The sequence below is a fragment of the Emys orbicularis genome, chromosome 2 (assembly GCF_028017835.1).
Source record: "Emys orbicularis isolate rEmyOrb1 chromosome 2, rEmyOrb1.hap1, whole genome shotgun sequence".
NCBI classification, from domain to species: Eukaryota; Metazoa; Chordata; order Testudines; family Emydidae; genus Emys; species Emys orbicularis.
In genome coordinates this window covers 214,743,471-215,020,379 of record NC_088684.1, presented here as the reverse complement: position 1 = coordinate 215,020,379, position 276,909 = coordinate 214,743,471, and the positions used below count along the sequence as shown (strand labels likewise).

The 276,909-nt window shown below is 43.0% G+C and overlaps 5 protein-coding genes, 1 non-coding gene and 1 pseudogene across 6 annotated transcripts; 3 read left to right on the top strand and 4 right to left on the bottom strand.

Moving 5' to 3' along the window:
* Window positions 1-26,579: 26,579 nt before the first annotated feature.
* LOC135873789 (C-C chemokine receptor type 9-like) lies at window positions 26,580-29,829 on the bottom strand (annotated as a pseudogene).
* A 29,912-nt stretch (window positions 29,830-59,741) lies between these two features.
* Window positions 59,742-77,423, top strand: LZTFL1 (leucine zipper transcription factor like 1). The gene is made up of 10 exons (XM_065398982.1): window positions 59,742-59,807; window positions 61,733-61,857; window positions 65,287-65,481; window positions 65,889-65,949; window positions 66,421-66,489; window positions 69,227-69,292; window positions 69,427-69,504; window positions 72,365-72,538; window positions 75,211-75,314; window positions 76,378-77,423. Exons 1-10 carry the CDS (start codon window positions 59,805-59,807, stop codon window positions 76,394-76,396), a joined length of 894 nt encoding a protein of 297 aa, XP_065255054.1. The 5' UTR covers window positions 59,742-59,804; the 3' UTR covers window positions 76,397-77,423.
* A 19,516-nt stretch (window positions 77,424-96,939) lies between these two features.
* On the top strand, window positions 96,940-131,382 carry SLC6A20 (solute carrier family 6 member 20). Its single transcript, XM_065398960.1, has 11 exons — window positions 96,940-97,060; window positions 105,303-105,443; window positions 110,060-110,151; window positions 111,912-112,139; window positions 117,061-117,171; window positions 117,856-118,097; window positions 121,417-121,579; window positions 123,699-123,903; window positions 125,853-126,012; window positions 128,548-128,713; window positions 131,233-131,382. Exons 1-11 carry the CDS (start codon window positions 96,940-96,942, stop codon window positions 131,380-131,382), a joined length of 1,779 nt encoding a protein of 592 aa, XP_065255032.1.
* Window positions 131,383-132,646: 1,264 nt separating this feature from the next.
* Window positions 132,647-143,839, bottom strand: SNRPD1 (small nuclear ribonucleoprotein D1 polypeptide). The gene is made up of 4 exons (XM_065398818.1): window positions 143,642-143,839; window positions 141,789-141,865; window positions 136,397-136,588; window positions 132,647-132,844 (listed from the first exon to the last, which is right to left on the bottom strand). Exons 1-4 carry the CDS (start codon window positions 143,653-143,655, stop codon window positions 132,768-132,770), a joined length of 360 nt encoding a protein of 119 aa, XP_065254890.1. The 5' UTR covers window positions 143,656-143,839; the 3' UTR covers window positions 132,647-132,767.
* A 4,980-nt stretch (window positions 143,840-148,819) lies between these two features.
* SACM1L (SAC1 like phosphatidylinositide phosphatase) lies at window positions 148,820-208,079 on the bottom strand. The gene is made up of 20 exons (XM_065398898.1): window positions 208,042-208,079; window positions 185,566-185,663; window positions 182,390-182,464; window positions 180,791-180,918; window positions 178,140-178,289; window positions 172,836-172,895; window positions 170,794-170,827; window positions 164,607-164,708; window positions 163,232-163,317; window positions 162,950-163,036; window positions 162,338-162,406; window positions 162,166-162,245; window positions 158,608-158,706; window positions 152,614-152,752; window positions 152,285-152,354; window positions 152,112-152,184; window positions 151,468-151,561; window positions 151,294-151,386; window positions 150,339-150,396; window positions 148,820-148,956 (listed from the first exon to the last, which is right to left on the bottom strand). Exons 1-20 carry the CDS (start codon window positions 208,077-208,079, stop codon window positions 148,820-148,822), a joined length of 1,770 nt encoding a protein of 589 aa, XP_065254970.1.
* Window positions 208,080-208,603: 524 nt separating this feature from the next.
* On the top strand, window positions 208,604-208,676 carry TRNAR-ACG (transfer RNA arginine (anticodon ACG)). Its single transcript has one exon. It is a non-coding gene; the product is annotated as a tRNA-Arg (tRNA).
* Window positions 208,677-221,761: 13,085 nt separating this feature from the next.
* On the bottom strand, window positions 221,762-274,668 carry LIMD1 (LIM domain containing 1). Its single transcript, XM_065399413.1, has 9 exons — window positions 274,611-274,668; window positions 272,364-274,300; window positions 258,560-258,661; window positions 234,766-234,833; window positions 232,728-232,790; window positions 229,014-229,144; window positions 223,846-223,897; window positions 223,005-223,073; window positions 221,762-222,478 (listed from the first exon to the last, which is right to left on the bottom strand). Exons 2-9 carry the CDS (start codon window positions 273,865-273,867, stop codon window positions 222,341-222,343), a joined length of 2,127 nt encoding a protein of 708 aa, XP_065255485.1. The 5' UTR covers window positions 273,868-274,300; window positions 274,611-274,668; the 3' UTR covers window positions 221,762-222,340.
* Window positions 274,669-276,909: the final 2,241 nt, after the last annotated feature.

Here is a 276,909-nt window from a genome sequence, read left to right as displayed (position 1 = left end):
CAGAAGGCTGGCCTTCAATAAGAGTTAAAGTTTTAAACTGCAGTGTGTCCTTTTCCTTCCCTCATCCCCCACCCATCCCGGGCTACCTTGGCAATTATCTCCCTAGTTGTGTGATGAATTAATAAAGAATGCATGAATGTGAAGTAACAATGACTTTATTGCCTCTGCAAGCGGTGCTCGAAGGGGGGGAGGGGAGGGTGGGGTGGTTTGTTTACAGGGAAGTAGAGTGAACCGGGTGGGGGGGGGGGGGGCGCGGAGGGTTCATCAAGGAGAAACAAACAGAAGTTTCACACCGTAGCCTGGCCAGTCACAAAACTCGTTTTCAAAGCTTCTCTGATGCGCACCGCGCCCTGCTGTGCTCTTCTAACCGCCCTGGTGTCTGGCTGCGCGTAATCAGCGGCCAGGCGATTTGCCTCAACCTCCCACGCCGCCATAAATGTCTCCCCTTTACTCTCACAGATATTGTGGAGCGCACAGCAAGCAGCAATAACAATGGGGATATTCTTTTCGCTGAGGTCTGAGCGAGTCAGTAAGCTGCGCCAGCGCACTTTTAAACGTCCAAATGCACATTCCACCACCATTCGGCACTGTAGTTGAACAGGTCCTGACTCCTGTCCAGGCTGCCTGTGTACGGCTTCATGAGCCATGGCATTAAGGGGTAGGCTGGGTCCCCAAGGATCACGATAGGCATTTCAACATCCCCAACGGTTATTTTCTGGTCCGCGAAGAAAGTCCCTTCCTCCAGCTTTCGAAACAGAACAGAGTGCCTGAAGACGCGAGCATCATGTACCCTTCCCGGCCAGCCCACGTTGATGTTGGTGAAACGTCCCTTGTGATCCACCAGGGCTTGCAGCAGCATTGAGAAGTACCCCTTGCGGTTTATGTACTCGGTGGCTTGGTGCTCCGGTGCCAAGATAGGGATATGGGTTCCGTCTATGGCCCCACCACAGTTTGGGAATCCCATTGCAGCAAAGCCATCCACTATGGCCTGCACGTTTCCCAGAGTCACTACCCTTGATATCACCAGGTCTCTCATTGCCCTGGCAACTTGGATCACAGCAGCCCCCACAGTAGATTTGCCCACTCCAAATTGATTCCCGACTGACCGGTAGCTGTCTGGCGTTGCAAGCTTCCACAGGGCTATCGCCACTCGCTTCTCAACTGTGAGGGCTGCTCTCATCCTGGTATTCTGGCGCTTCAGGGCAGGGGAAAGCAAGTCACAAAGTTCCATGAAAGTGCCCTTACGCATGCGAAAGTTTCGCTGCCACTGGGAAAGCACGATGTGGTCCCACCAGTCTGTGCTTGTTTCCCGGACCCAGAATCGGCGTTCCACGGCATGAACCTGCCCCAGTAACACCATGATTTGCACATTGCTGGGGCCTGTGCCTTGTGAGAGGTCTATGTCCATGTCAATTTCCTCATCACTCTCGTCGCCGCGCTGCAATCGCCTCCTCGGCTGGTCCTGGTTTTGCTTTGGCATGTCCTGGCTCTGCATATACTCCAGGACAATGCGCGTGGTGTTCATAGTGCTCATAATTGCCGCGGTGATCTGAGCGGGCTCCATGATCCCAGTGCTAGCTATGGCGTCTGGTCTGAAAAAAGGCGCGAAACTAGTATCTGACGGACCGGGGGAGGGAGGGAGGGAGGGAGGGAGGGGCGAGTGACGACATGGCGTACAGGTACAGGGAATTAAAATCAACAAAGGTGGCTGTGCATCAGGGAGAAACACAAACAACTGTCACACAGAATGGCCCCCTCAAAGATTGAACTCAAAACCCTCGGTTTAGCAGGCCGTTGATTTCATGGAGGGAGGGGGAAGCAAATGAATACAGAACAAATCTGGTCCATCTATTTTTTACATCTTAAGCTGGCAGCAGATGGTGCAGCATGACTGATAGCCATCGGCATCTTCTGGGTGCTTGGCAGAAAATGATGTACTACGACTGCTAGCCATCATCGTCAAGACGGTTCAATAGGCCAGGAGACAAAACATGTCTGCCCAGGTGCCTCTGATTGAACTCACTGAGGAGTACGACGACGACGGATACCAGTCATAATACACCATCCACTGCCAAAAGGCAAGGAGTTGCTGCTGTGTAGCAATGCAGCCCCACGTCTGCCAGCACCCAGATAGCCAATGACGGCTACCAGTCATACTGCACCGTCTACTGCCAAAAGGCAATTAGCTGCTGCTGTGTAGCAATGCAGTACCACGTCTGCCGGCACCCAGATGACATATGGTGACGGTGAGCTGAGCGGGCTCCATGCTTGCCGTAGTATGTTGTCTGCACAGGTAACCCAGGTAAAAAGGCGCGAATCGATTGTCTGCCGTTGCTCTGACGGAGGGGGAGGGGCCTGACGACATGTACCCAGAACCCCCCGCGACACTGTTTTTGCATCATCGGGCATTGGGATCTCAACCCAGAATTCCAATGGGCGGCGGAGACTGCGGGAACTGTGGGATAGCTACCCATAGTGCAATGCTCTGGAAGTCGACGCTAGCCTCGGTACTGTGGACGCGGTCCGCCGACTAGAGCACTTAGAGCATTTTATGTGGGGACACACACAATCGGCTGTATACAACTGATTTCTATAAAACCGGCTGTGACGTTGTGCAGTCTATATGGTTTTATAAAAACTTGATAATAAGTCAATATAATGTAACTGGGATAGTTTTAGAGAAAATACGGTAATAAGTGAATATAACATAACTGGGATATGCTTCATGCAAAAGGTCTCTTGTAAGGTATCATTACAAAGCTTATAATCTACTGAGTATGATCATCTGATTTGTATAAATGTACCACTCTTGTATCTAAAACTAGAAATATAAAATGTAACTCTGAGGGCCTATTGTAATTATGTAAAGTGTGGGCCATTAATGATGGTTTGGAATCTTGATGACTCCCATTAACCAGGACCATTGTCTGCAGATGGTTGTGTTTACCTGTGAGTCTTCCTGTATATGTGTGTGCTGACAAGTGAGTAATGAAGTCTTGCAGTGACATGTGATCATGTCACCTGAACTAGAATCCATCTTTAACCTGGTGCTTTTCCAGTGGGGGGGGGGGTGGAAACCCAGAGGGACAAAGGGTTCCCGCCTTATGCAAAAGATATATAAAGGGGTGGAAGAGAACACAGGGAGAGAGAAGCCATCATGAAGATACCCTAGCTATCACCTGAGCTGGAACAAGAGCTGTACCAGGGGAAAGAATTGTGCCCAGGCCTGGAAGGTGTCCAGTCTGAGAAAAACTTACTGAAGCATCTCTGAGGGTGAGATTATCTGTATTTAGTTTGATTAGACATAGATTTGCGCATTTTATTTTATTTTGCTTGGTGACTTACTTTGTTCTGTCTGTTACTACTTTGAACCACTTAAATCCTACTGTCTGTATTTAATAAAATCACTTTTTATTTAGTAATTTACTCAGAGTATGTATTAATACCTGAGGGAGCAAACAACTGTGCATATCTCTCTATCAGTGTTATAGAGGGCGAACAATTTATGAGTTTGCCCTGCATAAGCTTTATGCAGGGTAAAACGGATTTATCTGGGTTTAGACCCCATTGGGAGTTGGGCATATGAGTGCTAAAGACAAGCACACTACTGTGAGCTGTTTTCAGGTAAACTTGCAGCTTCGGGGCAAGTGATTCAGACCCTGGGTCTTTGTTGGAGCAGATGGGCATGTTTGGCTCAGCAAGACAGGGTGCTGGAGTCCTGAGCTGGCAGGGAAAACAGGAGCAGAAGTAGTCTTGGTACATTGGTGGCAGCTCCCAAGGGGGTTTCTGTGATCCAACCCGTCACACCGGCTTCTATAAATTCGACCCAATTTCGTAGTGTAGACAAACCCTAAGAGGTGACAAGCAGCAGAATGGCTGTTAAGTTAATCAGAGCCAACTACTTCATCATAATCAATTTGATCCCCTTTTGGATGCTTGTCTGCAATTCTGCAGTTTGAAAGAAAATACACAGTGAGAATCCTGTCAATCAAACAACTAGAAGTGTGATATGACCCTTTCCAATTACTATCTGTCATTACCCGAGCCAAAATTAAACAATGTGTCCTCTCTCTGCTGAATTTTGTTTGTTCAAAAGCTTCTAAGCAAGTGGGAATCTCCCAAGTGAGCTGTAATTGACAAAATTATTTTTGGAGGGCCAGGTTCGAATTTCAATCACACTGGTGGTGTGATTCATAGTAATCCCACTGAAACTGATGTGCACCGGGGATCACTGCGAGAAAAATGTGGCCATCCCAGGGGAGTCATTTAGCTAGTGATTGCCTTGTTTGCTCTTAGTATCCATTTCCAAAATGTCACTGTAAATCCTTTTGGGATGCACAGGGGTAGCTTGGCTGGGCTGACTGCAGCAGCCTTGGGCACCCCAGCAATTACTTTTAACAGTAAATATTTTAAAGGAAACAGTAAATAGTTGTTACAAAAGGATGAGTTAAAAATTGAACCTACTGCTCGCCAAGAGAGGTGATGTGTCAGAGACTCATCTCCACTGAAGCAGCATGTGGAAAATAAACAGAAAACTCTTAACCCTCATGCCAGGGAGAGGATGGGAGAGAACTGGGCACTTACCAGCGGCTGTAGCTCCTTATCGAGTCAGTCTGTCAGTCACTGCACTGGTGGCCCCAGGTGAACGTGTGCTCCTAGGACTTCAGCAACTCCTGGGAAGTGTTTGTCATTCAGTGCGGGTCTAGGAGGGCATATGGCTCCAGGACTCTGGGTTGGGTAAATCTGCGGCTGCCTTTATTTATCTGTGGCTTGAGCTGGTTGCAGCCTCATAAATGAGGCAAACCAACCCCTCTCCTCACCTGGAGTTCCAGTAAGCCACACCCAGATGATTTCTTCGTGCTGCACAAATGATGTTCTTAGTCTTTCTGCTCCCCCCTCTTTGGGGTAAGTAATTGGATCCCTGATGCCTTAATGTTTTTCTGCCTGTTAGCATCTGTCTGCTCATACAGCAGCTAATGCAGCTAATGCAGGTCAAACCAGAAATGCCCAGTGCCATGGCTGCCCCCTCCACAGGCACTGGTGAGAACAACTGAGCCCGAGGGAAGGGTGAGAACGAATGAGTTGCAGCCATAGTCCTGACCTCTCTACACTGGCCAGTTCACCTGCATGGGAGCGCATGGGAGCATACCCTGCACCCGCTGTGGGAGGCCCTGTTTTGTCCTTCCACAGGGGCTCTGCTGTACAGAGTAAAGGCCAGGCAGGGAGGCTAGTCCAAGCTGTTGTAATGTCTGCTTTCTTCCAGCCCACTTGACATGTGTACTAGGGGCTGCCAAATTCTGGTGGCCAGGCAGCTGTGTGATTTGCTGAGGGGAGGAGTGGAGCACAGACCCAACTCTCACCCCTTACTGGGGCTCAGCTCAGGCTGTAACATAACTGGAGATGACATTAGTTAAGGAACCTATGAAACTTGGCATAATAGCTGCTGAACTTGTCAGGTACGAGCAGCTTGGTCATTCAGAAAGTGGATATGAGAACTGCAGGGACAGAAGACAATGCCTGGTCTTGTACTGGGCCTGGAGGGCTACATTCTGCTCACTGACTTCTGCGACCTGAGCCCCCAGTTCCCCGACAATTTCCGAAATGGTGGACTGGGCTCCTGCTGGGGCTCTTCTGTAGGGAGCTCCACGCTATGGGGCGTAGCCCCCTCCTGCCTTTTGCTGGGCTGCTCAAATTGTTACACACCGAGGTGTAGGCATTGCAAGCTAGTGGTCGGAACAGGAGTCTGGCCTAGTGGTCAGAGCAGAATCAGAGCGCAGAACTGGAGGTGTGGTCAGAAGACAAGCCAATGGTCAGAGACAGGAGGCAGGATTCAGAACAGAACCAAAGGGAAGAGCAGGTGTCATAGTCAAGAGATTAGCCAGTGCTTTGAGCCAGGAATCAGGAGATCTGAGGAAGGCAGGGACTAGGGCAGGAGCAGGGAGAGGCGCTGGTTAGAGCAAGGGCTGGTACAAGAAGCAGGTCTGGCACAGCTGCAGGCATGGAACGCATTGAGCAGACACTGTGCTGCTGTTGCTACCAGGCTTAAATACGGATCTGTTGGCTCTTCTGTCCAATCAGGGAGCACAGTCAATTAGTGAGGGTTCATTGGGCCCAGCCAAGCTTATTGGGTTGTTAGGTGACCGTGCAAGGAGCCACCTGAGTTCCTGACAGTATTGCCCCTCTAATGTTTAATACATAGTGAAGATAAAAGCCTACTACCGCTTCCCGCTAATGGAGTTGCTTCTTTAAAGTGGTGGATGTCTGTGCATTGGTGAAGATGACACATTCAAACCCCACTGATGACCTTAGCTGCTTTCTCTGCATTGCTGTCAGCCTTCTAACGCCATCATCCCCCTTAAAGTTCTATAGAATTTATTAGAAAATGAACTTTTCTGTAGCTGTTTGTTCCTGTACCTGGTTCACTCACTATTTCCAATAGGTGCAGAAGATTTAATGTTTTATCATGAAGATACTTCTTGTAAAAGTATTCTGTCATGGACCAGCATTTTGAGTGATATTGTCAGAATAATGACACATTTATAGAACACTTTGCAGTCCAGATCTAATATAAATTTCACTTCCCTCTATTAGGGTAGGAGGGCAGCTTTGAAATCTGCCCGCAGCTCCACAGGAAACCCATGCACAAAGGCTGCTGAGGAGATGTACTGAATCTGTGTATTCCCCAACTGCCCTGGTCTCACAAACTCTCTGGCCAGTGGCAACCACTTTTGAGGCTGGGCTGGCTCCCTGAAGAGGGGAGTTTGTTGTCACCACAATCTTCTCCCTCCCTCCCCCCAGCCCCACCGGAGCAGACTTTCTATCTCAGAGTCTTTAGTCATGGACACAATCTGACTTCTGGCCTGCGCAGATTTTAACCTTGCACCTTCAAAGCACAGTATAAACATTAGCTAAGTAACTGGGCATTAGAATGTTTTCTTGACCATGTGCTTAGTAGGGAGATGAGAGCTGTGGTGCAGGAACATCAAGATGAACTAAGCTGGTATCAGTATAGACTTACCTGTCTGCTGGCAAATGCTGTGTCTTCCCCTAAATATCTTGGAGACCTTGTCCACTTTGTTGTTGTGCTTAGTCTTGTCTAGGGGTTCTCCTGTCACCCAACTGTAACTTGATTGAGTTCGATGGACTCATCTCTTGGTTCACATTACCATCATTTAAAGAAGAATCTGACCCATACAATACAGTTCATTATTTTACTCTCACTGTGAATTTCCTCACTCTTACTCAGGGGAAGCAGGTCTTGGAAGTAAGGCATTGGATGTGTAATAAAGTTTGAGCATGATTCCTGGAAGTGTCCAGACTTCCTGGCAAGTCACTTAAATTTCTCCGTGCCTCAGTTTCCCATTTGTAAAAATAGAGATAGCAATGATTCCTTTCTCCTACCCTTTGCCTATCTTCTCTATTTGCACTGCAAGCTCCTTGTGGTAGGAACTGTCCCTTACTGTATGTATGCACAGTGACTAGCACACTGGCACTGCAGTCTTGGTCTGGGCCTCTGGGTGGTCCTGTATTGCAAATAGTAAAGATGATCAAGTTTGTCCCTCAGTAACTGAAAATAAACTATCGTAGTAGACAAGTGTGCAAAGGGTACTATGGTGATTACTTGTCTGTTGTGCTGTTTCAGAGATTATTTAATAACAGTTTTCTTCTCTTTTGCCATAGAAACAGCACATATTTTCTTCCCTTTTGCTGTTGACCTTTCATGACTCAGAAGAATTGCAAGTGGCCCAAGCCGCTGAGATATGTTTGCTGAAGTCAGGAGAACTGATGTAAGCAGAATAGTTTCATTACTGCCTGGTTTAAAGAATAAACCTCAAATTTGCATCTTGGATATGTGAGCACAACTCTCATTGACCTCAGTGGGAGAATAATGGGAATATACCTGGGTTAGATGGTGGGTGTAAGAGATGATAAGGAGCAGGGCTTAAATTCAGCCAGAGCTGTCCAGAGCGGAGCTCCGGTAAACATTTCCAAACCTGCGGGGAGCCCCAGCTTCTCTCAGGGGACAGAAGCCCTGAGCCCCAGCATGCTCCACAGGGCAGAAGCCCTCGTGCCCCTTGTGGGGCTATAGCCCTGAGCCCCTGCATTGCCCCCACATGGGGCTTAAACCCCAAGCCCCGGCACCCACCTCCCACGGGGCTAAAACCTTGAGATCCCCCTCCCTGCAGCTGAAGCCCGGAGCCCTGCTGCCCCGCAGGGTAGAAGCTCCTAGTCCCACCACCCCACCGCAGGGCAGAAGCCCCAGGCTCCCCACCTCCCTCAGCCCAACGGCTGAAGCCTGGATCCCTGAGAGCACCCCCCACCCCTCATGGGCCCTGGAGTTTTTATAGCATGTTTGAGAGGAGACCATGGGGGGCTCAGGAAATAATCTGAGAATTTAAACCCTGATAAGGAGAGAATCAGCTTGCCCTCCTGCCTGCCTATGTGTTTGAGGCCAGGAAAACTTCCATCCCAATATTGCTAGAGTTTAGGGGGGACTGAGACCCTGTGAACAGAAATTCTGGAGAGAGGCCTTTAGCGCTCCAGTACCTGGAGGAAGACATTGCATTAGAGGCAGGGGGAAATGCTCAATTAATCACCGGTGTTTGGTGAGCCTTTGGGGGAGGGGATTATTTCCCATAAGCCACCTCTACCCAAAATGAATCTGTCATAGCTACTGCTGTCCGTGGCTTCTGTCCTGATGAATATGTATATGCCACAATAGGAATAAATCTTCAAAAGAGCCCCAACTCAGCCTGCACTTGTGTGCCCACAACCCCCTGCACACACACGACTCGAGTGCTAACATTTACACACAATGGCAATAGAGTGTGTCACTTGCACAGCAGCTAATAGAATTGATATGCACAAAACCCATCATTCTTATCCCCACCCGTAGATGCCCCTTTTTGAAAATTTGGCTCAGCTGTGAGAAAGGTTTATACGTTGACTACAAGAAGGTGATTTGGACTGTGCTGGGATTTTGTTGAGAGCCCAAGCAAAGGCAGACCCCCTGATGTCCCCCCCACCCCCCCAGGACCCTCTGTCAGACATGCCGGCTGCTTCCAGGAGCAGCAAGGAGCCAAGGCAGCCAGGGACCCTACCTTAGCCCCGCTGCGCTGCCAGAATGTTAGTGGCCGATCTCCCAGTTTGGCTGCAGAAGGGTTGGCAACCCTAGACTGTGATTGCGATCGACTGTCAGAGGCTCCACGATGTACCAATCGATCACGATCTACTGATTGGTAACCACTGGTTTAGCATAAGCTGTTAGCAGATATTCTAAGGGTCCATTCAAGGTGACGTGGCCCATTAACACCCCTGTAGTCATAGACCAAAAAGGGGGGTTAAGTAGGTTTATTGTTGCAATAAACCATGCAATCCAGATTCTTTATTAAGACCATGATTTTCAGTGTCAGGCAAAGTTACAAATTTAAGCTCCCAGCTCGGCTTTGGAAGATGTTGTGCAGTTTCCTTTGAGGACTGATAGATTAGATATGGAGTAATCACTTTGTGAAAAGGATATTTTTGTCTTTTATCACTTTCCTGTCTGAGTTTATAAAAGAGTTTAGTGATTGTCTGGTTTCACCCACATAGTTATTGTTGGGGATTTCAGTGCCCTGAGTGAGGTATACCGCATGTTGTGATAGGCATGAGTAGGACCCATGGATCCTGAAAGGTGTTTTGTTGTGGGGGTGTTGATCATTGTAGCAGTGGAATATGTCTTCAGGTTTTGCACCTGTTGTTCTGGCAGGGCTGGTGCTACTTTGAGTTGGTGTGGCCTGGTCTGTGGGGAGCTGCTTCTCATGATGAGCTTGGAGAGGTTAGGGGTTTGTTTGAAGGCCCGAAGAGGGGATTCAGGAAAGATTTCTTTCAGGATGGAGTTCCCATTGAGTATGGGTTTTAGATGTTTGATGATACCCCCTATGGGTTCCACGATGGGGTGGTGGGTGACAGCAAGAGCTGGGGGGTCTGTAGTTGAAGTGGATTTTATATCAGTATTGAAGCAGGTTCTCTCAGGGTATGTGGGTGGCCTGTTCCCTGATGTGATCTGCTTCTCAGGTGGTGTGTCCATATTTGGTGAAGGCGTGTTAAGCTGTATGTCCTAATCCTTCTGCTTGGAGCATATTCTATGGTATCTGAGGGACAGCCAGTAAACTTGCTTTTCTTACATTTTATTTGTGTCATTCTTTTTGTTTAATACACAGCTGGAGATAAGGATGTGTCAGTAATGAAACAATGTAGGCACCATTCAGCAAAGCACTGAAGCACATGGTTACTGTCAGAGAAGTTCAACGTGTGCTTAAGTGCATTGCTGACTTGGGCCATAAAGCTTGTTACCAGACGTTAATCCCACTAACTGTGAAGTAAGAAATCTACAGGTTTAAACAATCAATTTTGCTTGCACATGAAATGCTCTCACATCAAGTACCAGAATTTTTAAAAATCAGTTATAAGTTCAAGTCCATCTTCCATTACATGTGAGAGGGATAAATGGAATATCTCAGCAGTTTCCTGCTTGGAGAGTTAAAGTTCTCCAGTGATTGATAGAAGTCTGACAGTAACTAGTTTCCCATTGTATCACTTGTACAAATGTTCTCCCTTTTCAATAGGGTGGCAACCACCAGCAAAAGGCTCAGAAATGCCAACTGTATTTCAGGAAAAACTTTCATTTTAAATATATTTTGTTGTACACACACATGCCCTGTTTTGATTTTTCAATTCCAGGTACTTATTCCTATGACCCGATGCAACTCTCATAAGGAAACTATCAGAGGGCAGGTGAAAGTGAGAAACTGTGGTATCTATGTACTGATATTTGCTAACACCTTCTCTAGTTAGGTAGAGTTTGAGTGTAGAGATTGAAATAAGGAGTGTTTCATCGCTTGTAGATGTTGTTAGACTGGCTATTAAGAAAAAGGGGTTAAAAATTGGTTCAGTGGCCTGAGTTTCAGATTTTGTTAATGATAGTTTCCCGTGATTCTGTAACATTGTTCCATCCTTCGATCCTCTTGAACTCTGAGACGGTAAACAACAGAATTTACTGCATGATTATGTTCAGCCAATTGAGTCCAGATTGTCTTCTTGTAGTTAATGCCCCTACTGCATCCAATCCTGCAGTCCTAACTCACGCAAAACTTCTCCAAGTCCAATGAATGTTTGCTTAAGTAAGGATTGCAGGATTTGACCAGCTATTATGATCTGACTTTTACCTGAGATAAACTAACACAATCTGTTGTGGTGGGGTTTTGGGTTTTTTTGGTTTGGTTTTTTTGGTTTTTGTCAATAAAACAAAAATTAGTTGTCTGAAAACTGAAAAATATTATTTTGTAGTCATTGAAAAGCTTGTATTTTTGCTTGGAAATTTTTGATAAAAATAAAAATAAAAAATCATTGAAATTTTCAGTTGGGGAAAAAACATTTTCTGACCAGCTCATAATTATAAAAAATGCAACTTTGCAATACGCTAGACGTCACGGATATGTATCATTAAAGGATCATTCTTATCTTTTTTCAGACTTATAAGCAACAAATATACTTTTTAGATATTCAGTTTTGGTTTAAAATGTCTAACAGGGTTTTAAAAATGCTGCAACAGTTGTAAAATTAAGGATTATTTCTTCCACTCTTGATCGCTCTTCTCTGTAAGGGTATGTCTACACTACGAAATTAGATCGAATTAATAGAAGCCGGTTTTATAGAAATCGGTTGTATACAGCCGATTGTGTGTGTCCCCACATAAAATGCTCTAAGTGCTCTAGTCGGCGGACCGCGTCCACAGTACCGAGGCTAGCGTCGACTTCCGGAGCATTGCACTATGGGTAGCTATCCCGCAGTTCCCGCAGTCTCCGCCGCCCATTGGAATTCTGGGTTGAGATTCCAATGCCCAAATGATGCAAAACAGTGTCACGGGGGGTTCTGGGTACATGTCGTCAGGCCCCTCCCCCTCCGTCAGAGCAACGGCAGACAATAGATTTGCGCCTTTTTACCTGGGTTACCTGTGCAGACAACATACCACGGCAAGCATGGAGCCCGCTCAGCTCAGCTCACCGTCACCATATGTCATCTGGGTGCCAGCAGCCGTGGTACTGCATTGCTACACAGCAGCAGCAGCTAACTGCCTTTTGGCGGTAGACGGTGCAGCATGACTGGTAGCCTTCATTGGCGATCTGGGTGCCGGCAGCCGTGGGGCTGGCAGCCGTGGGGCTGCATTGCACCAGCCCCCTTGCCTTTTGGCAGTAGATGGTTTATTACGACTGGTAACCGTCCTCGTCGTACAGCAGTGGCTGTCAATCATGGGCACCTGGGCAGACATGCTCAGTCCTATGGAACTGTCTTGATGATGATGGTTATCAGTCGTAGTATGCCATTTTCTGCCACGCGCCTTGTTGGCTCATCGCACGTTAGTTGAGTCTTCCCTGAGCAGCAGATCGTGCAATAGGCCTGAAGGCTAACTGCCAAGCGCCCAGTATTTGCTGCCAAGCACCCAGAAAATGCCGAGGGCTATCAGTCATGCTGCACCATCGTCTTAAGATGTAAAAAATAGATTTGTTCTGTATTCATTTCCTTCCCCCCTCCCTCCGTCAAATCAACGGCCTGCTAAACCCAGGCTTTTGAGTTAAATCTCTGGGGGGGGCCATTCTGTGTGACAGTTGTTTGTGTTTCTCCCTGATGCAAAGCCACCTTTCTTGATTTTAATTCCCTGTACCTGTACGCCATGTCGTCACTCGCCCCTCCCTCCCTCCCTCCCTCCTTCCCCTGGTCCGTCAGATACTAGTTTCGCGCCTTTTTTCAGACCAGACGCCATAGCTAGCACTGGGATCATGGAGCCCGCTCAGATCACCGCGGCAATTATGAGCACTATGAACACCACGCGCATTGTCCTGGAGTATATGCAGAGCCAGGACATGCCAAAGCAAAACCAGGACCAGCCGAGGAGGAGGCGATTGTAGCGCGGTGACGAGAGTGATGAGGAAATGGACATGGACCTAGACCTCTCACAAGGCACAGGCCCCAGCAATGTGGAAATCATGGTGTTCCTGGGGCAGGTTGATGCCGTGGAACGCCGATTCTGGGCCCGGGAAACAAGCACAGACTGGTGGGACCACATCGTGCTGCAGGTGTGGGACGATTCCCAGTGGCAGCGAAACTTTCGCATGCGTAAGGGCACTTTCATGGAACTTTGTGACTTGCTTTCCCCTGCCCTGAAGCGCCAGAATACCAGGATGAGAGCAGCCCTCACAGTTGAGAAGCGAGTGGCGATAGCCCTGTGGAAGCTTGCAACGCCAGACAGCTACCGGTCAGTCGGGAATCAATTTGGAGTGGGCAAATCTACTGTGGGGGCTGCTGTGATCCAAGTTGCCAGGGCAATGAGAGACCTGGTGATATCAAGGGTAGTGACTCTGGGAAACGTGCAGGCCATAGTGGATGGCTTTGCTGCAATGGGATTCCCAAACTGTGGTGGGGCCATAGACGGAACCCATATCCCTATCTTGGCACCGGAGCACCAAGCCACCGAATACATAAACCGCAAGGGGTACTTCTCAATGCTGCTGCAAGCCCTGGTGGATCACAAGGGACGTTTCACCAACATCAACGTGGGCTGGCCGGGAAGGGTACATGATGCTCGCGTCTTCAGGCACTCTGTTCTGTTTCGAAAGCTGGAGGAAGGGACTTTCTTCGCGGACCAGAAAATAACCGTTGGGGATCTTGAAATGCCTATCGTGATCCTTGGGGACCCAGCCTACCCCTTAATGCCATGGCTCATGAAGCCGTACACAGGCAGCCTGGACAGGAGTCAGGACCTGTTCAACTACAGGCTGAGCAAGTGCCGAATGGTGGTGGAATGTGCATTTGGGCGTTTAAAAGCGCGCTGGCGCAGCTTACTGACTCGCTCAGACCTTAGCGAAAAGAATATCCCCATTGTTATTGCTGCTTGCTGTGCGCTCCACAATATCTGTGAGAGTAAAGGGGAGACATTTATGGCGGGGTGGGAGGTTGAGGCAAATCGCCTGGCCGCTGATTACGCGCAGCCAGACACCAGGGCGGTTAGAGGAGCACAGCAGGTCGCGGTGCGCATCAGAGAAGCTTTGAAAACGAGTTTTGTGACTGGCCAGGCTACGGTGTGAAACTTCTGTTTGTTTCTCCTTGATGAACCCTCCGCCCCTCCCCCCCCCACCCGGTTCACTCTACTTCCCTGTAAACAAACCACCCCACCCTCCCCTACCCTCCCCCCTTCGAGCACCACTTGCAGAGGCAATAAAGTCATTGTTACTTCACATTCATGCATTCTTTATTAATTCATCACACAACTAGGGGGATAATTGCAAAGGTAGACCGGGATGGGTGGGGGAGGAGGGAAGGAAAAGGACACACTGCAGTTTAAAACTTTAAAACTTTAACACTTATTGCTCGGGAAATCATCTGGGGTGGAGTGACTGGGTGGCCGGAGGCCCCCCCACCGTGTTCTTGGGCGTCTGGGTGAGGAGGCAATGGGACTTGGGGAGGAGGGCTGTTGGTTACACAGGGGCTGTAGCGGCGGTCTGTGCTCCTGCTGCCTTTCCTGCAGCTCAACCATACGCTGGAGCATATCAGTTTGATGCTCCAGCAGCCGGAGCATCGACTCTTGCCTTCTGTGTGCAAGCTGACGCCACCTCTCATCTTCAGCCCGCGATTCAGCACGCCACCTCTCCTCTCGCTCATATTGGGATTTTCTATAATCAGTCATTGACTGCCTCCACGCATTCTGCTGTGCTCTGTCAGCGTGGGAGGCAGTCTGTAGTTCTGTAAACATTTCATCACGCGTCCTTCGCTTCCGCTTTCGAATATTCACTAGCCTCTATGGAGAAAGATTTGCAGCTGGTGGAGGAGAAGGGAGAGGTGGTTAAAAAAGATACATTTTAGAGAACAATGGGTACACTCTTTCACGTTAAATTTTGCTGTTCACATCACACAGCACATGTGCTTTCATTACAAGGTCGCATTTTTCCTCTTATATTGAGGGCCTGCCGGTTTGGTGTGAGAGATCACTCACGCAGTGCCAGGCCACAGATTTCAGCTTGCAGGCAGCCATGGTAAGACACAGTCTTTTGGCTTTTTTAACCTTCTTAACATGTGGGGATGGTTTCAAACAGTACTGCTCTCATTAACCATACCAAGCACCTGTTGGGTTGGCCATTTAAAATGGGTTTGCAATGTAAAAGGAGGGGCTGCGGTTTCAGGGTTAACGTGCAGCACAAACCCAACTAATTCCCCTCCCCCACACACCCAATTCTCTGAGATGATCACTTCACCCCTCCCCCCCACCGCGTGGCTAACAGCAGGGAATATTTCTGTTCAGCAGAGCAGGAAGGGGCACCTCTGAATGTCCCCTTAATAAAATTGCCCTATTTCAACCAGGTGACCGTGAATGATATCACTCTCCTGAGGATAACAAAGAGTGATAAGGAATGGATGTTGTCTGCATGCCAGCAAACACCGGGACCATACGCTGCCATGCTTTGTTATGCAATGATTCCAGACTACGTGCTACTGGCCTGGCGTGGTAAAGTGTCCTACCTTGGCAGACGGGATAAGGCAGCCCTCCCCAGAAACCTTTTGCAAAGGCTTTGGGAGTACATGAAGGAGAGCTTTCTGGAGATGTCCCTGGAGGATTTCCGCTCCATCCCCATACACGTTAACAGACTTTTCCAGTAGCTGTACTGGCCGTGATTGCCAGGGCAAATTAATCATTAATCATTAAACACGCTTGCTTTTAAACCATGTGTAATATTTACAAAGGTACACTCACCAGAGGTCCCCTGTGTGCTCACAGGGTCTTGGGTGAGTTCGGGGGTTACTGGTTCCAGGTCCAGGGTGATAAACATATCCTGGCTGTTGGGGAAACCGGTTTCTCCGCTTCCTTGCTGCTGTGAGCTATTTACATTATCTTCATCCTCATCTTCCTCGTACCCCGAACCCGCTTCCCTGTGTGTTTCTCCAGTGAGGGACTCATAGCACACGGTTGGGGTAGTGGTGGCTGCACCCCCTAGAATGGCATGCAGCTCCGCGTAGAAGTGGCATGTTTGCGGCTCAGCCCCGGACCTTCCGTTTGCTTGTCTGGCTTTGTGGTAGGCTTGCCTTAGCTCCTTAATTTTCACGCGGCACTGCTGTGCGTCCCTGTTATGGCCTCTGTCCTTCATGGCCTTGGAGACCTTTTCTAATATTTTGCCATTTCGTTTACTGCTTCGGAGTTCGGCCAGCACTGATTCATCTCCCCATATGGCGAGCAGATCCCGTACCTCCCGTTCGGTCCATGCTGGAGCTCTTTTGCGATCCTGGGACTCCATCACGGTTACCTGTGCTGATGAGCTCTGCGTGGTCACCTGTGCTCTCCACGCTCAGCAAACAGGAAATGAAATTCAAACATTCGCGGGGCTTTTCCTGTCTACCTGGCCAGTGCATCTGAGTTGAGAGTGCTGTCCAGAGCGGTCACAATGAAGCACTGTGGGATAGCTCCCGGAGGCCAATAACGTCGAATTCCGTCCACACTAACCCAATTCCGACCCCCTAAGGCCGATTTTATCGCTAATCCCCTCATCGGAGGTGGAGTAAAGAAACCGGTTTAAAGGGCCCTTTAAGTCGAAAGAAAGGGCTTTGTCGTGTGAACGTGTCCAGGCTTAATTCGATTTAACGCGGCTAAAGTCGACCTAAACTCGTAGTGTAGACCAGACCAAAGTAGATCCACTAAAATCAAAGGGAGTTCTTGCAGAGTCCGGTATCTCTCTAAGTAACTTACAGTGGCAGAATCTGGTGTATAATTGGCAGAAAAAATCAGCAGTTCTAATGTGTGACACTAAAGAAAGGGAAACAGGCATGCTTCTTTTTTCTGCTTTGGCTCCTTTTAAGCCACAGTAATCGCACAAAAATATGCGGAGAATGATTCCTTTCTATAGACTGAGTGGAAGGTAGCAATTGTTGAGCCTCATCGGGTTTGAGCCAGTCTAGATAAGTCCATCCAAAACTGGATGCATATCCAAACCTAGTGAGGTCCTGTCCTCCTATCCTTCTCTCTCCTGGTACCAACCCAGTCAGGCCAATTGCCTTTGTCCTTCCCCTTATCCCTGCTTCTTCTACCCCAGCCTACCTGATCCTCTTCTCCTTCCCTCCAAGTACAGATGATTTCCTCCCCATTTCCTGGCCAAATATTGTCACCTCTATTACCATTCTCCATTGTCCACCCAGCCCTCATGCTTCACTTTTTCCATCTCCTTTCCCTCATGTTCAGCTCCGCAGTGCACAACAGTGGCTTTCAGTCTCTGCTGGGCCCAGAGTGGCTCCTGTATTAAATCATGGGTAGGATCGGTAAAAGTTTTAAATCAAAACTTTTTTTGATGGAAAATTGGTTTTCGATCAAAAAAAATCTCGATAGATAGTGTCTGCTTTCTGCACAAAATTTCAAGGTTTGGGGGTTGGGCGGGTGGGGTTGGCAAGTTTTCTGGTTTTCAGTTGAAAAGGTCTCAATTTATCGACAAAAAAATTATTTTTGAGAGGGGTGGGGGGTGGATGTGGGGAGATATTATCTGATCAGATCTCCTCATGGGTCAGAGGCATCTCAGAATGGACTGAATATCGCTCACCAAAGGAGGCCTAGGACCATGAGAGATTTCAAGGCAGCAATTGGTGGAAGCCCAGCAGAGCCTGCCAGGAATCTGACAGCTCCCTGATCGGAGTAGCAGCTGATGTAGGGGGCCTTGTGGGGAGTTAGAGGAGGGGAAAGAAACCTGGGGGTGGGAACAGAAAACAGTGGGAGTTTCCAAATCTAGGCTGAAGGATCTGGCTGGTTGACTGTAAAGGACTTGGAAGGGGGAGAAGGAGGAGACAAATTTGGGTACAAAAGAGCATTGGATATCAAAGGTTCAGTTCAGTTTGGGAGAAGGGTTGAGGTTGAAATGGGTGTGTATATTTTTCTGGTCCCATTCCCCAGCCCTAATGGATGGGGATAGCACTGTTGCTGTGATGGCACAAATTGTTCATGCTGATTGTAAGCACTGAGGTGCTGGTCACTTAACCAATAATGATAAAAACACAGGACATTTCCTGGGGATTAATTATTATCTGAAAGGAGAGGAATCCAGGGCCAAGGTACAGCTGAAGGCCGGTAATCCCTATTGCTGAGGTCATTATTGCTACCCAAGATCCATAAATCCGGAAATCCTGGACGCCCCATCATCTCGGGCATTGGCACCCTCACTGAAGGACTGTCTGGATATGTGGACTCCCTACTCAGACCCAATGCCACCAGCACTCCCAGCTATCTCCATGACACCACTGATTTCCTGAGAAAACTACAATGCATTGGTGACCTTCCAGAAAACACCATCCTAGCCACCATGGATGTAGAGGCTCTCTACACAAACATCCCACACACAGATGGAATACAAGCTGTCAGGAACAGTATACCTGATGATGCCACAGCACAACTGGTTGCTGAGCTCTGTGACTTTATCCTCACACACAACTATTTCAAATTTGATGACAATATATACCTCCAGACCAGTGGCACCGCTATGGGCACCCGCATGGCCCCACAATATGCCAACATTTTTATGGCTGACCTGGAACAACGCTGCCTCAGCTCTTGTCCACTCATGCCCCTTCTCTACCTATGCTACATTGATGACATCTTCATCATCTGGACCCATGGGAAGGAGACTCTGGAAAAATTTCACCACGATTTCAACAGCTTCCACCCCACCATCAACCTCAGCCTGGACCAATCTACATGGGAGGTCCACTTCCTAGACATCACGGTGCAAATAAGTGACGGTCACGTTAACACCACCCTATACCAAAAACCCACCGACCGCTATGCCTACCTTCATGCCTCCAGCTTCCGTCCCGGACACATCACACGATCCATTGTCTACAGCCAAGCACTGAGATACAACCGTATCTGCTCCAACCCCTCAGACAGAGACCAACACCTACAAAATCTTCACCAAGCATTCTCAAAACTACGATACCCGCATGAGGAAATAAGGAAACAGATCAACAGAGCCAGACGTGTACCCAGAAGTCTCCTGCTGCAAGACAAGCCCAAGAAAGAAACCAACAGAACTCCACTGGCCATCACATACAGTCCCCAGCTAAAACCTCTCCAACGTATCATCAGTGATCTACAACCCATCCTGGACAACGATCCCTCACTTTCACAGGCCTTGGGTGGCAGGCCAGTCCTCGCCCACAGACAACCCGCCAACCTGAAGCATATTCTCACCAGTAACTACACACCGCACCATAGTAACTCTAACTCAGGAACCAATCCATGCAACAAACTTCGATGCCAACTCTGCCCACATATCTACACCAGCGACACCATCACAGGACCTAACCAGATCAGCCACACCATCACCGGTTCATTCACCTGCACGTCCACCAATGTAATATACGCCATCATATGCCAGCAATGCCCCTCTGCTATGTACATGGGCCAAACTGGCCAGTCCCTACGTAAAAGGATAAATGGACACAAATCAGATATTAGGAATGGCAATATACAAAAACCTATAGGAGAACACTTCAACCTCCCTGGACACACAATAGCAGATTTAAAGGTAGCCATCCTGCAGCAAAAAAACTTCAGGACCAGACTTCAAAGAGAAACTGCTGAGCTTCAGTTCATCTGCAAATTTGACACCATCAGCTCAGGATTAAACAAAGACTGTGAATGGCTAGCCAACTACAAAAGCAGTTTCTCCTCCCTTGGTGTTCACACCTCAACTGCTAGAAGAGGGCCTCATCCTCCCTGATTGAACTAACCTCGTTATCTCTAGCCTTACTCACTCTTACTTGCATATTTATACCTGCCCCTGGAAATTTCCACTACATGCATCCAAAGAAGTGGGTATTCACCCATGAAAGCTCATGCTCCTATACGTCTGTTAGTCTATAAGGTGCCACAGGACTCTTTGCTGCTTTTAAAGTTAGCCTGTTAGGATAAGTCTACACAGCCCGTGGACATGAGCCTCAGAGCCTGGGTCGACAGACTTGGGCTTGCAGGGCTCATGCCACTGTGCTAAAAATAGCTATGTAGACATGGCAGTTTGAGATGGAGCTCAGATTCTGAAGGCCACAACTTCAAAGTGCTGCTACACAGCTATTTGTAGGGTGAGTCCAAGTCTGTCAACACAGGCTTAGAGGCTCGCTGCTGGTAGCTGTGTAGAAGTACCCTGAAATGCACATTTAAGAACTGATATTAAGTGGCTTGATTTTCAAAAGTGCTGAGCACCCAGGAGCTTCCATGGAAGCTTTTGAAAATCAGGCCACATACGTAGGTGCCCAAATAGGGAAGTAGGAGCCTAACTTTAGGCACCCAAATTTGAAAATTTTGGCTTTATCCTACAATGAAATAATGGAGGGGATGACTATGGTACGTGGGGGGGGGGCATCAATTTGAATGGCACAAGTGGGTGAGAAGGAACAACATCACCACAGATAGTAATACATCAGTGAAGGACCATACATGGGATGGAAAACAACTGGGGCGCTCCTCAGAGATTTTCCCACTTCCTCAAAGGAATCTTATCAGACTGATGTAACAGGTGAGTGAGCCAGCAAACCTGGCTGTGACAGGTGAGTCTGTGCCAAATGAGGTCACGTGTTTGTTTAATTTTGTCTGTGCTGTGTAAGTTCTTATGAATCGAGCACCTACTAAAACTACACAGGAAGTAGCCTGGCTGCAGGGTGAAGCCCATGAGAGACGCAAACAACAGTCATGATGCAAAGAGCCAAATTCTGCCCTCGTGTGCGCACAACTCACTGGGCCCCCATGTGAATAGTGCTGCATTTGGCCCATCTGGTGGAAACATGTTTCTTTCTGTAACACCAAATTTTAAGCAGCCCAGAGCCTACAGATATTTTTAATTATTCTTTCTTTCCTATTTTGTTTCATCAGACAAAATTCAGTGCACCAAATCCTACTCAGAGTTCTGTTCTGTTACCCTAGTGTAAATCCAGTGAAGCTACCCGAGATTTCTTTTACTGTAAGTGAGAGCAGAATCTAGCTCATAGTTCTTACCCGTCTTTATTCAGGCAAAAGCCCCAGTGAAATCAATTGAGCATTCTGGCTGACTGAGACTTGGAGATATGGCACTTTTACTATAAAATGTGATGGATAGGTGCTAAGCAGGGAAGTTTTTCTAGACCTTTGCATCCAAATTATGGCAAAGTCACTGTCACGCTGTCTGGAGTGGCTCATGACCATAAGTGTCAATGTCAGGGCAGATACCCCAAACTGGTCGTATATTCTCTAATTAGATTTCACCAACTGAGGGCAAGTCTACACTTAAAATGCTGCACTGATGCAGCTGCGCCACTGTAGTGCTTTAATGAAGAGGGTCTAATCCTCTTCCATGCGAGGCAGTACGTTGGCAGCGCTTAGGTTGGTATAAGTGTATTACTCCGGGGTGTGGATTTTCACACCCCTCAGAGATGTAGTTATACCAAAGTAATGCTATGTAGACCTGCCCTCAATAACAAATGTGAACTCCTGGATCGCTATGAGAGTCTCACCAGGGACTGGGAGTCACAGACAGTCCCCTTCGACTCTCCAGTCTATCTTGCCTCCCAGGCAAACTGGATTTAGTGAAAAATGGTCACTTACACCCAAAATCACACAATACTCAGGTATCAGGGGGGTAGCCATGTTAGTCTGGATCTGTAAAAAGCAACAGAGAGTCCTGTGGCACCTTTAAGACTAACAGATGTATTGGAGCATAAGCTTTCGTGGGTGAATACCCACTTCGTCGGATGCATGTCCAGCAATACTCAGGTTGCCTCCAGGCCCCAGAGACCAGTCACTTACCTCAGATCAGTTGGAACCCTAGATCTTACACCCATGGGCAGCGTGTATAAAAGGCCAGAGGAGGCTTAGTCTACCCCAAAAAGGCCAGCCATGCAGGGGAGAAATGCTGCGGATGCAGTGCAGGTCACCTCTCCAGAGGTGCACCAGCCAGACGTTGCCTTTGGAGCACCAGAAGCGAAGCTCCATAGAAATATGGGGGGGCTGTGTTCTGCCCCTCCCTCATTCCGCCTCTTCCTCCCTCCTCCGCCTGTCCCCTCAAGCCTCTTCTCCCCCACCCTCCGCTCGCTCCTCTCTGTCCTCTCCCCCCCCATCACTCGCGTAAGGCAGGAAAAAGTGATGGGGTCATGGCCCCATGGTGTCCCCCCAGCCCCGTTTCAGGAAGGAGGTAGAGAGGAGCAAGCGGCAGACAGGGGGGCCTCGGGGGAGGGGGCAGAGAGGAGCAAGCAGTGGGTGGAGGGGTCTCAGGTAAGAGCGTGGGAAGAGGCAGAGTGATGGCTGGGTCTCAGGGGGAAGAAGTGGAGTGGGGGCAGAACCACAGTCCACGTGCCAGTGGCCCCCCAACTTCTAGGTGGCTTCCAGTGCTCACATGTGAGCCTCCCCAAACAGAGGACTCATGCGCGGCCTATGCTTACACCAAAGACAACCCCTGTAGCCAGTCCTGTAATAAACTATCTAAAGGTTTATTAAGTAGGAAAAAGAAATGAGAGTTATTTACAGATTAAAGCAAGCAAACATATACACAGATGAGTTGCAATCTAAATCCTACAAGTGACAGAGAGGTAGTGATCTGTCAATTCAAAGTGTCTTTCAGGGCAGATCTAAGGGGTAGCCCCTGGGGAACTTTGGCTTCAGTTGGTGTCTCTGGCCCTGTGAGAGTTCAAACAGCAAAGAGATGGAAAATTTTCCTGTGTCTTTGTTTTATTTCCTCCAAGTCCATAGGACAAGCTTCCTTGCACATGGTATTTCCAAGGTGTGATACGGCCATTAACCAGTCCTTTATATTACGATGGTCCTTGATGGCCCATCTGATTTTGACAGTTCTTCTGGATGGGCTGGAGGGAAACACTCTTCCCATCTGGGTTCAGAAGTTTAGAGCAAACATTTTCAAGTTATAAAGCAAAACTTACATATTTCCTTACAGCATGGAATACAGCCATTACAAATAAGATGAATGTATGCAGCAACTTACAAATATACTATAAACACTAAATATATTCTTATAACAGTTTTACCTATTTTGAGTAACATTAACAGATAAGTGAATTGGTCTGGTCTCCAGTAGGAGTTTCTCAGTTCATAGCTAATACCAGTAGCCTGGGCAAGAGCTGACATCTGGCCGGCCTGCATTGCAATCATGTAGCCTAGAATCTAGTTGCCCTATTTCTGTATAGTGCATTAGGCTATCATAGCTTCAAAATCTTCTGATGAGAATATGAAAATATCCAAAAAGTGACTCATAGGCAAAGTAGCATGACCAGGTCACAATCTTTCTGTATGAGAAACCGTGAGAAAATTCAGATTAGATTTCAGAACACTCAAAAAGCTTCATGTATCAATTAACTCAGGAATATAGTTCACCAAATACCACACAGTAAAGAAGCTTTCTATAAAAGAGACTTGAGACTTCAATGGGCTGACAAAAAAGTAATACTGAAAGTGACAAGCAACAAAGTTGGGGTATTTTGAAGGTCAGTCTTTTACTTTTTTCCCACAGTGGGAGATCACTGTGAAGAACAGTGATAAAGAGCTAAACAATGCCTAAAGGGTAATTATCTACATAGTTTGCTCTGCTGGTGTAGATTTTTTCGATTGGCAGATGCTAATGTGGTTTTCTTACTGTTTGAGAAGAGTGTTCCCTTAAAGATTCCACTGCTTTAACCAAAGCCTGAACTCACTGTGGTTCTCACAGCTGAGCTAAAAAGGCAGGGCAAGCAGCACTCTGCTCACAAAAGGTGAGTCCTAGGAGCTGCTGGCTGGAGTTGGAATCCGGGTCAGAGAAGGCCATTTGTCCTGGACATCAAGTCAGTGCCTAAGGTTTGCTCATTTACTGTTCAGGACTAAGGATTAAGAAGACAGCTTGCAGGGTAAGTAAAACTCTAACAGATTTTTTTATAAAAAAGCAAGCAGAAGATCAATGCTATGAGATTGGTCATTTCCCTTTGCACATTTTTGTCCCTGCCCTGAGATAGGTGAGTTTGCAAGGGGGAGTTAAGAAAAACATGCTTTAAATGATTGTGGTTGTTAAAGAAAATCCCAACAACCAGATGGTTAGAATGTGTTTACCATGATAATTATATTGTATAGAACAACTTTTATAGAATCATAGCATACCAGGGTTGGAAGGGACCTCAGGAGGTCATCTAGTCCAACCCCCTGCTCAAAGCAGGACTAATCCCCAGACAGATTTTTGCCCCAAATCCCTAAATGGTCCCCTCAAGGATTGAGCTCACAACCCTGGGTGTAGCAGGCTAAGGCTCAAACCACTGAGCTATCTCTCCCCTCTGTATATACAAACCCTCAGAAAGGGCTGTATACAGTAGTTCAAAAACTTAATTACTGGTTTTATTGTATGCTCTAGTGCAAGATCTTCTCTTCAATTAGACATGATCTAAGGATTTATTTTCCATAACATGCATTGCTCTCTTATGTACTAAAAGTAATCAATCTATTAATGTTCTTTTCATGCTGTTTCTCCTTGTGTTAGGGCTCCATCCAGCAAAGCGCTGAGCACTCCTGCACGGTGCTGAGCACAATCAATGCCAGTGTTGCCAGCTCTCATGATTTTGTCATGAGTCTCATGATAATTATTATTTTCCTTAAAGCCCCAGCTCCTGGAGCCAAGTGATTATGTGATGATTTCAGCCTTCATTTTTAAAGAAAAAATAAGTTTCTAGCTCTTGTGGCTGTGGAGAAAGCATCAAAACGTGACCTAAAGGCTCAAAAAGCAGAAGGCAAGCAAAAAAGAACACCAGATCTGTTATTGTTACATAATCTTGTGATTTTTAAAACCAATCTCATTATTTTTGGTGAGCTGGACTCATGATTTTTGAACATTTGGGGTTGGCAATTCTGCAATGATCACTGAAATTTGTGATCGTTCAGGGCACACAGAATCTTACAGGAATGCTCAGCGCCTTGTAAGGCCAATCATTTCGATAAAGAGAAATTTTGTTGTTTCTACTTTCAATATGGGGCTTTATCATCAAAGTCTTCTATGCATAAGCCCTATCTTAGCTCTCCCTTTAGGACTTTTGCTTGCCATTTACTTTAAAGTGTTATCTTTCCTTTTCAAGACCATATTTCCAAAGCATTCTTGAAACTTGCAGTCTCAAAACTGCCTGTGTATGTCCGTTTGCCCGCATATGTGCTAATCAGGTCTTTGTATGTCTAGCTGCCTTCTTTCTGCACAACAATTTAGGCTTTGTATATGCCAATGGGTCAGTGTGAAAATTTTGATCAGAATGGAGACTAGCTGGGAATATGGTCCTTAATTCCAATGCCCTGTGTGCCTGTTGCATTCATCCTGGAGCCATGATAACACTGAAAGAGCTCCTTCCACGAGTGCTTACTGAAACTAAAATGGCCACCAAGGCACGTATAGTCTAGTGCATGTTAGGGAGCAGAAGAGAACAGACAGCAAAACTGTGCACCACTTATGCCCAGATCTTGTCGGTCAGAAGGATGGTCTTGTGTTTCTGGCACAGAAGAGCGAGACAGGAGACCCTGACCTGGATTCTGTTTCTGACTCTGCCATAGTCTTCCTGTGCAATTGGAGTATTGAGAGGCTAAATTCATTCATGCCTGTGAGATGCTTTTGACACCCTGGAGCAGCAGATGCTATAGATGCACAGGACATTATAATTGCAGAATGTGTGAGACTGGCCCATCTCCAGTGACCAGAGTGAGGATGTCTCTCTAAACTGTTCCTGCACCTTAGGTTCCACTCCTTCCCTCTCTCTGCCTTACAGACCTCAGGCTGGATACACTTTCTGAACCAGTTTATTATGCTCAGCATATATATCAGTTCATTCAGGCATCAGTTTGTTTGTTACGTCCAGCTTTACCAGAGGATAAAAGGCAAATGCCATATTGCTAGAAAATTACAAACACGACCCTCTAAAAATTGTGCTGTACAATGCAATGTTTATTTTTGTGTATATATAGTGCAAGTGTCTAACATCAAAGCATTACGGTACAAACCGTGCACATAGTTTCACCCTAAAATCAAAGACCTTAAAAAAAAGAATCTAAATCAACCCAGTTCCACAAGGGCCACCTTTGTGATAAAGAGACAAAAGATAAACAGGAAACCATGATATTTCCATTTTTCTAGCAATGTAACAGCTTTGCAAGTGGAACAAAATTAAATCTGCGTTCACTGAGGTTACACTTACAAATCAAAGACTGAATAGCAAAGCATTGTGGGAGCCAAATTCTGTTCTCTTTTATACTGGTGTAAATCTGCTGTAGCTCTGGTGAAGTGAACAGTTATTCTCAATTTAAAATATTTTTTATCCCCTCTCAATTATCAGTCTGCATACAATCAGCGTCACATTATGTCCTCTGCATCTTTTCAACAGTTTCACTTTCTTTCAGCCAAAAGTCTAGGGCTTGATCTTTCAAGGTACTGAGTGCTTCAGGGAAAGGTGCTGAGCACCCTCAATTCTCACTGACTTCTGTGGGCGTTAAAAATGCTCAGCACTTTGCAGGATCAAGCCCTTTGTGATGTGAACACGCAAATTCACTCTATTGAGAGGGATCTCTCTTTTTCTCTCAGAATGGAAGATGAATCACTTCTAGAGCACTGCACTGCTTCAGCCAGACTACCATTAATTTCAAAAGGAGCATGGTAGCAGTTGGATGTGAGTGAGGAATTTGGGTGAAAGCTCAAAGTGAGAGAGACCCTGATTTATCACCGTCCCAGCAATGCAGAGGACTTATTTGAGCTCCCTTCTTGGCTATCGTATATGGAAGAGCTCTGCTCTCGGCTCTTACCAGTGCAATGAGTCATGTTCTCCAGAATTTTAAAGAAAGCTTTACGGAATCTTTCCCCAACAAACACATAGAGGACGGGGTTCAGGCAGCTGTGAAGGAAGGCGATGCTCTGCGTTATCTGGAATCCGAGGTCAATGTTGTCAGAGGTTTTGCAGTCAGATATGACCAAGGTGTAGGCGTTGATGGTTTTGACCAGCAAAATGCTGTTGTAGGGCAACTGGGAGAGGAGGAAAGCTGTGATAATAATGATGATGATCTTTAATGATTTGTGCTTTTGGGATCTTTTAGCTTGAAGGAGGGTATGAATTATAAAAGCATAACAAGTAACCATGACGAAGAGAGGAAGGAGGAATCCTATTGTGATTTTCAAAGCTAGGACAGTAACTTTGATGGTTCGGGTCACTGTGGTAGGATATACCATCTTGCATGTAGTTGTATTACTAACTTGCTTAGATTCACTGTATACTATTTCTGGGATGCATAAGCCTATTGCAATCAGCCAAACACCAAAGCAAACTAGTTTACTGCGCAGAAGCCTTTTTCGCTTAGAGTTCTTAGCTTTCATGGCCTGGACAATTGTAATGTACCTGTCAAAACTAATGCATGTTAGAAATAACATACAACTGTAGAAGTTGATCTTGTACATGCTATTGACAATTTTACACATGACATTCTTAAAGATCCAGCCATGTGAAGCTGCTATTGCCCAGAAAGGGAGAGTGAAAACGAAGAGCAGATCAGCAATGGCCAGGTGCAGCAGGTATCTGTCAGTGATGCTCTTCCTGTATCTGTATTTGCAGTAGACGAGGATGACTAAGGCATTACCCACTGTGCCGATGGAGAATACAATGCCAAAAAATGCTGGCAGGAAAGTTTGAGCAAACTGCCGGGTGTGACTTTTTTCACAAATGATGTCTGTGTGGTTAAACGGGTTGTCGTATGGCAGCAACACAGAACTAGAACCCGTATAATGATCCAGGTTGGCCGAGTAGTTCTGGGTGGCCTGCAGGGGAACATCAGGTTAATTACATGCTGACAAAATCATTAAATAAGAAACAGCGAAGGTGGAATTTTTTCATAGTTCCATAACTCATTGCTTGGAAGCGAGATTCTGACATCTCTCTTTCACCAACAAGAAATGTTTTCTCCTTCAACTCAGAATTTTTCTGACAGCCTGAAAGCCCTAAATCAACTCTGATGTATTGGGGATTGTCCCATGGCAGGCAGCGCCCCGTGGATGTAAAGCCAGTATGCCACCTCTCCCCACAACTCTTCACCACCCAGCATAGCTGGTGTGTCAGGGTTGGGAGGTGCAAGGAAGGACTATAGCTGATGTGCCTTGCAGTCTGGCAATATAGATGGTCCCATTGCCAGCCAGTGCAGTTTACATCAGACAGGGATGGGGACAGACCCATAATCAGGGACCTAGAACAGGCAACGTTCTGGCTTCCCTCTCTCTGCTGTGCCCAAAGGAAAGTGAGAGCAACAAAGAACCTAGCCAACAGAGTCTATAGAAAACAGGCACAAGGCTAAAATTGCATAGCAGACACATCACTCTTGTGACCTTTTTGCTGTATTAGAACTTTTACTCCAAAAAGGACGTGCTGGGCCTGTCTCTTCTTGCTTAAAATAGTGTAAATACAGAGTAACTGCACTGGAATCACTCAGCAATTTTCTGACTTGACTTGGACTGGTGTTGCATCAGTGGAGCTACTGCAGATTTACACCAGCGTGACAGAGATCAGACTCTGGCCCAGTGCAGTCAGGCCTGTGTAAAACGGGTGTGTCATCAGAATCAGGCCATCTCTTTCTTACATATTATCTACATATTATATATCTGATTTTTTTTTATATATAATAAGTAAATGATAGTGCCCTTTTAATGCAGCATTTCTAATCAGGGCATCTAGAAGTCTTGCAAGAACAGGTTATTTCCAGAGTGAGCACCTGAATCTTCTGATGCTTCCCCATCTGTGGGGCATAAGCATGATCCTGCTGTTTAGCCAACTCCCATACCGATGATTTATCTATGCTCTTGCCATGTGAATTTAGGCAAATCAATGAAGTTCTCTGCTTCTAATTCCCCAGGCGAGTACCTCAGCAGGTGGAAGTTAACATAGCTGCCCATTTACATCAGCTGAGGATCTGGCTCCCCAGCTATAAACTACACACAATAATACTTAGCTCACAGAGGTATTTCATGATAAAGTGCTTTAAGATCCTCAGTTGGAAGATCCAATAGGAGAGCAAAGTACAGTTATACTCTCAGCTCAGCAGGCAAATTCATGTCCAGCATCTTTTGGCTGAACCATACTACAAACAGGGCCGGCTCTAGGCACCAGCAAAACAAGCTGGTGCTTGGGGCAGCACATTTTTAGGGGCGGCATGGCCGGCGCCAGAATGCCGCCCCTAAAAATGTGCCCCGGCCGCCCTAGCTCACCTCCGCGGCTGCCGCCGCTCGTGCGCCATGGCGCGCAAAACAGCTGATTCGCGCGCCGCTGCTCCCCCTCCCTCCCAGGCTCTCAAACCTGGGAGGGAGGGGGAGATCCCGAGCGGCCGCGGCGCGCGAAACAGCTGATTCACGCGCCGGTGCTCACCCTCCCTCCCAGGCTTGAGAGCCTGGGGGGAGGAGGCAGGGCTGGGGATTTGGGGAAGGGGCGGAGTTGAGGCGGGGCCGGGGGCTGGGGTAAGAAAAAAACGGGGGGGGGGGGGGGCGGCCAAAATTGATTTTGCTTGTGGCGGCAAAAATCCTAGAGCCGGCCCTGACTAGAAGTTTGCTTGAGCTGAGTTGTTTGATATGGCGGGAGCATCCATGCCTGAACAGATGTTTATTGCTAGCTTGGAGAGGACAACACAGTTCTAGAATATGTTCAGGGGAATGTGTTATAGCGCCTTAGGGAATGATGTCATAGCCTAGGTCACAAACTGAAAGGGGGGAAGAGAGAGAGATTATTCAGCAGTAGTAAATTTATACTCACCATGCTCGTAAATGCCATCTGCAGTCAGATCTTTATTCCGTCTTGAAAACAACACTGAGAGGGAATAAGGTGGGTAAGTGACATATAAAATACAGACCTTCGGACAGGACTGAGATGAGTGTAAAACCCAGGAATATTCACAGAAAGCCTTCTCGTATGAGCCTGGGGGCCAGATTCTACTCTCCTTCCTCACATGAGTTGTCCCTTTGAAATCCAGGGGACTGTGTGGGTGAGTAAGATGAGCAGGATTTTACCCTGCCGTTTTCAGTTATATTTGCAGCTTCATTTTTGTAACGCAAGTTTTCCAAAAACAAACCTCTCTAAATATGCTAAGGCATTTACATTTGCTTTTAACAGCATACTGGCTACAGCTTTTCAAGTGCTCTGTGCAGGTTAAACTCTTTTGCTGGCTAGGATTAATTCTATTTCTTTTTTAATAAGCTGTTCATACTGGGTTCATACTGAAACTGGCTTTCCAAAAGCTCCCGAGAGTGGAAAAAAATTCTCTCAAATTATGTGTCACAATTAACAAGGAAATCCACCTGTCTTCACTAACAGCCTCTAGTTTAAAAACACCTCCATTTTCTGCAATTACTGGTTATATAATCTTTTTCGTTCCCTCTGAGAAATGTCTTTTTCTATAGGTTGTGATCTCTACTTGGGATTAGTTTCAATTTTAGTCATTGATGGCCAGGAACCATGTAAAACGCAGGGGTGGACAGGAATTGGCCCAAGGAAACGTGATTTGCACCAATTGACAATCCTACATTCATGCAGGGATAAACTAAGCTAGTGCAAATCATGGCTTTCCTTGTCTACAGCTGAGGTTTGCACCAGTGCAGCTGTACACCAAAGAGGGAATCCCAAACACTGAGAAGACCTAGAGTTTTCCCCTTAAATACTATTAGCCAACTCAGCAGGTGACCATACACTCACTGGATCTGTCCAACTAAATGTCTGGAGTTCAGTGGAAATCACTCAGGACATTTAAGTGTCACTTGTTCCCGCATCTTTGAAAATAGGTCACACTACAAACAGGTTTCATAGTGTAGCCGGAGCTGACATGTAAAACCGATAACTACAACAGCGAAGTTACATTAAATACTGCTTGTTCCAAGGGGCCGTGACCAACGTTCAAGTGCTAGTTTCCCATGAAAATAAAGAAAAAAAAACGCGTTTCTCATGTGTGCTGACTAATAAAACCTCTCCTGATCTTATTAGTGGTGGGTGGTAATCCATCATCCAGTCCATGTACTGTATTAATTGAGACCACAATCTCATTCTGTTATATATATTACCATTATCCTTTGGTCTAAAATCTCTTATGCTTGTACTCAGCCCAAAAGGGAAAATTTGAAGAAAATCTACTTGCTGTTTTTGTCGTTAGCCAAGGTCAAAAAACAACACTTCTTTCATGCGTTATTTGGATACTTTTTGTTCACCCAACTCAAAATGATTTTGTTCTACAAGTACTAACTTTGGAACTGGTCCGACCACCTTTTGTCCTCACGGTGCTATTTACGTGAGTATCTGTTACTTTATGAATAAGGTTTGAAAAATGGGGTCTTTGCATTTATATCCTTCTCAATACGGGACATGAGCTTTGACAGGCTCAGGTTAAAAAAAAAAGATTTAAAAAACAACAAAATTTAAGGCAATGAAAAAATATGTGCTCTGTTCATTTTTAAACATACAGAAGAAAGGCATGTAGCTTTATGCAGTTACCTGGAATTCTATGCATTAAAATACATTCAGTAGCTTTCTTTTTATGACTATATATATGCTGTGGTGCATTTAGTTGAATTTGTGATCCCCACACGTAGGTGAGGCTCACATCGTACATTCAGTTTTCCTCTTTTTAAAACAAACAAACAAGGAAAATAAATACCTAAACTATACTAATGCCACAATGTGGGTAGGAATTTTACACTGTTAAAAGCAGGCAGATTGAAAATCCCATCCCCACAGAAGTCATAACGCAGTCAGACTACACCTAAATGCTAAGGCATAAATATTAACACCAGAGCATGTCAGATAAAAATAGTATATGTGAAGGGGGAGCTATTTTACAGTGCCCGTAAACCAATGGAACATACTCTGTTCTGAGAGGGATCATTGTAAATCTAGATAATTCCAATGAAGCTGGCGGAGTTATCTGGATTTATGCTGGCCTAATTAAGAAGCAAAAAACATGTGTAACATGTTAGCTGCAACATTGCTCTCATGTTGAGTTTTTTATTATTATTATTTAACGTAGCTTCATTTCAAATATTTAGAGATGCTTTAGATGTTGAAGAAGATATTAACTCATTCTCCTAAAGCAAACCCCGAACCTGAGAGGTGACAAGCAGCAGGCTAGGATGGCTGTTAAGTCAATCAGAGCAAAATAATTCATCGTAATCAATTTGATCCCCTTTTGGTTGCTTTTCTGCAATGATGCAGTTTGAAGGAAAAAAACAAGCCTGTGAATTGACCCTTTTCAACTACCATCTGTCATTTTCGGAGCCAAAATTAAACAATGTGGTCTCCATCAGCCGCATTATGTTCGTTCAAAATCTTCTAAGCAAGTGGGAATCTCCCAGGTGAGATGTAACTGACAAAGTTACTTTTGGAGGGCCAAGTTCTAACCTCAGTCACACTGGTGATGATTCATAATAACCCCACTGAAAGCAATTTACACCGGGGATAACAGTGGAGTCATTTAGCTCGTGATTGCCTTGTTTGCTCTTCGTATCGATTCCAAAATGTTACTGTAAATCGTTTTGGGGTGCACAGGCGTAGCTTGGCTGGGCTGACTGCAGCAGCCTTGGGCACCCCAGCAATTACTTTTAACAGTAAATATTTTAAAGGAAACAGTAAAAAGTCGTTACAAAAGGATGACTTAAAAACTTAATTTACTGCTTGCCAAGAGAGGTGGTGTGTCACAGAGTCTCATCTCCATTGCAGCAGCATGTGGAAAATAAACAGCAAAATCTTAACCCTCATGCCAGGGAGAGGATGGGAGAGAACTGGGCACTTACCAGCGGCTGTAGCTCCTTATTGAGTCAGTCACTGCATTGGTGGCCCCAGGTGAATGTGTGGCTCCTAAGACATTAGCAACTCCTGGAAAGTGCCTGGCATTCAATGCGGGTCTTGGAGGGTGTATGGCTCCAGGATACTGAGTTAGGTGACTCTGTGGTTGCTTTTTTATCTGTGGCTCGGATTGCCTGAGAGGTGAGGTAAACCAAAAACCCCCTTCATGTGCAGTTCCATTAAGCCACAGCTGGGTGTTTTCTTCATGCTTGCAGTGGATTATAAATATGGAGATATACCTATCTCATAGAACTGGAAGGGACCCTGAAAGGTCATTGAGTCCAGCCCCCTGCCTTCACTAGCAGGACCAAGTACTAATTTTTTTTGCCCTAGCTAGATCCCTAAGTGGCCCCCTCAAGGATTGAACTCATAACCCTGGGTTTAGGAGGCCAATGCGCAAACCACTGAGCTATCCCTTCCCCCCGGTTCAGCGGGAGACCACTCCATCACACTACATCACTGGGGCACCACCAGGTTCTAGATAATTAGCGATTCAAGAGGTGGGGCTGAGACTCCTCTAGCAGGATAGAACAGAGCAAACAAACAGTCTCGGGGCTCCGGCTCAGGCAGGGTGGATTAACCAAATAGTCTATGTGCCCAGTCTCTTGGGCAGGGCGTAGCCACAAACAGTCTTGGGGCTCAGGCCCTCAAGCAGGGCAGAACAAACAGTCTAGGGTGGAGGGGATGTCTCTGACCCTGAAGACAGCCATCCATCTGATGGCTTGGCTCAGGTAGACGGCAGACAAATGCAGGCCTTTTGGCCTAAGTTGGGGAGGCTGCCACCCCAGGGATGGTTGGCAGTAGGGGGTAGGGGGACCTGGGCCCACTCTATTCCAGTGGGTCCCAGCCCAGGGCCCCAACAGTGGGGGAGTGTTCCGCCAGTGTGTCAGTGGGGATCTGCCCAAAACACATTGACCAATGTTCAGGCAGCAACACAACTGAACTATATTGGCTGTCCCTGGATTACTTCCTACTCTCCCACTGTAAGGTATCTGTGGCTCAGGGTCATTGCCTGTGTCTTTGGGGTACTGGGTGAGTGGCAGTCGTGGCAGCTCTTCTTCTGGATCAGTCTCCTCCAGGAGCAGGGCGTGGGGCAGCACAGGTTCAACTGCGGGATCTGCAGGGGCCTGGAGACATCTGCTCCCTTTACTGGCTCAGACCTAACTGAACTAAAGGCTCCATCTTTTATACTTCCTGTCCCGCCTCTTAGCTTCCGACAGGAGGAACGAGCCCAGCCTGGCTCCGCCCACCAGGAATCAGATAGTGGTTCCTACCTCTCTGGCTCAGTGGGAGGCCACTCTGCCTCACTACAATGCTGCACAAATGATGTTCTTTATCTTTTTTTTTTATCCTTTGGGGTAAGTAGTTGGATCCTTGGATGCTGTGTAAATATCTATCTGACTTTTAGCATTTGTCTGCCCACACAGCAGCTAATGCAGGGCAAACCAGAAATGCCCAGTGCCGTGGCTGCAACTTGCTTCAAAAGCCACTTTAACTGACACTAAATTAGCTGTGACCAGCTCAGCCCAGGGACTTCTCCCTCCTAGTGCATCAGTGGGAACAACCAAACCCAAGGAAAGGGTGAGAATGAATGAGTTGCAGCCATAGTCCTGACCACTCCACACTGACCAGCTCAACTGGCTTGGGGTGCATGGGAGCACATATTGCGCCCTCTGAGGGAGGCCTTGTTTTGTCCTCCCATGGGGGACCTATTGTACAGACTAAAGGCCAGGTGGGGAGGCTAGCTGAGCTAAATTCTGAAGGAGTCTAAGTTGTTATAATGTCTTCCTTCTTCCAGCCTACTTGACGTGTGTTACTGCTGTCATCAGTGTAGAGGAAGGATGGTCATGGCACTGGACTGGGATTCAGGTGATGTGGGTTCAAATCCTAACTCTGCTACAGATTTCCTGAGTGACTTTGAGCAAGTCATGCAATCTCTCTGTGCCTCAGTTCTCCGGCTGTAAAATGGGGGATGATGCTATTTCCTTCCTCCCACCCTTTGTCTGTCTTGTCTATCCTGATTGCAAGCTCTTTGGGGTAGGGATGGTCTCTTACTGTGCAAATGTGCCCTGCCTAGTACAGCCGGCCCTGATCTTGATTGGAGCCTCAAGGTGCTATCGTAACACAAATATTAATAATAATATTTGAGACTGCCACTGACCTCCTTGAGGGGGGTCTGTCAGGAGAGTAGAGCAGCTGTAAAACCCAGTTGGGGCTCTACAAGAGCGCACAGGTGGAGACTAGTCAAAAGAGGCACTTAATCAGCACATCTCCCAGTGGCTTAGACCCAGTCCCTTCCACTCTGGTGGCTGTGTCAGCTGACTCTGGATCCTCAGGTGCTCCTGTTCCAGGCAGACTTACTGCCTCCAGTGTCTTGCTGCCCAGTTCCTGCTGGCATATCAAGCCCTGCCCCTGAAAGTAGCTCACTGAGCCTGTATCTGTTTGAGTGTCTAAGATGGTGTATCTCACATGAAAAGGACCCAGAAGGGATGTGTTGTAGCAAGAAAAGCAGCTAAGAAAAGGGTGTCAAGAAATGTAACAGTTATATAACTTGCACGTTCTTACAGCTTCTTCCGGCAAACTGGCATGCAAATTACACCGATTAAGACTCCCTTATACAATATTTCTTTGTATCTCCCTCATGCAATGTGTGGCCCCACATTTCATGCATACCAACCAAACCCTGCACTGAAGACAAAATTATGAATTTCCTCTTAGGTGTTTCTGTGGGGCTTCACAAATATGAATGAAGTTATATTCACAACTTTTGTGAGATGAGGCGCTATTGTGATTCCCATTTTACAGCTGGGGAACTAAGGCACCGAGAGATTAAGGCCAAAATTGTCAAGTTTCCATTAACTTTGCATGCCCAATTTGAGATAAAAAGGACCTAATTTTTCAGAGTACTTAACATTTTTATAGTACTTTATATGCTCAAAGCACAGCTCCCACTGACTTCAGTGGGGTTGTGAGTATTCAGCACTTCTGCAAATCTGGTGCTCTGTGTCACTTTCTGGGCACTTAGAAAATGTGGAACACACAACTAGTGGCCACCTTTGTACATTTTGGGGGGTGAATTAAGATTGGATGTGCAACCTTAATTCTGGCGTTTCCTAACTTCTGAGTGCTTGACTTTTCAGTCTTTTTGTTCTTTTAATGTAGGGTTGTTGCTGTCATTTTGCTTTGTAATGTAATTTCCTAATTCAAAAAAACAAAAACAAAACCCCGAAACAAAACAGAAATTCCATCATGTGGAACAATACTGATCCCACCTTGGGTTATCAGCACAGTTCAGACCTTAGATCCACAGCATGGACCTCTACCATTCGAGTTCACAGAGTAAAAGGTAGCAGTAGTAGGCTGGTATCCTATGTGGACCAGCCCTTAGAAGGAGATGAGACACACACTTTGTCAGCGGGTTTCACAGCTATTTGCTGACAGCAGAAGAACGGTGAGACTCAAGCCTCTTGGGTTCAGTTCTAGATTTTGGAGGGCAGTGGTTATAAATCCTTCTGCCCCTGTACCCTCAGTCTGTCTCCAGCCCCCCTCTACTTCTATCCATTCCTCACACTCCTGCCTCTCTTCCCTTCTGCTTCTATGCACCCCCTACCTGTTGGCTTCTGCACCTATTCAACCCCCAACTCCATGCCCTTGGCTCCTGTCCCACTCCTCCTCTGTTCCTAACCAATCTCCTTCTCCCAGATCCTGCCCCCCACTCTCTGTGCATTTCTCAAACCCACACCCCCACACTTCTCAAACCCCCACCCGTCTGCTCCCATCCAGCCCTAGCACCACTTCAGCTCCTGTTTCCCTCCCACTCTGTACTTATATAACACCCCCATTCCTGCCTTTTGTCCCCCTTCCCCATCCACATACCCCATCCCCTTGCCCTCCTCTGCTTCTATACCTCCCCTTTGCTGCCCCCTCCCCCCGTCTGAAATGAATGGGACTACTCACAGAATAAAGCACTTCACAACTACAAGTGGCAAAATCCCCTAATGAATTAAGCTTCACAAGACTCATGTGAAGTAAGTAAAGATTATCTCCATTTTACAGATGAGTAAACTGAGCCTCAGAGTCATTAAATGAGTTGCTCAAGGTTAGGCAATCAGTCTGTGGCAGAGTCAGAAACAGAATCCATATCTCCTGATGCCAATCCCGTATTTTATCCATCGGACCAGCTAGTTCATAACCTTTATTCTCCCCAGATACTCTTACACCCAACCCTAACAGTAACTCCGACAAAAGAAAACAAGATCTGTGTGGAGCTGCTGGGTGGGTAGAGGGAGGTGAGAAGCTTATTTGCATCAATTCCTTGCTCTGAGCTACAGTTGGGCGGGAAATGGTTTTCCTGTCCTGTGAAAATTTTCAAGATTTCAAAAAATGGTCCCATCCCAAATTGGAATGAAAAGCTAAAAAATCTCAAAAACTTTTATGAACCAAAAATCCAAAATAATTTTAGTTTGGGTCAGTTGAAATAGTTCATTTTCATCATTTTGAAACCTTTAGTTTTGACTTTGATCGTTTTTAATTTTTTTACTTTAATTAACTAAATTTCTAAACATCAAGTTGTTTTGATCCACAAACTGGAACTTTTCACTTACAAAATGTTGAAATATTTTGTTTAGACAAATTTGAAACTTTTTTCAATATTTTTAAGTCAAGAAATTAATCAAAACTGCCCCTTTTCTGCCAAGAGGGTTTGTTTTGAGGAATCTTCATTTTCCAATGAAAAAATGTTCAGTTAAAAAATTCCCAGCCAGCTCTGCCCTGAGCATCTTCTAGCTCCCAACCACATAACAAGAGTGGATACCTTCTGTCCCTCATATGCACCATACAGGACCAGTGACACCATCTGGAGCCAGGTTATATGGTCTTCCAGGGCAAATGATCCTGATCTAGCCATTATATATCTTTGAAAAGTAGGAGACTGCATAAATTGCTCACTCTGGAGATGAAAATTAGCTCTTTATTTATTACTTTTTAACATCAAAAAACGAGAAACTCTTTAACCACAGCTGTTGAGAGAAGTAGGCACAAAAAGCTGCTATGTCACCCACTTTGCTTATTGCCACCACTTTTCCTAACACTTGGTCAGAACAGCATTTTACTGCTTCTTTCTGCACTTTTCAGCAGTGCAGGAATATTTCCTATGAGGGCAACTCATCTACTTCAAACCTGTAAAGAGGCAAGATCTCTCAGAAGTGTTGTAGAGTCAATGAGAAATCAGCAAATGTCTAGTGACAGAGAGAAGGAGGCTGTGCAAACTATGCAAGCACCAAGTCAGCAGGGACATTCCGTGCGATCTTGAGAGAGAGACTTGTAGGGCTGAATTTTCAATAAGACATTCCTGAAACACACACCCCCAACCAAAACTAATATTTTGTGTGTGCATCTAATTGCCTGCACATGTGCCCATAGCACATTATTAAATTATTACCTCTTAAGATTTATGATTGTGGTGTGGCAGGGTGGCTAAAAGAGTCCTCTCAGGAATTTCATTTAACATTCTTGCTCTAATTAGGCATCTAGAGTGGAAAACAATATGAAGAAATACTGGTTTAAAACTGTTTCAGCCCCAAAGGAGAGGAGGAGGGGAAAAAACCCACCAGAAAGTCACATTGCGCCATCTACTGGTACAATAACAGGGAAAAAAGTGGATTTACTCAAGATGGGTGAAACTCATTGGTATTGGTTCCCAATGGTTTCTACAAGGCTTTCTGATGCATTCAGTTTTCAAGGGGTTGTCTAAAACCTGACATTTATTTCAAATCTTGTCAGATCATCAAGAGATTCAGGCTCCTCATCACCCTTTTGCTTTTAATGCTTTTCTTGGGTGAGGGCAGAGAGTGGTGTAGGGGCAATCTCTTTCCTTATTTTAGCATCTTTAGGGAAAGTTGATTCATTCATGCCTCAACCTTACCAAAAAAGAAAGGGCCAAATTTTTTAAAAGTATTTAGGCTCCTAGTGGGATTTTCAAAAGCATCTAGGAGCCAATTATCCATTGAAATCAATGAGTTTTAGGCTCCTAAATTCCTTTGAACATCCCTTTAGGTGCCTAAATCCCTTCAAAAATCTGTCCCTAAAGAACTTGGTAATTCCTAGAGGAAAGGATTGAACAGCGTATCTGATGGCATAAATGGATGCCCTTGGGCGACAGCTTATTCTGCAATTCATCTTGCTCTATGCTCTTCTGCAACCCAACCTCCACCCCCTATATTTAGCCTCAGTTTGGTTACATAAGATGAAGATTTGAGAAATACCTTTGTAATGGAAGAGTAGTAATAAAAAAATAAGCCATTTTGGGCATCACTTGACTGTGCTTCCTATGGGCACAGCACTTCTTAGTGCACCAAAATGGCTACATACAGGAAGGAGAGTATAGCATGCATGTTTCACCATGCATGTTGGTGTGACGCAGTAGGGAGCCATTGACTTCCTGCTGGATTGAAGAGCCCTTTGTAAAATATTTGTTCCCCATGTAGGTACTTATAGACTATAATCAAGTCACCCCTTAAACTTCTCTTTGCTGTGCAAAATAGATTGAGTTTCTTGAGTCTATCACAGGGGTGAGCAAACTTTTTGGCCTGAGGGCCACATCTGGGTATGGAAATTGTATGGGGGGCCATGAATACTCATGAAACTGAGGGTTGGGGTGCCAGAGGGGGTGAGGGCTCCAGCTGGGGGTGTTGGCTCTGCGGTGGGGCCAGAAATTAGGAGTTCAGGGTGCAGGAAGGGGCTCCGGGCTGGGGCAGGGGGTTGGGGTGCAGGGGTGTGTGTGTGAGGGCTCTGGCTGGAGGCGTGGGCTCTGGGGTGGGGATGAGGGGTTGGGGGTGCAGGAGGGTGCTCCAGGCTGGGACCAAGGGGTTCGGAGGGCAGGAGGGGGATCAGGGCTGGGGCAGGGGGTTGGGGTGCAGGAAAGGGTTAGGGGTGCAGGTTCTGGGCAGCACTTACCTCAAGCAGCTCCCGGAAGCAGCGGCAGGTCCCCCCTCCATCTCCTACATGGAGGCGCAGCCAGGCGGCTCTGGGCACTGCCCCGTCCGCAGACGCCACCCCTGCAGCTCCCATTGGCCATGGTTCCCAGCCAATGGGAGCTGCGGGGGCAGTGTTTGGGGCAGAGGCAGCGTGTGGAGCCCCCTGTCTGCCCCTACACGTAGGAGCCGGAGGGGGGACATGCCGCTGCTTCCGGGAGCTGGGCAGAGCCACGGCACATGCGGAGCGGGGCAAGCCCCCAGCCCCACTCTCGGCTGGAGCACTGGAGCAGGGCAAGCCCCAGACCCCACTCCCTGGCGGGAGCTCGGGGACCAGATTAAAACGTCTGAAGGGCCAGATGCAGCACCCAGGCCGTAGTTTGCCCACCCCTGGTCTATCACTATAAGGCATGTTTTCTAATCTTTCATCATTCTCATGGCTCTTCTCTGAACCCTTTCCAATTTACCAACATCCATCTTGAATTGTGAGCAACAGAACTGGACACAGTATTCCATTAGCGGTCACACCAGTGCCAAATACATAGATAAAATAATCTCTCTGCTCCTCTCTCTACCAACTCCATTGTTATTCCTCATTTTAAATATGGGGAATATATTTCTTACTAGTGTAATCTTTCCAAATGTAATTAACCTTTCAAGTGTGCTCACCGTATTTGCAATTGCATTTTTAATTAATTGCTGGGAATTTTAGCTGTACACCATATTTCTATTTGCAATATGGGTCTATCTCATTCCTTGGCTACTATATTTTCCAACAAAAGATATTTGCTAATTTTCCTAATTTTGAAAGCATATTTATGTATTTGTTTACATATTTCTATGCATTTGTAGGGCGCTCTTCATCATAGTGCCAGTATATAACATATCAAATATATTAATAAATAGGAACAATGAATAAGCCATTTTCTGCATCTTTACTTTATCTATATCAGGCCACATTTTTAAAAACAGCCTTAGTTTTTATGCCTGCAATTAATCACAGGCACAGTTTGGTTCACTTAGACATCTATATACCTAGCTGTGTCTGCAAATACTTTTGAGTGCCAGACTGTACCCACAAACTGCAGGAGTAAATATGAAGAGCCAGTTAAGACTGGGCTGAAGAGCTGGCCCCAGATGATGTATGCACATATTGGTATCCCCTTTTTTAGTTATGAAATTAAAATCAGATTAAATGTTATTATGTGATTGCTCCCTTTGCCTGGGCAGGAACCAAGTTCAACTCCTCATGCAGCCCCAGTGAAGTCAACGCAGCTGCATGGGGGTCAATCCTCAGAAGAATTTATGTCAGACAGAGGGTGCCCAACATTTGCATGTGCTAGATAGAAGTTGAACTATTTTGACGTCTGTAGTGTAATGAATAATATTTTCACACAGGCAAAAACTATTTTGAGCTTTAAAAAAAATTGTTAAAGGAAGCCTGCCACTTTTAAACCAATCTGTCTTTTCCCTCTTGAGGACTTATGTGACCACAAAGCTAAACAAAAATCCTTTAGACCTGAATAACAGAGCAGTGGTGTCAGCCTAAGTTAAACTAATTTTGATTTATTCCATGGAAAGCTAAGCAGATGGCTTCTGCTCAGTTTACACACATACAAGTTGTGCTGCTTGACAGGTTTGGCTCCTCTGCATGATGGATATCGAGTCGGATGTGGCCAAGTGGTAAGAAAAACACTTTGGAAAGTATTTATTTTTGGATGCTGTTATGTAACTGAATAACAGAGATCAAAAAGCAACAGAGGGTCCTGTGGCACCTTTAAGACTAACAGAAGTATTGGGAGCATAAGCTTTCGTGGGTAAGAACCTCACTTCTTGCATCTGAAGAAGTGAGGTTCTTACCCACGAAAGCTTATGCTCCCAATACTTCTGTTAGTCTTAAAGGTGCCACAGGACCCTCTGTTGCTTTTTACAGATTCAGACTAACACGGCTACCCGTCTGATACTAGAGATCAAAAAGAAGTTTGTTTCTCTTGAACTTGTGTCTGTTCTGTCAAAATCTTTAACTGTGATTTAAAAAAAAATGCTTTAGTGAATTGTGTGCTGATAAAAGGTGAAGAAAAGAATGAATGCAAAGTACAGTAGCAATGCAGGCTCCCCCCAGACTGCCAACAGGAGTGCCAGCTGCAGCAGTGGTTTTGTGACGTGGACATGATGGCCAAAATTTTCAAAACTGGGTGCCTGAAGTTAGGCTCCCAAGTCCATATTTAGGTCCTTAAATAAGTGGTGTGATTTTCTGAAGTGCTGAACACTAAGAATCTAAAGTTCAATAGAAGCTGTTGGATGCTAAGGACTGAAAAATAGGGGTACTTATTTAGGGACCTAAACATGGACATAAGAACCTAACTTTAGGCACCTATTTATTTTAAATCTTGGGGTGGGATCTTCGGAAGCACCTAAATGACTGATGTTCCTAAGGCACTTTTAGGTGGTTGAGAAAATCCCCTCCTTGACCTTTGCCATAAAGAACTGAAATGAGATGAACCCATGTTCAGCATATTGAACAAGCAAACTCAGATGGAAGCAATTGTTATTCACTACTAGCCTGAATCACATTCACACCAGTGACTTAATGTTGAAAGGTTCCATAATACATTACCAGTTCCCCAAGCCATTCAGTTCCCACCACTTGTTATTTGTAAACATGATGGTAGATTCTGAAGTACCCACCATTTTCTACAAAGTGGTTGGGAAGTGAATAGTACAGAACTAATGTGCATAGGGCCGTTCCCCCGAATTAGGGGTAGGTGCTCCCGGTGTGGCATGGAGGTAGATTCCAGGGGAGCTCCTTTTGGAGCAGCCAAAGGAGCTGGGGCAGGTGTGAAGCAAGAGGTTCTGTAGCTATGGAAAATCTACTCTCTACCTCACGTCAGGGGAAACACAGAAGAGGCTGTGGGCAAAGAACCTGCAAAGAACAGCCCTTAGTCATTCCACAACCTAGAGGTAAGAACTCTTCCCTCCTGACTTTCTTTGCATCTGCTCATGAAATGAAAAACAAGCAGAGAAAGCAGCTTCTTGGGATTATTCTTAATGATTTATATTTTCCTCCCTGACAGTAAAATTAATACCATTGTAACCCCTCACCACGCCAAACTACGTGGGTGTGATCCAAAGCCCATGCAAGTCAATGGCAAGATAATGATTTCAGTGGACTTTGGATTGGGCCCCATATCACTAGAATCATAAATATTGTTTTAAATTCTTATTTTGAGAGAGCTGTTTTGCCAGAAACATCTGCTGATGCTGCCTTTATTTTCCACTTTCTATCTTTAGGCTGACAGTGTGTGGTTTTGTTGTTTTCTGAGAACACTACCCAGAATGTTAGTTTCGTTTTTACTAATTATCCTGGGTGATCACATAATGCTTTTCTTGGTTAGTAATTGGCATTTTGTCAACGACAGGAGACAGAGTCATTGTAGGAAAGCATATGTGATAGTTTTATCAGGCAAAGATGGCATTGATTCCTAAGTGGGGAGGCAGAGAAAATGACCATCCTGACTTTTTGTGCATTCTGTTCTCCTTGACCTAATTTTTCTACTATTCTCTGCTTTTGAAATCCTTAGATGTAGGCATAGAAGCTTGTCACATGAACTGAGTCTAAATGGAGGTGACCTGTGGCATAATTAATATAGTAATTAGAAAACTAGTTAAAAGAACCTTTTCCCAGGTAACATATGTGTGTGTCGCTAACTAGCTATGCATTTCTAATTTTCCCTTTGTCATATTATCTAGGCTGTAATGTAGATAGCATTGTATCATCCACACGTATTTACATTGTGTAGGAATATATTATAGTTCAGAATATATGAAAGCACTTAAGTACTTTGTGGATCGGGACCAGAACACTTAGCACCTAGAAAGACTGACCATTGTGTGAGTAAACCAAAAAACATGAGTCATTTTTTATGTTGGGGAAAAAAATATTTTCCACAAAATTCACTCAATGGGTTGTTTTCCCTTTCCTGTTAAAGGATGGACTGAGACCAAGCATGTAAAGTTTCAACCTAAAAGGAAAATTTTATCAGAAAGTATGAGCAACTAAAAACGGGTCTTTAATGGAAGTGGGTTTGCAACTTAAAGTACAGTGTTTGCTAACAGATGGATTTGGGTGGTGTCTTGATGTGTGAAACCAACTCAAACCACAAGTTACATTTAACTAGATAAAAGCAACAGAGAGTCCTGTGGCATCGATGTTTCTCATCTCTTCCGTGTTTCCAAGCTTGTAATGCAAAGAAAAAAACCGTCATACATTATTTGGCAGAAACTGGACTGTTTGTAGTTTATAACAATATTTGCTTCTAAAAGTAATGTTAATAAATGATGGTAAGATGAACCATTGTTTTTTAGCAATACAAAAATAAAGACCTAACACAATATTTGATATTTTTCTTCTATCAATCATTCTGCTAACTTTGTTGGTGGATGCAGGGGTGGAAAGAGTTAATTCATAAAAACACAAAGTAATAAATTATGCTCTCAATTATACTACTGTAAATGTGGACTAAATCCTTTGGCTACATGGTACTACCTCAGATTTACACCAGTGTTTTAGAGCAGAACTTGCCCTCAAAAAAGTGATGAAGTACTCCTTTGTACTGTACATATGCTTAATACTGTTTTATTAAGGTGCCTTCTTAACTGCATCCCCAATATTTACAATACTCCTCACCTGAGCAGGAAAAAGTGTGATTCTATGCGCTTGTCATTTTCCTCTTAGATCAAGTAACATCATGGCTCTCCAATATTCCTTCTTCCATCCCCACTTTCACTGTTTTTTTTTCTTTTATTCATCTCCCTGTTATCTTGGCATGTCCAATGGCTGACATTTCCTTGATACATTCATTCTGAGTAGCTTGCCCTGTTGTTTCATTTATCAGCTATTTGTTTGAAAGGAATTAACTATTCATCCATATTTGTTACAAACTAATAAAATAAGTGCAGATTTTTAGCAAGTTTATTATTGTATCAGGTATTTCTCATAAAGTATAATTTAGTTAGGAATTTTTATCATCAAAGCAGGAAATGTCTTTGACTTTTCCATGCTTAGTTAAAACTTTAAAATGTTATTGACAATTCTTGGAAGCTTTTTATTGGAGGGGGAGCGAATTTATTTAGAACCAATTCTTCTTCTTATTTTTTTTTTCTTTTCAGGCATTATCTATTTTTTTTCTTTTTATTACAGGGGACATTTGCATTAATAAAGCTCATTTGGATCTGCTGGTTATTCTCCATCTGAAGTCACAGTCTTCTATTTGTGACTTCACAATTAGTTGTGGTGGAGTCGATGACTGTGACACAGAAAAAATACAAGCAGATGAATGTTAAGAAACTAAATTCCAAACTTGTGAGAGAGTGGGGATTTCCTTAAAGCCCAGTGAATTCTGGGGCATGAGTTCAAGAGCCCGCCAATGGTTTTAAGCCCTTTCCACTTATACTGTTGCAGAAAGGGGTAAAGGCAAGCAGAACACCAATTCTTCAGAAGATGCCTGATAATGAAGATTTGGACTCAGCAGGTCTACTTTGCTGGCTCACTGAATAAATGGAATAGGTGAGGCAGACCAATCAGATATCAAAGAGCCAAGAGTAAGCCTGCTGACCGCTGCCTGAAGACCCTAAAAAGGAAAGGATGATAGGAGCAATTGAATCTGCTCCACCAGAAGACAAGTGACCAGAGGGAGGGGAAGGAAAATCTGAATGAGTCATCAGTTTTGTAACAAATACAATCTTGCCAAGTGAATTTTAGCTTTGAGTATTCAGATTCCCATAAACCCTAAAGTTAAATTGGAGGTCATAAAACCAGGCAACTCACACAATATAAGATTGTCCAAAACTCACTATGAACCAATACAGCTGGTGTTCACACAGCCCAAGAATTAACACACCCTTAATTGCAAGAATAGCCATTCTAAGTTGTAACTGGATCCCCAGGGTACAACCTGAAACTGGGGTACCGCTATGCCCTCTTAACTCTGCAGCCTGGGTTGTCTCTCACAATGCTTTGCTAGTGACAAGCAGCAAACCCCTCCGGGCGCTATTATCATTCAGTACAACAGCATGTAGAGCCCCACACCCAGCTAGATTGAATGAGCCACTCACGAATCACACAGAGAAAGGCACCAGTCAGTTCCCCCCAACTCCACACCCTTGTACCCCCAGAACTATACCATCTTGCCCTGGTCAGAAGCCTGACCAGTGTAAGTTCATTACCCAATCCGCCCCTCCCTCGATGTGGAAAGGACAGACACTAGCCTTTGTGACCTGAGCTGAGATTTCCCAAGCACTTCAACCAAAACACACTGTTTTAAGTAAAATATAAAAAGATTTATTAACTACAAAAAGATAGATTTTAAGTTATTATAAGTGGGAGGCACAAAAGGTCAGAGATGGTTACCCAAGAAAATAAAAGGTAAGCACGCAGTCTAAATCTTAAATCTTATTAGACTAGGCAGTATTTGAATCAAGCAGTTTTCTCACCCCACTGGATGTTGCAGGTCAGTTATAGTTCTTAATACACAGGCTTCCCCTTTAAGCCTAAAACCAGTCTCCTCAGTTCAAGTCTTTCTCTTCCCAGTGTTCTTGTTGCTTCCAGCGTAGGTGGGGGAGGAGAAAGGTCAAAGCGTGATGCCACTGTCCCCTATTTTATATCCTCAGTCCATGTGCTTGGAAAACACTAGCCCAGACATGTCCTGGTGGGCTTTGTTGAGTCACAGAGTTGAGCAATCCCTCATTGTGTGATGCTTTTGCAGCCCTCTTGTTTACAACTTCCCTGCTGGGAGTGGATCACCACCTAGCAGTAGAGACTCTCAAACTTACAACATATTTCAGTAACAACCATACAGCAAAATCCCATAACTTCATACACCGTAATGATATACATATTTGGATAGAACAATGGGTTTCAGCAGATCATGTCCTTTCACATGATATCTTATATGGCATGTTTTGTATGAAATATATCATAATTATGACAGGAGTGAGTATGGGGATTCCAGGGTGCTGCTTTGAGGTACAGTGTCACAGAAGCACATTGCTATTCTTAGCTCTTATGAAACTACAATGTATTATTACTACATATTCCATAATGATAACAATACATTAGTATTTATTTACTTACTGTGTATTGTAAAATATTACAGTAGACCCACAGACTTTCATACCAATGGTAACACGGTACCCTTGTCACTTTCTACTTATTGTTCAATCATTTTCACAGTCCTGTGGGTAAGGAGAAAATGACTCACTCTTAGATTCACCAAGCAGGGTTAAAGTAAAGAAATGGTTGCAACCATGCTTAGCACAAGGAAAATATCTAACTAATAGCACATTAGAAAACATCTCCGACAATAATGGCCATTTTGTAATGTCTTGGCATGATCACATGGAATCACAGAGTGGTGGTGATGTGGTTTTCTTTATTTTCCATTTGTACTCATTGAGTTCTTATTCTGATTAACTTTTTTTTCCCTTTTCCTTTTACATTATTGGAAGCAGAAGGCGATGCCCCTGGCTCCTGTACCATTGGTAAGCTTGGTTCATTTGTCCTTTGCATTTTTTTTTTTTGATAGTTGAATGTTTCTTGCCTATATGAATACATCCAGAGTGACATCAAAAGTTTAAATGCATGCAACTAATGAATGAAAATTAGCAAAATTCTGCTCTCATTTACACCAGTTTAAATCTGAAATTGACTCAATTGTCTTAAAGTTCTACCCTTATACCCGTACATCCCTATTGACAGCAAACTAGTGGCAAAGTAGGGAATAAAACTCAGGTCTCCTAAGTCCCATTTTAGTGCTTTATCTACCAGGCTATACTGCCTGAAGGTTTGGAAATTGTTTTTTAATATAGCATGTTCTTAAGAGCTTTGCTGGATCATGGCTTTATTTAGGATCCTATGTAGGTACCTAACTCTAGGCACCCAAACTTGAAAAAAAAAATCATTCACTTTTGTTTATTTTGACTATTTAAAACTTTAATTGTAGAACCTCAGGGCTGGGGAGGGTACCAGGAGCCTTTTTCCCTCCATCTCTCTTGTGTCCTGACCCACCACAATCTCTGACATTGTGACAAAGGGGGAATCCCAGGAGTCAGTGGTGATGTTTTTAGGAAGTTATAGGTGTTTGTAAACAGTTTATTGTCAAAGCTGTTATGAAAATTTTACTATAGCATTTGTTATCAAGTAATCTCTATAATAATAAGTATTTTTGTCCAACCTTCCATCAGAGGATTTCAAGGCAATTAATAAATTGATTAGCTGTTACACGGCATTCATTGGCCAGATTTTGCTCTCCGTTATTCTGGCTTTACATCACTATTACTGGTATCAGAAACTGGCCCAATATCTTCAAAGTGATGAACACACATTAATTAATCCACTAGAAATCAGCACTCTAGCTATGAGTACCGTATATACTCGTTCATTAGCTTGTTTGTTTATAAGCCGACCCCCCAAGATGGATGGGTAAAAATAGCAAAAACTGTATGACCCTTTCATAAGCCGACCCTAAGTGGTGCCACTTCCCGCAGCTCCCATTGGTTGGGAACGGCAAACCGCGGCCACTGGGAGCTGAGGGGCTCTGTGCCTGCAGACGCTCCAAGTAAACAAAATGTCCCGACCTGCCAGCGGCTTACCCTGACGGGCCGGGAGGCAAAGTTTTCCAACCCCTGCTATATTTTAAACGCTGGCGTCACAAGAAACACTCAAAAGTTTTGCTAGAATTATTTTAATGTAATCTAATGAAAGACCTGTTGTTGTTATAATAATAACAACTGAACAAATATGTATTCACCTTCAAAATTACAGTCAATATTTAAAATCAGTAAATGGATATTTAAAACAAGTAACTTAGAACAATATGAGACTTTAAAAAGTCTTAAAATCCTTCAAAGTCTGAATCAGTCTCTGATTCACCAAACAGTTCATTAAACTCGGCTTCAGTCACAGCTGCACCTGCATTGTCATCATAGATGTTGGCAGTGTCGTCTTCAGACTCAGATTCCTTCTCATCATCAGCCTCTGTTGTGTCATCGTCAAATATGGCATCATCTTCTGACCCATCGAGTGCATTGCTGATACAGCATTTCCTAAATGATTTTTCTATCATTTCCGAGGGAATGGACACCCATGCGTCCTTGATCCACTGGGCGACCAGATTGATTTCGGGCTTCATAAGATTCCCACCTTTTGTCAACTTCGCCATGCCTGAGCACATCCATTCAGACCACATTTTGCATAGCCTGTCTTTAAAGGGTTTGTTCAGGCAGACATCAAGCAGTTGTAGAACTGAAGTTAAGCCTCAAGGTATTACAGCCAAAGTAGTTTTCATATTTTTGGCCACATTTTTCACTTCATCCGTCTTGTGTGCCCTGAACATGTCCCAAACGAGCATAGCAGGTTTCTTGAAAAGTGCTCCTGGTCTCTTATTCCACACTTTTTCCAGCCATTCAATAGTCCCACTTTCATCCATCCATCCCTTTTCGTGTGCACATATGATGACACCAGCAGGAAATTTCATGTTTTTAGGCAAAGTTTTTCTTTTAAAAATAACAACGGGAGGGAGCTTTGATCCATTTGCCAAACACAATAAAACCACCATAAAATGGATTTTTTCATGGCCAGTGGTTTTAATTAAAACTGTTTTTTGACCAACACTGGTTACTGTTACATTGCTCGGGAGATCGAATATCATCGGTGTTTCATCCATATTTCCTATTTGTGACAGTTCAAAAGCATATTCCTTTCGATATTTTATAATAAACCTTTGGAAAGATTCAATTTTTTTCTTCCAGATCTCTCGGCAGCTTTTGTGCTATCTTTGTTCGCTGACGAAGACAGAGACCATGATGGTTCATGAAGCGAGTACACCAACCCGCTGATGCGAGAAACATCGATGGCTTTACTGACTTGTATTTGTCGTCTTTCGACATTTGCAGAACACACAGACGAATTCCACTTCTAGTGACAATGTACCCATTTTGTCAACATTCAACAACCCAATTATTGAGATCTTTCTCCAGCTCAGGAAATGAATCGCACCTCGTTGGACATTTTTTCTTGCTTCTTGGCATGTCTTTTAGTGTTGTTTTATTTTTTCACCATTCTCTTACTTGCTTCTCATTGATACAGAATTCACGAGCAGCGGCACAATTATTGTTTGCTTCTGCATATTCAACAACTTTAAGTTTGAACGCTGCGTGATAAGCAGATCTTTTTCTTTTGATTTCACCATTGTTCATTTTAAATACTAGTATGAAAATAGATTATTATTATTGTAGTTATAGATTTTGTAGGACTTTATATAGGAATGTCACCTGCTTTATCACTGTCAAATTATTATTGTTCTTTGTTTATTTCAAAGCAGCCCTGTAGATTGGCATGTCTGTGGGGATAACAGGCTATTTCAATTTTATTGGATATTCCATCGATTCTGCACATTATATTTTCATATTGGCTCGAGACTTATGAGGTCCATTGGTAGAAATGCATAAAGAGATCAAATTACACAGTAGCGGACTGACACCAGTGCTATAGTACTATGGTTCATTGTGTTTTTCTGATTGGCTTGTAAGGCATAGCATTTTGTGAAATGCATGGGTCAAATGTCATGCAGATCTGCGGCACTGCTCTTTTAGTATTCCTTTCAAGCCAATGGCGCGCCACTTCCCGCAGCTCCCATTGGCTGGGAACGGCGAACCGCGGCCACAGGGAGCTGAGGGGCTCCATGCCTGCAGACGCTCCAGGTAAACAAAACGACAATGTATTAGATATTCAATTCAATGATTCCATAGAGTTTAAAATCATCAAATTTTGGTGTAGACCCGTTTATAAGCCAACCCCTGCTCTTTGATGCATCACTTTTTTACCAAAAATATTCGGCTTGTGAACAAGTATATACAGTATATGTTTTTTATTACTCCTTTTAAATTGCAAACCTACTTGACTCAGTACCTTCTTTCAGAGCACAGAATAGGAACAAGTCCTCTCAGACCTGCAATGTGTTTATTCCTGGAGCATTTGGAACCCATTATTGCAACCAAATATGGTAATAGTATTTACTTGTCAACATATTTAAGCTTGATTACTTTACTAAGAAGAGCGTGGATGCCCACCATCATTTCCTTCTTGTTCCTTTTATAGACTCTCAGCTGACATTAAAATTAGCAATAATTTTCATACCAGTGCCCTTCTCTCATCTATAAGCTGTGATTCATCAATTCTGGAACCACTGATAAGACAAAAAATTTTTGCTTTACTAAGCTGAAGGTATACCCTTCAGGCTTGAAAATTCACAGAATTTTTTTAAACATCAAAATCTCAATACATTTTTAAATGCTAGGAGTGAGGATTGTGAAGTTCGTGGTTTCTGCTCTTGCTTTGGCTTTATGTAACACAAAACCAACTTTTATATTTTTAACAGGGCTTTGGAGCTGTGCTCCGGAGCAAGCTCCAGGCAAAAACCTGCAGCTCCACTGCTCCGGAGCTGCTCCGCACTCCTCTGGGCTCTGCTCCAAAGCCCTGATTTTTAAACTGAACATTCCAGTTCATATAAGCTAGTCAGTGGTTTGGGGTATTTTGGAAACAATAACTGAAAGAGGGTGTTGTTTCATTCTGAAAGGCAGTGGTAAATTTTGTTCAACAAACTTTCTATTCTGATTTTAGTATATGGTTAGACTATGCACACAACTAAGGCATTCTGACTTGACAGATCAAATATAACTGAAAATGATGCTTCCACAGGAGTCATTTAGTCAATGATCCATGTGTTAAGTATTCTGTAGGGACTTGTTATCGTTGGCCTCATCTAAAGCCAACTGAAGTCAGTGGGGGACTTTTTATTGTGGGCTTTAGCTCAGACCACATGGGAGCACAAAATCAGTCAGAAATATGCATTTGAAAATGTCCTTTTCTACAGTTTTAATGATAAACCATAAAGACTGACACAGAGCATTTTTAAGGTCAGGCTTGACAAAGCCCTGGCTGGGATGATTTAGTTGGGGATTGCTCCTGCTTTGAGCAGGGGGTTGGACTAGATGACCTCCTGAGGTCCCTTCCAACCCTGATATTCTATGATTCTATGATAATGAAATAAAGGATATGTATTGCAAAAAAGACCATCTGTACATTTTCATGATAGCTAAGATGCTCATATTTTCAAGCTGAAAAATCAGGCACTAGTCTATCAATATTTTTAAGAGTGCAAAATATTCACTCAAAAGACAATTATACTTTTTTAAAAGTATATTGGTGTCACTACTACCAGCTTCTGACTCAACAGCAACATATGCATATTTTTGGAGGATTTTTCCCCCATAAAATATTAATGTTCTGAGTGAATCTATCATGAAACAATAAACAGGTGTCTTAACCTTTATGTTGAGCAAATGAACAGTTCTGATAGTATATAAACTCATCAGAATTTTTTCTTTTCACTCCAGACATTGTTCATCACACTGAACAGTCATTCCACTGGATTGTTTGCTCCTGGTAAACACAGAGCAAATTCAACTTAGTATGGCACTATGTCCTGAACAAACATTTTATTATAAAGAAAAAAATCTGAACATGTTGACTGATTAAATGAAAAACCAGTATATCCCAGGTATCTCAAAAAGAAGTTCCTGGGATACCAAGACATCATATGAAAAAACAGGCCATTTCTGGAAAAAGCAGGATATAGGATCTTCTTAACAGTAGCTCAAATTGGAAAAAATAATTTCAGTGGTTCTCAACTCTCAAGCACTTCCATGAGATTTTTCTTACAATAAATGTTTAAAAAACAAAACAGAAGACATTTGCACCCAAAGTACATTCTGTATACACTATTCATATATTTTCCCCCTGTAATACTACATGTACAGTTAATTAAAACTAACTATTTCCATTCAGCACACCTGTCTCTGACAGACTTAATTTTCAAAACAAAAATAATAATATTTTCCTCCACAAAATAAGAACATCAAAATAACCTTAATTTTTGAACAAGCAACTAAACTCGTATCAAGAATGATAAAGTTGCTGCTTTCCTTGAACTGTGATTAATAATAATTGGTTAAACCAAGATGTTTGTTCAACAGTGGAGTAGCTATATAGTGTGGTTTCAGACTTAAACCACTAGGGCAATACAACTGAAAGCAACAGAAAACAAAGGCCTAGATCCTCAGCTAGTGTAAGGGTAGTTCCTGACCTATTTCAATTTACACTGACAGAGGATGTGACTCAAAGTGTGTTCCTTTAGTGTTTACTGTTTGTTTACTGAGAGGATTCTTTTTGTGGCTGTGCAAATTCTGAGGCAATGGTACATCACCAGATGAGCCTGCTCATCAGAACTTCAGCCTCACAATTTTCCATTCAAAAACAAGTAGAAAACAAAAAAATTACTTCGTATTACTGGGAAAGGGTTTTTTCCCCATCCTTTCCCATACCCTAGCTCCCAACAGTGGATAACAATCTGCTTTAAAGGAAGGTATAAAACCTCAGTAACGGACAATTATGCTATTTTCTGCCTGTGGGAGATGTCTTCCCAGCCATAGACAGTTACTGGTTGGCTTATGACTTGAAATATGAGTGCTGATATCTCATGAATGTTTTTAGCTAATGCAAATGTGAATAATGTTCATATAAAAGCAACGAGGAGTACTTGTGGCACCTTAGAGACTAACAAATTTATTTGGGCATAAGCTTTCGTGGGCTGAAACCCACTTCATCAGATGCATGGAGTGGAAAATACAGTAGGAAGATATATATACATAGTCCATGAAAAGATTGGGGTTGCCTTACCAATTCTAATGGGACAATAGCCCACTTTAATTGAATTGTCTGAGTTCACTATCTTATATTAAAGCACTGTCCCTTAAACTTATATGCACCAATTTAATCATTATTTCTTTCCTTTTGTTTCCAAAAATCTATTTTGTTTAATTAAATTTATAGACTCAGAAGAATTCTTGAGTTTGTGTTTTAGCAAACAACCCAAATTTTGAACAAATTAATGGAGATTCTATAATTGGTCAATTACAATTATTTAATTAATGATATACCTTTATATCATATTGATCCATTTGTTCTCATAGAAAATTACGAGAGGGACCATAAAAACTAAAAAAACACATAAAAGTTGGAAAAAAAGAGTTTTAAGCCTCATTTGTTTGAAAAGTTTCACGAGTATTCTTTTCTTTAATTAAATCAGTGTGCCTGTCTCTGTCAAGTGTGGACACCAGACTCAGACCAATGCTTTTGCTGTCATCTGGTGGACTGCAGTATTGCTTTGTTCTAAACAGGGCATCTATTGTTGAAATGAGTTCCCCAGTTTAGCCCTGAAATTCCTCTCAGTGTCTCCTATGGGATAACACATATTTGTTCCTCATCTTACACAGGGCAGAAGTGATTGCAGATGTGCTGATTATGTCAAAACGCAGGTGTGTGAAATACAGAAGTGAAGGTTCTCTAGTGGTACTCTACTACTATTAATTAATAATAATGCTTTGCATTTATAAAGTACCTTCCATCCCAGGATCTAAAAGCATTTTATGAATTCATAAGTTTCCCAAACTACACCTCTGTTGGGTACTTGAGCATTATCATCCTCATTTTACAGCAAGAAAAACTGAGGCACACAGCTAGTTAGTAATTTGCTCAAGGTCATACAGCAAGCCATTGACAGAACTAGGAATAGAACCAACGATTCCTAACTCCCAGTTACTTACCCTAACCACTAAACATATTCTGTTCTTTCAAATGTGTAAAGAGTAGCAGATTCCTACCAAAAGCAAATAAAGCACACCAATTAAGCAACAAAAAAGAATATTATAAATGCCTTTCACAATAGTGTATCTGAAATTATAGTGAATCCATCAAGTTTAGATAAAATTAATGTTGCTTACTACCAACAACTTGAAGCACAACTTTACTTAGTAACATTTTTTCAGTTATTTCATATCTTTTAATGATGGTAACATCTCACTATCATGTTTCAGTTGCAATCTGTCCTGTAAAAATTACAAAAGTTAATTGGACATCATTTCTTACAGCAGTAGACTACTCCTCTGATTAATAAATGTAATATAAGCATCAAAAAGGGAGAGGGACATCAACTGAACAGAAAATTACTCCCTCTGTGGCCTTGGACAAGTTATCTACCAGCTCTAGGCCTCAGTTCCCTGATTATAAAATGAAGATAATAATTCCTCACAGGGGTGTAGTTAATTAGTTAATAATCTACCATGAAGTAGTTTGAACATGAAAACCACTGCAAAAATTGTGGAGACCACTAACATGGATTTAGTTTAATTGTGCAAGGGGCTCACATTCCATGGTGATGAACACAATATAAACATCTAGATATGGGGTTCTCAAACTTCATTACATCGAGACCCCCTTCTGACAACAAAAATTGCTACACGACCCCAGGTGGGGGGACCGAAGCCTGAGCCTGCCTGAGCCTTGCCGTCCCGGACGGGGGGCCAGAGCCAAAGCCAGAGCCCCACTGCTCTGGATGGGAGAGACAAAGCCAAATCCCAAGGCTTCAGCCCCAGGCAGGGGGCCTGTAACCTGAGCGCCCCCCCCCCCCCCCACACACACACACTCAGTCCTGAAGCCCTTGGGTTTTGGCCCCGGACAATGGGGCTCAGGCTTCAGCCCTGGGCCCCAGCAAGGCTAATATCAGCCCTTGGCGACCCCAGTTTGACAACTGATCTAGATAGATGGCTATGTTAGATTGGATAAAGTGCTAACTACTAATGTGCTTTCACAAGAGAATTGTACAACTCCATTTTTAAATGGCTGCTATGGAAAGAAAAAGATCTAATAATAAGGGCCAGATTCTCGCTTACGCTAAGGCCCCTTTACACTACCACAGTGGTGTAAAGAAACTTAACTGTAAATAAGAATCTGGCTCTAAAACTGGTATGGTTTTTTAATGTGCAAAAAACAGTATAAACTCTCTAAACTAGTGTCAAACTCATACATATTTTGCTGTGAGAAAAACAGTGCTTTTACTTTATCATGTCATTTCATGTATGCTTCTAAAAATAAATAACATTTATTGAATCAAATCCTGCTGCTTTGGTTTTGTGTTTTTGCTTAATATTTGGTGCACAATATTAGTTTAAACAAACCTTGGGAGGGTCTAAGTTTCAGTTTTATTCAGCACTAACCAAAACATGTGCTCATTTGTCCATATTAGGGCTGTTGATTAATCGCAGTGAACTCACTCGATTATCTCAAAAAAATTAATTGTGATTAATCATGCTGTTAAACAATAGACTACAAATTGAAATGTATTAAATATTTTTGATGTTTTTCTACATTTTCAAATATATCTATTTCAATTACAACACAGAATACAAAGTGTACAGTGCTTATTTTATATTTATTTTTATTACAAATATTTGCAGTGTAAAAAACAAAAGAAATAGTATTTTTCAATTCACCTAATACAAGTTCTGTAGTACAATCTCTTTATCATGAAAGTTGAACTTACAAATGTATTGTAAGCCCTAAGTTATATATTTGAATACGTAGAAAAACATCAAAAATATTTCAATAAATGGTATTCTATTATTTTAATAGCATGATTAATCATGATTAATTTTTTTAATTGCTTTACAGCCCTAGTCCAAACATGTTCCAAAATATTATAAACAAGGGATCTCAATGATTTCAAGTTCTTTCAAATTATTCTAGGGCTAGTAATCTTTAGCTCTCCATTTTCTGAGTTAACAATAATAATCATTTTACACTCTAGCTCTAAGCTAAACAATGGCATGTGTAATTAAGTATTCCTGACTTTATTGGACCTGATTCTCCCCTCTGTTATACCAGATTAAACTCAGCACCACAGAGTGCAGGATCAGAGCTTCCTAACTTCAGCTGGGCTATTTGCGCAAGCATGGTGACCCGGTTCCGGCCCAATGTTTGTAATGTGTGATATAAGGGCATTTACTGCAATCAGACACTCTCCAGAGTGAGAGCAGAAAATACCAGACATACCAACTCTTGCCAGTTTATCGGATTTCTAACTAAAAGTAAGCCTGACTCATGATAGAACTCTCAAATCTCAGGAATATTTTTCTACTGGCGTGATTCACATGAAGCTTCTCATAAACTGACAAGAAGAAATCTTGTGCAGCTTCCCTGTGTTCAGAAGACATAATCTGGCACGTGAACAATCACGGCTCCTAGGGGGTTAGCTGAGCAACAGGCATGTGTGTAGTCAGCTTTTGCATTGGACTCAGCGTCAGCGGCATCTCTGTTGAGCTCCCTGTTTGTGTCCCAGTAGCTGGGGTGGGGCTGGGCCAGGCCAGACTTAGGGTTGGGAGACGTGGGTGACTGCCCAGGGCACTGACGTCAGGGGGGCGCCATCAGAGTACTGCAAGCTTGTGGGCCTGGGCTGCCCGTGTGGGAGTGAGTGCAGGCAAGCCTGGGTCTGGAGGCCCTACCCAGCCAGGTGGGGAGCGGGCAATGCCACCCAGAGCTGCCAGCCTGGCCGGGAGAGGCAGGCAGCAGGGCTCACCTCTGTGTAGTCAGTGGGCCAACCCTGGGTCCTTCCCTTTCCATGGGCAGTAAGGTCAGGGGGTGTATGGCTGGGGGAGCCCCCAGGCTCAGAAACTCATCCCTGAGCAGCCCGGCCTGAGTGGCCAGAGAGCAGCAGCTGCTGGCCAGGCGCCCAGCTCTGAAGGCAGCACCGCCACCAGCAACAGCGCAGAAAGAAGGGTGGCATGGTCTGGTATTGCCACCCTTCCTTCTGCACTGCTGCTGCTGGTAGTGCTGCCTTCAGAGGTGGGCACCAGACCAACAGCCACCGCTCTCTGGCTGCCCAGCTCTGAAGGCAGTGCTGCTGCCGGCAACAGCCCAGAAGGCATACCATGCCACCCTTCCTTCTGCACTGCTACTGGTGGCGGCGTTGCCTTCAGAACTGGACACTCAGGCAGCAGCTGCCACGCTCCAGGCACTATGGGGCACCGTGGTCAAGAGGAGCGAGGCTGTGCGAGGTCAGGGCAATGGGACGTTGGGGCAGCGGACCCTGGGAGTGATGGGGAGCCCAGGGAGGCAGCTGCAGCCAGATGGGGAGCTTGGGGAGGTAGCAGGATCTATGGGGAGCCAAAAGAGGCGAGGGGGAGGGGTGATGGGGGATGAGTCACGCCATAGTATCAGATATATCACAATTGTGCTTTATCTGATCTATGAGCTAAAAAAAAAAGGGCTGATTTTCCATTGCCTTGTACCTAGAGCTGTCCTTTATACCTATGAAAAGTGGGTGTAAGATGTAACCGAACTGGTTTTTATATTCACTTCACTTTACATATGGCACAAAGCAGTGAAGAATCAGCCACATAATCTCCTGTTTTATTGTTCACAGAAGACCCCAACTGTTCAAGGGCCAACCCTGTCTTTGAGAGCTTCCTGTTTAATCAAGACTACCTCAAAGAGCTCAATGAAGAGTGAATATACTTCCCTTACTTCTATATATGGGCGGTAGATGTTTATCTGACATATCTCGGACAATATGATAGTTTTTTAAGATAATCTGGCAATAACAAGTAGGATTTCTAAAAGATTTTTGTAAAGCATTTTCAGGTGCAGTCATATAGTTTTTGCAAAGAGCTCTGACCTGTTAGAAAGTAAAGAAGCCACTAGTGAGGTTTATAACCATCAATAGATCTATATTGGTTTGCTTGAAAAAACAGCAACTCGTGATTTATATACCAAATCTCCTGATTATTAATAGTTTGTCTCTTGCTTTATGAGACGGTGGGATTGGCAACACTGATTAATACCGTAGTTTCCTCACGTGCCTCTGATTCAACTGAGCCTGTTAATTTTTGAAAACCAAGGACTATCTGGCAGAAAAAAGGGCTTGGGGGAGGTGGAAGATGGAGGGCTTTGCTAATGCCGGGGGCCCGATTCGTGATTGCCTGACTCAGTATTGACAACTTCAGGGGCTCAAAAATCCGGTTTCCGCCTCTTCTCCCCCCCCCCCCCCCAAAAAAAGTCCACGAGATTGGCTTCAACCTGGTATGGTTTCTCCTAGTTAATCAACATGGCTCCTCTGGCTTTGCATTGCCATCCTTTCCTCTCTGCCACCGGCCAGGCTCAGCAGCCCCTTGTTCTTTTAAACAAAAACCGCCCTATCACCTGTCTCCTGCAGTCAGAGCATTAAGCAAAGCCCTAGCTATTGCCACACCCAGCACCGCTCTGGCTGCTGTGCTGAAGGGGGACCAGCTGGCTTGGCGTTGAGGAAGTTACACAGGTGTGAGGCAGTCGGGGCTCTGCACCACACACCACCTTTCCCCCTTTGCAAAGCAGGGACAGGGGCACTAGAACAATGTGTATGGGGGTGCTGAGAGCTATTGAACCAAACTGTAAACCCTGCATATAATGGAAACCCCTTCAAGCCAGGGAGTGAAGCAGCACCCCTCGTTGCAGCACCAGGCTGCAGGGGATCAGCCACGCCCCCTCCTGTGAAGCAGGCAACCTAAGGGAGGAGCCCATGTGGCTCCCCAGGAGCCAGACCTGCGCCCCATAGGCAACGTGTTAAACGGGGGACCAGGGAGTCAACGGGCGAGGTGAGCTGCGGTTGCTGTGGAAGCGAGGCGCGCGCCCCCTTCTGGCCTGGGCGCTCAAAGCAACGCATTCAGTGCAGAGAGCGCGAGAGACGAGCTAATGGGCACGTGCAATGTGAAGGGGGCGGGGGGAGTTCCGGGAGCAGCTCGTGGCTCCGTCTCCCTTGGAAACCGCCACAGCCACTAACGTGCCCCCCTAAAATCCGCGCAAGGCAGAAAAGAATCCCTTAGGCTGCCGCGCCCTCTTACTTCCGGTCACGTGAACGAGAATCTTCCAATGAGATGGTAGTAAAGGGCTCGCGAGATTTTGTTCTCCATGGCAACCGTCGCTGTATAATCAACCGTCGCCTCCAGGTACCCGTTAGAATCGCCATGGTGAGTAACGAAGTTGCCTCCGGGCCTATCTGGGGACGGTACCGGCTCTGGGACCATGCTGAGCCCGCGACCCCAGCATCCCTGTTCCCTCGCCCCGCCCATCTGGGGCCGTCAGGAGCGAGCGGGCCGGGACATGGCCCCGCCCATCCCCGCGCCGCCCTGCAGGGGAGCCCCGCCGGATAACAGCCGAGATGCTCAGGCTGAAGCCAAGACGCGCCCCTATCTCATCCCTCCGCGCGGGGCGGCCCGGGACCAGGCGCTGAACCCCGCCCCCAAGTCCCCGGGCGGCTGCTGGCCCAGGCCGGGGGCGGCTTAGTTGAGCGGCGCCAGGGTGGCTTTGCCCGAGCCGTCAGTCGTGGTCAGGTCGAGCAGGAGCTGCCACTGTAGGCGCCATTGTTATGATTCCCAGCATCGCCAGCCTCAGGCGTAGACATCAGGAGACTGGCCTAGAAAGCAAGAGCGGCATTTGGAAAGCAGCCCACAGTGTTAGCTCAGTATTCGCCTGGCAGGGACGGGGTCACGTTTTCAAGCTTTTCTCCACAACCATGAGGGTTGGAAACTTATTTTGCTTCTCTAAACAAAACTTAAGCTTGTCAGGTAAATCACCTGGCTCTGGGAGCTGGCGCTTTGCGAACAACAGCAAATGCTGTCAGACTTGCAAGAAAACAGTGTGAGTTGGTTTTGTCAATGTTAGGAATCCAGTGTCGTTTTCTTGGCTGCTGTTAAATCCACTTTTAGCTTTGGATTCAAACCGAACCTTTCCCTGCAGTATGGTTCTTAGCCAGGCATTACAGTTAGTGCATGGAAACAATAAACAAAGCCTGGGTGGATTGGTTTAAATCAAGGCGATTTAACTCACCAAATGTCAAGCCTCAAGTTAAATCATCAATTGTAAACAACTTTTCCATTTGTACGTCAGTTGTTTTCTAAAAAAGTGGTGCAGCCTCATTGGTTGATACAACCATTACAACATGTTGATTTACAAGTAAATAGAGCTTTTACACTAGATTTGGTACATCTTTGTGCTACCTAGGAGGGTACACTGGAACTACATGCATTTATTTAAGGAATTACATAGCTTAATATTTTCAGATTCTAATTAAGTGTATGTTTTTCATGTGTTAGAAAATGGTGAATAATATATTTCTTATTTACTAACTTTTTGATCATGATGTGTCAAGCTGACACAAGTAACTGAAATTTATCACACAAAACAGCATATAAAATTTATTTTTATTAAACAAAACAAGTGCTTAATACTACATGACCAGTTGTATCATATTTATAAAGCTTGACCTCAAAAGTTAGGTTTATTTCCTTATTATGTATATAGAAAAAAAGCCTTTGCTAGAGGCTGATGGATTCAGCATATTTATTTTTCATTTAAATGTTTAAGAGATTATTATTAATTTAGGCCTTAACATATTTTTTATTAAATTCAGATTTAATTTTAAACAGGTTTATTTTTAAAAGAAAAACTTCTTATAATTTAAATAACAAAATTTTAAAAACTGATTTAAATTTAAAAAGTCAATTTTTTCCCCAAAAATCATCAATTTCTGTCCACCCCCAAAAAAGTTGAGCATTCCAAAGCTATTTTCATTGTCTTAGCCGACTCAGAAATGCACAAAGTAAATAAAAAGCATAAACAATAGTGTAAAGTCAATCCTATTTGTAAAAAATTGTTCAGATTTAATTATCTGAGATGTTAAGAGAGAAGCTTCAATTTTAAAAAAGGTATTTAAACTTTAAAAGCTAGTACAGAAACCATTTGGGAAGGAAGACCCAGGTCCACAAAGGTATTTAAATTCCTAACTTCCATTGAAATTAGAAGCCTAAATACCTTTGTGGAGCTGGACCTAAGTCTTCTATGTTAGATTTATCTCGTATATATGTTAACCTTTACTGTGTCCCCTGATCCACAGGCGGAGCTGGGTCTAAATGATCACCACCAGAATGAAGTGATCAATTACATGCGCTTCGCTCGTTCCAAGCGTGGCCTCCGTCTCAAGACAGTGGATTCTTGCTTTCAGGATCTTAAGGACAGCAGGTACCATGAGGAGGGAATAATAATAAAGCAAAAGCCTGAGGAGAGCAAGACTCTTCTGCCAAGGATTAATCCTGAGGCATCTGTTAAATTATGTATCAAATATGTTTGACTTCACATGTATGTAAGACAGCTAATTTGTATGCAATGGGTCTGTATATCCCTGCCAAGGAAAACATAAAACATAAGAATGGCCGTACTGGGCCAGACCAATGGTCCATCTAGCCTAGTATCCTGTTCTCCGAGGGTGGCCAGTGCATCAGAGGGAATAATCAAAACAGGGCAACTATCGAGTGATCCATTCCCTGTAGTCCAGTCCCACCTTCTGTCAATCAGAGTTTAGGGACATCCAGAGCATGGGGTTGCATCTCTGACCATCCTAGCTGATGGAGGAACCTATCCTTCATGAATTTAGCTAATTCTTTTTTGAACCCAGTTATACTTTTGACCTTCACAACATGTCCTGAAAACGAGTTCCACAGGTTACTTGTGTGTTGTGTGAAGTAGTACTGCCTTTTGTTTGTTTTAGAACTGTTGCCTATTAATTTCATGGGTCTCAAATTATGTGATAGGGTAAATAACACTCCCTTGTTCACTTTCTCCACACCGTTCATTATCTTATAGACCGCTATCATACGTCCCCTTAGTCATCTATTTTTTAAGATGAACAGTCCCAGTCTTTTTTAATCTCTGTAAACTCTTCCTTATCCCTAATAACTTGTGTTGCCCTTTTCTGTACCTTTTCCAATTCTATTATATCTTCTTTGAGATGGGGATGTCATGCTGTCTGGACGGGCTCATGACCATGAGTGCCTACCTCAGACCAGACTATCAAGAACAGGGCAGACATCCCAAACTGGTGGTATGTTTTACAACTAGATTTCACCAACCCAGTTACAAATGTGAACTCCTGGATCACTATATCAGTCTTACCATAGAATCACAGACAGTCCCCTGAGGCTCTCTCGTCTATCTTGCCATCCAGGCAAGCTGGACTTAGTGATTAATGGTCACTTACACCAAAAGTTACAAAATATTCAGGTTTCTTCCAGTCCCAAGAGACCAGTCGCTTACCTCAGAAAATTGGTACCCTAGATCTTGCACCAAAGACCATGCCTGTAGCTAATTCTGTAATAAACTAACTAAAGGTTTATTAACTAGGAAAAAGAAATAAAAGAGACATTTACAGGTTAAACCAAGCAAGCGTATAACACAAAGTAGTTGCAACCTAAATCCTAAGAGTGACAGAGTTACAGTGATCTGTCGTTTCAAGGTGTCTTTCAGGGTAAACCCAGAGATAAACCTGGGGGATCTCTCACTTCAGTTTAGAGACTCTGGCCCTGTGAGAGTTCAAACAGCAAAAAGATGACACGTTTTCCTGTGACCCTGTTTTATCTTTTACATTTGGCCTTCCAGTCGATGAGAACAGCTCATTTCCGAGCTGGGATAGGGCCATTCATCAATCCTTTGTATTGTGATGATTCTTAATGGCCCGTGCCTGGGTTCACAAATTCAGAGCAAATATTTTTAAAGCTATAAAGCAAAACTTACATATTTCCTTATAGCATGGAATATAGACATTACAAGTGAAATTAGTGAGATTAAAGCAATTTACAAGCATTTCATAGAGTCTAAACACTAAATACGTTCTTAGAAGACTAATTCCTATTTTGAACAAAACTAACATACAGGTGAGCTGGTTTGGTTTCCAGCTATGAGTTTCTCAGTTCTAAGCTAACGCCTACGGCCTTGGCCAGAGCTGGCCCTTGGTTTACTAGCATCACAAAATTGACCAGAACTGCATGGAGTATTCAAGCTGTGGATATGCCATGGATTTGTATAGTGGCATTATGATATTTTCTGTCTTCTTATCTATCCCTTTCCTAATGATTTCTAATATTCTGTTAATTTTTTTTAGCCTGCCACTGCACATTGAGCAGATATTTTCAGAGAACTGTCCATGATGACTCCAAGATCTATTTCTTGAGTGGTAACAGCTAATACAGATCCCATCATTTTTTATATATAGTTGGGATTATGTTTTCCATTGTGCATTACTTTTCACTTATCAACGCTGAATTTCATCTGTGGTTTTGTCGCCGAGTCACCCAGTTTAGTGAGATCCTTTTGGAACTCTTTGCAGTCAGCTTTGGATTTAACTATCTTGAGTAATTTAGCATCATCCTCAGACTTTGCTACCTCACTGTTTACCCCCTTTTCCAGATCATTTATGACTCTATTGAATAGCATAGGTCCCAATACAGATCGTTGGGGAACCCTACTCTGTCCACTGTGAAAACTGACCATTTTTTCCTATCGTTTGTCTCCTATCTCTTAACCTCTTATCTCATGACTTCTTACTTTGCTTAAGAGCCTTTGGTGTGGCACCTTGTCAAAAGCTTTCTGAAAGTCCAAGTACATTATGTCCAGTGGATCACACTTGCTTTTAAAAGTATGAAAAGGGAAAAGTTTCAATCTAAACAATTGCTACACATGTTTTTTTTTTCAGATTTTTAATTTTAATAGGAATGCATTAAATTGCTGTGAAAATGTAACCTTGAGTTACATATTACTGTTGGTAAATCAAAATTAGATCTAAGGCCCAAAACAAAATAATTTATAAATTATAAAATTTGTATTTAATCAACTTTCAGAGAGAATATTCAAGTAAAATATTAAACAAATTGTTAATGGCATTGTTATCTAGAATAATAGAAATGTAGGGTTGGAAGGGACCTCAAGAGGTCATCTAGTCCACCCCCCCGCCATGCTGAGGCAGGATTAAGGTTACCTTCGTAGACAATCCCTGACAAGTCTAACCTGTTTCTAAAAACATCCAATGATGTGGATTCCACAACTTCCCTAGATGACAGTTAAGCACTGGAACAGGTTCTTATAGTTAATGTTTTTCCTAATATCTAACCTGAATCTCCCTTGCTGCAAACTTCTTGTCCTACTCTCGGTAGACATGGAAAAAAATTGATCAGCATCCTCTTCCTAACAACCTTTTACATATTTGAAGACGTTATCATATCCCTCCTCAGCCTTCTTGTCTCTAGACAAATCCTGTCCACCTTTTTCAACCTTTCCTCAGAAGTCATGTTTTCTAAATTTCTTATCATTTTTGTTGCTCTCCTGGGGACTCTTTCCAACTTGTGCACTTGTTTCGTAAAATGTGGTGCCCAAAACTAGACACAGTATTCCAGCGGAGCAGAGCAGAACAATTACCTCCTGTGTCTTACATACATCACTACTGTTAATACATCCCAGAAAGACACTTACCTTTTTCTCAACAGCATCATACTGCAAACATCGACACGGCTTTTTTTAAAAGGTCCTTCTGTTAGCTGCAAAAGATTATCTGATCTCGTGAAGTTTTTTGGATTGCTGCAGAGTTGTTATTTTTATGATACATGTGACTTTTCTGTTTAGGCTGGTGGAGGAGACTTTCACAATAGATGAGGTGACAGAAATGCTGGATGGGTTGCAGACTGTGGTACACAGTGAAGTGGAATCCGAACTCATTAACACGGCATACACCAATGTGTTACTTCTACGCCAACTCTTTTCTCAGGCTGAGAAGTGGTACCTTAAGTTACAGACTGACATCTCTGAGCTGGAAAATCGGTAACCTCATTTGAATTATATAGAAATAGAGAATAGTTTCACTGATACCTTTAAAGTGACTAAATACTATTAGGTTCAGCTCCTAATCTTAGAAAATTATTTTAGTGGTGTATTATGACAATTTAATTTGAGATGTAATTTTTCAATTAAAAGATGATGATTTTAACTTCTTCATGAAGTGATTTGCCAATGTAAATAATAATCCTGCTTGCCTAGAACTTGCTTATTTATTTTTATTTGTATATAGGGCATACTTATGTTGCCTTTTTTGTACTGATCTAGGATTTGATCCTGTGCACCTAATTGAAGTCTTACTTGAATAAGAAGCACAGCAGCAGACTTGTAAATTGTTTAACAAGATTATTTGTCTAATAAACTTAATGTTTTGCTTTATTTTTCTCTCCAAGAGAATTGTTAGAGCAAGTTGCTGAATTTGAAAAGGCAGAATTTACATCTTCAAACAAGAAGGTAGAGATTTGTTACTCTAAAATACTATAATCAAATGCCTTATAAATCCACTACACATGTTAAATATGTTTACTGTAGACTATTTCCTTGTGCTTAAGAGGAAAGGTGTTTATGCTAGAAGTAACCTTTAAAGATTTTCAAAAATAGCAGCCTAAAGTTAAGCTCCAAAATCTATATATAGTCACTTCTTAGCGTACGCTCAACGTGCTCAAGTGGCAACTTGAACACAGATCCATGACCCCCTACTCTGCAAATATTTTAAAAATTGAAAACAAGTTATATAAGATTTGTTAGTTTTAATGAGAGAGCCCAAGTCTGAACAAATAATAAAATTAATTCAGAATAAGCAATCATTGGTTGCATTTCACCAGACAGCAGAAATGATAGAGTTGGAGAAATATTTTAATTACTAAAAAAAGCTAGAAAGAAAACACATCATTTAAATTTTTTGTGTCTTTGTCATTACTTTAGCCCAGTTCAGAGCTCATTAAGCCTAAACTTGCTTCATTAAATGAAGGTGGGTCAGAGCTGCTAAACAAGGTAAGAATTCTTTCCCTTGACATATTTGAGGTTCATGAGCATTTAATTTATTCAACTGAACTTAGGATGCTACCCAGTAATCAGGGTTTGCATAATACATTAGACACCATTTAGAATGCACTCTAATACGCTACAAAACTACAGTCACTTTAATAAATGAAACACTTTTGAAGATTCATTAAATTATTTGCTTTGGCATTTAATTTATTGCAAATATTAAAACTTATTTTGCATGCATTTTAGAAAAAACAATTACTGTTACAATTTCTCTATTTAATTAATAGGATTAGTGGGAGGTGATGTTTTGCTGATATTTCATAAGACTGGACTTCCTGCTGGGAAGTAGATTGAAACACAAGTAATGCAGCTCATCATTGGCGTGAATGGGATATTGGAGATTTTCAAAGTCAAATTCTATTTCTTTTTCATTTTTATTTTTGCAGTAGTTTAAATTAAATTCTAATTGAACCACAGTTTAAAAGGAAAACAATTAGAACTTGCCTTTCAACTTTACAAATTTCCAATTTCCTATTTGTTACAGACTTTCAAATTTGTTGTAAAGCAAATTAATTTTTTTTAATGGTGATTCATTCAGCAATAGTTTAGACTACTAAATAACCCAAAAACTTAATATAAAGAAATAGAACTAGCTTTTCAGGAACTTAGTAATGCATGGACTCTCATGAGATTTTTCAGTGATGAGCTGTATTTTTTCTCTGTCACCAAGTGATCAAGTGAAGCTGGAGACTCCTATATGTGTTTTAATTTTTATATTTAATGTGAATATTAACATTTAACAAATTTACTTTTGTTTATAACTGAATATAATTAGAACATCCAACACTACATATTAGAATATTACACTGCATTTTTTTATCCAAATACGATTTTTTTTTGCAAAGGTGGTTCAAAGCTGAAATGTAAATTTACTGTGACCAATAAAATGTTGTCACATTTTGTGACACAAAACATAGGAAGCAGCAGACAGACTCAGCAGGAACAACACCTATGTGAAAGGTAACTGTTGTTGCAAAGCAAACTTTTTCTGCGGCGTGATGCCAGTAGTTTTTCTGGAATCACTGTGCAGGGAAGAGGTTTTCAGGATTGTTTGAGAAGGATATTTCCTTGAGGTGGTAAGCTAGGAAAAAGTCCATTCTCTGGTTGTGTAGCATTCATTCTGGAGTAAGGTTTTTAAGGCCTTATGGCACAATTATAAATGTAAAGATATAACAGTAGTTAGACAAGGTGTAAATGAATTCAGAAGTCGTATATAGATACATTGATCATACCACTGTGTATGATATTTAATAAAATAGTTGGTTCTACAGATACTGTGTTTAAGTAAAAGTCAAACTAGGTAGGGAAAACTATTTGTGGTGCTGTGCCAGTTATTCCTAAATATTTGAAAGAAAGAATACCAAGGTTAACATGGTAAATATAACTATAAAAGTGAACTTGAAAGCTCTTTAGGCCTCAATCATGCAAACACTTAGGCACGTGAGTAACTTTAAGCAGGAGAGTAATTGTTAATTTAAATGGAATTACTCGTGTTTAAAGTGAAGCATGAAAGGGATTGTATGACAGGCCTGCAAACTTGATGACCCAGGAGGTCCCTTCCAGTCCTACGTCCATAGACATAAATAACAGTAGGATCACAGCCTTAATATTTAAACTATTTCATTCCCCAACTGTTGACATAATACAGTGGCTCTCAGCCTTTCCAGACTACTGTACCCCTTTCAGAAGTCTGATTTGTGTTATGTATCCCAAGTTTCAGCTCACTTAAAAACTACTTGATTACAACATCAGACATAAAAATAGAAAAGTGTCACAGCCACTATTACTGAACAATTGCTTACTTTCTCATTTTTATCATATAATTATAAAATCAATTGGAATATAAATATTGTACCTACATTTCAGTGTATAGTATATAGAGCAGTATAAACAAGTAATTGTATGAAATTCTAGTTTGTATTGACTTTGCTGGTGCTTTCTATGTAGCCTGTTGTAAAACTAGGCAAATATCTAGATGAATTGATGTACCCTCTGGAAGATCTCTGAGTACCCCCAGGATTACACATACCTCTGGTTGAGAACCACTGACATAATATATATGAAGACTAAACAAATACATTTTAAAATAAACATTTGAAGATCACTTGCACTCCTACTTGGCTAAAAGGACTTTTGAGAGGGGTTGCCTGACTTTCAGAAGAGCCTATTTGTCACATTTTAAACAGTGACCATTAATAAATTGTTTCCTGTCCTGTTGATTGGAAAGCATTTTGACAAATACCACGAATAAGATATATATCTCTAAAATGCAATTTTACTTTTGTTTCAGTTAATATTATACCTTATCCTGTAGTTTGATCCTGCAAGGTATTGAGTGCTCTGACCTTGATCCAGTAAATAACTTATGCATATGTTTAACTTAAGCATGTGAATAGTCCTATAGACTACAGTGCGATTGCTCATATACTTAGGTAAGAACATGCTTAAGTTCTCTGCTCTGTTGGGGCCTGGATGCTCAAGACCGTGCAGGATCAAACCCATCAAGAAAAACCAATGACCCACAGTGTGCTGGTCATCTTTTTAAGCATTGACATAGTAGCTAGCTTTTCTAAACTAGAAAATATATTTACTTACATGAAATAATTGAAAATAACTACAAGTCTATAAATTCAGTCATGCAAGAGTGTTCATGATAAAACTAATTTTTATTTACCAAAAGGAAATTACAAGACTTCAGGAAGAAAATGAAAAACTGAAGACCAGACTCAAGACAATAGAAACACAGGTAAACTCACTGTGAACCTGGATAGTAAATATATGTACATTTTTAAAATACCTAAATAGAAAGAACACCATTGTAATTCTCTCATTTCCAGTAAAAGTTGCTTTGTTAAGCTTTGTCTTTCCAATTTATTGCAGGCTACAAGTGCATTGGATGAAAAATCAAAACTAGAGAAATCACTGAAGGATTTACAGATGATTCAGGGAGATCAAAAGGTTGGCTGTTTTCTCCATTGAACTAGCATTACCACGTTGTGTAGAGCTAATTAGACCTGACAGGTGCAGTTAGCTTTGTGGGGCATACAAAGGTCCTATTCAGGGTTGCCATGGTCCCACTAACATTTAGGGCTCTGATCCTTTAAGAAAAATATTTCATGCTTATGTGTGACCTAATCCATGGTAGGAAATTATCAGTAAGTACCATTCCAAAGTTTGTTTCTTTGTATTCTAAAGATCAAAAGGAGTTTGATATTAATAGGTATATGTTTTGTTCTGTTTTTCTTATTTTTGTTTTTTCCTCTTTTGTTAGTAAAGAAGTGTCATCTAGTTTCCTTTCTGATTGAGTAATAAAATGTTCGGTCTGTCTTGGTCAATGTTATTGTATATTCTCCTCATGTGTATGCATAGCTCTTTTTGGAAAGTATACCAGCATATATTGTTCTGATTCAAACTTTTAAGGGGTTTAAAAACATGCACAAATAGGATCAGAGCCTATACCAATGGAGTCAGTGGGAGTTTTGCCATTGACTTACTTGAGTATAGGATCAAACCCACAGACCTCTAAATTGCAAATACACCTTAAACACTTTGTCAAAAATAGTTCTTCCTACATTTACCTGTCTACACCTGAATTGAGGGTCTCAGATTTCTCCTGTAAAAGTTGATGATCCAAATATGATTAACCACTGCAGGAAAAACAAAGAAATGGAAAAACCTGAACTGCTGACAGATTGAAAAAATCTGTTTTGATTCACCTTTTTTTAATTTTTTTTTTTTTTTTTTTTTTGGCCTATACATTTATTTTCTTAATAATGGGAATACCCAACAGTTTTTTTTTAAATATTTTTAAAGTATTTCAGTTCAACTTGTAACATGAGTTGAAATGTTTTAGTCCTATTTAGCTATTTCTGCCTTTTAAGAAAGTAAAGTTGAAAAATTGACATTTCTAATACCGCAATATTGCTAACTTTGAAGTGAGTTTATCAATTCCCTGTCTTAAAAAATTTTTATGTTTCCATAAGTTTTCCATATTTTTAATCCAAGTTTCTTTTTATTTTGCTTTCTAAATGGTTTATGGTATGTACTCTATTTTCTTAATATGTTATAATGCCCTTAATGATTTTTAGGATCTGTTATTTTCATACAATAATATTATTCAATGGTAGTTTGATTTAAAGTTCACGGCAAATACTTTTCTTATCTGACTTAAGTTTTATAACTGTAGTTATTACACTATTAGTTTTAAAGGCCTGGAGACCAGTCTCATCTGCTGCCTCTCTGTGTAGGCATCAGCTGGCCTAACTTTCAGAGGTGTTGAGTACCTGCAGTTCCCATCAAGCCAGTTGTTTTCCCCCACCTGGCCACCCACTTCTCCTTCAGCTCTTAAATTTCCTTTTCATGGGCATATATATGTGATTGAACCTATTTTGCAGTGAAATATTTACACAGGTTGAAATCTTTTTCAGCTGATCTCCTAGATCCTCCATGCTTACCCTTTTTTTAAAATATAGTCTTCAAAAATTTTTATTTCCTTCTTAAAGGAATTGTGACCCTACATGGGATTATTCTGGTTAATAGAACTTCTAAAATAGATGGTTTCCTAATGGGGACAGGTGAAGAATTAATGTACTCCACATTCATCTCTGAAAATATTAGGTGGCTGGAATCTGCTTTTTAAGTGTAACTGGTGTCACTGTGCCTTTTAATAAAATGAATGTCAGTAAAATGATATCCTAATCATGCTTTAATGGCCCAGGTTAACATGGGCTTAAAATACTTGCATCCTGTCTAACTACTTTCATCACAACTACAACAGATCATGTCTGTCACAGAGACCCAGGCATTAGTGAGTTCAAAATATGAAGAGAAGGCATGTGAACTACTGAGGAACAAACTATGCCCAGAGACCAATGCAATTTCCTAACTGTGTAGTATCTATCAACACAGCTTCAATCCCAAAACATTATTAAGATGAAGTAAACTTCGATTCTCGGTGAATACCATATTAACTGAATTCCTGCTCTTAGCTCCCTAGCATGAAACAGGCCTGAACTTCCTTCTTCGATTTTGGTTCCTTTGAGGCCCTGAATGTTCAGACCTTTTCTGAGTCCTGATACATGTATTGAGATTTGTCGTTCTTTTGTTTCAACATGATGTTATTTTCAAGAGTCTAGTCGTCAGATACCTCTCTTATAAATTAGAGGTTTTAATGTACATGGACATGGCAGTTAACTGAACACACATATGGCCCAGGGCTGGTGCTCGAGGGAGTGTGTGTTGCTTCTTTTCACCGGATATAACAGTTGCTATTAGGGTATGCTTTCCTGGTAACGATGGAGATATTCTTCTTGTATCTCACCTCCAAACAGTGTGGCTTCAGCTCCTGTTCTCTCTCTCTCTGTCTCTGACACACACACACACACACACACACACACACACACACACCATCTTCCTCTACACCTCTCATAACATGTCAGTGGCTTTAAAAGCTACAGTATAGCCATGTATGTTCTCATTATATTCTGTAAACTTCTTTATACACTTCATACAGTGTGTAATTTGTATCCTAAGTGATAACTGACAGGAGATAATGGAATATAATTCCCACAGAGAAATGAAGCAGTTTCTAAGAATTTGAAATCTTGGCAGAAAAGAAGCCTTTCCATTCACCCTAAAATGTATTTATTGACACTTTCTGAAGTCTAAACATGTATTATTTTAATGCTTTGGGATCTATGGGACGGGGTTTGCCATTTAAAGACATTCTGTTATCATTTTCAGCAAATAATTTAAAATGCACTCTTTCATTTAGGATTTTGCAAAAAAAAAAATCATTTTAATATTTCTTCTTTTGAAGACTAACATAACTCAGGATATAAGTGAACTGGAAGATACAGTGTCTGCTCTGAGGTGCCAGTTTGAGAAGACTCTGAATGACAGTACTGCAAACCAAAAGTTCTTGGAAGAGAACTTGGTGACAACAAAGCATGACCTACTCAAGGTTCAGGACCAGTTATCTACAGCTGAAAAGGTTCGCTTCTTATTGCAGTGTATAGATAAGCTCTTTGTTCGTTTTTTTTTTTTTTTTTTTTTTTTTGGCTATCTACTAATGTAACAAAGATTCTGTATATTGCATGCAGATTACTAGGGATACATCACACCATCTTTTGGTGGGTTTTTTTTTAATATTCTTCCCTTGTTAAAGAGTGAAGAGCATAGTCTATTTCGTAGATATGGAACACAGCCCACTGGTTGGTGCCAATCAGATGGACACTTAAATACAGCTTCTGCAGCCATTTCAGAATGATTGTGAACAGTGACAGCAGATCTTTAGAATGAAGACTTTTTTGTACCTCTGTGAAAAGTTGGTAGCACCAGATTCCCACCACAAGAAAGTGGTGATGGCCTTGTGGAAGTTGGTTACTTTGGATGGATAGTAATTAATTGAGACACCAGATTTGTATTGGAAAGTCTACAGTGAGTGCTGTAATGGTGGAAGATTGCAGAATTTGCGCTTGAACATATTTCTGATTCACAGACTGCAGCTGAAAATGACACACTGCACTGTTGTGGGGTGGGTTGGGGTGGGGAAGAGGGATTAACTTCTTCAATTTGATCCCCTACATCTTGAAAGTGATGTGAGCATCTGGTTTGATAATTACCATTGACAACTTCCCCTGCAACGCTCTAAAAATGTAGGCATAAATGCACATTTGAACTAATGATATCATCCAGAAAGACTCACTGCATGCTGTTTTTCTTCTCTGTAGAACCAGTAGAGGGAACACTAGTTAACAGATTGTTTCTAGACCTATGCTGGTATACAAGTATAGCTGTATGGAAATGGCATGTTAATTTTGCATGAAAAAGGGTAATCTTACATTCATTTTGAAACAGAGAACATAGTTTTTGTTGAAGTCCTCTGTCTGAAATGTGATTGGCAACTATCTACAACAAAAAGCCAAGTTGGGGAATGCCACTGAACACATTTTGTTTCTGACAGTCTCAAGGCTGCCAGCCTCGTTCGTTCTTTAGTTTCGTACAAATTTTTAAATGACCTTTTTTTTTCTTTTTCTTTTTCTGTCATTGGGGTTATATGACAACCTGTGGGGTTAATTTAGTGATCTAAGGATTAGATAGAAGGCATAAGAGCCTAGTTTACCATAAGATAGATAAGTGGATTGTCATGCTAATTATGTAGAGGTCGCCACATGAGAACAAAGGTCCTGTCTACACTGTATGGACACTGTTCTTCATGAGAGGTATAGTTTGTCTTATTGTGTCTGACCAAAACTTCCCCATTCCCAATGTAGTGTAGCCTGCTTTTGCATGGATAGGTTGCTATTTTGGACCCAGTAGCTAGCTGTATTTCATTGATATGTTGCGTGTCTAGTTTGTGAAATACTTGTGAACCCTGCAGAAGGAAAGATGCTATTCAAATGTAAATTATTTTATACCTTCATTTCAATTCACCCTGTTCCATGTCATTTTCTATTACTTTAAAGCTATCTTAAAAACTGAAAGAAGAAATCCAGTTTGTCATATGGAAATGAAGGGAAAGACTTATTTGGGCTTCAAGAGATATTCCATGTTTTCTAATGGTAACAGTAGATGCTAACATGTATACATATACATATTTTTTAAAAAGTCTCTCTTTGAAGTCTGTAACACTTCCCTCAATAGAATTAATGTTCCTTATCTCCTAAGATCAACTTTTAATGCAAGGAGGAGTGTAATTGGGAAAGCTTTGTACTAGGTAATTAAGAATTCTTGTTGTTTTGTTCAGATATGGTAGATGGCACCTTAGTATTACTGGAACAAGTGTGAGCTACTCAGCAGAACAGGTGTTTATTGGTGTGAGAAGAAAATAAAATCACACTTATTTTTGTTTTTGTTTTTTTTAATAACCTATCTTATGCTATTTATATTTGGACCTACAAAATAAAAGCTTGTTTAGAGACAAAAATACTACTTTACAGGTTGCAGCATACATCATAAAGATGCATGGATATCAGCTTAAATCTGTGTTTGTGGTAGCTATACATGTGGTTACTTGTAGACTTCTGATCCATCACACAAGTCTTTAAAAATGTAACTGCTTGTAAATCACATTTATAGGGTTTTCCAAAACAACTGGAATGCTTTGGATCACAGGGCGTCAAACTATGATATTTACTTGACTGAAGGCTTGCGAGTAGATTGTAGAGAAGTGACTGGATATTCTGTAGTAGTCTAGGTTAGCCAGTGTTTGATTTGGTCATGAGTATACTTGAACTGTGAGCTAGAAGTGTGCAATCTGCATTTGCTGTTTGTTCACTTGCCTGTAACTTTGTGATATTATTAAAGTGCCCAGATCAATATCTGATGAAGTATTTTTTTTTCTTTCTTTTTTTTAAATCTGTTTGAATAAGGTTGTTCACCACCATGGTACCTGTGCAGAGCCCCACTGTAGTAGGCATTATCTAAACAAAAGCCAAATGTTTCTAGTACAAGTTTTGTTACATAACAGTCAGTATCTCCAAAAGTTCCATAAGTGTTTCATTAATACCCATTGAGTATTGATCAAAAGTAGATAATAACAGCAGCAAGAATTTTGGACAGGGAAGAGCTAGACTGAACACTGGAATGAATTGTTCTTTAAAAAAAAACTGTTTTAGATTTTTTTTTTTTAAATTGTAATGCGTTGATGATCCTGTTGAGCAGGAGTTGGAGAAGAAGTTCCAGCAAACAGCTGCCTACCGCAACATGAAAGAGATTCTCACCAAGAAGAATGAGCAGATAAAGGATCTACGGAGAAGACTTTCAAGGTAAGTGGTGCTCTTTCATCTGTTCTCTCAAGAAGTCTGTTCCACCTCCACATTGTTTCCATAAATGTAAAACAGATTCTCCTAAAGCCAGTTTATTAACTTCTCTTTGGAACAAATTCAGTAGGGCTGTTGTCAAACTTTGGATATGCCAACCTTGACCTATTTTTCTTCAAAATATCAATGATTTTTTAAAAACATTAAAATTAAATTGGCATCTTTACAGTAACAATCATGCTGCACATACACATTGTTAGGAAACAATTTTCATGGTATTATGACAGAGTCAAAACATGCCCACAAGATCCATGCACAGAGGTGCAGAAGAAGGTGGCAGTTGCTTCTTTTGCACCACCATTCTCTCCTGTTCCTAATGCCAAGGTCGGGTAGGGGTGACTTCTTTTGTCTTCCTGGCTTGGGTAGGTACCTAGACTCCCAACCATCTCAAGTTACAGGTGGGGAACTGAGGCACAGAGAGGCGAAGTGACTTGCCCAAAATCACACAGTAAGTCTGTGGCAGAGCATGGACTTAAACCCAGGTTTTCCACATCCTAGGCTAGTGACCTAACCACTCAGGCCTTCCTTAGTGTGGAACTATCCCATTACACCATCCATGCAGGGGAAGAAGGACAGACACTGTAGGGGCAGTGGGTGGCCCCATACTGAGTGGGTGTAGGAAAAAATCTCTTTAAGGGGTTCCTGTTGAATTGGAGCTATGCTGCTAGGAAGTAGAGGTGGGGAAGGACCATTGGGACCCCAAAATTGCTATAGAGGCAGAAAGCCTGAGTCTGGCTTCCTGTGGCTTTTGGGATTGGTGGGTGGGCCACCAGGGCTGATTCCACTGGTTGCAGGGCTGGTAAACTGGCCAAATGAGTTTGTGTTTAAAAGGAGAATTTTAAAAAAATGAAAAATAGTTGGTTGCATCCTTCTAAATTGTGCAGTGTAAATTGCCATTAAATGTCACGGATATGAGTAATTGGAATTGGTTGAAGAGATTTTTCTCTTTTGAGGACTAAATATCTATCAGGTATATTATACTCTCTAGCTTTAACTTCTTTCTTCTTAGATACGAACCAGATGATTAAAATGTGAAGAGCATTTGGTCTGTCAAGAAGCTGCCACACAAAGAGAACAGATTGTTGTGTTGCTTTAAGGGATTTGTTGAAATACTTTCAGAGATTTTGTTTTGAATGGTTTATTTTCTGCTTCTGCCAACACTTAAAAATAACCTTTTGTTGATAGGAAACTGAAATTCCTACTTTATTTGCTTAAGAACTGAAAGATGAGAACAAAGTTTATAGAGCGTCTTAGTTTCTGAACTTGTCTTTTTAATAGTTAACCTTGTTCTTTCCCTGGGAAATAGCAAACACCAAATTAAGACACTTATTTACAAAGAAAGGAGTTTATTTTTGTTAAAATAAAATATTCGTTAGTTCTTCTCTACATAGCTGTGAGATGCAATTTACATACCTAAGATGTGACTTTGTTTTTTCTTGCTGCGGGCATAACTTTCACAGAAAAACACCCATAAGCTAACTTCATAAGATTAATCTTCCTACTTGCTGCCCAATTTCCTCTGTGCAAGTTATTTGCTGAATATAGGGTGTGCATTAGATAAAGGGGGACAAATATGCAATATTTGGGAATCAAGGAATGTGTACTCAAATTAACAGTGATATTACTAGTAAAAGATGTACATTGGACATCTATTGTTATCAAACAATTTAGTACAGATTTAAAGGAAAACAAATACTTGCTGGCTTCTGCAGTATATCACAGATCTAAATTGCTCAACAGGAATACAAACCGAAAAGTGTATTTTCCCCCCATGGGCACTCCTAAAGATTTTAACTTGAACACTGGAATCTTGATTCTTTCAAAGTATTAAAGTTAAGACAGTAGGATGGAGAGAGGCTGAGGAAGCTGGTGACAGAGCAACTTTCTGGTGGGGAAATAACTTTCAGGAGTTTTTTTTCCTCCGCTTTCTATTGCACCCTCAGCTATCCAATTCTTGCACTCAAACCGTTCTGTATTTATCTGCCAGCCTATTTTAATATGTTTTATCTGTTTGTGTCTCTGTTCATATATATGTTGCATACAACTCTAAATAAAACCATTTATGTTTTCCAACATCGAACTCTGGATTTTTGGAGTGTGGTTTCTTTACAAGTACCATGATGTTTGCTTTTTCATGGGGACAAGGCAGTGGAAATTGTTTTTTGTAGTGATGTCCCTCTCAAGGAAGAAAGTTATGCTTTAAATCGCTCTTGACTGTATGATTCCTTTGTCTTTTATTTTGAAGTAGAAGTCCTCATTGATTAAGTGACCTAGCCCACAGACTAGGCCCTATGTTCTGTAGCTACATACTACTACCCTAGTACAATAGTAGTAAATTGGTAATGGTATAGTGAGATTGTATGTGCAGTATTAAGTTAAACTAATAGAAGCTGTTGCTTTATAGTATTCTCAGATGTTAGCATGACTAGTTAAATCCATTTATTGTTAGTCCTCATCTTTTCATTATTTTGCACAATATCAGTTTGAGGACAGCATTGCTCTTTATTAAAAATAGCAACTCTAACCCTTTCTTTGTACGGGATAAAATCTTTATATAGAGATAATGAAGACATTTCCTTCTGGTGTGTCAAGTATCAGAGGGGTAGCCGTGTTAGTCTGAATCTGTAAAAAGCAACAGAGGGTCCTGTGGCACCTTTAAGACTAACAGAAGTATTGGGAGCACAAGCTTTCGTGGGTAAGAACCTCACTTCTTCAGATGCAAGAAGAAGTGAGGTTCTTACCCACGAAAGCTTATGCTCCCAATACTTATGTTAGTCTTAAAGGTGCCACAGGACCCTCTGTTCCTTCTGGTGTGTGTTCTTGTAGCTAGGAGTTTTGCTCAAATCCTGCCTAAAAATACCACTGTCAGTCTTGCATCATTTTCATACAGTTCATTTACCCTTTAGTCAAACCATAAAGTCCCTTGGACAAATTGTGTCCCAGGAACACTAACTTCAGGGGGGGGTTGTAGCTGTAATTTAGGACAGAATTTGACCAAGAGTCTATGTTCTAAGGTGGTACAACTAATTGACTTCATTGGTTGGAATACAATACAGTGATGTATTTGGGGTTGTAGAGGTCATGTTCAAGACATTTTTATATACTTCAGTTTGTATTAACCAACTAAAACGTAAATGTTATTTCAAACTGAATTATTCTAAACCCTTCTTATAGAAGAAGAATACTAACAGTGAGGTACAGCATGTTGTATAAGGGGAGAAATACATATATAGAACCAGATGCTGTTCTCAAAGCTTAATTTGGCCTTATTTATACATTCAAGGAAATATCAAAAGCTTCCATTTCCAACTTAGAGCCACTGGTTTAGTGTGTTGATATCCCCACCAATCTATGGGCTATTTGTTTAGGGCCCAGTTCTTTGAACCCTTACTCATGTTGAGTAGTCCCATTGAAATCAATGGAACTACTAGTGTGGGTAAATGCTCTGTTTCACAACTGGGTCCTAAAACCCAGTGATAGGTTAGGAGTGTTAGGCTGGGAGAGGGAAAGCAAGAGGTCTCAAATTATTATTCAGGCCAACATTTACTCTTTGATAAATCAGGGCTATTGACTCAGACAACTAGAGTTGGTGATTATTGATATCCCTACACTGTCTTAGACCCCAATTTGACAGAGCAGTTAAGCATGTGCTTAAGTACCACTGAAGTCAATTGGTCATGGACAGAGACTCTTCAGATAACCTGGGCAAAACTTAGAGAATTTTTGAATAGCAGGGCCAAAATAATGAATTTGACTCAGTATTTAACAGGGACCTAATACAGCCCATGAAACTTTAGGGTAATGTGCTCTTGTTGGCTTGTGTTGCTGGGTTGGAGATTGCTGCATTCCAAACCAAATGGAACCCTTAATACAACTGCACCTGGGCATTAGCCTGGTTATTCAAAAATCCATGGGTCAGTACACAATGTGTATGTTACATTGAGGTGGGAACACCGGGCTGAAAGTTAAACCTAACACATGAATTTGTATTTCTGAACTTCTCCCAAATGAGAATCCCAGTTGCACATCTACCACCTTTTCTCTTTGGAAATTCATTACTCTTCTGATAAACACCACACACTTCTTCCAGTTGAGGTGTTAATTCCCTAGCTCTACCTGAAAGAAAAATGTAAACACAATTTCTCCATAATCCTCTGATCGGAAAAAATCAAATCTCTCTTAAGCTGCTTTTGTGCTCGAGAAGTGAAGCATGTTTTCTGCAAGAGCAAAATTCAGGCAGCTCAGCTTTACCTTTATTAACTATGACAGAATCAGCAACCAGTAGGGCATAATTTGAGTCCAGCAGTTGGTCATTAATAAACTCAGAGGTCATGCTGGATACTAACATTTTAATGGGTATGTTCCCTACCCCTTCCCAGTGTGTTCATAAAATTCCCCACTGTCTGTTTTTTTTCTTGTGAATAATAGTTTCATAACAGGAGGCTGGCTGGTTACACTTCCTTACACTGGACATATTCCCATTGCATTCAATAGAGCTACTCACATGAGCAAGGATTGTTGAATTGGGCCATATCCCATATAACTTGTCTTTGAGGGTCCACAGTGATCTCTCATTTAACCACCTATTTTATCATTCTGAAATACTAGCTAACAGTAGTTTTATGAGGGTTCCTCTATTTGTCTCTTTCTGACATTGTAAAGGACCACTGCTGGCTTCTGAGTGACACCAACTACTGCAAAACTACAGCAGAGTGATTCTTACGGTTATGGTTAGTGAATGCAAATTATCTCATTGCTTCAGGTGGTTAAACTTCATAAATTCAGCAAGAAACAAGCCTTTCTAGAAAAATAGCCCTTCAAAAATATATTAAATAAGTGCAACAGACTAGTATAATTTGAAAGCAAATTTGTGTGTAGACAAACAGAAACTATTACTTTAAAAGCTCTTGTAAACAGGCAGAGTTCCCACCTTGTGCTAAGCACAGAACTAGCCCACTCACTTTCCTGGCTATATTGTTAACTTGATAACAAATAGAGCATAAGCATCAGCCTAAAATTTCTGCCCAAGTTTGGTAAGGCTCAGGGCTTTCCCTGCAGGTCCTCCTCCGACCCAGTCAGTGTGCCTGGAGCATCACAGAAAAGCTTCAATGCCTTATGTCCTGGTTGGGGATAATAAGATCCACCTGGAAGCATGACTCAGCAAAAGCATATCTGCATCTATATGCTGGTCCAAACACCTATCATTATCCTTGGATCTGCTAATGTGGTGGCTGTGGGTGGCTACATGTCATTCTGTCCACGTGACCTGTAAACATCAGTCTAGGTGTTTCCTAGGTAGTCCTGTAAATGCCTGTAATACATAGATCACATTGTTTAATTTAAATTCTTTGTCTACAAAAAATTCTAGGTGATCACTTATATGTATGTACATACAAATGAAAAGGTCGAGTTTTCAGTAGTCACAATCTCTTCAGAAAGTCATGGAGACAGAATGTAGAAGACCAATGGATAGTACAGCAGGAGGCTAATCAGCCTTCCTACTGAAAATATATATCAAGTGTCAGAGGGGTAGCCGTGTTAGTCTGAATCTGTAAAAAGCAACAGAGGGTCCTGTGGCACCTTTAAGACTAACAGAAGTATTGGGAGCATAAGCTTTCGTGGGTAAGAACCTCACTTCTTCAGATGCAAGTCTTCAGATGCATGTCTTGCATCTGAAGAAGTGAGGTTCTTACCCACGAAAGCTTATGCTCCCAATACTTCTGTTAGTCTTAAAGGTGCCACAGGACCCTCTGTTGCTTTTGAAAATATATAGTGTATTAAGGGGCAGCATTTGTATAGAAAAAATCAGGTATAAGAAGAGGAAGTGTCATTCTGAGTAAACAAGACAGACTTAGGCTAAAATGAAGCCAAGTACACAATGCAGAAGAATCCCTTCATCACCTCTCTCAGTTAATTATTGTAAAGTGGGCAGACAGTCCAATGCATTTTAATAGCTAACTAGAAGTTATCTGTAAGTTTTTCTAACAGTGAAGCTTGACTCTGAAAAGAGGTTATATGGCATCATGGGGGTCCTAGTTATTGCACCTCTCTGATTTCCAAATCCATTGTGCTCATTTTACAAGATTTTTGAAAAGTCCACCTAAGGCCCGAAAGCCAAGCTAGGTTCTTTCCTTCTCATGCATCATCAGCAATAGTAAAGCCTGCATAGTATAAGTGGTGAATGTCTCTCACTAAGAGTGTCTCTCGGCATTTGTAGAAGGGCGGGCGGGGCGGGGGGGAGGGAGTGAGAGTAGGAGTCTTTAAGCCTGCTAAAATTGAAATAGAAATGCAATCTGCAGTTAGGGCTTGTCTACACATGGAGTTATACAGGAATAGCTATTGTGTAATAATTATTCCTGAATAACTCCATGCGGACAATCTTATTCCAGAGTGAGAGCCTGGATTACACTGAAATGGAACGAGGCACTCTTATTCTGGACTAAGTGTGACCACAGTTATTCAGGAATAATTATTGTGCTTTTCATACCCTACCTTTAATCTGAATTAACTTTCAAGTGTAGACAAGCCTTTAGCAGTTCCCAGAAACATCTTCTTGGTCTACACTACGAGTTTAGGTCGACTTTAGCAGCGTTAAATCGAATTAAGCCTGGACACGTCCACACGACGAAGCCCTTTCTTTTGACTTAAAGGGCCCTTTAAACCAGTTTCTTTACTCCACCTCCGAGGGGATTAGCGCTAAAATCGGCCTTTGCGGGTCGGATTTGGGGTAGTGTGGACGGAATTCGACGTTATTGGCCTCCAGGAGCTATCCCACAGTGCTTCATTGTGACCGCTCTTGACAGCGCTCTCAACTCAGATGCACTGACCAGGTAGACAGGAAAAGCCCCGCGAACTTTTGAATTTCATTTCCTGTTTGCCCAGCGTGGAGAGCACAAGTGACCACGCAGAGCTCATCAGCACAGGTAACCGTGATGGAGTCCCAGGATCGCAAAAGAGCTCCAGCATGGACCGAACGGGAGGTACGGGATCTGCTCGCCATATGGGGAGACTAATCAGTGCTAGCTGAACTCCGTAGCAGTAAATGAAATGGCAAAATATTAGAAAAAGTCTCAAAGGCCATGAAGGACAGAGGCCATAACAGGGACGCACAGCAGTGCCGCGTGAAAATTAAGGAGCTACGGCAAGCCTACCACAAAGCCAGAGAGGCAAACGGGAGGTCTGGGGCAGAGCCGCAAACATCCCGCTTCTACGCGGAGCTGCATGCCATTGTAGGGGGTGCAGCCACCACTACCCCAACCGTGTGCTTTGACTCCATCAATGGAGAATCACGCAACAGGAAAGCGGGTTTGGGGTACGCGGAAGATGATGATGAAGACAATGAAGATAGCTCACAGCAAGGAAGCGGAGAAACCGGTTTCCCCAACAGCCAGGATATGTTTATCACCCTGGACCTGGAACCAGTAACCCCCGAACTCACCCAAGGCGTGTTCCCAGACCCTGAGGGCACACAAGGGACCTCTGGTGAGTGTACCTTTGTAAATATTACACATGGTTTAAAAGCAAGCGTGTTTAATGATTAATGATTAATTTGCCCTGACAATCGCGGCCAGTACAGCTACTGGAAAAGTCTGTTAACGTGTATGGGGATGGACCGGAAATCCTCCAGGGACATCTCCAGAAAGCTCTCCTTCATGTACTCCCAAAGCCTTTGCAAAAGGTTTCTGAGGAGGGCTGCCTTATCCCGTCCGCCATGGTAGGACACTTTACCACGCCAGGCCAGTAGCACGTAGTCTGGAATCATTGCATAACAAAGCATGGCAGCATATGGTCCCGGTGTTTGCTGGCATGCAGACAACATCCATTCCTTATCTCTCTTTGTTATCCTCAGGAGAGTGATATCATTCACGGTCACCTGGTTGAAATGGGGTGATTTTATTAAGGGGACATTCAGAGGTGCCCGTTCCTGCTCGGCTTAACAGAAATGTTCCCCGCTGTTAGCCACGCGGTGGGGGGGAGGGGTGAAGTGATCATCCCAGAGAATTGGGGGGGGGGTAGTTGGGTTTGTGCTGCATGTTAATCCGGAAACCACAGCCCCTCCTTTTACATTGCAAACCCATTTTAAATGGCCAACCCAACGGGTCCTTGGTATGGGAAATGAGGGCGCTGCTGTTTGAAACCATTCCCACATGTTATGAAGGTTAAAAAAGCCAAAAGACTGTGGCTTACCATGGCTGCCTGCAAGCCAAATTCTGTTGCCTGGCACTGCGTGAGTGATCTCTCACACCAAACCGGCAGGCCCTCAATATAAGAGGAAAAATGTGACCTTGTAACGAAAGCACATGTGCTGTGTAATGTGAACAGCAAAACCAGGACCAGCCGAGGAGGCGATTGCAGCGCGGCGACGAGAGTGATGAGGAAATTGACATGGACATAGACCTCTCACAAGGCACAGGCCCCAGCAATGTGGAAATCATGGTGTTACTGGGGCAGGTTCATGCCGTGGAACGCCGATTCTGGGCCCGGGAAACAAGCACAGACTGGTGGGACCGCATCGTTCTGCAGGTGTGGGACGATTCCCAGTGGCTGCGAAACTTTCGCATGCGTAAGGGCACTTCCATGGAACTTTGTGACTTGCTTTCCCCTGCCCTGAAGCGCCAGAATACCAGGATGAGAGCAGCCCTCACAGTTGAGAAGTGAGTGGCGATAGCCCTGTGGAAGCTTGCAACGCCAGACAGCTACCGGTCAGTCGGGAATCAATTTGGAGTGGGCAAATCTACTGTGGGGGCTGCTGTGATCCAAGTTGCCAGGGCAATCAAAGACCTGGTGATATCAAGGGTAGTGACTCTGGGAAACGTGCAGGCCATAGTGGATGGCTTTGCTGCAATCGGATTCCCAAACTGTGGTGGGGCGATAGACGGAACCCATATCCCTATCTTGGCACCGGAGCACCAAGCCACCGAGTACATAAACCGCAAGGGGTACTTTTCAATGCTGCTGCAAGCCCTGGTGGATCACAAGGGACGTTTCACCAACATCAACGTGGGATGGCCGGGAAAGGTACATGATGCTCGCGTCTTCAGGCACTCTGCTCTGTTTCGAAAGCTGGAGGAAGGGACTTTCTTCCCGGACCAGAAAAGAACCGTTGGGGATGTTGAAATGCCTATCGTTATCCTTGGGGACCCAGCCTACCCATTAATGCCATGGCTCATGAAGCCGTACACTGCTAGCCATCATCGTCAAGACGGTTCAATAGGCCAGGAGACAAAACATGTCTGCCCAGGTGCCTCTGATTGAACTCACTGAGGAGTACGACGACGGATACCAGTCGTAATACACCATCCACTGCCAAAAGGCAAGGAGCTGCTGCTGTGTAGCAATGCAGCCCCACGTCTGCCTGCACCCAGATAGCCGATGAGCCATACATTGAGTTCAACCAGAGCTGATAAAGCTCTCAAACAAATTCCCAGTTATACTACTTCTCCTGTTATTTCACAACCAGCTTGTTATTTCATGATCTTGATATAGAGATCAGTATGTGTCCTACAAAAAGCATAGAATAAAAGAGACATGGCCTAGATTTTAAAAGGTATTGAAGACAGATAGGCGCCTAGTGAGATTGTCAAAAGTGCTAAGCCCCTACCTCCCAATGACCTTTAAAAATCTCCATGTAGGCACCTTGGTGTTTTGAAAATCCCACTAACCATTTAGATGCCTTTAAAAAATCTGGCCCATGGTGACCCTCAATCTAGGTGATTTATGAGAGAACAAATGAAATTTAAAAAGATTCAGCAACTCAGTTTGTTGCATTCAAACTCCCTGACCTGGCCTGACCACACTTCCTTGCCTTGGCATTCCGCCTGAACCCATTAGTAAATTAACGCTAAGTGTAATGGGGTGATCTAGAGTCAAAGGAAATATTTAACTTGAGTTATTCTCCCACACTCAGCAACAGTAGTAATCTATTCCGACAGAAGCTTCGTCATTAGCACAAGTGCTGGTAATGCTTTCCCTATTTTTAAAGCTCTATTTTTGCGTTATTAACCGCTATTAATCATTTATAAGCATGGCCTTCAATAGCGCATACAGACAGAGGTGTGCTGATAAATAATTTGCTACATTTTTATGACAGAATGGTTAAACACATTGGTAGCTAGTTACTGAATATGCATGCACTTTAGGTGAAAGTAATGTTTTTTAGTGAAATATGCCACCATTATTTACATTCTGCTAAAAAAGAATCTGACTTACTTGCATAAAATATTTTCAATGGTACTCAGTGTTGTATAGCTCGTCTTTGCAGCAACTGTACTGCCCAGATGAAACTCAGGACTGGAATAGCCAGGCAGGACTGGAGAAGCTGGCACAGTCTCAGCAGCTGATGTCCTAGCAGGGTTACCTTGACCCTGCTTTTCCCTGGGCGGAAAAGGAGGTAGGTGAGATTGGAAAAGCTGCTCCTGTGGCACGTGGCTGCCCCTCCCACATCTCCATGAGTCGAGTGATACCTGAAAGGCAGCATGCTAGAGGGAGAGTCTCAAGAGCCCACAGCAGCAGCCAAGCTCCTTGGGCCATGGCTGGAGGACAGTGGCCACAGCACCAACACTGCTAACACCAGAGAGGGAGGTAAAGTCTTTGGTTCGCTGCTGCCACCTGCTATACCAGGGTTCTAGGGCATACCTACTGGTATCCTAGGTAGGGACTTCAAGGGGAAACACCTGACCCATGTGGACCACATGCAATATAGAGATGTAGTGCCCTGCTTGGGACCTCCCATTCCTGGGCAAGCTGGTCTTCTGAGGAGCCCATCCTCAAACTCTAGCCCTATCCTTGAGAGACTCAGAATCAGATCTCTGAGCGGGAGGAGGCATGATGGAGTCCAGGCTCTGAGAGCAGGGAGAGCCCTAAGGACTTGAAATATTTTTGGATTGATCCCTAAGCTTGATTTCAGCCTTCCTCCTGGAGCATGAGGGTAGCGCTAAATGGCAAAGAGCTTTGGGGGAGAGAAAGGAAGAAAAAAGGAATTCTTCTGAGGAGGGCTAACTATGGTGTGTGCAGTTAAACAGAATCTGATCGACTCTTTCAGAGTGCTCTGAACCCGTGTTCAGGAGTTCTGCCCTAGATAGCTCCTCATGCTCGTAAAAGAGAAATAGAATTTGCATCCACACCCAAAAGACAGGGAAAGCACCAGGGTCACATCCCTCAGATATTGCTGCTGAGGATGGTCATGACCCACTGCGGCTGACACTGCAAGTTGTCATGCCCTGCCGATCAGGCTAAACTCTCTAGCCGCTGCTGCAGTTTGCCATGCCTGACCACCTCCTCATCCTCTCCCCAGACGCCGGCTTTGGAGGGATGAAAGTGAGCAGTCTAGATTCAGAAGAACAAGCAGGATTTAAAGGGCCCATCAGCCCAGCATTTACTTCCTTTCCAGCCCTCTAATTTCCTCTTGTTTTATAAGGCTGTGAGGTTTTTCTCAACATTCACAAGTCCCAGTCCAGGTTGGTGTCACTGCCAAAGGTACTATAGACATAGCGATTGTCCCTGGGCGAGATTTTTTTACCACTAAGAATTATGAGGTGTCATCTGACATTCTAATAGCTTCTGCAGCCGCCTCGTGCTTTGTACAGGGAAGCTAAGGGGGATGCTACTGCAGATATGATCCCTCCCAGCCTAAGGGCTGTGCTCTGAGAAATGTCACTGACAGCATTTTTCTGTACACTTGCAACCAGGCATGCCCTCCCATTCTCATTTAGAGTAGCAGGCATATGGGGCTTCCCTTACTGAGAGTGGACACCCAAGCAAATCAGCTTCTGGCGCTCTTAGTATTCTGGTGGGAAATTTTTCAGAAAGCCAAATCACAGAAGCATCAAAATGTTGATATATAATCCCCGCCTTGAACAGACACTATAGAAAAGAGTCCAGATCACACAACCAGTTGAAGCAGTCCCAGGACTAGAACGAGAGAATACCACTTTGCTAATGGTAGCTGAGACAAATGAAGGAGAGGCAAAGTCAGTAAGTCCCTCAGCCATTTCAGAACAATTGGTCTGACACACACCCAACCCCATCTACAGTAGCCCCCCCCCCCCCCGCCCCAACTCCCTCAGTTTGGGAGAAAATGCCTACAAGAGCAAGTTAATTTAGAAACAAAGATCATGAGCCATTTTGAAATTTCAAAGCTGATTCCATTTTGCAGGGTTAACAGTAAACCCAATTTTCATTTTTTCAAAAAAATTTAATTGAATTTTTAAAATTTTTCTCAAAAATGTTATTGAAACTTATCAACCTTGTTATCGAAATTAAAATTCAATAATGGTTAAAAAGATTTGAAAGAAGCCATCCTTCAGTTACTTCAGATTGGAGTGAGATGACCCAATGCTCTTTTAGAAGGAATTGAAGGGCCAGTTCCCACCTTATTTCTAGCCTCAGAGTATCAGGAACAAACAGAACATGGCTCTAGGCCCCGAACTATCCTCACTCATTGTCAGCAATTGATCTCTTGACCTTGAAAAGAACAATAAAGCATCCTGTAGCCTCTCTCCAGCTATCAAGACCAGGGATCTAAGGTGATGAACAATCTCTATCAAAGCGGGCTAAGGTCTCAGCTATAGTCTTCCCATCCTTTGTGCTGTTCCCCACACCTATACAGAAGATAGAAAGGAGGGACTAACACTGAAACTGATCGTGCTGTTCTGGCTTAACAGGCCATGGTCCTGAGGCCTGATTAACCTCATGTCACACTACCTGATATCTTGACTTCAGAGATGATCTGCTAGTGTAAGGACCAATCTTCTGTCCACAACCAGACAGACTCAACCTAGCAGCCTGGCATTTGAAAGAAGCCACTTATACAAAAATGGATACTTGAGTTGATTAACACTCTACTGAACCCTAGAAAGAAGGCAACAAAAAGAATTTAACCTAGTTGCTAGGCAAATTCCACAAATTATCACATTTCAGCAAATGAAACGTAGCCCCAAGTTGCTCCAGGTGTGTCTTATCATGGGTATAAGAATGTCCAAGCTAAAAGGCCAAGTCTCCACACTAATATGTTCTCAGTATGTTCAGGAAATATCCTCACATTAAGCCTTTCTATAAGGCAACTACCCTGATTCCACTCCCACCGAATCAGAGGCAACAATCTTTGGATCTCATTATGTACCCCGTCCATCAAAATGGCCTTCCCAATAGCTACCACCTCTTGCAGGGGAGATTTTAAAGTTAGGAGCTCTCTCTGATGAGACCCAGTATAATACTTTTCTTTCAGGCAAGATTGTCCTCACAGCTGGCATTTAAAACTAGGGCTGTCAAGTGATTAAAAAAAATTAATTGCGATTAGTTGCACTGTTAAACAACACTAGAATACCATTTATTTTAAATATTTTTGGATGTTTACTACATTTTCAAATATATTAATTTCAATTACAACACATAATACAAAGTGTACAGTGCTCACTTTATTTTTGCTTACAAATATTTACACTATAAAAAATATTTTTCAATTCATGTCATACAAGTACTGTAGTGCAATCTCTTTATAATAAAAGTTGAACTTACAAATGTAGAATTATGTACACAAAAAAACCTGCATTCAAAAATAAAACTATGTAAAACTTTAGAGCCTACAAGTCCACTCAGTCCTACTTCTTGGTCAGCCAATCACTCAGGGTATGTCTACACTACGAGGGTATTTCGATTTCACTTAAATCGAATATGTGGAATCGATATTGCAAAGTCGAACTTGTGTGTCCACACTAAGGACAGTAATTCGACTTTGTGAGTCCACACTAACGGGGAAAGCGTCGACATTGGAAGCGGTGCACTGTGGGCAGCTATCCCACAGTTCCCGCAGTCCCCGCTGCCCATTGGAATTCTGGGTCGAGCCGCCAATGCCTTCTGGGTAAAAAAAAAGGGTCGAGGGTGCTTTTGGGTAATTGTCGTCATCCGTCTGTCACTACCGCCCTCCCTCCCTCCCTGAAAGCGCCGGCGGGAAATCAGTTCGCGCACTTTTCGGGTCAGTGACAGCGCGGACGCCACAGCACTGTGAGCATGGATCCCGCTGCGACCATCGCTGCAGTTGTGGCACTTGTGAACGCCTCGCAGGTTATCATCCACCTTTCCCAGAGGCAGATGCAGATAAACCAGGCGAGGAGGCTACGGCACCGCGGTGAGGGCCTGAACTCTGAGAGGGGCACAGACCTTTCACAAAGCACGGGACCCAGCTCCGAGGACATCATGGTGACAATGGGTCATGTGGATGTTGTGGAACGGCGATTCTGGGCACGGGAAACAAGCACGGACTGGTGGGACCGCATAGTGCTGCAGGTCTGGGACGAATCCCAGTGGCTGTGAAACTTTCGCATGCGGAAGGGGACTTTCATGGAACTTTGTGAGTTGCTGTCCCCTGCCCTGAAGCACAATGACACCCGGATGCGAGCAGCCCTGACTGTCCAGAAGCAAGTGGCCATAGCCCTCTGGAAGCTTGCAACGCCGGACAGCTACCGGTCTGTCGCGAACCAGTTTGGCGTGGGCAAATCTACCGTGGGGGTTGTTGTGATGCAAGTAGCCAACGCAATCGTCAAGGTACTGCTCTCAAAGGTAGTGACCCTGGGAAACGTGGAGGTCATCATAGATGGCTTCGCCGCGATGGGATTCCCAAACTGCGGTGGGGCTATAGATGGAACTCACATCCCTATCCTGGGACCGGACCACCAGGCCAGCCAGTACATCAACCGAAAGGGCTACTTTTCAATGGTGCTGCAAGCACTGGTGGACCACAGGGGACGTTTTACCAACATCAACGTTGGATGGCCGGGCAAGGTTCATGACGCTCGCGTCTTCAGGAACTCTGGTCTGTTTAGACGGCTGCAGGAAGGTATTTACTTCCCGGACCACAAAATAACTCTTGGGGATGTGGAGATGCCTACAGTGATCCTTGGGGACCCAGCCTACCCGCTAATGCCCTGGCTCATGAAGCCCTACACTGGCGCACTGGACACTGAAAAAGAACTCTTCAACTACCGGCTGAGCAAGTGCAGAATGGTGGTGGAGTGTGCTTTTGGACGTCTCAAGGGGAGATGGAGAAGCTTACTCACTCGCTGTGATCTCAGCGAAACCAATATCCCCATTGTTATAGCTGCTTGCTGTGTGCTCCACAATCTGTGTGAGAGCAAGGGGGAGACATTTATGGCGGGGTGGGAGGTTGAGGCAAATAGCCTGGCATCTGATTACGCCCAGCCAGACAGCCGGGCGATTAGAAGAGCCCAGCGGGACGCGCTGTGCATCCGGGAGGCTTTAAAAGCCAGGTTCCACAGTGAGCAGGGTAACCAGTGACTTTTAAGTTTCTGTACAGAGAAGCTGAACCTGCCCCCGTTTCTTTACCCAGTTAAGGATGACTATCCTCTCCAGTTACAGATCCCCTCCACCCCCTTCCAAAAAAATAAAATCAGTTTTACTTTTGTTATTGAACACCGTTGTCTTTAGTACTGTTTTCGCGGGAATCTTTGAAACCGGGGACGCAGACTGTGGTGGGGAGCGGGTGTAGTGTACTGATGCAAATGATCCTTCTAAACTCCAGGAATGACAGGATTCACAGTGGCGGACTGGTTGTTTCAACGGAGCCTGCCAGCCCTCCTGAGTGGGACTGCGTGTATGTGGGGGCTATGTGACTTTATGGCAGGGGGAGGAGGGTTACAGATCCCCTGCTGCGTGGCTCTGTGATCCAGGACAAGGACCGCTGCATAAGATCTCTAACTGCCCTCCCCCGCCACAAAGTCACAGAGCAACTAACCCCCCCCCGCCCCCCACAGAACATGAAAACCACCTCCCAGACTGACCAGGGTAAATAGTCACTGCACTGTGTATGTGCCCTGCTGCTGGACCTGCCCCCGCCTCTGTAGCCTGCTAAAGGTGACTGTCCTGTCCAATTACCAAGCCCCTTCCCCCCCTTCAGACAGACTCTCCCTCAAAAGAGCCTGACTGAAACAGTAATGAACAGAAACGTATTTTTTATTAACAACCAGACAGGAAACTGGGGGGTGAAAGTTGGACGGGGGCTTGGGTGAGGCGGCCAGGAAAGGACTTTTCAAATTTTGGGGAATGACAGCCTTCTGGTGCTTGAGCAGTCTGCAGGGGTGGAGTGAGAGTTTTCACGGACTCTTCCGCCCCTCCTTCTTTGGACTTTGGGCGAGGGGGGTATGGGACTTGGTGGCGGGGGAGGGCGGTTACTGATAGACTGCAGCGGGGCTCTGTCCTCCTGCCTCCGTTCCTGCAGAACATCAACAAGGCGCCGGAGCGTGTCCGTTTGCTCCCTCAGAAGTCCAAGCAGCGTTTGAGTCGCCTGCTGGTCTTCCTGCCGCCACCTCTCCTCACGTTCCATGTGTGTCCGGTGCATGTGGGACAAATTCTCCCTCCACTGGTTCTGCTGTGCTGCCTGGGCTCGGGAGCAGCCCATTAGTTCTGAGAACATGTCCTCTCGCGTCTTCTTCTTCCTCCGCCTAATGTGCGCTAGCCTCTGGGAGTGTGATGCCAGGCTGGGTTGGGAGACAGTTGCAGATGTGGCTGTGGGAATGAGGAAAAGGCAGTGAATTCCTCCGAAAGATAAATGTAGTTGTGAATCAAGAACATAGTCTTTCTCTGTGAACAAGACCTTGAACCACACCTATCACATGCGCACTCAGGACAAGGTCGAATTTTCGAACCTCGCCTTCAGTGCCTGGGCTTTTGCACTGCCAATCTGGGAAGCGGGGCAGGACACAGTACTCTCTGTAGCAGGCAAACATGGTAAGCCGTAGACTTGTGGCTGCTTAAAACTTTAGGAGTACCACTGGCCTCCTTTCACATTGAAAGCACTGCCAGTCTGTGCTGCCAGCAATCGGCCAAGCAGGAACTCTGGCCCTGTCCCACCCCCTCGCGGATGTGCCAGGGAAAGATCCCTGTATGCTGCCCCTCTCCCGCCCCCACCGCGTGGCTGTAAACCAGCGGTCACAGTTCTGTAAAGGAACTTGTTGCAAGCAGTCCCAATACTAACAGTCCCCTACCTAATTCAAAGCAGATCATCATGAGCGACATTACTCTCATGAGAATCCCGGACACCGAGATCCAACGGATGCTTCGAGAAAGCCTGCAGAGACCGGGGCCCTATGCCGCCATGCTATGCAAGGCACTGATCCCAGAGTATCTGCTTGTCTCCTGGCGCGGGAACGTCTCGTACTTCGGAGGACCAAGTAAAGCCGCTCTCCCCAGGAACCTGATGAACAGGCTATCCCATTACCTGCAGGAGAGCTTTGCGGAGATGTCCGTGGAGGACTACTGCTCTATCCCCGGACATATAGACCGGCTTTTCATATAGCTGCAGTAGCAGCGACAAAAGAGTGGAGCAGCTTGGGCAGCACAATCATGCACAACCGGACACTGTTTGATTTTTTTACAAATACATGTTACTGATTACTTAAGCGCCCAGGGGGAAGAAATCATGAATCAAAGATTGTTATTAGTATTAATATTCAAGTTTTGTACAAAATAAAGGTTTATATGTTTAAAGCACTTACCGCTTGATCCTTCCCCTGAATCTGTGTCCAGGTTACATGCTGGGGAGGGTTGGTAGGGGATCTCTGTAAGGGTGATGAAGAGCTCCTGGCTGTCGGGGAAATCAGCTTGGTAAGCGCTGTCGACTGCCTCATCCTCCTCATCTCCTTCCTCATCTTCCCCGTCCACTAACATGTCCGAGGAACCGGCCGTGGACAATATCCCATCCTCAGAGTCCACGGTCAGTGGTGGGGTAGTGGTGGCGGCCGCACCAAGGATGGAATGCAGTGCCTCGTAGAAACTGGATGTGTGGGGCCGGGATCCGGAGCGTCCGTTTGCCTGTTTGGTCTTCTGGTAGCCTTGTCTCAGCTCCTTGATTTTCACGCGGCACTGCGTTGCATCCCGGCTGTATCCTCTCTCTGCCATGGCTTTAGAGATCTTCTCATAGATCTTTGCATTCCGTCTTTTGGAGCGCAGCTCGGAAAGCACGGACTCCTCGCCCCACACAGCGATCAGATCCAAGACTTCCCGATCAGTCCATGCTGGGGCCCTCTTTCTATTCTGGGATTGCACGGCCATCTCTGCTGGAGAGCTCTGCATCGTTGCCAGTGCTGCTGAGCTCGCCACGCTGTCCAAACAGGAAATGAGATTCAAACTGCCCAGACAGGAAAAGGAATTCAAATTTTCCCGGGGCTTTTCCTGTGTGGCTGGTCAGAGCATCCGAGCTCGGACTGCTGTCCAGAGCGTCAACAGAGTGGTGCACTGTGGGATAGCTCCCGGAGCTATTACCGTCGATTTCCATCCACACCAAGCCTAATTCGATATGGCCATGTCGAATTTAGCGCTACTCCCCTTGTTGTGGAGGAGTACAGAAGTCGAATTTAAGAGCCCTCTATGTCGAACTAAATAGCCTCGTGGTGTGGACGGGTGCAGGGTTAATTTGATTTAACGGCGCTAAATTCGACATAAACGCCTAGTGTAGACCAGGCCTCAGACAAACAAGGTTGGTTACAATTTGCAGAAGATAATGCTGCCTGCTTCTTGTTTACAATGTCACTGGAAAGTGAGAACAGGCATTCGCATGGCACTGTTGTAGCTGGCGCTGCAAGATGTTTACGTGCCAAATGCGCTAAAGATTCATATGTCCCTTCATGCTTCAACCCAATTCCAGAGGCCATGCTTCCATGCTGATGATGGGTTCTGCTTGATAAGATCCAAAGCAGCGCGGACTGAAGCATGTTCATTTTCATCATCTGAGTCAGATGTCACCGCAGGTTGATTTTCTTTTTTGGTGGTTCGGGTTCTGTAGTTTCTCAGATTTTGGATGGCACTTCAGATTCTTAAACCTTGGGTCGAGCGCTGTAGCTATTTTTAGAAATCTCACATCAGTACCTTCTTTGCGTTTTGTCAAATCTGCTGTGAAAGTGTTCTTAAAACAAACGTACTGGGTCATCATCCGAGACTGCTATTTTTTTAACAAGCATCATCAGCATGGAAGCGTGTCCTCTGGAATGGTGGCCGAAGCATGAAGGGGCATATGAATGTTTAGCATAGCTGGCATGTAAATACCTTGCAACGCCAGCTACAAAAGTGCCATGTGAACGCCTGTTCTCACTTTCAGGTGACATTGTAAATAAGAAGCAGGCAGCTGTATCTCCCGTCAATGTAAACAAATTTGTTTGTCTTAGCGATTGGCAGAATAAGAAGTAGGACTGAGTGGACTTGTAGGCACTAAAGTTTTACATTGTTTTGTTTTTGAGTGCAGTTATGTAACCAAAAAAAAAAATCTGCATTTGTAAGTTACACTTTCACGATAAAGAGATTGCACTTCAGTACTTGTATGAGGTGAATTGAAAAATACTATTTCTTTTGTTTATCATTTTTACCGTACATATATTTGTAGTCAAAAATAATAATATAAAGTGAGCACTGTGCACTTTGTATTCTATGCTGTAATTGAAATCAATATTGAAAATGTAGAAAAACATCCAAAAATATGTAATAAATTTCAATTGGTATTCTATTGTTATAGGTGCGATTAATCGCAATTTTTTTTAGTTAATCGCATGAGTTAACTGTGATTAATTGACAGCCCTATTTAAAACATTTTCGGTAGACCTAAGGCCCAATTCACATTCTACAGCCCAGCCGTAAAAGTTGAGGATGCATCTAAAGCATCTAATTCTAAACAGATCAGAGAGAGCATTTCTGTGACCTTATGCCTCCATCAAACCTCAGAGCCCATGCCTTTACAGCATTGACAAATTCAAGTTTACTACAAGTTCAAGCTTTGTTTCCTGGGGAAACGTGATTGGTGGTGTTGGTCTGTGTAATGTGAGTGAGGGAGAACCCCCTATATATTTAAAACAATGCAGATGATAATATGCAATTTATGTTCTATAGTAATTGTAATTAACATTAGTATACAGTATATCTATATGGACCAAATTCTTGTCTCACCTCTGGCAGTGCAAAACAGCCCTAAAACTAGATTCACCTACTCCTTGAGGATTCACACACACCTGGGGGAATTCTCCAGCAGCGTAGAACTAACATACTGGCTCCGATACTGCCATCCCCGCTGACCCTCCACATAGGAAGCATGACAAAGAGAAAGGGGAAGAAACCAGGTGTATTCATCCTGCTGGCACCCCTGATGGCTGGAATAGCCTCTTGGGGCTCAGTGTAGCTAGTGCAAGATAGAGCTGCCCTCAGGATGGTGGAACTCATGCCATGGATCCAGTGCAGCTCAGCACCAGGATTTCGGGACCAGAGCTGTGGTCCCCAAAACCACTTTTGCCCCCACTCTGGTCTTGTGCTGTGTGCAGCTCCATCAGGCTGGAGGATCTGGTCCCTATCTAGCTAGCTAAAATCATCCAGATAGCTGCCTGTGGTCAGTTGAATCAAACAAATAAAAACATTATTTGGAGAACATTTATTTAACTTGCTCAAATCAATGGAAAATAAAATAAACACAGAACTATAAGAATAATCATAACTACACAGGGCCTGTTGCTGAGACAAAACTTTTAGAAGCGGGTGAAAGTTTAGCCTGTGAGAAAGAAGCCCAATCTTCACAGAGCTATGCTGATATACAGCGGCTGAGGATCTTGACCACAATTTTCAAGTACAGCTTACACTTGTGGGTTTTTTGCTTTTCTTATTTTAAATTCAAAGTATTTAAAATTGGGGGTAGATTTTTAGGGCTGATGACAGTCTTGGAGACCAAAGTCCTCTATTTAGCCACAGAGTAAGTACAGCAGAGATAGCAGCAAGGCAAGCTTTCTCATACTGCTTCACCCAAAACTCCACAGTCCTGACCTGAAGGGACCACGTTTAGACCGAAGACCATCTTTAGACACCTTTAGTCTCCACACCCATTCAGTCCTATTCATCTCAGCAAGAGGGCCAGCAGTTAGCAGCTTTTGTGATGTCGACTCTCTCCATTAGGAGACCACCTATCTGATTTCATATAGGCCACCAGACCTGAGTGACTGTAACCTGAGATATGTTAGGATAGGCATTTGCACATTTCAGTAAGGTCATCTCCACCTTGGAAGCTGACAAATGCGCGTATTTAAACAAACCCTGATTGTGTGGAGACCTCGCTCATTAATTAGTAAATACGAAATGGCCTACTCTCGCCTTGAGCCATGCACACTACTCCCAAAGGAACACATCACATGTTGGTGGCGAACCTTAAGGAATGAGGATTTTCCAGCTTTCCAAGTCATTTCAGCCATGTGCAGCTGAAAATGTTTTCTGATTTCAACATCAACCCAGCATTCAGCCAAATAAAAACCTAATTCAGATCCTTCCAATGCAAGTTGAAAGCTAAGCAACTGTTCACCCAAAGTGCCCATTTTATAGTTCTGTGTGTGTGTGCGTGTATCTATAATCTATTTACCAGCATTCCTACTTCACTATGTGCCTGTTAATAAGATTAGTAATTAAAAAGCTTGATAGCAATTGGCAAGCATACTCCCCTCTCAGTTGGGTTGGCTTTGAGTCTCAGGCAGGGCTTTGAAGAGCATCTGAAGGAGTGAAGTCAAGAACCCTCTGCTGAAATCTGTGCTTGAAAGTGCAAATGGAAAAACCCCGGCCATTATGGGACAATCCCTTACAGTTTATTTTTGCCTGCATTTCTTATGCAGTGGGGCTGGGAAATGTTTGGAGATTTCCATATTTGTGTCAGATGTACGGAGGAGGTAAGTGCAGTTTGTTTCTTGATTCCCTCTCAGAAGGGTACAGACGTGGAATGTTAAATATTTTTAAACCAAAAGTATGTCCATGTCAGTAACCCATCCATCTGATTGTTTTTTATATTCACTGGAGGGGGAGTTCTTTAGATTATATAGGCAAGAGACATAAAATGTATCAGCAGACCATCTCTAGCTACAGAGACGTTATACATCTTTATTTTATTTCACATTGCTTTCCATTGTGTCTCCCGTGTAATCCTTTTTCCTGAGTACCGCCCCAATTCAATACAATACTATTCCTTCCCAACTGAACTCTGAAAACACAAGGAGGAACACTGGTTTGTATAAGAGAGAAGGTTCCTATGGTGCTGATTTTTTAATTCCCCTGCTAAATTACTTTCAGGGCATCAGAAGCTGGTTCAGTTCCTTATAGATTTACATATTTGGATCCAAAAATGCTACTGAGAAGGGAAGAGATTTACATTGATTTAATTAAGGGATTAATAATAGCCATTCAAACTGCTGCTGTTAATGCAGTTCTGTTATATAAGGCTTAATTTTAAAGGGTTGATAACTTGGCTGCAAAGTTGCCTGGAAGTTGGCAGAAACTCCTTAGGCAACGGGATTGCTACAGCTAAAATCTCACAAGAGGCTTTGGAAATGTAGATTAAACTGGTTTTGGTTCAAAAAGAGTTCTCTGGCTGGGATGCTGTTTTTTTTCACCGGCTCCAAACTAAACAAAAAAATGTCAGAAATAGACATAAACCCAGAGTCAGTTGCTTTTCTGCACTTAGAAATCAAAGATCAGATTATTAGGTTAATTATCGAGAAAACTTACCACCAGTTCTAATAGGCAAATACCTATTATTGTGTAGGGCTGACTATGTGGTTGACACGCTGACTAGCCTTAAAGAAGCTCCAGTAAGGTTCCTAGGACAGTTCTATTCAGTTTCTTTATGCTGCATCCATCGCCGTAGTACCTGAATCCCTAGCACCTGTCACATGTGGTTCTTTCCGCCCTTCACCCATTTTCTTCCCAGGAGAAAAACTGTTTGCACATTTTTAAACTCTTTTTTTAACTTTGGTTCAAACACAAGTTTTAAACCCACTTGCACGAGGCACTCAATGTGTGCTGGGAGCTGGAGCAATTGTTTAAATTAATTTCTAGATAGATTAGATTAGATATGCCATAAGGGCCAGGTCCAAAGCTTTCTGAAATCAGTGGGATTCTTTCCATTTATTTCAATGGGCTTTGGATCAGGGCCTAACTTAGCATTTAGATACTGCAAGTGGTTGATGCTATATAGAAACGTAAACTAGGATATATTAGCTAGAGAGATGATCTATAATTCCTGCTAGATTCTCAATTACAAATGTTTCAGAAGGCTACCATCTTCCTCCTTGAAAGTGATGCCAGAACATTGCCTTTTAATATTTTTTTAAAATTTAATTGCACATTATGTACACATTTATAAATTGTGTCTAACCCATTGCAGACAATTTTCCTGTCCGCCCAGCAGAGATGTTCTAAAGGGCAGTTAGACTCAAGTATGAGGCTTTTTACTCTACTGTAACAAGATTAGCTTTCTAAGTTTCTCTTATCGAGCCCTGCAGCTGTAAATCTTTATAGCACACACAAGTGTACCTTTGATCAATGCCTCCAGCCCAAAGAGAAAAAAAAACCACCACCCAACAACATGGATTTTCTGCAAAGTATGGTTTTCAGGGACCTAAATGAACAGCCTTATAACTTCAGCTGACTGCTGCATTTTCCCCCATTAGTATTATTGTGTAGGGCTGACTATGTGGTTGACACGCTGAAACACAAAAATAAAATCATTCCCTGCCCTGAAGAGCATAGTCTAAAAGTTCTTACCACAGGTATCTATACGATACAATAGCCGTCCAAACTTTAAAACCGATTATCTTCCTTCTTGTAAATGTATTCACTGCCTATCCTCTCTTTTATCCAGAGGGCTTGAACTGGGCAACACAGATATGAACCAGTTCTTTCTAGAGAGCATCACAGTTATTGTTCTGTGGTTTGAATAACATATCAGTTAAGATGCCTATTAACTTTTAAGACAGTTCTTTGGCAGCTAACCCATGTATAAATGAGATTATCAAATTAAAGATACAGTGGAACTTGTTTATAGTGAACTCAGATATAGGGACAGTCATACTTAATAGATACAGACCCAAGACACAGAGGGGCAGAGCCTCATTTGGAACAAATCATCCAAGCACCATTGACTTTAATGAAGCGATGCTGATTTACATCTGCTGATGAGCTGGCCCAAGGTTTAACTTTGAATCCAGAACTGAGCTGCCCCAGAGTTCATAAGGTGTTTGGATCTGGGATCTTGGTTCAGCTCATTCTAAAGAGAGGGGCTGGATGCAAAGTTTGGATCCAAACATGACCAAAGTTGGGGGGGGGTGTTTGGATCTGGGCTTTTGGTTCTGCCCCAGCTCTCGTTCGTTGTGAAGTAGAATAAAAGTCCCTAATTATTTCACTGTGTTACAACATGGCAAAGTGCAAATCCAGATATAGTGAAGCTGTCTGGTGAAAAAAAGGACTTCACAAAGGGTCTGATCCTGATCCCCTTGAAGTCAACAGCAAAACTCCCAGGGGGTTCACTGGGGTTTGATTGGGTGTTATAAAAGGTCCCCACTGAATATGTAAGGACTGTTAAGTCTCTGATAACTCCCTAGTTTGAAAGGGAGTTATCTAACATAAGAGGCAAACAAAGGGGTTGTTAATAAAAGCATAGCCAGGAGGTATAAAATTAATTCCCTGAATAATACGGATTATTGCTCAGTGTTCATTTCAACCTCTTTGCAAGTAACTGAGCAGAGCCCATTGCAAGGAATGTTAATGCTGGAGATTAAATTCCAAATAATAGATATTTACGTAAATATTTTGGCTTGCTGTTAAAACCAGGAAAGGCTACTCAAAATCTGTTTTTGACTTAGTCAGCAGGTCTTTCTGAGGTGATCTCAAAGTCAAAGGCAGGGGCTTTTTCCAGGAGAAACCTGCAGTGGGGGACACCCCATTCAAGTACCATATGGTACTGTTGAGCCACCCCATTATAATAGAATCTCTCTGTTCCTCCCCCTCTTTGCCCTCTGCAAGGAACCAAGACTGCCTGTCTTTCCGTCTGTCTTCCCCTTTGCAAAGACCTTGTCTGTTTCACACACAAAGCAGGAGTGAGCACATCAATATTTCCTCTCTGATGATCTATAAATGCCCAAGTGCAATTTATAGTGTTAGGTTGGATCCAGGGAACTTGATCCAGCCTGCAAGTTTACATACTCACCTCGCCCCCATTAGTTACAATTAAGAACTGGGGTGAATCAGGAATCTTTACCATGCCAATCCTAAACAAAGGCATTCAAAGCTGACTTGGGTAAAAGTGTGTAAGAGTGAGCGACTCCAGATAAGGAACTTTAGCGCTTCTGGTTTCAACCAAAACCCAATTAACAGGTGTAGCCTAATTCTTTAAACATCCAAGCCTTGCTGAGATATCCTTTTGTACCCCGTTTTTTGCAGGGTAGGCTCAGCTATCTCAGTGGAACTTTGCTGGTCAGCAGCTCACACTTGTAAGTGCATCTTCCCCCTGCTACTGCTTCTTCTGGTGCTGCACAGGTCACATCCTGTGCGGGGCTGAGCTCTGCCAATTCCCACAGATTTTAATGGGAGTTGAGGGTGCTCAGCATCTCTCAGACAATGTGATTCAAGAAACTAAGCAAGGCTTTGTCAGCAAAATAAGATACCAATCAATGTAAGATTCACATTATGTTGGGTTATGATGGGGAGAAGGAAACTGACCAAACTGGGGGTAGTATGGAATGTGGAAGGGTATGTGCAGACAGCCATTCCAGCAAGTTCCAGTTCCAACCACTGTTCTGAGGTCTAACCTGCATCATAAACACTGCCACACTCGCACCTTCCTAGTCCTACCGGCTGAGGTCACTTTTATTCTAGCTTCCATCACTCCCAAATTCAGTATAACATCAATTAGTGATTTCTTCCGGTGGCTTCCCCTATTGTCTTTCTGGGATTGTAAGGAAAGAACTTCATCTGATTCAGGTAAATGCACACCAAAGATGTTTCCGCCTGTTCCCCCATCTATAATACCTAAAGCTTCTCTTCCGTTGTCAGTGTAATTATGTTCCTGATGTTCATAGCTCATACAGGGAAAGTAATTTATTTAATGACACATGATTGCCACCTCAAAACCAATATGCAGAGGTATCACATGCTAACTTTATTTGCAGGCTAGGACGGTGATGCATCAGACATCTGATGATGCCAGTAACTCTTTGATACACTTAAAGGCATGACTATAGGTCTTGGAGAGATCACCACCACTCTTTCCCCTTACATACAGTGGTTGGATAAACAGAGTTTGGCTCAGCATGCAGTGATGATTCCACAGTAGCTTTAAAATCTCTACAGCGCCGCACAGAACCAAATTATTTTACTAGCAGGACAGTTAGAGTTACCAACTCAGAGTACTTGAAAACAATAGGACTTATAGTACCAATAGCTACACAAATTGTCTTCAGTGTTGGGTCTGAGAGCATACAGGCAAACTATGCACTTGGCAAAATTTTGGCTAATTACCTTGCTCTTTAATCTGATGCTTTTTCTAATACCCATTACCTCGTTGAACAGAGTAACATACTATGGGCCTGATCCAAAGCCCATTCAAGTCAACAGGCAAGACTCCTTTTAACGTCAGTGGACTTTGGATCAGGCCCTATAACAATAAAAACATGTAATACTTCAGCAACATCCACTACAGTTTTGTTCTTTGATCGCTTGCCAGTTTTCACAATTTTTTGAGCCTTCTTTCCCCTGGAGCGTATGATATCCCCTTGCCCCCTTAATCACATACATCAGCAGTAATGGTGACTGCACATACAGTGACACAGTATCTTGTTAGTCTTTCAGAACGCAGGGCTGGATTTAAGAATTAGGGCCCAGAAGGCAAATGAACTGGGGGGGGGGGTGTGCAAAGGTACAGCCTGGCACGAAGTTTAAGCGGTTTCCTTGGGGGCAGGGAATAGCAGCAGCGCAGGAGCTGGAAATCAGAACCATGGGTTAGAACTGGAGGGTGAGCTTGAGAGGAGAGCGTGATGCAGGGGTGGAGGTGGTAGACCAGGGCTGGACTGGAGGATGCAGGCCAACCATGTAATGTCCTTTTGGCGGCTCACAAAATCCAGCACCCCTGGGTTTAACGGAATTTACGTGTAGAAAGAGAATCCAACCCATTTTGTGGGTATTTGGGGATTAGACTTTCTGTAGTTAATTTAAAAATCAAACATTGCCTTGGTTTTGTGCTTCTTTTTCTTTCACTTTCCCCACCCCTCCATCCCCACCCCTAGTTTTCTCCTACAGTATCTTGGTGTTTCTTGTCCTCTATTTCACTGTTTCTCCTTCTTTTTCATTTTTCTGCGGTGTTACCCGCCCTTTCCTTTATTTCCTTCTTCCTCGCCCACCTTTTTCTCTGTGTTCTGCCCACTCCCTTCTGACTCAGGTCCTTTCAGTTTCTCTCCTCCCCCATGTCCTCGCTGCCAGAACACCAGAGCCAAACCCAGCCCGAACTATGGTGAGAGACCAGTTCCATAGCTCGAGCCTTTCCATTGTAGTGGGGCTTCGCTGTAATTTAAGAGCTACTTAAATGGTCTTTGGATTTTCTTTTTAGGGTCAATACATGCGGAGCTATCTGTCTCTAATCTCACTGCATTAGTCACAAATGTGCCTTCTGTTCAAGACATCAGAATGGACAAATCAGTTAAGACAGAAGCAAGAATTCACCCCGTGGCAGCTAATTGTCTGTCCCCTTTGCCAGCAATATAGCTAGTACATGGCTGTTCTCCTGTGAGAGGCCATAATGCTTTAATTTTGCTCTGTGCACAGGGCCCCCTTAGCTGTGTCTATGGAACTGGATTGGCCAGTCTTCCTTCCGTCCAGGTCTGTGCAGTAGGACAAACCAAGAAGCACAGTTTCCTATGGGCTATTGTCGTTGCTCTGTGTGCATGTCCTCCAGGCATCCGATCCCCTGCTGAGGCACTAGGGGGTAGCTGCAGTACAGCTACCGGGAGGCATTGTGTTAGGTATGGATGTGCAAACTTGGCTGGCACATGGTTGTGTTGTGAAAAAAGTTGTGGCGTACACACAAGTTAGCCATGGGCAGATCCACAGATCTTGCTGCAAACTTTCAGATCCCTAGTGACTTCAGTAGAGCTATAGCAATTTACACTAGCTGAGGCTCTGTCCCCATGTGGTTTTTGAACCAGGTCAGAGTGGTGGCACAACCTACTTATGAAAACACAGTTACATTTATTATGTAGATAGGCCCTCAGCCACACTATCCTTTGTGGAGACGAGGGTTTTTCCTTACCCCTCTTCAGTGCTGCACTCCTTGGCCTTTTAAGAGAGACGCACACATGTGAAATAAACCTCTCCCCCTCATCACCTCTCTCATTACCCTTTAACAGCTTGGGTAGCAATTAGTTACACTTTAATAGCTGTAGTCTTGTATACTGCTCAAAGTGAACAACTGTGACATTCTCTCATTGGTCAGCCCTAGACTAGGAAATGTTTAGCAAAAAATCCCAGGGTTGCCAAGTATCAGTAAAAAATGCCCTAGTGTAGACAAGGCCACACAGTGGTGTATCGTGATTGTTCTGCTGAACTGGAGACTGGGCCTGGTGCTGAGATGTGGCTTGAGTCTAAATCAGGGGTGGGCAAACTATGGCCCGTGGGCTGCATCCGGCCCACCAGCCATTTTAATCCGGCCCTCGAGCTCATGCTGGGGAGTGGGGTCTTGGCTTTTCCCCGCTCTGGCACTCCAGCTGGGGAGCAGGGTCAGGGGCCACTCCTGGAAGCAGCGACATGTCCCCCCTCCAACTTCTATGCGTAGGGCCAGCCAGGGGGCTCGGCTCTGCACACTGCCCCCACCCCAAGCGCCGCAGCCAATGGGAGCTGCAGGTGCGGCACCTGCAGACGGGGCAGCACGCAGCAGAGCCGCCTGGCCGGGCCTCTGAATAGGAGCCGGAGGGGGGACATGCCACTGCTTCCAGGAGCCACTTGAGATAAGCGTCGCCCAGAGCCTGCACCCCTGAGCCACCCCCTCTGTGCCCCAACCCCCTGCCCTGATCCCCCTCCTGCCCTCCGAACCCCTCAGTCCAAGCCTGGAGCACTCTCCTGCACCCCAAACCCCTCATCCCCAGCCCCATCCCAGAGCCTGCACCCCCAACCAGAACCCTCACCTCTCCCCGGTGCCCCCACTCCCTGCTCCAGTCCTGATCCCCCTCCTGCCCTCCGAACCCCTCGGTCCCAGCACCCTCCTACACCCCAAACCCCATGAGCATTCATGGCCCACCATACAATTTCCTTACCCAGATGTGGCCCTCTGGCCAAAAAGTTTGCCCACTCCGGTCTAGATAGTCTCACGTTTGCAACATGCTTTATTGGTGTAGCACCCTCATATTGCTGCTGGCTGGCATCATCACTGAGGTATAAAAAATTTGTCTGCTCAAGTCAGCCTAAGACGACTCTTCCACCTCTTAATGAGATGACATCACATTTAGGATTTTGTTGAATCAGTCACGCTGGTGACCTGCATGAAGCTGCAGGTGCAGCTGGGATCCTAACACAGCAATCATCAGCAATATACTGTCATCTGGAAGACAACTGTTTGGTCCAAGATCCAACATGTAGCAATTACAGGCTAATCATCAAGGACAGAGAACATGTTGAATCTCATTATGGACTAGCTTCAGCAGTTCCATAGCTTGTCACTTTTATCACTAGTTTATGGCTGCACGAGCAGTGGGAATTGCATACAAGGGTGAATGGATGAGCATACAAAGGTGTACATGCATGGATGTGATACATGAATAGGTGTGCACGTATGGATCTGTATGCGTGGCTGTTCATATCATTAATGGTGAGCCATCTAATGACAGAGCGGTGTTATTAAAACTGTATTTGAAGTCTCAAAAGTAATCAGGGCTGCCCAGAGGGGGGGGCAAGTGGGGCAATTTGCCCCAGGCTCTGGGCTCCACAGGGGCCCCCACGAGAATATAGTATTGTATAGTATTGCAACTTTTTTTTATGGAAGGGGCCCCCGAAATTGCTTTGCCCCAGGCCCCCTGAATCCTCTGGGCGGCCCTGAAAGTAATAGCTCATTTCTCTCATTTGCTTGTTAAATGCTTTCTTTTGTTTCTCCTACAGGGGGATTTTTAATCCCATATCTCATCATGTTAATTGTAGAAGGGATGCCTTTGCTATACCTGGAGTTGGCGGTGGGACAGCACATGCGCCAGGGGAGCATAGGAGCGTGGAAAATCATAAGCCCCTACCTCAGCGGGGTTGGTACGTTCTCAATTCACGAACAGGGTTATTTTGAACTCCTAGCTGACTTTTGGGGATTCCTATGAGTTTTTGCATTAAATATAATTTAGAGCAGGAAATGGACAAGAATTGGGGTATTTATGGGATATAAAATGAAATGGGCAATATACAAATAAAATCAGAGTTCTGATCAAAGTCATGGATCCCTGGGTAATTAGCGAAAAGAGCTGTGCTAAAGTACGTGCAATGAACTTTAGTTTCCCCCAGAGCACAAGTTATAATACTCACACGTATATAGCACCCTACGTATTGAAAATCTCAGAACACTTTGCAAACATTATATAATTAAGCTTCATAACACGCCCGTAAAGTAGGCAAATATTATCCAGAGTTTCTACACAGTGAACTGAAGCACAGAGAGGTTAAGTGACTTATTCTGTGTCACACAGGGAGTCATTGGCAGAGCCAGGCACAGAAGCCAGGGACTCTGCTTCCCTGACCCCTGCTGCCTCCCACACGTATGTGGCATTGACCGAACAACCTGCGAGGAACTGAGAGTGGCCATCAGATCTCAAAAGAGCACATTGTTTGCCATTGTGTTTTGCTGCTGTGTCACAATACAACATTTCAGCCACTTCCGTCCATGTCACTGGCTTATACTGTAAGATGGTGATATATAGCAAAGCCTGAAATGACTTCTCACATCTGTAGCACCTCCCAGGCCCTGTGCTATTGAACATTTTTATCAATGAGCTGGAAGAAAATATAAAATCAGCACTGACAAGTTTGCAGATGACACAAAGATTGGCGTAGTGGTAAATAATGAAGAGGACGGGCCACTGGTACAGAGCGATCTGGCTTGCTTGATGAGCTGGGTGCAAGCAAATCATATGTATTTTAATACAGCTAAATTTAAATGTATAGATCTAGGAACAAAGAATGCAGGCCATACTTACAGGAGGGGGGGACTCTAGTCTGGGAAGCAGTGACTCTGAAAAAGATTTGGGGGTCATGGTGGATAATCAGCTGAATACGAGCGCCCAGTGTGACACTGTGGCCAAAAAGGCTAATGTGATCTTTGAATGCATAAACAGAGGAATCTTGAGTAGGAGAAGAGAGGTTATTTTACCTCTGTATTTGGCACTGGTGCAATCGCTAATGGAATACTGTGTCCAGTTCTGGAACCCACAATTCAAGAAGGATGTTGATCAGTTGGAGAGGGTTCAGGGAAGAGCCACAAGAATGATGAAAGAATTAGAACATATGCCTAATAGTGCTAGACTCAAGGAGTGCCATCTATTTAGCTTGACAAACGTGTAGGTTAAGTGGTCACTTGATCATAGTCTATAAATGCTGACATGGGGAACAAATATTTGATAATGAGCTCTTCCATCTAGCAGACAAAGGTATAACATGATCCATTGGCTGGAAGTTGAAGCCAGACAAATTCAGACTGGAAGTAAGGTGTACATATTTAACAGTGAGGGTAACTAACCCTTGGAACAATTTTCCAAGGGTCATGGTGAATTTTCCATCACTGGCAACTTTTAAATCAAAATTGAAAGTTTTTCTAAAAGATCTGTTCAAGGAATTATTTTGGGGAAGTTCTATGACCTGTGTTATACAGGAGGTCAGACTAGATGAGCACAATGGTCCCTTTTGGCCAAATCTCTGAATCTATTAAGCCAAGGATCAGAAAAGCACTTTACAAGCATTAATAAATCAAACTTCATTACTTGCCTGTGAGGTAGGGAAGGATTGTCTCCATTTTGCGGAAACTGAACCATGGAAAGTCAATGGCAGAACCCAGCACCAGAATCCAGATCTCCGGCCTGCCTGTTTGGTGTTTTAACAACAAGATCATCCTCCTGAAAAGCTTAATGAAATACATCACAACAACAAAACAATGCACCAATTTACTACTCTCATCCTTCAACATAGGCCAGTAACTGAACTAATCCATCTAAAAATAGCCTAAATTGCCATTCTAGCCTAAACTACCTCCAGTTCATTTGAACATGAATTGTTCATCTCTAAAATGGTGTTGAATATTCACCATAAGTGACCAAAGTTCAGGCTCAACTCCTGCATGCCCTTGAAAGAAGAGAGATTTCAATGGCAAGAATGCGTCACATGCAGTAAAACAATAAATATGTAACTGTGTTGTTTGTGTGCAGGAAGGAGTTACAGCACTCTTCCTAGATACCAGATAAAAACTTGGCATTGCTACCACAGAGGTTTCTTGCAAAGGGTCTAGTTCTAGGATGAAAAGCTCCTTCTTTTACCTGATATTTGATTTACATTTGTGCAGTACAGTAGAGTACTTGACAATCTGATGTGTATCAACAACCTGGGTTCTGAGAATACTATAGTTATGACATGAACACCATGGCGGGAGAGATACCAGATGCTTCCTGTGTGACAGAGGTCTAAGAATTTGCCCCTGTTGCTAACGCCTGTTCAGCTGCACCTGTGTTAGCAATGCCAGATGCTCTAGCATAGGTGTGCTGGCACCATGCCAGTTAGCCCTGCTCTGCACAGGGTTACATGACACAATACTGAAAATGCCAGTGGCAGCTAGCAGTCCTTTCGCACTAGGGCTCCCAACATAGCTAACATGGGGAGCGCATAATGGGTGTTAGCAAAGGTGCGAAATGATGAGAGAATTTTCCCAGTGGTCTCCAACCTTTTTACACGCAAGATCACTTTTTGAATTTAAATGCAATCCGGGATCTACCCCGCCCCTTCCCCGAGGCCCTGCCTCTTCCCAAGGCCCCGCCCCACTCACTCCATCCTCCCCTTCCTCCATCACTCGCTCTCGCCCACCCTCACTCACTTTCACCGGGCTGGGCTAGGAGGTTGGGGCTCAGGAGGGGGTGCAGGCTCTGGGCTGGGGCCGATGGGTTTGGAGTGTGGGAGGGGACTCCAGGCTGAGCCTGGGGCAGGGTGTTGGGGTGTAGGAGGGGGTGAGGGGTGAAAGCTCTGGGAGGGAGTTTGGGTGCAGGAGGGGGCTCTGGGCTGGGGCAGAGTGTTGGGGTGCAGGAGGGGGCATGGGGTGCTGGCTCTGGTAGGGGGCTCAGGGCTGGGGGTTGGGTGTGGGAGGAGTGCGGACTCCCAGTGGGTGGCGCTTACCTTGGGCAGCTCCCAGGCAGTGGTGCAGCAGGGCTAAGGCAGGCTCCCTGCCTGCCCCGATCCCACGCTGCTCCGAGAGGGGGGCATGTGGCTCTGCATGCTGCTCCTGCCTGCAAGCATCGCCCCCACAGCTCCCGTTGGCCATAGGTCCCCGTTCCCAGCCAATGGGAGCTGCAGGGGCAGTGCTTGCAGGCAGGAGCAGCGCGCGGAGACCCCTGCCCCCATCAGGGACTGCAGGGGCGTGCTGGCTGCTTCCGGGAGCAGCATGGGGCCAGGACAGGCAGGGAGCCTGCCTTAGCCCCACTGCGCCGCTGGACTTTTAGCGGACAGAGATCGCGATCGACTGTCAGAGGCTCCAGGATTGACCAGTTGGTCGTGATCTACCGGTTGGCAGAGTGTATGGATTTTGCCACTGATTTGCATGGGAGCGGGATCATTCCTTTCAATTGTGACACTCTGGTAAATGCTGCTGGCTCTCTCTTCTAATCCACAACATGAGGAAACCATCCTAGTTCAACTGGCAAAAATAAGGGCGGGGGTTTCAGATTCTGTCCACACTACAATTTTTAACTGAGTTTGTAACCTTGAAATGGCCTAATTGGCTCTAAACATGCATTTTTTTTTATCCACCTGCCACATGGTTAATCAGGCACTTAGTAACCACAGCAGTTTACACTAATGTGAACATATGTCCCAATATTCCCCTGACAGTTCTGGGTTTTCACATGTCCTGGTGTTCTAGGAATATTTTGGGGACACCTGAATTATCCCAATTCCTCATTTTATCAGTCAAAATGTTTGTTCAAGAGGTGTTTCTGTCCACAGGAGAATTTACTGTGTGTTTACCAGAGACAGCGAGTCCTGGGGACTGAGAGTTTAGTGTTTAACAGTGTTTAGAGTGAAGAGAAATTAAATGAGGGTTGGCACCAGCAAACTGTTCTTTGGCTTAAAGTGAATGATAATGACACTTGTTCAGTGTTTCATGATAGATTCACTTAGAACCGAATTACCAGGAAATATCCTCCACTGCAAGAAATGGATCTATCCAGTCAGAAGTTCACAGTAGCAATACCAGCACTTTAAAAAAAGGGTACTTTTGTGGTGACACATGTAGAGTCTGTCAGAAAATATGGTCCCTTTAGCTAACAGTGTTTCACCCCTACTAAAGGTGTAGGATGGCACATTGTCTTCCCATAAGAGGTTCAGAACACTAGTTCTTTGCAGTGTGGACGTCTAACCATGAGTCACTAGGTTGGCTGGTCTCTTTGCCCCTAAGGCATTGCCACTTTCCCAGTAGGACAGCTCTAAACCTTAGGCAGCTTCTATCTAGATGAGCTCCTATTTTTCCAGCCTTCTTTTCTGAACCTTTATGTTTCATTGGTGATGGTGATGGTCGTCTGGGAGAGCTAAAATGACTGAAGAAGTGAGTGTGTCATTTTTAAATTCTGCAGTCTGATGTACAGCCAGTTTGCCCTTCCGCTGACTTTCCCTTTTTTCATTCTCAGGCATTGCCAGTGTGGTAGTGTCATTTTTCCTCTCCATGTACTATAACGTTATAAATGCCTGGGCATTCTGGTACCTGTTCCATTCATTCCAGGTGAGTAGAAACACTGATGATCTGCATTGCTAGATAATGACCTAACTTTCTCCAGGGGTGGGCTGGGGCCAAAGTGCTTGGGAATTCTGAAAACATACCTGGCTTGTTTGGCAAAAATATGAGCCAATTTCCAGGCAGGTGACACTAGACCAGAGGGGAATTTGCAGTGTGCAGAAGGTATATGAAAACTTAAATTCTGCAGATGCTGACGGGCAGTGAGCTGATAATCAGCACTACAATCTGACCACTGAATGGTCCCTTTTAGAAGTGTATTTATTTGAGTTGCTTGTGGTCATCATCAGGCCATAATGACCGACTTCAGAAGCCCTGTCCGGCTAAAGTTTGTTGGCAGTGAACACTTTAAAAGGTAATTAGGTCTCCAAAGGGGGACATTCTTTCACATCCTTGTGAGACCTTTGCTAATCTTTTGATCAACAAAATGAAAATAAAAGCTTTCTGCGATGAGCTATGTAGCTTCTCCCAGCAGCACAGAATGGGTGTTTCCAATAAAGAAGTAAATAAGGTTTCATGATGTATCATCTCTGGAGTTTCTGCAGGGACTTAATAAATCTTTATTGTGCACTGACACTTGAACTTGGATAGTGAGGTAATGATTAAGCCGAGTAGCCACTTCCCTGTGACACTGGCACTGAGGCATTATTTGCTTCAGCAGGACTTACAAATGCATAGGACTTGTCCAAAGATATCTGTGACGTGATGTTGTCTTTTACAACGTGCTTTATGTTTCAGAAGTGCTTACTAATGATTAGGGGTATGGAACAGCTTCCATATGAGGAGAGATTAATAAGACTGGGACTTTTCAGCTTGGAAAAGAGATGACTATGGGAGGATATGATTGAGGTCTATAAAATCATGACTGGTGTGAGGAAAGTAAATAATGAAGTGTTATTTACTCCTCATAACACAAGAACTAGGGGTCACCGAATGAAATTAATAGGCAGCAGGTTTAAAATAAACAATAGGAAGAATTTCTTCACACAACCACAGTCAACCTGTGGAACTCTTTGCCAGAGGATTTTGTGAAGGCCAAGACTATAACAGGGTTAAAAAAAACCTAGATAAATTAATGGAGGATAGGTCCATTAATGGCTATTAGCCAGGATGGGCAGGGATGGTGCCAGAAGCTGGGAATGGGCGACAGGGGATGGATCACTTGATGATTACCTGTTCTGTTCATTCCCTCTGAAGCACCTGGCATTGGCCACTGTTGGAAGACAGGATACTGGGCTAGGTGGACCATTGGTCTGACCCAGCATGGCCGTTCTTATGTCAATAGTTCCATAAGAAAATGGTAATGTAACCATAATCCAGGGGCAGAGTCTATCTCAGATTAATGCTATTTATTTCTGCGGGACTTAACATCCTAAGAACATTAGCATTCATGGGAATTTCCACAAACATCCCCAGCCCTTACTCCTGTGACTAGTCCCAGTACGTCACTGGTATGAGCTGAAGAGAAGGAGATGATGAAAATGAAAGAACAACATCACTGCATGTATGTCGACTTCCTGCTATTAGATATAAATATGTCAGCGAGGTTACTCATGGGAGTAAGAGCTGCAGGATCTGTCCCAGAGTCCCCATACATCTACAGCACAATACGCCCCTGGCTTCCTTGAACTGTCACTTTGCACGATACCTTTTCTCTTCCCACCACGCCTCATCAAGATACTAAAGCTCTGAAAATCCCTGCTACATGCTTAACTTTTGCAACTTTTGCATTTGTTTGGTCCCCAAAGGATCCCTTGCCATGGGCCAGTTGTCCACTGAACAGTAACCACACTGGTTATGACGAAGAATGTGCGCAGACCTCGTCTACTCAGTACTTTTGGTACAGGAACACCCTGAACATTTCACCATCCATTGAGGAGTATGGGAGCATCCAGTGGGAGCAAGCGATATGCCTGATCCTGGCTTGGCTGGTGGTCTATCTGTGTATTCTGAGAGGAACAGAGTCTACTGGCAAGGTAAGAGGATAATAACTGTTGATTCAGAGTTAAACCATAATTAGGACTTGCAGAAACCAGCTTTAAGTGATGTTAACTGGAAAAAAACAAAACTTTTGACAGGCTTTTTAAACCTGGCTGGTTTGAATTCCTCTTCACCAGGGAAACGCAGTTTGACCATTGCCTGAGTGCTCATGCAGGACCATATAGTCTATGTGCGGAGACAGGGCCGTATACTGTATGCACATTGGCACTCAGGCTGACATTTAAAGGCTGATGAATGCATCCAATAGCTTGAACATTGGGAGAGCGTTTGCATAACCTCATTTGGTTCTAACCATGAGTTGTGTAATAAATCGATGTGTTGTCTACATTCCCACACTACAATCAATAGCTATGCTGCCTACATATCTGGCGTGGGGATATTTGTCTCCAAAACATAGAACACTACCACTTTAGCTAAAAGAGGATCTCTACTAGCTGCAGTAGCTTAAGGCATATAGTCTCTGTGGGCCAGTCTCTGGACAGCAGGCAGCATATTTGTACAAGTGTCATAGAACGTCACAGTTCATCCTGAAGAGGGCAGGGTACACACATTAGCCATTTCATTGCATTACTGCCCTCATCTAATCAAAGCCCCTGAGTTCTGTCCCTGTTTACAATGTGGTGGTCGTTGGCATGTGCCATAGTCAAGGACTATGAAGTCTGTTTGCTCATGGAATCACAGGTGTGAGCTGATCAGACATAGACAAAGTATCAGAGGGCGCAGGTCAGTATTCTGCTATTAGATATAAACACCAGTGTGATACTGAAGCTCCGTGGCGATCACTTGTGGTGCCGTTATTGAAAAGCTGCCTTTTGACTAGTTTGGAGGAAAAACTTATCTGTGACTCAGACAAAGAAAAAGCAGCTTGTTCTATGGATGATAGGAACTTATAGACTCCATTTGTAAACATACCTTTATGGGAAGGAAAGCAGGAATTACCTCACTTTGTAGTCACTTTTAAATTGGCCTCTTGTGTTAATCCCTTGAATGCCGCATTCAATGAAACTGACTCTCAGCAAATTAAAAACTAATAAAAATTAATACTTTTTCACACAATACACAGTTAGTAGTTAGTGGAACTCATTGACATGTTAACATTCAGAGTAACCTTAGCAAGATTTTAAAAGATTGGACATTTATATGGATAACATGAATATCCAGGTATAATAGTGGTATATAACAATAGTAAGGATTTTTAAAAACCAAGAGTTGTCAAAGAGATAGAAAACCCTCATGTTTCAGGCCATTAGCCATCCTCTAACTAATAGAGGTTAGGAGGAAACTTCCCCTGTGGACAGACAGGTTATTCTATAGCTACTTATTTCAGGGTCTCTGGTACCTTCCTCTGAAGCAGCTGGTTCTGGCCTCTGTCCAATCCTGTATGGCAATTCCTGTGTTCCATGTGGGAGGCCCGCTTTGAGTGACATTTACTCTGCAGCATCAAAGTTCTAAGAAGTTCTGAGATTTTACAGTCTAGACCCATGGGGCCAAACTGATGCCACTTCGTTAAGCATGCTCCTTCAATCAGAGCCAGGGCCGGCTCCAGGCACCAGCCTAGCAAGCTGGTGCTTGGGGCGGCACATGGAAGGGGGCGGCACGTCCGGCTCTTCCGCGGCAATTTGGCAGCGGGTCCCTCACTCCCTCTCAGAGGGAAGGACCTGCTGCCGAATTGCCACCAAAGAAGCGGCGACAGTAGAATCGCGGCGGAAGTGCCGCAGATCGCGATCGCGGCTTTTTTTTTTTTTTGGGGGGGCTGCTTGGGGCGGCAAAAACCCTGGAGCCGGTCCTGATCAGAGCAGAGCCAGACAGACCCTATTGGAGTAATGTAGGAAAGAAATAACATGTTGTCAGGGTTCCTTCCCCACTCTGAACTCTGGGGTACAGATGTGGGGACCGCCATGAAAGACCCCCTATGCTTATTTTTACCAGCTTAGGTTAAAAACTTTCCCAAGGCACAACTTCCACCTTGAACAGTATCGCTGCCATCACCAAGTGATTTAAACAAACATTCAGGGAGGGCCACTTGGAGCCCTACCTTCCCCAAATATGTGGGGGCTTGAGAATAATATCCTCACCAATTGCTACAGGTGAACACAGACCCAACCCTTGGATCTTAAGAACAATGAAAAATCAATCAGGTTCTTAAAAGAAGAATTTTAATTAAAGAAAAGGTAAAAGAATCACCTCTGTAAAATCAGGATGGTAAGTACTTTACAGAATAACAAAAGACTCAAGAACACAGAGGATTTCCCCTCTAGGCAAAACCTTAAAGTTACAAAAACAGGGATAAACCTCCCTCTTAGCACAGGGAAAAATTCACAAGCTAAAACAAAAGGTAATCTAACGCATTTCTTTTCTGCTATTACTTACTATTTCTGCAAGACTAGATGCTTAGTTCAGAGATATTTTCCCCTGCCCTGTTTCCTGGCTGGCTCCGACAGACACAGACCAAAAACCGTCGCCCACAGATTTGAAAGTATCTTCTCCCCTTATTGGTCCTTTTGGTCAGGTGCCCCCAGGTTATCCTAGCTTCTTAACCCTTTACAGGTAAAAGAGGAATTAACTCTTTACAGGGTAAAGAGGGATTTTATGCTACCCGTAGCTGTACGTTTATGACACATGTCTACTGTTAATCTGTGGGAGGGGAGGTCGCCCAGGATTCTTTTTAACCTTACGACAGGATACCCCCAAAAGCTGAAAAAGATCTCCCTCCTGAACCTGTTTTCAGAATAAAGATTAGATTTATATCCTCAAATCGTATTAGACAAGCACAGAAACCCATGGGCACCCAAGAGTATGTAAAATAAAAACAACTTGCTGAACTTGGCTCTATGTGGCAAAGTTAAATACCCAGCCTACTGCATAGGTCCATTGTGGCCATTATATTGACACAGAGTCTGGGTTTGAAAGAAGCTCTGTGTGTATCTTAATTAGAAAAACAGCAGTAATGTTATGTATTGTGCAATAGACCCAGCTGCTAAGTTATTTGAAACTAATGCATTTAAAAGGTTGGTTTTTTTTAATAAGAATGTAAAATAACTTAATAAAAGCTTCTAATGAAGGTGAAGTAGACAAAACACACACTGCGAAAATGCAGGACAGACTTAATGACCTGACCTCTGGTTAAATGACACTTTCAGTAATGGAAGGTCATTTAAATCCCAAGACAGGACTGAGAATTCCACTCTCGTTTCTCAAAAAGAAAAAGTTCCCAAAGGTTTTAGATATCCCTGAAACCTTTAGAAAATTCAGGGTTGTACCACTGCTAAGTGGAGTCAGATAGGGCCTGATCCTGAAACACTGAAGACACCGAAGTTTTGCCATTGACTTAAATGGAAGTAGGATTGAACCTGAAAACAGGATCTGATGCTGAGCACCCACAATTCTTGTTGAAGTCAATGGGAGTGGAGGATACTCAACATCTGTTAGCCTCAGGTCCTGAGTCAGGACTTGGAGTTACATTGATTTTGGGAAACCACGGACTTTTAATGGCCAGATTGTGGAGCCTTGATATCCATGTTGGTGAGCACTTACTTGAGTAGCCCATTTGTTGGAAGAGAACTACTCACGTGATTAAGTGCTCAACAACATGACTCTGGCTCTGAGTCAGGACTGAATTTTCTGTGCAGTTATCAAAATTTCAAATGACTCAGTAGCTCCGTGGCTGGGCAAAGAAAGGTTCACTTGCATTATTGTTATTCATTATAAGTAGTATTAGACTAGCACCAAGTGGCCCCAAGCAAGAGTGGGGCTCCATCGGGCTAGCTGAGGTACAAACGGATAGTGAGAGCTCCAGAGAGCCCTTTCAGGAATTTTCACCGTCTGAGAATTTACTCAAATCTTTGGAAGCTCCAGGAGGCTGGTTTCTGTTTCATAATCACTGAACTGATTTTAGTTTAATTGCACTAAAATTAACTTGGGATAATATGATGAAAATGCTTCATTCCATGTTTATCAGGGTTTACATATCAATTTTTGGACTCACCATAAGAATACGTTCAAAGGGGAATCCATTGGATTGTCCCTTTTGGGGGTTTGTATTTCAAGGAAATTAATATCTGGTTCAAAATCACAGGCCTGTTCCAAGGTGCATTGTATTGAGTGGGCTGCAGATCAGGTCCCAATCATTTCCTGGTCTAGATAATAATATAAGATGTTATTTGTAAATCTTAAAGTAAGTTTAAAATTTGAATTTGCTTGTTCCATTTATGTTGTTACTTTTTGGATTTTTCTTAGACTGGACAATGAAAATTGACTTATTAGTTTCACAGTTTATAGTCAGTTGCCAGTCAATTTTACCCTAGCAAAATGCTGTAAAGTTTGGATTGCAAACACTGCAGAGGAATGTTTATTATTTCTTCTTATTACAATAAAGCATTTCCTTTGTGATTTAAAAAAGAAAATAATGGAAATATTGCCATTAGTCTTAGATTTGTTTTTGTAATACCTAAATTTTGGGCCTAATTTGACCTGAAAGGGCTCATTTAAGGATCAGTATAAGGCAGCAAATGTGATATTATGCATATTTCATACAGAACAAACAAAAATACCGGATTTGCCATACCAGATTAGTACAATGGTCAATATATAGACTGCGACATTGTCTGCAAATGGAGATATGCATGCCTACAGTGTACCTAAGAATGCAATCCTATTCCAGGAAGGAAATTTCTTTCTGATATACCCCCCTCATTGTCTCTCCCCCTCCCCCACTGCTAATCATTGTAAACTCTGTAGTATGAGGATTGATAACCTTTTCCAATTTTATCTTGATAATGTAACTATAGACATTATTTGACTTTTTCCTTCTTCCTATACCCGTACAGTTCTTGCAAAACAGTAACAGATGCCAGTGCAGATTAACGCTTTAATTAATTTACCTTTTCTTTTGCGCAGGTTGTCTACGTAACAGCTTCTTTGCCATATTTGGTCCTCATCATATACTTAATTAGAGGACTAACACTACATGGAGCTGTGAATGGGCTGATTTATATGTTTACACCAAAGGTACCGAAAATATACACTGAATTTTTAACAAAACTTTATTATAACTGTATAATTTCATACAAAAATAGTAACTTATTTTTATTTAGATTATATTTTGACAATAGTAAGTTAGGTCTGATATTGTATGTATCTAGACTCTTGAGGATACACCACTATATCACCAATGAGTTATTAGCTTCCTCACCCAGGAAAAGAAGTGTCCTATCAAACCTGAGCTGTGTTGTATTATTTATATACTGAATAACAATATCAGACCAAATTCATCCCTGAATTCAACAGAGTTACACCACAGATGAATATGGCCTAAGATACATTTCAGTCCAAAGATGTCAAAGGAGATCATTAGACATTTCTTTGCTAGCGTAGATGGATGCAGTTCCAGTTACTTCAGTGAAATTTTGCTCATCTACAGCAGCCGAGAATTTATCCCTGCATATAACAAAACCATTTTATTCACCCACTGGAGAAACACATGCACTGCTTCTCTGTGTAAAACTCACACTGACTTTAATAGGTGCTGTGTGAATATAAGGTCTCAAGCAGGATCAGGTCCCTAATAAATGAGATTACTCTCTCCTCTCTGTCTAGATACTACAATGATGAGAGCCTTAGACATACCATAGATAAACAGTCTGAAGTCCACTTTTATTTTCATCAGCCATTGCTCACTCTCTTGTTTTACAGCTAGAGCAATTAGCAAATCCTAAAACCTGGATTAATGCAGCTACCCAGATCTTTTTCTCACTTGGTCTTGGTTTCGGAAGCCTGATAGCGTTTGCCAGCTACAACGAGCCAAACAACAACTGCGAGAGACATGCCATTATCATCTCTTTGATAAACAGCAGCACGTCAATATTTGCCAGTATTGTGACTTTCTCTATCTATGGCTTTAAGGCGACTTTCAACTATGAAAACTGCCTAAGCAAGTAAGAGACTGGAGTTTTAACTTATTTTCCCCCCGAGACATGACATAGGATGTTACACATAGGAAAAGAGATTACATATATACACAAATAGCAGCTGTGCAGCATAGCCCCTTGAGTGCCACTTGAATAGAGCTGATAAATATGCAGGAGATATTAGATTCGATAAGATCTGAGATTAGAATTCAGAGTGCACTGTTCCTTTTATGACTAGTACTGATTATCAGAGTTCAGGTTACTATTGTCTGCAAGTTCTGAAGGTACCATTGCTGACAAATGAGTTTAAAGACCCACCTACATTGCAGTTATAAGCAGGAGGGTTGAGCAGGTTACAGAACATTGTTCCCTGAACCAGTTACAACACTCTTTTCAATTGCCCTGGAAAAGGCATACACCTATGTCCTGCCACAAGGTTAAAACCTCGGAAGTCCAAGGACTTAGGCGAGGGACCGAGTTAGGTCCTGCCTACACTGCCAAGTTTAACTATGTTGTGCCCAGGTCACTGCCTCAGCATGATAGTGAAGATGGCTACAGAGCTTTCTACCTCTGATGAGGGGTGTATGAAGTCTATTCCATGAAACAGACAGTGGCTGGATTCCTACTGACTGCGTTCAGCACTGCAGCCCACCTTTAAGGTAACTGTAGGCAGGCATGATGCCAGGAAAGGAATGGACAGCAGACACTTTTTAGAAAGCATGAGAGAGCTTCTTTGCTGCTGCTCCTGTTAAAGCACACTCACAACTGGAGAAAAGTCTGATAGAGTCAGCGAGTTTCAGGCCAGAAGGGACCACTAGAACATCTAGTCTGACCTCTAGTATACCCCAGGCCACCCACTCAGCATCTGCACACTGACCCAACAACTGAAATGAGATCAAAGTATTACAACCCACAGGAAACTAGATTATTATGAGCCACAGGCAAAGAACAGGAGGGACTGAGGTGCACCAGTGCCCAAGGCTGATGCAATGGCAGGGAAATTATTAAATGAGATATACCCGGATAATGCTGGCAAATGACCCACACCACACACTGCAGAAGAAGGCAAAAAACTAACAAACAAAAAAAACCAACACAAGGCCCAATTGTATCTAGGGGGAAATTCCTTCCTGACCCCACATATGGCGATCAGTTAGACCCTGAGCATGTGAGCCAGAACCAGCCAGCCAGGCACCTGAGAGAGAGAATGTTCAGTGTCACCTCAGAGCGCAGCCCTCCCTGCCCAATGTCCTGTCTCCAGCTTGGGCCATCTCCTGATCCTTCAGAGGAAGGAGATAGAAAAAATGGTTCAGAAAGAGACATTTCCCAGCCCTTTCCCCCCCGCCCCATCAAAAATGAAAACAGGAGTTCTCAATAAAAGGCTTACTTTTGAGAAATGAAAATCATTCAAAGGAACCCTGTGGCTTGTCCCCCCACCCCATTATAAAAGAGTAAGCATGAGAAGGAACATCCCAACCGTCTCCATATGACACAAAGGCACAGTACAACTATCACTGCTTGAAAAATCTTTGTACAATAGCTGGAAATTCCACAGACTCTCCAGTGTCAAGGGCTCTCATGGTACATCATCCCAGGAATTATCCAAACCGATTATCAAAATAGCAAACAAACAAGAATTTTGGAAAGCGCAAATACCGAGGGCCAAATTTTGCAGACATCCTTTTTGCAGATACAATTTACAACCTCAAAACGTATGTCCAATCAATAGTTTTACCCACCTTTCAGTTGTGGGCACAAATCTGAGTATGAGATTGCAGGCTCAGTTGAAGTAGACAGAGGTGCAGGTGCTCTGATCTGTACTCACGGGCCATCCTGTGAACACACAAAATGAACACAAGATGTACAGCCACGCAAACTCTTAGACACGAGATTTACAGATACCTGCTGTGCCTGGCCTGGCTGGAAACACAGACCTTAATCTTCACCTAAATCCTCAAGAGAACTTAGAATCTGTTTCTTCAGAATTATCTGCTCTCCAACATGCATTAAGTTCTCTGCTTCCTTTTGACTTGTATAAATAAATATCATACCCTGACATGCCACCTTCAGTCTGGTGGTAGAAAATACTGGTGAAAAGACTGAACAAGCAGAAATCCTTTTCTTTTTTCATTATGTCAATCATTTGCAGGTATGCACAGTGACATAACAACAGGTCTGTGCGGAAAGGAGATAAATTTGGTTCTCACATGTGTCAAGCCTTCTGGCGGAAGTACTGCTGAGAGATGTAACAGGAGTAAAGAGCATGAAATACGCTATGCATTTGATCTCAGAACTGTGTCCCCGAGTCCTTAGAAGAGTGCAACCCTAGGTGTCTATTTGATCCAAAAGTCATTTTCATGGTCACGTCTGGACCACGATCATAATCAAGTGGCTTTGTTCCAGTATCCTATAGGATAGCTCCCAGACATGATGTGCCATGTGAGCCAACCCCCATATCAGCCTGAATCTCTGTCCAAGGTACTAAGATATGTTCCACCAGCTGGATGATCCTGCAAGGTGCTGAGTTCTCCCTGCTGGGAACTACAAAGCATCAACTCCTATTGACTACAGAGAGATGTGAAGGAGTTCAGCACTTCACAGAAGATGCTCAGCACACTGCAGGATCTGATCCTAAAGCCATATTCTCACACGTATACAAAGTCTCAGTGACTGGACTACTATTATATTTTTGTTAGATTTACGCAGCACTAACCCATTGCACTAATCACAGCAGAGGACAGGCTAATATTCCAAGCATCTCCTTTGTCAGAAAGTAATTGATGCCATGTGGTCGTCATATTAAAAGAGGCACAAAGGAAAAGAGACAGAGGGGCAGATTTTCAGCTGATGTAAATACCGTAATACCACTGATTTCAGTGGAGCTACGCCAGTTTACATGAACTGAGGACCTGAGCCAGAATTTGGGACCATCCACTCACAGCAATAATTGCAAATGGAACTGAGAGGAATAAAATAAGAAAATTAATTTTCATATAGATGCATAGATTTTAAGGCCAGAAGGAACCATTATGATAATCTAGTCTGACCTGTTTAACACGGGGCATAGAATTTTACCCAGTGATTCCTGCATCAAGCCAATAACTTCTGGTTAAGACAAAGCATATCTTTTATCCCAGTTTTCCTTCTTCCTCATTCACAAGTGTAGTTTCACATTTAGCCTCTTTTCAGCATACTTTACTGAAGTATAGCAAGCGCTCTCCTGCCTGTCCCTCTGTGGTATTCTGGAGTGCACTCCTCCACTTAAAAGAAGCTGCATCCAAATTCTGCCACTGAAACATTTATTTTAGCTTTAGTAGAAAGAAACTAAATTATCTTGGCTTTACAGGGTAATACTGCTGTTGACAAACGTTTTCGACCTGGAAGAAGGAGCTTTAACTGCAGACAATCTCGACAGTATGAAAAATTACCTAACGTCTACTTACCCAAACCAGTATGCAGAATTATTGCCACAGATTAAAAACTGCAGTTTGGAAGCTGAACTAGACACGGTAACTTGCTCCTTTGTGCACCAGCCTTGGTTCTTTTTTTCTTTGTTTCCTTTTCCCTCAGTCAGAAGTGGAAGCTTATATTGATGGTCGGGTCTAAGGGAGAGAAAGAACACGAACTCTATTAGCTCTTGTACTGATGAGGAGGTCCGGAGTATGTTTAATGTGATGGTAGATGTTACACTTAGCTTAGGCAACCTAAGCGACTCCTTCCTTGCTTAGGCCGTTTAGCAGCCCCAGGTGATTGTAGCCTTTAGGTAAAGATGCTTCTACTGAGTAACTTTAGGTGGAACATTTATATTCTCTCTCTATATATTATATATATATTCTGCAGCTGCTGGCTGCCATAATTTGCTTCTAGCATAAGCCAGCTGTAAATTAATACTCACCTATCCCCTGGAGAGAGGGGGGAATTGTGACCCAGAGGGGTCTCTGTAGGCATAGTGCCTCCTGGGGCAATGCAGCTTACACACTAGCCCGGGCTCTGGGCTGTGACGCTTAGTCACACTCAGACCTCTTCTGATGGCCTTGGCTGGGCAAGTGAATTCATTAAAATAAAAACCTTCCCACGCCCCTCAAATGGAAGAGGAGTCAAACTGTTTGGAGACATTCAAGTAAAAACTCCCATTCCAACTTCCCATGCGCCCAGGACTCCCTCCCTGCAAACCTGGGGTGCACCGGGATCTAGCCACGCAGCTCCTATTAATTGGCATCTCACTGCTGGACTCTGAAGATGGCACAACTAATTTTGGTGGATGCTGGCTCTGCTACAGTAGACTTAGGACCTAATCCTGTAAACTTTACCTGTGTGAGTAGCCTTTGATGTCAATGGAACAACGCCCATAAATAAGAATTTCAGGGTCCAGCCCAAAATGTTCAAACCTTCTATAAGCAAAACACGGTCATCACCATGTCTGCCAGAAACGCCTCCCTGTAGATGAACTGGCAGGAGGGAGGTGATGTAAGTGCAGGGCTGCTCCTTTTATCATCCTTTCCCCTCCGCTCAGGCAGCCAATTGACTTCGCTCAGTAAAGCACCAGCTTTACTGCTCAAGCCCTAAGCTCAACCCTGCACTAAGGTTTCCTCCAGCACGATTGCCATGCACATTGGGCTTCCACATCGTCCGTCCGCCCAGCACTAACGGTGTGGCCATCAGTAGTACATAGCATGTTACAGGTTGCAATGAATGTGGGAAGGTTGCTAGGTTTTTGTGTAGGTCATAAGTCTGGCCCTTTGAGATTAGATGTAAGAGGATGTTGCCATATTACTTATAGAACTAGGAGGGGAAATGGTCTGCATTTCTAAACCCAGCTTTAATAACAACCATCTAGTCACTTGACTGCTCTGCCTGCATTTCCCATCTGTACTAAGGGGGATAATAGCTACCCTCGTGGAGGTGCTGACTCAGGCACGTTAATGTTTGTCAATCATTTTGAAGATGAGAAGTGCCAAGTATTGTTATTGGCTTCATTCCTGCCCCACCACTACCCGGGGGAATAGTTCTTCTACATGCTAGCAGGCCCACTGAAGTCAACGCGTGACATTCTGCAAATCTAAAGTAATTCAAAGGACTTCAGTGGAACTCCTCAGGCTTTAGGAACCAAGATCAGGATACGATTCATTTTGATTACTTAGGACTACTTGCCTGAGTAAAGATTGCAAGATTGGTCCATTATTATTCCGGGTAGTAGTAGGAGGCCAATTCTGCACCATTCAAACAGGCCAGCAAAGATCTCAACTAGTTCATTACTCAAGGCTACTGGCACATAGTTACCATTTGCCATCATTAAGGTCCAGATTTTGATGCCTTTATTCATGGTGAGTAGTCTTATTGGAATCAGTGGGTCTCCTTGAAGAGCAAGGCACTACTCAACAAGAGTAAAAGGTGGCAGAGTTTAGACTTACCTTACCTACAGTTTTCATTTACTGTTTAAAGCGGTAGAAGTAGAGCTTCAATAAGAGGCAGGAGACATACTTTTAATGAAAGGTTATTTTGGGTTAAAGTTCTTTTGTATAATAATCTGATTTTGATTTCTATCAGTAAATAAGCAAGGGCGTAGCTACCTGAAGAGCTGACACCACCACGCTTGGTTAGGTTCTACTCTCTTCTTCTCATTGGCAGGCTGTCCAAGGCACTGGACTGGCATTTATAGTGTATTCGGAAGCAATAAAAAACATGGAGGTCTCTCAGCTGTATTCAGTGCTGTACTTTATTATGCTGCTGATGCTGGGCATAGGCAGTATGCTGGGGAACACTGCAGCTATCCTCACCCCTTTGACAGACAGCAAATTTCTGTCCACCCATTTACCTAAAGAGGTGATCTCAGGTAAGTTCACTACCACATAATAAAACAGGTCGACAGCAGGTAGGAATTCAGGCTGCATAAGGAGTGAACACACTCAAGGGGGATTTGGAAGCCCCCAGCATGGAAGGTTCTGCGTGCCCTCTACTCCCACTGACTTCAAGGGAAGTGAAGGGTACTCAGCCCCTTGCAGGCTCAGGTCCTAAGGGGAGTTGACTGATTACAGTGGGAGTTCTGAGTGAGTAAGGACTGCCCCACCCCCGCAGCCTGTCAATTGCATGAGGAATGTCACGTGAGGCCTGGTCTCCAGCCTCCAAAATGCAGTTCTTTCACAACAACCGCAGACGCTAGTGTGCATCATTTTCATTCATCAAAATAGTGCTTTAAAAAAAAAAAAAGTCAAACATGATACGAATAAGGAAAAACAAAACAATGTTACAAGTACACAGTAAATATTTTTTGAAAATCTCAGCAGGAAGCACTTGTGTGTCCCTTGTACTGTAATACAACATGCAGATGCTTTGCTATTGGTTTCACAGAATATATTTAAACAAACTTCAATCAGTGGTGGCATTTCTCAGGGAAGATCGCCTGCCTCAGTTTATGTTTGCTGTGAGACCCAAGATAGAAAAACTCCCTAGGAGGAACCATAATTCTCCAGAATACAAGGCCCAGAGTATTTTATTGCTTTTAAGAAACAGACATTGCAGAGATCACGTCTTCATATTTACAAGGACTTCTGACACAAATATCCTGTCAAATGATCAGTCAGATTAGTATTTAATGATATGTGAGCATCAAAAAGTTTGCATATGCATCCAAATGTCTCCATATTTATAGGAACTTCTTTGATCTTGAAATCAGATCACAAATGTATAGTATCTTAGTACATCTGCCTCTGACCAAAAGGAGGAGAAACTCCTATCAAAAAATAGCTAGCTAAATTTTTTGAACCTCAAAACATTTGCATCAGTTCCTATATTACACCACCTGTATAGTTTTAACATAAATAATCCACCATTATCAGCAGTCAGAGTTCCACAGAGTTCCACAGTTATTTCATTCACATAGCCTGCCAAAACTATTTTTGTTCTTATGACACAGATCAAAGGCCATTAGGTGGGAGGGTGCATGTGTGATTAAACAAATAATCAGGGATGCTTCTTCTACAGCTATTTACAAGAAATCATAGCCAATAGCTTTGTACTCATAACCAAACCAGCAATAACAGTGTATGAGCAGGGTCATAAGAAAATATTTTGCAAGGAAATATTTTTTAGTTTCTTCATACTGTCTTTGTGTAACAGCAGTCACGCCACACCTTTACTATTCATCAGGTCAAATAAAAAGAAAAATCACAATACCCTCCAGCTTCACAGGGATGCTGTGAATCTTAGTTCATTGACGTTTGCAAAGTGCTTTGAGATCTTCACAAGAAGGAGGTATGCAAATGCAAAGGCACCTCACATTTGGTACTGAGTGCAGAAATATTAAGATACTGCCTTTAAAATTAAATGCAACTTGGGAAGCAGGCAAGAGGAAATTGAGTTAATTTCACCTTTCTCCAACCCCTCCAGTTAGTGCCATCAGAGAACATCCCAGATGCTGATTGCAACTCTCTGCTTTTTCAAGGCTTCCCTGCTAATTTACATAGGAAAGTGCCACATGAAGCAACAATTCTTCACATGTGGGGAAAATGGTCTTTAAAGCTTTATAATGCAAGCGACATACACTTAACATCTGTAGCACAGGCCTCACCCACATCAATGCTCTAGCCTGGGTATTTATATAGCATCAATCACTGTAGTATGTAGACATTGTTAGTTTTCTTGGTTCCCCTAAGACTACCAATTACCACTAAAAACAGGCTAAAACCCAATGTCTTTTATTTAATGCAAAGCCTCCGACTCCTGCCCTAGTAACATTTTCCTTTCCGTTGAGGCTAAAATAACCTCTTTGTTTTATTCCTACAGGTATTGTGTGTTTCATCAACTGCATTGTTGGCCTGGTGTTCACCATGGAGGCTGGAAACTATTGGTTTGACATATTCAATGACTATGCAGCTACCCTCTCTCTGCTGCTCATCGTTCTGGTGGAGACGATCGCTGTTTGTTACGTCTATGGGCTAAGGAGGTCAGAGTTTAAAACCTCCTCCCTTACTGCTGTAACTGTGCCATCGCAGGGATATGGTGCAGGCAGGACACACTGGGGAAAGCACTTAGGCCAGGACAGCAGCTCCAGGGGGGAAAAAAAAAATCTTTCATCAGATTTGAGGACTGAGCTGTTCTTTCAGCCTGGGCAGCCAAGAGGGGATGACACTCACAGAGCTAGGTGGGGGTGGCACCTCCCCAGCAACATCCTCTCATTCCCTCACAAGCCTCCCCAGGAAGGGTACCGGGGTCATGATTCATCCCTGGGAAAGGGATGGGTTAGAGCTGGAGTGACCCCTGGAGTTGTGCTGCCCCAAGCACGTGCTTGGTTTGCTGGTGCCTAGAGCTGGTCCTGTCCCCTGCAACTCTGACCCCACATCACTCCCCACGGAAGTTTAAAGCTGACTGAGCCACAATGGCAGGAGCCAGTAGGGCTGCACAGCGCCCCATCACACTTCCCTGGTCTCCACGCATCTGCAGGCTTTGGGGGGTCAAAATAACTCATCCCAGGCACAAACCCCATCCCTGGACTAAAGCACTGATGCCATGGCCATGATCAAGGGGAGCCTCCGACATTCCCACTTCCCCCACCCAGGTTTTTCCCCACCCCGGGGACAAGCTGGCCCTAAGCCACTGGTTTAGGTAACATGCTTTTTCCCTTTTAGCCTGCACCTATGTTTTCCTACAAAGGTCACTATTAAACTGTGCTTACCGGTCCTTCCCTGCTAACTCACCTAATTCTTGCTCTTAGCTCTAGTGCACATGCTGCATCCTTTGCCCAAACCCTTCCCCTGCCCTCAGAACACTTGCAACCAGGACGGAGCAAGCAGCTCTGGTTACCTTAACCCACGGCAGAGTTTAAATAGGAAGGGGAGGGGGAAGTGACAGTCAATGGGGTAACCCAGTTCCCCATCCCTAGCTAGGGTGAGCGGATGTCCCGATTTTATAGGGAAAGTCCAGATAGTTGGGGTTTTTCTTACATAGGTGCCTATTATCCCCCACCCTCTGTCCCGATTTTTCACACTTGCTCTCTGGTCACCCTATCCCCAGCCAATGGAAAAACAGCTTCCTTCATGCTCTCGCATCCTGAGTTCTGGGCACTATGCTACCTGGCAGGTGTTCCGTGCAAAGTGATGTCCCACACACACACATTGACTCGGAATAGTGGGTGGGAACAGTTTAATCAGACTCATCCATTTAGAGGTAAAAACAATCTTGGTGTTTAAGGGTCTTGCGACTGCAATCCCTTCCCATGCACAGTCCCACTCAGGTCAGTGGCACTCCTCAGACTAGGCAGAGCAATGCTTGGTACTGCTTGCAAGAGCATCAAGCAGGGCCAAGAAAATCTCATCACTGCAAAGAAAAGCATTGTGATCTCATCTGTTGCAAAGCCCAAGCAGATGTGTTCTATAAGGGCAGAGGCCAGCAGGGCACAGGGGTGTACACTGACACCCCTGATATGTTAAGTTTATACTTGTTAGCCGAACAGTGAATTTAAAGTTTTTAAATCCTATTAAGTCATTAAAATATATAAACATATTTACTACATCCAGTTCATAGATGTATGTTACATCATTATACAAAACAAGGGACCAAATATGTGACTCCTATTCTATTTCCCACATTTTCACAAGGGATCTTGAGATACTGCATAGTGCCAAAAACACACTTTCCCATAGGTTTTGTCCACATGGGTTACTTAAGCATGTCGGCCAGGGCCATAATCGGTCTCCTACCCACTAGGTAACTGAGCACCTTGCATTATTTGAACTAATATAGAAACTTTCTGCATTTGTTTAGGGGGGAGTTGTTTGGGTGGAAAAAAAGCTAGAAAAATTGTAAATGATCTACCTGCTTTTCTCTAGCTCTCTCTCTTACCATGACCCAATGTTTTCCACTTAACTTCTGCTCAATACACATTACACACCTTTTGACCTTAGCAGATGCTCCTAGCGAGCCAAATTCCCTGCAGCTAGGTCTCTTTCAGCTCACATCCTGCCTAGCCACATACACTTTTTCCTACTGAGCATTTCCCCCCTCCCCCCCCCCCACAGGCAGATTTGGTCCTTTATAGTTGTAGAGCACACCTAGGTACATGATATTATTTGTACATATTTAGATAGGACTTAACAGGATTCACACATTCATCTCTAGGCCCTACACATTAGAAATCCCTCACAAGCCTTTTTCCTTTGTATCTTTCAAAATACACCTTTTCCTAATGTAGCCAAGAAATACAATGAGGAACTAAAAGAGGAAGGGACCTTGAAAAGTCAACAAGTCCAGGCCCCTGTACTGAGGCAGGACCAATGAAACAGTCCATCCCTGACAGGCATTTGTCAAACCACCTCTTAAAAACCTCCAGTGCTGGGGATTTCACAACCTCCCTTGGAAGTCCCTTGGAGCTTAACTATCATTTACAGGTAGAAAGATTTTCCTAGTATCTAACCTACTAATGCAAAATCGAAATGGTAGTATAGTTGAACAAACTGTGCAATTTTTTTTTTTTTTTAAACAGATTTGAAAAAGACCTTCTCCTAATGCTCGGACATAAGCCAAACTGGTATTGGAAAATTATGTGGGCTTTTGCCAGTCCTGTGCTAATTATAAGTTTGTTGATATTTTACCTCACTGACTACATCCGCACAGGAACACTGCAGTACCAAGCCTGGGATGCCACACAGGTATTTATTTTACTTATCACTTTATTTCATCACCAGTCCCTTCTTGCCATTGGGACTTGGGAGATATCAGCATATTCAAGGTATGGGGGGAGCCTGCTCAAACTGCACCAGCTGAAAATTAACACAGCAGGTTTCAATCTGGAACTAATATGGGTCTTTAATTTTAATGGAAGGCAGAAGCAGCTGCATTCCCTAACCCTCACACAAATAATAAAGCTTTCATCTAAGAGTTAGAATCACTTTTTATAAAGTTTGTTTGTTCAAAATATCACAACAGCAGTGATACCACACTAAGTGATCAATTGTGAATAGGAAATGACATTTTCATGAGACCAAGAGGTTTTCAGTACTTCGAACAAAGCTCCCACATACCTAATTACACATACAATAGAATGAATCACAATCCAATTCATTCTCCCTAGTGGGCATAATACATGTTTTATAAAAGTACTTAAATACATGTTTATCACAGAGAAAGAACAATTTGGATTTTCTTAAGTAAATATTAATTTAACAACATTCCAGGACATGTTCCCTGTTATTAAAAGGAAAGTAATCAAGTTTACAGTGTTTTCATGCCACTGCTAATTTGGGTATCTGAAAGGGTGTAGGGTTTCTGCTCTTGGCTGGAGAACCGCAGATTCCAATGCAGCAAGACTGAAAGCATTTTGCAGAGACAGGGATCACAACTGTGCCATGTCAGGAAGAAATAATCCTGCTGAGAAAAGTTTCCAGTGACAAATTTAGCCTCAAAGTGAAAAGCTTACATAAGCACTAACATTTCTCATTATTTCATGTTAAACAGCTGTAACAAATATTTACCTGCACCAGCTATAGTAAGCTTTGTTGCTTGCTGCCAACTTCCAACTGGTGATAAGGGGCAACACTTAAAAGACAGCTAGTATACTGCAGTATCTCACACAATGCTAGCTGTATGAGTTGTATCACAGCTGACAATCCCTTCAAGTGTTCAGAGAAATCTAGATGGTGCTGCTGAATGCAAGATGCAGGCCTCCATTCAGTTTCTCCATTTAAGCACTAATTACATTATGGGGAAATAGTGGACGTATAGTAAAGCTCTGAATAGCTATACAGCAGCTTTGGGTTGTATTACATAATTTAGCTGGATTCCCAGACCACCAAAGCTGAGAGCAGTCAGCTATAGTGTGTCCAGCACTAAAGGCACACATACAGCACTCCTGAACAGCCTCCTTATTGATTAGTTCATGGAGTGTTGGTCACAGCTCTGTTCACTCCCCGCAAGAATGAGAGGACTATCCGCGACTATGAAGCCTCATACAGTCTGGTGAGAGGTCAGAGGGTCAAGGAGCACATTTAAAAGAGGGAGAATTAGCAGGATACAGTTGGAATTCAGATAATCCCATTGAGCATGGGAGAAAAAGAGAGTAGCTTAAATCCCATAAAACATAGTGATGCTGTAGGAACAGAACTGCAGCCATGTAGTTTAGATTTTTAAAAAAAAACTTTTTTTTTTAAAAATTGCTTTAGCTCCTCGATGCCACTAAACCTTGAATTCGACACATTTAGGCTTTTTACAGTGGCACTAACAGGAAAAGTGACACCTTGTACCTTTACTTTCTGACTGCTTGAGAGCGGAGTGCTTTAGAGATGTGCATAATCTGGGAAGGACTTATTCTGAACTCGTGATTAAGACAGCATCTTTCTCCCCCTTAAAAAGACAGGAAGTGAGCCATACTAATATTGTATTTAGAATAGGCATACCTTACAATTAAAAAAAACCTTTCAATGAACTTAGTGTTCTTAAAAGGTGCTGATGGGAGTAATAACCACAGCAAGTACAGACAGATAAGCACAGGCAGCAATGCTAGTTACCCCATCTACTAGGGTGTAGTCTAGGGATAAGGGTAATTGTTCAGGATGTGGCCTCTGTTCAGATTACTGAGGCAATGGCCTATCCTGGGAAGTATGAGAACTGACATGAAACCATTCGCTTATTTTGTGTAGCACACTCCACTAGTACCTTGCCTCAAGGTTGGCAGTTCAAATCCAGCCTAGGTCAGTAGTGACTAAAGCTCTACAGTCCATCTCTCTCCACCTGCCACAGCCAACATACAGGACAACAATTAATCATGCAAATACAAAATGCTGTGGGATTCAACCCATTAGCATAAATAACTTTCTATAACTGTTTTCATGATTCTTTATTTCTACTGTAATGTTTTGGTAAGAACAAGAAGAATATGTATTGTGCACAGCAAACTCTGGAACAAAAATGAGTGATGTCTCTTGAAGTGACAGTCCATACCAATCCTTGATATTTACATCAAGGTATACCGAACACCTCTACACACCAACATCTGCTTTAGAACTTAACTTTGTTCTCTAGCAAAACTGTGTATAAATTTAAGATCACTGCCAGCCATCCAAAATTAAAGATCCAACACTTTTAGGGTAGTAAAGGATCTCATTTCTTATAGTAAGTTACACAGAGGAGAGGGCTACAATTACTTGAAGCTAATATCCTCTCTTATTTGCAGGGTCAACTGGTTACAAAAGATTATCCAAGTTATGCCCTAGCAGTTATTGGACTACTTGTGGCTGCATCCACAATGTGTATACCAATAGGTGCATTAATAATTTTTATTATGAAGAGACTGAAGAAGAGAAATGTATCAACTCTTGAGTGAACATTCATAACTGGACTCATTAAAACTTTATCACCAGTTGCAATAACTGTGTGGATCTTGGAGACCACAGTAACCATTACTTGTAGCAACTATTCATAGATTTGCAGAACCTTGGGTGATGTATTTACCATGAAGTGCTCTTGGCAGCTCCCACAGTGGTTCAAAAAGTTCTTCTGTGGCGGACGAAGCCTTAAGAGGGTCTCTAACTGATATACAAACAGCAGCAGCTCACAAAAAGCCACCTAGCACAAGTTACCAAGTATTATTGGCTAATGACAACTGATGTTAGGCTGTTATTTCTCACTGTGCAGTACTGCCTACTTAAAACAATGAGCATCAATTATATGAAAGCAAATTCTTTTGTATCTGAAGTACTGGAAATTACTCTTCAAAATAGTATGCATGTACATGAGTGGTTTTCTTGAAGTTTTATATATATATAGTTTGACTTCTCAAGTTTTGTAATCTGAATGTGGCAGTCTTTTCTATTTGAGAGAAAAAACTAGGAAGGAGGTCAATATTTCTTAAGAGCTGACGTAAAAGCAAAACAGCTTAAGCTTATGCATAAGCTGTGCCAAGTCTTGTTTCCAATAGAAGTAAATATCAGGTTCCACTATGCAACTGTGTACAGTATCTGTTTTCTAGGGAGTTACTAGTAGATGCACATCTTTAAGCAGTAAAATGTATCTGTGACATAGTTTCACAAACCACTCAACACAAAAGCCTCACACCATACAACTAACTTCAACAAAGTTCACACCCATGGATATGTATTTTGATTTTAATCTTATGATGCCACATTCCAATGTTTTATAGACCTGAACCATTTTTCCCTGTGAGAAAGTTTTTCTATAACAGAATGAACTCAAGATGTGTTACATTTTAAGTTTCAATTAGATAGTAGAATTGTACTATTTTTTTGTTAAGAAAAACAGAAGAGGTCACCCTGAAATGCAATGTTAAACAAAACACAACATTTAAGAAGTATAAATTCTCTAAATATACATTTTGGTTATGTGACCTTAATAGAACACAGTATGTGTCTTGCAAAGGAAGAAGCAACGTTCATTTTGATTGAACAGTATTACAACATAACAAGTAGCTTACCTGGTCAGAGAAGAGCAAGAGGTGAAATTATAGTATGTACTAGGAAAAGAAATCATCTCGGCTGAACTGCATGAACAAAGGTAACATGGCATGCTTAGTCCGCAGTAATGCTCTACGGTTGCATACAATGAATACAAACCTCATTCAGGGCTTAACTGACAAAAGAGACAACTTTTCCACATTTGTGTTTATTAAAAATCGACATTGTAAACAAAACCTGTACAAAAAATATCAGACTGCTTAGAATTTTGTAACATGTATCTGTGGTGTGAGAGAAGTTATCGCCTAGGTCCCCCTCTTCCTCTGCCACGGCCACGGCCTCTGCCCCGACCTCTGCCACGGCCTCTTCCTGCAACTGAGCAAGCAAACAAAACAAAGAACAAGTTAAACTCTATTCAGGTGTAAAAGTTATTTGAAATAAAGTGTATGCTGTATCAAATGTAAAAGACATTGTATTTTATCATATAGGACTTGTAACTGGATACCAGACTGTGATAATGCTATCAAATTTCAGGCACACCAAAGTTTTTGTTTTTCTATTTCAATTCCCTTGCACTTGATTTTTGCATTTTTTAAACAAAAACTACTGTACAATTTACACTTCTCTATCTACTCCACTTTCAGTTCTGAAAACAAAGGCATATACTAGCTTTTTGAATAATATGAAAGCTGGACACAAGCCCCCCCCCCTGCTCTCTCTCTGAATAAAGCCTAATGATTCAGGAATTGGGATTTAAATACACAAGATGCTACAATACTGTGGGCTTCACACCCTATCCATATAACTTATTATCTATGGCAAAATGTATTATCAGAGAAACAGGCAAAGGTAGGTGTAAAATGTGTAAGTGTAGGGCCAGATTTTCCAAACTGCTCAACTTTCTTTTAGGCAACTAAAAAGTGGCTACATTTCCTCAAGAGCTGATCATTCAACAGCTCCCATTGTTTTCAATAAGAAATGTTGGGTGCTGAGCATTTTTCAATTTTTGGCCATCTCTTGCTGCAACAGTTTAGTTCAAGAAAAGTGGAAATCATCTAACTGATTTACTATATTGAATAGGAAAGAACATGCTAAGTGAGGTCCTATTCACACATTCATAACAAATTTACCTACTATGTTGGCATGTCTTTTTTCCTAATACATGCCTGACAGAACTACTGACCAAGCTGCTACAGATTTTATATATCCCATTAGGCAGGGACTTTCAAAAAAGGCATATCCCATACAAAAGGCACTTGCCTCTTTTAAGCAATGGGAATTGGAAGCAATAAATATGCCTCAATCATATGGCTTTATGACATTCTATCAACAGGTATGGTGCAATTTTACCCAAAGGAGGCTGGGCATGACCCCATAACCATTTAGAGGTGTGTTCTAATCATGGTGCTTTGCATGTTTAACTATGGTTTGAGACGATGGAGAGTATTGTGAAGATCTGAAAAAAAAATGGGGTTGTCTTCATAAAACATCTGTAAGGTGCATTATTATGGAGGATTAGCAAATTGAGATAAATAGCTCTAATTACATATGAAGGTCATACATGTTGGGGTTTCTGATTAACTGAGCTGGTTAATGAACAAGAAATTTTATGGAACTCATCTGTGTAATATTGTAAAAACCTATTCACACTGTAGAGTAAAATATTTTGAAATACATAACAGTGCACTTTTCTTCCTCCCCCCAATGTTTGTCAAAGTAAGTGGGGGGGGGGGGAGAGGGCAGAGGGATGAAGGATTTCACAGTTGGCAGCAGAACCTCGCACAAACATGCAGCATGTATCCCCCAAGAGAACCTTAACTACTTTTTGGCAGATTAATTCCGTGTTCATTTACCAATAACTGAAATTAATAAGTGAAAAATGTGAATAGTTATGCTGCACATAGATATTAACTGAAAACACCTGAATGCTTAGTTGCACAAGTAGTGAGGAATTCTGTAGGTAAGTTCCACAAACAACCTGAAATGGATATCACCAGCTTAAAAAGAAAGCTTTATTGAAATTTCTTTACCTATTTTTCTAAGGCCTTGGCTACACTGGCGCTGTACAGCGCTGCAACTTGCTGCACTCAGGGGTGTGAAAACACCCCCCCCCCCCCAAGCGCAGCAAGTACAGCGCTGTAAAGCGCCAGTGTAATCAGAGCCTGCAGCACTGCACACTCGCTCGCAGCGCTGCAAGCTATTCCCCTCGCAGAGGTGGAGTATATACACAGTGCTGCGAGAGCTCTCGCAGTGTAGTCCCGAGTGTAGCCAAGGCCTCAGGTAATTAACGGAAAAATTATAGACAAAACTATTCAGATCGCAACAAAGAAAAACATTTGAAAAAAAATAAGAATAAATGACAGTAGAAACAAAACTTGACAGAGGTACTCAGGAACAAGTGTATTAACCTGAAACTACGTTTACTCAATTTCAAAAAACGATTAAGATTTCCAATAACTTGAACTCTACCCACCATGTCACAGTCTCAATTTATTAAGTCAGAAACAAACTAACATCTAGCTACCTCATTTGTTTCCAGTACATGCCACAAGCCACCAACCAACACATACAACCCAAAGATCATTCTCTTGTTCACCTTCCCATATGGTACAATGTAACTAACAGCGTGCCTCTTATCCTTCATGTACTGACCCAGAGAAGTAACCCATTCCTATTTCAATTTCCCACATAGTCAATAGATTATTCATAGAGGGTGGGGGAGTCACACAATGTTGTGGAGAGCCCTATCAATGTGCCTACACAGACTAGTGCTACACGGTCCAGACTCTGCAATCACCTTATTTATATAAATTACAGACCCCATACTCCATTACAGCTCACTTATCCTTTTTATACAATCCACATAATGTGTATAGGCCAGAGATCTCAGAGTACTACATTCACCAAACCAGGCTAGGATGTTATTTATTGAAGAGGAAAGAGGGGACCAACATTTCTGTAAAACATACCATGGTTCCATTCACAGAGTTTATTGTTTCCAACTGCAGTCAATGATTTTAAAGTTTCAAGTGAAGTTATCTTAAGCATATCCTTTTTAGGTGGGTGAAGACATGGCACACAGGTAAAGTTGTTTATGAACCCCTAACTACAACTTTTCTCTTTTTCTAGTTTTTCTTGTTACAACAAAGTTTTAATAGTGTGGCTTTAAATTAATAGTCCCCTATTTACAACTTTAATGCTATCTTAAAGATTTTTGTTTAGGAATTGTTTGTCTGAGGAAAAAATTAGAACACTCTTGTGTGAAAATATGGTGTAGATGGCAGCTGGAGCCAGAACCCTACCTATCTGAAAACATCCCAGGTTTATCATGAAAGTTAAGATCTCCAGAGACTATATAGAAGCCAAAGGTTCATTTTTTCCCCTGTAGCACATGACTCCTCAGTTATCCACTCATCATAGTAAGAGAGGCCCCTCTGTACTAGCTCTCATAGAGGTTAAGAAACAAAACCTGAAGTTAACAGTGCAAACAGAGATGTGACGCGCACACACACTAGTGAACTTCAAAAGCAAAATAAAAGGCATTTTGAAATTCTCTCAGAACTGACTGGTTTCATTTTTTCCTCAAACTTCAAAAAATGTCTTCTCTGGTAGGACACCATATACACAATTTCAGATTTATGTAGAATTTAAGAAGGGTGTCCAGGGTTAACCTTATACATTGAGTTTCACTATCATGACATCAAATCATCTACAAATTGCCAGTGCCTTCCAGCTAGAGGACAAGAAACCTCAAAACTTACTGCAGAAAAAAAATAAACAGCAAGCTATCAATCACAGAAAACTAAAATGTCCTAACCAGACATTTTTTAAGATTACTGCAGATTCAATAAAAGTACTAATTTATGGAGGAAACAAACCACCCCTTTAGTAATCTGGAATAAAACAAAGGTGAAATCAGAAACCAACCTGCTTCCCTTTTCTTGGATTTGACTTTTGGTTCAACATCCACTAGCAAGGTATCCAGAGGCAAACTGTCTGGCAGAATGAAGTATCGAATGTTATTTCCTCGAATACTCAATGTCTCCAACTGTACAGGCTCTCTGTTCTTCAGTGTCATTTTCACAGCTTTAAGATGCGTATTCATACTGACATCCACTCCTGAAACAAAACAGACAGATGACAAATTTTAGGGAAGAGAGACTAAATGCATCAAAAAATTGGTTACTTTTAGCATGCTAGGTAATGCCATTTTCGAAATGACATTGTTACTAGACTTACATTTGAAAAGGAAGCGCACAATTAATAGCTATTTGTGAAAAATTTTATTTAAATGACTTGTCCACCAAATGGTAAGTCTTGTTGAACCAGAAATAGAATCCAATTCACCTAGATAGAATTCAACTGCCTTAATCACAAGACCATTCTCTCTCTTCCTGCAGTTCCCCATCTTGTTCTCTAAATACCTTCCTCCCCTACAGCTAACAAGGCAATGGTCGAACAGACTCATTCACTGCACAACCCTGGTTTATTCACGGAGCATTGCTCATCCTGGCACTCAAGTTAGACAGTGGTCCTGCAAGAAAAAAAAAGTGTATGATCACTTAATTAAAGACTGTATCATTAAGGCTGCGAGTCTGCCATGGAGGTCACAGATTCCATGACTGTCCGTGACCTCCATGACTTCTGCAGTGGCTGGTGCTGGCTCAGGGGCTGCCTGGCTCAGGCAGCCCTTGGGCCAGCAGCAGTTTGGGTGTGTGGGAGGGGGCTCAAGGCCTGAGGGTATGGAGAGGCACTTACCTCAGGGTGGGGGGCTCCCCGGCTCACACTGGCATGGCCACTCTGCAGCTCCTAGGCGGCGGCAGCGTCTCCACACCGTGCACTGCCCATGCCCACAGGCCCCGCCCCTGCAGCTCCCATTGGCCGGGAAACTGCAGCCAATGGGAACTACGGCAGCTGATGCTTGTGGTGGGAGCAGCGGAGCCTCTGCTCTGGCCCCTGCCTCCGCCACCGAGGAGCTGCAGGGACATGGAGCAGGGCAGAAAGCCCCTGCCAGCCTCGCCAATACCTCCTCCCTCCAGAACCAGCAGGGGTCCCGGGCCACCCCCTAGACCGTCCCCCCCCACCCAAGTTTTAGTCAGGGCGGGTGTTTTTAGTAAAAGTCATGGACTGGTCACAGGCCCATGAATTTTTGTTTAGGGCCTGTAACCTGTCCATGACTTTTACTAAAAATACCCATGACTAAAACGTAGCCTTATGTATCACGATACATACAAGGAGGCAGAATTAATGGACAAACTTAATTCTGACATTTTCTAACTTATAAGTACCTGACTTTACAACCTTAACATTATTTTAACAAACTTTCTTTGTATTTAATTTCCTAGATTTTATTAAAAAGAAATAAAATAATTATGTGCATTTGTAACAACCAGCCTCCTCACCTATCACTTGTCATCAGTAGCGCTCTACCAAATTCATGGTCATGAAAAACACATCATGGACCATGAAATCTGGTCTCCCCCTGTGAAATCTGATCTTGTGTGCACTGTTTACCATATACTATACATATTTCACGGGGGAGACCAGTGTTTCTCAAACTGGGGGTCCTGACCCAAAAGGGAGTTGGGCAGGGGGGTAGGAGGGGTGTCACAAGGTTATTTTAGGGGGGTTGCAGTATTGCCACCCTTACTTCTGCACTGCCTTCAGAGCTGGATGGCCGGAGAATGGCAGCTGTTGGCTGGGTGCCCAGCTCTGAAGGCAGCACCCCGCCAGCAGCAGGGCAGAAGTAAGGATGGCAATACCATACCATGCCACCCTTACTTCTGCGCTGCTGCCTTCAGAACTGGGCAGCTGGAGCATGGTGGCTGCTGAGGGCCCAGCTCTGAAGGCAGAGCTGGGATCCTGGCCAGCAGCTGCCTCTCTCCAGATGCCCAGCTCCGAAGGCAGCGCTGCCACCAGCAACAGCGCAGAAGTAAGGGCAACAGTATCGCAACCCCCTTACAAATAACCTTGTGACACCCCCACAACTCCTTTTTGGGTCAGGACCCTTACAATTACAACACAGTGAAATTTGAGTTTTAAATAGCAGAAATCATGGAAGTTATGATTTTTAAAACCCCATGACCATGAAATTGACCAAAACGGACTGTGAATTTGGTAGGGCCCTAGTCATCAGTGATATATGAACCCTGGACCCTCAGCACAGCTCTCTAGCACTCGAGTTAATGGACTAACTAAAAGGGCCAGCAGCAGTAGAAGGCTATCATCTTCTATGGACCAGCTACCAGAGGACAAACACCAGACTGAAACACTGTTACATATCCAGGAGTCACCACATTTTACAGATAGCACAGTCAAACACAGAAAGGGCAGCAGTGTGGCCACAGTGTTGGGTCTAGAGTTAGATGGGAAACTTTTCCAGCTCTGTGAAAATCTTTGAGATTTAAAAAAAAAAAAAAAAAAAATATCCCATTCTGCACTGGGACAAAACCCAGGCCTTTCCAAAGAAAGAGAGAGTTTTGCCTAAACTGATATGTCCCTGCAAAAAGTTTTTGTTTCAACAAACTGGAATTTTCTGATGAAAAACAGTTTCACTGAAAAATTCCCAACCAGCTCTACTTGGGTCTGCCATTTTAGCAGTCTGGATTACTTCCCCAGTTTGACACCTCTCAGTGACATGCAAGGCCTTACTCAACAACAAAGGTTGTAAAGGGCACAGAATTAAGGTCTGTAGAAATAGCAAACCAAGCATTCACAATCTTCTGGTTCCCAGGCTTATGTATCTCCTAGGCAATTGGGATTTTAATAGTCGGAGAGAAGAGGCAGGAAAGTAGAGAAGTGGAAAAGAATCCAGTCTGCACGTATGCGATCTGGTTGTGTTATATACAGCATACTTCCGTGAGATGCAGGGCAGTGTGTGCACTTAAGTAATGAACACTAATGAATTTGACAGCAGAAAAGATCTTCAAGGATTTATAACTACGAAAAATCATCATGGATTTTCATGGGCCGGCAGAAGGCACCTTGCAGATCCCAGGAACATGCCTCTGCCAAACTTCAATGTGTTGCTGCAATGAAGGCCAATGTTGGGGCCCCATCAAAAAAAAGTCAGAAAAAATTAAAATAATGTTAGGCAATAAATGTAAGGGCTGCTGCTTTGTGAAGACTACATGGCATGCCAAAGCTAATTATTTCTAATGTCATTCCAGCGTGAAGTCTTAGTCTAATGTAGACCTATTAATTTTCAGGGTCAAATTTTGCAATATCCTACACATGTTCTCAAAATGCATGATAGGAACTCGGATTAATTTTTCTATTTCCGATGATCATGCCAATTAAAATTAGTTGTACTCTTTACTGTTTCTGTAAAGAGCTCCTATCATAAAATTTAAGGCTACAAATTATATTACTTCATTAATAAAAAAAAAAAAATCCACAAAACACCCTCACTCTTTGGGGCCTTCCGGCCCATCAGGGCACTGCTGACCACATAAATAGGTCAGTGCCCCCAAGGAATAACTTTAAAAATGTATGCTGCACTTTATATATTTTCAGAATATTGTATAATAATTAATCCTCTCAAAACTGTGCGGTAGATAAGCATCTCCATTTTACACACAAAGAAACAGTTTAAGCCCTTGTCTACACAAATTAGCACCAGTTTACAAGGTGTGTTTTAAAACCACTGTACTGAAATAGGAGCAAGTTTGTCTAAAGAACAGACACCTATTTTGATTTAAGAGTGGCATATTTTAGCACCAGATTAAGCTAAATAGAAATAAGCTTCCCCACAAACAAACATGCACTGGTTTAACTAAGGCCTTGTCTACACTTAAGTTTAACCACTTTGACAATGGCATAGTTAAAGCAAGAGTCCTACTGTAGATGAAGTTATACATTTATAAACATGCTTACACTGGAATAGCTTACTGTGGTTCAACAAAACAAAATAAGCTATACAGGGTTTTTACTAGGGTAAAAACTACACTAGGGTTTTTACTGCCAGTTTAAAAATATATATATACATCACACCCCTTACTGACAGCTGTACACAAACACCCACAGTAAAACTTGAGGGTAGACCGGACACACCTTTAGTTAAACCAGTGCAACTCTGTGTATAGACAAGGCCTAAAAGATTTCCCCTAAGCCACTTGGTGTGCCAATTATTACAATTCAGGAGTACCTGGCTCTCAGTATTATAATCTAACAGCCCAGAATCTCAACACAGAATAAATATTAAACAATATTACAAAATTTGACCTTTTGCTCTCTGGTCTATTATTGTGACCAATTATGATCTATGAGTCTTCAAAGCACTTCCTGGTGGTCTATGAAGAGCTGGCAGGTCAGAGTGATGGCCATGCTTCCAGGTGCTTCTACATGCACCTGGGCTCTTGAAAAGAGCTCAGCTGCCTGTAAATATAGATATCTGGCATCTCATTTTTACCTGCCTTTAGTAGGGGATGCCTCTAAAGGAGGAGAAGAAACAGGAGCCATCACCTGGGTCTGGAGATGCTAGTTACTAGATGAAGAATGTCAATGGAAATGTAGGAGAAGGGAAAAATGCAGTTGAGCAGCAAATTCAAGGCAGAAGGAACTAAGGGATTGAGAAGCACATGCAGGAACAGAAGGCAGCAAAGAGAGAACAACAGAACAGAAGGGTGAGAAAAAATAAACACAGTAAACCCCAGTGTGAGACAGGTGCTAGTCCTCAACACAGTATTTATTCAGATGTGGTCCATATTATTAAAACTCTGAGAACATCTCATACATTAGATTAATTTAAAGACCAGCAACAGGCAACTAAAGATACATGTAGTCTGAACATTCACCTCAAACAAATATCTAGGGCCTTGGCTACACTGGCAATTCACAGCGCTGCACTTGCTGCGCTCAGGGGTGTGAAAAAACACCCCCCCTGAGCGCAGCGAGTGCAGCGCTGTAAAGCGCCAGTGTAATCAGCGCCTGCAGCGCTGCACGCTCCCTCGCAGCGCTGCAAGCTATTCCCCTCGGAGAGGTGGAGTACTTGCAGCGCTGCGAGAGAGCTCTCGCAGCGCTGGCGGCGCGACTACACTCACGCTTCACAGCGCTGCCGCGGCAACGCTGCCGCAGCAGCGCTGTGAATCTGCGAGTGTAGCCAAGGCCTGAGTAAGTAACAAACATCTGAACTGATGTTCCTAATGCTACTGCTTATGGGGTGATTTTAAACTTGTCACTAAGTATTTCACAAAATGTATCTCTTAAGGAAACTCATTTAGCTATCACAGTGGAGTCTCTTTAGAAGAGAACAGATTTTCCTTTCACCATCAATTCCTTCATTATTTTGGTTTAGTGTCCAACATCTTGAATATCATACCTGTGATTGTTCCATGCACCTGTGTTCCATTCTTCAGTTCAATGGTCACAGTCTCATGACTCAATTTCATTAGAAACCTGAAAAATAAAAGTGTAGTTGAAAAACAGAACTTCCATTCCAATATCACAATACGTGAATAATCTTCAGAAAGTACCCAGGCCCTGCCATACATATTGCACAAAGCGTGAAGCAATCTCAAACCTCATAATATTCCAAAAATGTAATTCTGTATGGACTCTGAGGCTTTGCAACAACAAACAACAACAAAACAGTGAAAACCATACAAGAGAGCACCCTTGCTAAGCAACCTGATTGGACACTGCTCCAAAGAATCCCCAAACATACCAAGTACAATTCTGCTACACCTTTATTTGGAAGCCAAGCATTATAAAACATTCATTAAGCAGCTGGTTTTTGCTGGTTACCTGTCACTTAGGACAAGCTTTGCTTTTTAACAAAATAAATATAACAGCTACAGTCACTACTATGGTGCAAATAGCCAAGTACATTACTTGCATCATAGGGCTAGAAGGCACTGCAGGGGTCATCTAGTCTAACCCCTTGCCAAAATGCAAAAGTACCTAAACAGAAACAGGCTAGTTTATCCCAGAATTTGTTTAGTTAAAAATGGTTTTACAAAGCCGTCAATAGTAAAGGTATTTGTTAAATAACTCATTTGCATTAAAAACAGTCATTGTAGCCCAAACACCATTGCATTGTGCTAACATTTATGAACCTTAAAGCGAAAGTGGTAATACAACAAACTAACCTATTTTCATTTGTACAAGCTGAATGAAGTGCAAGAGGTGAACAAAAGTGAAAAATAATTTAGTTTAACAATTGTTTGAATTATTGTTTAACAAGGATAATTAGTGTTTTAAACATTGCTTTAAAGAGAGGCTATTGGGATTTTTACAAATCCACTGCCATATTTTTTATTTATTTATTTTTTTTAGTTAAATATGACAGATGGGAATGCCCTGACATAGCAGCAGTTACAAGCACCGCATGAGTGCTCTTTGTATGTGGATTAGTTGGGGACAGGGAGTCCCTCTCTTGCTGAGTTTAGCAGCTCTGTCTGAGAAGGGAGCCAAACTTTTCCTTACTCCGCCCAATCTCACAATTACCAGAGAATAAGTCTTCTGGCTAGTAAACAATCGTGTAACTTGTTGCGGGATGCTTTAAAATACGCGGGAAATCATGGCACCACATTGGGTGATGGCATTTTCTTTTATCAATAACCGGATTCATGTTTGCTTGTTGGCTAAGAAAGAAAGCGGAAGTAGCGATGGAGTCACAACCAGCGAGCAAAGATCAGAGACCAGCAAGAACTATCCAGCTACAAGTCTAACCCAGGCTCGCAAACCAAGTGCCACAAGCCAGCCGCTACCGCGGGGGTGGGAAACCCCACGTGCGTGATGTTAAACGCCAGTTTCCTTAGGGGGATGCTTGGGAAAGGAGCAGCCACGGGGGGACCTGGGGCAGCCCCGCGTTGTGGGGGTGGGGCGGGATCGGGGCGGGTGGGAACGGCCACCCCCGAGTCTCCGGCTCAGGTGCGCGCTGTAGGGGGGGAGGGGGCTCCCTGGCACGGACCTGCCTGGCAGCCCCTCGCGCCGGCTCGGCGAGAGCAGAGCCGATACCAGGCGGCACCGGGGAGGAGGGGGGGCAACGGTGCCCTGCTCACACGCGCCGTGGAACGGGGAGCCCGGGGCGACAGCGGCGCGAGACAAGGGGGGCGGGGGGGTGAGGAGCGCGAGCAGCCGGAGCGGCACGAGACGGGGGAAGGCCCAGCGCGCGCCTTTCCCGCCGCTGCCCGCTAACCCCCAATCCGCCTCCATCCGGGCCCATCTCACCTCACGAGCTTCATGGCGGCGGAGCAGGGGCGTCAGGCCAGCCGGCCGGGACCACAGAGCGGCAACCCCGGCAACGGGGAGAGGAAAAAATTGAGCTCGGTGCGGAGGCCTCAGACCAGGCCGCTCCGGCGCTCGGTGAAAGAAACGGCGCTACTGAGCGACTCAATGGCCGGAAGTGACTCTCCTCGCACCCGGATATGAGTGGAAGAGGCGCGGTTTGAGCGCCCCCTGCCGAGCCGGGGGACGCAGCGCAGCGGCGAAGGGGGCGGGTTGGCGCCGCTTCCGGGCTGTGCTAGGAGCCGCGGTGGTGCCGGCCCCTCTCTCTGCCGGGCCCGCGTCGGAATGTGCTACGGGTAGCAGTTCCGATACGTAGCGGCCTGTAAGAAACGGCTAGTGCAGTAAACTGCTCCCTAATGTAGCAAAGGCCTATAATAATAATAATAATAATTAATGGAGATATCCCATCTCCTAGAACTGGAAGGGACCCTGAAAGGTCATCAAGTCCAGTCCCCTGCCTTCACTAGCAGGACCAAGTACTGATTTTGCCCCCTGATCCCTAAGTGGTCCCCTCAAGGATTGAACTCACAACCCTGGGTTTAGCAGGCCAATGTTCAAACCACTAAAGCTATTGCTCCCTCCCCTCCAGGTAGCAGTTTCTTGCACTATAGTGTATGTGAAATTGCTACGTATAGAGATGTGCTACCTGTAGCAGTTATTTATACCTATAGATTGTAAGAAACAGCTTTTGTAAGAAGATGCTACTTCCCTCATAGGTCATGTTTTCTAGACCTTAAATTTTTATTTCGCTTCTCTGGACTCGCTCCAATTTTTACTCCCGTTGAGCAGATATCTCAGTACTCCTTCCTAGGAAGTCATTTCCCATTTTGTATACGTGCAGCTTATAATTCACAAACTTTGTAATTGTACTCTCTACGCCATTATCGATTCGCTCCCTTTGCCACTTTTTAACCCCCATCAAAAGCAGTCCCCACAGTCCTAATAAGGGCAGGGTAAAGGGCAGTACACCGGTAAGTAGCACATTACTACAGAGAGCACTTTAATACACTACACCGGCTTGCCTCCCCCCTGCATTCCAACCCCCCAGAGCCACCTTGCCCCTGTATTGGTTAGTGGAGAACTGCAGAAGGGCCCAACCCATCCCAAGAATCAGCAGCACTATCAAGACTATTTACTGTTTTACCCCAGGTGCCAGCCTCTAGGCATGCTGTAGCACTCCCCTTTAGATCTGCCTTAGACTCCATGCACAGCAGGTACTGTCAGAATTCAAATGGCCCAACTCTGCCCAGGTAAGAGCAGCAACTATGGTACAGCCCCAAACAGGTTAGAGTTTTGGAAAGTAAGTCTAATGCATGGGGTGATTGGTCCTAGGCACTGGTTGGCGGGAACACTGATTCTGAATGCTGTGTACTTTCCAAGGAAGGTATAACGGACAGATCAAAAAAACTTATCTGACGACTACAGCTGTACTGGAGCAAGACCGATCTATAGTGTGGCTAGTGACATAGTTCCAGTCCAAGTCCATGCAATTCAACATAATTATTTGCATGAACAAAACTCTATAAACTTTTGTGCAAATGAACCCTATTCACCTACAGGTTTATTTATAGCACTGTGATAAATAAATACTAATATGGTGCCCCTGTTGATGTAGACCATTATTTCCCAACATGAAAATGGGACACCTCCCCTCTGTGGGGCTGTCAGCCCAAGCCCTGCCACTTGTGGGGTTGTCAGCCTGAGGCACCTGGACATCGCTTGCCTGAGACAACATTCTGACTTTTTTGCCAAAACTGGGCATTTGTCCCATTTGCAAAAGCAAACAGGACAAATGCCCAGTTTTGCCCCCCAAAAATAGTCAGGACATCCAGGACCCAGGCTCAAAAAAAGACTGTCCCAGCCAAAACAGTATGTATGGTCACCCTATACATCACTCACAATGCCAATTGAAAGAAAATATGTAATTGTTTCCATAATGGTAAAGATGAGTATTCTACAATCAGCATTTAACAAGTAAAAGGGACTTTGAATAAAATATTGACATATTTCCACTTTAGCTCTGTGCCCTTAGTTAAACATGATACTTCAAACAAACAAAAAACCAAGATTGTAGCTACTTTGTATTGGCAGTAGAGACTCTATGGCATTTTTAAGGAAAGACTTGTTAACCAAAATTCCCTTTTTCCTCACTTTTTAAATGATGTCTGATTGGCTGCTACTCTACAATGGAGAGTTGGATGCATTTCAGTACCCACATTTAAATTTGCTACATAGTAGTAGCTAGAGAGTGTGGTGTTTTTAAGGTGCATTTGTACCGTCAAGCTGGAACAAACAAATAAAAGGCTTCTATACATTCAGATGTGCCTGTTTTCAATAAATTACAGACATTCTTTTGCTGTACAGCTCACATATACTATCTTCACCTTGACACACTTTCTATTCCTCCTTTGGCATTTTTGAAAAGGGTGGTTGAGATAATAGAACTATCATCCATAGTAACTCCTAGTTCAGGATCATCTTGATACGAATGTACACTTGGTCTCGTGTAAATTTAAGGGCTAGAGTCCTAAGTCTGCCAAAAGTTGAGATTCAGAGTTCAGAAACATCCTCTTCTGAATCTTTGGAGTGTGTATATAGATATATAGATATAGATATAGATATAAAAATAAATAAGAGTGCCCATCTCTCTTCAGGAATCTGTTTCTAGCAGGTTTCTGATACATGTGATTCCTTTTAAAGCAAATATAGAAGGAGCCGATTGTAATACTGCTACCATAGCAGTTTATCTGAAGAATAATAAGATGTGCAGTCTTCACCTCATGTGTCTAACACTCTGTGAGCCAATCAAGAACAGTGGTCTAAGCTGGCCTTGTAAAGGGAGGGACAAAGAATAGACTCAAGTAGGGAGTCTAACTTCAGGTCTTATTTCTAAACTTCTCCTTTGTCTCCCAAACACTTCTTTTTTCAGAGAGGTAAAATCCATACTTGGCAGAGGGAAATGAAACATATTATGCTAATTAAAATCTTAATTTTAAACTAAACTTTTAGTGGATTAAGTATAAAAATAGAAGGCCTTTAATTTTGTATTTACAGATTAATGACTCAGAATGTACCTTTCTGATGATCAGTAGTTTCCAAAAAACAATTTTTAAAGTTTGCATTTTTTTAACCCTTCAACTAAAATACAGAAACAGAACTGTCAGGATCTAGAAAAGAAAGATTAAAGTTTTATTGTCATTTATGAGTACACCATATGTGAACTTAGAAATACAATCTCCTTGCAAAGCATTGGAATACAGATGCCCTTCCAAGTCTCAAAACCTACATTACTCTAGTTCTTGCAATGTGGTTATAGTAGCAGTCCAGGTTTGGTCTTTGTTGCAACAAACTCTTAACGGGAGATGCACGGAAAGATTTAGATACACACTGTAAGACAGTTGAGCTAAGTTTCAAATCACCTGCCAATGAGGCATACAAACCATTATTTAAATATTTAACTATAGAGTTCTTATACTTTCTTCCCCATTATGGAGTTGATGTCTGAGATTAAGTTACAGAGAATTTCTCAGTAAAACTGTCAACTGGTATTTCCATTGTAGCATCTAAAAGCAAACAGGTACTCTGCATTTTTATTACTAGTGCTTATGAACAAGTAATGTTTAACAAAACCCAAATAGGCCTTCAGAAACATTCAAGGTTAAAATGAACAGTTATTGCAAAAAAAAAAAAAAACCAAAAAAAACTGTACCTATTTTCAATCATAACACAATGAAACACTGATGATGCAGTGTTTTGTGTTCTAGGGCATTAATGACAACTGTGCTAACCCTAGTATTCTACTTTTTTTCTAATATTTAATCTTCATAATTGCAATCTGGATATACAACTGTACTTACAGGAAATATTAAACAATGCACAGTGCTGTAAGCAAATTTCAGTCTGGTTTTGAACTTAAATCATAAAACAAGTGACAAAATAGTTTAAAATTGGTCCTTGATTCAGATTAGCTATTTTATGTAGATTGGAAGCACTAAATTTAAAGACACACATTTATTGATAATCAGAACAAATTATTTTCATAGCTTAGTTTTTAGAGTTTTATCATGCATGAAAAGCAAGCTGCTGCTGCTGCTTCCCCTAAGTGCAAACATGGAATTTAGCAGAAGACTGTCACCTCAAAGATTTGTATTCTTTCTTCCACAGGTTATCCTACATAACCAAAAGGTACAGAAGCAGGAGACTGGCAAAACAATGTGGTGTACCTTCTACATTGTGACTGTTCTTTAACTATGGAATACTTTGGACCTTTAGCATGAGGGTCAATAAACACAGTAAAGAAGTTTTACATTCTTTGATTTCATTTACATCTTAAAAAAAGACAACCTAATTTGAACTTCTGAATCACACTTAAATTGCTGTCTAGCTGTAATAAAAAAGTCATCTGAAGACTGCAGTAGTTAGGTAGTGCAAGACATTTGCAACTTCAGAAATGTCCACCAATAACTCATCCTCCCAATGATTTAATAGAATATTGCATCAGTCCTAGATGAGGCAGAACAGAAGACTTGCATTTTGATAGAAACAGTAAGGTATGATTCTCTACCCTAATGAAAATATGCAAAGGACTTGTGCTAACAGTGACTGCTTTTATGATGACAAATGAAACCCAGCTGAAAGTCTAGAAAGAAAACTTATTAGTAGGATGCTATATTAGCTCAAAGAACATGATGTGACTCTATATTACTAATTCTGCCACAGCTGGATATGGTGACACGTGAACAGAACCAGAGATCTCTGTTAAGATTATGAGATCATATTTGAATGAAACTGCCCTGCTGGGCTGTCAACTTAATAGGCCAGTTCGAATCCTATAATACTCCACAGACAACATGGATATTTTGGCTTTCACATGTAAATTATCTTGTTATGAGTGCAACCTCCTCAATTAATGCAATATTCCAAAGATCATTGTGACTAAGACTGTAAAACCAGATCTCAACTGTAAATTCCCACCACCAAGTGAAGGACACGATTTACTTTTTCTCTCCATAAAGATGAAAGCTAGAAAGACCACTAGTTGGTGTGGAAAGCAGGTCAGTAGAGACTCCAAGTATGGCTTGAGGAGTCCTCCATGCTAAGCCGCTTTCCACACACACAAATTCAGTCCATTTTCTCTTTCTGGACCAGTTTTGGTGCATCTACAAAATCCCTGCCATTGTAAAAGATGATAGCTAAAGTTCCAAAGCTTGCAGTTCCCCAGAAGAGCACGTAAGCCAGTGTCTCAGTCCATGTATCACCTATAATCAGATAAACATTATAGTAAGTCATTTTCAATAAATAGTGGAGAGAGCATTTTTAGCATGACAATAAAATAGTTCGCAAAGTGCTCATAAGGAAGCTTTTATCAAGAACTGAAATTTCAGATCAGCTTCACATATACTAGAGCCTGTTATTTTGTACTGTATATTTCCTTCTGAGAGTTTCCTAGCTCGGAAACTAATATTCTGCTGTTAAGCAAAGGCTAATTTACATTGGCTAAAAATGGACATTCACATAGACCTTAATTCAGAGAGATTCCAAAGCAATTTCATAACGTAAACTGATTTACGACCTATATAGCAAACACTTGACCTGCCACTGAAATGCTGTCAGCCTCTAAGCAAAAGGGGTAGGATTGGTAGCCATTTAACTTTTCTCAAACTTTTGTATTGGTGACCCCTTTTACACTGCAAGCCTCTGAGTGTGATCCCTCTTATAAATTAAAAAACACATTTTTTATATTTAAGACTATTATAAATGCTGGAGGCCAAGCAGGGTTTCGGGGTGGAGGCAGACATGAGCCCCATGTAATATCACAACCCCCTGAGGGGTCATGACCCCCAGTTTGAGAACCCCTGATTTAACAGCACATACCTATACAGGAATTTAGGTCATTAAGGGTATGTCTACACTGCAAAAAAAGCAGCCACGTGGCAATAAGTTTCAGAGCCCAGGTCAACAGACTCAGGCTCACGGGATTCCCACTATGGTGCTAAAAACAGTAATGTAAATATTCCTGCTTGGGTACTGAAACCCAGCAAGGGAGGTGAGTCTCAGAGACCAAACACCAGCCCAAGCAGGAAGATCTACACTGCTATTTTTAGTGCCATAGCATGAGTCAAAGTCTGCAGACCCAGCCTCTGAGATTTGCTGCCGCTGGTCTCTCCCGACCCCCCAAAATGTAGAGACACTCCAAGTGAATACCTTATCCAACTGAAACAGAGGGGGGAGTTTCAGGGAAGCAGAACATAACCTAAATAGGGGGTTGGTGTGGATGTCAGCGTTATCAATTCTACCCCTTTAAGAAGTGCCATAGGATTATTAACTAACAATTTTATACCTGATTCAACCATCATGTTAAGGAGAAGTGATTACTCAGAATATCCCGCTGTAACATTGATTCAACAGAGGGACGAGTGCCATCTGCTGAATGTCCAGCACTACTTTCTGCAGCATCTGAGCTTTCCCATCCAAGTACTGACCAGGCCCGACCCAGAAAAGCATAGCTCCAGGTTGTATGGTTAGAGGTAGGACTTGAATATCTCATAACTCATAAGCACATACCCAGTGAATAGCTTCCAACATCTTAAGTGTATGCCTGCAAATGAATTTTGCAAATGTAGGCCAAATAGTGACTTACCAGCCATAAGCAAACAGATAATGCACATTGAGAAAGCAACGACCATAATAATAGGCAACTGAGGAAGAAGAAAAACAGAATTAAAAAAGGAAATATAGGATTGTATTGATTATTTCCTTCAATAAATTATATTTATAAATCGCGTTGTAGCAGGTAAAGTTACATCATTTCTCTGATGTCCTGATTTGGTAAAACAGAGTCTCCTTCTGAGTTTTAGAGCTAATCTAAATAATGCTTTAACTGTATATTTAAGATTAGAGGATAATATGCTTGGTTTCTGCCTGCCTGTTTAGGCTCACTGAAAGATCAAGTTCATTAGTTCTGTTTGGGTATTCGAACAACCCTCCATAAGTCTCCAGTGTTAATCTATCCCACTTGTGTAGTGAGTGTATAGAACAGAAGGGGTCAGTGTAGGTATTCTCCAGAGTATATTACTACTTTCTGCATTTCCTTCATGTGCTCTACGGTGACCTTTTTAGTCATAACTGCAGTTTTGAAATTCAGTTAGCGTTTAGCCTCCCCTTCCTGACTATCTTGGCACTGACATCGAAGAGAACAGAAACCAGTATTTGCTTTTGTGAGATGACATCTTTATGATTCTTTTTAGATCAACGATGGCTCTTATTACATTAAAAATGGTTATCCCTTTCCACTTTTCTTTCTTAATGAACAGATAAAGCAAGAGATCCAAGAAGAATCCCAATCTTTCTAGTAGGGGCACAATTGGCCAAAGAGCCCCTTTCCTTCCAACTCCATGTCTGAGGGATGCTCCCTTTGTGTCATGGCTGATGTTCTGGACTTAGTCCTCTCATAAAAAACAGGGCCAGAAGACACAAATGGCCCCACATAAACAGTCAGTAACGACTTAGGTTTACTAAAGCAAATAAAAGAAACAAAGCATTTAGTTTCCAAAAGTGTGAATCAAAGCTTATTAAAAAAAAAAAAAAATCCTTACAGCCAAGAACTTCCAGTCCTTCTGTATATGTAGAGGGCTGACAGACTCTACTTCATCCACTGAATAATTTCCAAGAAACAGATCGATAGCATCCTGTAACAGAAACATACAGAGTTAAAATGCATAGCAATAATGACTAAAGTACCTATCTGCAAAAGAAAAAACCCAACTTACTTGTCTAAATCCATCAGAAAAGTTGTTCTTGTAGTAACGTATTAATGAGTTCCAGCCATCCATTATTAGGCCCCACTGAGTTCTCTTCCCAGTTCTGTAAAAAAGTGGTTTTATGAGCATATTAGAATTAATTTGTTTGCAAATTGAAAGTAGAAAGTTATACTAAGTGATGTTCAGTTTTATGAACTTTTCAGGTTTGTATTAACAATCGTATTTATATCATATCATATTTATACTTAAGAACAAGGATGCAACTGTCTAGTGCTGCCTCTGCAATGTCTAACTCCGATAGGCAATAGATTTTTATGAAAAAAAAGTTTTAAGAAAGGATGGAAAGATCTGTGAGTAAAGTCAGGAAAATGGTTCCTCAGAGACCCAGTTTTCCATCATGCAATAAAACAAGCTGGAATATTTTATAAACCCATATTGATTTTTATTTCCTGATTTTTAATGTTTTTTTAAACTACAAAAGGTATATTATTGTTTATTATATCATGTTGACATAGGCTGAATTTTTCTAGTAAGAGGTAGTTAATATTACCAGCTTACATGTTAATGTGTGTCTGGAAAATTGAAATATCAATCTGTAGATAATTAAGTTACAAAAATGCATTGTCCACAAAACAGAACGGTCTCTAACTTGCCTTGTGTAGTCTGTCTTTAAGGCACCAGTTCCAGCATATTGTTTGGCACAAGCATTCGCATTATCAGCCCATGCTGTGAACAGAGAAACAGAATCATGTCTGTTTTCCTTTAAAAAAAAGGCTGTTGGGTCCTTATTTGAAAAACAGTAATTTAACTTTAAAGACAAACCTACCATTTTTGTAGATTTTTTCAAATTGTGCTTGTTCTTCAATTCTCTGTCCAACATGCAGAACACCTAACCTCTAGAACAAAACACACTACAATTCAATAGCAACTCAGAGGAAGTCAGTATTTAAGTTTATGTAGGACATAGCTTTTTCATCCAGCTAAAAGCTGGACAGTACATTTTAATTTCAAGCAGGTCTTTAAGTACTAAAGCAATTTATGAGTGCAAGCTACTACAAACTTTGGTTTTACTTAATTCCTGACAGAGGACCCATCCTCCCTCCCCCACAGAGAGAGCTTTGAAAAAACAAAAACAAATTAGAAAAAAATCTTGACCTGCAGTTGTGCTTGCAGAGAACGACGTGCTAATAGGCTCTGAATCACATTAGTCCGGTCCAGGCAGTCCATGCAATTACTGCGGAATATTCCTTCCTGCTGAGTCACCACTTTACCATCAGAATCAACTAGAAAATAACTAAGATCCACAATACATTTAAATGTGTATATAAATAGGTACCTAAAATAATCCACTTCAAAATATGTTCTATGACTGCATACTTTATAACAGGTTTTTTAGTTACCCAAAACAATCTTTCCCCAAGTTAAATTCTTTGCCATTTGTGTTTAATTTTATTTGATAACATATTATCTATACTTTTCTTCCAGCAGCAGATAGTGAATGCATAGCATTATCAGGAACAGTGTCTAAATGGTTTCAGAGTGGTAGCCGTGTTAGTCTGTATCAGCAAAAACAACGAGAAGTCCCTGTGGCACCTTAGAGACTAACAAATTTATTTGGGCATAAACTTTTGTCTAAATGGTTATCCTACTGCATTACACACTTCAATAACTTAGCTTGCAGTTGCTATGAAACTTGGTATTCCCTATCGGAGGAAGAGCAGGTTCCACTTCCACCTTCAAGTATGTTGTAGTCGTGATGTACGCATGGTAATAACACAATCCTTACACTACACAATTACAAAGACTTGGCTTCAGCCTCTAGAGAAGAATGCTGCTTCTTTGGCCTTGGCTACACTTGCGAGTTACAGCACTGTAAAGGCTCCCCCAGCGCTGTAACTCACTCCCCGTCCACACTGGCAAGGCATTTGCAGCGCTGTATCTCCGTGGTTGCAGCGCTGCATGTACTCCACGTCCCCGAGAGGAATAGCGAGTATTGCGCTGCCGCTGCAGCGCCAGTGTGGCCGCCCAATGCGCTGTGAATGGCCTCCAGAATTATTCGGCAGTATCCCACAATGCCTGTTCTAGCCACTCTGGTTATCAGTTCAAACTCTACTGCCCTGGCCTCAGGTAACCAACCATGTGACCCACCCTTTACATTCCCCAGGAATTTTAAAAATCCCCTTCCTGTTTGCTCAGCCCGGCGTGGCGTGGAGTGCTATCAGCGAATCTTTCCAGGTGACCATGCCTCCACGCGCCAAGCGAGCCCCAGCATGGAGCAATGGCGAGTTGCTGGACCTCATCAGTGTTTGGGGGGAGGAAGCTGTACAGTCCCAGCTGCGCTCCAGCCGTAGGAATTACGATACCTTTGGGAAGGTATCAAAGGACATGATGGAAAGGGGCCATGACCAGGATGCCCTGCAGTGCAGGATTAAAGTGAAGGAGCTGCGGAGTGCCTACCGCAAAGCCCGCGACGCAAACGGCCGCTTGGGTGCTCTCCCCGCAACCTGCCGATTCTACAAAGAGCTGGATGCGATACTTGGGGTTAACCCCACCTCCATTCCGAGCACCACCATGGACACTTCAGAGCCGGTGGGGGGGGGGGAGGAGGAAGAGGAGGAGGAGGAAAATGGGAGTGATGGTGGTGGGCAAGATCGAGACACCCCGGAATCCCTGGAGCCATGCAGCCAGGAGCTCTTCTCGAGCCAGGAGGAAGGTAGCCAGTCGCAGCGGCCGGTACTTGGTGGAGGACAAACAGAAGAGCAGGTTCCCGGTAAGCGGGTTTTTTTTTTTTCCGGGAAGGAATTTTTTCGGTGCGGGCTCTTTGGGAGAGGGGGGGTAGGCAAGCATGCCTAGATGCGGAATAGTGCATTGATGTGGTTTATCACATCGCGGTAATCGGCCTCGGTAATCTCTTCTAATGTCTCATCCAGAACGTGTGCAATGCGCTTGCGCAGGTTTATCGGGAGAGCCACCGTGGTCCTTGTCCCAGCCAGGCTAACGTGTCCACGCCACTGTGCCGCGAGGGGCGGGGGGACCATTGCTGCACACAGACAAGCTGCATATGGGCCAGGGCGGAAGCCGCATTGCAGTAGAAGACCCTCCCTTGCTTCCCAGGTCACCCTCAGCAGCGAGATATCGTCCAGGATGAAATCCTGTGGAAAATGTTGGGACAGTGTTCAGTGTAGGTGCCCCCTGAAGCTGTTGGCTCTCCCCAAGGCACAGAAACCCAGAGGACAGTGCAGCCCTGAAACAATCAGTCCCCCTTACTCACCATTTTGAGGCTCCCGTGGGATATGTGTGCTCTGTTTCGGACGGGAAAGTTATGCTATTGTGTAGACCCTGTGTGTTTTCTACTCCTTAAGTGCGGGGGGAATCATTACTCTGTCTAGTATAAACAATGCTGCCTCTGTTAAATGTTGCATTTTGCCTATACAGCTGCATCAACCTTGAGACCTCAGCTGTCCCTCTTATCGCCTGCTCAGAGACTGCAAAGACTCAGGAAGAGACCGCGAAAAAGCAAAGAAGACATGCTGCAAGAAGTGATGCGGCAATCTATTACAGAGAATGAGAAAGCACAGAACTGGAGGGAGAGAGAAAGCAGGATCCGCCAGGAAAACGCAGCGCACCGGCGGCAAAGCACCACGCACTAGCAGCAAAGCACTGATAGGCTCATAAGCATCCTGGAGCGCCAAGCAGATGCTATCCAGGAGCTGGTAGCCATGCAGAAAGAGGAGCAGTACCGCAAACGCCACCCCCCCCTACAGCCCTTGTCCCAAAACTCTTTCCGTTGTGCCCCACTGTCACCTCCAACCCACTTTCCCCAACTTCCATGTTCTTCACGCCACCCGCTGCCTCCAACACCAGTATCTTCACCACCCAGCCCTGAAAACCATGACCCTTATCCCCTGCACTCAACCCCCATCACCATGCAGTATAGCTATCCTGAAGCGCAGCACACACTGCACAGCACACCAGACAGGACATACGTGAATCTGTGATTGTACTGTTCCCCACTCCACCCCCTTGTTTCTTTTCAATAAATAAATGGATTTTCTTTTCAATAAATGGATTCTTTGGCTTTGAAAACATTCTTTATTATTGCATAAAGTAAAAGACTCCTTAGCCCAGAAAATAAACAGGCACTGCAAGTCTGCTTGTCTGCTAAGCAGACACTGATTCCTAAAGATTGGAACTACTGCACTTCACTCCCGTGCAGGGCACCAGATATCACTGCTGGTTTTCAGCCTCAAATTGCTCCCTCAAGGCATCCCTAATCCTTGCAGCCCCGCGCTGGGCCCTTGTAATAGCCCGGCTCTCTGGCTGTGCAAATTCAGCCTCCAGGTGTTGAACCTCGGAGGTCCATGCCTGAGTGAAGCTTTCACCCTTCCCTTCACAAATATTATGGAGGGCACAGCACGCGGATATAACCGCGGGGATGCTGTTTTCGGCCAAGTCCAGCTTCCCATACAGAGATCGCCAGCGGCCCTTTAAACGGCCAAAGGCACACTCCACAGTCATTCGGCACCGGCTCAGCCTGTAGTTGAACCGTTCCTTGCTGCTGTCAAGGCTCCCTGTGTAGGGTTTCATGAGCCACGGCATTAACGGGTAAGCGGAATCTCCAAGGATCACAATGGGCATTTCAACTTCCCCTACCGTGATCTTCCGCTCTGGGAAAAAAGTCCCGGCCTGCATCTTCCTGAACAGCCAAGTGTTCTGAAAGATGCGTGCGTCATACACCTTTCCGGGCCAGCCTGTGTTAATGTCAATGAAACGCCCACGGTGATCCACAAGCGCCTGGAGAACCATAGAGAAATACCCCTTCTGATTAACGTACTCGGATCCTAGGTGGGGTGGTGCCAGAATAGGAATGTGTGTCCCATCTATCACCCCTCCACAGTTAGGGAACCCCATTTGTGCAAAGCCATCCACTATTTCCTGCACGTTACCCAGAGTCACGGTTCTTCTGAGTAGGATGCGATTAATGGCCTTGCAAACTTGCATCAACACGATTCCAACGGTCGACTTTCCCACTCCAAACTAGTTTGCGACCGACCGGTAGCTGTCTGGAGTTGCCAGCTTCCAGATTGCAATAGCCACCCGCTTCTCCACTGGCAGGGTAGCTCTCAATCTCGTGTCCTTGCGCCGCAGGGTGGGGGCGAGCTCCTCACACAGTCCCATGAAAGTGGCTTTTCTCATCCGAAAGTTCTGCAGCCACTGCTCGTCATCCCAGACTTCCATGACGATGTGATCCCACCACTCGGTGCTTGTTTCCCGAGCCCAAAAGCGGCGTTCCACGGTGCTGAGCATGTCCGTGAATGCTACAAGCAATTTTGTGTCGTACGCGTTACGCGGTTCGATAGCATCGTCGGACTCCTCACTCTCACTTTGGATCTTAAGGAATAGTTCGACAGCCAAACGTGACGTGCTGGCAAGACTCGTCAGCATACGCCTCAGCAGTTCGGACTCCATTTCCCGCAGACAGATCACGCTGCACAGAAACCGTTGAAAGATGGCGCCAAAGGTGGACGGAAACAAAGGGATTTCTGGGATGCGAAGCGATGCATCATGGGGCATTGGGACAGGACCCAGAATCCCCCGCACCCACGCCCCCTTCCCACAACCCACGGCGCCAGAATGGGAAAAGGTGCTCTGTGGGATAGCTGCCCATAATGCACCGCTCCCAATAGCGCTGCAATTGCCGCAAATGTGGCCACGACAGTGCACTGGGCAGCTGTCAGTGTGGACAGACTGCAGCGCTTTCCCGACTCAGCTACACGAAGTCAGGTTTAACTCACAGCGCTGTACATCTGCAAGTGTAGCCAAGGCCTTTGTCTCAGGCCTGCAGAATCTGATTTTCAAGAGAGCCCAAACTCTCCAGCTCCCTAGTGTTAGCCATACTTTGAGGACTCCTCATAAAACAAATCAAATAACTTTGTTGAATGCCTTATTTTGAGAGACATCAGTTCCATCCCTTTATTTAAAGAAAGCTGATTGGTTTTGGCATGTGCCTACATAGTTCACTACGTGCTACAGTGTATTATTAGTTTTAAGACATTTCTCAGTTACTCATTCTAGGGTTGAGAATCCTATACAGCTGGTATTTTAAAGACAAAATTACTTGTTCATTCTGCTTCTTTGAAGGGTTCACATGATTCTTATCTGTTCACCTCCTCTCAGATTTTATGGGCTGCTCTTTTTCAGGTTTTTATTTCCTCAGGAGTGTGTTTGGTTTGTACTATCCCTACAGAGTGAGGGATTTATGTCAACCTACATCAATGGTTCAAGCTTTCATTCATAAATGGAACTGGCAGAGGTTTCAGTGGGCTGTTCCTCACATTACAGGGGAAGACAACCATGTGTGTGGAAATGGGGGTTTAGCCCTCAAAACACTAGATATAGGAGTTCCTGGTCTGCCTCATGCTGTAGACTTGAGACCCAAACGGTGACGAGGATATCTTCAAAGAAGCAGAACTACAAGGTAAATAGTTTTCCCTTTATAACCTGTAAATCTATGAGCGGTGAATAATAAAATAAAAACTAATGCATTAAGCAACAACTGTTCACATAGATCATACAAATTCATTTCGTATATGAAATAACTTTACTGGGGGAAAGGATATTAAATCAAGTTGGACGTTTGCTACTTTTTTGTGAATCCAAAAAAAATCAGGAAGGGTTGGTGTCTGGTTGCTCACATATGGCATTAATACTGCATGTGAAATTACCACACTGAAAACAGATAAGCAGTTGTGTTTGGTAATTTCTCATTCACATGTAATAGGCAGACTTGTATTTACCCCTCATCCCTTCACCAAAAGAAGCAAATTTAATTCTCCTTCACAGCTTAGTTGGCTGCAACTACTCACAGAACCAAAACCCTGGTGAGTGATTGCATTATAAACCACATTAAGGCCTCTACTTTGCTGCTGAGCAGGAGTGAGAGATCACACAAGATAATTGCACACTCCACCCTGTAATCTTTATCTCATTTGCATATGCATCTTCAACTCAAGGCCATAGAATCCATATGAGAAAGTGATCTACTTTTAATATAGATTCTGCTCTATGGATCTGCTGGGCATCTAACAATCTACACTTTATGGTAGCCACCACAAGATGTCCACATAGTGCTATAGAGAGAGAGATTACCTAAACTCATCTTGTTGTTCTGCGAGTTGATCCATCAAGAGCTGGAGTCGGTCCCACCTCATTCGACTGCATTCTTTATGGAAGTCAAATGCTATATATCTATTCAGAGACAAGCACATCTGATAAAATAAATTCACGGCACTCTTCACTGATGTGAAGAGATCACAGTAAAGTTGTATTTTTAAAAAGGTAATTTTTTGATTGATAAATATTGAAGTGCAGAGAAATGATCTCCTTCACATAAAGATTTGCCAACATCAGCCAAAATTTAAGACAATACTTTAAAACTGGGTTCTATAAATATCGGACATGTTTCCTGCTTTTCTGTCCTCTTCTGAAATGTCACCTTGCATATTTTAAGGATGCAAATTTCTGCACTCCTTTAGTTCAGGGGTTCTCAAACTTTTTCTTTCGGAGGCCCTCCCAACATGCTATAAAATCTCCACGGCCCACCTGTGGCACAACTGGTTTTCTGCATATAAAAGCCAGGGCCTGTGTTAGGGGGTAACAAGCAGGGCAATTGCCTGGGACCACTGGGGCACCTGTGAAGCTAAGCTGCTCAAGCTTTGGCTTCAGCCCCAGGTGGTGGGACTCAAGGCCTCGGGCTTCAGCTTTCTGCCCTGGGCCCCAGCGAGTCTAATGCTGGCCCTGCTTGGCAGACCCCCTGAAACCTGCTCATGGCCCCTGGACCCCTGGTTGAGAACCACTGCTTTAGATGATCCTACCACTCTGGAAGCAGGATAAGGAAGCACATGTTCACTAATATTTTACAAAATCACTTCTGTCTAATTATCTTTTTCCCAAAAGGGTGCAGGGAAGTGGGTTTCATGCCTCAGTTGGAGTCTTAAGGAAAGGCTTCTCTTTCCCGCCGCCATCTCCTAATGTAACTCCATTTGGAACCCATCAATGCCCTTCTCATTAAAAGGGATACGTGTATGTGTGGAGGTGCAACATTCTCTCCTCCTCCCTCCAAACATTGCCATGGCAACACATTCATGCTTTGTGGACTAGGATATCAACCTGGAATGGGAATCATGGCTTGGATCTTCAGCAGTAGACCAGTGCAGTTACTGAGTAGTTATAGTTTTTAATTGTTAATTCTATTTTGACAAAGGATCACCTGTGAATAGCAGGGATTGAATCAGTCATCAGTTCCTATTTACTGTTTATATAGTACCATAAGTGTGCATGGCAACTTAACTAAAAAGACATGGTTCCTGTCCTGAAGTGCTTACAATCCAAGTGTACATTTACCATATTTACAAGACAACATGGGGAAGGAAGGATGGGCAGGTGGACCTGCATTTGCTTTTTTCTAAGCCACTTTCTGCTTTGTATGTAGTTATATAAATACCATTTGTAGCTTTTTAATTTCCTGAAACAGAGGCAAAGAGGTGGAGCTAGCATATAATGTACAAAGGAATAGATGGGCGATGAGACAGGATGATGGAAGGAGTATGGGAACGTTAGAAAAGGAGAGAGGCAGAAACAGAACAAAAGCAGGTGGGCCACAATGAGAAAAGTTTGGCAAAATTCAGTAAACTGGCAGCAAGAGGTCAAATATCAAATAGCAGCAAGCACTAGCAAACACCCCCCCCCACCCCCCCTCGGAAAAAAAAAAAAAAAAAACCCACCACCACCAGCAACAACCAGTTAATGGCAACAGGGTGCTCATTTCCAAATAGGAAATTAAAAACAATAGAGTCATGCAGCGATAAGAGTTTAGAATCTATACAAAGAGGAGACCAAACAAGGGCAGAGAAATTAAACAAGTTCAGGCTGCAAAAGTATACCTTTGCTGTAGACAACAGGAGTGGGGTTACCAGATAGCAACTGTGAAAAAATGGGACAGGAGGAGGGGTGTAATAGGCACCTATATAAGAAAAAGTCCCCAAAAACAGGACTGTCCCTTTAAAAACGGGACATCTGGTCACCCTAAACAGGAGTAAGGTTCTTGGAGGAGGGGACTGTGTGTTGTTTTTTTATTAAAGACTCTTCTAGATGGTTTGTGCAGGACTGGAGGTGGCATTCATAAATTGTGAATGATTACTGATGGCAGGTAAATGCCATGCAAAGCAATTAAAGTAGCAAAATGCTATTTTTTGCTAAAAATAGGACTGTTACCATTCATTTTTTAAATGTTAACATCTGCAGAACTTACAACTGAGAAAAAAAAACAGGCAAGAGAGAGGATTTTACACTTCGGTTTCTGCAAAACGGCTTTTAGTTCTACAAAAAGTAGTGCAAAGAATCCCACAAGTCATTTATCTCAAAGATGTAATAACCAATACTAGCTTTGAAAACTGAATAGAAACTCTTCATTGGAAGTGCTCTTAAAGACATGTCCTCCTCTTCACAAATCAACATGTATGACTAAATATGCAAATCTACAGCAAAACTACTGCAACTGCTGGAAGGGGCAGAGGGCAGCAAGGCGCAGACAAATGTGAAGTATCAGAGGGGTAGCCGTGTTAGTCTGGATCTGTAAAAAGCAACAAAGTTCTGTGGCACCTTATAGACTAACAGATGTATTGGAGCATAAGCTTTCGTGGGTGAATACCCACTTCGTCAGACACATGTGAGTGATCTAATTCCCTGTCCTTCCGTAAGAGCCTTGTAAAATGATGATCGATCGATGGGAAACAACTAAAAATTCGATGCAAATGCATGCTATACAAAATTAACTGCATTAAAGGCTAAATTTTGCCCTTAAATGTGCATGTGCAGTTTCTACATAAGTCATTAAGAATTATGCATTCATGCTAGAGGGCAGGATTTGGCCCCTAAACTTGTTAGGGACTCCTGACACCAACAAATGTCTAAGTCCCTTACAGGAGAAAATCTGGGGTGAAAAAAAATAAAAAATTTAAGATTTGTGGAAAATCCATATTATTCTCTCCATATTTAAGAACAGGGTTAAAGAAAGCAAGTCAATAAGTGAAGATTACTATTTTAAAATGATGAATCACCATTGTTAAACTGTACATGCACCTGCAACTTCTGCAATCATGAACATTTAATAATAATTTATTTGCTTTCCACACTCCTGTGGCCCATACGCTCCATTTAGGCTGCACGCCTAATGACCTTGTCTTGGTGTCTTTTTTCCATGTGACTTCACACCTGGAACCCCTTGGTCTGCAATGCCTCACCTCTTTCATCCTGGAAGCACATTTCTTCCATTAAATCAATAAACACTCATCTGCCCTTCAAAGAAACAAGCAGAACTTTCAAGACACACTAGCCAAAACTATGTGCTCTTATTACTGTAACCCTCATCCTCCCTTCTTTTTATGCTGCTGTCCTGTCTCTCAATTCCCTTTACATGCACCCCATGCCTATCATTTCCAGTTGGATTGCAAACTCTTCTGGCAGGGAACATGTCCTTTTCCAGCAGCGCAGTATCAATGTGTATTAAAAAAATGCAATTCTCATACAAGTTAACTTATCTTATAAGGGCCCCATGACCAATTTGATGACACTTTTCATTTAGGTTTGTTAAAGGAGCCAGAGATGTACAATATACACATATGTATCATAATTTCAGTTCACATGTACCTGACCATTCCATTTCCCAAGCTGTTTACCATTTTTGCAAATGTTTGTTCAAGAGGCTTCTCTGAGCCCTTCTGGTTAACCTGTGAAAAATGAAATGGTAATACCAATCATTCAAATTTGTTTAAAAAGGAGAGGCAAACAATTTAACTAAGCAGAATAATTAAAGGCATACCAAATTAACAATCATTTGTTTTCCATAGCTAATTATCTGAGAGTCAAAATGTCTTTGGAAGCCATCCATCTAGAAAACAAAGGAGAAAAAAGTGACATCACGGATCTTTAGAGATGCATAGGTCTGTAATTTACTAAAATTGCTACATTACAAGAATCCCTCAATGTAACAGCACAAGTCGTTTTCTGGATGAGAATGTGGTGCTCAAATGAGGCAAATATCTGCACTCCGCTCTGCCAATGCGCCTCAGCTCTCATCTGCAACAGTCTTGGGCTTCTCTTGTATAAACTACTAGTTGTGCCAAATAGTGCAGTGGTTTTTATCACTATACACAAATGAGAACCAGGAAGAGACTACTGCACTCATTTATACTTATGACCTCATTCAAGCTTTGAGCCAAAGACTCCATGGATAAAAAGGCTAGTACACTGGCCCAAGTCTCTTGCTACTTCAACTTTAAAGGTAATGTTTGACTTTAATTTTAAGAACAGATTTAAACAGCAGACTGTATGTTAATGAGAAGGAGCAGCAATGTTAAGTTTATTACCACATTATATCCATGCAAACACTGAATTCCATTTTACCCCCACACATCCAAGGAAACACACATACATGATTTACTACTTTGCTGATCTGTGGCTTTGGCTTATACTTGAGGTTTGGTCTCTGTGACCAGAAAAAAGGAATTGATCCACGGGTCTGGAAAACAAAGGAAACAAACAAATGACAAATACAATCTCATGTTCTTGTTTGTTACACCTTCCTGACATCTATATTTTAACTTGTTTTTTCTTGTTAAATGTAAAATCAGGTTTTGGGCAGACAAGAAAATAAGACTTGCCAGCTGAACTTAAGCTAGTCACACAATCCATTCTGATAAGCCACTGAATTTACCTGGACAAACGAAGCTTTGCTCCCATTGTAATGTACAATTTGTTCTGTTTCAACAAAATTAGCTGCATGTCCTTCTGAATCAATACCTGAGTTAGAAAAAACAGAATCCAGTTCACACTGGCCACAAACACCATTGCTTTAGATTTGAATTGGGGTCTCATTTTTCAGTTAGTAAGATGAAACAATACAGAATAGCCAGAAGATAAGTGAAATCTGTGGCCTTGTAGATCAAAGCCACCATCTGAGACACGGTCAGCTCATGAAGCAGAGACTTGGGGTATGTCTACACTATGGGGACTATAATGACATATCTACGACACCGTAGCTATGCTTGCACAACCATATAGTGTAGACGCAGCATATAGCAATGGAAGGAGATTTTCTGTCTGTGTAGGAACACCACCTCCCAGAGGGACAGTTGGAAAGTTGATGGAAGCATTCTTCCATTAACTGAGCTGCATCTATGTTGCAGGTTAGATTGGCATAGCTAAATCGCTCAGGGGTGTGGATTTTTCAGAAGAGCAGACCTAGATATTGCTATCATTCAGTCAGTGCAGGGCCTTCATTATACTGCCAGCATGTCTTAATAGTCTAACTTAAAAAATACTTAAGTTATTTTAATACTGAACAAAGATGCCAAAGCGCAGACACTGAAATCTATCTTTCCAATGGAAAAATTATGGCACAGGGAGCAGCAAGTTTGTCCACACTTCCTCAATGCACCTCAACCTTAACATGCAGAGACTGGTAAGGAGAAGGTACTTCAGGCTGCTTCCCTTTCAGCCTTTGGCCTGAAGTCAAGAAAAAGCAGACTGCTACATAACAGACAGCCAAGCATCCTATGCCAAACAAACACACCTGAAAATTGTAGTTAGGCGTGTGTGTGTGTGTGCGCGTGTGCGCGTGTGGAACCCAGCTTAAATTTTCTTTTCCTGCACATGGGAAATGTTTTCTTGTGAAGTTCTTTATTAATTAGTTTGAAAATTTTATGTAAAGTATTTTACTGAAGTAAATACCACCATAAACAGCTTATTTATAGGATAATCAGTATTGTCAAGTGTTTCATTTAAAACGATCATCATTTTAAATTTTTGGACTAAACATAAATCAAATGGCTCAAGGAGCAATAAATGAGGTTTGCCGTTTAATAGATGCATCTGCATATGAAACTGCAGTTTTGTGCTCAAGGTTGTTTTTCTGTCCAGTTATTACACTGAAGTAAAATATTTGGCACAAAAATCACATCAGGTTGTGACAGAATGGAACAAAACAGTAATGTAAGTGGTTAAATACTTATGACATTTGAAAATAAGAAATTAACGCGTTACAGATATGTTGACCGTTCCAACAGTGGTTGCATTGTTCGTCATCCTACCTCTCACATAATAACGTACACCAGCTCTGAAACAGCTTCTTCTAGAGATAAGCAGCCAGTCAAAATACTTTCCATTTATGGAACAAGAGTGCATAGCTATAACTGGTAAATATGTTAAGGAACACACAATTTTGCAATGTTTACTATGGTATTTTTAAATAAAAGGGAACAGGCACAGACATAGGGCCAAATGATTAAATAAATACAAAGAATTTTTGCAAACATTCATTGATGTGTAGGTATGTATATAAATATACTGTTATCCCTATGTCAAGTTATTTATTATATTTAACTTCAGAGTCAACAGCCTAATATTAAAATCAGTATGTGCATGACAGAGGAAGTTTTAAGGGATGCTAACTAACTAAAAAAAATATGAAGCGATTATAAATAAGAGAAAACGGGATATGAAGAGATTTGAGACTGGTCTCAAAGATTCTTCAGTTAAATTAAATTAAAATGTTGACACATCTAATGATAAAACATTTTAAATCTATTAAAAACCCATGAACACAAATAACCATCACATTTGAAAGAAATATGTCAATACTATCAGCATCATATGTATGATCTCAGGCCCTGGCCAAAAAAAAAAAAAAAAAAAAGGCCTGAACTCGGAAAAAAATTTCAGACTGCAGACCAAGCACCTTCTGAAATGCGTTATCTTTTTCTAAAAGTAGTTTTTCCCACCTTCTGCAACCAGAATTAGAAGAGAAGCCTTCAAACCTGATCATGCTCTCTCAATATGTGCATCTTGACAATATGCTCCTGGAGCACCATGGCAGGACAACATTACATTGTCAATAGGCCAAATTTGTCCTTAGATGTACACAGCCCCTACTGAAATCTTAAAGGGGAGCTGTTTATACAGACACTTCTGTTCTCTTAATTAAGCCCTACACATCACTTTGGTATCAGATTCTAGTCCTTACTGTTAGGGGATAGTTGCTAAGGCCTGGCAATTTAACTTAGGAATCCAGTTCTGTCAAGGTCATAACTACTTTCAGCTGATGTTAGATAATACAGCATCAAACTAATATCAGAAAGCAGCACTCCTCATGTACTGCAGCAGGATGCCGAACACAGATTCATACTACCCTCTATTGCCAGCAAGGTAGAACTACAACTTTAAAGGACAAAACTAACAGGCTTTGTTTTAGCTTTTAATATAGGCATGCTGTCCTGTCCCTCTGCTCTGGTCTTTTGAACAGCCAATATGTTAACCATCTTACTATTTGCTAAGGTCTGCAAGGCAAGTTTTATTCCAATAAAAAAAAGAAATCAATTTTCTGGGTTTTTATTCAAGCATAAAAAATTTTAATTCTTAAAAATACAGCTGATTACTTACATATACACATTTCACCTCACAAATTTCATCTCACCAAGTGTTTTTCCCCACAAAAATCCTGTGTAGGAAATCCACTTTGTTAGGTAACTGCACATTAGGCCGATACTACAGATTTCATTTACAGTTGTGCCAGCACTCTTGGTAAAAAATCCCAACAACTAGTTCAAGTTTGGTTAACAGAATATACAAACAGATCCTCTGCCACCCAAAATGCCCTCAATAAAGAGTTCCTAGAGAGGGATCTAAAAAGGTCTAAAATTAGACATAGAACCACATACACAAACTCTTAAAATCCTTGTAGATCCAGAGATCACCTCAAATATATCAGGGCTTGGATTTTATTCAGCAGGAAATAAAAGCAGTAGCTCTAAACTTGGCTGTTTATCAACACTGCCATAAACCTAAGATCGTAGGCTCAATCAATCTCCTACGGAGAATTTAAGAATGGAAAGATGGACTTTTTGGGTAATTAGACATATTCCCCATCTCTCCGCTCTTCATCTCTCTTGAATCAGGGTAAGATCGATACCAGAGGAGTTTTATAAAAATGAGAAAGTTACTTACCTTATAGTAACTGCAGGTTCTTCAAGATGTGTGGGCCCTATCAGTATTCCACTGTGCATACACATGCTCCATGTACCTAGAGTGGGAGAATTCTTGAAAGCAGTGTCTGTTGGTCTCTGCATGTGCCCTTGCTCTCCTCATGCCTCTGACTGAGGAGCTGAAGGATGGAGCTGACTGACCACCTCTCCAGTTCCTTCTCTACCACAAATCCAAGACTGATCCAAAGCAAAGGGGAAGGAAGGTGGGTAGACAGAAACCACATATCTTGAAAACCTCATCACTATAAGGTAACTTTTCTTCTTCGAGTGCTGGTCCTTATGTGTATGCCACTGTGGATTATTGACAAGCAGTACTCAAGTAAGAGGAAGGTGTGAGGATGCTATTGCTTGTGCTCTTGTAGTGTGCCCTTCCCCTCCCATGAGTGGGAGGAAGATGAGACAACCAATCAGAGTAAGATACCGTCCAAGGTCCATTTAGAGATCCTCTGTGAGGATATAGCCTGACCTGAGACTCTTTCCGCTATGACGATAAACACTTGGAAATTTTCTGATTGGCTTTGGCTGGGTCTGTGAGCAGGATGAATGTCCACATGGAAGTACGCATCCTTGATATTGAGAGCTGTAAATCCCATACCATTTTCAGGATGGGATTGTAGATGCCAGTATGACCATGTGAAATTTCAGTTTGCAAATAAACCAGTTGAGATGGCAGAGATCGAGGATGGGTCTCCAGCCACCCTTCTTTTTTGGGTACTAGGAAGTATATTGAATAAAAACCCTCTCCTTGGTGTTGAAGAGACACCCGCTCTACCACTCCTCGCTGTAGGCGGGACTCTACTTCTTGTTTGACAATCTCTGTGAAAATGACCCCTGAAAAAAGGCAGCAATGGGGTTTTGGAGGGCAGGGAGGTAAATTTGATCGCCTAGCCAGAATGGATGATGTTTAACACCCACTTGTCCATTGTTATTGCACTCCACTTTTGGATAAAGAACGGTAGGTGATCCCCAAAGGATGTGTGGAACTTGGCAGATGGTGGCATCACGCACTGGTCTGCAGCTTTGAAGTCCCATCAAAAATATCATTTAGACAGGGCTGGGGTTGGGATGATGTTGCTGCTGCAGAAGGTGCAGGGAAATGGGACATCTGAACCTTTTGCCTCTTTCGGGGTAGCTCATAAAACAACCAATAGTAAAATTGTTGAGCCATCTGTCTAGGCTTGTATGATTGCCTGTGGAATTCTCTCTTCAGGGCAGATGTATATATTCCCTGGGAGTGGGAATATATACAGCTTTAGAATGTTTAAGGACTTATTTGTCTTTTGGTTAAAAAGATGAGTTTTGTCGAAGGGCAGGTGTTCTGGACCTCCCTGGGAAGCCCCAAAGTGCAAAGCCATGATTCACAGAGCATCACGATCGCACTTGCTATTGAACTTGAAGATGAATCTGCTGCATCTACTGCTGATTGAAGAGCGGTCCTGGCAACCAACTTACCTTCCTAAATGAGAGCCTGGAATAAAGCTCTATCTTGTAAGGGCACATGGCAGACCAACGGACACTGCTTTCAAGAATTCTCTGACTGAGTGCCTATAGTGCATGCATACACACAGTGGAATACACAGAAGGACGAGCACTCAAAGAAGAAAAACAGGATTTGCCAGATCAGTGGTATGACCAATTTAGTACTTGCTTCTAGTAGGCTACTACCCGCAATGCAATTATTCAGCGCATAGAGGGCTGGAAAAAATTCCTTCTTATCCATGGAAGGAATCACTAGATCCTAAAATATAAGGGAGATTACTGGAATGGGGAGTTTTCTAATACTAAGTAAACCATGTTCTCAATTGTTTTTAGTTTATAACACTTTGTCTTTTGTTAATCTCTAAGACTCCCTATGGTTGATTAACTACAGGACTATAGTCAGAGAGCCCATCCTTGGGTGTTGACTGTGCACTCTTATCTTATGTAATAACAACTCACATGGAAACTTGCTGTGGGCCACCTTCCAAGTGAGCACAGGGAAAGATATACTTCCTTATTTCATGCAGGCTTACTGGGGGGTAGGAAGAAGAGAGCCTGGGGTAGAAATCTAGAACAGCACAGACTGGACACCAACCTGAGCCAAGATGATTATATCATTGTGTCTCCTCAAATCAGTATCTGGTTCCACGCTGAGACAGAGTGGTTGAATTCTAGACTGCTGAACAGAGCATATTTATGTAATCATATTTGCTTTAACAAGAAAAGGTCACTATCAAAGTTAGCAAAAGTCAAAATTAACAGATAGGACCCTGTAACAGCGTGCACCAATCTCTCGCGAACGCTCCTTCTGGTTGGCTGTGTCTACAGTCTTTAAATAGCCCCGGCCCTGTTATCGGGCCGTACCCCCAGGGCTTCCTCCCTGAAGGCAATGGTTTCACCCCCTTGGCCTACTCTGGACCCAGCTCTCCAGCCAGGCCACTAAATAGTTCATTTTTCTGGGGTTTATTACTGTCTGATTGTAGACCAGTTCCCCAGTGACCTATGCGGGGATGGGGGGGAGAGACCCAGGCCTGCCCACTACTCTGGGTCCCAGCCCAGGGACCCTAAGAATAACAGTCACGTGCCACTGTGTCCTTTTAATTACACTGCTTTCAGTTCCTTGGGCCACTTCAAAGCAGCCCCAGTCTTCGCCGAAGCATCACCCTTACTTCAGGGCTCATCTAAGTTCAGGCCCAGCAACCAGACAGCTCTTCCTCGCTGCCATGGTCCCTGCCAGAACTGAGCTGTCCCCTTTGGGCAGCCAGGAGCACCAACTGTACTCCTCTGGCTCCAACAAGGAACTGTCTCTGGCTTTGCAGCTCTTTTCTTTATGGCCCTCCGGGGCCCTGATGGCTGCGTCTGCTGCAGCCACTCTAGGCTGCTTGGAGGACTTCTCTACTGCTCTTTTTCTGGGATGGGGGTGGCAGGACCCTGAGGCCTCCAGCAGGGGATCTCTGGGCCTAGTGCACCCTGTCATAAACCCATCTACCCCAACAAAACAAAGCCCAGTTGTCCCCCGATTGGGGCTTTTCACCTTTTCTAACTCAAAAGCGGTAATATAATTGAAAATCCCAGCTTTTGTTAGGCAAACTAGTTTACAGCCAATGCAAGGTATCGTTAGTTTAGGATTGCGGGAATGCATGTGTATACTCTGCTACATGCATCATTCTTATGAGTAAGGTAGAGTATTGATATCAAAAGCACTGTTTGTTAAGAGAAGGGTTCTTGTAACTTTCCTTCAATTTCTGAAAGGATGAGCAGAAAGATGGCAGAATGTGCATGCCTACTCCTGTGACATGGGATGGGGAGGGCTCTGAGTTATTACAGAGAACTCTTTCTCAGGTGTCTGGCTGGTGAGTCTCCCCCACAAGTTCAGGGTGTAAATGCTCACCAAATTTGGGGTCAGGAAGGAATGGTCTGCCAATCTGACCTGGGGGACACCTTGGAGGTTTTTCGCCTTCCTTGGTAGTGTGGGGCACGGTTCACTTGCTGGTTTGAACTAGAGTAAATGATGGATTCTCTGCAACTTAAGGACTTCAGTAATTCAGCCAGAGGTTATGGACTATTACAGGAGGGAGGTTCTGCAGCCTATGATATGCAGGTGGTCAGACTAGGTGATCATGATGGTCTCTTCAGGACTTAAAAGTCTATGAGCCAACATTGCTCTTATTTTAAAGTCTATTAGCCTTGCTAATGCCCGTTTAAATTGTATCTGATATATTTATGTCCTTGTAAGAAAAAAAAAATCACTTAATAGATGTCATTCAACAGATCACAGTCTAACCATCTAAACATTTAGTAATATTGTAGGTGAAAGTACCTGTCTAGCAGGATATAATCACATAAATATTGATGTGAAAATATTTATTAAACTGAGCTTTGTCTCCCAAGAGAACAGCCAAGACTAGAAAGGTGATTGTTCAAATCATGCTTATAAGAGTGGTTTATATAAAATTGTGTTAAATATGAAAAGCAAAATATTTACTCTTTGCATTCAGATGGTCCAAAAATATAAATTGCCTACAATCATTACATGCTATATGTTTGCAATTAGGACAAGATACATCAAATTTTGTGAGGAGACTATTTGAAGATTTATGTGGTACAGTTGCCAACTACAGTTAACTCTTGCACCATCAACATTTTCTGCCTTAGAAAGTCAAATATTCTCCTAGATAATCTGATGAAACCTCTAAGGTTAAAAAACAAAACAAAGATACCTAGAGCAAATTTAGGTTACAAAACACGAAAAGGATACATCCATGCATCACTGGAAGAGCAAACCTATGTATCTGAAAATACAAAAGAAACTGTATAACACATTTAAAAAATATATTTTATATAAGTTGTCTAACAAAACAGATATCTCCAAGTACTAACCCAAGAAATAGATAGATGACAAGTGTATGAAACTCTAGTAAAAGGCACACATTGTAAAGGCAATTCAGTTTAGGAAGAGGGACATTTATTGCAAATGAATAAGAAAAAGTTTCATGTTTTCTAGACAAGTGATTTCTTTGCACAACCACAAAGATTTTTTGCTCACTAATAAAGCAACAAAGTGTGATATTTCTTACCAGTCATCACTCTGTAAAGCAGAAGACATTCTGTAACCATGCTTATCTCACAGAGAGTCAGTGAATGACCTTGGTAACAGCAAGCTGCCTTGGAATATAAGTGGGTATTTGTACTCCCAGTTCTAAACAGAGATCTGCTTAATATTTTTGCCACAAACAAGCTAAATGTAAATTAATACCTAGATGTATTTTCTAAAACCTACGTGAATACTGTCAATGTATGACATGAACAAATGTGTTAGCTGAGTTCGGAGCTACCAATACAAGTCTTAGCTAAGAAACATTGTCTAGCTCATGTGAATAATTTAAGACTAGACTTAAGAAATCCAAGGGTGTAATGTTATCTGGATATAACTTGCTAAACACAAGAGTAAATATGGCAATATACTGCCCTTTACACTAATTAGCAATTAATTAAAACAAGTTAAAGGTGGTTTGCAAATATAATGCTATGTTTCTCTACATGGTGTAAAGACTAGAAAAAGGATGGCAGATCAGGAATTAAGTCACCAGGAATGACTTAACAATGACTTAACTGAACAATGGCTCTGCTGCATTCTCTCAGTCCCAGACACCATGGAACCCCTTCTTCCCAGATCATGATCCCCTTCTAAAGATTTCAGTATCTCCCAAAGTTGTCTGCTATCACATTCTCTCTGCTGGCTGCTACAATAAAGTCTTCCCTTTCCTTTTCATTATGAGGTTACATCAGTGGAGAGAGGTTACAGCTGGTATCAAAAGGGGGTGGGTGCAGCAGCCAGCACAGAGAATACAGTAGTAAAACACCCTTATATGTAATAGAGGGTAGATGCCCTGGTTCTTTATGAAAATGTTGCTGCCTTCTGTGGATGTGCAGGCTGCCATGTGACTGTTGGGGACATCTGTGGGTTTTGGAAGCAGAGTCTCTGTGCCGGAATTTCCTACTTTGTGTGGACTTTCCCTATGCAGTCCACAAAGTATAGTCCAATTTGGGGGAGAGGGATGTCAGAAACTCAAGTGACATCTTTATTGACCAGTTTAAGCTGGTTTTTAGCTCGACACTTCATGTGACAATAAATTCCCAATATAAACACATAGTTGTGTACGATCCTTCATTGTGCACTTGTACAGCTTAGTTTATATTAGGATTTACCTGGCATGTCTCTAAGCTTATGATCTCTTGAAGAATTTGTTTGAAAAGTAACGCTGATTTAGCCTAAAAACCTTGAAAGTGTCCTTTTGACCATGTGTGGAAATTTTGAGGAAAGGCAACCCAGACTCAAACTCATGGCTGTGTCAAGGGACAGAGGCAGTATCCTTGGGGAACAATATCCGCCTTAGATAAGGCACAGCAGAGCTCAATATTTTGCAGAATTCCAATTACTAGACACATACTGCCCACCTCTTCTTGGTGTTATTTTTCTTAGCATAAAGCATATCATCAAAGTCTATTTTTTTTCTAACAGACATTTTCAATAAGTCATTATTTCACCAGATATCAGAGGACTTTTGAGTGAAATTGAAATGAAGTGATTAGTTTAAGACAGATAAATGTAATGTCAATAGCTTCCACACACACAGGTAATTTTGCTACAACTAGCAGACAAGTAACCAATATTTTATCTACCAGTGTTCTGGGTATCTGAAATAAAGACATATGCAAGACTAAAACACTTTCTCCAGAATATTATATCTGTGCTACATTTGATATAGATTATTAAGGGAAACTTCCAGCATACATTACCTCTGGCTGAGCAGCAAATTCTCTAAGAAGATGCCCATTCCACACAAACCGTGGATCTGCCTGTAGTGAGAAAAATAAGCAAATAGGGTTGTTGGGTTTTTTTGTTGGGGGACGTGGGGGTTCTGAAGCTCAACTTAGTTCTATGTTAGTGCTGAACTTCTGCCCTATCCTGCATAAGCATAAGTTTGGGTGACTAGATATATGGTAAGGGTGGTACACCTGGCTTTCACAAAATGTAGTTTGCACTCTTTTGGCTGGACGGGCTGCTGCACAGACGCAGAGCTGGAAGCCCTACCAGAAGCGGACAAGACGTTCCTGGTCCAATTTTCAGAGGTAGTGAGTATCCTTAGTTTCCACTGAGACCAGTGGCTGCTCAGCACCTCTGAAAAAAAAAAAAATCAGGCCAATTGGTTCGGCAGCTGAAAGGCTTAGGTTTTCAAGTTTGCTTAGGACAGCAACAGACTGAGTCCGTTATGGACAGACTAGGTCTTGTTTTCCATCCTATAGAAATAGTAGACAGTCATTCCAATCTTAACGCCAAGAGAAAGGCCTGAATGACAAGGTGAGAAGTTTCACACTGCCTAGTCAGTACGCCTTGACTCTGACATGAGGGGGGGTGAAGGGAGAGTAACATCCATATGGATAAAATGTTAGTTTAGTCTCAATGTTGAATCAGTGCTTGGCCTCAGACTGCAAACAAAGCTATCACGGTGACATATCCAAGACAAGCTGATCAGACCACCAACTCATTTAATAAATGCCAAACAGATCTTAAAAGTGGCAATTTCTATCACTACTGACCTGGATTTTAACTGGTGACCAAAAGATACAGACTATGACCCATCCAGTGCCCCCTTTATTAACACTCTTGACCACTTTCTCCCTACCACTCCTGCCAGAAAAACAAGGGACACTGGACCATGCCTTCCATTATATCTTTTAATCTACAAGCAGCAGCATTTTCAGTCTCCATTCCATATTCTCTACAAGAAATCATTTAGGCTACGTCTACACTAGAAACTTCAAAGCGCTGCCACAGGAGCACTGGGAGAGAGATCTCCCAGTGCTCCTGGTAATCCACCTCCATGAGGGGAATAGCAACAGAGAAGTGTCCACACTACCGCTTTAAAGCGCTCAAACTTGCTGCGCTCAGGGGGGTGATTTTAGAGTTAGAGCACTATAAAATGTAAGTATAGACAAGCCCTTAGTTACTATCCTTTTGTTCTGTAGAACAAAGTCAGTACATTGTAACAAAAATCAACCCAAAGTGCTTTTGAGAACTTTAAACGGCAAGATATCAGTACAACCCAATGAATTTTGGAACAAGTGGAAACTCTCAGAGAGGAAAGTGAGAACATGCAGAAAGACTCTTATCCCCAAGGAGATCACAGCACTTTACTGGCTTCTATTTCAAGATGAAATATTTCTTCATTGAAATAGTGTAGCCATTTACTAGCAAGCAAAAGCTGCATTCAGCAATTTAGGACAGAAGAAATACAGGGGGATTTCTAACGAAGCACATTTTTAGCTAAATTAGCATTTGACCAGGATATCAGGACAACAGCTGCGCTTGTTAAAAATGTTATGAAATGCTGAAGGTCAGATTTTAAAAGATGAATAAGTACAAGTACCACAATTACATAGGCAAATTTGGGTGTGTGAGCAGCTGTCTGGTGAGTTAAATGGGTAACTGGCAACAAGTATGCAGCTACCTGATTTTGCATGCACATTTATATTTTATCTCAGTTATGCAGGGATAATTGCATGTGCCCATCTTTGAGCAATTTGATCCCGGACCATAAATGACAAGAACATTGGTTTTAAATCTTATTTGAATGCCAGCATCAGAACAAGTGAATGAAAGACTGATGCTTAGAGGTTATAGTGCCACTCACTGAGTCACCAACGCTACTTCCTATAGTACCCTAGGTTTAGCTGCATTCAAGTGCTGATCAGGCTTGAGCCTACTTGAGAGATCTGATGGGCAGGGCCGGCTCCAGGCACCAGGCAACCAAGCTGGTGCTTGGGGCGGCACCTGGAGGGGGCGGCGCGGCGCTCGGGCCGCCGGGGAGAGCGGGGCCACAGCCAGGCTCGCCGCCCTCCCCCCCCCGCGCCCTCCCCCCGGCTGCCGGGGGGAGAGCGGCGAGCCCCGGAGAGCCGAGCCCCAGCCGGGGCTCGCCGCCCTCTCGCCGCCCTGCCCCCGGCGCTCTGGCCGCCGGGGGGAGAGCCGAGCCCCCGCCGGGGCTCGCCGCCCTCCCCCCAGGGCTCCGGCCGCCCTCCCCCCAGGGCTCCGGCCGCCCTCCCCTCCGGCGCCCTCCCCCCGGCCGCCGGGGGGAGAGCGGAGCCCCCGCTGGGGCTCGCCACCCTCGCCCCGGGGCTCCGGCCGCCCTCCCCCCGGCGGGAGAGCGGAGCCCCCGCCGGGGCTCGCTGCCCCCCCCCCGCGGGGGGGGGGGGGGGGGGGGCGGGCAGAGGCTTTTTTGCCTGGGGCGGCAAAAAAGCCAGAGCCGGCCCTGCTGATGGGTTCACAGTCCAAGATGGCATGGCTACAAGCAGACTGTAACTATTTCAACACCTGCAACAACTGGCATCTTACATACCTTTTAAAAATGTTATATTTATTAATATAAATATAGAGTGCTTACTGACTCAAAAAGGGAGACTTCAGTATGTTAGATCATTTTAAACTGGAACAGAAGATTTTTTTAAATGACTAATGTGCTGACATGTCCCTTCCTATGGTTGAGAGGATAAATACATAATGACACTTTTCTGAAACTTGGTAGATTGATTTTAAGACTAAACAATTGTTACAGCTAGACCATTTGTGGGGGAGGATGAGAAAGTACCATATAAAAATTGACAACACAGAACAGTACCCAAACACAGAATTCTAGGGTTCATTAACAAGCAATATGGTCTGCTGAAGTTTTTTAAGAAGAAAATGAAATGGACATGAAGGTTTAAAAAGGGCGTGAGAATCGCTTCTTGTTCCCAGTTCTGAAAGTATCCTGACAGTTAGGAGGCAACACCTTGTAAAGGAGGCTTTATAGCCTCTTCTCCCAGTTGAAAATGAGCTCCAACGGTCTCAATGATTTTAGAAAGCACTTGTTGAATCAAAACCACGTTTAGCAGATTATGAATTCTAAATCTTTGGGGAAGCTGAGAAAGTTTACATTCCTAAATATATCCCCTGAGGCCTTAGTGTGGCTGTGTTGTTTTGTTTTCTTTAAGATTGAAATTAAACATACTAAATACTGTTTCTAACAGCATATTAAGATAGTCAGGTTTAGAATGCAAAATCCCAGGGCCAGAGGCCACAAACCCACCACTCTGTTCTGTATCCTTCCCAGTCTCTCTCCCAAATGCAAGCTCAGGTGGTGTCTCTCCACTTTTTGATGGAGCAACCCCCACTGTCTCTGATCCTAATCTTAGAAACGCATCATTTTTTATCTAACTCCTTCCCACAGTGTCAAAAAAAGTTACTATGCAAGTTGCCACAGACAAACTCCAAATAAGTCAAGTACCCTAGAGGTTAAGAGAAGATTCAAAATGGAAACGTGTAAGAAATCATGTAAGAGTTATTCACCTGAGAAGTAACAATTTTCTGATGTCACACTTGCACAAAATTAACTCTCGCTATTTGAGTCAGCAGTACAACTAAGTTTTAGGTTTGTGGAGTTTTGTTCTGTTCAATATCTGGCATTTTGGAGTAAGCTTTGTAACTACACTGTTTATTCTCCACAGGCTGGAGAACTGCAAACAACTATTTTTTCAATTCTTATTGTTTGAAGAGGGAAGGGGAATGAAGACTATGTTAAAACACTTAAAGTGTAACTTCTGTAATTGATTGTCTCACTGCACACATTTTCAGTTGCTTCCCTTTCCTCTTGTGGTCAACTACTCATTCCAAAAACAGCCCGACCATAGTCAATACTATCAGGCTGAAGATTTTACACAGCGAGTATAACAATGTACTGGCAGCATGCGGATAGTGAAAGATACAAAAGGCACACAAGCAAAACTATTTCACTAGTTTAGTTTGAAGGTGGAGAGGTAAAAGCATTTTTACTATGATTTTCAGAATCAAGGGACCATTAATGGCTTTCTGAAAAGCAACTGCTATTACACTATGAACATACATACCTACCCTTTTTACAGTTTATGCATTAAATCTATGGCCAGGTAAGTCCACGAGGAGCTCTAATTTCACTGACAGTACCATAAAATCTTAATTTAAAAACATAAATGAGGATTTACATAAGATTAAGAACAGCTGGAAGTGCCAAGATGTTTGTGCCAGGAAGAGACAAGATACACACAAAACCAGGAGTATTGAACGGCTCAGATGTGTAGTTCTCAACACTAGAATTCTGAGAAGTTGTATTTTAAGGACCTGATCCAAAGCCCAGTGAAGTCTCTGGAAAGACTTCCATTGATTTCAATGGGCTTTGGAGGAGGCCCTATAAACGGTCCTATTCCACAATGAAGTGTCTTAAGAGGATTAAAAAGTATTTGTAAAACATTTGCAAGTTTAAAAATCAAGCTGGAGAGAGACCTGTTGCTATAAGATCTACGATATTTAAACTATACTATGAAGTTACTTGGGACCTGCATTATGGTAGTTAAGTATTTTAAATCAAAATGAAACAAAAGATAACCAGCAGTGGCAGGCAGAAAAGAGAAAGGAGTTGTAGTCACTGTATATTTGTGGCATTTAAGGCCAGCATTTTTCCTCACTTTTCCTTTATAAAATAATCAGGAACATCGAGCAGCCCCAAACAGAAGTTTGTAATATAAGATGATCTGAGCATGGAACATTAAGGGTTGTGGCAAGGAGGTCAGAAGCAGCAAGACACAAAGACCTATGCAGGATGGCAGAAGGAAATAAAAGATAGGATAGTATACTAGTCAGCTCCGAAAGTATTGATTTTTTTTTAAAGCTGTCTTGCGACAGGTTTACCCACAGACTGTTGAGAAGTGTAATATACACAAATTTAATGCTACAGAGCCAGGAGTGCTAGGGCTCTGTTTTAGGAATGCAAAAGTTCAACATTAATTTTAAGGGGATATCTAGTTTACAAAAACAAAATGGCAAGTTTGAAAGCTAATCTATGTCTCAGAAACATTAAAAGGGATGAAACTGACACTTGTCCCCTCAGAGTTCAGTCCAGCCAGAAATTAGAATCTAAATAGACTAGTGAAATAATCCCATCAGTTACCTGATCTATAAAATAAACCCATTACCACACATAAAACTAGTTGACAAGGAGCTGGATACAACACAGAAATCAGTGGAATCCTTACCCTCTCTAGTAGGCTCATTTCTTGGAATTCTGGACTGGTGTTGGCTAACCTTTGCAAAGTGTGCGTTAGGTCATATGTTGTAGAGAAGTAAAATCCATCCACATTCAAGACGTGACTAAGCATTGCTAAAAAGGCTTTATTGTCCTGCAACTGTTGGCAGAAAGAACAAAGAACACTCTTATTTACCAACACCAAAATTGCTGGGTTTTTTAAGTTCCCCTTTTTAAAAAGACACTGATTTTTTGCTTACCACCATGTTTTGCAGGAGTACATTTAAAAAAAACAAAAAAACCACCAATATAAAAGGATACCTTGAGATCACAATTTTGAGAGAATAAAAGTAGACTGCCAGTTTACAACATTAAACTGCTCCAGTACACCCTGATTCAATATGTACAGTAGATGAGAGAATGCTATACTTCAGGGGGTTTGACCAATAATTACTCCTGAGGGAATTTTGTGCCACTGCATACGGGTAGAATTCATGTCTCCCGCAGATTTTTTTTCTTCTCCACAGAATAAAGATTCTGGAGAGGCATTGCAGTTACACCTTTTGCCCACCAGCAGTGCCAGAAGAGAGGGGAGCCAGTGTGCGGAGAGGGAGCGGGACAGACTGTTCCTCACAGTGGGGTCTAATGAGGAGGCATGGGACGGACACAGTGGGGCACACGGAGCTGCTGGGGGGCTGTCACAGACTGAGGTTCAGAAGGACTAGTGGGAGGACAGATTGGGGCATGGGCTCAGAAGCTAGTGGGGTGACAGCACTGAGCCAGGGGCTGAATGGGAGGGGGGCTGCAGGGCCACCTGGGGATGGGGGGGGGTAGATGTGCCTCACTGAATGGGAGAGGCTAGGGGGTCAGTTGGAGACTCCCCAACTCCCTAACAATCCCTCCCCCTACCCACCCCCACCTCCAAAAAAATACCTGTTCCAGACTTCTCCCACCCACACCCAACAACCCTCCAGATTCACTCCCAGTCTCCTTCCCTCTCCGTCAGCTCCTCCGTTACCCCCGAGTCCCCCAAGCCTTTGCACTGCTTCTGAGGGGTGCAGGAAATATGTTACTGTATTGTAGTTTAAATGAATTACTCAAAGTTCTGTACCAATATGCCTAGTAAGGAATCTGTCAAAAAAATCTCCTGAATCTTTTGTGTGTGTATGTTGTTACAGACATACTTGCTGACAGATATTTTTAAATAAATTGCCAGAATAATTGAAACTGGTGTTAAATTGTTATTTTGACAAATACAATATGCAGAATTTTGTAGAATTTTAAAATACTGTGTGAAGAATTTTTAATTTTTTAGTACAGAATTCCCCCAGGAGTAAATAATGGAGATTAGACTGATACCAAGTGCTTCCCAACCACAGAGGAAAAACCTGTTGTGCCCCAAAGAGTGTACAGTCAAAAAAAAGGCAAGTGAGAAGTGAGGGGGAAAGGATACAACATTCTGGCAAGGTGATCCCAGTGATAGGCTCATGTCTTGGTTGCAGGTTTGGCTTATTTTATTTTTAAATAGATACTAAATTCACCTCCCATCCCACCATTCAATCCCCATGTCTTTGTTCCACAGCAATCCCCAGTTTCAGTTCCAATGAACTTATACCCTTTCATTCCTCCCAACATTCAACCCCTTCCCTCCATGTAAACAAAAATGATCAGTTCAGTGATAAGCTAAGTGACATAAATAGTTAGACCAGCCCTAAGTGATCCACACTGGGGGGGGGGGGGGGGGGAATCGATCTAAGATACGCAACTTCAGCTACGAGAATAGCGTAGCTGAAGTCGACGCATCTTAGATCGATTTACCTCGGGTCCTCACGGCGCGGGATCGATGGCTGCGGCTCCCCCGTTGACGCCGCTTCCACCTCTCGCTCTGGTGGAGTTCCGGAGTCGACGGGAGCGCGTTTGGGGATCGATTTATTGCGTCTAGACGAGACGCGATAAATCGATCCCTGATAAATCGATTACTACCCGCCAATCCGGCGGGTATTGAAGACGTACCCTTAGTCAACTAGTTTCTTGTAGGTTTCATGGAAGTAGTAAAGGATTTGACATGGAGAAGGTAGTGGTTTTGTGGACCAGCTCAGGAAGGACATGCCATACATAGGAGACAGTGTGGAAGAAAACACAGAGTTGGCTGTGAAAGAACTGGACAAAGAGGGTCTTAATGGGCATTGTGGGAAGAAAGAAGGGGTGCAGTGTTGGGAGACATAAGAGACATGGGTTTGAACTTGATGCAGTGAGAGATGGGACCTAATGAAGGATGATTTGGTCAAAACAATAAGAAAGGCCATCTTAGAAACTGGAGGGAGGGGGCAGCGAAATTGGTGTCAGGAAGGCCAGTGACACAAAGGTTGCACAATGGAGTTCGTTTGGGAATTTGAATGCATAGATTTTCTCTAATTACACTCATATAAGCAAGAACATGCACATGCTTATAACATTATGAATAAATCAAAGCAGATGAACTACAATGCCATCAGCATTTTAAAAGAAATTGCACAACTGCTGTAACCGTCCACAAACTATGCTTCAATCCCAGGAGACCTACATTTGAAGAGGGTTTTTTTATTACGCTAAAGACAAGCCATCAGAAAATTGCTAATCAATTGTGGCTTATTTATTTTTCTTCTACCAATCTACTCCTACCTGAATATCAGTTAAGTGCAGCATGGTCTTTTTGTAGGAGAGGATGTCAAAATCAGTTGCTTTCCAGACTGCATGACTGAAACATTCACCTACTTTTTTCTTTTTTGTTATTACAATGAGATAGTTGCCTGTAAAATAAAAATGTAGAAGTCAAGAGTAGTTAGATATAACGTGATTCAAGAAAACAAGGATAGAAAGCACAAGGCTATATACGAAAAAAATGCATGAAGGGGAAAGAGGGAGAAAAATTCCTGGAAGTTCCCCTCCTCAAGAGTTTCCTCTAAATCCCTCCATTGGAAGGAGGTTGCTCCACTCCACAGAAGACAGTTTGGACAGCCCAAAACCCACAAATGAATTAACTTTCCTGAAGGTTCCCCATGGAGTTGAGTAGGGATAGAGCACACCTTTCCAAACACCCACACTCGATCCCCACATGCAGATCTGAATCTGCCAAGCACACTTCAGGGTCTTGAAGGGAGAGAGAGTGCAGCAGGGGCGGCCGACCCCCACTCCAGATCCAAGTACAGACAGTCCTCTCCACACACAGATCTTTTAGGGTGGGGACGCAGAAGGAGATAAGTGACTGAGCCCATAGTTTGGAGAATGCAGAATCCATCAGCAATACGTACAATGACAGTGTGCAGTAGTATTCAACAAATGAGATTCAATTTAGAAGTCTTACAGAAGGTCACAGATATACTATTTTATCTTAAAAGACAGTTGCTCTAAAACCTCCAAAATATTAGGAAGTTTTGGCTACATCCTCACTACGGGGGGGGTCGATTTAAGATACGCAAATTCAGCTATGCGAATAGCGTAGCTGAATTCGACGTATCGGATCCGACTTACCCTGTTGTGAGGACGGCGGCAAAATCGACTGCCGCGGCTCCCAGTCGACGGCGCTTACTCCCACCTCCGCTGGTGGAGTAAGCGCGTCGATTCGGGGATCGATTGTTGCGTCCTGACGAGACGCGATAAGTCGATCCCCAAGAGATCGATTTCTACCCGCCGATACAGGCGGGTAGTGTAGACCTAGCCTCCGTTCCAATTTGTCCTCTTCCTTTTGTTAACTGTTGATTTTTCCTCTACATTTGGGAAGAGGTTTGAAAACAGCCATTGATTAAACAACTAAATACACTGATCTTGCATCAGTTCATTCCCAAATATATTTTTTCGTGTACCAGTACTATTGACTTGAAATCAAGCCTCACCAAAAAGTACATAAGTGTTACAGCAATTCCAGTGGCGAGGGTGAAAGGGGGGAGGGAATTAAACGTTTTGTAGGTTCTGTAGAAATATATTTAAAAAGTAAGTTGACAGAATGGTCAATTAACTCCTTTTCTACATTTAGATATTTAAAATTCATAGGACATCTTCGCTTCCTTTCATTTTTAAGTATCTTTAGTTAGCTTACACAGATGACAAGTGTCATACTATAGCAACTTTTAAGAAATGATGAAAAAAGTGATTTTGTCCAACAAACCGTAATTCCAGATTTCCTTTATACATGAACCACACTTTCTCCCAGGCTTTTAGATTTCTCTATCAATATATTTTCACCTACATTCTTTCACCAGTATAGCATTTTGTTTTCCTTACCTGCCACCAGACGGATTGTTCCCAAAATACCATATATAGGCCTTGTAACAGCTGAAGGGGGAACATCTTTCTTAACTGAAAAGCAGAAAAACAAGATGTCAAACTACATCTGTTTCATGATTATATCCCATGTAACTTTATTAAGTTGGATTTGATCATGAAGTTTCAACCATGTCGTTAATGAGTCACAATTGTGAGAGGCAATGGATTAGTTTGCAAACCTGCTGGGAAAGAATTTAAAATTAGGAAATGAAAGTTTTCTATTCTGTTTAATCAACAAGAATCATTCTAACTGAAGAAATTCAGGCTCATTTACAGGACAGTCTAGCTGGGTAGCTCAACAGCAGCACACTGTCCTGCCAGCAGCAAGGAGTTTCCTGTTTTGAACCAAACTCCAGGTGTCAAGGACCCAAGACCAGCCACAAGCCACTATACCTGGCCTCCCCACTTCTGAGCACCCCTGCAGCATCTCAGTCCAATTCCACACTGAGCAACAGGGCCAGACATGCAGTCCGAATTGTGTTTTTTAAGTTGTAAGGCCAGCTCTTCAAGGCAAAGACTACTAAGAGCTGTACAGGTGTGCTAAAGAATATAGTGTCCTGAATGATAGGTGGTGGGGGGGTAATGCAGCTTGCAGAAGTGCTTCAGTATTATACTTTTATCATCCATAGATTTAGGGGTCATTGTGAGGACCATTAACACCAAGGGTACGTCTAGACTTACCTCCGGGTCCGGCGGTAAGCAATCGATCTTCCGGGATCGATTTATCGCGTCTAGACAAGACGCGATAAATCGATCCCAGAAGTGCTCGCCGTCGACGCCGGTACTCCTGCTCCGCGAGAGGAGTACGCGGAGTCGACGGGGGAGCCTGCCTGCCGCGTCTGGACCCGCGGTAAGTTCGAACTAAGGTACTTCGACTTCCGCTACGTGCGTATCTTAGTTCGAAGTGGGGGGTTAGTGTGGACCAGGCCCAAGTTTTAAACCAGGCTTGTATGTCATCCTAGATTTAAGTCACAACTAAGTGCCCCAACACAGTTTGAAGAATGGAGAAAGATGGGACTAGATTAGTCATCGGGTTACATGCCAAAGAAATTATAAAGTAGCTGCTGGGACAACAAAATACCTTGGCTTGAAGAGTTTATATGTTAATGAAACACCAGCATTAGGAAAAGATGGCAGATAACAGAAACCTGGGAAGAGTAATCCTTACAGCTCTGAAGGAGTAATTGTTAGTCCAGTACTATAATATTTCAAGAGGAAGAGAGCTCTAATCTTATACAAAAATACTGTAAGCTTTACAGTCCAAATTTAGTTGGAAAAGAGGTTTTAATTTAAATTTTCTCAGTGAGAGAAAGGAGATACACAGATTCTAATATGAAGGGAAAATATTGTAGCAACTCCTCTCAGTAAGACAGCATGTGAGTGCACTTTTAACATCCTATTTTCTGAAGTTCATAGCTCAGCATTAAATGGTTTGTTTCAAGCTGCAATTTAGTATCAGGTCTTCACCTGGGAAACAACCTGTGTGTTTGTTAAAACCACACAAATTTGCAAAAGTAAAATGTCAAGTTACGACCATAGCACAGAACTATCAAACAATTCAAACTGTAGCCTTTTAATAGCCTCAGGAAAAAGCTAAAAAAAATCAAGTATATTTTGGCCAAGTTCATAGATTCCAAAGCCAGAAGGGACCACTGTGATCATCTAGTCTGACCTCCAGTATCGCACCAGCATAGAACTTCCTCAAAATAATTCCTAGAGCAGATCTTTTACAAAAACATCCAATCTTGATTTAAAAGTTACCAATTTATACTTGGTAAATTGTTCAAATGGTTAATTGTCCTCACTGTCAAAAATTTACACCTTATTTCCAGTCTGAGTTTGTCTAGCTTCAACTTCCAGCCACAGTATCGTGTTATACATTTCTCTGCTGAACTGATGCGCCCATTATTAAATATTTATTCCTTGAGTAGATACTTGTGGACTGTATTCAAGTCACCCCTTAACCTTCTCCTTGTTAAGCTGAATAAATTGAGCTCTCGGAAGTTATAGGAGCACATTTGCACGACATTCATCATTCGTGTGCTTGAGTCCAGACTGTGGCATCAGTCCTAATTAGCATGAATAAGTCAACATTTCAAACTGATGCAGTCATACAGTTATCAAAAAATAAAAAAAATAAAATGATGAGTGGGAGCCCCAAATCAGTTGTTATGCATATGGCTACGATTTAGTCACGGGAGGTGACGGCAGTCAAGGATTTCGTGACTTTACCGGACCTCTGTGACTTCTTCCACTTCAGCTGTCAGCAGCTGAAGCTGGGGCTGGAGGCAGGACTCTGCGCCCCTGCCCTGAAACTCGGACTGGAACGAGGACCCTGCAGCCCCAGCCCAGTGGCTTCTGCCGGGGGCCGCACGTCCCAGCCCCGCAGTGTCCCAGGGCTGTGCGCCCCCCACCCCAGCTGTGGCTGGGGCTTGGCGGGGGCTGCAGCTGGGGCCACGCACCCCTATTCCGCAGTTACGGCCAGCTCCAGAGCGGGGGCGCTGCGCCCCGCTGCGGCCACTGGAGCCAGGGCTGTGCCACCCGCCATGGCTGGGGGCTTGACCTGTCGGTCGCTCCCCATCATGAGACTCCATTCCTCCCCCCTACTTTACTTAAAATAACAGGGGGCAGGGCTAAAGTCACAGACAGGTCATGGGCTCTGAATTTTTATTGCCCGTGACCTGTCCGTGACTTTTACTAAAAATAACCGTGACAAAATCTTAGCCTTAGTTAGATGCACCATATATTTTCAGCACACATTTCTAATACACACAGCTACATAACTACAAAGAACCTTAAAATCACCTTCCAATAAAAATTACATGTTGAGCTGCAGAAATAAATATCAACGAATACTTTAAAATGTTAATTTTTACTGAAAATAATCAAAATGCTGTGGCACATTTTAGATTTCTGCTATTGCAAATAAATATCCAGTCCACAAAGGAGACAAAAAAACTCAACACCATGAGTGAGGTGAAAAGAGACTTAAGGTATCAAAATAATTAATGTGGATATTAAGTAAGCTATCCAAAGAACCATGACATTAAGCTTTGAAGTAGTATTTAGATTGCTTATTGCACTTTGTCACTGTACTTTTTAATCGGCTGGCCTAGTGCTGGTGAGAAGCATACCTGTAAGAGTGACCTCTGTGGAGACTCTGTCAATGGCAAGAACATCATCTGCTCCATCATCACAAGCTTCCACGTAAAACTTCTCTGGTGTTATGTGCCTTTAAAAAAAATTAAGAGCTATGAGTCAAATAATCCAGACTTGCCATGCAAGTTCCATATTTAGTTATAAACAGCTGGGCAGCCAGTTATGGCTTTTTCCTAATTCCTGAACAAATTTTAAATAACTGTTGACTGGAAAACAGCTGTACACCACTCATTTATTTTGTAGAGCACTAACTGGAAATATGAACCTGAGAGTTTTAATTGCTGAATGCAAAATTCCTGGCTTGCTTAACACCAGGGAAATAATCCTGTATCACTCTACTGTAAGTGACAAATATGAAAGTTTCTTGCTGAATGTTTCCTTAAATAAGCTTTAATTTAAAAAAGGAAAGAATTAAAACGTGATTTATTTCATTAGTTCACATGGGCTATGTACAAAATCTTAGGAACCTGATAGAGTTCAAGTTATGGCAAACAAAACTACCATTTTATTGAACAATTATTAATACAGTAACAATTAATATACCACATAAGTGCACATTTAGCAGATTTCAGATTGAGGGAGAGGAAGACTGACACATTAAAGCTCATTTTCCACTAAGAAAGCTTCCTGAAAGATGCCTGTAAAAATCCACTAAAAAACTAATTTATGTCATAATCATAACCCAAAACAGCAGAAGGCAATTCCAAGCAAGAGTACATTGCACCAGACGTACTTTAAGACTGGCACTTTCCAGACTGCTAGCGAGATCTCTGCTTCGGGTGACATATGTCCACAATATCCAAAGTATTATACAAACAAACAATTTAAACACCTGTCATCCTGTTCCGGCTCCATACTTACTTTTCTTTGGGTAAATCCTTTGCAGAATATAGGCATTTTTAAGACTAGTAGTTTAAAAGAAACCAAGACCTAATTAAACAAATCCCTAAAACAGAACATGGCTATGGAGGCTGATTGTCCAAAGACATATTCCAATTGAATAGTTGAGGACATCAGAGCTGTACACCAGTGCCAGTCGTACACTGGAGAGGAGAATCCCTCATTATATTAACTGGATAAAGATATGGGGAATTATTTTTACTAACCTTTCTCCCTCATTCCCTTCTTGCAGGATTGCTTCTACTACACAACTTTGTCTAGTCAAATTTGAAGTGCCTCATGTGATGGTGCAAGTCCAATCATTTCTTGGGAGACTCTTTCACAGGCTAATCATTAGGATCTTTCCCCAATTTCCCCCCCTCCAATTAAATCTTGCTTTTCTTAATGTTATCGCTATATTGTCATTACACCTCAGGGCTCTAAATTAATTTAAAAAAAAAAAAAAAAAAAAAGGTAAAGGAGATGGCTTCTTTAACCTCTAGACAGAGTATCAAAATGCCTCTTGGAAACTTCATAGCTTTCTCTCTGAGTTTCCTGGTTCTAATTTTTCTAATAATCTCAGAATGGACAATATTTCTACCAATAGCCACTAAGGCTATTTTTTAAAGAGACACCATCAACTTGAAAATGTATCCACTGTTAAAATGGAAAATTAACATTTTCTTCATCCTCTAGACTGTAAGCTCTTTTGGGGACAAGGATAATTTTTCTGTTGTGTGCAGTTTAGCACAATGAGCCCCTAAACCCTCAGAAGGATCTTCAAGGCCTACCATAATAACTAAGTTTCCTCATCACCATACTTTGTGCATTTGATAGCACTTTATCTTGGTATATTTCACTGTAATTATATCCCGCCCTTTAAAGGGGTTTCATCACTAATACCAGCAGCAGCAGAGTTTAAACTGAACAAGTAGTTTGAGCATTAGCCTGCTAAACCCAGGGTTGTGAGTTCAACCCTTGAGGGGGCCATCTAGGGAACTGGGGCAAAAATTGGGGATTGGTCCTGCTTTGAGTAGGGGGTTGGACTAGATGACCTCCTGAGAGGTCCCTTCCAACCCTGATATTCTATGATTCTAAGTAGAACACAACTGTTTGCAGACAGAAAGGGGAAGATGTGGGTGTCAGCATGTTTGGTAGCATTGATCTCAGGTCATCTCAAAAGACAAATAGGGAGCAGAAAAACCCTTATTTTTTTAAAACAAGAATACTTTTTAAAGAAGCAAGCTAGGACACTAAGGAGTTCTATTTGGAAACTGGATTTCTAAAAAATTAAGTTTAAAAAAAATAATCAAGATTATAGCATTCCTTTAAGAGAAAATGGCATTTATTTTACTTAGCACAACATTCTGAAGTTTTACACAATTGACCTATGAGGAAAGACATAGCCAAATATATAAGTCATGGCTAAGCAACAATGAAGGAGGAAGAGGTTAAATTTTAAGTCTAACAATATTTAAAAGGATGTAGATCCCGATGAAGGAAAAATACAGGGTGAAAAAAGGTGTATTTTTTTTTTAAAGTGAGGAAATTAAGAAAAAAATAGTATAAGGTGAAAAGCTTTCTGAGCATGTTCTGTATCAACCTGTGGAACTGTCTCCCAAATAATGCGATGGAAGCCTCATTTTTCAGAGCCCTCAAAACTAGAATTGACGATACACTAACATACAACAGAATCCTGTGCTGGCAGAGTAACGGACTCTCTAGATGGCCTAATTAGGAGTCTTCCATCTATAATTTCTATGATCAATATTTAAACACTCTGGTTTGCACAGTAGCAGTAGCATGGACATAGCTTTATGTCATGTCAAATATCTTTTCAGCTATATGGCCCCTGGCAGCGCAAAGCTCAGAAATTAAATACTCTAGTTAGACCCTTATTTTCAAATATTTATTAATAGCTTGTGGGGTGACAAGTGTTCATGTATAATGTGAGCTTTTGGTTTACTGCACTCAGCAAGGTGGTTAAATCTTCCCTTTAAAAGCAGTTTATCTTTAATTATTCTAACAATACCGTATCAACTGCAAAGTGCTAATAATGATAATGTATGAAGTACTTCTAAATCATACACAAACGCTACATTAAAAGATTAATGTTACAAAATTCAGAGTTAGGAAACGAAATGCCAGAATTAAAATTGCCTGTGCAATCTTAACTCCGCCCTCTTGCACTAGTTATAGAACATACTATTCCCCTCACCAATTCTCTGCCCAGCTCTTAATCCTCTAGAAAAGCCATTCACTGCCTTCAAGTCCCAGTCTCCTTACCTAGACAGTACTAGTCTCTGCCAAAACTCGAGTCCCTGTTCTCTCCCCCACCCCCATTAGCCTCCAGTCCGTTTCCACAAACTGCACAGCTTTGTTCCAATGTACTCCCTCTGCCCCTCACTCAGATAGCTCTTGTCCTCTGTGCATTTATATAAATATAATATATTATATAAATATATATATAAAAATATGTTTGTGACCTTTAGCTCATAGGTAAGTGAGGATGTATTAAAGCCAGGTGGCATAGATAGGGGACTAGCTAGGTTCATGCCCTCTATAAACTAAACAAAGAACTTGGAAATAACCAGTTAGGCCAGAAACATCAGATGTGAGACTGAGCTAGTAGTTATTACTATGTATGAATATGTCATACAGACATATGAACATGCCAGCCTATAGAGTAAGTATGCCCTGAGATTCTGAGGGTGAGGAAATTAAGTTTGGACATGGAAGGAGGCACATAGTGCTCAGGCTCTATAAAGGGGGGCAACCCACCATGTTAGTTTTAGTTCGTATTTTTTAATTCTTAATGGTTAGTTCTTAAACTAGATAAGTCAAACTTTAAGTTAGCTTCAGTAGTTTTTCCTTTAGCTTTTTACCACTCTAGCTTCTCCCAAGTTCTTCATCTCCCACTCGAGAATTAAGGAACCTGGACCATCGGACTCTTTGGGATGCCAGAGTTGAGGCTGGTCCTTTGTCTATTACCACCAGGTTATCAAGGAAGGGTGAGAGTATGTTAATCTAGAAAGCTTTATAGTATATAATACCATATGTACCTCTAGAATAATATTATTGCCTTTGTAATTCTGATTATTTTTCTATTTGATTGCTATTCCATTTATCTCAATACAAGTCTTTAAGGCTGTATTTTGTTCTCAGTGTAATGTCCTTGTCATACACCCTGAGGATCCTTGAAAACTGTGTAACCTGATTCTGGGACAAGAACTTTATCTTCTGATCAGATTAATTGGCAAGCCTATATAAACAATAATATTAACCTCCTAAAATCAGGCAACATATTAAAAGCAGGATTGTGACACATGATGTTTATCACATGCACATAAAAAAATACTGCACATGCTCACTTTAATGTAAGCAAGAATGAAATATATCAGACACCATGGAGATGAGGGGGATTATTCACTGTAGTCAGGGATCACAGTTATTTGGTTGTACTTATACTAAAAACAATTGGAGCAGTGTTGAAAATCCATCAGATCCGGATTCTATTTGTAATGCAAAAATATGAAAGGAAATAGATTTTCCAGAAAATAAGATTCAGAACTTCTGACTAACTTTCACATTCAAACCAAACTCAACTTTCCTATGATCTTCATATTTTTCATTTGTATCTGAGAATTCTACACAGGGTGCTGTTACCCCATCTGATTAGCAGACTGCATCAAGCAGTTATTAACAAGACACTGACGTCAGTGCAGCTCAACAGAAGGAATATGTAAAACAGTCTTGACTTCAACTAAATGAGCGGCATCAAACCAATGCTCCAATCTCTGCTGTTCAATAGTTTAAAAAAATAGAGACAAGAACACACACACAAAAGCATGGAGACTAAAAATCAGAGAACGCTTTCAACAATCTTGGCTTAAAGCGCACAAAGAAGAAAATACAGGGGAACCACCACCAAAATAGAGTCCTTTGGTTTGTTTCTTCAGTTCAAACACTATCATGGCTATAAAATAGTTGAGAGCTGGAACTTCATTGTGGGTAGGTACATGTAAATGAATACAGTATTAAGATAGGAAAAAATTAAAAATTAATTACTCAGCTCACATTAAAATCCTCCTCACTCCCAAACAGAAGTCAAGACCTCACTCTCACACACACACAATATACTTACTCGAAGTCTTCACTGAATAGTTGAGAGACTGCTCCAATTGAGACTAAAAAGTCTATTATACTTTTATAGTATAACTTGTAAGATCCATATTTTTCAGGTATTTAGTATGTACTAGGAGGCTATAAATCATATTTTAAATTCAAACTGTTTTTGCATATGTGTACTGTGAAGAAAGTAGTATGTCTGTGCAAGTGGCAGTTAAAAATGGGACAAATTCTGCTCGACAGCTTTCCAAAGCATCTTTAGAGAATGTATACATATTTTGGAACTATATATATATATATATATATATAATAAAAAAGTCACATATGTCATAAGGATTCCTCCTCTTCCTGAGTGCAACTCAGCTTTACCACAGTTTTCTATATTTTAAGAATCTCAGTAGATGATAAATGAGTTTCTTCAGAAATATTCATTAAAGTAGTGCATTTTGGTTATCAAACAGCCATTTGTGTTTTCTATTCATGGAATAAGTTGCTCAGAGCATCATTTTTCTGTTTTTAGAAGTTTTGGCAGCTTTTGCTGCTTCTATTAATAGCTTAAAAAGGAAACAGCAGTGAACTTAAATTTAAGAATTGAAAATGTTAGAATTCTCTGCTTACACAACTAAGCATCCAGATCAAGTTCTAATATAATAAAACCCAAGAAAGGTGAAATGTGATTCAAGTACTGCAGCTTATGTATGTATTAGCTTGATTAAAATTTAGAAATTAAGTGCAATATTTTCTCATCTGTAGTTTGAATATTTGCTTTGTACAAAGCTGATAAGTGCAGAGGAGCCCACATGTGAGACAATGATATCCCTTACAGATGACTTTATGTATATCCTAGTATAGAGGATAGGAAAGAAGTTGGTAAAGTACAGGTAGAAGCTAGTAAGGAATAGCCGGTCAAACAAAAGAGAGTCCCATTTAAAACATAATAATGAAGGCAAGAAACTGAATATTGACAAAATGTATAAGTGCTTATATACAAATTATAGAAGTCTAAAAATACTAAGATGGGTGAACTAAAGTGCCTGGAATTACATGAGTGTATTGATATAAGAGGCATCAGAGAAACATGGTGGAATGAGGATAATCAATGGGACATGATAATACCAGGGCATAAATATAAAGAAATGATAGAGTAGGTCACACAGGTAGCAGGTGACATTAAATGTTAAAGAAAGCACAGAGTCAAATAAGGTAAAAAAAATCTTACATGAAATGAACTACACCATAGGATCTCTATGGATAGAAATTCTATGCCTGAATAAAAAGGAATATAGCAATAGCGACCACCTGAACAGGATGGTGACAGTGACCGTGAAACACTAAGGGTATGTCTACACTACGAGAGTACTTCGATTTTAGTTAATTAGACTATGTGGAATCGATATTACAAAGTCGAACGTGTGTGTCCACACTAAGGACAGTAATTCGACTTTGTGAGACTTTGTGAGTCCACACTAACGGGGCAAGCGTCGACATTGGAAGCGGTGCACTGTGGGCAGCTATCCCACAGTTCCCGCAGTCCCCGCTGCCCACTGGAATTCTGGGTCGAGCCCCAAATGCCTACTGGGTAAAAAAATGTGTCGAGGGTGCTTTTGGGTGCCTGTCGTCATCCGTCCGTCACTCCCGCCCTCCCTCCCTGAAAGCGCCGGCGGGAAATCAGTTCGCGCACTTTTCTGATTACTGACAGCGCGGACGCCACAGCAGTGCGAGCATGGATCCCGCTGCGACCATCGCTGCAGTTGTGGCAGTTCTCAACGCCTCGCAGCTTCTCATCCACCTTTACCAGAGGCAGCTGCAGATAAATCAGGAGAGGAGGCTACGGCACCACCGTGACGGCATGAAGTCGGACACTAGCTCCGACCTCTCAGAAAACATGAGACCCAGCGCCCAGGACATCTCGGTGTCACTGGGTCTTGTGGATACTGTTGAACGGCGATTCTGGGCCCGTGAAACAAGCACGGACTGGTGGGACCGCATAGTGCTGCAGGTCTGGGATGAATCCCAGTGGCTGCGCAACTTTCGCATGCGGAAGGGGACTTTCCTCAAACTGTGTGAGTTGCTGTCTCCTGCCCTGAAGCGAAAGGACACCCGGATGCGAGCAGCCCTGACTGTCCAGAAGCGAGTGGCCATAGCCCTCTGGAAGCTTGCAACGCCAGACAGCTACCGGTCAGTCGCTAACCACTTTGGTGTGGGCAAGTCTACCGTGGGGGTTGCTGTCATGCAAGTAGCCAAGGCAATCGTCAAGCTACTGCTATCAAAGGTAGTGACCCTGGGAAATGTGGAGCTCATCATAGATGGCTTTGCCGAGATGGGATTCCCAAACTGCGGTGGGGCTATAGATGGGACTCACATCCCTATACTGGGACCGGACCACCAGGCCAGCCAGTACATAAACAGAAAGGGATACTTTTCCATGGTGCTGCAAGCACTGGTGGACCATCGGGGACGTTTTACTAATATCAACGTTGGATGGCCTGGCAAGGTTCATGACGCTCGGGTTTTCAGGAACTCTGGTCTGTTTAGACGGCTGCAGGAAGGTATTTACTTCCCGGACCACAAAGTAACTGTTGGGGATGTGGAGATGCCTACAGTCATCCGCGGGGACCCTGCATACCCGCTAATGCCCTGGCTCATGAAGCCCTACACTGGCGCACTGGACTCAGGGAAAGAACTCTTCAACTACCGGCTCAGCAAGTGCAGAATGGTGGTGGAGTGTGCTTTTGGCCGTCTCAAGGGGAGATGGAGAAGCTTACTCACTCGCTGTGATCTCAGCGAGACCAATATCCCCATTGTGATAGCTGCTTGCTGTGTGCTCCACAATCTGTGTGAGAGCAAGGGGGAGACCTTTATGGCGGGGTGGGAGGTTGAGGCAAATAGCCTGGCTTCTGATTACACCCAGCCAGACAGCCGGGCGATTAGAAGATCCCAGCGGGACGCGCTGTGCATCAGGGAGGCTTTGAAAGCCAGGTTCCTGACTGAGCAGGGTCTCCAGTGACGGTTTACTTTGTGGACACAGATGCTGAACCTGCCCCCGTTTCTTTACCCAGTTACTGTTGACTACCCTTCCAAGTTACATACCCCCTTCACCACCTTCCCAACAAATAAAATTTGTTCCGTTTTGTTAATGAGCAAGGTTCTCTTTCTTACTGTTTTCGCGGGAATGTTTTAAACCGGGGACGCAGACTGTGGCGGGGGGCGGGTTTAGTGTTCTGATGCAAATGATGCTTCTAAACTCCGGGAATGACAGGCTCCGCAGTGCTGGATTGGTTGTTTCAACGCAGCCTGCCAGCAGTCCTGGGCGGGACTGCGTGTATGTGTCGGCCAAGTGACTTTCTGGCAGGGGGCGGAGGGTAACAGACCCCCTGCTGCGTGGCTCTCTGATCCAGGATAAGGACCGCGGCATAAGATCTCTAACTGCCCTCCCCCGCCACAAAGTCACAGATCAACCCCCTCGCACCCCAGAACATGAAAAACGCCTCCCAGACTGACCAGGGTAACTGGTGACTGCACTGTGTATGTGTCCTGATGCTGGACCTGCCCCCGCCTCTGTAGCCTGCTAAAGGTGACTGTCCTGTCCAAGTAACAAACCCCTTCCCCCCCTTCAGACAGAATCCCCTCTAAAAGACACTCTCGGAAACAGTACTTAACAGAAACACATGTTTTATTATGAACCGCACATGAAAAGGGGAGGGAGGAAACTTGGACGTGGGCTTGTGTGAGATGGGTAGGAAAGGACTTTTCAAACTTTGTGGAACGAGAGCCTTACATTGCTGCAGCAGTGTGCAGAGGCTGACTGAAAGTTTTAACGGCCCTTGCCGCCCCTCCTTCTTTGGACTTTTGGTGAGGGGGGTGTGGGACTTGGTGGCGGGGGAGGGCGGTTAGAGATAGACAGCAGCAGGGCTCTGTCCTCCTGCCTCCGGTCATGCAGAACATCCACTAGGCGCCGGAGCGTCTCCGTTTGCTCCCTCATTAGTCCAAGCAGGGTTTGAGTAGCCTGCTGGTCCTCCTGGCGCCACCTCTCCTCCCGTTCCATGACTGCTCTGTGCATTTGTGACAAGTTCTCCCTCCACTGTGTCGTCTGGGCTGCCTGCTCTCGTGAGCAGTCCATAAGTTCATAAAACATGTCCTCACGCGTCTTCCTCTTCCTTCTCCTAATCTGCGCTAGCCTCTGGGAGTGTGATGCCAGGCTGGGTTGGGAGACAGTCGCAGATGTGTCTGTGGGAATGGGAAAAAGGGAGTGAATTCCTGAGACAGATAAATGAAGTTTCTAACAAAGAACATAGTCTTTCTCTGTGAACAACACCATACACTGCACCTTTCACATGCGCACTCAGGACAAGGTCGAATTTTCGGCCCTCGCCTTCAGTGCCTGGGGTCTTGCAGTTGCGATCATAGAAGCGTGGCAGGACACCTCTACTTTTGTTGCAGGAAAACATGGTAAGCCGTAGACTTGTGGCAGCTTAAAAATGTAATAGTAGCACTGGGCTCCTTTCGCACTGAAAGCAAGGCCACTCTCTGCTGGCAGCAATCAGGGAAGCATGAGCTCTGCCCCTGTCCCACCACCTCGCGGCTGTCCCAGGGAAAGATCCCTGTATGCTGCCCCTCTGCCGCCTCCACCGCGTGGCTGTAAAGCAGTCCCAATACTAACATTCCCCTCCCTAATTCAAAGCAGGGCGTCATGTGCGACATCACGCTGATGAGGATCTCGGAGAGCGACAGGGAACGGATGCTCCGGGAGAGCATGCAGAAACCAGGGCCGTATGCTGCCATGCTCTGCCGTGCGATGATCCCAGACTACTTGATAGAGTCATGGCGTGGGAACGTGTCGTACCACGGTGGACCTAACAAGATCGCCCTGCCACGGAACCTGATGCACAGGCTTGAGCACTACCTCCAGGAGAGCTATGCTGAGCTATCCCAGGAGGACTCTCTGTCAATTCCCGGGCACATTGACCGTCTTTTCGTTTAACTGCAGTAGAAGGGACTACAGAGTGGAGCGTCCTGTGGTGGCCTAATCATGAATATCCGGACATTATTTGATTTTTTATACATAGTTAGGACTAAATAGTTGACTAAGCCAAAGAAATCATGAACACCAAATTGCTGATATAGTTAATATTCCTGTTTTGTTATAAATAAAAGTTTCTATGTTTAAATGAGTGAATGAAAAGCCCATTCTTAACAATATAAATATTCCAGTTATGTTAAAATTAAATGTTTAGATGTTTAAAGCACTCACTGCTTGATCCTTCCCCTGATTCGGTGTCCGGGTTAACGGCTGTGGACGGTTGGTAGGGGATCTCGGTAAGGGTGATGAAGAGCTCCTGGCTGTCGGGGAAATCAGCGGTGCAAGCGCTGTCGACTGCCTCGTCCTCCTCATCTCCTTCCTCATCTTCCCCGTCCGCTAACATTTCCGACGAGGAACCGGCCGTGGACAATATCCCATCCTCAGAGTCCACGGTCAGTGGTGGGGTAGTGGTGGCGGCCGCACCTAGGATGGAATGCAGTGCCTCGTAGAAACGTGATGTGTGGGGCTGGGATCCGGAGCGTCTGTTTGCCTCTTTGGTTTTTTGGTAGCCTTGTCTCAGCTCCTTGATTTTCACGCGGCACTGCGTTGCATCCCGGCTGTATCCTCTCTCTGCCATGGCTTTAGAGATCTTCACGTAGATCTTTGCATTCCTTCTTTTGGAGCGCAGCTCTGAAAGCACGGACTCATCGCCCCACACAGCGATGAGATCCAAGACTTCCCGATCAGTCCATGCTGGGGCCCTCTTTCTATTAGATTGCACGGCCATCTCTGCTGGAGAGCTCTGCATCGTTGCCAGTGCTGCTGAGCTCTCCACGCTGTCCAAACAGAAAATGAGATTCAAACTGCCCAGACAGGAAAAGGAATTCAAATTTTCCCGGGCCTTTTCCTGTGTGGCTGGTCAGAGCATCCGAGCTCGAAGTGCTGTCCAGAGCGTCAACAGAGTGGTGCACTGTGGGATAGCTCCCGGAGCTATTACCGTCGATTTCCATCCACACCTAGCCTAATTCGATATTGCCATTTCGAATTTAGCGCTACTCCTCTCGTTTTCGAGGAGTACAGAAGTCGAATTTAAGAGAGCTCTATGTCGAACTAAATAGCTTCGTGGTGTGGACGGGTGCAGGGTTAATTCGATGTAACGGCGCTAAATTCGATATAAACTCCTAGTGTAGACCAGGCCTAAGAGAGGTTAGACAGGCGACTAAAGCAGAAAGTGCAATAATAGTGGATTATTTCAGCTATCCTCATATTGACAGGTGTGATGCAGAGATAAAATTACTAGCCACCATAAATGACTGCTTCTTGGAGCAGCTAGTCCTGGAACCCCCAAGGGGACAGGTAATTCTTGACTTAGTCCTAAATGGAGCACAGGATCTGGTCCAAGAGGTAACTATAGCTGAACCACTCAGTAATAGTGACTATAATGTAATTAAGTTTAACATCCTTATAGGGAGAAATACAAACCACACACACACAAACAAACACACACACACGGAACATTTTGTTTTAAAAAAGTGAAACTTCAAAAAACGAATAATGACTCTCATTGAATGGAAACTGAAAGGAACTGTCACAAAGGTAAATGCCTGAAGCTGCAAGGGGCTATTTAAAAACACCATAATAGAAATTCACACTAAATGTATACCCCAAATCATAAAAGATAACAAGAGGACCAAAAGAATGCCACCATGGCTAAACAGCAGAGTAATCGAGGTCATTAGAGGCAAGAAGGCATCCTTTAAGATTTGGAAGTCAAATCCTAGCAAGGATTAATAGGAAGGTGCACAAACTCTGGCAGGTTAAGTGTAGAAGTATAATAAGGCAGGTCAAGAAAAAATTTGAGAAGCAACTTACCAAGAATGAAAAAACTAATGGTAAGAATCTTTTTAAGTACATCAGAAGCAAGAAGTCTGCCAAACAGGCAATGGGGCCACTAAAGGAGCACACAAGGCCATTACAGAAAAGCTAAATGAATTCACTGCAATGGTCTTCACTGCAGAGCCTGTGGGGAAGATACCCAAATAGGATAGCTCTGATGTGGGTAACTAATCTGAAGTACTGTCCCACACTGATGCATAAATAGAAGAGGTTTTGAACAAATTATTAAATTAAATAGAAATAAGTCAACAGGACCAGATGGTATTCACTCAAATTCTGTAGGAATTCATATATGATATTGTAGAACTACTAACTGTAGCATATAACATACCACTGAAACAAGCCTCTGTATCAGGTGACTGGAAGGTGGCTAATGTAACACCATTTATAAAAAGGGACTCGAGAGGAGATCCTGGCAATTACAGATCTGAGATTCTAACTTTAATACTGGGCAAATTGGTAGAAACTATAGTCAAGAACAGAATTATCAGACACAAACATGATTTGCTGAAGAAGAGTTAACATGGCTTTTGTGAAGACAAGTCATGCTTCACCAATCTATCAGAAGTATTTGGGGGTGTCAATATGCATGCGGGTTACTCAGTTGATCCAGTTAAAATACTGTACTTGGATTTTCAGATAGCCATTGACAAGGTCTCTCAACAAATGCTCTTAAGCAAAGTAAAGAGTCATGAGATAATGCAGGGAAGTCCTCTCATGAATCAGTAACAGGTTAAAAGACAGGAAACAAAGGGTACGAATAAAATGGTCAGCTTTCATAATGCTCTCTCCATTGTAAATAGCAAGATCCCCCAAGGATCTGTACTGGGACCTGTGCTGTTCAACATATTCATTAATGATCTCAAAAAGGAGTGAAGTGGGGTAGTCTGCAGATGTCATCTTGAATAATTTTGTAAGTCCAAAGATAACTGCAAAGAGTTACAGAGGGATCTTACAAAACTGTGTGACTGTGCAACAAAATGATGGATGAAATTCATTGATAAGTACAAAGTAATGCATATTGGAAAAAATAATCCCAACTACACATACATAATGATGAGTGCTAACAGCGAATTTAGAACCCAAGAAAGATCTTGGAGTCACTGTGCATAGTTCTCTAAAAACTTCTCTAAAGATCAGTGTGCAACGGCAGTCAAAAAGGCTAACAGAATGATAGAAAAGATCATGTCACCATGTAAATCCAGTGTGTGCTCACACCATGAATACTGTGTCCAGTTCTGGTGGCCTCATCTCAAAAAAGATATATAGAGCAAGGGTTCTCAAACTGGGGTGGGGAGCCATCAGGGGTCACAAGGTTATTACATGGAGGGTCACAAGCTGTCAGCCTCCACCCCAAACCTCGCTTTGCCTCCAGCATTTATAATGGTGTTAAATATATTTAAAAGTGCTTTTAATTTATAGGGGGGGGGGGGTCACACTCAGAGGCTTGCTATCTGAAAGGGGTCACCAGTACAAAAGTTTGAGAACCATGGATATAGAGGAACTGGAAAGGCAACAAAGATATTCATGAGTATGGTATGTCTTCAATATAAAGAAAGACTAAAAAGATTAGGCCTGTTCATATTAGAAAAAAAAAAGATGATTAAGGGGGGAAATATGATAGAGGTCTATAAAATCATGAATGGTGTGGAAAGAGTAAATAGAGAAGTGTTATGTATTTACCCTTTCACAATACAAAAACCAAGGATCACTCAGTAAAATTAACAGACAACAGGTTTAACACAAAAAAGAGGAAGTACTTTTTCCACACAGACCACATAACCTGTGGGATGTTGTGATGGCCAAAGGAATAATTAGGTTAAAAAAAAAAAAAAAAAAAAAAAACACTAGGTAAGAGGATAGCTCCATCAATGGCTATTAGCCAAGATTGTCAGGGATGCAACCCCATGCTCGAATGACCCTAAACCTCTGACTACCAGAAGCCGGGAAGAGAATACAGGGGTGGATCATTCCAACAGCACTGTTCTGTACACTCCCACAAAGCTCGGGTACAGGCCACTGTTGGAGACAGGATACAGGGCCAGATGAACCATTGGTCTGACCCAGTATGGCAGTTCTTACATTCTTTGTAATTTCACATGCTGAGTTTGAGGGTGGTAATGTGCATTGTGAAGGGGGGAAAAACGAAACACTAAAAACCAGTTACACACAGAGTTTTAATTATGTTGATTTTACTGAAAAGAGTATTGGTGTTTTCTGATAAAAACAGAGGCATGATGAGTTTTGCTCTTTGATGCTATGACAACAATTAAAGAAAGCTCTGTGTTCAATATCACTTAAGAATCCTTTTACCCTTCACTTCTGTAATTGATTTATATCATAATGCTTAACATTACTCTAATGCAGGACACTCCTCAATGCCATCCTCTAAATATTGCAATAAAAATAAAATAAAAAAGTACATCCTGTTCTATGCAGTAATGTATACATTATACTCAAAGTACCATCAAGATGGACTCTGAGAATGGGGACAAATAGAGGTGTTAGTGTTTACACAGCACTTTGAAGATGTACAATTTTAAGTATTAGTAAGTATAAGGAAATATAAGCATGTTATTTTGACACGGCATAGTTCCCAGATATTCCAAGTTAACAGGTGTGCTAATTAAACATTAGAAACACTTGTTTATCTACAGGCTCTCTCCCTATTTGGGTATTCCATTGAATAAGAATGTAGTAACCTACTGTAGTTTCCGGGGACAGCGGGGGAGGAGGCAAAAAACGAAAGTAGTAGACAGTCCCCAAAAGCCTCTAGTATCAAGCTAGTGGAACTAAGTGTAAAGAAAAGCCAGCCACACAAGAAAAGTGCTTATAAATTTTAATTTAAAATATGTATTTAGTCCAATAAAAGTCACATTTAACATTCAAGTATTTCTTGCTCAAGTTGTAGCTTCCTCAGCTCTGGGTCCCAGTAGAACTACAATTACCACTTATCTTTAGCCAGAAAGAGATGCAGGCAGCTTCCCTCCATTTATACCAATGTCACCTTGCAGGCAGGCTATAATAATCTGATGTGTATTTCCAATAAACTAACTGCCATGCTATAAAGACTTCTAGTTGTTACTAGATGCTGGTTCACTAAGTACTTTCAAAAATATGGAAGTCTAGTGTGTGTAGAAAAGGGAAAGAGGAGGTTAGGGCCAAAGCCTGAAAAATCCACTTATCACTGGCAAGTGACCCGTTTTCCCTGGCAAACACAGGGACTTAAGTCATCTTCTGCAGAAATTGCAAATCAAGTTTCTTGCACTTGAGACTGAAGAAAAACTTCCAAATGTGAACCAAAATAAAAGGATAAATATTATAAGAGTCTGCAGACTTTGGAAGGAGAGACAGATACTAACCAAGCTGATCAGTTTCACTGCTACTACCCCCAAGGTTCTGAATCACTGACAAGAATCATGTTGATTTCATGCTGCCCGTTTGGGAAAGCTCAGCTGAGGCAGGTACTGGAGTTACTTAAAAAGTGACTACAGGAGGGTAGTGTAAGAGGTACTACTTCTCCCCAGTTCACCTCTGAAGATGGAGAAAGATAGTGAAACTGAAATACAGACGACTTGTTGCCCGCAGACAGTCTCCCACCTTTTCAGTAGCCACCGGTGCAGCTCCACCAGTGGTAATACTAGCATAGATATGGTTCAGACAGACACTAGTGTTTTTACCAATGTCATTTAGACCTGATCTGAGCAGCAGTAAATGACATCATAGTAGAGTACAGTTGTTCCCCATCTACCTTTGTGCTGATATCACTGCTTGCAATAGGGGAATATTCCCCAAAGTACTTTTCCTCTTTCAGCAGCTTGGGAGGAGGATGCAGGGGAACCAGTTTCAAACTTAGGGCCAGAACCTGCAATTGCAAAACACCATAACATTCAATAGGGCTCCACAGAGAATCATGAGTCTACCTATAAAGATCCAGTTGCAGGATTTGGCCCTTAGATAGCTGCTAGTGAGAGGCGGATACAAAAGCTATAGATCCCACTAGGAATTGGCAGGAAATTTAATTTGAGTTTTCACATAGACATTATCCCTAGACGCTGCTAGACTTGTAAACGTAACCCATCAGACCACAGGTGTCCACCAAGTATTTTAAAACTTGGAATAGGGCTCCATTCTGCTGAGGAATTTATCCACAACTTGTTCCAGAGGAAGAACAAATCTGTCTTCCATTCACAGGGGAGCTATTTCAACTCCAAAATTAACTCTAGGTGTTGCTCAGCTATCACTTAGAAAAGTCCATTTCCCTACAGTCAATGGAGGGGGGGGGGGGAAATTGGGCTCCCAGATCTGTTATGCTTTTATCATGTCATGTCAAATTGGTTCCAGCATGCTAACATCCTTATACCCACATGGGTAGAAAATGAATAGATGTTAATACAGCCAATACATCCCCCTGCAGGTGTGCTTGGTTCCTCTTTTTGTCCCGTAGAGAAAAATAAGGGACCTACAAGAATGGTGGTTGCCCAAAGGGTCGGAGTTATCCTAGCCAAAAAGTATCCATTTCATCCTTGCTGTCATGCAAAAGCATCTATGTGGGGTAACCCAGACTTGCAAATTGGGAAAGAAACCTATTTGGAGGAACTGGCTGAGCAAGGGCATCATATGGATTTTCCAATTAGTCAAGGATGAGAACTTTGTATCTCTTCTAACACTGAAGCAATACTATTTATATTAACAACAAGGGGGGAGAAACGGAAACCAAAATAGGGAAAGAACAGATTAAAGAATATTTAGACAAATTAGATGTATTCATATCAGCAGGGCCTGATGAAATTCACCTTAGGGTACTTAAGGAACTTGCTGAAAATCTCAGAACCATTAGCAATTATCTTTGAGAACTCATGGGGGATAGGGGAGGTCCCAGAACACTGGAAAAGGGCAAACGTTCCCCTTTCTAATGCCCCTATAGGTACTAAGAGGACCCGTGGAATTATAGACCAGTCAGCTTAACTTTGATACCTAAAAAGATACTGGAACAAGTTATTAAACAATCAGTTTATAAGCACTTGGAGTGCAATAAGGTTATAAGGAATAGCCAGCATAGATTTGTCAAACACAAATCATGCCAAACCAACCTAATTTCCTTCTTTGACAGCATTTCTGGATGGTTGGAAGTAATAGTACGTGATGTATCTTGATTTTAGTAAGGCTTTTCACAAAATCCCACATGACATTCTCATAAGCAAATTAGGGAAATGTGGTCTACATGAAATTACTATAAAGTAGGTGCACAACTGGGTGAAAGACTGTACTCAAAGTTATCAAAGATTTGCTGTCAGACTAGGAGAACATATTTAGTGGGGTCCTGCAGGAGCAATTTCTGGGTCTGGAAAAATCAGTATTTTCCTTAATGATTGGATAACACAGTGGCAAGTATGCTTATAAAATCTGTAGGTGACACAATGCTGGAAGGGGTTGCAAGCACTTTGAAGTACCGGATTAGAATTCAAAAGGACCTTAAATTGGAGAACTGGTCTGAAATCAACAAGATAAAATTCAATAAAGACCAGTGCAAAGTACTTCACTTAGGAAGGCAAAAATCAAATGCACATCTGTAAAATGAGGAATAACTGGCTAGGTGGTAGAACTGCTGAAAAGGATCTGGAGGTTACACTGGATCACAAATTGAATCTGAGTCAACAACGTGATGCAGGTGTGCAAAATGAAAATATTCTGGGGTGTATTAACAGAAAAGTAGTATGTCAGACACAGGAGGCAATTGTCCTGCTCTACTTGGCACTGGTGAGGCCTCAGCTGGAGTACTGTATCCAATTCAGGGCACCAAAGTTTAGGAAGCATGGGGAAAAATTGGACAGAGTCCAAAGGATAGTAACAAAAATGATAAAAGGTTTAGGAAACCTGTCTCGTGAGGAAAGGTTAAAAAATCTGGACATATTTAGTCTTGAAAAGACTGAGGAGGGACCTGATAATGGTCTTCAAATATATTAAGGGCTGCTATAAAGAGGACTGTGATCAATTGTTCTATACTTCTTGTCCTGCCTTCAGTGGATGTAATGTGCTTAACCTGAAGCAAGGTAATTTTAAATTAGATATTAGGAAAGACTTAACTATAAAGGTAGTTAAGCTCTGGAATAGGCTTCCAAGGGACACTGTGGAATCACCATCATTGGAGGTTTTTAAAAACAGGTTAGACATACACCTGTCAGGGATGGGCAAGGTTTACTTGGTCCTGCCTCAGGGCTGTGGGATGAACTTGACCTCTCGAGGTCCCTTCCAACCCTACATTTCTGATATGACCTGCCACCCTCAACAGAATAGCAGTACTTGCAACTAAGACACTTGCTAACAAATCAGTTTGGTCCAGATGCTGTAGGACTGCCAGAGGTCCCAGAGCTACTGGGTACTTTAGAAATGTTTCACAAACTATCCAGGCCTATGTCCACTATGTATGCGTTACTACTGAAGAGGAACTCCACTTGTCTGAAGTTCTTTGTGAAAGTATGGGAAGGAGAGTTATCAGAGTCACAGCCCTTAAAAGTTCCCCAATGGCAGGGCATATTACAGAATGTTAAAAATGGTCCTGTGGATCTCAAGCTATGCCTGATATAGCAAAAGATTCTATTCAAAATGTATTGCGTGCCAGAGGTTGTGCAAGATGGGGGCCCTGTCTTCAGATGTTTGTTGGCTCTGTAATAAAGAAAAAGGAGCCCTCATGCATATGTTATGGGACTGCCCAACAGTCAGACACCATGGAAAGAGGTGGACACAAGAGTAAAAATAGTGCTTGGCTTCAGCAACCAAATCTCAGCTGAAGTTACATCATAGGTTATGTGCCTGCTGCAGTGGGTTCAACTTCACCACAAATATTTTGGTTCTTGAGGGCTGTAAATGTTCATCAAGCACATGATTTTACAAAAAAGGAGTAGACTTATGCCAAGAATAGAGCAGTGGTATTCAGACCTATATGAGTTAGCAGCCAAAGAAAGAATAGCTTATCAATGTAGAAAACAATTATGAGAATTCAAAGAAATTGGGTCTCTATTTCTTGATACACTTGGATAAAGAATGCTGAGATAGCTCAAACAACAGCATTCCACTTGACCTCTCTTTTCCTTTCCCTCTTCCCCTGCCCCTCCTCTTTTTTTTTTTTTTGCCTATTTGAATGTCTTTTTATTATTATCCCCCCTTAACATGTTATGTCTGTGTAATATTGATTTTGTATTGTATGATCTTGCAACTGTGACAAGTGAAGTTATATAATTGCATAATTTTATTGGATATCCTGTGAAATGTGTGATATTTGGTAACGTACTAGCTATATGTAGTTGTAATACCATCTGTATTTTTTGTTTATGAAAATTAATAAAAAATTGATCACATTAGCTCAGCATTCTTTTTAAATAAAGCGACGAATATTGGCCACCGCCTTATGCTAGAAACATCATGCATCCATTCCCCTTAACGTTTAGTCTTGAATCTAGAGGTGTAATTGTTTGCCCCACACCTCTAACCAAAGCAGAGTTCTGGGAACGTCTAGAAAATTTCTTAATTCAATGGCTTATGCCAGCTGTAAATCACCAATTTGTCCACCTCTACACAAAAACAAAAAACACACACCACACACAAGTTCGGCTTTTTTTTTTTTTTTTTTTTTTTTTTTTTTTTAATACACTCCTTTCTGGTCAGACCAGGCCCTCCCTCCACAGGATTAAAATGACTTTGATCATAAGGAGGTGGTTTTGTTACTGTTTTTCTATGATAATAAAAGCTGATTTACCATTCCAGGCATATCATTCTGCTTATTCACCCTCACAATGAATGTAATAACAATAATGAAAATATAGTGTTTGTCAAATTGAAGTACATTTTTTGATGAGTGAGCAAGCAAGCAAGCGAGTAGAATTTTGTGAAACTGGTTTTTGATAACTGGAATCGGAAATTTTATCAATAATGGTCCATCCAATGAAACCCTGCTACAGTGAATATATGCAGACTTTCTTTCTACTAGATTAAAATCCCTGTAGTAGAGAATGAACCCTAAATATTGTTGTTAACTGCAGGTTAACAGTAATTTTCATGGAAATATTTTATCTGTTCCAGTTGAAAATGGATAACAACTCAGAATGACATAATACAAAAATGTTTAGTTGTGTGTATGCAATCTTTTGAGAAGTTAAATACAGTATAATTTATGTTGCTCAAGTTTAGGAAGAAAACAAATCATCTTCTTTGAATAGTAAATGATTTTCCCATGACTAATATTCATTTAAGAGCTTTGATGCGGATTTAAGACTAACTACACAACATCAAAAAGAGTTTCTTTGAGGCACTCTGCAAACATACCTGCTTCCTAGGCTACATCTACACTACAGGGGGGGGGTCGATTTAAGATACGCAAATTCAGCTACGCGAATAGCGTAGCTGAATTCGACGTATCAGATCCGACTTACCCTGTTGTGAGGACGGCGGCAAAATCGACTGCCGCGGCTCCCAGTCGACGGCGCTTACTCCCACCTCCGCTGGTGGAGTAAGCGCGTCGATTCGGGGATCGATTGTCGCGTCCTGACGAGACGCGATAAGTCGATCCCCAAGAGATCGATTTCTACCCGCCGATTCAGGCGGGTAGTGTAGACCAGGCCCTAGTGTATTCTGTTCAACAGTCTTTAAGACTCAGTGATCACTATGACATTGATTATGCAAATACTTGTGTTTGATTCACTTTAAATATGCCTGTAGTACCATTGGCTTCACTTTCGTAAGTGCCTGTAGGATCAGGGACTATAATTTTCACAAAATGACACCTCAGGAAAACTCTCTTCTGTTCCTGGCATTGAATTTAATCACAACTCAGACTACAAGTGCCAGAGTCAACAAATCTATAACAGGGATTAAACAAATCCCCCAAGAACAGCTCTCTCGCCAATAAATATACTCATAGCAGAACAAACAGGTCAAATGCTATAATTATATAATTAAGATTATATACAGCGTTAAACAGTGGGCTAAAATTCCTTATATTTGTTCTCGATCCAAAAGGAGACTGTTTTAGCTTCAGAAATTTTGGTTAAATTTTGTTTGACTAATTATTGTCCAAAAGTGAGGCTTAAAATATCATTTGGATGCTGTTTTCGCCACAAGACAACACAACTGGCTTAATTTTAAGAAGTTCATACCCAGCACAGACTTTTGTTCTCCAAACATGTGAAATACCTCAAATACCTTTATAAGAATACAGAGCTTCCTACCCCTTCCTTCCTCCCTCCCCTCTTCCCCCGCCCAAAACACACACACACACTTCACCTTTGGGTTTAGGCCAAGCATGAAAAGTTTCAGTATAAAGTATAATTTTTCCAGGAAATTACAAGTGCCAAAAATAAGGTCTTCTAACACATGCCTCCTTAGTCTTACTCAATATTGGGTCTAATGTAATTTTATTGGCTGAATGAAACAAGCATTTAAATGTCATCTGGCACATGAAAGCATAAGAGGTTCTGTTCTCCCCATTATATTACAAAAAAGTAAACAAATCAGAAGGTTAAAAGTTTTTATGGGGAAATCATGCCTCAAGCTCCTTAAAAACAAAACAAAAAAAACACATGCATGCCCCAAAACTGAAAGAAAAAGAAACCAGAAATTACTGCTGTTTACTTCATTTGACAAACTGACAACAGAGCGGTGCAAGAAAGCAGGTAGTGATGCCTAAGGAACTTACTGTTGGCAAATAATATTGCAACACTAAAGCTATTTCCAAAACGTTAGTGTTCATATATTCACCAGAAGGCTCCTGGGTATCACTACTTGCTTTACTGAGGTAGTTACCCAACAGGCAATCAAGTAGCAGCTTTGGTTTGTTCCCTTGCACCAGGCACTGTTTACAGATCCAAAACTTTCCTGAAAAGTAACAAGGCAGGTAAATGAAAAGTCAACTGTTTAATTAGCCGATCAAAACAGGACACCAAGCAGCGACGAGCGTGTCCGCTTAATTCCTTCATTCAGAAAATGCCAGGATTTAACAAGCCCCTGGTTAAGAGACATAAGGATCCCCCTTAAAACCACAAAAGCCAGTGGTCTCCCTTTCTCCCCCCAGCTCAGCGAGCGGGGCAGCCACGCCTCGGAGACCCACAATCGCCAGGCCGTGCACCAGGGGGCCGGAGAGGAGCATACACCCACAGCACAACATCTGGGCTAAGAGCTCCCCGGCCCCTGTGCGGACAAGCAGGAAGGCAGCGCAGTGCCCCTGCTCCGGGCAGCTCACAGCCCAGGCGGTCCTGCCAGCCCGGCCGCAGGGTGGGGGCACAGGCTGGGACTCGGCCCCTCTCGCGCGGCTCCCGCCGGACCGCACCCGGCCGCCTCTGCGCGTGTCCGGCTCCCTCCGCCCCGCCGGGGGGCGGGTCACCCCACTCCGCGCAGGATGGATGAAGCCGCCGGGGGCAGGGAGGCGGCCAACGGGCGCTGGGGAGGGCGGGGCGGGGAGTCGCTGCCCGGCGGCTCCAGGTAACTGGGGAGATGGGGGGGGCAGGTGACTGCGTGGCTTCCCCGGGTCACTCACAGCTTCAGCTTCTCATAGGCCCCCGCGGTCGCCGCCATCGCCCCCCTCCGGCTGCCCCGCCGCTGCCGGCTCGGCTCCGTTCTGCGTCCTGGACTCTCGTCTTTCTGACCCTGACGCGTCTCGGTCTTGAGAACGGGGCCTCGCACAGGACAAACCTAACCAAACACCTTGCGGCAGCCGGGCTCCAGACTCGGAAGGGAATGACTGGCGCTGCTGTGATTGGCTGCGGGTCCGGCTCTGACCCCGCCCACTGAGCCACCCTAGTGATCAGGAGAGAGCGTAACTGTAAGGCTCCCGCTGGGGTGGGGGGAAGAGGGGCGTGAGACGTTTCGACGAAACGGCCAGGGATTGGCCAAGCGTGGAGTTGTAGCTCCGCCCCCTAGGGAGCTAGTGAGGAGAGGGGCCGGGCGATGGGCGGAGACACAGAGGGACTTTGATTGGCTGCAATTCCCTTCGTAGTCCCACCCCTGGATCCGAACTCCCGCCCATTAGTGGTCTTTGTGTGTGGGGGCGGGGTCAATGAGTAGTTAGAGATCGAGTGCGGAATACTTTAGTATATGCAGGGCCAGTGGCGCAATGGATAACGCGTCTGACTACGGATCAGAAGATTCTAGGTTCGACTCCTGGCTGGCTCGGCTGTACTTTTTTTCCCCCGACTCCTGCCAAGGCACCTTGATTTTACTGCTCCTGCCTCCTGCAGTCTCCTACAGCCCAAGCAGTCACCCCATAGAGATATATGGCATACAGCACCCCTTCCCCACTCACCCTGAATCCCTCCCTACACCACTCACCTTCTCTACACCTTCTGTACCTTCTTCCCACTCACCCTGCTGTACACCTCTATACCCCCACACTGCTCACCTTCCATACACTCCCATACCCCCTCCCGTTTGGTACCCCCCCGCACCCCGTTCGTCCTACCGTACACCTCCATACCCCTCACCTGCTCCCCTCTCACCCTGGTGTACCCCCCCTGTACTCCCACACCACGCACCTTCCATACACGCACCCCGATACCCTCGCCCCTTCTGTACCCCCCGCACCGCCTCACCCCGCCTACACCTCCATCCTCACCTTCTGTACCCCCCTACTCCCTCTTTACTCACCCTGCTGTACAACCCCTGCACCCCCACGCCACTCTGCTTCCATACATCCCCACACCCTAGTGTGACCCCGTGTACCCCCTCCCAACTCACTCTGCCATAGCCCCCTGTACACCCAGACCACTCACCTTCCATACACCCTGTACCCCTGCCCCACTCCCCCTGCCATATACCCCCATATACCCACTTCCCCTGCCGACGGTACACCCCAACGCCACTCACCTTCTGTACATCCCTTACCGCCCTCCTCTTTTCACCCTGCCATACGCCCCTCCCCACACCATACACCCCTCCATAGACCCCCCTCCCCACTCACCCTGCCACACACCCCCAGCTACTCCATCCTACCCTCCCGCCAGTCATGCTGTTGTGCTTATTCCATCACCCACCTGCACCATTATAACCCTATCCTTCAGACAGCCTCCTTGTGCCTGTTCTCTATATGCCAACATACAACCTCACGTGTTTGTGTGTGTCACACCTTCCCTGTGTCAGTATAACCCCACTATTGCTTATATTCCTTATGTGACATTATGTCATGCCTGTGTCATTATCTGCCTCCATATGTTGTTATACCTCCCCATTCTCCTCCCCCACCCCCAATCACCACCCTGAGCCTGGGACATTGTATCTCGACATGATGATGCCACCTTTGTGTAGCTATGAGCCCACGTGATTTTAAATCTACTGTCATTCCCCTCTCATGTGATATTTACACCTCACTCTTGTGTGTGTAACTTGCCACACCCCTGACATTACTGCTCAAGAGCAGGTGAGGTAAGTCTTACCTCACCCACTCTGTCTGTCTCTCTAATATCTTGGGACCAACCAACATAACAACACTGCATATTACTGCTCAAGGGTATTCCACAGTGTGGAGGGGGAAGATGTGCAAATTACACAGACACTGGCGCCCGTAGCTTGCTCCTGTTTGCTTCGCAGATTTGGAAAGGGGGCAGAGAATCTGATAGATCCCGACCCCACCGACCCCCTCCCCGACTCTTGATTTTGGCAGGGTTCCAGCTATCAAGTAGAATGGGGAAACAAACCCCAAAGCTGGCTGTCCCAGTGACAGATCCCTCTTGTTGGCATTTCTTCGCTCATCAGAGTGGAAAGGAATATAGGGAGTATCACAGGTAACTCCCATTTTATAACATTTGCAAGTGTGAGAGCCAAGCCGGAGACTTCAAGAGCATCCAGGCCACATGATCCAGGGTGGTGGTTGATCACAGGAAGGGGTTGGAAAGGAATCTCCTCCTGCCACTACCAAGAAAGCCTTTGCACAAACACCTAGGTGCGGAAGCCTCAGGCACTGGCCATCTCGGCAGGCAGGATTCCAGACTAGCTGAACCTGTTGTCTGATCTGGGACTGCAACTGCCATGTTCCCAGCTAGCTTTTGTAGTTAAAAGGGCTTTACAAATTAATTGGCGGGGGGAAGGGAAACTGAATGAAAGATCCTACTAACATTCAGAGCTATTGTCCTTTGCTTTGAGAGCCATTTCCCCGCTGCACACATCTGTGTGGAACCTGTCCGTCAAAGAATAAAGAATTAAGCATCACAATGATCTTTTGAGGTAGGGAAATACTGTCCTCATTTTGCAGATGGGGAAACTAGGAAATAGACTGGTCAATGGTTTGGTTTTCAAAGGTGCTGAGCACCTGCAACTCCTACTGATATCAACACCTTTGAAAAATCCCAGCATTACACCGGAAATGCATGAGAGAGCTGGGGCTAGAAGCTGACTTCTACTTCATGCCACCACAACATCCTTCCTATCTGCCTACTTCAATTAGAGTACGGAGCTAGTCTCATTGCTTGGCAGTATGTCAGCTTTTAACCTTTAAACTGGCTAATTGTTAGACACATACCATTAGAGCTGGGCTGTTCCTAAAGGTTTGTCAGGGTTGGCTAGGATGTTAGCAAGGGATAGCTTGCCTGGAGTGAATGCCACCCTGCCTCCTTGCTGTCAGAAATCCTCACTGATTCGCTGTGACAAGATTTCCCACTGTTGGTTTCTAATCCAGCCTCTGAGGTGGGGAAAATGGGGGGGGGGGGAGTGAGGAGTCGGGTAGGGGATATTTGAGGGTCAGGAAGGAACATGAGTGATGGAGTTCAGAAGGAAACGGGACTAGCCAGCCAGACAAGACCAAGGTGGTGGGGAGGCAGAAAGAGGGGGAAGTGTTTTCACAGCGTGGGGTGGTGTCAGACTAAGGGCTTGTCTATATGGCAATTTAGTGCACATCAAGCTGGGGTGTGAAACTACAGCCCACTAGCCTGCTATTCACTAACTGGCAGCGTGGGTCCTGCTTGCTGCATGCTAAAAGTTCCCTGGTGAGCTTTGATCTACTGCGCAGGTTTACACTCCAGGTTGCTGCACACTGAATTGCCATATGTGCAAGTAGGGCAGTACCCTCCAGTACACAGTACCGGCAAGAGATTTTTAGTGGGCACAGGGTACCAGAAAGACTAGGGGCTACCCCCCCCTCGGAGGGAGGGGAGGGGCTGCGCTCTGCTCCTTAAAGGAGCAGAACACGGCTAGGGAGGGCATTTATTCTTTACCTGGCTTTAACAGCATTAAAATTTTTATTAAAGTTAATGTTTAAAATTAAATATACACAAGTTAAGAAGGAAGGTACTGTACATCTAGGGTCAGGCTTGAGTTATGAGGGATTACAGGTATCAGTTACAAGGATCACGAGATACATACATATCACATAACCAGCATAGACCCAGATTGGGGGGCAGGAGTTTTTAAAGCATCAGTGGATAAGTGGGCTCCGGTACGCCACCCATGAAATGTATTAAGAGTCCAAGTCAGTATCAGTGTAGTGGATAAGTACATGGGTGGGGTGCATCCCTTGGTTTATCAGGGAAGGAAGTGGGTTATTTCCCTGGTCGGTGGTCTCGATGTCTCAACGTGGTATTAACAGTGTCCCGTGATGTGTCCATATAGATGTCTCTGGACCACCTGATGGTGTCAGACACCATGAGCTGTCTCATGAGCCGGGCGTAGTGTCGACCGACTCCGCACACTCTCAGTACTGGCTTGTTGTAGGGGTCCCAGGAGCCCAGGGCTCCCACAATCAGGGCGTGTATCTGGACCTCAATACATATGCTAACAAACTTAAACAAAGGCTTTGTTTAAGTTTGTTAGCATATGTATTGTGCTGTTAAGATGGTCAGGAGTCCTCAAGAGTGGAAGGGGGGGCGGGGGGGGAGGGAAGACACGGAAGGTGTTTAAAACTTGTTTTTGATTCTGTTTCTCCCCAGTGGTCTGAATTATCCATGACATCCAAACTGCATCAGATCAAGTCCAAATCATTAGAGGAATGCCTCTGCTTGCATTGACCAGAGGATGTTTGGATTCTGATATCAGCCCAGTTCTGCATCCTGACAGGAATCAAGTGTTGTCCCCAGTGTACACAGAATTCTTTTTTGCAGCCATACTAGTCTAATATGAATGTTGTTAACTGGAACTGGAGCAGCAAAATAAAGAAAACAAATGCCTCATTTTCCAGCTTTGTGAATGAGAGAACTATAAGTGAAGATTATAATGCCGGACACTGACAACCTTAAACCAGCTGCCTCAGGAATCTGCCAAGAACTTTGCAGAAAATATGTTCCTCATCTTAGCAATGGAGCTAAGACTCATGACACATCTGCCCACCTTTATTCAAATGAAGCTCCTTCTGATCTGACAGCTCAGGCATTGTCAGTTTCACCCAGAATAATTTACAAACTTGGAACCTAATCCTGTAAACCCTTAATCATTTGATCAATTCCATTGAAGATAATGGGATTTTTTGCATGTCCATGGACCACGTTTGTGGTACGAGTTTCAGGAGTCTGTTCAGTTCCTATAAAGGAAGTTGAATCCCCCATTGAAATGCAATGTTTGGCTACAATACCATAAAGCAGTTTAGGATACAGTTCTACTTAAAATTTGTCTTTTAATAAGTCATACATATGCTGAAATGGCTCCTCACCCAACTTCCATATTCCATATAAACAGACTGAATACTACATATTTGGGGGGAAAGTGAGTAGTTAAGCATGTTGATGTTTGTACATACAAACACCCATTTCATCACTGTACTGGAAAATATAGCTAAACTTAATTTTCTATGGAATTTGAAGAAAGTTTAACAGCCCCCATTGTTTTGTGTTAATCAGTGTGTACCTGAAAAAGAGAAAAGAATCGGTCCACACTTGCTGAAAAGAAAATACTTTCCAACTGGTGTTCAGAAGATTGCTACAAGACACACATACATAACCTCATGAGCAGAGGATGGAGAGGATACCCTCCCACATTATGATCAGCAATATAAAATAATAATAAAATCTCAAACAGGCAGAGGTTCACGGATTTGCAAACCTAAAAACCTGTATAGCAAGTTAACAGATGCAGTTGTAAAATTTTAGACAGGTAAGGGGGTGTCGGAGGGGACAGGGAGAGCATGGGAGCTGCGGGCTGGGGAGGAGTCACATGGAGGGTCACTTGGGGGGTCACGTGCCCCCCCTTGTGTCCCTCCCATGAGTGCAGTACCAGCAAGAAATGATTTCTACTCACACCACTGTAGAGAAGCATTAATTTAGCTAGCTCAGGTCCCAGAGCAGCAAAGCTGCTTCAGCACAGGATAGTCCCAGGAGTAATTACCCAGGGTTCTGGGCAGGCTTGTACTGCCTGCACTGAAACCTGCACACACCACGGTTTCACTGCTCTGGGACCTGAGCTAGCTAGATTAAAGCCAGCTTGTGTGTGGCTACTCAAGCTGTCATCGGACCCTGTGATCACAGAATAGCCAAGTCATCCAGAGGACTTCCAGTCTGTTGCAGGGAAAGTTCAGAAGTAATGGCAGAGAAGGAGGGTCTAGTTAGGAGTTGACAAGTCAGTGAGGCTTCTTCAGTTCTGCCAGGCTATCAGGTTATTCACACACATTATTTCTGTAAGTTTTCTCCTTTAACAATAGTAATTCTGTAGTAGACTAGTAACAGAAGTTATATGGCACTTTAAAGTGGTACTGCAGTCTGACCATGTAATTATTAGTCCCAATAAAAAATAGGTAAATAGCCTTAGATTTGTACCTAACAATACACCCATGGTGTGGCGATAACCCCATGTATCAACAAACTGGTGCAGCTGGTTTTTCTCCCTATTTTCTCTCCAAAAAATGGAAAATAGTTCCTTACAGGCATAATTGTAGGTAGTACCCTGCCAGTGTCAATCATGTTGAAAAGTGAAAAAGTCCCAAATTGAAGATTTTTCAGTGAACAGGGAATTCCAGTCTGTAGGTTGGGAGGGTGAGGCACAACTAGGGAAATATTTGTGCTCAAGACAACATCTGATGCTTCAAGGTGACACTGGACCAATTTCAAAATGAAGTGTCTCAAAATAACAGGGAGGAGATCTGTGCATGAGAGAAAAGACGACATACCTTTAAGTCAGGTGTGAAAAATAAATGAGACACTTCAGAATAAACATATTCTAAAGAACTTTTTTCAAAAGATCAAGAATGCTTTTAGGAAAATATTTATAGTACCAAGGAGAGCAGGAGGATGTAGCTAGCACTCAGAAGGAAACCTTAGAACAATAACTGCTTGTGGGAGACTGCTACAGGGACAGAGCACACAGTTACTAAAAAGATGGACTAAGTCTGAGCTAGGTTTCTATGTTGAAATTGGGGTAGGGGAGGGATGGGGGATGAATTGTGGTTGGAATCTGTGTATGCTGAAGTATAAAGATAAAAGTTTTGTTTCATCAAATATTTGTTTTTCATTACAGATCCAGCTGACCCTATCCCTCAGTTTACAATATAAATTGCTCCCCCTCAATTTCTGACCTGACTAAAGTAATATACAGTAATCATGTGAGAAAAGAATTCAGACTCAGAGTTATTGTATTATATTCTTTTTAATCACTGAAATCACAGCAGGCCAAAAGGTTTGCCATTGCTACAGGCCTTCATTATAAATATTTAACAGCATAGAAGGGGGGGGGGGGGAAACCCATTTTCACATGTAGCCGAGGTTAGTTACACCAACAGCAGTTCTAGTACACTCTCTTCTGGATCTGAGTTTTAAGGCAACAAAAATTAGTACCATTCAGTATTTCAACCTGGGTTCTGGATTTACTTTCTGGAGTAGAAAGCAGTGTAATTCCTGTGTGTGCCTGAGTTCAAGTGTGGGTGTATACTGCAGACCAGCTGCATTGGGAATAAGGGTCACTATTAGTAAGGGCATAAAAATAGTTCTGGAAGCAAGTTATTCATTCATCTTTGCAGCAAACACTAGAGCATACGGGACACAATCTCCGTGAGGTAACTATCATCTAACGGCACTAGATTATATATTTTCCACATACGGCAGAAATTATGCCTAACTTCTTTCCTCAGGCTGGCAGGTGGTGCACTCTGCTGCATGATCTCCTGTTTCCCTTTTAGTGGGCTCAGGAATTTTAGTGGTAGAGAAGCCTGAATTTTGATTCTCCTCAGTCAGTTTATTTCCCTATGAGCCCTCTGAGGGGCTGTTTCAAAAGGTGGGTATTTCCAAAGCCCACCAGAGAACGCAGAATGCTAGATCTGCTTCTCTTAGGTGTACACAACAGTGCCATATAGCCAGTGTCATAGAAAGTGGACTTGCCATGTGATGGGAGAAGGGAAAGTCTTCTGACTCTCACTGCCAGATTCAGAGGTTCAGTCAGTCTTTTAGGATGGGGGCAGCATATGTTGTTGACCCAATCCATCCCTATTGCAATGACATTGACTTCATCAGTGTTACACAATAATGCAGCCCAGTATAAGCAAGGACCACTGAATCCCACATTCACCTACAAAAGCTTGCCCGGAAACCCTAGAGATACTTGCTATCACCATGGTGAGGTCTCAGTGGCATAATACACCTGGCCGTTCTATTATACAAAGCACAATCCCCCTATAACTCCACAGACATACACAAAGACAGAAAAAGGATACACAGTGTTTTGCTTTTGGGGCCTGATACTCCTTGCCCTGAAGTTAGAGGGAGCAGAGCTGTGTCCACTCTATAGAGTGTGTGGGGGAAATCTCAAAAAAATCTGTTAACTAATTTTATGGTAATATGATGAACAATTTCCCCCCACAAAGACCTTTGGCTCCTCCATTACCATAAGCGCCCTGTGTCTCCCACCCAAAACAAGAGCATTGTTTGACAACAGGCCTTTTTTTTTTTAAATGAGCACCCACTGTTTAAGTTACTTAAACAAAGAAGCCCCAATATATTTAAATGACCATTTAAAACAAATTGTATACCATTTATTCCCATGCCTGCATCATTTATACATTAAATAATTTTGGCCCTGATCCTGCAAAAACTTGTACACACACACTTTACTTCAGGGTATGTGAGTAGGCCCACTAACTCCAATAAGACAACTCATATACATAAAGTTAAATACAAGCATAACCCTTCAAAGGATAGAGAGATCTCTTAGCATCAGGATCAGTTCGGCAGCCAGCCCACAAGCAGAACTGTTGCCAAAGTCAATAGCAGTTCTACATTCAGAGCATCTGCAGGATCAGGCCAACATGGTGAAGTTATGAAAAAAGGAAAACTGGTAGCAAGTGTAAGTGTTCTTTAAACAAGGACCCAATTCTGCTCCCATTGAAATAAATGACAAATCTCCATTGGATTTCAGTGACACAGGATTGGGCCTTCAGTTTCTTTTAGTAGCCACTGCAGTTTTGTGAATCTTTTAGACCCTAACTACTTTTCATGCTGTTATTTTAAAACACACACAAATGTCTTCACTGCAGTTTTTCGTCTTGCCCCAAGTTTTATGCAAAAATCCAAATTTAAGCCAACATCAGTCTTCTAAATAATAGAGAATGTATGTGTTTAAAAGCAGGAGCTGAGTTAAAAATCTTTTAAACCTTGGTTTTTGAAAGCAAACCCTAGATATTTTTTATTTAAATAATTATTTGGCTGTAATGAATAATCATATGCAAAATGGAGACTTCAAAACATCCTTTACCCTGAAAGGTAATTAAAAGAGCAAAGCTCTTTCCACAGGTAAAGACTAGACTAACTTTCAGAGCATACTGCTGCTTTCAAGAGCTCATTTAACAAAAGATTGCACATGCACATTAACAGAAGAGAGATGATGTTTATAAGCCATGTAATAAGCCAGAATGTGTCACACTTTTTGTGATAGCTCCATCTTGCTCTTACCTCTCCACAGAGGCAGCTTTAAACTGCTTAAGACCTACTCTTCCTCTCCTGCCAAAATGCCCATGGCAAAAGGTACAGGTGGCCCAGGAAAGTCTGCCAGGTTGACCTTGCAGAAAGCTTGGTCTTGCAGAGTGCTGAGTGCCCTCAATTCCCCATGAAGTCAGTGGGAGGTAGGCTGCTCAGCACCTTGCAGGCTAAGCGTTTCCTGGCATTCTTCCCTTGAGGGAGGTGTTTGAGGACAGGGAGTGGAGCCTCTGACCCCACAGATCTCCATGGTCCCTGAGGAAGGAAATCCACAGTTCCTCAGAGGTCCTGGTCCTCCCTCTCCCCTGACAGCATAGCTTTCAGGTTCCCTGGCCTGCATAAAACCCCCGGCAGAGACAGGTGCAGACCTGGGGCCACTACTAGCAGCATCAGCATAGGTTCAGATATCCACAGCCTGGGAAGGGGAGAACGTGATGAGGACAAGCTCTTGCCACTACCATCCCTCCAAATCCTGCAGAGTACTTGTAGAGGGAGTTCCATGGGGTTCCAGGGTTAGGAGGAGATGCTGCTGAAAAGGCAGCCCTCTACACCCACACACTTTCCAGTGAAATCTGAGGGGAAGAGGGCCTTGGCAAATAAGTAACTCAGAGATGAAAATGTACATCAGACTTTAAAACAACCAGTAAATATCTTCCTCCAAATAACAGGAACAAAAAGCATCTTGAATTCATTCAGACTGACAAAGATCAAACAGTACAAGTTAAAACAGGTAGGTGAGCAATTATTCAGTACACTTTAGCTTCAAAAACACAAACATATACACTCCATTCCCAATTGCTTAATGCTGCCGCCTAGCTCTCTGTAAACACACCAGGAGGAAAAAAAAAAAAGTTCACATCACTCATAATTTATAGAACTTTAACAATGAAAGTAGGACAATCCTCCATTTCCCCAATGATGAGGGCTCTGGGATTGCTCGCATGAGAAACAAGACACCATGTGGAACCGGAGGCTGAATTTTCTGTCAGTTCAGAGAAATCTTCTCCAGTGTAACTCACAGCAGAATGACAGGCCAAGAGAGGCTTTCCACAGAGTAACTTTTCATTCTCTCATTTCCCTCCCCTCTTAGTGTTAGAGAGGAGAGTGTCAGTTTAAACCCAAGAAGAAGCCACCAATATCTATTGATCAGTAAGTTGTCCTGTACTTGAGTGTCATTGACTAGTTTTCCATGGGTATATTTTTAAATTAACAACAAGCAGACTTCTTGTGAGATTGCTTTTCCTCTGATCTGACTGCAGCCCAAAATAACCCAATCACTCTATTCTGCATCACTCAGATGTTGCCCTAAATGACTGAGGAGTCTATTGTGTTTAAAAGAGAGTCCAGTTCTTGTTAGTGTTTTCACATCTTCCCCACATTATGACCAGAAATGCATGCATACCAGTGGCTTTCTGAAAGTCAGTATCACTAATAAAACTTAGCCATGGGATTACTGATCTCTTGAGGATAGAGCAGTAGTGCCAGGCCTGGCATTTATGCCTCATCCCTATGAAGTTATTCATATATTCTCCGGTCAGAATACTTTAGTTTACAAGGAATAGTCAGTGATGTTCATTAGTTGCCAATTTACTATAGTTGCTTTCCACCCAAGTACCTTGGCGCAATCTTAGATTGCAACTGCTTTTTTCAAACACCTACTGGGTGTGGCTGCAAGCACTACAGGCTTGGATCCTGTGCAGAGCTGAGCAGCCTCCACTTCCATTACGGTAAATGGAGTCGAGGGTGCTCAGCACCTGGCAGGATTTGGTCCTTACGTGTTACTACACCTGGCTCAGCCTTCTTGTGTATAGCACTACCGCTGCATCAGCATCCCTCCTACCCTCCCTCCCTCCCCCCCCCCGTTGTTCAACAGCTGCATACTGAGCCCCCCAGTTCCATGTTCTGGTCCTTGTACATCTTGGAGCGGATTCTGCTCCTGCTGAAATCACCAGTAAAACCCCCCATCATGCCTCAGAGTCAAGGGCACTAGCATAGGAATATTTCTCTCAATACTAGTGCAGTGACTACCAGTCCTTAATAATATTCCTCACTCACTCATCTGCAGGCTGTAAGTCTTTGGGGATATTGGGGCTTCAGAGCTAAACTACCCCACTTGCTCAATAACTTGCTGAACAGCCCTAACCAACCATCCTTTCTGGCCTTTGTTAGAGGACTTGCTTGCCAACCTTATTCCAGTGGCATCGTCCCAAAGGGCAGCAGTCACAATGAAGTACATGCAGAGGCATTCACCTAATGGATGGGTCATAAATATCAGTTTGCTGTGCTCTGTAGGGGTGTTTGCGGATCTGACCAAGCCCTGGGCCAAAATCAGAGTCCAGAGCCTTGCCTGGTTTCTGGCTAGAGCAGGGCAGTCAGGGCAAACTGAGGCATTGGATTGGAAACCTGCCCATCACTACTAATCGTATCGTAGTTCTCCCCTGCAGATGTTAAACCAACACCCTCCCCACTGACTACGCTTGCTTGTGCAACTGATTAAACCTGTGCCTGGCTGAACAATCTCAGCATAAAAATCTGCTATTGCTCGGTTCTGTTTATTTCTACTCACATTGTGGCAAATGAGGATATGTAGTAAATTGTTAATGCAGATTAATATTTTAAGGTGTTAAAAAACACTCAGCAAAAGTTTCCTCCACTAATCTAGACAACCTTAGAGAGTGTGTGCATAGGAGAGAGAGGAAGAAAGAAAGAGAGGTGGATGAAAGGAGAGTGGGGAGATGTGAAAGTTGCTTGTCTCATGGTCTCCAGGCAAATGGAGCAATCTGCCTGCTTTCTTGCATCCTCTACCACAAGAAACAGGGAACAGCATGATCAATAGCTCTGAAAGAGCCCTATCTGTCCTCACGACAGAGTGACTGCTGCACCTGGACGTTGCTGTTGTCATTGGAAATAGTGACAGAAGGTGATTGACTGGGATGCTGAGAGCTATTGCTTTGTGGGACAAAATGCCCCTCTCATGACATTGGGTGAAGGGGGGGGGAAAAAAAAAATCAGCTGGGCCCAATTCTGCAAAGTGAAGTTGAGCATGCTCAGCAATGTGTAGGAAGCACTTTATCACCTTTCAGGATTGGGCTCTCTCAGTTCTAGGCTAAGGATGGGGGGGGGGGGGGGAGAAATGTATATATCAGAATATCATCAACTGAGAGTCAGATTCTGCCACCGTTAGCTGAGTAATACCTTATTTCTCCATTCGTTTCAGTGGGACTACTCCTGGAGTAAGATACTATTAAATGGGAGTAAGAGTGGCAGAATCTGGGCCTATTTTTTTTTTTTTTAAACTTCAAACAGTTAGCTAGCACCAGAAAGTTGTTATTGGGAGAGATGTTTGGTTGAAGAGTATTGCTACTTTGCTCTGGCTCATTCCTGGAATGTAGTTACCACTGTTTTGCTAATTTAGTCAGCACTGTTTCATGGTGGATCTTGGAGGAAACTGTACACCATACTATCAAACAGGGTTGAATAAATAGCTTAGCTCTGATGCAAAAGGATTTAGTTAGTATTTAATTAGTCTTCAATACACTTAGGATACGTTGGGGAGGTCAGTTCACAGACACTAAACAGCAGTGGAAACAGCTGGTTTTTTAAATTAAAAAAATTGTACCGGTATATCAGTTTCTGCAAAGCTTTGGTACGCACAGTATGTGTACTGTAAATAATACCCATCGCATATTTACCACACATATAGCTGTGCACCCATTGGGAGGCATTTTCTTTGATTAAAAGGCATGGGTGTTTAAAAAGGAAAAACATCTGCCATTTTTGCTTTCTAAACGGAACAAAAAAAATAAGGATCTAATCCTGGAAGCCCTGCTCACGTAAGTAATCCTTATTCATGTGAGCAAATCCATGTGTGTCAACGGGCTTACTCACAAGTGAGGGTTGCAGAGTTAGGCTCTAAATCTGTGCAAACATAAAGCCTTCATCATGCTGTTGAATCTGTTCCCAGAACTCTAAATAGGCACCGTTATGAAATAGGTCTGAGATGGATAAACACTGTAGAAGTGAGTATTGAGCCCTCCTGACTCGCACCTTTTTCACAGCAGTGCTGATGTCTGAGCTCCATGGATAAAATGAAAGGCTTAGGAAGTGTCTGTGTGCACAGAGCTCTTTTCTAAAGTGACCTTTGCAAGAGATAATGGGAGATAGATTTTCCTCCCGTACATATTTTCGGCATCCAGATCTTTTCAAATGTAATTTGCTTATACAACAAAGTGATCCTAGTATACCATGCTTATGCACAAGCAGCAGCACAGGTGACCACATTTGCCAAGATGGCTTTGTATATCTTGCTCCAGTTTTTAAAAAAATAATTGTTGGGATGTGGACATTCAGCAGCCAAGTGAGATGCCTGGTTTGTTTGTGCTCAGATTGCTATTCTGCGTCACAACCATTTCACAGCCGGGCTGGCATCGGAGTTCTGGGAACAAACTGAAAGGTCTGAATGTGCTTTTGTGCACAGAGCCCTTTTTCTAAAGAATTATAAAGATTCTAAGAATCAGTATTAATAAGCTGATATCCTTGGGGGATTTGATGAAACATGCTTGTCAGAAACCACTTCACAGACTGAAGAAATGTTCTCAGCAGGCAGGTAGGGAGGTCTGTGGCTTATTAATTGTGCATGGCATCATATGAACTCACTGATGTGATAGATGGTTATACTTCTACTAAAAATCTTCCCAAGTGAAAGCACAGAGCTCTTGAGATTGTAAAAAGGCACGGGAAAATAAATCGACCAGCCTGGAAAACATTACATGTTCAAATAAACGTATTTGTGATATGAGTGGAGCTCACATACATACAAACCTTGAAAAAAATCTAGCTAATGTCTCTGTATCCTCTTACTGTAAATTACTGATTGGGGAAAATGCATACTGGAAATCAACTGGGGAAAAATGTGTACTATAACAAGTCCTCCGACAGGCTAATTCTGGGAATTAGCAGAACTGACTAGTAGTGATGCTGGTACATAGCTGCTGGAGTTGTGCCTTTCTCTATATGCTTCAGGTGACAGGAGTGACAAAGCAAATGTTCATCTAGCGGATAACAGCGATGTCCATCTTCATCATTGAGTTCCATCCCACAATCCTACAAAAAGACCAGAGTGGCTATTAAAATGTATATTTGCTTTCTGCTGCAAGAACCAACTAGTACCTGACACCAGTATTTAAAGGAGATCAATTCCCCAATAAGGACATGAGCACTTAAACTGTTGACCGCTCTTTCAAAATAAGCCCCTAGTATCTAGATTTGTCATGGGAAGGAAAGTATCCATCACAAGCATCTGTAAGATTCAACCTCCAGCACAGTAAGGTTAGTCTGGTTTAGTAGTTTTTCTTTATTACTTAGATCTTATGGTGAGTTATGTCCCTATACATCTTAAATACACTAGCATTTTTCTTAAAATCTCCAGGCTGGATTCACCACTGTTTTACTCCATTGAAGTCCCTAGACATATTATGTTGGACATTTTTCAGCAGTTAATAACTGCTGTAGGAACTTAACAACATGAGGTTGCCGTTGCTGATCTGCTGAGTTCCCAAGATACCTGCGTATTTTATTTCTTGTTAAAATAGTATTTTTTCACTTTGCCCTTAGAAAGCTGTTGACCCACCTCACAGTGATAACATTCCACGTGGTAATCCTTGTCCATGGACACAACCCGAATGGTCTCATCGGACCCCTGTAAATAGTAAAGCAAAAAATATATTATATAGATGGCGGGTAAAGGAGGATGTGACACATGGGTTTTGTGAATTTCTTCCTGCAGCAATGTGGATATTAAACAAATGCATGTGGGCCACTGGTAGAAAATCTCAAATAAAGCCTGCCATCTGCAGATCTGCTTTCAGCAAAGCTTCATCATCAATCTACTGTAGGCATCCCTGGAAAACTGAATATCAGAGACTAAAAGAAAGATTTCTGCTGGCCAAGTCAATCCCAAATGGATATAGCAAGGAGTATGTGAAATCCTTCAATATTTCACATTTCTGAGAAAGTGTCAGCATTGTTAACTGGTTCTACCAAAAGACACCAAATTAACAAGATTATGATGAATAAGAACTCAATTCTAGTTGAGGGCACTCCCTCATACGTGGAACACTCTTCAAAATCAACAACTTGGTATTGACTAAGGGACAAGTTAGTCTGACCTACCAGTAACAGCAATGAAATCTCACAGAAGGTGAAAAGAGCAGATTAACCCAGTGGTAGCAAACTGAACTATCAAGCAAAGGAACTACTGAGTCTCAGACACTGCACTTTAACCTTGGGCCAACAGAGGCTGAGATTGCTGTGAAGGCAATACTCGAGGAAACAACGTACAGCTCTTATGAGCCAGGAAAACATTCAGTCTGACAGAGAGTCAAGCATGAAGGAAAAAATGGCATGATCCTAGGGGTCCCCAGGAAAGCAGTGGAGTAAGAATTGTAAGCAATAGCAAAAAAGGTTCTTACCTCAGTCGGCAGAATGGGATGTCCACATGCTGCACATTTTGGAGCTAAAACTCTACAAGAGCAATGAGAAATTACAGTTACACATATACCATCTGTATGAAAGAGGCTTGTATGTTCTGACTAAGGGGTAATCTGCAGTATGTGGTTTTTCACTTTATCTGCAAGGATAGTGGTGTGAAGAGCTTTTCATTCCAAGTGTTTGTTTACAAAATGAACTAAAACTGGATACCACCATATAGCCCTCATATTGGCTCGAATGGCTGCACAATCTGCAGTAAACATTACTTATGGAGGAAGTAGTAAATCCCAGGGCCAATCAACAAATTTTTTATACATCCGGGCCATGGAGCATCCGGACCATGGAATTTATCAACGAATATTGTACATGATCCATTAAAAAATGTCATTTATGCCAGTTATATCCTGGTGTGACTGATAGAATCTGCTCTGATCTGAGGAGCTGCCATTTTGGAATAAACACTTTTGAGAACCTATTTCTGAGGCCAACTCTCAGTACTCTGTTTTCTCTAGAAGGGAAGGGCAACTGTGTTTAGACATGTTTTTCAAAATTGAAAACTTTTAGGAGTGGTTAGCATGGCTAGTTATTCTCAGAAGGAGCCATACCAAGCTGGTAGCTGCAGACCCTCAGATAAAATGGTTACTCACCTTCTCGTAACTGTTGTTCTTTGAGAGATGTTGTTTACGTCCATTCCAATCAGGTGTGCGCGTGCTGCGTGCATGGACATCGGAAAGTTTTTCCCTTAGCAGCTCCCGTCGGGTTGGCTGTGGAGCCCCCTGGAGTTGTGCCTTCATGGCACTGGATATATGACCTTACCGACACGACCCCCCCCCCCCTTCAGTTTCTTCTTGCCCGCTACTCCGACAGAGGGGAAGGAGGGTGGGTATTGGAATGGATGTGAACACATCTCGAAGAACAACAGTTACGAGAAGGTGAGTAACCGTTTTTTCTTCTTCGAGTGCTTGTTCACGTCAATTCCAATCAGGTGACTCCCAAGCTCTACCCCGGAGGTGGGATCGGAGTCAAGGAATTGCTGATTGGAGCGCCGCTCTGCTGAATGCCGCATCATCTTTGGCATGCTGGGTGATAGCATAGCGAGTGGTAAGCGTATGCACCGATGACCAACTTGCTGCTCTGCAGATCTCCTGTATCAGAACCTGGGCCAGGAAAGCAGCTTACGAGACTTGTTCCCTTGTGGAACGTGCCATAATAGCAGGGGGTGGGACCTTGGCCAGCTCATAACATGCGTGGATATAACCTGTCCAGGCCCTTGAGGAAACGCCCTACCATGGGGTTGGCGAATACGGAACGTCCAGACGCTCCCAGATGGAAGGCTGAGATAGCAGCGAGGTGCTAGGCTTTGTTAATGCTGCCAGGCTTTGTTGTTTCAGGTGTAGGAGAAACTCCAGGATGAGTGGTACAGGCACCTGGAGTGGAGGTGTGTGATGCTGGGCACACCAGCAAGTGAACCTCTTCCACTTAGCTAGATAAGTGACCCTGGTGGATGGTTTCCTTATGCCTAGTAGAACCTCCCTCACTGGTCCCGAGCACATGAGCTCCATCGGGTTTAACCATGAAGCTTCCAGGCTGTAAGATGGAAGGACTGGAGGTCCGGGTGGCAAAGGCGACCATGGTCCTGTGTGTTCAGATCGGGGTAGAGTGGTAGTACGATCGCGGTGTCCACTGACAGCTCCAGAAGCATGGTGTACCAATGTTGACGGGGCCACGCTGGGGCCAGCAGGACTACCTTTGCCTTGTCTGTGCAGATCTTCAGCAGCACCTTGTGCATGAGTGGGACCGGTGGGAAGGCATACATGAGGCGGTCTCCCCAGGGTAGGAGGAACGTGTCCGAGATCGAACCCGGGCTGTGTTTCTAGAAGGAGAAGAACGTTGGGCACTTTCTGTTGCTCAGGGTGGCAAAGAGATCGATTTTGGGAAATCCCCACCTTTGGAAGATGGAATGTATGACATCTGGACAGATGGACCACTCGTGATTGCAGAAGGACCTGCTGAGGTGGTCCGCTAGTTCGTTCTGCATGCCTGGGAGACAGGACGCATCCAGGTGAATGGACTGGGCTATGCAGAACTCCCATAGCTGGAGGACTTCCCAACATAGGGGAGAGGACCAGGCTCCACCCTGCTTGTTGATGTAAAACATGGCTGTGGTGTTGTCCGTCATCACTGCCATGCATTGGCCTTGCAGTAGGGACTGGAAAGTTTGGCATGCCAGTCGCACCGCTCTGAGCTCCCTGATACCGATATGGAGTAAGGGCTCGTTCTCTGACCATAGGCCTGTGTTCGGAGATCTCCCAGATGTGCCCCCCAACCCAGCACTGACACGTCTGTTACCAACGACAAGGAGGGCTGTGGACTGTTGAGGGGGTCTCCTGCGCACACCATCCGAGGGTCGAGCCACCAATGGAGGGACTCGATTACTTGCTGTAGCACCGTCACCACTGAGTCCAGGCTGACGCGTCCCAGGCAATAGGCCAAAGCGAGCCAAGCTTGGAGTGGCCTGAGCCTCAGCCTGGCATGCCGGACTTGCTGTAGTGGTCGGGTACCGCCTGAGGTTTTGAATAATGTCTGTTATGACTTGGAATCGGGTCTCTGGCAGGAACGCCTTTGCCTGTACCGAGTCCAGCACCACCCTGATGAATTCTATTCTTTGGATCAGTGACAAGGTTGACTTGTTCACATTGAGGAGAAGTCCCAGTCCCTGGCGGTCGGCGGAATCGAGGCCGGGGTCTGCCACAGGGTCTTTATGTTGTTTTGAACAGTCTTGATCAAAGGCAGAGCTACCCGTGATGGACCTTCAGGAGTGAGAATATCCACCAGGGGGTCCTCGGCCTCGACCACCTCCTCTGCTTGCAACCCCACGTTGCGGGCAATTCGCCTAAGGAGGTCCTGATGTGCCCTATGGTCAATTGGAGGAGGGCCCAAAGCTCACGCCCCTGACACAGCTTCATCACCTCCACCTCACACTGCCCTGCCAGAGAGTCGCTACGTGCCGGACTCAACGGTCCCTCTGGGGTACCGAAGTTAATGGCACCGACTCATGCCCACTTTGCACCGGGTCGTTTCTGGGGTGCGCCGTGCATCCCCTGACAGTCCCACGGTTTTCGGGGCCAGTGAGAGCCCCCTTTCATCCTTCTTGAGTCGCTTGTGCGGCACCGCGGAAGTTGAGCAGTGATAGGCTGCTATTCCTGGCTGCAGTGCCGGGGTGCGCTGGTGCCGAGGGTCTCTTGCGCTAGAGTCCTTCCTCGGTGCCGTGTCATGTACGGATGCTGGAGCACTCCGTACGGACAAGCTCGGTGCCAATCTTGGCAGTCTGCAGCTGGCTGTGGGTGGAGAGTGGATTCCATTAAAAGTTGTTTTAGGAGGAAATCATGCTCCTTCTTGGTTCTTGGCCGAAAAGCCCTGAGATTTTGCCTCTCCGTTTGGTGCACTTTAAGCAAGAGTCGTGGGGGTCACTGATGAGCATAAGCTTATTGCAAGCACTGCAGGGCTTAAAGCCTTGGGCATGCCCCAGAGCCCAAGGGGTGGGTGGGTTAGGGATTGGGGAGAGACCCCGCTCCCAACCTACTATCTAAACTATCTATACAACTATGTACTAAATTAACTATAACATTAACTTGAAACTCGAATGACTAACAGGAGAACATTAAGGGAGCACCTGCTGAGCAAGTGAGCACTGTTCCAACGGCCGTCACGGATGGTAAGAAGGAACTGAAGGGAGGTCGGGTCGGCAGGATCATATATCCAGCGCCAGGAAGGCGCCACTCCAGGGGGCTCCACAGCTGACCTGATGGGAACTGCTAAGGGAAAAACTTTCCGACGTCTGTGCACGCGGCGCACGCTCACCTGATTGGAATTGACGTGAACAAGCACTCGAAGAAGAACAGAGCAGTTTCTATCACTAGGTCATACAAGCCATTTTTAATGGCTCATGTACACTGTGATAGTAGAGTGCCAGCTCTTCTATTGTTAAGGTAGGAAATTGCTTTCTGTTTAAAGGCGATCCGGATGTTCAAAAAATTCATGGTCTGGCTCTAGGATTTACTTTTTCATCTACAACTACTATTTACTGCAGATTATTCAGCCATTCAGGGGTAGATTTCAGGTTGAAGAAGTCCTTGAAAGAACAGTGAACCCCACTTAAATAAGGACTAGGAAGTAGGAATAGGATAGCATTGCATTATCTGTCTGAAAACAAAAAAGTAGCAATCGTTTAAAATGGCTACTCAGAGAGGTGGAAGTGGGGACAGGGAAAATTAGACACAGGAATAATCCATGCACAGACATATTAAAAGACCTGGGGCCCGATTTCATTGCAGTGGGGCATGTTCAAGCTTGAATAGTGTTTTGGGTGGGTTCAAATCATTTCAAGTGCAAGGGAGTATGCATTACTTTATAGTAATAGTTGTATCTACAAGAAATTAAAACTTTAGCACAAGTGCAACATAAGGCAATTCTATGGAGCACCTTAGAGCAGGATTATTGTATATTTCAATATTCTCCTTGATCATAAGAGGAATCAGGCAGCAGAATGGAGTAAGCGAATGGCTCAAAGTGTATGTCAACTGGTAGGTCTAATATTACCTATGACAGTGGCTCTTTAATCTCCCTAGATAGTACATTACTAGTGATTTGCAAGTAGATTTTTTTTATGATATATTATTTAATTAACTAACCATATAAAAAGGTGAATAATAACCCTCACCCTCCAAAAAAACCCACCACCACCACACACACATACGTTCAGCACTAACATCCTAATCATATTTGGTTCTTACAAGCCAGAGTCAGCCCCTGGTGTAACAAAGTGCAGCTCCCATTGGCTTCAAAGGAATTTACCGGTACTTCAGGGCTGATTTAGTTCTTATTCCTTTAAAGCACTTTACAAATATTAACTAACTGAACCATACATTTCCCCTGACAGATAGGTGAATATTACATCAATTTTGCAGATGGTGTTAAGTGACTTACCCAAGGCCACAGAGGAAGTCAGTGGCAGAAGGAGGGGAAGAGGTCAGGAGTTCCTAGCACCCAGTCCCATGCTCATTACACTAGTCCATACACCCACACTATTTTGAAGGTTGAATTAGTGGGTTTTCGACTAGGTTTACTTAGCTGTTTACTTTGTTCTTACTTGTGGTAATCTCTGACACAGTAGATTTTGTTCTCAGTGTCTACAGTGAATGGCACTCCATCCAGACATTCATTACAGATCACACAACGGAAGCAGCCTGGATGGTATGATTTCCCTAGAGCCTGCAGGATCTGCAATAAACCAGAGACAGAAGAGAGCTCATGGACAGGCATTAAAAGATGAGAGTATAGCAGTAGGAGCATACTACCGACCACCTGGCCAGAATGGTGACGGTGCCTGTGAAATGCTAAGGGACATTAGAGAGGCTACAAAAACAGAAAACCCAATAATAATGGGGGATTTCAACTATCCTCATATTCACAGGGTACACATCACCTCAGGATGGGCTGCAGAAATAAAATTTCTAATCACCATTAATGACTGTTTCTTGGAGCAGCTAGTCCTGGAACCCACAAGGGGAAAGGCAATTCCTGATTTTGTCTTAAGTGGTACACAGGATCTGATCCAAGAGGTGAATATAGCTGAACAGTTGAGTAATAGCGACCATAATATAATTAAATTTAATATCTTTGGGGGGGGGGGGGAGAAATACCAAAGAAACCCACCACAGTAGCATTTCACTTCAAAAAGGGGAACTACAGAAAAATGAAGCAGCAAGTTAAACAGAACTTAAAAGAAATAGTCACAAGAGTGAAATGCCTGCATGCAGCATGGAAACTTTTTAAAAACACCATAAGAAAAAGACTCAAATTAAACGTATAACCTAAATTTAAAAAAAAAATAAAACCAGTAAGAGGATAAAAAAATGCCACCAGGGCTAAACGGAGTAAAAGAGGTGTTTACAGGGGAAAAAAATACTTTTAAAAATTGGAAATCATATCCTGCTGAAGAAAATAGAAAGGAACATAAACTTTGGCAAATCAAGTGTAAAAGTATAATTAGGCAGGCCAAAAAATAATTTGAAGAGCAACTAGAAACAAAAAACCACAAAAACTAACAGCAAAATTTTTTTTTAAGTACAACAGAAGCAGGAAGCCTGCCAAACAATCAGTGGGGGCCACTGGATGATCGAGGTACTAAAAGAGAACTCAAGGAAGACAAGGCCATTGTGGAGAAGCTAAATGAATTCTTCACATCGGTCTTCACTGCAGGGATGTGGGGAAGATACCCACATCAGAGCTATCCTATTGAGGGGGACAAAATCTGAAGTACTGCCCCACACTGATGCATAAATAGAAGAGATTTTGAACAAATTAATAAATTAAACATTAATAAGTCACCAGGTGATATTCACCCAAGAGTTCTGAAGGAACTCAAATGTGAAACTGCAGAACTATGTAACCTATTGCTTAAATCAGCCTTTATACCAGATGATGGGAGAATAGCTAATGTAATGCCAATTTTTTAAAAAAGGCTCCAGAGGCAATCCTGGCAATTATAGGCTGGTAAGCCTAACTTCAGTACCAGGCAAATTGGTTGAAACGATAATAAAGAACAGAATTGTCAAACACAGAGATGAACTCTATGTTGGGGAAGAGTCAACATGGCTTTTGTAAAGGGAAATCCTCATCAATCTATTCGAATTCTTTGATGGTGTCAAACATGTGGACAAGGGAAATAGTGTACTTGGAATTTTAGAAAGCTTTTGACAAGGTCCCTCACCAAAGGCTCTTAAGCCAACTAAGCAGTCATGTGATAAGAGGGAAGGTCCTCTCATGGATCAGTAACTGGTTAAAAGATAGGAAACAAAGGGTAGGAATAAATGGCTATGTTTTTTAGTGTAGAGAGGTAAATAGCAGAGTCTCCCCAAGAATCTGTCCTGGGACCAGTGCTGTTCAACATATTCATAGAAATAGGGGTAAACCCCAAAGGTGGCAAAGATTGCAGATGATACAAAATTACTCAAGATAGTTAAGTCTAAAGCAGGATATGAGGAGTTACAAAGGGACGTCACAAAACTGGGTAACTGGGCAACAAAATGGCAGATGAAATTCAGTGTTGATAAATGCAAAGTAATGCACATTGGAAAACATAATCCCAATTATACATACAAAATGATGGGGTCTAAATTATCTGTTACTACTCAAGAGAAATCTTGGAGTCATTGTGGATAGTTCTCTGGAAACATGTGCTCAATGTGCAGCGGCAGTCAAAAGAGCTAATAAAATGTTAGGCACTATTAGGAAAGGGATAGAAAATATAATGCCACTATATAAATCCATGGTGTGTCCACACCTGGAATACTGAGTGCAGTTCTGGTCGCCCCATCTCAAAAAGGCTATTTTGGAATTGGAAAAAGTACAGAGAAGGGCAACAAAAATGATTAGGGGTATGGAACCGCTTCCATATGAAGAGAGATTAAAGAGACTGAGGCAGTTCATCTTAGAAAAAAGACGACTAAGAGGGGATAAAATAGAGGTCTATAAAATTACAACTGGTGTGGAGAAAGTGAATAAAGAAGTGTTATTTACCCCTTCACATAACCCAAGAACCAGACGTCACCCAATGAAATTAATAGGCAGCAGGTTTAAAACAAACAAAAGGAAGTACTTCTTCACACAACACACAGTCACCCTGTGGAACTCATTGCCAGGGGATGTTGTGAAGACCAAAAGTATAACTGAGTTAAAAAAAGAATTAGATAAGTTCATGGAGGATAGGTCCATCAACAGCGATTAGCCAAATGGTCAGGGACGCAACCCTATGCTCTATCTGTTAGTCTTAAAGGTGCCACAGGACTCTCTGTTGCTTTTAACCCTATGCTCTGGGTGTCCCTAAATATCTGACTGCCAGACACTGGGACTGGATGACATAGGATGGATCACTGGATAAATTGCCCTGTTCTGTTCACTCCCTCTGAAGCATCTGGCACTGGCCACTGTCAGAAGATAGGATACTGAGCTAGATGGACCATTGGTCTGACCCAGTATAGACATTCTTATGTGTTTATGAAAATAATATACTTATGACATTACATCAGACAATGGTGCAGTGTCATCGGAAATACTATGTCCTGTTTTAGTAATTTAATTATAAGAATGATTTAGTAGAGATAGAAATGGTCCGTAGAAGAGAGCTGGGATCTACATATAGCAAGAAATTAAAAAGACTAGAATTATTTAGCTGGAAAGAAGAGTTGGCAGGGCCTAGATTTAGAGTTTCAAAATTACAAAAGTCAAAGGGAAAAAGTGACTGATTTTTCCTTTAAACTCTGTCTGAAACCTTAAGGATATGGGGACACTGCCTAATTAAAGGACAGGAAATACAGAGCCAACAAAAGAAAATACCTCTTTCCACTCTTCTGCAACAGGCTGAGACACATGTAGCAAAGAGAGGACCAGCATAGTAACAGATACTATAGTCCAGCCCCCAGCCCACCAATGCCCTATCTGCCCCCAGCTCAAAGGGCTGCAGGAAGCCATGCTCTCATGCAATGGGTGTGGACAGGAACATCAATAAACGACCACAGGAGTTCATAAAAAGGCAAAGTCAGTGTGTTTTTAAATGTCCTGCTCTTCAAAGCAAAGTTCATTTTGACCCGACACTGAAAACATGTCTGTGCAACAAACATGAACGGATGCTAGTTTTGCTTCCTGGCAATGACAAGCCAGAGGATTAGGGTTCTTTCACTGTCATAAGTCATCACACCAGCTAGACTAACAGATCAAATGAGGTGATCCTATATATGAATTTCTTTTGCCCTGGAGACATCATTCAAAATGCTGTTTTCTTTCTGAGGCAAGCATCACTTACCATGTCCATTATCAAATGACCACAAATGAAACACCTGTCAGCTGACTGCTGGAAACCTGAATACTGCAAGGAGAAAAAAATTGGCTTAACATTTTACAAGGCTGGGTAACACACACACTTTGAGTGATCTGCCTTACTCTGCTCAACATTTCTTATGAAGCAAAACTTCCTTTTCTTTAGTCTGAACAAATATTGGGCAGGCCCTCATTAGAATATCTCAAAGTTACAGGGTCATATTTTCAAAGTTAAAAGGGTCTGTAAGTTCCCATAACAGTAGGGTGCTAATTTAAGTTTAAATTGAATTTAACATACATGGGCAAATACCAGATGTGCACATGTAAATCAGGGATCTACTGGCAATCCATATGTGCTTATTTGACCATCATGTGTGCGCAAATATCGGGTGTTTATTATGCATATACATCTCGTATTTGTATGTGTAAATTAGGTGTACACAGATAGAACCTGGCCTAACTTGAAATCTGGCCCACAATCTCACTAGGTTAATAAATATCAGAGGGGTAGCCGTGTTAGTCTGAATCTGTAAAAAGCAACAGAGGGTACTGTGGCACCTTTAAGACTAACAGAAGTATTGGGAGCATAAGCTTTCGTGGGTAAGAACCTCACTTCTTCAGATGCAAGTCTTGCATCTGAAGAAGTGAGGTTCTTACCCACGAAAGCTTATGCTCCCAATACTTCTGTTAGTCTTAAAGGTGCCACAGGACCCTCTGTAGGTTAATAAATGTAAACTTGGAGGGCCAAATTCTACCTTCAGTTATGCTGGTATAAATGTGGCATGAATATCACTGAAGTCAGTGGCACTGTCCCAGCTTAATGCTGGTATAATTCAGAATAGAATTTGGCCCAGAGGATTATTTTTGCCAAGAACTAAACATATGGACCTGATTCTCAATTACACTAATGCCACTTTTACACCACTGCCACCAAATGTAATGGACATCCACTTTAAGGCTGCCTTACATACCGTGACTAGCAGAAAGGGTTTTAGTGTAAATGAGCATCAAGCCCACCAAGTATTTTTAATATATTTAATTAGACTACATTTTGCAATGCCTGGATTATTAACATCTATTGTTTTTAAATTACATGAGAGAGAAAAAGAAAGCTGACTCCTCTTCTCCCCAATAGCAATCGCTGGGGTTGATCAATAAGAGGGCACTTTGGGGGAGAGGGGGGAAGCAGAATGAACACACTCACTCGCTAACAACCAATAACCAACAAACTAATTCTTAAAACACAAACAAAAATACAAAACAAAACAAATCACCCTCCCAAAAGTCTTAGTTAAACACCCGTAAACTAATGTTTCATTAACTTATTTTTCATACTCTTTTTTTTCCTTTACATGCTGACTTTTCTTGTGTTTCCAAGGACTGGCTGTTTCTCTGCCTGGAGTCCAAGGTCATTTCTGTATTCTAAGGCTACTGCTGCATTTTTGTGCCACCCAGATGCACCTACATAGGGACCACCAACCACTCCATACATGACCAGAGGGGCTGCTTCTAGAGCAATGTTGTTCACATAGTTCAGCCCAGGACCCAAAGTAAGGGTCTGGTCCAAAGCCCATTGACGTCAATGGACTTTGTAACAGGCCCTAAGTGTGCCACTTCCACAGCCGTGTGAAAGAGCCACAGAAGTCTTAATGTTGTTTCAGTGTGTTGTTATGTAGTGCACCTAAATCAGATAGGTATTTAATAAATATTTTTAAGCACTGCTCGCCCTACTCTGTCCACAGTACATGAGGGTGTCTCATCTCTCTCAGAAATGCCCAGTCAGAGAAAGTTGATAGGAAGGGGAAAATCTGTTCCCTCGCTCGTTTCTCTCTCTCCATTTATCATGCCCTCATCCCCACCATATCTGAACACACAACCCAATCCCTTCCCGGTGAATGCTGCTTGTTGCCATTCTTTTGCTGAAATGTCAGTTGTTGGATTGTGTGAGTTGCTTGCATTACAGTTTCTCTGAGTCACAGCAGGCAAGTTGCAACGGGAGAGGCACAGGGCAGCAATGCACTCACCAGAAAGTCTTCTTCACAGAACACCTTTCCATTAACAAAATAAAAGGCTTTTCCTCTCAGTTTTCGACCTAGGGAGAAACAAGAGGAGAGAGAAAAAAAAGTTAGTAAATGGATGAAAAAAATACTACCAAAAGCTGGTAAAAGAGATGCATTTGGGGCAGTGTCTGTCTTTTTGTTCTCTGTTTGTGCAGCACCTAGCACAAATTGGGCACTAGATCTTGACTAGAGCTCCTAGATCCTATGATCATGATGAAAATAATGATGATGATTATGATTACTATTATTATCCAACTGAGCTGAATGCTAGAAACCATTCCAGGCCCAGAATATCAACTAACCATGTTTTCTTTTTAATGACAGTCCTGTGATCTTTGGACTCTAATCCCTGTGTTGCAACAAGGGTGGTTTCAACAATGAGAGTTTCACATTCCACGTGGAATCTCAACACCCTTTTATTGAATAAAACGTACCTAAGAAACGACCTCAGCACAACATACTGTTTAATGCCACAAAATACCATCTCCCACACTCATCTCTGAAACTAAGTGAGAGAGGGAGTTCTAGGATCCTGCATGGAGCAGCAGGGATAGTTTGCTGATTCACTCGGGAAGCCACTGCTGGTGAGTGGTTAGGTAAATAAGGGTGTGTGCACAGGGGTTTACCTATACTAGATTTTATTTCTTTAAAATTTCCCATCAGTGCTGTTCCACCAGTGGGAGCTCTTCTTTAGGTGGACTAAGCACTGGCAGCTGCCGGCATTTTAAACACCACATTGTTTGGACCTGCTCTGAGCACAGTTAAGCACCACAATGGCTAAACGCCTGTGATTGGACTATACTAGCACTCCCATTATTGTTACTGTCATGGGAGTTGCGCTGGTGCTAGCAATGATATGATTTTTTTTTCCCCAGGGGAAAAAAAGAGTTTTTGTATTCGTTTTTAGAGAACCTCTTGTGTCTCTTTACAATGCACTTTCCTCGATAAGGCTGTGACACTATCCTCTAAAGTAGCAGCTGATCTGCTTGTGTATCTGTCTGAGGTAAAATGTTACAAAACCTGCTGATAATTCCAAGGAGGAACTGTGCAGCCAGCATTCCTGATTAGAAGGTATATGGCCAGAGTCTGATTTCAGGCACGTACATGGAACTTCGGCAAGGAAAAGGTAGTATAATTCTAGGAGCAGAATGTACAACATCCCATTTGATACATTACATAGGGTAAATACTGTCTAAGAAAATAAATATTGCCAGATTATTGTATGTTGCTGTGCTTACAGCATAAGCTCCTAGGCATAGGATTTATGTTTTCCTTTAGGTTCTACACAGCACGAAACACATCGTTGGCACTCACGAAATAATAATGCTACTCACTGTAACATACAGAATTAACAAAGGAAGACAACAGAATGAAGCAGCATAATTAAAGTGTAATCTGTTTTATGGTGTGTACACCAGAGGGCGCTTTCAGACAGGCCAGAAAACACCATGTACTACTAGTTAGGAAATCAAATGTTTGTACAGAGATGAAGGTGAAATCCTGGCCCTATTGAGGTCCATGGAAATTTTGCCAGGATTTCACCCTTTTTCTTTAGTGCTCGATCTGGAGGAGGGCAAAGAAGGGCAAAGAATATTGCAGACGCATTTCTTGAAAAGTCAGCCACTGTTTGCACATGCAGCAGCCAATTTTATCATCAGCATAGACAAGTAACAAGTGCATTTTAAGGGACTAGCTATGATATAAGAACCACCATGTGATAGGGTTTTCTGTCACACTTAAGGACAACTGAGTTACGATAGGTTTTTATTGCCAGGTGGGATGGGAAAGCACAGCTTGATAACTACATTAGGGAATGATGTTCCAGTTTAGCTTTTAGCCTGGGCCCAAAAGACTGTTCAGCAAGGTCAAATAGTGAAAACAGACATCGTGTTTCAAAATCCCACTGGGTAGTAGCCTGTCAAACTACAGTGTGTTTGTTTGTTTGTTTGTTGGGGGGGGGAGGGGAGAGTGCATGCTTGCATGCAACACACATTTATGTGAGCAAACACGAGTTTGCACTCTGGGTACAAGCAGAATTTAATGATGCAGCTCACTTTGAAAATTTGACTGTCCAAATCAACTAGCATGGAGCATACAAACATATGCACTATAGCAGACTTCAAGGCCAGTGAAAGTTGCAATATATGTAACATGGGACATTATGAAACAATGACACGTCAAACCACTGCTCTGATTCCTTAACAAGCAGTCTTTGTTGACTGGAGGACCAACCCACTAAAAACCCAAACCTTCTCCTAGTGTTAACATTCGCCCTGCATACAGCAGTCACAGACACACCCACAGCATAAACATCTGCTGCACAAGACAGAAGAATAGCCACTGTAGGTTTAGGCTGCCTTGCAGAGGTGCACTGGGGGTGAAACAGATGGTGGTGCAGGGAGCTCCCTTGCTCCTTTGCCTGTGTTTGCAAGATGTGGTCATAATGCTGCAGGTGGTGGAGATGGAGGTGCCAGCATTGCCACTGGAGCTACATGAGGGGGAGCTGCAGAAGCCGTTTAAGAGGGGATTTGGTCTTGGTCCCTCACCAGGCACCACTCAGTTCTGAGAGGGCAGCACTGGTGGGAACACACACTACATCAGTTGTACAGATGCAGCAAGAGTTGCTGCTCAGTGTGCTCTCTCCAGCTCCTTGGCAGCATTTTGCATAGGCAGACATACCTCCTTCCACGCCACTCCAGCACTCCACCTCCCACACGCACTACGAGTTCTAAGAGCAGTTATCTGGTCCATCATTTTTAAAACATTCTCAGTAAATCATGACTGTTTCTAAGCAAACCTGTCCCGGGAAATGAAATACAGAACAGCAGCACAGGTATGCAATCGTTCACCAGCCCAATAAGACCCCAGAGAGAAGGATGGCATAATCAATGATTATGTCTACTCGCAGGCTGGCACCCAAATAACTAAATGGCTTTAATCTACACCATGTGCTATGCTGGTGCAAGTCTGTGTGTGGACACCCTTATTTCAGGACAAAAACACCCAGTTTCTGTTGTGCTTAAGTTGATATTTTACTGAGTTAAGCAAAATCAAAAGAGAACACTGATTCCACAGTAAGAATGCCCATACTCGTCTTATTTCAGTATAGTCAAAGGTGTAGATTACAACCAATTCAGTCATTTGGATGCCAGTTTGTGTGTAGATCTGTCCTACACAGGCACGGATTTTGATGGCGGGTTTGGTCAGTGGGGAGATGAGGAACGGAATAGAGCTGTAATGAGACAATACTTCAGCTACTAATGATTATTTAGAATGCGATTGCTAAGTAGCTTCATGAGCAATTTAACAAGAGGCCAAAACAAGCAGTCCTTACTCAGAAAAACTGCCCACTGATTTCAACAGCAGTTTTGCCAGAGTACAGGTGTCAGGGTTTGGACCTACACAGCTAATTAAAAAACAAGAATTGAAACATTCAACTTAAAAAAATAAGTTACAAGCTAGCACACACGGTAGCATAGCAAAATGTGCAGATGTCCAAATGACTGTCCTGCTATATCTAATGTATCTCCATAAAGACAGCTTGGGGAGGAGGAGGGGAAAAGGCAGTAAAGCTGTGCCTGTTTTTGGATGAAGGCCCTGACCCGTGTGCTAGCGATACCCATTGCAACAGAGGGACACAGGTTGAATTGTTGCCACAGTCATTCTTTGACAATGACAAAACGCATTTTACAGGCATCGTACGTCATGTGTATTTTTAACCCCCTGACACTTGCAGTCAAGATTTATTACAGCAATCCCCAGTGGGGTGGTCACAGTTTATGTTCTGTGTCAATGTTTTCTTTATAAGCTCATTTAGCAGCATGATAAGCCCCTTTGGAAGGTATTTATAATTCGGTTGTCAAAATTTGAACTGGATAGATGCACAAGAGGTGCTATTCCCATGAACGCTTTACAGGAAAATAAAAATCAATTTATTTATTTTTGCTTTTGGGGAAGGGACAGGGGTGATTATTTTATTTTTAGCTCCTCTCTCACCTCACCCTAACCTTCTTTTTCTCTAAACATCTGGCAGAAATTTAATGTGAAATTTTTCAAAAGTGACTACATAAATTGCACCCATAAAAACATCCATGCAGCAATTGTATGTACGGAACCTCCACGTGTACACACAAATCAGGGAACTGCATATGCAAACAAGGCAGACTATTTACTGACTTCTACCACTCTCGTCATCGAAGGACCTAGGCACCTTACAAACATTAATGGATTTATCCTCACAACATCCTTGTGAGGTAAGGAAGTATCCCCATTTAACTGATACACAGAGACTGACTTCCCCAACATCTCACAGGAAATCTATGGTGGAGCTAGGAATTGAAATATCTCTGGTCCTAGGCCAGTGCCTTAAACCACAAGGCTACCCATCCTCCCTGCTGCTTGTTTTGTGTATACAAGTGTAAGACTTGGCGCAATAGATACATGTGCATTTTTTCCAGGCACCAATAGAAACCATAGATATACCAGAAGCACACGACAGGTCTAATAGACAAAACTCATATGCCCACATTTAAAAATTTGACTCTTACTTCTTAGAAGTAGGATTGTCAAGCGATTAAAAAAATTAATCGCGATTAATCGTGCTGTTAAACAATAGAAAACCACTAATTTAAATATTTATGGATGTTTTCTACATTTTCAAATATATTAATTTCAATTACAACACAGAATATAAAGTGTACAGTGCTCACTTTATATTTATTTTTAATTACAAATATTTGCACTGTAAAAAAACAAAAGAAATAGTATTTTTCAATTCACCTAATACAAGTACAAAAAGAACAGGAGTACTTGTGGCACCTTAGAGACTAACAAATTTATTTGAGCATAAGCTTTTGTGGGCTACAGCCCACTTCATCGGATGCATAGACTGGAACATACAGCAGGAAGATATTTATACATACAGAGAACATGAAAAGGTGGAAGTAGCCATACCAACTGTAAGAGGCCAATCAATTGAGATAAACTATCATCAGCAGGAGAAAAAAAACTTTTGAAGTGATAATCAAGATGACCCAGAGACTGGGAATGGTTGGGCCATTACACTAATTGAATCTATTTACGCATGTTAAGTATCCTCACACCTTCTATGGGTCATCTTGATTATCACTTCAAAAGTTTTTTTTCTCCTGCTGATGATAGCTCATCTCAATTGATTGGCCTCTTACAGTTGGTCTGGCTACTTCCACCTTTTCATGTTCTCGGTATGTATAAATATCTTCTTGCTGTATGTTCCAGTCTATGCATCCGATTAAGTGGGCTGTAGCCCACGAAAGCTTATGCTCAAATAAATTTATTAGTCTCTAAGGTGCCACAAGTACTCCTGTTCTTTTTGCGGATACAGACTAACACGGCTGCTACTCTGAAACCTAATACAAGTACAGTAGTGCAAACTCTTTATCATAAAAGTTGAACTTACAAATGTAGACTTATATACAAAAAATAACTGCATTCAAAAATAAAACAATGTAAAACTTTAGAGCCTACAAGTCCACTCAGTCCTACTTCAGCCAATTGCTCGGACAAACAAGTCTGTTTACATTTGCAGGAGATAATGCTGCCCGCTTCTTGTTTACAATGTCACCTGAACGTGAGAACAGGCGTTCGCATAGCACTGTTGTAGCCGGCATCGCAAGATATTTATGTGTCAGAGGCGCTAAAGATTCATATGTCCTTTTATGCTTCAACCGCCATTCCAGAGGACATGGGTCCATGCTGATGATGGGTTCTGCTTGATAACGATCCAAAGCAGAGTGGACAGACGCATGTTCATTTTTATCATCGGAGTCAGATGCCACTAGCAGAAGATTGTTTTTCTTTTTTGGTGGTTCGGGTTCTGTAGTTTCCACATCGGAGTGTTGCTCTTTTAAGACTTCTCTACACCCCATACCTCTCAGATTTTGGATGGCACTTCAGATTCTTAAACCTTGGGTCGAGCGCTGTAGCTATCTTTAGAAATCTGACATTGGTACCTTCTTTGCATTTTGTCAAATCTGCTGTGAAAGTGTTCTTAAAACAAACATGTGCTGGATCATCATCTGAGACAACTATAACATGAAATATATGGCAGAATGCAGGTAAAACAGAGCAGGAGACATACAATTCTCCCCCAAGGAGTTCAGTCACAAATTTAATTAATTATTATTTTTTTAATGAGCAACATCAGCATGGAAGCATGTCCTCTGGAATGGTGGCCGAAGCATGAAGGGGCATACGAATGTTTAGCATATCTGGCACGTAAATATCTTGCAACGCCAGCTACAAAAGTGCCAAGCGAACGCCTGTTCTCACTTTCAGGTGACATTGTGAATAAGAAGCAGGCAGCAATATCTCCCGTAAATGTAAACAAACTTGTGTGTTTTAGCGATTGGCTGAACAAGAAGTAGGATGAGTGGACTTGTAAGCTCTAATAAAGTTTTACATTGTTTTGTTTTTGAGTGCAGTTATGTAACAAAAAAAATCTACATTTGTAAGTTACACCTTCACGATACAAGAGATTGCACTACAGTACTTGTATTAGGTGAATTGAAAAATACTATTTATTTTATTTTTGCAGTGCAAATATTTGTAATCAAAAATAATAAAGTGAGCACTGTACACTTTGTATTCTGTGTTGTAATTGAAATCAATATATTTGAAAATGTAGAAAAACATCCAAAACTTTTAATACATTTCAATTTGTATTCTATTGTTTAACGTGCGATTAATCGAGATTAATTTTTTTAATCGCGGTTAATTTTTTTGAGTTAATCACGTGAGTTAACGGCGATTAATCGACAGCCTTACTTAGAAGATTTTCATTTTATTTTACTGGGTCAATGTGTTGTGGTCCATAAGTAGCAAGAATAGTATGCAAACCTCAAATAAAGCAAAGCCTTTCAAAAAGTTATACTCTTGGGTCCTCCTCATGCACCTCAGCACAAGGGTCTTGTGGAGCACAAGCCCCACTGAAGTCATTTCAGCAAGTGGTAGGATCGGGGCCTTATACAGTAGAACCTCAGAGTTACGAACACCAGAGTTATGAACTGACCGGTCAACCACACACCTCATTTGGAATCAGAAGTACGCAATCAGGCAGCAGCAGAGACCCCAAAACAAAACAAAAAGCAGCAATTACAGCACAGTACTGTGTTAAACGTAAACTACTAAAAATATAAAGGGAAAGTTTAAAAAAAAAGATTTGACAAAGTAAGGAAACTGTTCCTGTGCTTGTTTCAATTAAATTAAGATGGTTAAAAGCAGCATTTTTCTTCTGCATAGTAAAGTTTCAAAGCTGTATTAAGTCAATGTTCAGTTGTAAACTTTTGAAAGAACAACTATAATATTTTGTTCAGAGTTACAAACATTTCAGAGTTAGGAACAACCTTCATTCCTGAGCTGTTCGTAACTCTGAGATTCTGCTGCATACTATATCAATGGTTCTCAACTTCTCCAGACTACGGTACCCCTGTCAGGAGGCAGATTTGTCTTGTGTACCCCAAGTTTCACCTCACTTAAAAACTACTTGCTTATAAAATCAGACAAAAAAATACAAAAGTGTCACAGCACACTAGTACTGAAAAATTGCTTCCTTTCTCCTTTTTACCATATAATTATAAAATAAATCACAACCTCCCCTCCCCAGGTTAAGAAATACTGATATAGTATATAGAGCAGTATAAACAAGTCATTGTCTGTATGAAATTTTAGTTTGTACATACTTCTCTAGTGCTTTTCATGTAGCCTGTTGTAAAACTAGGCAAACATCTAGATGAGTTGACGTACCCCTGGTTGAGAACCACTGTACTACATCTTAAAACTGACATCAGTTCAAGAGGTCAAAAAGCTCGATGTAATTTTTCATTCCAACTTTTTCTTTTAAAAATCCATGTCTCAAATACTGTTGAGATTCCATTGGTATGATTGCTGAAATGATGCCCTTGCTTGCCCATTAGAATGTTTAACTCGTGGGTTGTCACTCTGAAAACTAAATACTATAATGATCTTTGGCTTGAATTGCTGGCTTTTGGCAATATTTCACCATCACTTCACTCGGTTATTGGCAAAAATGTAGTAGACAATTAAAATATTTCCACACCTCTACCATCCCATCTCTGGCGGTTATTACAGGATTTCTCAGTCCTACCCATGATAAGAGCTTTGATCCTCATACCTCTATGTATTCATCAGTCCTATCTAGGATATCTAATCCATTTAGCTATGGGACCTATCAGATGACTGTCACCATGGTATTTAAGCACTGCGTCAGTACTACTTATAACTGTGTCAGTAGTATCTTTATGCTCCAACAAGCACTCTTTGTTCTGCAATTGGAAGTAACCATACAGTCAGGCTGAACTTCCAGGATGCTAGTGTTTTTTGGCCACTATAGTCTCACATTATGGATCTTGCACTTTAAAGTTTATATCTTTATAAAACTCTGAATCTCCTACTGCTCCCACAGAAGCCAATTGGAGATTTGCCCTAGACCTCCGTAGAAGCTGGATTGAACCCTGAGAGTTTAATTTTGTCCAAAGGCTTTTTAAATTGGTTTCTCATTAATTAGCATCAGTGGTTATGCTGGTTTAAAAGGAAACCAGGATTACAAGTCCCTGTTCAAAGGTAAAAAGTTACTGTGCACCACAAAAGTTTTCATCTCAATGTGCATAATTAGAAGTCTATCCATCTTAACATAGCTCCACAGTTATAAAACCAACCTTCTACTGTAATTACAGCTGGCAGATTTTTTTTTAAACGCAGAAGATTTACGTTCATAGAGGCTATAACCTCCTAATTATCCATGTGGCTGGCAGTCTGGAAAATGCCAGCAGTCTAAGAATTAAAGAGCCAAGAGCAACGGATGCTCCTTGCTGAGCCTGGGAGCCATGGAGTAAAACTGCAGTTCCCGATTTCCTTTTTGTTTCCCTCAGTAAAACTCAGATTGTCTGCCTCATTCTGCTCCCTTCCTGCCACTCAGGCAGCACAAAGGGAGCACAGACGGGCTGCAAACCTCTAGCCGGAATTCCCCCAGGTCCTACACCACACCCCCTGCAGCCCCTTGCGCAGGGGATGTTTCAGAGGCAGGGAAGCACAATGAGCGCCAGCAATCCCCTGCTGACAAATGATACCTTGGTACCATCACCAGATGCCACATGCTTAGGGTGACCAGATAGCAAGTTTGAAAAACTGGGACCGGGGTGGGGGGTAATAGGAGCCATAAAAAAAAAAAAAAAACCCCAAATATCAGGACTGTCCCTATAAAATCAGGACATCTGGTCACCCTACACATGCTAGAGCCACTTTTATGATGCTCTAACCTGTGCCTCGGGCCAGGCAGAGAATCGGGGAGGATAGCTCCTTTCTAAGGAAAGGAAGGAATGAGAGCAGCAGAATAAAGACAATGGGCTTCAAAAAAAGCAGACTTCAACAAACTCAGAGACCTGGTAGGTAAGGTCCTACATGAAGAAAATCTAAGGTAAAAAGAAGTTCTGGAGAGCTGGCAGTTTCTCAAGGAGACAGTATTAAGGCACAACTGCAAACTACCCTGATGCGATGGAAAGGCAGGAAGAATAGTAAGAGAGTATGGATACATCAGGAGCTCTTTAATAACCTGAAAATCAAAAAGAAATGCTACAAAAACTTGAAACATGTACAAATCACTATGGAGGAGTACAAAAGAATAGCACAAGCATGTAGAAACAAAATCAGAAAGACTAAGGATCAAAATGAGTTACACCTAGCACAGGACATAAAAGGCAATAAGAAGCGGTTCTTTAAATACACTAGGATAGGGGAAGGCAACATGCGGCACGCAAGCTGATTTTCAGTGGCACTCACACTGCCCGGGTCCTGGCCACCGGTCCGGGGGGCTCTGCATTTTAATTTAATTTTAAATGAAGCTTTTTAAAAACCTTATTTACTTTACATAGAACAATAGTTTAGTTATATATTATAGACTTATAGAAAGAGACCTTCTAAAAACGTTAAAATGTATTACTGGCATGCAAAACTTTAACTTATGGAGATATACCTATCTCATAGAACTGGAAGGGACCCTGAAAGGTCATTGAGTCCAGCCCCCCTGCCTTCAAGAGCAGGACCAATTTTGCCCCAGATCCCTAAGTGGCCCCCTCAAGGACTGAACTCACAACCATGGGTTTAGCAGGCCAATGCTCAAACCACTGAGCTATCCCTCCCCCCTTTAGAGTGAATAAATGAAGACTTGGCACAACACTTCTGAAAGGTTGCCGACCCCTGCACTAGTAGCAAGAGAAACAGGAAGGAAGTGCAGGTTCTCTTTTAAGTGGGGAAGGAGAGCTGATGACATCAAGAAAGCTGAGGTGTTCTATTTTGCTTCAGTCTTAACTAAAAAGGTTAATGGTGACCAGATACTAAAACACAATTAATATTAAACAACAAAGGGGAAGGAATGCAAGCCAAAATAGGGAAAGAATAGTTTAAACAATATTTAGATAAGTTAGATGTATTCAAGTCACCAGGGCCTGATTCAATTCATCCTAGGGTACTTAAGGAACAAGCTGAAGCAATCTTGGAACCTTTATAAATTATTTTTGAGAACTCATGGAGGACGGGTGAAGTCCCAGAAGACTAGAGAAGGGCAAACACACTATATTTAAAAAGGGGAACAAGGAGGACCCAGGGAATTATAGATCAATTTGCCAAACTTCAGTATCTGGAAAGATACTAGAACAAATTATTAAACAATCAATTTGTAAGCACCTGGAGGATAATATGGTTATGAGGAATAGCCAGCATGGAACTGTCAAGAACAAATCATGCCAAACCAACCTAATTCCCTTTCTTAGCAGGATTATGGGCCAAGTGGATGGGCGGGAAGCAGTAGACATGATATATCTTGATTTTAATAAGGCTTTTGTCGCAGTCCCACAAGACATTCTCATAGGGAAATGGTCTAGATGAAATTACTATATGGTGGGTGTACAACCAGTTGAAAGACTGTACTCAAAGTGTAGTCATCAATGTTCGCTATCAAACGGAGAGGGCGTATCTAGTGGGGTCCTGTGTGTGTGTGTGGGGAGGAGGGATCAGTTCTATTCCATATTTTCCTTAATGACTGGATAAGGGAGTGGAGTGTATTGTTATAAAATATGCAGATGACACTAAGCTGGGAGGAGTTTCAAGCACTTTGGAGGACAGGATTAGTATTCAAAACGAACTTGACAAATTGGAGAATCAGTCTGAAATCAACAAGATGAAATTCAATAAAGACAAGCGCAAAGTACTTCACTTAGGAAGGAAAATCAGACAGACAACTACAAAACAGGGAATAACTGGCTAGATCAGCGCTTCTCAAATGCGTCCACCAGAGGCTTTTCTTGCGGCCACAGCCTCCTGGGCAGTGACTGGGGGTGGAGGCAAATCAGCAGTTCCTCCCCTTGGGCTACAAGGAAGGGTTGGGCCCTCCCCCCTCTGGAGCCACAAGCGCCAGAGGAACAAATAGCTGGTGTGAGTTCCCCACCTTCCCGGGGGCAGTGGGGCTCAGGCTTCCGGCTTCAGGCCTGGGGCTCTGACCGTGGGGCTTTGGGCTCTGGGTTTTGGCTGCACAGTGGTGGGCTCTGTTTCCCTGGGCTCACCATCCCTGGCCCCCGCTGCCCCCATCCCCTCACCCATCCACCCCATCACCCCTGGTCCCCGCTGTCTCCCTACCCACCTCCCCATCCAGGGCTTAATTTGTCCCCCGGCTTCCCAGGGCTGAGTAAGTCTGCTGTGAAAAGTGGTATGTGTGTGTTTGTAAATATCACTCACCACTGCCTCAGAGCTAGCTAACAAGTCTGCTGCTGTGAAAACATACAAATATCACTTTTTACAGGAGTAGACTTAGCTAGCAAGTCTACAAAAAATAAACCACAACCAAAAAAGCAAAAGAAACAACAAAAAAGATAAGAACATACAAAACACCTTATTTGTGTTTCTATTCTGTTTAGGTCCAGTAAAGAAGAGCGACAACTGTACATTATTCTTATTATTGAGTCTGCAAATAAAAACCCATCATAAATAAATTACTATGATTTGGACATATACATGTGCATATTTATTCGTTTTTCCTAAATTTATTAAGTATTTTAGGAAAAACTGTCATAGTGGCCACCAGCAAGAGTTGGTGGTAGCACTCTGAGGCCACCAAAAAATTTGTGGTGAGAACCCCTGGGCTAGGTGATGATACTGCTGAAAAGGATATGGGGGATATAGTGGATCACAAATTGAATCTGAGTCAACAATGTGATGCAATTGCGAAAAAGGCTAATATTCTGGACTGTATTAAACAGGAGTGTCGTATGTAAGACACAGGAGGTAAGTGTCTCACTCTATTCAGCACTGGTGAGACCCCACCTGGACTTCTGTGTCCAATTCTGGGAGCCACAATTTAGGAAGGATGTGGACAAACTGGAGAGAGTCCAAAGGAGAACAACAAGAATGATAAAAGGTTTAGAAAACCTGGAGGAAAGGTTAACAAAACCAGGCATGTTTAGTGTTGAGAAAAGATGACGGGGGGGAGGGGGAAGAGGGGGAGACAACCTGGTAACAGTCTTCAAATATGTTAAGGGTTGCTATAAAGAGGACTGTGATCAGTTGTTCTCCATGGCCACTGAAGGTAGGGCAAGAAGTAATGGACAATCTGTAGCAAGAGAGATTTAGGTTAGATATTAGGAAAAACTCTTTAACTATAAAAGGGAGTTAAGCTCTGGAATAGGGTTCCAAGGGAGGTTGTGGAATCCCCATCACTGGAGGTTTTTAAGAACAGGATGAACAAACCTGACAGGGATGGTCTAGGTTTACTTGTGCCTCAGCACATGGGGCTGGATTTGGTGACTTCTTAAGGTCCCTTCCAGCCCTACATTTCTATGATAGCTGGCTTCCAGCCTCTGCTGTGCTCATTGGAGGCTAGATGCAGCATAGAAGCTGACCCAGAATACTCAGCTACTATTTCAAATCAGTTCTTAACTAGGGTTACATGAAAAGTTCCTCTAGAAACCTGAATCTACCCCAAGTCAGGGTGAGTTCAGGGTTCTCTTACCTGGCAGGCATCTCAGCCCAAGTTACAGAAAGTTTGATGCAGGTTTGCTTGAGCTGATAAAGCAGTTTCTTCTCAGAAATGCCTATCCTTACACCCCAAGACACTTTTAAAGACATACATACCAATAACACTTAACTCGTAAATTGCTCCGTCTCCTCTCTCTCATTTAATCACTTGGCTACGAAAAGCGCACTGTAAAAATTGCAAAACTTTGTCCGTCTACTCAGAAAACAAATGGGTCAGCAAAAAATAATGTGGGAGAAAGGGGTCTGATGCCTCCGAGCACAAACATGCGCTCCAGCTGGAGCACATGGGAACTGAAAGGCAGGCACTGTTTAATTACAACCACAGGTGTGAGACGCAAACGCAGGAAACCACAACCAGCCACGACACCATAAATAAAGCCTCTTCTCTGATTATGGCAGATCTCTGCAATAAGCTCCCCACCTCCACTTTATTTATTTATTTTTAACGGACTCATACACCATATACCCCAATAGCACCGTAGTTTATAGATAAGGCAACTCACACTGGGAACAGTGTTACAAATTGCAGAATCCCTGCTGAGGCACCTTTTTGTACACAACACTCAGTCTCTCTTTCTCTCTGTTCCCTCCACTAGAAAGGGATGTTCTGTTCCACCAAAGACACAGTGGAACCATGTCTGTGATTCGATACATAAGGCTGTTTACACAGCTTCCACTATCTGCCTGACTAAACCCACAGTGCTCTAACTTCCTTTGGGTGGGAGAGGAGGGGAGGTGCTCCTTTTCCCCTTAACATTCTCAAATTGTGAAATCTAGCCAGAAAAGAATTGCTTTGAAAACATAATAACGGCCAATACTGGGTCAGACCAAAGGTCCATCTAGCCCAGTATCCTGCCTTCCGACAGTGGCCAATGCTAGGTACCCCAAAGGGAATGAACAGAAGAGGTAATCATCAAGTGATCCATCCCGTTGCCCATTCCCAGTTTTTGGCAAACAGAGGCTAGGGACACCATCCCTGCCCATCCTGGCTAATAGCCATTAATGGACCTATCCTCCATGAATTGATCTAGTTCTTTTTTGAACCCTGTTATAATCTTAGCCTTCATAACATCCTCTGGCAAAGAGTTCCACAGGTTGACCTGTGCAGGGAAGTTTGAGGTTAATTGGATGAGGAGTTTTTGAGATAGTAAGCTTCAAAGAAAATTCTTTTTCACTTTTTGGGGAAAGTCTTATGAAGGATAACAAAAAACCCCACCACTCAGTAGTATCGTTCCATTGGCTTGTACTAAAAAGTTATAGTTTCATGCATTTGCCCTCAGTGGAAATAAAATAGGCTATTTTTACTAACGTTGAGTGGAAACACTGAGTTATTAGAGATCAATTTTTCAAGTTCCTGAGGGTGCGTGAAGGTCTCAGTGAATACTGAACTGTAGCTAGAAAATTTATAAATATTCTCAAACTTTTTAAGGAAATTCCTACCCCATGAACCTTATAACAGAGATAAACTTGTAGACATATCTTCTTTAAACAAGCACACATTAGAAGAATATAATTATTTAAAATTAAAATTAAACATCAGAAAACCTGGAGGTATATTCAATTAAAGGCTCCAATCTCAGCTTTCATCTTCCCCTAACCATACCTCGTATTTAAACTTCAACTGAAGACCACTACCCCTCCCTTCATACACACACACTTCAGAAAACTCCACACACTGGCCTGTAAGCATCAAACCCAACCATTACTTATGGGCTGAAGCCCCAGCCTTCTCACATCCTGGGAGTATGGGCGTATTACTCAATGTAAAAGCCACGTCAAGCCAAGGTCTTGTATATCACACTCACCTTAGCAATAATGCCCTGAAGTCCTTCTGTACCTGCAACAGGCCAACTGGATGGGAGCAGGTTATATCATCATGCAACAAAAGCTGTACTTCTGTGATTCATACGCTATGTTTCCTGTGGCACATGGTGGTGGTCCTTTGCCAGGAAGCAGAGAGGATAAGGGGCAGTTTAAGTTGGGGTTGGAACATCCACTGATTTCCCCCCCCCCAGACTATTTCTGATGTTATTTGAATTCCTATGCTCTACTGAGGTTCTTTTTGCTTTTTGTTACATTACGTACTATATAAAGCAACAGAGGGTCCTGTGGCACCTTTAAGACTAACAGAAGTATTGGAGCATAAGCTTTCGTGGGTGAATGCCCACTTCATCAGACGCAAGGTGTCCCTTGCGTCTGATGAAGTGGGCATTCACCCACGAAAGCTTATGCTCCAATACTTCTGTTAGTCTTAAAGGTGCCACAGGACCCTCTGTTGCTTTTTACAGATTCAGACTAACACAGCTACCCCTCTGATACTACGTACTATATAGTTTTTGCTTTGGTAATTTTATTAAAAAGATGTCCCTTGATGGAGATGTTCATTGATGCTTAAAACTTCCCCCTCTGGAGACAGGTACATTTGTCACAACTGGAAGTTAATTTGGTGGTCTTATATGGTCAAATTCAGCCCTGCTATACGCCACGCACCCAAAGCTGAATTTGGCTCTAATAGCCTAGTTGCCTTTGGTTCGCATTTTTAAAAAAACCCACACATGTACATTTGGTACCACTGGCAGTATGCTCAAGGGAGGCCCAGCACTGGATGGACAGGGATGTCGGTCTAGGATCAAGTGCACTGGCAGACCAAGGAAGCTTACAAATATAATTATTGTTTAGTTGTAATATAGTATTACCTAGAGGTCCCAAGCAAGACCAAGGCCCCTTTGCAATGGGTGCTGTACATGCAGTAGAGAGATAGCTTGAAATTAGATAGCCAGGCCAGTGATTCTAACCTAGTGCTAGTAACCTTTCCCCCTTTCACAAACATTATGTTCACCCCAGGTTTTAAAAAGAGATAAACAGAGTCAAATTCTGCCATTTGATAAAGACACACTAGTCTTGTTCATTTCCAATAGAAGATCTGATCTTTGACCCTCATTTTGGATTTTCTGCTTTGATCTACTATTTGAACATCTCTCCACCCCACTACCAGTTTTCTATTTTTGACTTCCTTCCTCTCCTACAATTTCCATTACTCATTTCTTGTGCATCCTTTTTACGGTCTTATTTCCTCTGAGGACCTCAGAACTCATACAGCTCAAATACAAGAGCAATATGTTCTAAAATGTGTCAGCAATGGTAATGTGGGACCAGAGCTAGAAGGGTCTGTGGTCCTATAAACCTAGAACCATCAAACTTGTGGCACATCAGGGTTTAAAAAGCACTAAACTGAAACAATAGGTTAGAGGAACACGAACACACACACACACACACACACACACACTCATAGTGAAATATTTTTAAAGTCCCTACTTATTACATGGAAATACCTTTTTTTTTTGTCTTGAACATAACAGCACAAACAATATGTGCATAGATATTTTTCATACAATGGGAGTAACTATTGCACAGCAGCTGCATAGCAGGCTGAATGGTTAATGTTTAACAAACTGATGACCGAGAATGTTTGGTCTATAGACTAAAAACAACAAGCAAGCAGACACCATGAGCATGCAGGAAATGGCTGTATTATTGACATACCTCCACAGGTTTAACGTAAGGCAGATATGTATACTGAACAGGCAAAAAACTGCCTGCCTAAAGGTTTATGGGCTTTATCCACTAAAAACTATTCTGTTTGCACACATGTTCTTGTATCAATGAACTAAATGTGCTAGTTTGTGCCAAAGTAATTAATCATTCTAAATCTGTTGGTTTTATCTCAAAAGCCAAATTTTCTCTATACTATTCCCAGTGTCTCAGTTAAAGTTGCTGATTTTTTTTCTGCCAACTGACCCTTGTAATGTGTACATAGCCCCATCCAACTGCTTTCCCACATCATTTCTCACTGACCACAATGCCAGTATATCAGGAAATAGGACTTAGTAAAATCAGCACTGTGAAATATCTTAGGTCTATTCTTTTCTTGGTAAAGCTCTCCGAGTCTTTCATGTCTGGGAAACCAAAAAACATTTGGACAGAAATCCAGCCATGAGCAAAATTAGAGATCATTGCTAAAATGAAACTAATGAGACAGCAAATATAACTATCTGGAATTTTGGCTGACAAATTAGCTTTATCTTAATAAGTAATTCTAGTTATTTAATTTATTTTAGTGCAGAGATTCAGCATTCCATCCCAGCAGAATTTTAGGACTGAGACCATGGACAATCTTGACTTCTCAATGACAGTTTTTACTGGATGTTGTCCAAGATGAATTCCACTTGACCTTACAACAGACAGTCTAACTTCTTTCTGTTCAGAGAAGCCAGCATCTCCACATACTCTGTTCAAACACATGGTTTGCAGCTAGACAGACAATATGGTCCCGCCAAACATTTATTTTACTGGCATTTGAAAGTTTCCTACAATCTACTGCAGTGGTATGATGGTATGGTGCAGAGAGAGTGTGCAGGAAGGCATACATTATCCCTGTCTTGATGACAGAGCTATACTTCTTTAATCTGAATTGTGGTCAACAGAGTGAATAATGGACAGAAATAGTTTAATCTGCACCATTACAGGCCAGGGACCAGAACAGAAGGGGGAAAAAAGTCCTTATAGGTACATTTTACCAATAACTGCAAAGCAAGACAGGACAAAGCAAACCATCTGAAAGATCAATTAAGAGAGTGCAATCCACAGAGGCCTGTTTCAGAAACAGAATTCAGCAAAACTTGTGCGAACCCCCAGAATCCCAGGCATACCAACAAAACATACAGCTACACCTCATCACTCCAATATGTAAGCATGCTAAGAAAGTTATTGATGAAGTACTCTTTGTGCCTACATTTTGGAGCCAAAGACATCTCCTTTAAGGGTATCTCTATACAGCAGCTGGAGGTATAATTCCCAGCAGGGGCAGATAGCTCAGCTTGACCTAGCACACTAAAAATAGCAGTGTGACTGCGGTGGCTCCGGCTTGCTGCCAGAATACGTACCCAGGGGGTCAGGTGGGATTGAATTTGGGCAGGTAGATATTTTTAGCATGCTAGCTCAAACAGAGCTAGTGCTCCTACATCTACTTGAGCACTGAGCTGGAAATTACATCTCCAAACTGCTTTGTAGACATTTTCTAAATGTGAATTTCTTCCAGTGTAAGTTTGTTTGGCAGCTTTGATGTTTGTAGGATGTGTGTGTGAACAAGCCTCCTCTGAGGACCTGCTTCCAAGAGTTCCCCTTAAATACCATTACTACACCCAACCCTGCAAACACTAGAACATATACATAACTATATTCATGCGAGTCGTCCAAGCAAATGCTATTTAAGTGAGCACAGCATACAGGACTGAGGTTTTACTGAGTAACTGCTATACTGTATAAAATGAGCCAAATTATACTCTCACTTACATTTGTATAAATCCAGGATAACTCCCCTGAAGATACTCGTCAAACTCCAGATTTATACAAGTGAAACTGGGAACGGAATCTGGGTCAGTAGGGTCTGATCCTGCTCCCGCGGAAGTCCATAGGGGTTTGGCCATGGACTTCAATGGGAGCAGGAACAGGCCAATCTTGTGCTTCTAGAATGGCTAAGAACACGATTAATGTTTATATTTGGTGATGTAAAGGCCCTTGAAAATCTCTTCAACTTTTTATTGATTCTAAAATAATTCTAAGTAATGCACACAAAAATACTAACAAACAGAAACACCAAAACAGACATGAAAAAATAGAGCTAATACTTCTGAATTAAAATGAGCGTTAAGACAGGAAAAAGAATGGAACTACGTTAGCAACAACATGTAATGTTTAAAGTGTGTTTCCTTTCCTCCGTTACAACAAATCAGCCAGGGAAGTAGTTACTTTGACCTCCAAAGCATGTCCAGTTTTGTTTGTTTGCTGATGACTAGCATGAAAGGAAAAAATCAAACACCCCCCAAAGGTATAATAAAGATTCTTAAAAAAATAAAAATAAAAAATAAAAAGAGCCACACCTACGGCAAGCAACCAAGCAGTAGGAATTTACTGAAACTCCAGCCAATGTGGGCAGCTGAAAGAAAATGAACCCTGGCACCTGTGAGGCTGGATGGATGGGCAGCATCTTTTCACCCCGAGGGAAGGCAGACAGTGGAACCCATGGCCCCTCAGCCTCAGGGTTTACACTGGGCGGAGGAGGAAGGGAGGGGGGGGTCTATATTCCAGGTCCCCTACCAGCAGAAGTTCCCTTATTGTTGTGCTGATTCAGCACATCTTTCATCTGGCCCAGCCCTTCCTGGTTCCATTTGCTTTGTGGGGTACAATGGCTAGCTCTCTCCAGCAGAGCAAGTATCGCAGGCAGCTTGCGGCTTTATGTCTATCACCAACGGGCATGGCCCTCCATTTGACTTCCAACAGTTTGTGCTAGCAGAACTAAGGGGTGAATCTGGCTGAATAACTAAGGGGCACAGCCTTCTCACTCTGTAGGCCTATCACTAAATCCCACTAATGATAGCTACACCTCCATGCACATGGACAGCGGAACAGAACCCTACCCAAGGCCAATGCTGCCTATCTACTAGTGCAGAATTATACGCACGGAATAGGCCAAATTCTGCTCCCCACCAATGGGGATGCACTGGTGTAACTGAGGAAAGGATTAGGCTCACCATGTGTAAATCATACATCACAGGCAACTACAAGTCTATGTCAGCTGATTGTATCTAATTACAACATCTGGCATACAGCCAGACTAAGAGAGGAATGCCAGTCTATTACATTTCCTAGTATAAGCAAATGGATTTCTGGAGGTCTGTTACGCTCCTCATTTTTGACATTAGTCAGAACGTGTTTCCTGTAGTGTATTAAGTTCTAGTAAGAAAATAAAAGTTTCTATCCACTTGCTGAAGCAAGTGAACAGCTACTGGATGCATAACATGTGAAAATGTGGCCTTGGAATTATGGGTTTTATGCCCCTGTTCTCCCCACATGCGGAAATATATTTTAGTGAGGGCTCCCACTGGTAGCTTTCCATATGAAATCCTTTGCACTGATTCCTGTCCAGGGTGAGTCTTTGGCTACAGCGTAGGCAGGGAGAAGCAGTCTATCCCTTGCTGGATTCCAGGCATAGATAAATCCACCTACATGGTCTATTCTGAAATGCAAATAATTTTATCTTGCATTGAAATGTGTTGAAAATAAAAAGGTCTGCATTTTGGATCAGCAGTTGAAGCAAATAGTCACTCTTACAGTCCCGAAGGACAAGATCAAGCCCACCCTGCAGCACATTTGGAAAATGGCTTAACCCCGATTCCTGTTTCCACTGGGCTGGAACAGATGTAAACAGAAATAGAAATAGAATAACTACTTTTAAGCCTTTAATGCCGGTCTCCTTATAAATAGGATACAAGTAACTCTAAAATGATGATAGAATGTCCATATTTATTGAGCAACAGTTGCACAGTGGTAATTTTGGAAGCTCAGGACAGCCAGACCTCGCTATTGGAAAATAAAACTCCAGCTATGCAAACGCACAGTGTGGTTTTTACTGTTGCAAAATACACCATAAGGAGCTACATTTCTAAATACATACTAGCAGCTCCAGGGATATATAATGGATAGAGCACAGGCGTTAGAATCAAGAGAACGGTGCTAGTCTTAGCTCTGCCATAGACTTCCTGTGTGTTCATGGGAAACTCAGTCTTTCTGGGCCTGTTTCTCCATTGGTGAAATGGAGCTAATACAAATTACGAGGGCTGTCAATTAATCGCAGTAAACTCACACTATTAACTCAAAAAAAATTAACTGTGATTAAAAAAGTTAATTGCGATTAATCGCCCTGTTAAACAATAGAATACCAATTGAAATTTATTAAATATTTTTGGATGTTTTTCTACATTTTCAAATGTATTGTTTTCTATTACAACACAGAATACCAAGTGTACAGTGCTCACTTTATATTATTATTTTTGATTACAAATATTTGCACTGTAAAAATGATAAACAAAAGAAATAGTATTTTTCAATTCACCTCGTACAAGTACTGTGGTGCAATCTCTTTATCGTGAAAGTGTAACTTACAAATGCAGATTTTTTTTTTGTTACATAATTGCACTCAAAAACAAAACAATATAAAACTTTAGAGTTTACAAGTCCACTCAGTCCTACTTCTTGTTCAGCCTATCGCTAAGACAAACAAGTTTGTTTACATTTACGAGAGATAATGCTGCCTGCTTCTTATTTACAATGTCACCTGAAAGTGAGAACAGGCATTTGCATTTTGTAGCCGGCATTGCAAAGTATTTATGTGCCAGATATGCTAAACATTCATACGCCCCTTCATGCTTCGGCCACCATTCCAGAGGACATGCTTCCATGCTGATGATGCTCATCAAAAAAATAATGTGTTAATTACATTTGTGACTGAACTCCTTGGGGGAGAATTGTATGTCTCCTGTTCTGTTTTACCCGCATCTGCCATATATTTCATGTTATAGCAGTCTTGAATGATGACCCAGCACATGTTCATTTTAAGAACACTTTCACAGCAGATTTGATAAAACGCAAGGAAGGTACCGATGTGAGATTTCTAAGGATAGATACAGCACTCAACCCAAGGTTTAAGAATCTGAAGTGCCTTCCAAAATCTGAGAGGGACAAGGTGTGGAGAATGGTTTCAGATGTCTTAAAAAAGCAACACTCAGATGCGGAAACTACAGAACCCGAACCACCAAAAAAGAAAATCTACCTTCTGCTAGTGGCATCTTACTCAGATGCTGAAAATGAACAAGCGTCAGTCCTCTCTGCTTTGGATCATTATCGAGCAGAACCCATCATCAGCATGGACCCATGTCCTCTGGAATGGTGGCTGAAGCATGAAGGGACATATGAATCTTTAGCATATCTGGCACGTAAATATCTTGCGATGCCGGCTACAACAGTGCTATGCGAACGCCTGTTCTCACTTTCAGGTGACATTTTAAACAAGACATGGGCAGCATTATCACCTGCAAATTGTAACCAAACTTGCTTGTCTGAGCGATTGGCTGAAGTAGGACTGCGTGGACTTGTAGGTTCTAAAGTTTTACACTGTTTTATTTCTGAATGCAGTTATTTTTTGTACATGATTCTACATTTGTAAGTTCAACTTTTATTATAAAGAGATTGCACTACTGTACTTGTATAAGGTGAATTGAAAAATACTATTTCTTTTGTTTTTTACAGTGCAAATATTTGTAATCAAAAATAAATATAAAGTGAGCACTGTCACTTTGTATTCTGTGTTGTAATTGAAATCAATATATTTGAAAATGTGGAAAAATCTAAAAATATTTAAATAAATGGTATTCTATTATTGTTTAATCGCACGATTAATTTTTTTAATCGCTTGACAGCTCTATAAATTACTTGCCTCTGCATATGCATTGTGAAGCTTAGTTCATTAGTGTTTGTAAAACACTCTGGAGAGCCTCAGATGGGAAGTATTATAGAAGTGCAAAGCTATTATTGTTATTATTTGTAGTCAAAACACTACTAGCACCATAACTTTGCACAGCACCTTATGGAGATTATTAAAATAAAGCAAATTGTGGCTCCCTACCCCCCACTCAAAGAACTTAACAGTCTAAATCAAACAAACATGGAACATGAGACTAGACAACGGAAGGGGGTTGCAAAAGCAGGGATGAGGATTAAAAGAGGAGTATTTTTGTTACAGACTACAGAGTGAGTGAAGGCGAGTTCTTAGGGTAAAAGTCGTCTTCCAGTCCTGTGCAGTCTATGGCAGGAAGCAAGGCAAGAGACATGGGTTTTGGGGAGGGATTTATAGGAAGATAGCAAATATGCTTGGTACACAGGAAGGAGCAGAGTGAAAGAAAAGGCATGAACACGGGTGTGGGAGAGAGGAGGCAGAGAGTAGAGGGCAGGGTTTATGAATAAAGTGACAGTAGTTCCATTATTTCTTCATAGTGGCCCATTTATCTCCAAATGGCCATGGTCAGTCATTTCAATTCCTAATCCATTCTGGGAACCAACATACATAGGGGTAGTACTATGGAAGTGCAGCATGTATCCTGCCATCTGTGTAACATAACAAGACATAGCATGGGCACAACTGAAACCAGTTTAATAACCAGGTCAGGGATATAAAAACTTGACTGAGACAAAGTGACGTTAGAAAGCAAATTAGCTCCAACTCTAAAAAGCTGTGTTTACTTTATGATGCCTATAGCTATACATAATTTAATTTAGTGCCCAATCCTGCTAGCCCTTCACATGCAGAGCTCTCATATCTGGTCCTCAGATTGTATAGTCTTCTGGGCAGGGAATCTGTCTTAGAGACAGCGAAATTTTAAGGCCAGAAGGGATCATAGGATCATCTAGGCTGACATACACAACTCAGGCCATGGAATTTCCCCAGTGATTCCTGCATCTAGTCTTCTAGGTCTATGAAGTTCCGTGCATAAGATACAGCTGCATTGATAGATAACAGGCACTTACAAATACCCACAGGGCTTTATCTTGCTTTACATACCATATAGTAGAAGGCAGGCATAACCCAAAACACCTAATCTAAATGACATGCAAGAACTAATGTGAAAAAGTAGAGCTGCAACAGAATCCATCAGGTACATACAACCTGCCATGTAAATAACTACACCATATGTTTTGAAAAGATCTGAAAACCCATTTGCTATAAAGCTCCATTACCATGTGTATGCAATGTTTCCCTTTACTATATAGGCAAAGACACACTTACTGCATGCTCCACAGGTGAAGCAGCCATCATGGTAGAGATTCCCCATGGCTTGGCAAGCCTGGTTTGCTCCATACACACCTTGGCTGCACTTCACACAGGTTCCTGAAAATGAAATAATGACAAAGAAGAGAGATCAGAGGTAGAATGTATTAACATGACAAGTGCACGTAAAGGAAAGAGATGGCCTAGCTGCAGAGAATCTTTACCTGCGCCAGAAGCACTGGCTCATTAATATGTGCGTCTCGATTAACGAACGGCAGAAGTTAGACACAGTCATCATAGCAGGGGAAGCTAGGCGATTTCAGTATTATACACCTTGCAAGCTATTGTTAAAGGCTGATGCTATCATCAGATTTGTGGAGTGCACATCACTGTAAATAATGTGAAAGACTATCTCAAGACCCAGTTTCCTAGACTTGTGCCCTTCCCTCCCCACACCCACCCTTTCCCAACCACCTCACACACACTATAAAAAAGAAAACTGCAGAAAGGCTTGAAGGTAGTGAAACTTGTTTGGTTGTTCAATGACAAATAGCTTTCACTACTTCAGTGTAGAATGTACCTTTTGATTGCCACAATGGCTTAAGAAAACTAGGATTCCCCTTTAATTGATCAATTTAAATCTTCATCTATTTCAGTTTACTACCGCTTCTGATGAACATAAAAATCATGAGACTGCCCACTAATCCAGCCTCTAGACTAAACATCAAATCCACATCTCTTCCCTTTCCCAGATACCTTCTGAAAGGGAAGTCTCAATGTGAATATTATCTACATATAATGTATTCCAGGCCAGATCCTCCTCCCCCCCTCCCCACAGTTCATTTAAAACAATTCCATCTGGTGGAACAGATGTTTGCTGGTAATACAAGTAAGCTCGTATGGACTTGATTCTCAGAATAGCTAGTATGGACTTGATTCTCAGAATTGCCTGTGGAATGAAGAACAGCCAGTGCATGCACACACAGATTTAGCTTTAGGAGCCAAAACTCTACCTATATCTGTTGGCTCTGAATAAGATGATCATAATTACGATGGCTAGCCTGAGCTGGAGCACAAATCCACCCACATTCAGCGTGCTATTACAGAGGAAATGTAAAATGAAACTGAATGCTTTGACTGTGAGGGTGGTGGGGGCAACCTTTGCAAACCAGAAGGACTAGCCTGCGTCCTTGTCTTACTCGCTCAAGCAGGAGAATACAGGGGAGTAACCCCCACATCCTATTGCTCAGCCAAGTAAGACCAACACAGATCTCCAGATGGGCTCTGTTGCGAAGCAGCACTCCAGCTCTCCAAACACTCCCCGCTGCAAGCAAGAGGTCAAGGAGGATGCAGAGGCTTGGTTTTACTCCCTCTCACTGGCAAGAGTAGCTGGCCAGGCCAGGGGGAGGAGTAAACATCCTTTCAAGGGCTGCAGTAACGTACCCTCTCCCCCCTCCAAGAAGCAAACAAGAGCCAGAGAGGAATAGCTCTGAAGCATGATGCCTCTTGGGGCAGAGCGGTTTATGCATTGCCCTTTGGTCAGCCCTGTGCCTAGAGGGACAATGTAGCCCCACGCAAGTAATTTGTAGATGCGTTTACCTAGCTGTTTAGTGAAAAATGAATGTGTTTTATTATTATTGCTCTGTATATAACAGTCTGGGCAGGCAAAAAAAAAGGACAGGGCCTTCCACCAAGTAGTCTACTGTTGAAGGCCCCATGCATGAGCAGTCCCATTGAACATCAACGAGGCTATAATAGCATGGAACTGCAGGAATGAGGCCCTGAATAGACACAGCATAGTAAAAGATGGCAATGGGGGAGAGGGGAGTGTATAGGAGGAAGAGGAAGGCTATAGCAAGGAAAGATTACAAGATGTACTTGAGGTTATGTCAGACCCCTTTTAAAAATTAATATATTTCAATTTGGGGCAGCGCCCAGTGATAGCTGGACTTGGCCTTGTATCTTCCTTGAGAGACAGACATTGCCTCACAAGCAATAAAAACCTACAGTTGGTCTGCTTTGCCCTCTCCCTGCAGTCACAGAGAAAGGGCAGCCTAGGCCATGTTTAATGACTGCCTACCACACTTGGCCCCCGTTTGATTTCCAAAGAAACCTTTTTTGATAAGGAAAAGAGATTACAATTAGATCCATTTCCATGAGCCAAGTATTACTGAGGCTTCTCTCCTTCCTTAGTCTAAAATGAACATGGCAATAACGGGACCAGAAATTCTGCAACTGAATGGGAATTTTACTCGTTACAAATTATTGCTACTTTCCTATGTTCAAAAACAGCACAAGCATAACAGAGGGTTGGGATGATGCACAGCAAATTACATGTTTTGAGGGAAGGGGCAATCACCCTTATCAATTTCCTTCACGGTTTTTGAGTTGGAATATTCCTCGCTCCTCTAATACTGTATAGACTCCACAATGAAAGGCATGCCGGAAAGCCGCTGTCAGACTGACAGAGAAGGGGTGTTATTGTCTCAAAATAAATATCAAGTGGAGCTAGCTTGTCTGTGCTAAGCGTTATCACATGATCACCACAGACCAGTTTTAATGCAGAATCAAGCTCAAATTATCTGAAAAATTAGCAGTCAACATTTTCAGCAGGGCCAGCTCTGTTTCCACAAGGTTGTAATCTATATTTACTTCACTTATCTTTACTCTTAACCAAGAGAGGCGGTACAGACCTGGGGCTGATTTCTGCCTCTGCACTGACCTGCTAGGTGATCATGGGAATGTCACTTCACCTTCCTGTGAGTCTGTGGCCTGGTCTACACTGGGAGGGAATCAATCTAAGTTACGCAACTTCAGCTAAAGTTACTGAACATAGCTGAAGTCGACGTACTTAGACCTACTCACCGCAGTGTCTTCACTGTGGTGAGTGGGCTGCTGCCGCTTCCCCTTCGACTCCGCCTCTCGCTCCGGTGGAGTACAGGAGTCTAGACTAGACGCGATAAATTGACCCCCACTGGATCGATGGCTGCCCACTGATCTGATGGGTAGTGTAGACATACCCTGTTTCTCCTTCCACCCTTTGTCTGTCTGATCTATTCAGACTGTAAAACTCTCTGAAGCAGGTACTGTCTCTTACTATACGTGTGGATAGTGCCTAGCACAGTGAGGTCCTGGCTTCATTTGGGGTCGGTAGGCACTATTGACATAACTGATTACATAGCTGATTTAAGGTTCCAAACTAATTTTAAGTGACTGAAAGGTCTGGTCCATGTTAGGACAAAACTAAACCATCTGCAACAGTGTCCAGAAGGCGTTGTCAAGTATGGCTCTGGCAGAGCCATGCTGGCTATGGATTTTAGCAAACATTTCTCCCTCTTGCTAACAAGTTTTCATCATTCCGTGGTAAAAATGCCTGAGACCTGTCTACAGCTACACTTGCACTGTTGCTGAAAAGCAGATACTAATCTTCCTACTACATAGTATCCCTGAGTATGGAAAGCACATTACAACGCGTTAGACTAGAACTCTGAAAACTGTTACAAAACACAGTTCCAAGCCCTAGTGTGGTCAGATCCAAAGAGCAGAACTGGAAAGAATCCAATCATAAGACTGAGAAGAATAGAAAGCTATTCTACTTGTCCAAGTGTGGTCTGAACAAACACACCAGCTGGTTATGGATCCACACCAACATGCCAATCATTTGGCAAAACTTTTTGGATCTTCTTAAACAGAGAGCACAGCTATTTTAGATATTTATGAAAATATGCATTATCTGAAAGTAAAACAGGATGGAGAGAGAGAGAATGGAAGATAAGTTAAGTTTTGTAGGCATTTGGGGCATAAAAAGAGAAAAACCTGACCTTTCAAATGCATATATAGCAAGTCAAAGTCTGATACAACCCAACATTTTGTCCTGTCATCTGACATACATAGCTCAAAGCTGATTTGTAAGATTCCCTCCTGCCTAGAACCAAGGATGCTGGAAAGCAGGAAAACTGCAGATTTTGCAGTTTTAAGATTCTTCCATGACAGTTACTGGTCTTTTTGCAGAATCTATATATTTATTTTATTTAAAAGGTGCCTAACTTTTGCCCTTGTACATGCAAATGTACTTTTTCTCCATTAAGCCTCCAGAACATAATTTCTTCCTCTCCAGAAAGTACCCAGACACTCAATATGAATTAGTAGTAACAACAACTACAATTCAGAGAGGGAAGACATCTGTAATTCACCTCACAGGCCAAGTCTCCTGAAAAGTACTAAAATAGTTTTAGCCAAATTATGCCCCACCCTGATGGAGCCATCTGTGCTGCTTAATTGCCTGACTTGCTTAACACCTAATGCACCAGGCATGTAGGACAAAAACATACCTTCCTTGCTGCATCATGTAATGGATAGATCTGTGTGAAAGTGCCAATGGTCCAATGGAATGTTGGCACACAGTAGAACACAGCAGCTATTTAATTTTCTGCAAGGCTGTCCCTAGCCAAATGATAGCAGCACAAGAAAAGTGACCAAATAAATCTGTTAGTCTTTAAGGTACCACTGGACTCCTCGTTGTTTTTGTGGATACAGACTAACACGGCTACCCCTTTGGTACTCACCATCCAGTTCATTTCACAGAGTTGCTGAATTCCAATCCTAGGCGGTGCTATTTAAATGCTGCCATTATCATGATCAGTGACAACCTATCACACTACAGACCCCAAGGTTCTTTTAAAAACAAAAAAACAAAAAAAAAATTGGGCCAAATTAAACCTTGGTGTAATACACTGACATCAATGGTATTACTCCAGGGATGGGAGTTCACTTCTATCACTATGCTAAGGTGGTATTAGCAATGTATTTTAGAAAGCCTTTACCTCTCATTTTAACCTGACCCCTTCCTAAGAAAAAAAATACAGAATTAATTATAATTTTTACCTAACACTATTCAGTCTCTACAACCCTCCCAGCTCACCCCCTATTGCCATGATGAACCTGCTCTTTTAGGCCTGCTCTATGCTAGAACAAACCTATTGCTGATGACAAGCACCAGGAACATGTATGCTGAGCTACTGCTGATCACAGGTTAATGGCCAGAGGAAAGCAGTACACACAGTGTTCAACTCCATTTCAGAACTGTAGTTATGCCCTGCTCCAAGCAAGTCCTAACTCCAGTGTTTTGTAATGCTGCTGAGCGTGCTTTCTACTGGACTACACTTACAGTTTAACAGTCATCACCATGGGTTTAGCTACATGTCACTGATGCTCACCAGCAGCAACAAGGAAATTTCCTACTATAGATCAGGCCTGAGTAAAAGTGGAGATATCTTATTCCTCAACTTCAAGCGTAAGGCTGAATACTGTATATATGCTTATGTTTCAAAAATGGGGGCCTTAGTAGGATGCCTGTATTCTGCATTTGGATGCTCAGACCTGCACATTATTTAGGCAAGCAAGTGCCAACTTGAGCATCTAAAAACACAGGATGAAGATGTTCTATTAAATTATCCACATCTGAAAATCAGGCAACACGCCTTTAACCCTGCACAATGTATTATTAAAATGTACTCTAAGGTATCCCTTTCGTCAGCACTGACGAGCCTGAAAAATCATATATGTGAAGTGCTAGCAAGTTCACACTCAAGTGCACTGGGAGAATGGTAGCCATATTTGGAAAGGGAAAGGACATAAATTGCTGATTTCAGTTTCTGCTTCTAGGGCAGCTTGCCTCTGAACAACAGGACAAAGAAGTCACTGTTCCATTTAGCATCATGTGGAAAGCAACTGCCCCAAGTTACATCTGAAGCTCTGAACAACAGGACCTTTGGAGCACAGCTGGGACTGAAAACAAGCCTTGCGAGCTGTCCCCCAGCTCTGATACTTGGTTTCTTCATTTTAATTCATCAGAAATGCTGCCACCGGAAACAGCCCAGGCTCACATGTCCAGCAAGTCAGAAGAGATCCCAGAGCTGTCGGAAGCAGAATCTGATCCTCTGGTATCATCCAAAATGTCAGTCCCAGCCACTAAGTTCAACAACTGGATTTCTGTTTGCCACAAATTTCAAAGTCTAAACAACATTTTCTCCTCCAAATGTTGCTACTTCACTTCTAATTCCTTATAATCCCTAATATGCTAAGAATTCAATGAAATGATGCTGAATGATAGCATTCTGTATGACTGATTGGGACATTACACCTCCATCCACCAGAGTCTGTTCAGCTGAAAAGCAATAAGACCTTTTGGGACATAGAGTCCAAATCAAAATATTTCACTGCCACATTTACATCTGTGCCCACCTGTACTTCCTCAGCAGGAAGCCTAAGCCACAGAGGGGAGAATGTGAGGATGTGATACTTTGGTTCAGACAATAGGCCACATTCTGCCATTTCACCGACGCAGCCCCTGATGATGAGACGACAGCATGGGCATGACTCAGGGTAGACTTGGGTGATATAAGTCCAAAGTGACATAATAAAGACACTTTACTGGGTCAAAATCTGGGGTTGGTATTTAGCAATTGTGTGGATCTTATTCTTCTCATTTACTCTTTATATCCCTTGACACCTACATTTGCTTCTGATAACTAATTTCATTCTTCACCAGCAGTTTTAACAGTTATGTTGCTTCAAGAATTACAGCCATTAATATTAACTAAAGCTTGTTTGTGGCCCCTCCTTATAGCTGGCTAGATTTACGTGGAAGAAATTAGTCACATTTGGAAAGAAAAATCAAGTTGTTTTCATCTAAATGTCTCCAATACATTGTCTGTATGTTCTTTCCCATATATTTGCACCCAAGAGCTACAAGTGTCATGGTATTGCTTTTTGTGTCAAGGTCCAGAGTAACTCTGCCCCGCCTTTCTTCTTATGTTGTTCCCATCTCACCCCTATGCTCCACCAATTATGACAGTCTTGACTGCTGCCTGGCCACTACTGTCTTCTCATTCTCCCTCCTGAAAACCCATTTCTACCATGAGGACCACAAGAACTAAGTCAACAACACAACATAATATATTATAAAAAAAAGAAAGGAAGGACACACCTTGCTTCCTCATGTTGCGCACATTCCCCTTCCCAAGTAACTCTAATCTTATTCCTCTAACTCCTGACCTTCCCCATACCCCAATTCTGTTTTGTGGTTGCACATTTCACGGAGTCGTGGCTACGTTAGAACATACCACCACCACCTAGGTCTTTTATAGCGCTTTTCATCAGTAGATATCAAAGTGCTTTACAAAGGAGGCCAGTACCATTATCATTGTTAGCTCTTTGGGGCAGGGGCCTATGTACTGAGAGGTGCTTGGCAGGCCTCTGAGTGCTACAAAACAACAGTTAACAATAATGCTCCTCAAAGAGCTAATTTCCAAAGCAGGGGGGAGGCTCATGTGAATAGTGAGTGCTTGGCAAATGCGGCTGCATACCTGTTCAATTAGCACTCAGTGGTTGGCGCAAGTCTGCCACTGCAGATAATTGTGTATGCAAAGAGGAAACAGGTCACTACATGCAATTTTTCCACATTACCCATAGTCTGTGCACTTGTGAAAACTTGGTCCAAGGTGTTTAAAGCCCCTAGGCCTGATTCACAGTTATCCTACACCTTGTGGTGTCATTTACTCTTGTGCAAAGTGAGCACAAAATGCCACCATTCTGATTTGGTGGCATTTTATACTCACATTGCACTGGTGTAAAAGACTACATTAAGTACAGGGCAGAGTGAATCAGGCTCCATATCTTTTGCAGCCTGGCCCTCACCACCACCACTGTTGATCCTCAGTCACTGCTCTCTCTCCTGCTTTAAAATAGCCATTTTTATTTACGTCTAGTTCAGCTTCCAGGAGAGGGGAGGAGGGTCATATACAGCTTTAATCCTAAAGAGTCATATCCCAGGCAAATATTTATTCACTTGCTTCCTTACACAGAGATAAGCTTTGTGTTGTCCACAAGTGTACTAATTCATGTTCTGAAACGAGGAATGTTGGAAGAGTTACTGCACGATTCCACTCTTCCCGCCCCCCTCTCCCTGCACCGAACACATGAAACTTCTTCCAGCTTCAGAGCTTTTCCAGCAACAGGCATGCATCTAGCAGGCAGAAATGAACACATTCACACATTTCCAAAGAGAAAGCTGCCCTTATCTCCAGCCCACAAAGTTTGCATGTAAAAAAAAAAACCTCAGAAAATTCTTCTGTTTTTACCTGAGGTTCCCATCGCAGCAGCCCTCAAATGATCTTTCCAGCATCTGTAACATTTTGGTAGCAATACCAGCTATCGGATTGCAATGATTGCGCAGTGAAACATCAAGTTCACTGCACAACTGCCCTCCGCTCTGACAACTAATTATACCCATCTCCATGTGCCAAGATTCCAAGTCTCCACTTGGGTTAAATGATTCATCTTGAGTTCTAATTTGGTGAAAGGAAAAATCCTCAAACTCAACTACATGATCCACTCTGCTTGCCTGCTACAAAGCATCTCAGTGTTCAGCTTCAAACTAGGATGCCTGGGGCTCTGATAAAATACCAACAGCTTATCAACTCCACCCTGAGTAGTAATGAGAGGATTTAGACCTTAAAAATCTAAGAATCACTCATAATATGAAAAAACACATCGAGTTTGTTTTAAAACGCTACTGATAACCAGTGTCTTTAAAACACTAAGAGCCATATTTCCATCTATGGGCACAAGAGGTACATTCATAATGTGTGCGCACACCTGTTTCACCTGCAAAAACCTGAGTTTGTACATGCAAACTGGGTAACTGCACATACAAATGGACAGTCAGGCACACTGGGCTTAAACATGTTCCATTGAAATCAACAGTAAAACGTCTATTGGCTTTAGTGGTGCATGATCTGGCCTGGAACTGTATGATTTTCATTCAGAAGTCTGTGTTCTCTTACAACACAGTGGGCAAATGCACATTTCTGCAGTCCACCTGCTGTGCTCACACCTGAAAATCTGGCCTTAACTTTAGCTAGTGAGAGAAGATGAGGAAATTTCAAAGGAACCTAAGGGAAAAGTTAGGCACCCCAATACCACAGAAATTCATTCGATTCAGGCACCTAGCTCCCTCAGGCTTCCTTGACAATGGCAGTCTAAAACTTTAATAAAATCAAAGTTAATTTCCAGATCTGTCTCACGTGGACTCAGGGCTCTTTCTCCACTGTAGTAGAAACAGACCCCTTAAAGTTTTTTATTCCTAACCTAGAAGTTGGATAATAGCCTTTGATTTTGACTGTACAGATAGCCCCTCGGATTCCTTATGTCTCTTTTGAAATACTGCATAAGCCATTGCAGTGAAGTCAGCATTTCAGAAAACACTCTTAACACAAACAAAAAAAAGCTCTAGAGACCCAAGCAGGACTCATTTTTCTGACACTGCTTACATGTACGTATTATTCAAAAATCCTGACTTCTTTGGTTCTTTCCTTCCTTTCCCATACCATATATGGTTTGAGAAGCCAGAAATATTTTGTATGGTAATCTGATAATCTTGTGTTGGCTGATAACTAGACAGTTTGGTAGTCCTCAGAGGAATCCTATCTATATTGGATTTAGTAGTTAAAATAAAATAAAAAGTTTACCAAAGTTGATTTTCACACAATAGCAGATACAAAATCTCCCTTGTTAGGAGCAGAGCTCTTTATTAAAAACATCCATTCCTGACAGAGGTAGAATAAACAATAAATATTGTTTTTAAAAAAATCTCACCTGTGTTTCCAATAGCATTTCAGATTACCAAACATGAAAGCATTTTCAGAAACAATCATTTGCACTTGTATCTCTAGCCAATTTCAATTCCTGGTTCTGAGGTAACAGCAGAGGTGTTGCATTTGAGTTCACAATAATGCAGAGGAACGTTTAAAACAAAAACAAACTGCTATTCTTTTTTTAAATCATTGTTACATAAAAATAATTCTTTTCAATACTAAGTTTTGGTAGCTTGAGGAACTGGCTTAGTGAAGAAACAGATTTGTAATACAGTACTTAGAATTTCTCAAGTCAACTTGTAGCTATAGCCATGTTGATACCAGGTTATTAGAGAGACAAGGTGGGTGAGGTAATCTCTTTTATTGGACCAACTTCTGTTGGTGAGAGAGACAAGCTTGAGTACCTCTTATGTGCTTCTCATCGACAGAAGTTGGTCCAATAAAAGAGACTACCTCACCCACCTTGTCGCTCTAGAGACAATTCAGTGCTTTATCCTTGAGTAATAGTATACTGAATGCATAAAAGTGAAAATGAGAGAGAGAGAAGAAAACAGCAATAGTTTATAATACTTCTATACTGCATCAACTCTTTCAAAATATTCCAGGAAGTCACCACTAAACCTCCCTTCATAGATCTGGGACTCAAAACTGCTGCAAATTCTATTTCTTCCCCTAGCATTTCTGCTCCCTTACGCATGTTATTCTCAGTTGGCTGCATTGCCCATCCCAGTGTATAGCTTCCTAGTAGGAGTTTGTCACTGGAACCTACTGGGAATTAAGGAGCCTCCATCTTTTCCCCTCTCCCCAGGATCCTGATAAAAATAATTCAGTGGACCCACCATATAGACCTCGTCGCATGTTACCAAAATATCATTACATCACCACATGCTTCCTGAAAGTTAAAAAGCACATACCTTGCATTACTGCCAATTTAAAGGTGGTAAAAATCTAGTTATCCATTGCATCCATCTGCTCTGACATGCACCTACTTCCCATACACACATTAAAGTATGTATAGCCTAGCAGCTCCTCTGTTCACCCATTCAAACCAGCGTGAATCCAAAATCCAAGTAGCATCCTCTATTGAAGAGAATCTCACGGCTTAGTCAGTGGAGCATTCTATATTCAGAGTAGAGGAATGGTATTTAAAACACTATCCTCAAAAAGCAGCAAAAAGAACACAAGACACTGCTATGCAAAATGACTAAAGTAAAAAAAGAGTTTGTCAGATCATTGTCATGGAGTAAAATGCCTATTGTTTCACATCTGCCCTTTCACTGGACTAAATTTGATTACAACTATACTCTCTATCAGGGGAACATCACATATTGATATTCTGGAATACATTTTCCATGCAGTTCTCAACTAACCATTGGGAGAAACAATCTATATGTCCTTCAGATACCACTATTGGCAGCTACTTAGCTTGCACAGTAGTTTATTGTGAAGTTCATAGTAATGTTGGCAAGAATAGAGTGCTCAAGTATCATGGGTGTATAGACTCCCTGTGCTGGCAGCAGCAATGGTGGCCTTCATGGAGCAGCAAGAGTAAGCCGAAAGCGTGAAGTCTTTCCCCTGGTTTGTGTTTGTAAGCCTGCACGGGATCAAGATGCACAGAGGTGAAAAATGTTACTTCACATTAGGAAGGAGAGTTCAAGCTACTGCTACATTTGGGATGTTCCACCCATGTATCTAAGGGCATGTCTACACTACAAATTTAAGTCCGCATATAGCTGCCGCAGTAATTACTGTGGTTTTTCATGTCTACATTACCCTCCTTCTGTCAGTGGAGCGCATCCTCACCAGGAGCACTTGCACCGATTTCAGAGGGGCAGTGTGGGGGGCTCAGAGCATGGAGCTCACTGCTCCAAGCCCAGTTGTCGCCCCAGCTCCAAGCCCAGATGACAGCCGGGCTCAGAACGGGGACCTGAGAGCCCAGGCAGCAGCCAGGCCACCTAAGTTCCCTGTAAGCTGCGCAGCCACACGGCAGCCTATTTAGTGCTGTGCAGGCGCTCAGGGAACCTGCCTGGGGACTTGCTGCAGCCAGGGGAGGGGGGTCACTCCCCCGGCTCCTACCTAGCCCAGAGCCACCCAGAGGATTCAGGGGGCCCCCGCCGCCGAATTGCCGCCCAAGACCTGGCACTTCGGCGGCAGGTCCCAGGGCGGAAGGACCCCCCCACCGCGGGTCTTCAGGGCACTTCGGCGGCGGGTCCCGGAGCGGAAGGACCCCCCGCCGCCGAATTACCGCTGAAGACCCGGAGTGGAAGAAGCTCTGGGGGCCCAGGCCCCGCAAGAGTTTTCCGGGGCCCCCGGAGCGAGTGAAGGACCCCGCTCCAGGGGCTCCGAAAAACTCTCGTGGGGGCCCCTGTGGGGCCTGGGGCAAATTGCCCCACTTGCTCCCCCCCCCCCCCCCGACGGCCCTGACCTAGCCTGGCTCCCAACCTGCCATGGCAATGGCACCCCTCCCCCCGAGCCCAGGCACAGCCCAGGCCGGCCCCAAGCAGGGCCAGGGCGGCCCAGACCCAGCCGCAGCCAGGGCAGCCCTCCCCCAGCCCAGACCTGCTGGGGCCGGGGCACCTATCTTGCAGCCCCAGAGCTGCTGCCGTGGGGAGAGATGCCTCTCCCCCCCCCCCACCCCAAGCCCAGGTGCTGCTGCGGAGAGAGCGAGCTGGGGGGATTCCTCTCTCCCCGCCATAGCCCCCAAGCAGCCTCCTGTACCCAAACCCCTCATCCCCAGCCCCACCCCAGAGTCCGCACCCCCAGCCGGAGTCCTCACACCCCAACCCTCTGTCCCAGCCCTGAGCCCCCTCCCACACTCCAAACCCCTAGCCCCACCCCCACCACATGAATTTTGTTATGTGCACCAGTATGGAGGTGATGTGTCACACATCACCTCCATATTGGTGCACATAAAATTAATTCCGCACATGGGTGAGAAAAATTAGAGGGAACACTGCCCCACTCCCCATCCCCCTCCCCCCCCCAGGCACCCTGGAGTGACAGCCTGAGCTGCGATCCCGGCAGGGGGTCCACAGCAGGGAGCCAACAGCCTTTCTTGTCAATTTCACAGCTCCAGTCAGGAGCCTGAAATTGACAGTTATGACTGCCACAGCTGATCTAAGGAACACAGTGTCTACACAGACACTGCAACACTTTACCACCAACAACATAGGCCCTACCACTCTCATGGAGGTGGAGTTATTATGGTGGTGTAGTAGGGCACTTACATTAGCGGGAGCAAGGCTATAGACACTGACATAACTGGGTCGACGTAAGCCATACATCAACTCAACTCTGTAGTGTAGGCTTGGCCTAAAACAGGGAAGAACAAAAGTCATACTGGGCATGATCCTACTTCGATTGAAGTTAATCACAAAATTCTCATTGACTTCAGTGGAAACAGGATCAGACCCACTCTTTCCAAGAACTGGGTAACCAAACTAAATATCCTCTATCTTGTTAAGCTACGACATGACTGAGAAAGAGAGAAAATATACTATTAAACTTGCCAACAGGTCATTGTCAGCCGATGATATCAAATGGACTGAAATCAGCAGAATATTTTAACTACTTATTCAGGTACCCTCAGATGTTAAGTTCTCCTTCTCTTTTCACTGCAAGATACAAGCATACCTTGCAGCACTGGACAACTTGTGGATCTGATCTGTAGAGTGCAGTACATTTATGGCCTGGTTTTCAGATGTGCTCATTCAAGTTGTTAAATAGCTGCAAGCCTTAGCCTTGTCCAACTTTTTGATCGATTAAAAAAAAAAAAAAAACTTTTAATTGAAGCTGAATCACACACAATTTTTAGAAAAGGAGGTAGTCTATTAATATCTTTAAAAGATGTTAAATTGCAATCAAAAATTAATTAAGATACTTCAAAAGTCATAACCCTTCCACCTCACCCTGCTCTCATCATTCCCTCCTGAAGTTACTATGGAATCCTTGCTTTAAAACAAGTGAAATGGAAAAATGTTTCCTAGTCAAAATAATTTCTAGCCTCTGTAGTAACTGACACTTAAGTAAAAAAATAAACCACTGAAGGGAGGGCAGAAAAAGTGTGTTTCCCTCCTAGTCTCTGAAGAAGTGAACCTTACAGCAGTTAGTACTGTCAGATGCGTTAATATAACTTACAGATTGCAATTTCAGACATATATACTTACCAAAGTAGTCAGCCTTGGGACGAGCATCCATCTCTTGCTCCAGACGCTGGGTAAGTGCTTCTAATTTTAATTCAGCTGCAGACGGCCCTTGTTCCTGCTGTGGAAGGAGGGTCTGACAGGGTAACTTTACTTTTGTAGAACTGGAATTTTCCTGGTGTCCTGAGTCATGCTGCAGACTGCTTATGCCCTCTTTAAATGGAGACCTTGGAGCATCAGAAATCATTGGCCCATGTGAAGCTACGCTGATGGAATTCTGCTCAGGACTTATGCCAGAGCCAGGACAATTAAGCCTGTGATTTTGACCATGAACTATGAAATGGGCTGTAGACTTGGGATAAGCACTGGCTTGCTGATAATCTACGCTTGGAGGCAATGGAGTAGGAGCTGAACTAGACGTGGAAGAACTAGAATTGTCATGGTACCATAACGAGTGGTCACGACTGGTTTTGTGTGGTATGCCAGAAGGTAGCATCTCACTCTCAGGGTTTGGGCTAAATTGATCAGACAGACCTGAAAACCCTTGTGCAGGCATTGTTGATGGGGCTGAGAATGAGGAAGATCTCTGCTGTGGAAATCCCACTGCTGTCTCATCATCAAACCCTGTAGAAGTTGAAAAGGGGGTCAGAGTATGTGAGAAAGAGGAAGATCTCTGACCAGTTGAGTTTTGGTCATAGCCTCGACTGAGTCTGTTGCTTTCATTCCCATTTTCCTGGCTTCCATACCCACTTTCAGAAGACCTGCAGGAGCTCAGTGACTTCTGATGCTGGTAAGGGTGAGGATCAGCTTGGGTTTTTGTAGGACTCCTTGGTAGCTGATCACTATGATTAACATTGGATCGTAAACTCCCCAAACCAGATTTTGGGATGGAAAACTTACCAGCATCTCCTCCCCAAGCAGGGATGCCTGTCTGATTCTCATTATAATGCTGTCCGTGGGGCAGAGAAGGAAAAGATGGCTTTGCAGTGCTGGGATTCACATGGGCTGCTCTGTGGAACCCATGTCCTTCAGAGACCTCAGAATCCCCCAGATTCTCTCTACAGCCATGTTCTTTGCTAGCTGTTTTGCCATCTTGGTATAGTTTTGTTCGCTGCCCATCAGGAACAGCTTGTGGGTGATGTGGAAAAGCAAGCTGGTGCGCTGCACACACTGATGCTGTGGCCAGAGGAGGTTTGGCAATATTTTCTCCTGAATGCAATTTACTGGCCCCCGGAGCTACTCCAGGCACAGGATGGTTTGGAAACTGCTGCTGGACACTGAAACTGGCCCCACCATTTAGAGAGCCAGTGTCAGCCAACATCAGTTCCTCTTCTTGCTGCTGCTGCTGTTTCTGGAGATGAATTTTAGCCATTTTAGTGGCAAAAACTCTCCTGGTTTCCTCAAATTCCGGGTTGTTGCCAACAGCTTTGTCCACCCGAAAGAGTCCATCCTTGGAGGCTTCATACATATTGAGATCTTCTATAAATTTACTTGCCTCTAAGCCCAGATCATCATATTTATTATCCATTTTTGCAAATTCACTAGCCCCCCCCTCCCACGGCTAAACTTAATGAGGAAAGCTACAAGCCATACAGGACTGTAGGAGCGGTTAGTACTGAATCCACTTTACTTTGTGATCCTCAGCTTCATGTCGGCTCGGTCTTCGACTCAGAAAAAGGTTACACGAGTTTACGTGCTTTGTAAAAATAATCAATTTTCTTGCATATGCAAAAACTGAGAAAAACAAACTTCAGGTTGTATCTCCCGTTAATAACTGGGTCAGAAGCAGGCGTCTCTTCTTACCATAAGATGCAAGAAATGCAGCTTCAATTTTTATTGTAAATCTGGGGGTGGGAGGAACAGCCCCCTCGAAGAAGCAAGATCTGAAAGGGCTCCAGGAGATTTCCCGTTCACCCTGCAATCAGGGCTTACTCAGCCTGAGCCCACTAGCAGGACGGAGGCTAGAAAAGAAAGAGAGAGTTTGTAAGCGTCTCATGGAAACAGGCTGCAAACCCCTTCCCTCCCCAGCGGGAGGCCCAGTCACGGGGGGAGCGCGCAGCGCCTGAGGGGCGAGCTGGGGTCAGGTCTCTCACGCCGCGCGGGGCTGGGGGCCCCGTCCACACTCCCGGGGAAGTGGGGAGCAGAGGGAGAGTCAGTCCCCGCCCAGAGGCCACGGGGAGGGATCAGGGTCTCGCTGCAGGACGTGCGGGGGGGGGGGCTGCTGCCAGGAGCCCCGGGCACCTCCTGGGAAGGGGTCGGGCGGAACCTCACGTAGCCTCTTCGCCTGCCCCGGCGAGGCGGCGGCTGCGGAAGTTTCTCGTGCGGGAGCGGGGGCCGGGTGGACTCACGCGGGCTGGCGGGCGGGGCGCTGCTCGGGCTGGGGCTCCCCGGCGGCCGCTCTCCGTGACTCGGTGTCGCTTCTCTGCCCCGCCCACGTGGCGGCCTCGCCCCCTTCCCGCGGGCGGGGGGCGGAGCCGGGCGAGCCCCGGGTGACGGTCCCGGGCTGGGGAGGGGGCGGTGGAGCAGCTGCTGCCTGTCGGCGCGGAGCCCTGCCACGGGGACGCACCCGCCCTGGCCGTGGCCTTTAGGCGCTGCTACCTCTCGCTGCGGCTGCCCAGTGCCTGAGTGAGGGCCCAGCGCTTTGCAAAGCCCCCCGGGTACAGCTGGCGAACGGGGGTCGGGATTTGCTCACAATCCCCTCCGAGCACCTTTGGCCCCTCGCTCTGCAAAGCCTCATGCCTATGCTGAACCCTCACCGCCGGCCGGATGCGGTGCAAACTCTGGCCCCAAACCCCGCGGGTTACCCCGTGTAGTCAGCAACAGAGGGTCCTGTGGCACCTTTAAGACTAACAGAAGTATTGGGAGCATAAGCTTTCGTGGGTAAGAAAGCTTATGCTCCCAATACTTCTGTTAGTCTTAAAGGTGCCACAGGACCCTCTGTTGCTTTTTACAGATTCAGACTAACAGGGCTACCCCTCTGATACTTGACCCCGTGTAGTCAGACACCTGCATGGAGCGCCCACTGGCTTGGTGACTTGGAGGATGTAGAGAGTCTAGTCACCCGCAAAGGGACATTTATTCAAAAGCAGTTTTCTTCTCTGCCTCCCTGTTAAAGCTGAGCATAAAGTTCTATTTTCTTTTTGCTGTGCTGTTTGGTGGTGGCCGCTTCCCTGAATAGATTAGTCATATTTGTTTCAGGTCAATTTACTTTCAAGTCCTTATGCACTAAACACAATTCAGGAACAGCCGGATTACAAACCCTGCAGTGGAATGTTTTGCTACAATAAAAATAGAAGAACCCAGTGGTTGGGAAGAAGCATAGTATGGGCCCAATCCTGCTAAAATGCCCAACTTTCATAACTCACTGAGCAGCTACAGAGCCTGTGCAACAACTGGGGAGGAAAATACAGACCATCTGTTTAACTCTCAACAGCCATTTGTGAACACACAAAAACACCTGGCAATTGTCGATGCTTTTAGAAAGAAGTGGCATACCTTTCCCCCCCCCCCCCATTTTTGGCATAGGTATGCAGTTTTTCAATAATCCTAACAACCACCTACAATCCTCATCATGGAACTCCACTGAAGTCCATAGGGCTCCAGGCAGACTTAAGGGTTTGCCGACCAGGAGCTCATTGCAGGATCAGGGCCTTAAGCCATGAACAGGCAACCACTTATGTACATTTGTAACTTTATTCACATGGGAAATTCCACTGACTTCTCAGATGAGTAAAGTTTGCGCTTGCATCAGTGTTTGCTATCTCGGGGTCATAGGCATGATCCAATGCAGGGTTCTGCTTGCACAGATCCAAAGATTAGAGGAGTGGTAAATAATGAAGAGGGTGCAAACAAACAATATAATTTTAATGTGGCTAAATGTAAGTGTCTATGGCTAGGAACAATGAACATAGGCCATACTTACATGATGAGGGACTTTATCCTGGAAATCAGTGTCTCTGAAAAAGATTTGGGGGTTGTGGTGGATAATCAGTTGAATATGAGCTCTCATTGTGACACTGTTGGCAGAAGAGCTAATGCGATCCTGGGATGCAAGAATAGGGGAATCTCGAGCAGGAGTAGAGAGGTTATTTTACCTCCGTTTTTGGCACTGCTGCAAACACTGCTGGACTATTGTGTCCAGTTCTGGTGTCCACAAGTCAAGAAGCATGTTGATAAATTGTTGAGGGTTCAGGGAAGAGCCCTGAGAACAAATAAGGGATTACAAAGCATTCTTATAGTGATCCACTTAAGGAGCTCAATATATTTAGCTTAACAAAGACTTGATCACAGTTTATAAGTACCTACATTGGAAACAAATATTGGATATTGGACACTTCAGTCTAGTAGAGAAAGGTATAATACGGTCCAATGGCTGGAAGTTGAAGCTAAATAAATGCAGACTGGAAATAAGGTGTACATTTTTAACAGTGAGGGTAATTAACCATTGGCACAATTTACTAAGGGTTGTGGCAGATTCTCCATCACTGGCAATTTTGAATCAAGCTTGGATGTTTTTCTAAAAGATCTGCTCTAGTTCCAACAGGAATTGTTTTGGGGGAGTTCTATGGCC

Bases quoted from the DNA above. Each gene is read 5' to 3' on its own strand.
- LZTFL1 (XM_065398982.1), top strand. The intron at 65,482-65,888 runs GTAACCTCATTT...TTTCTCTCCAAG, and splicing joins ATCTCTGAGCTGGAAAATCG to AGAATTGTTAGAGCAAGTTG. The intron at 65,950-66,420 runs GTAGAGATTTGT...TCATTACTTTAG, and splicing joins TTACATCTTCAAACAAGAAG to CCCAGTTCAGAGCTCATTAA.
- SLC6A20 (XM_065398960.1), top strand. From the start codon at position 96,940: ATGGAAAAACCCCGGCCATTATGGGACAATCCCTTACAGTTTATTTTT. The intron at 110,152-111,911 runs GTGAGTAGAAAC...TGGTCCCCAAAG, and splicing joins ACCTGTTCCATTCATTCCAG to GATCCCTTGCCATGGGCCAG. The intron at 117,172-117,855 runs GTACCGAAAATA...CTTGTTTTACAG, and splicing joins TTTATATGTTTACACCAAAG to CTAGAGCAATTAGCAAATCC.
- SNRPD1 (XM_065398818.1), bottom strand. The intron at 136,589-141,788 runs GTATGATATTCA...GTTTTGTTTCAG, and splicing joins GGTGCATGGAACAATCACAG to GAGTGGATGTCAGTATGAAT. The intron at 132,845-136,396 runs GTTGGTTTCTGA...TTGCTTGCTCAG, and splicing joins ATCCAAGAAAAGGGAAGCAG to TTGCAGGAAGAGGCCGTGGC.
- SACM1L (XM_065398898.1), bottom strand. From the start codon at position 208,079: ATGGCGGCGACCGCGGGGGCCTATGAGAAGCTGAAGCT. The intron at 152,355-152,613 runs GTCAAGATTTTT...GTTTTGTTCTAG, and splicing joins CTCTGCAAGCACAACTGCAG to AGGTTAGGTGTTCTGCATGT. The intron at 148,957-150,338 runs GTAAGTCACTAT...ATCTGATTATAG, and splicing joins TATCTGTTTGCTTATGGCTG to GTGATACATGGACTGAGACA.
- LIMD1 (XM_065399413.1), bottom strand. From the start codon at position 273,867: ATGGATAATAAATATGATGATCTGGGCTTAGAGGCAAGTAAATTTATA. The intron at 258,662-272,363 runs GTAAGTATATAT...TTTCATTTTCAG, and splicing joins TCCCAAGGCTGACTACTTTG to GAACCTGTGTGAAGTGCAGC. The intron at 229,145-232,727 runs GTAAGTGATGCT...GGTTTATTGCAG, and splicing joins GTCATTTGATAATGGACATG to ATCCTGCAGGCTCTAGGGAA.